At 43.8% G+C, this 287,626-nt stretch overlaps 6 protein-coding genes across 12 annotated transcripts; 3 read left to right on the top strand and 3 right to left on the bottom strand.

The window, feature by feature from the left end:
- Positions 1-18,911: 18,911 nt before the first annotated feature.
- On the bottom strand, positions 18,912-42,992 carry METRNL (meteorin like, glial cell differentiation regulator). The gene is made up of 4 exons (XM_066200577.1): positions 42,728-42,992; positions 36,977-37,365; positions 20,579-20,638; positions 18,912-19,908 (listed from the first exon to the last, which is right to left on the bottom strand). The coding sequence occupies exons 1-4, from the start codon at positions 42,838-42,840 to the stop codon at positions 19,592-19,594; spliced, it is 879 nt and encodes a 292-aa protein (XP_066056674.1). The 5' UTR covers positions 42,841-42,992; the 3' UTR covers positions 18,912-19,591.
- A 16,213-nt stretch (positions 42,993-59,205) lies between these two features.
- B3GNTL1 (UDP-GlcNAc:betaGal beta-1,3-N-acetylglucosaminyltransferase like 1) lies at positions 59,206-154,583 on the top strand. Of its 7 annotated transcripts, XM_066200876.1 has the most exons (12): positions 59,206-59,295; positions 62,766-62,882; positions 62,999-63,098; positions 68,053-68,117; positions 75,963-76,028; positions 86,072-86,167; positions 127,223-127,318; positions 135,034-135,158; positions 142,986-143,121; positions 150,224-150,292; positions 150,586-150,660; positions 153,132-154,583. In XM_066200876.1, the coding sequence occupies exons 1-12, from the start codon at positions 59,245-59,247 to the stop codon at positions 153,210-153,212; spliced, it is 1,077 nt and encodes a 358-aa protein (XP_066056973.1). In that variant the 5' UTR covers positions 59,206-59,244; the 3' UTR covers positions 153,213-154,583. The 7 variants fall into 7 exon arrangements, with proteins under 7 accessions (XP_066056973.1, XP_066056978.1, XP_066056975.1 ...); XM_066200878.1 differs by lacking the exons at positions 59,206-59,295; positions 62,766-62,882; positions 62,999-63,098; positions 68,053-68,117 and adding exons at positions 72,442-72,517; positions 72,608-72,678; positions 73,138-73,255; XM_066200877.1 differs by lacking the exons at positions 59,206-59,295; positions 62,766-62,882; positions 62,999-63,098; positions 68,053-68,117 and adding exons at positions 72,442-72,517; positions 72,608-72,678; positions 73,134-73,255.
- TBCD (tubulin folding cofactor D) lies at positions 154,576-260,508 on the bottom strand. The gene is made up of 40 exons (XM_066200875.1): positions 260,400-260,508; positions 260,059-260,246; positions 257,304-257,354; positions 257,007-257,104; positions 256,166-256,267; positions 255,033-255,179; positions 254,171-254,226; positions 251,262-251,394; positions 245,132-245,177; positions 242,345-242,477; positions 241,048-241,190; positions 240,180-240,240; positions 239,616-239,690; positions 236,497-236,591; positions 214,466-214,622; positions 205,707-205,764; positions 201,394-201,423; positions 198,037-198,122; positions 195,877-195,957; positions 195,094-195,167; positions 194,219-194,336; positions 193,352-193,412; positions 191,970-191,992; positions 184,944-184,975; positions 182,892-182,954; positions 182,396-182,472; positions 181,705-181,786; positions 177,956-178,074; positions 177,458-177,549; positions 176,514-176,654; positions 172,012-172,095; positions 170,974-171,132; positions 170,061-170,199; positions 165,157-165,278; positions 164,217-164,294; positions 160,353-160,442; positions 159,891-159,978; positions 159,301-159,410; positions 156,764-156,848; positions 154,576-154,916 (listed from the first exon to the last, which is right to left on the bottom strand). The coding sequence occupies exons 2-40, from the start codon at positions 260,234-260,236 to the stop codon at positions 154,905-154,907; spliced, it is 3,579 nt and encodes a 1,192-aa protein (XP_066056972.1). The 5' UTR covers positions 260,237-260,246; positions 260,400-260,508; the 3' UTR covers positions 154,576-154,904.
- On the top strand, positions 225,961-234,238 carry ZNF750 (zinc finger protein 750). The gene is made up of 3 exons (XM_066200750.1): positions 225,961-226,039; positions 230,503-232,135; positions 232,559-234,238. The coding sequence occupies exons 2-3, from the start codon at positions 230,712-230,714 to the stop codon at positions 233,280-233,282; spliced, it is 2,148 nt and encodes a 715-aa protein (XP_066056847.1). The 5' UTR covers positions 225,961-226,039; positions 230,503-230,711; the 3' UTR covers positions 233,283-234,238.
- Positions 260,509-261,836: 1,328 nt separating the features above from the next.
- On the bottom strand, positions 261,837-281,410 carry FN3K (fructosamine 3 kinase). The gene is made up of 7 exons (XM_066200593.1): positions 281,326-281,410; positions 268,061-268,243; positions 266,938-267,089; positions 266,518-266,609; positions 265,573-265,655; positions 264,658-264,780; positions 261,837-263,886 (listed from the first exon to the last, which is right to left on the bottom strand). Exons 2-7 carry the CDS (start codon positions 268,205-268,207, stop codon positions 263,548-263,550), a joined length of 936 nt encoding a protein of 311 aa, XP_066056690.1. The 5' UTR covers positions 268,208-268,243; positions 281,326-281,410; the 3' UTR covers positions 261,837-263,547.
- WDR45B (WD repeat domain 45B) lies at positions 272,182-286,324 on the top strand. The gene is made up of 10 exons (XM_066200592.1): positions 272,182-272,488; positions 276,901-276,975; positions 278,673-278,774; positions 279,379-279,466; positions 279,964-280,058; positions 281,406-281,596; positions 283,114-283,199; positions 283,822-283,923; positions 284,410-284,531; positions 284,869-286,324. The coding sequence occupies exons 1-10, from the start codon at positions 272,422-272,424 to the stop codon at positions 284,973-284,975; spliced, it is 1,035 nt and encodes a 344-aa protein (XP_066056689.1). The 5' UTR covers positions 272,182-272,421; the 3' UTR covers positions 284,976-286,324.
- Positions 286,325-287,626: the final 1,302 nt, after the last annotated feature.

The following is a 287,626-nucleotide window of genomic DNA, read 5'->3' as shown; positions in this document are numbered from 1 at the left end:
TGAATCTTTACACTTCTCCCAACAAAAGGAGCAGAGAAGAATGGTTTGGTGAAGAAGCGGAGGAAGAAATCTGCAGACTTACTCCAAGATCGAGCAACAGATGAGATCCTGCCTGTGAAGAAATGACATGATGAATCTGGTGAGGAGATGGAGCAGGCTGCTTGTTGGATTTTCTGTCTAGGCTGCCAGAGTCTCCTGTAAATGGAAGTTCTGGAAGAGAGAAGCACAGTCTGTCAAAGGGAAGAAGTGGCGCCAACCATCACCATCAGCAATGGCTGACAGAAGAACTTTCTCTGGACCGTTTGAGAATTTCTGTTCGTTACAGGGGCTCTTGCAAAATCCCTTCGAAATCCCAGCTCAGACTCAGCTATTCCAGAAACAATTGAGCCACTTCAGAACAGCAAGCAAATACCTAAATAATCCCTCTTGATCCCGGGCCCAGCAACGTGCTGGTGGGAGGGTGCCGAGAGCCCAGATGTGCTGGGCTGGTGCAGAGCTCACTGCCGCAGCCGTGGCTCTCCTGGAATGATCCCTTTGCCCTTGGCCAACCCCAGTGTCCCACCAGACCTGCTGTGGCCTCAAGGCCACCGTTACCATTCCTGTCCTTGCCCCCTGCTCTGGGTCAGGGAGCCAAACAGCTCTGCAGTCCTGAGATGGACTCAGGCTTTGCTGAAGAAAGCGGTTTCACTCCTTTGGAGCCATAACACAACACCTGGAGACACAAACCGGAGATGTAGACACTTTGGGGGTGCCAAAAGTGTGTGAGTGCTCCCCTCAGCCTCTTCCAGAAATCACTGCCCCCTAGCTCATCTTTCCTTCTTTCTGTCGTCACCCCTTTCTCAACATATAAAGTGTGCTTTGATCATTTCTTATTTCTAATGATGTCCTCCAGTTTAATCCAGAATGGGATAGGGAGAAATGGAACAAATCACGGATCCAAGACAGTGACTCCCAGAAGGCAGACATGGTGAGCAGATGGAATAGGCCAGTCAGAGCTTCTGCTGGAGTCAAGCATTGGCACGTGGACATGATTCAGTCAGGGAATTTGGCTTTTTGGGCAAAGAAACTGCCCAGCAGGATGTCAGTGACAACGCCACTTCTGTGTGGCCTCAGCAGAACTCCCCTGTGACAGGATGAGAACGTCCCAGAAATATTCAGGTCCTTTGCACCACCAGAGGCAAATCAAAGCCCCTGGTGCTCCTGCTGAGCCCGGCACCTCCACACACCACACACCTCAGGCCAGTCCCCCCGAGGCACAGACTGGATCCCAACATCTCAAGTCACTCCTGGGAATGTGGCTGGGTCTGGCTCAGGTGTCTCACAGTCACTGTGAGGCACAGGATCAAACAACAAGAGCATTCAGCTACCTGAAAAGAAGAGGTGGCTACTCCCATTTTTTTTTTCCCTCCAGTCCACAGCTTCTACCCCAGAAGATGCAACAGCTTCTTGCTGTGGCCACTCTGTAGTAAGATGACACATCCAGGACAGCTGGAAAAACCAAGGTGAGTTGTCATGTCTGCATTTCCTTCCCCGTCTTCCTTCTCTACTCCATGAGCACCCAAATGAGATTTCCATGGATTATTTTATAGGAGGAGAAGTTCATACCTCAAACAGCAGGAATAGAGCACGTAAATGCCTGCACGTTTTCCAAAAGGGGTATGGGTTTTGCAGGAGGCTGCCCTTCTTTTGAGCTCTCTGTTCTAAAACATCTCTTATAAGAAAGTCGTCATTCGGTTATGTGGCATTTTTACAAGTAAACAACTGCTGCTTAGAAATCAGCTCCAGTCCATCTGCAAAAGCCTGAAAAACGCCAAATCCGTGATTCCAGGAGAATATTATGTCTCAGGGCTCCCACCACCTGATCCAGTAGAGATCTGCACTCATTTTCCAGCAAGTTGTGTTTAATTCTGGCCTCTTCGAGCCAGATTGCTTAGCCCCGAAGCAGGAAGCCTGATACCCCTTTCAGAACACGGTGAGCATTAACTATTTTTACTGCATATTGCTGATATTCGTGTAAGAGGATCCCCTCTGGGCCTGGCTCCAGGCAAGGCCCTGAGCGTTTGCTGGAGTGAACTCGGTGTGCTCCAAGCCACAGTCTGGGCTCTTCCCAAACTTCCTGCAAGTGATGCTCACCTGGCACGAGCTCCACAGCTGGAGGGTTGGCTCCCCTGAGCACAGACCCACGGTCACAGGGCACAGCCTCAGAGTGTGGCTGCCCAGGGATTTTGGGGCTCCGGAGCTGGAGAAGGGAGCAGGTGCTGGCATCAGGAGCTGAGCCTGGCCAGGAGGACACACACCTGCCACGGCAGCTCTGCCGGCCCACAGAATCACACCATGAACCAGGCTGGGAAACACTTCTGAGTTCCTGAGGTCCAACCTGTGACCTCACACCTCCTCATCAACTCAACCATGGCAGTGGGGGCCACATCCAGTCTATTCTAAACTCCTCCAGGGATGGTGACTCCAGCACCTCCCCGGGCAGCCCATTCCAGTGCCCAATCACTCACTGAAGATTTTTTTTCCTGATGTCCAACCTAAACTTCCCCTGGCACAGCTTAAGGCTGCGTCCTCCTGTCCTGTACCTGTTCCCCGGGAGAAGAGCCCGACCCCAGCTGACCGCAGCCACCTTCCAGGGAGTTGTAGGGAGTGATGAGATGCCCCCTGAGCCTCCTTTCTTTCCAGGCTAAACAATCCCAGCTCCCTCAGCTGTTCCTCATGGGGTTTTCAAGGCCCTTCACCAGCCTTGTTGCCTTCCTCTGGACCCAGGATGTCCCGACATCCAGTGTCCCATCCAGCCCTGCTCCACCCTGCACATCTCTCTGGGAGAGCGAAACCCTCTCTGACCGGGTTTTTGTTGCTGTTGTTGTAGGGCAGCTTGCCAGCCTCCCTGTAATCGCTTCAGAAGTGCAAAACAGCCTCATCTACATCTCTGGTTCACGCCTAGTTTTTCAATGATATTTTTTTGGAGTGAGCCAGAGTCTTAATTGGAAAGGATGTTACCTGGTGCCTCTGCAGTGAGGATCGGTGCTAATGCTTCCTCTCATCAAGTTCTCCCATTTGTTCTGCATTCAAAGCGATCCTAAAATCTGCACTTGAGACAGAAAAATCTTCTCCCAGGAAGATCCTTTCAGTGTGATAATGGCATTTTTCCTCGTCTGCTGTGAGTGTCATTGCTGCAACATTCCCTTTCAGCACTCTGGGCCGTAGCTCTATATTAGGCCAACAAAAATCATAAGTCCTGAAATTGAAACCTCCAGATGATCTTGGCAGACACAGCACGTCCATCACAAATGGAAATCACATTTGATACTCCACAATGGCAGGAAACTCACCTGGTTTTATTTAGTCTCCATGCAGCTATGTGCTATTGGCACTCCTCCAGAGTATCTTTGGAGAGGGATTATTTTTTTCTAACTCTCAGTTAGTGACTGTCTTTTCTTATCTAGAACAGCCCTCATGTTTGATTTTCACTGAGGCCCCGTACCGATTTTTTTGTTTGTCTACTGTAAAAAGGTATAAGGGAATTCAGCAATTCATGCATTTACAGCTCCGTTCCCACAACAAGGTGCTTAAAATAAAGAAATTGGCTCAGGATTATTGCTTGATATGAGAAAGATTATACAGGCAATGAACATCTGTATCACAGCTACAGTTGATGGCTCTGAGTTCTGGATCATGTGCCAGGAGCTCCCTGCCAAAAAAAATACTCAGAAAAAAAAAGAAAAATTTCCAGCCCAACGTATGCTTATATAAGACTCCTCCAGTATGCAAAGGAGATCATTAAAAAAAAAAAAAATAACAAGAGTGTTGAAATAACACAGGAAATTATGCAACTGATACCTGAGCCTGAGCATTGCAGATCCCATCCGGAAACCTCCCTATCTCACAAAGCCTTGGTAAAATAGAACGAGTTCTCCCTCTTTTCGGAACTGAACTTGTTGACACGGAGTCAGATGGAGGTTTTTGCATCGACATGGTCACTGCAGGCCAGAGCAGCAGCGACACAGCCACGTTTTGTGCCAGCCCCCCTCGCCCTCCCAGTGCATGGAAACGCCCAGGGCTCAGCACACACCCGAGGGGCACACGGACACTGCTGATCCTTGGGCTCCAGTTGTCTCTGTGGCTTTTAGCATGCCCAGCTGCATGGATTACAGGGAATGGGGAAACAAGTTTGGAACCAAATCAGCTGCGAATATTTTTTTTTGCCAAAAATTTAAGCTGACCCACAGAAAACTGATTTCTGAGATGAGTCGGAGAACATTTCCCACCCTGTTATTTCCATGTTCGCACTTGACATCCGGGAGGGTCACGTCCCCTTCTTCTCCAGGATCCTCAGCTCTGGGGGCTCTGTAATCCCCACTCCTCTGTAATCCCCAGCTCACCTGGGGCTCCCAGAAATTCTCTTGGGAACCTGGAAAGGTGGCACCCCCATGGGTGAACAGGTGAGGGTTAGGTGAGCTGCAGCACACTGCTCAGCACACGGCCGGGACTTGCCCGGGCACAGCACGGGGAGCTCAACACCGCATCCTCAGGCTTGCCATGGGAGATCCCCTTCCCACCCAGCAAAGGAGCAGGAAAAGTTCTCAGGCTCCCTGGTACTCAGGAGGGGCTGCTGACCCGAGGAGCTCTGGTTCTGTGGTGTTTTGGTGAAGAGCTCACCCCTCCCATGACCAACAGCCTGTGCTAAAGAAAAGGAAGAGAAGACCGCTAAGAAAGGGAAGAGAGAAGCATCAGGCATCTAAATCTTGCCAGTCAGTTGTGGAGTGAGGGGAAGGGAAGGCAAAGGCACGACAGGAGCAGAAGAATCTCCTTGCCCTGAGTGACACACTTACACCTGTCTCCTGAAAGAAGACAACTGCCTGCAAAGTGCTTTGCTGGGAGCCCTCCTGGGGCGTGGTGCGAAGTGACATTACAGGCTTGGCCTGGAGAGCCCTGGTTTGGAGTTCAGTGGAGCTGATGGGAGTTTCCACACTCGCTTCAACAAGCCAGAAGCTCACCGTGCTCTAGTTTAGCCTTTAGGAAGCCATGCATCCAGGGGCATGCATGCCCTTGGTCTCCCCCTACTCCCACACCACCCACCTCACCATGAGGTTGTCCTCTCCCACTGGTCCAAAACCACAGCCCGCTTTCTTCCTTGCAGCACAGCTCCCTCCCCATCAACACATTCACAGAGCCTGCAGCGATATGTTTCTCCTCTTGGGCTGCAGAGCCCCAGAACTGCCTAAAACCAAATGAATAGCTGAGTGTCAGGGAGGGAAACACGTCCCCGGCGCTGCCTTCCCAAACCCACAGCACCTCGTAAACAGCCCCACTGCAGGGTCTGGCCGTGCCCTTTGGCCCAGTGGGACCTGAGCCCCGGGATCATGAAGGAGCCTTTTGTACCTCTGAAATGCTGTCAGCTTGTGAAACAAAGTTCCAACAGTCCCAAACTCCTTGGTGCCCCAGAAGCTGAGTGAGCAGAGGGGCTGGGAGAGCCCCCGAGCACATCTCAGTGGGCAGGAGGAGGACTATCTAATCAGATGTGGATGGAGAACAAATAAAAACCAGCTGCTTCTCACCAGATCTTCTCCCAACTGGGGAAAGAATTGCAAACGCATACAAGAACAAGGGAAGAGGCACTGATGAGCTGTTATCTGAATTTATTGCCATCATCTGACCCACAGTGGGGTCTACTTTTTTGTCTTCCTCTAATTTATAACCCAGTTTCTCATCATGTCATGACATCACCCAGGGAGTTAGATTTCATCAACATGCACGCTCATCTCATGAAAACAGGATGAACCCCTGGGCCATCCTGGGCTCCAGGCAGCATCACCCCAGCAGCACTCCCCAGGCATCCTCTCTTCCAAAAAATCGCTTGGTGAGGCCATGACAGAGCCACCCACCGTTCCAGCTGTGAGGAGAGCTTGTGGGGGATTTTTGTACCACTCCAGTCTAAGGCAGCCTTCACCCTCATGTCCTCTTGCTCCACCCTCACTGCACTTTCCTTCCAAGGATAGCTCTGCGCTCCAGGATGATCTGTGCTGTTTTCTTTTGGCAGTACAATAGATCAAATCCTTCAGGGACTGGGTGGAACCAGAACTGCCTCCTCCATCACTCAATCCAGGCTCAGGCTGGAGAAGCCAGTGGTCAGCAGGTCCTGAACAATGCACTCCCCGGGCCGGCGTTGGTCCAAGAGCAGCACTGCCCACGTGGATGGCTCAGGAGGGAGCTGCTGGCTCTCCTAAACCCAACATTGGAATGAGAGAGCTGCCATTCATTTGTCTAAATTCTCTGATGTTTGTGTGCCCGCAGCTTCCCTTGGGGAGAAATCAGGAACTGCCCCCTCTTCACGGTGATCTCAGCCGAAAGGTCAGGGCCAGACGAGCATGGGTTTAACTTCCCTCTGCTTTCAGAGGCGGCAAGACAAGCTGCAGCTCAGGGAGGGTGTGTGCAGAACACTGCCAGCATGGGCAGTGTAGCTCCAAACTGCTTTTCAAACCAGTTCAGCCAAAGCAGTGTGAGACTGGATGGAGACCAGCAGCGATAATGCACCTGCTGAATCCTGTGGGTTCGGTAGGAATGATTCAGGCTGCTTTCCCAACGGCTTGCCTTAGCTCGATTACCTGTAAAATCAATTCAAATCAATGGAACGTGGAATGGGACAAAAATAAACTTCCCGACGATGTGCAGGCAAGGAGAGAAAACACAGCATCTCCCAACTGGTTCACCTTTCCTTCAGCGCAGGCACCTCTGGGCAGGGCTTGTCCTGGGGCGGGACACCAGCAGGGCCAGCTGGTGGCCCCATACCAGTCAGCATCTGGTTGTTCCATCCTTTTCTGAGCACCCGGCCTGAAATCCACCTACCCAACTGCTCAGCTCCAGACTGATGTTCTCGTGACCCCCCAGGCTCTCTGGAGCAGATTTAGCCCAGGAGCTCTGAGATAATCTCCTGGAAGAGCAGGAGCAGCTTCCTCCAGCCCATTTGCTGGTTGGGATAATTCTTTCTTTGACTGATGACCAAGAAACTTTTATGTCCTGGGAGGGCAGTGGTTTGTTCTATAATGCTCAGGGCACTGCCTCAGTGCTTGGCAGTTCTGTCTTGTTATCACTGGTGGAGAATTTTACAGGCCACTGACAGACCTTCAAACGCAGCCATCGCTGTGTGGAAAATCCAATTTGCTTTGGAAGTCTCCTGACACAAGGCCTTGTCTTCATGGTCCCTTGGCAAACCATTTTCAGCGCATGCATTAGTTCATGACCCTGTGATTTAACGGACATCATTAAATTTTAGCAGAAGAATCCATCACTTTGAAGGAACCCCTAACAAGTGTGTGACCTAAAAGTGAGGCCTAATATCCTGGCATCTTCGCACAAAGGGCTCCTTTTCTCTTAACATTTGGCTTATCTCCACGCCGCTCCCAGGTCAAGTTCAGCAGTGGGCCCTGGTCCTCAACGCACCATTGAGCTGCTCCAGGAAAAGCAAATGGCATCCAAGCAAAAAAAATGAAAATGTGCGTTTCTTCGCAGCATCCCCCACTGCCCAACTGATAACAAGTTTATGTAGGCACAGGGGGGAAAAAAAAAAGCCCCTATTTGAATAGTAATTGTTTGCTTATAAATTAACCCACAGAACCGTGCCACATGCCGTAAAACAATTTTACATTGCATGGGCTTAAACGGTGGGGCTGGGATAATAAACTCTATGTTGAGTCACCGAATTCCTGGCATTCTTTGACTTCCCATTATGTCTCAAATGTCAGATATTTCACTGGGGTAACAAGCAGTAGCAAGGGCTGGGGGTTTGCGTGGGGTTTAATTGTAAAAGCAACATTCTCATCCAGAAGGACAGACAAGGTTCACAACCCCACTCTGAGGCTTGGGCAGATTGGAGGAGCTTCAAAGATTTTTTGTCTCCCCACCGGGTTTTTGGGGGGTTTAAGGCCCCTCCGGTCTGGCTGAGGGTCTCACAGCTGTACAGCACCCTCCAGCCCAGGTCATGGAGCCTCTGCAGGCTGCTGCCTGCTCCTAAAAAACGTGTGTGAGAGCGGGGTGAGCATGGCTGCAGCCTGGGGAGGCTCCTGGCTTTGGCCAAACCACCACACTGCTGCAACACCCTGACAGCCACTCTCCCTTCCAACCATATTGTCAAAGGCTAAGAAAGGCTTTATCACCTTGAGATTGCTCAGTAAAATCCAGGCTTTATTTACCATTAAACTTCAGCATTTGAAGATTTTAAGATCTTGTGGATTCTCCTCTTCCTTCGTATTCTGGTGCAGAGGAAGCCAGACCTTACTTTGAGAGCATTTATGCTTCGTGTGCTTTTGGTTGGTCCTCTGTCTGCAAAGAGCATCAGTAAAGGTGACAGTGTGTCTTGGCTTCCTCCTCCCTGGAGCCAAGACAAACCTGTAGGCAATTCTGACATAACCTTTCCCCAAAAAATTCTTGTCCTTAAGTATGGGTGCTTCATGAAGGCAGCTGGCAGAAGCTCAGGGATAAAACAGGAGCCCAGAAATGTCCTGAGATGGACCCAAAACATGTGCATGTGCCTGGATTAAGGGAAGAATTGCCCAGGGGCAATTAAAAAAGTTAAAATTTCCCTTCCCTCAGTCTGGAACACTAGTTTGGCTGGTGTTTAACATCGATCCAGGGGTGAAGCAAAAAAAATATTGGGAGGGTCAGGCTGCCGTAATTCCCTTTTTCCTCTTCCTCCTCTCTCATGCAGACAGGGTTGGGAGAAAGGGAGGAAGGTCCTGCCATTGCTCACCCCGATGGCAGCAGCACCCAGGGCTGAGCAAGTCCTGTGCCCCACTCTGATTTCCTAGAAAAAAAAAAAAAAAAACAACACAAAAGAAGCGCATGGATTTATCATCTATGGTCTCTTCCCCACTATAACCAACAGAAAACATCTGTAGGGGGAAGGAACCGCTCATTTGCTCTCTGAAATGTCAGTGAAACCCAAGAGAAAAGGAACCAAATGTAGCAATTACCCTGGGCTCCTCTAGCCCCCTGCAATAATAAAACACAGCTAATTTGCACTGACTCCTTTTTGTGCTGACTCCGGGCATGGAAGAAAAAGATCACAGAGGAAAATCACCCCCAACCCCCCCCCCCCCCCCAGCCTTTCTCAAAAACTTGGGAGCTGAGGCTAACTAACCCGCAGGAGGAAAACACAGCCAGAAGGGCAGGAGCTTTAAAAACTTAATCCCTTCAGACAAATGTGAAATGCTTGCGTTTCAGCTGGAGCATGAATCAGAGATGACTCCCAGCAACGCCTGATTTAATAACAGCAAGGGCTGGGTGCGCAGTGGACGCAGCTTTCCGCCCTCCCTCTACCTGCTGAATCCATCTCCAGCTTTTGAGGCTGATTCGGGGCTGGCCGTGACACCATTAACTCAAACCCAAACAGCCTGCTCCCATCACCGGCAGGGAGCCACGGGGTCAACTGGAAACCAGAGAAAATCTGTTTAGTCATTTCTGAAGGCAAAGCAAACCCTGATGATATCACTTACCCGTGCAGACACTCAGTCGGCAGCTTGCTGCCGCAGCACCTGGTCCTGCTGCCTCAAAACGCTCTGGGGGAGCCCCTTGCACTTTATTAGCCAAAATCACAGGTTTCTTTCTAGAAAAGATGATGTGCAGGGCCGTGGGCGCAGGCAGGACCACCTGACACTGAGCTCAGCCCCAGCGTGGTGAGGCTCAGCCCCCCTTCATCCTCACGGGGTGTTCGGGGGGATGCTCCCACCCATCCCAAGCAGAATCCCCCACTCATCGAGGTTTTTTGTGGTGGAGGAACAGCCTTGTCCTCCAGCTGCCCCTCATCAAGGCTGGAGAGCTGCCCCCAGCTCCCTGCCCAGGGCTGGCCACCCCCTCTGGGGGCGGCTGGAGCAATGACCAGGCGCAGCAGTTGGGTGTGGAGGGAGGACACGGCCCCCAGGAGCCCCCAGCAGCTCTGGGGGGCAGCCAGCAGGTCAAGGAGGCCAGGAGACCTCACACTACACAAAGATTGCATCCTGGGTGGAGAAGCATCCACCCCCATGGTCCCAAGGAGAACCAGCCTCCAGCAGAGCCCTCTTCTACATGCAGAGGTGGGGGGGAAGGTGTGAAACAGCACAGAGGGGACAGTGGGGCAAAGCCGGCCGCCACAGACAGTGTGATGCTCCACTCTGTACCCAGCAAGGCCACCTGAGCAGCCAGGGGACAAGCCGAGGGGGCTGCCTGGCCTGCCCACCTTCCCCAGGGGGTTACTGACTGAGGAAGCAGCAGATAAACCACTCTAAAGCAAAGATGTTCTCTGCTCAAGCCAGGGAGCAGCAGCTGAGGCCACCAGTGTGGGACCTGCCACCACAACCAGCTCAAAGCCACCAGTGTGGGACCTGCCACCACAACCAGTTTGAGCCCACCAGTGTGGGACCTGCCACCACAACCAGTTTGAGCCCACCAGTGTGGGACCTGCCACCACAACCAGCTCGAGGTCACCAGTGTGGGACCTGCCACCACAACCAGCTCGAGGCCACCAGTGTGGGACCTGCCACCACAACCAGTTTGAGCCCACCAGTGTGGGACCTGCCCCCACAAGCAGCTCCTGTGCTTCCATTGCACCTGGAGGTCTGAGCTCCACCACCCCCAATGGCTTTAGCAGCAAATAAACAGGAGAAACAGGGGGAAAGGCAGGCTCAGAGAGAGGAAACAACTTGTCCCTGAGTCACCCACAGCCAGGAACAGATTGCAGGTCTCCTCCTCCAGACCTGCTCTGCTTTTTTCCTGCCTGGGAATGTTGTTGTGTGCCTGCATCACCTTTCCCCAGCCTCCCCCCCAGCACAGCTTCACTCCCCCCTTCTCCCCAGCACTGAAATATCTAAAAAACAAGCCCAGGGTTGGTGGTCCAGTAAGAAATGCAAGGAAGGAGGCAACCTCTCTCCTGGGACCAGACTAGGTGGCCCTTTTTTAGTTCATGAGGAAATCAAGGGGGAAAAAAAATGAAAATAAAAAGAGGAGAAAAACATCCATGTCCAGAGCTCGTTTTTTCTCAGCAGCTCCAATTGTTTCTGCTTCCTAATAAATCATGCAGGCCAAGGACAACCAATCTGCACAGCATTATTATTGTCTCAATACATTTGTTGAAAGAAAAATAACACTGCGGCTTTGCCGAAGCAGACAGGATCTGCTTTTCCAAAAGGTTTGTTGATATTAGCCCACGGTCTTGTTGGGCTCCATGTATACTCTGGACTCCAAGAGCTTTGCTGCATTCCCATCTCTAAGATACAGAGAGTCACCAAACCTAAATATTGCCCTGAGCAGCTGAGACCTCCAAAGGTCTTTCTTTGTTTTGCTCCACACTCTGTTTCCCATTAACTCTTCAGCAGCATTTGTGTGCCTCGGGTTTGCAGGACCCCGGGCTGAACTTGGCTCCAGGCTGAACTATCTCACATCCATCTAAACAAGGGCGAGTTTGCAACCTGCAGGATTTACTCCAGAAGATTTTCCACTGGATGTGAGCAGCACAAGTCCTCCCCCTTCCAGGGGCCAACTGGGGGCAGCCCAGGCTCTGTTTGATTGGATAACTGTGGTCATATCAGCAAGTCATTGCCATCAAACACCCCCAGGAGGGGATTTTCAGTCATCCCACATCAAGGAGCTGCAGGTTCTGCTCCTCACCAGCCCAGTCCTCTGCAGCTCCTCTCGATGCCTTGGAGTAGCCACCTGGAACAGAGGCGAAACAAGGTTAAGAGCATAAAGTGGGTATTTATTGAAGGCCTCCAACAGGTGCACCTTGGGCAGTCAAAAGCCTCCCAGAGGCTACACCCAAGATGATCACAAGTTTTTCAGACAGGTAAAAGTTTGGTCAATTTGCACATCAGAAGTTAATTCTCCAATTACAGCTTCAGGTAATGAAGTCATATCCCCCCAGTTTGCTTCATCCCCCCCAATTCACTTTTGGTTATACTTTTCGGGGCCTGAGGCTGTAGGGTGTCCTTGGATCTCAGGCTAAGAAGGATTGGTTTTGTCTGACCAAAATGTGAAGACAGTAGCTGACACTGTATGTGGAGTTTAGAGTTATGCATTAATGCAGTACAGGATCTGAAAAATATAAAGGTGAAAATCTTAAGGCATCATCCACAGCTAAAAACAGGGCACATCAAGAGCAGCCTCAGCTTCCACGGGGACAAAGAGGGACTTCACCCCACCATGAAATGTGACCACAGCGTGATGGAAGCACAGCTCAGACCCTCTGAACCAGCCTGGAGGTGCTTTGGAACCGGGTTACCTGACCCAAAGGTGTGTGAGAAGCAAAAATGAAATGCCTGAGTTTTGCTCGCCCACAGCCCAGCCTCGCCTGCCAAGAAGGGACACACGGCCAAAGGGAGACCCCAAAAGCCTCGGGTGAGCAGCCACAGGCAGCCAGGCAGGGCACATCAGCCCAGATGTGTGTGTTCACACCCAGGGCAGAGTGATCCCAGCCTGGAGATGGGGAAAGAAGGAAAGGCTGAGGCAAAAAAGCCAACAACAGCGAGTGCTGCCCCAACCAGAGGCCCCCCTCAGCTCTGCACGTTGCGGCAGGCACTGACCACCTCTGCAGCCGCTCAGCTGTGTCACAGCAGATACAATTCGCCCCCTGATACTCCCAATTGTCAGACATTCCGATACCTTTGGCTCTGAAGGAAAACATAATTTAATTTTGAATGCTAAGCCAAGACTACGTGGGGTTTGGGAGCTGAACAACAAACACAGAGGGGTTTTTCCACCCAGCTTCACTTCTGCTGCCTCTGCAGCAGTTCCCCATAGCCAGGCTGCTCACACGGGGCTTGCTTCACATCATCAGCCATTCCCTGCTCCCAGGGGGCCCTGCAGCATGAAGGAGGAAGGAAAGGGCATGTGGTGTCACAAGGGAGATAAGGCAGGCAGCAAAAACAACCCTGCAAAGGTGGGCAGAGACAGCCGGCCTGACTCAGCCCTGCTGAAAGGCTTCAGAAACAGGGGGAAAAGCCAAGTGAAATAAAGGCCACGGTTTAGCTAAGGTTTGGCTACTTCTAAAGATTGTTTTGAAGCATGATCAATAGATTTGCTAGATCCTCTGACCCTCAGGAGCCAGTCCTGCAGTGTTTGCACCCGTGGCGTAAGGAGGCATTTGCAGCCATGGGTCAGTTACAGACACTTGAACAGACAAACCCAGACAGGGGCATTTCTCCAGAGACCCTGGCACCCACTGGGCTGAAATCAGCTCCAGTCCTCCTTGCCCAAAACCCACCATTCATCCCCAGTCCACCATTTATCCATCCCAGCATTCAGGCTGGGATGTTCTGTGACACCCCGAAGCACTGACAAAAATCCAGATTAAAACATCCTCTGTGGGATTGAAGAAAACTTGCAGGGCAGCAACATTTGTGGGGGGGATTTTGAAAACTTTTTCTTTTTCCCTCCGTGGGAAAGGCAGAAAGTCTTTTTGCATTTGGGGCACAATAATAGGCAGATAGGATTTCTCTGGAATAAGCAGATTAAGAACAACCCGAGGAAGGGTGCTAACACTGCACAGTCAGAAGGAAAAGTCCAAGGCAAGCTTGGCTCAGCTGCCACAGAACAGCTAACACAAGGCTGGAGCTGCAGCCACTGGTGCTTATCAGCAGGGTAATGATTTTGCGTCCATGCTGAAATCTGCTCCTGAGATGGCTCCATGCCTGAATTTCCTCCTCCCTCCAGCCAAGGATGCCGAGGCCGTGTCACCAGCACTCTGTCCAGCTCCTCCAGCTCTCCAAGAGCAGCCACGGTCCACATCGCAATGAGAGATGTGTTTGTTTGTGTCTCGCTCAAGTCCCCGTTTGTCCTCTCTGAAAACCACGGAGTAATTCAGCCCCGGGGCAGGCTCCAGCCCGGCGACAGCTCCAGAGCAGAGCTGGGGGTGCCCAAGACCTTCCCCACGCCACTCCCTTTTAAAACATAACTCCGGGCTGAGCTGACTGAACTGTTTTTTTTTTAAATTATTATTATTATTATTATTTTTCCTCTCCAGGCAAATCTAGGCTCTGCACAAACCAGTCTGACTCCAACCCAATCTGGCTCTTCCCAGAGGAACTGGAGGAACCGGCTGGTGATGGGGCAACCCCTCCACAGGCACCACGGGTGGGCACCTGTGCCAGCCCCCACACCCACAGGGATGGCAGTGACAGCTGTGCTGCCCCATCCACCTTCATCATCTCGGCCGTTTTTATAGGGAATTTCATCAGGTTTCCATGCAGTCAACAATGCCCTCACCTCTGTGTGTGGCAGCAGGGCTCTCCTCCCAGCTTGGCCCGAAGCCCTTCTCCCTCAGCTCATTCCAGGTGAGATAAACGTGTTTTCCACAGGAGCAGTCAGGACCAAGCAGGATTTGGCCTCGTGGTTCCACTTTCCCATACGGAGAGGAGCCTGCTGGAAGCGTCAGGAAAGAGCCACCCCCGTTTCAGGACAAGGGATTGGCAGCAAAGCTCAGCACCCCTCTGGCTGCAGCAGGGTCCCACCACCCCAGGCTCAGAGGTCAACCCTCATCACTTGCACAAGATGTTCCTCACACCCCAGCTCAGCACTTGAACCTGGCCACCGGCCGCAGAGGGCAGAGCCAAGCCTCAGGTGTCCCAGGTGCTGGGACAACCTCCTCGGTGTGTTGGCCACCCCAGAAGCTCAGCCTCACCCAGCCTCCACCACAGCAGGGAGGACGTTCTGACACAAGCATGAGTGACAGCGTGAAATGACACCCCAGGGAGGCCAAAGGAAGAACCCCCCTGCCCCAGTCCAGCCCTGCAGCGGGGGGACACGGCGGCAGGAGCGGCTTTGCCGCAGCGCACGTTCACCCCAGGAATTAGCCCAGGCTGAGCAGCACGTGCTCCCCAGCAGTACAAAACACACCCAGAAGCAATCCTGAGGCTCTTACTGAACTTCTTGGCTCTTGCCCCAAAACAGTCAAAGGCGTGACTCTCCCAAAACCGAGTAATGCTGACTCCTGCTGCACTGCCACGGCCCCGGAGCCCCAGGAGATGCCTCTGGTTTCCAGAGAAGCCAGGAAAAGGCAAAGCAGCTGAGTCAGCACCCAGCCCTGGGGAGAAAGCCCTGAGTCAGCTCCGCTTCCAGCACAAGTGGACTCTCCTCTCCTCTCCTCTCCTCTCCTCTCCTCTCCTCTCCTCTCCTCTCCTCTCCTCTCCTCTCCTCTCCTCTCCTCTCCTCTCCTCTCCTCTCCTCTCCTCTCCTCTCCTCTCCTCTCCTCTCCTCTCCTCTCCTCTCCTCTCCTCTCCTCTCCTCTCCTCTCCTCTCTCTCTTTTAGCAAGGCCAGCTGGTCCCTGCTAAAAGGAGGTTCAGAGTCAGCTGAAGGGGGCTGCCCCTGCAGCAGAAAGGGGAATCACTTCTGTCAAGCTGGAAAGGAGAAACTTGATTCTTCTCCCTCTCCAGCAGCCTGAATCTTGCTGGTGTCAAGACATCTCTTTGCTTTGGCTCTGTATTACTTCTGACCACTCTCAGAGACTTCCACATACTCCCTCCTGATGTTTTCCTGGTTTACTTCTCAACCAATTTGGTTTTCAATTTGCTGCCTCCTAGAACAGCTGCCCCCAATATTACTAAACTTATTTAGCACTTAACCAGCATCTCTGGCACGCATCACCGAGAGACTTTTCCAGTTCCAGAAATAACTATCGACTAATTAAATCCACAACGAGCAGGAGAGCTCCTATCTGCCTCGGAGGTGTTGCACCACATCAGCTGGTCAGGCTTGGAGCTCTCACAAGCCCTACCACACTTCAAAGGGCAGGTTTGCAGGAAACACCTGCTGCATTGCACCACGGCACGTCCCTGGCTGCCCGGCCTCCTCCCCGGGCGTGAACGCTCCCGGACGCTCAGAGGAGCTTGATGCAAGAGCCAGAGCACGTCTCCTGCCTCCTGCCAGGGTGACTCACTTCAAAATCCAAAATCACTGCAAAATCAACAGCCTCTCAAGCAGCACAGCACTGAGGTCTGCGCTGAAGAAATCCTTGATTCTGTGTTCAGGGTGCAAACAGCTTGGCCATTATTTAGCTTGAATGTGGCCAGAGTGTCCTCCCCCGGAGCCCGCATGTGCCCTGGGACGAGGAACTCGGTTCCACAGAGGACCAGGCCACAGCATGCCCCAGCACAGGGACAAACCAGGGCAGTCCCTCCTCCAGAAAAGGTTGAGCCACGCTGATGGCAAGGCCTTTTATCAGGAGAGAGCAGCAGCGGGCCGGAGCTAAAGCGACACCTGATGCTCCCCAGAAGGAAAACTGGGATCACCCACGGCAGTGAGACAGCAGAGCTGGGAGAAGGTGGCAACACCAGCAAAGAGTTTGATGGAAAGGTATCTACAGGCAGCTCTGGCCTCACAGGCAGCTGAGGGTGGGCTGGGACATCACTGGGGACAAACTGTGACAATCACACCTCCCTGCAGCCTCATGTGCAAGAAGCAAAGCGCATCAGCATAGAGGAGGGGAAATGGCCTGATCTTCCTGGATGGGAAGCAAACAGGTGATTTAATCGTGTTCCCCTGGCCTGGCTGCCAGCAAACCAGGCACAGTGACCCTGCTTCCCTCCATGCAGGCACTGAAGTCGTGGTGTTTGGAGAAGAGAGGACCCTGTCTCCCCACAGGATGAACAAGGCCAAGTTTTCCCCCAGTCAAGCAGCAGCTGATAAACCTCAAACAGACCCTGTCAACACCCACAGGAGTTTCCCAACCCACCTATTTGTCATGGCTCGTACCTGGGCGGTGGTTTAGTTCACCAGTGGGCTCATGGAAAGCCAGAGAAACCGAGGGTTGCCGTGGAAATTGTTTTCACCAACAAACCACACACTTGCCAGAGCTCAGGCACAAGGACACAGCACATGCCTTGTGCCTATTTACGGGTAGCGTTGCCCAACTGGAGGGGGCTCTTACAGAGGCAATTCAAGTGCATTAGTTCTGCTTCCTAAGGAACAGATAAGTCAGCCTGTTGCTTTCAAGAGGAACTCAATTATGCTACTTAGGTTCAAGTAGAGGAAGCCCTTCATCTTCAGAGAGCTGCAGTGGTAAGAAGGGCAACGCTTTGCAAGCACCTGCTCCACCTCTGTCCTGAGTCACCTTCAGCTGAGCTCCTTCATTAAGTGGCAACAAGCATGTCCTCACATGGCACTGCAGCAATATGGCATTTTCATCTCATTACCGAGTGGAGTCAGCACATGTGAGCAAAGACAGTCATTTTTTAATCCATCCTTTCCATCCCTGACTCCTCTGGCAGACAAGTCAAGCCATAATCATGTTTCAAAGACTTAAGGGTGAGCATTTGGGAACTGGATTTTAGGGCAGTTAACCTGCATTAACCTCCCTCTGTACAAAGCACAGGGTGCAAAGGGTATTAAAGAGAAAAAAAAAAAAGTCTACAAACAACTTAAACTGCCATAAGAACTGAACTGCAGCCAAAGGTGGAGCTCCAGGGCCAAAGCCTCCCCAACTGTTTGTATTTTGCTTGCACTGTCCTCGTAAGATATCGGCTGAACACTTAATTCAGCCTCTTCCCCTTGCTCCTGCAGCCTTGCAGAGGAAGATGAGAGCGGGCAGGTTGGAGACAATTCCAGGAACACGTTGTTCTTCTCTTCTCATCCTGCCAGCAGTCACTCTGTGCTGGAAACAGCTCATGACACACAACAGGAGGGGAGAGGTGAGGTACAGGGCTTCTCAAACGCCCACTCAGCTGTGCTACCGAGTTATCTCAGGGCTGAATCACCTTTTTAAAAGCCTGAAAAAGGCTGGGTTTGGATCCCCAAAGTGAAAGCAAGGCCACAGAGAGTGGTTGGAGTGAACCATTTTACCCCTCTACTGGTCCTGGCCCGTTTCTCTTGAAGTTCCAAGTAGGCTGGAGGGAACCTTGGACTGCACAGGACGGGGTGCTGGGTTTGGGGCTTGGGCTTACAGGAGGCTGGAAAGCAGCTGGGGTCAAAGCAGCAGACAGGCGGGTGCTAGATGGGTTTAGAGGTTTTTTCAGAAGTAGTCGCAGTGCCCTGGAGCCTCTTAGGGTCACCCTGACACAGCTAAAAGAAACTCTTCTTCTCCCACTGGCGCACAGGATGAATCCTGCTGAGAGACGTTCACAGAAACACTCGCGGAGGGATTTTGGTTTCACTTCAGGCCGGTATTTTGGTACAACCCTGGGGCTTTTACCCCCGATAAGGGTCACGGGATATCTCCTTACCATCCATCTCAGAACTTCCTGCACCCACCCAGGACCCTGAGCTGCCCTCCCCGAGCCTCAGAACCAAGTTCCATGAAAGAGAGGTGAGGGATGAGACAGAAAGTGACACTGGGTGGAAAACTTTTTATTTGAAGAACCTGACGGCCTAAAATGAAAGTTGGAGCGGTAGAGAATGCTGAGGAATGAACGCGGGCAAGAGATTAAAATCCTCGTGAAGGCAACATCAGTGCTGCACTGCAGGCTGTGGGGAACAGCAGGACTGGACAGAGGGGAGAGCTCCTGTCCCTCCTCCGGGACAGTGCCTGCGGAGCTGCCACACCCTGATCCAAGTGTTGATTTTTCACAGGGTGGCCTGGCCATGTCCCCCAGGGCTCACAGGCATGAACAGTCACCTCATGCCCAAGCTGCCAGCCAGCACACTTAAAAGCTTCAAGCTAAACATGAAGGGGCAGCCTGCCTTTGGAGCTGGTCCCAAAATAACGCTGCTGGCATCAGAGAGAAGAACGCTCAAAGCCTCGCCTGCACACATGTCTGAAAATCTCCAAAAATAGCTCTTGCTTCCCCTTTGAAAAAACACACTGTGGTTCCCAATGCCTCACAGGAACTCTGGTTCTGCTCAAAGAAGCCACAAAATAAGCGAGCAGCCCAGAACTGATCTATGAGCACATCTGGACTAGCTGAGATTGGCCTTAAGAAGAAAGGAAAAAAATAAAGATTTTAAACAGCATGTGTCAAATCCAGGGACCTTTTATTTCTCTGGAATGGAAAGAATTTGCCAGCCTGGACAAAAAAATTGCAGGCAGCAATTGTACATTCTTTCAAATTAAAAAAAAAAACCCAAAACAAAACAAACAAACAAAAAAAACAACACGCACACATAAGAGTTTGGCTCCATAAATTTCTGTCATAAGAAACAACTTTGAATTGTACACCAAGCTTTTTACAAAGCATCAATGTTAAGATGTTTTACCGTGCTCTATCACATTCTTGGCCATTTATACAGAATACGCCATACCAAATGCTACATCAGCTTAAGACATTTTTAAAAATTAGTATTAAAAAGATACAAAGGCATCTTGGCTTTCATTTGGGTTTGTTTTTTTTTCTTTTATTAAGACACGGGAGTTTTTTCTTTGTCTGTTTTCCTAAAGGAAGTCACTAAAAAAATATAATAACTTAATTCATAAGGACAAGATTGGTTAAAAAAATCCAGCCTTTCTTGCTTGGCAGCCCTCTGAGCTCGTACCTCTGTTGCTTCCATGAGCCTGTGAGCACCGCAGGCTGTGGGGTCTCAGCCTCCAGGTCTGTCCAGCCCCAGTGGCCAGGTGTGTTCAGAGTTCCCACTGCAGCCAGGAAACGTTCCTGGCCAAATGCTAAAAGAGATCTTCGGCCAAACGGAGAGGGGGGGGTTTCAATCTGGGCCAATCTCACACGGGTTTAGCCCTTTGTCTTTTGCCTCTTTGTACATCCTTTGGAAGTCTTTGAAACGAGGGGCACAGCCTAGCCTGGCCTCCCCAAAGTGCATACGTCCCGTGAAGAGGAAGTCTCCATCTCCTGGCTTCACCCCGCACTCCAGCAAGGTCTTTATTTGTCCTCTCCAGTTCCCACTCTCCCCTGTCAGCTGAAAGACTTTGCTCTTCTGCCTGTACAGTTTGTTGACACCAACGTGAATTACGGATTCTTGCTCTTCTGCCTGGTTCGTTACGTTTTGAATGGAGCCTCTGATCACTGGGAACAGAAAAAGGTTTTGAGGATTAATTACTCAAAAAATGCTTTGGAAGGCCCTGGTCCAAACTCAGGTCTGTGCAGCCAGGGGAAATGACTTCACCACAGTAGCCCAAATTTTGGTCCTTTGTTATTCCCAGAGCTGAGATTATCCAATAACCTCCAGTACATCTTTGCATTTTTTAATAGTTTATATTTGTAATCCTTCCAGCAAAGGGCACCCACAGATTAAATTTAAACAGAAAAACAATTACATCGGAAAAATAGCTTTAATCATGAAGAATTTTAACAAGAAGATGTGTGCTAAGTGCTCCCTGACAACGTGCTTTCTGTTCTTCAGCCACTAAAGATACAGCTAATGCCAATTTCCCTTTTAAAAAGGGAAGCGTGGACAATTAGTGAAACTTTTATTCTTTTGTCAAGTCGGCCAACACTGTAGGGCAACGAGCAATGGCCTCTCCTTGGCGCACCCAAATCCTCGACCTTCTACCCGTGGCTGCTGTGTCGCTCTGTCCACCCTGGGGAGGTGCCAGCTGGGCAGACAGTTCTGAGGTCCTCAGAACTCTCCGTGTGCCCTTAGACCACATCTACTGCTGGTGGAGGTTTCCAGGCGTGAGGAGGTGTCTGCTGGGTGTTTATGGGAGGAGAAGGGACTGGGGAGACAGCAACTCACCGAAATCACTAGTGCAGACAGCCAGGAGGACCTCAGTGTCACTGCAGGGTCGGCAGGGAGCTGCACAGGAAGGGTCACAGTTAGCAGAGGACTAGGCAGCAGCAAATAAATAAATAGATTTAAATAAATGAACCATTTAAACTTAACAAAAACGTGACACACACACAACACGGGCACAGTCACTCCAGAGATCCGTCTGGCATCACCACCACTACAAGAAGTGGGGGCTAACCCTGGTTGGAGCCTCTGTGAGATTTTTGCACCCAAGCAGGAATACTCTTTGCCAATCCTGCTGGGATATTTTGTCTAGCAAACACTGCTCACGCTCACTGCACTTACACAAAGTACATTTTGGTACGGGGTGCGTTTGCAGGGCGCTCTGCTGTAAATTCACTCAAAAGCTTTCAGATCACGTGTCTTTCATACTCTGATGGCAAGGCTCCTCTCTTACAATTTCTATCAAGTGTTGTTGGGCCGTTTAGTCATCACCACATCAAAGAGCCTGGAGGTTACAGAGTGGAGGAGGCAAAGGGGAGGAAAAAACCCCAATGCATGTGTTGGAGGGCGATGAGGCAAAGCGGAAACTCGAGCCCCCATATCTGTTTGAGCTCAAGCAGCACAAAGACCATTTCCTGTACTGCTGGAAACATTTGGATATCTGCGCTAATCTAATCAATGCAAGAATGTGGCTCCTCTTTGTACTCAGCCAGATATTTCTGAGGAGAAGGTGCTGTAGTTGCAATACAGATGTTTCTATAACACCCTGTGGAGTTCAGGAATTTGCTTATTATCAGGATCTGCCCTGCCTGGCCATGCTCAGGGAGTCTGTCCACAGTGGCACGAGGATCAGAACCTTGTCTGTCACCTCAACACACCACCCAGAAAAATGGAAACCCTGGATCAGCACAGGCAGGCTCCAGCAAAGCAGGGCTCCTGCTGGAGGTGGCTGGAGGATGAGATTCCGTCACACTGCCCACCAGTAAACCCCAAACTGAAGCCACCCCGCTTCTCCCCACCCCCAAAATATTCAGGTTTTGAACCTCAGCACCTGAAAACACCTAGTTTAGGTTCCCAAATAGTCACAGCCTTCCTCTCCCCCCACCTCCTTCCCAAAGTTTATCCATTGCACTTAAAAGTAGATTTAAGCTTGTCCGCACAACACGCAGCTGGTGCCTCCAGTGCTCTGTCACCCTCCTGTCAGACAGCACAAGCCACTCTCTGACACAAGACATGGCAAATCTCTTCTTTTTTCCAAGGACCCAGAAAGGCAGTGATCCAGAAAGCAGGATTATTGAACCAAATCCACCAGATTTGCTCCAGTCAGATGACTCATGCACAGTGTAACACGCTGCTTAATAGGATTAAAGGAAATGTAAAATGCACATTTCTGGGCAGGGATATTTGAAGGAATGATTCAAGGAGCTTAAAAAGCTCCAAGAGAAGAGACAAGGACTAGGCAAAATAGCATCTGGATCAATCACACTTCTGTTCAGTTTGAATATCTCCAAAGCTTTCAGAAACAAGTCAGCTTTCCCTGCCCTTCTTTCCCCACGTACTATTTCAGCTCTCTTTTCCAGAAAAGTTTGGAAAATATTTAATATAATGAGATTTGCAGAAGCAGATGAAGCCTGGACATAACTGGAGTACTAGACCAAATTCAGGCTAAAGATACTTCACGTTTTAGACTCAAGAGATTTTGATCAGTGGCTAGACCAAACATACAAGCTTCACCGGACAAAGAGAATTGTAACAGAATCACGGAATCATTCAGGTTGGAAAAGACCTCTAAGATCATCGAGTCCAATCATTATCTCAGCACTGCCCATGCTCACCACCAACCCCTGTCTCCCAGTGCCACATCTCCATCCAGGAATGGTGATTCCAGCACTTCCCTGGGCAAATCTCAGTGTACCATGGGGTTGTTCAGTTCATGGCACCTCCCAAATCCATCCAGGGCAAAACTCCCTCTACCCCAGCCTCCCTCTGTCCAAATGAGGACCTGACTTAGATCAACAAACAGAGGGAACTTGCACAAACCCCACGGCATTTTCACATGGACACGAGCTCCAAAACAAAGCGCAGATGATGGACATCCTCTAAGCACACAGCTGGAGTTCAGATATTTCGTTCTGGAAAGACCTCATAATAAAAAGGCATCTCAGCCTTTCTAAGTCTTGGTTTAGACCAGACGTCTCTGTAGTGCATCCGGCCCCATCAGAAAATTGAAAACACCGAAATGACTAAGGCATTTCTGTTCTCCAAAGGAGTGCAACACAACCAACAGCATTAGAGATGAAAAACGAAATGCTTTAAAAGTGGTTCCTTCCATTTAAATAGACTGACACAGTAATAAATCAAATGGAAAAAATCTCCATGTGTACACAGAATCAAATCGTTTTAATTGCGGACCCTAGGCAAAATCCTGCAGCCTTTTTAAATACAAAAGGAAATTAAAAATGCTCAGCATTGCTCACACTAGATCATTACTTAAAACCTGCTTCAGGTCCAGCTGACTCACAGCAGTGTGGTGGCATGTGAGCTGCTTTAACAACCATCTTCCACCACCCGTCTCTGCTACTCCAGACAGATGAAGACCAAAAATCCTCTTCTGTGGGACAACTCCCACATCTGCGTTCACAGAGTATCAAATAGATCCTGCAAGTGGCAAAAACAAGGTATGGAAGGACAGATGGAGAACATGTAGTGAAGGATTACTGCTGAGGTAAATGGACCATTAAAAAGCAAACAACATCCACTGGCTACAACCAAAGCCTCATTCCTATAAAGGCTGATAAAAGCAACTAAATCCTTAGGAGGTGGCAATGCCTACACTTTCTTTTGAATCACAGCCATGAAGGAATCTGTGTTTAACACAAAAGTTCATGGCTTTAGCTGCAGTTCAGCACTCATTCCCTCTGGATTGGGCAGCAGGTGCTCTGCTCCATCCATAGGTCAAAATAACACACACACCTCAGGCTAGAACAGGAAGCATCCTTATAACTACAAAGAAAAGTTTTAGAAAAAAAGCCAACCCCAGGAAAAGCACTTCACTCCTGCACAGCAGGTGAAGATGTTCATTTTCTGGGGAACTGGGCCTGGTTACTGAAGGAGGCAGCTGTGTTTGCCAGATCCTGACTCTCTGGGGATGCCTCAGGGGCTGCCCAGGTTCCCGCATCCAAAAGCCAGCCTATGAACTTGCAACAGCAACATCAACGTCAGCTGCTCTAATTCCTTTAAACCCGATGAGCCAAAGAGCTTTAATCCATACAGCAGCAGGAGAAAGGTGGGGAAAAAAATACCTGGAAAAGCAACATTTTATTGAAGTCCTGTAAAGCCCAGATGCCTATATCCCAACTCCACCAGCAATGGCATAAAGCCTGCATTGTGCACGTCGGCTGCTCACTCTCCCGGGAGCGCCTTTGATGGATTTTGACAGTATCCTGACCTGAAGTAACCTGAGGCAGCCCTCTCCCTCCAAGGCCCCAGCCCAGTGCCTCCAAAGGCCTCTCTATTCACCTCCCCGCAGAGGGAGATGTAATTACATCATTCCTCACAAGCCAGCAGTCATGTCCCAGCTGCTTGGAGTGATTTGCCCTCTGAACCTGGTGTTACTGAGGAGGACGAGGCCGCGCTAACAATAGACTGCACTTGTTGGCCAACAGCTTTGTCAAACACGTCGCTGGTCCTCTCCTGGACGTCTCCACAGGGAGGCAGAAACGCTTGGTAAGAGAGAGGGATGAGCCCTGAGGAGATGCCACGAGCCTGAGGTGGTCCTCAGCTCCGCCAGCAGCAGGGAGTTGGGCTGCCTAGAAAGGATTTTCCCCAATGTTGTGGATGGATTTGAGTGCCCCTTTAGTCCCGCAGTTTAGCACGCTGGCCGAGGAGTGGTGGCAGGTGTCACTGGCCTGTCTCAGCTCACACACACAGCTCCAGTCCTTCCTCCTTTGGTTTGTGTGCACACAACCCTTTTTTCCTTGGAAAAGAGGAGGTGGGGGTTATGGAGGGGCCGTGGTGGAGGATGGCAGCTCCCAGCAGGACACACGCAACCGAGACGTGCTGGCTCTGGCTGCAGGCGTCACAGAAACCACATGAAGGGGCCTGGTCTTCTTTTGAAACATTTGTGTTTCAACAGCCACCCATGGGTCTGACTGACCTGACCTTACCCCAAAACCAGCTTCCAACCCACAAGAAAGAAGTTTCCTCTGCCCGTCCAGATTTTTCTCAACACACTCCACGACGTCACAGCCATCAGAACACCCGACGAGCCACGCTGCAGGTCCCTTCCACCCCGTCCCAAGGCTCCCCTTAGTGAGCCCAAAAGACCTTCCCCATCCTGCGTCCCCAGACAGGCTGTGCTGAACACCCCACCCCCGTGCTGGCAGCACGCACAGGAAGAGACGCGCTTGAAGCAGAAGTGAAAATGTTGAACACAAAGTAATTGCAGAAAACCACTTCACCGAGGAATACCCTTTGGTTTCGTGAAGAAGCGGGCGCACGCGTGCCGTGTGGTGAAGGTGTGGATGGTGGGGGAGGAAAACACAGAGCTCCTTATCTGCCCTTCCATGGCACACATCACCCACACCTCAGTACTTCTGAACAAGCCTTTGATGAGCAATCAGACCTTTGCAAGCATCAAAAGCTACCGAGGAGGTCCAGGCAGGGGTGAAGCACAATTTTCTGTCAGTTTAAGGTTTAAGCCTTCTGATTAAAACAAGAAGGCTTTTCACTTCAAGACATTCAGGTGGGTCTTGTTGCAGTCCCTGTACTGCAGCACCTCCAGCCACACCACACAGGGACCCATCTCCCTCGGCCTGACATCAGCATTAGTTCATGGGGAACAAAGGAACCCACCCACAGCTTTCAAATTCTTGCTGCCAGCTCTGTAACTGGCAGCACCCAGACTGGAAAGGGCATCACAGGGTGAGTCTCCTTCCTGGAAACACAGAGTGCAGACTTCCCAGAGCAGGTTATAAAAATAGAGATGTGGTTTCTCCAATAATGGTGCGTTTCTCTGTTATTTTTCTGAGTCCTAAGCAAAAATGATGATGTCTCAACTGCTCACTGGATCTGTGATTTAGCTGGGACACAAGAGTTTAGGGACAAACATCATATGAGCAAGAAAAAAAATAATAATAAATCTTGCCCTGATCCTGCTTTAACTAATTATAAAGTGAAATAAATCCTTATAATTATTTCTTCTTAAGAAGAAGGAGCATTTCCTCCATGAAGCAAACCTCTCACAGCTCATATCCCAAACAAAAAAGATCTGCTTTGCAGTGCAGGTGGGCAAGAATTTGATAACCACTCTGGTTTACCAGGCTGTGACTAGTCCTTTCCTTTCTTGATACACCTCAGCCTTCCTCGCCACCTCAGAAAGCTCTTCCTGAGCAAGCCAAAACAACATTCAACCTCACAACCGCCACGCTGAAACACCACCGAGAACGACATCAACGCATCTGCGCTGGCAGCGCACCTCACACCGAGGAGGAACGTGCTGGCTGGGAGCTGAGGCCAGCAGAGCTGCATCCAGCACACCTGCATTTAACAGAACACACCGAGGGAAAACAGGGCCAGAAGACACAGAGCCTCTCCACAGCTGGGCTGGAAATTACTGACACCCTGTCACAACACACAGAGGAGCTCTCTCATCACTCCTTTGTTTTACAAGGTCTTCCTGTCTTTGGACGGGATAGGATTACAGGGCTTTCTGCAAGCACTGCACTTTTTCCAGCGCGTCAGGAGGAAAACACCAAAGTCAGGGAACGAACAGGAGAGCTGGACTTGCCCTGCTCGCAGCCCTCTGGATCAATAAACCTCAGACACGGGACCACAGAACAGCTTGGGACAGAAAGGATCTTAAAGATCACCTCATTCCCACCACCTGCCATAGGCAGGGACATCTTCCACTACCCCAGGTTGCTTCAAGCCCCATCCAAAGTGGCCTTAAACACTTCCAGGGATGGAGGAGCCACAGCTTCACCGTGCCAGCAACCTCACTGTCCTCAGAGCAAAGAATTTCTCCCTAACATCTAATCTAAATCTCTCCCCTAGTTTAAAACTGCCACTCTTTATCTTATCATTATCTGCCCATGTAAAAAGACACTCTCCCTTTTTTTTTTTTTTGTTAGCCCCCTTTAAGCACTAGAAAGCCACAATGAGGCTGTGCTTTGATGAATACAAGGTTAATGCTATGAGTAACATAACGAGGGAGTTTAGTGCTCTTCTGAAGGCAGAAATGTTCATCCCCCTGTTTGCTAGAAAGTTAATCTGAGAGGCAGCTTGGGACAAGCATCGTGAGCACAGATACAAAACTCAAAGATTCCCTTCTTCTTACAGCCACAACACAGCCAAGATTTGGTGCAGGACAAGGTGGTGATGGAGCAGCTGAAACAACATCATGATGCTGCAATGGACATCCTTCCCGTTGACCTCTCTGTATGGAGAAGGGATACTGGCGATTTTACCCCTCTGGAAAAGGAAGTGTCAACTCCCATTCCTTGCCTTAGCTCGTTTCTAACACTCAGTTCAGCTTGCACATGTGTACAAGTTTCCAGAAGTAACTTGGAAAATATAGACACTGGCCAAGAACTATTTAAACCTGCAAATAAATTTAATGAGATGCAGAGCTGTGCAGGCTGTGGCACGGACTGTGCCAAGAGAATCGAGTTAATACCACTTCCTTCCTGCAAAGAAAGGATAAAAAAAGCATATTGTAAAACCTCACCATCAGAGATGTGATGACCTTTGTGTTCTGAGAAACGTTAGGACAAGAGATCATAAACCAGAAATTTATCTTTTCACAGAACTGTCTTCCAAGAGGGCATTAAAGTCCCTAAGCACCAAAGATTAACTATTTCTGTAAACAACGTGAGGAAGAGATTTGGTACTAGGCAAGCTCCATTTGCAACAGCTTTCAAATTGAAACTTGGCTCGGCAGATACAGAGCACGTAAGGATCCTTTGGGATTGATGCCTTTTTGCTGTTCCAAGAGGCAGCAGCCATTCTAACAAACGAGCTGAAAGGTCAGCTAGAAATGCGGCCATTTGTTTAAAATTTTAAACAAAACAAAAGGAATGAAAAACCCACAGAGGAGTTTTTATTTAAGCAGCATTAAGCATTATCAAGCTCTACCTCCATGCACGAGTTGCACCAACCCAGGAGAAGTGACGAGAAGTGTCACAGCTTCAAGACACTTCTTCGTGTCCCTCCTCTTGTCCAAACCCCAGCGCTGGGGTGGGCAGAGGCAGAATGGTGACAGGACCGGTGCCAAATCCCAGCCCAGCTCCTACACTTACCCATTGCATCACAGCCCTGTAAAAACCCTCAGTTACAGTCAAGCCTGCAAGATGCTGTGGCCAAAAAGCCTCACTCAGCAGATCAGATGTCCAGTTAAATTCCTCTCTCTCTCTGCAGCCCAGCCCAGCAAACGAGAAGTGTCTCTGCAGCCACACCAGCCCACGTTGCTGTGCCAGCAGCACCTGTACACATCTGGGGTTTTTTTTTCCTTTCCTCTCCTCCCTCCCTAACTGCAATTAAAAGGAAAAGATGGCAGCAAGATAACTGCTGGGAGTTTCTCCTGCTCTACGTGCACAAGACACCACTATAAAGCCATAAAAAAAGCAGCTCTATTTGACTATCTCACAGAAAATACCTCTCTCTCCTTCCTCAAACCTACCGCTACTGCCCAGGGGGGATTAGGAGTGGGAAGCATGAGGAGAAATGAGCTGCTGGAAGTCAGAGGTGCCTCCGGATGGTTGAGGAGCTCCTCTGATCCCCTCTGACCTGCAGCAGAAGGGCTGGGGCAGAGCGTCCCTCGCTGTCACCCCAGGAGAAGGTGCCAGCACAGGCAGCTGCAGCACTGCACCCCTGCCATGCAGGACCAAAGGAAATGCTGCCCCGACTCAAAACCAGAAATTCACTCTGAAAATATTTCTTCTTTCTTCTAAAGAAAACATCACGCCAAAGTCTTGTAAAAGCTCGCACGGGTCAGATCTAGGAAAACGTGAAGTTATAAAGTGTTTGATGTCTTGCTGGGCTTTGTCTCGATAGCTAACACAGCCCTCAGCTGTCATGCAGTGCTTGCACAGCAGAAAATGAACAAGTGAGGTGTTTTTCACTCCCAAGCCCTGGGGGAATTGTGCAGCCAAGCACTCCTCCCTGCCCCTGCCAGGGCCATAGGAGAGGCTGGAGCCAGCACCTACTACCAGGCTGGAAACCTGCCAGGAACACAAAACCCTTCCCTCCCTCCTCCCCTTCGGTCCGGTCCATTAATGCCTCTGATGGAGCAGAGGAATAGAATTAAGGAACAAGTGGCTGGTTAAAGTTAAACCCTGAGAGTGGAGTAATGACAGATCAAAGATTAAGTGAGTATTTAAGAAAAAAAAAAAAAAAAAAAAAAAAGGCAGCATACATGCACTCCGCTCCACACAGGTCCTTCTTCTTCCTCTTTCTAGAAATCTAATTTTTTTTGGTATGTGGGAGAGCTCTGAGGGCACAAGGCCAGTTTTGATTATAAAACCGTGTTTATTTGATCAGCCTGTTCTTGAGAAGGGCTGTGGAGGGGCTACACCTACACAGCGAGAGATCCCCGATGCTGTAACATTGTTCAGTTAACCTTAAAAAAGAAGCTACTTAAAACTTGTCATTTGTAACAGTAAAAGCCTTGAGATACATCACCTTTTCTTCCTTAAAAGCACACCCTGCTTGGTCGTATCAAGCTCATTCGCCAGTTCTACACAGGAACATTTATTTTCTCTCAAATTTCTGACATCCACTTGCAGATGGACGCGAAGCTACCAGCAGTTCTGGTGGGGCAGAGGAGCATCCCGTGCAAACAGGAATGACCCTGGCAGGCAGGCAGGGCAATGGAATGAATGCCTGTGCCTCTCCCAGCACCACTGATCACTGCAGCTCTCCCGGGGCTTCAATACAGAAAGGACATGGGCAAACACCTGAGGTGATGCCCACTGCAGGAGTTAAGGCTCAAACCCCATTAAGGAGGTGCCTGTACAACCCATATCAAAAAAAAAAAAAATCCTTCCCCAAATCCGAACCAGCGCCAGAGGTTAACTGGCACAAGGCTGACACAGGGCAGCAGCTTTTCTGAGCCTGTATTAAACCTCCCCAAGGTCAGACATAACATATCACAGCTTTAGGTCCAGGATACCTTCCAAGTATCTGTGCAGTATTTCAGTGAATATTTTCTGGCTTCTAGCACAGATTGAGGCGAAAGAGATTTTCTGTCCTGCAAATCAAGCCTCCAACACAGCAAAGACCTGGCCCATGTTTCAGTCAGTGGGAAGAGGAATGCAGCTTCCCCGCCCTCTCATCCCTTCTTAAACTACAGCCTCAGGAATTAGCAAACTAAACAGTTTTGCAGAGCAAGCACAGAGCATTATTAAAGACTGCCAAGCAACTGGGCTGGATTGCAGCTCTGTTTGGGCCCATCTCTGGCGGTACACAAAGGTCAGAGCAGAGCAGAGCCCCAGCTGCCCGGACAATACACCTGACTGCTTATTGGTTTTGACTGCCCACTGAGTTGGGAAATAAGCTAACGGCATTCGTGGCCAGTCTAGCAAAAATAAGCAATTTTCTATCCCCCTCTCCCCTGCAGCTGTGTATTTATCACCGCGGCCCCATTGTCACCTCCTCTGCCCACTGCAAAACCAACTCCTGTCCAACGACATCAAAGCACAAGCAGGGCCAGAGAAGATGCTGGCAAAACCATTTTCTTGGGGGAAGGAGAGATTAAATTAGGGCATTCATCCAGTTTTGGTGGGGCCTTTCTTTTAGGTGAAAGCTTCTTAGTCTAGTATTTTTCAGACTCAGGTCTCCAAAACACCGCCCTTGCTCGGTTCAAGATGATGTACAAGCGTGAGCATTCCCTGAGCATCAGAAGAGCACTTTGAAACCATTCCACAGAGGCAAAAAAAAAAATCAAAACCTTTGTTCTCAAACTCTCCGACCCAGTCAATCATTCACTGCAAACCTGACCACTTCAGGTACATGAATAATTGGAGCAGGTTTCCAGCTTCTCAAAATTAATCCCACTCCAGGCAGCGTTATACTGCAGCCAGCCTGATCCAGCTAGGTGCTGCTCCATGGCACACGGTTCACTGGCACGCCCTCAAAAACTAGCTTTGAACGTGGTTTTTGCACATTAGGGTTAGGGAATGTTGTTTATATGTTCATGGTTACTTTGTGCCAGGTTTTGGATCAGCCATTACTATGGGAAAGACAAAGTGAGTGTGGACGGACTCCTGCAAGGAGGGGGAGCACACATCAAAAAAAAAAAAAAAATTAAAATATCATATCCTAGAGCAGGAGTGTCAGAAGGATCCCTTATACAGCCAATAATTGCATGGTATTTTGAGAAACTGCAAGAAAGGTTGTTTTCTGATATTTTTCTCTTAAAACCTGTTTATGATCTTTTAGAGAAAAGTCAAACAAATCCTCGAACTACAGGTACACAGGTGAGCCACCCAGCAAGGTGTGCTCAGGCTTATAGGGGCAGATCCCCCAACTTTGCTGTTTATTATTCATTTCTCCAGCAAACCCCAAATGGGAGGAATGCACTATCAACCTGCTCTGTGCACTCCATAGAGTCACAGCACGGTTTGGGTTGGAAGGGGCCTTAAAAACCATTTAACTCTAACCCCTCAAACCCAAGAGGTAGGAGAGCTTTAACCTGCTCAGAAAACAGGGAGGGGAGAAACACAAAGCGAGGCATTTTTCTCATCTGACGGGGTGTGCTCCCACTCTGCCACACAGCACAGTGCCAGCATCTCAGAGGGTCGCAATTACTCAGGCAGAACCTGTGCTGGCCATAAAGGTCACGGGCACTTTCAGTTTAAGTGTTCCAAGTGCTTCTTTCCATCACCTCTCCTGCCCACAGCAGCGAGGAGCTCGGTCATGGTTACCCTGGCAAGGAGTGGGCACAGCAGGCACAGCCTCCTGCTCGCCAGCCCCGGCACAAAACACCACAGAGTTTCCACTCTGACAAGAAGTGAAAAACACAGCAGTGAGAGGATGGTGAAATACTGGAACAGGATGCACAGGGTAGTGGCAGATGCCCTAAACTCGGAAACTGTCACAGCCAGTTTGGACGGGGCTCTGAGCAATGGGGTCCAGTGGAAGCTGTCCCTGCACACTGCAGAGGGCTGGGCTGGGTGGACTTTAAAGGTCTCTTCCAGTATAAACCATCCTGTGATTCAAGGACCTGCTGCTTCCAGTTACAAAGCTAAGCAGCACATCCAGCCTCCAAGAAAGAAAAGAACTCTAAAGATTCGATGTTTGTGAGGAACCAGAGGAAAGCATGAGACTAGGAGCCTACAAGGTGGAGTGACAATACAGCCCTGGGAGGATTCCTGCAGAGATAGGGCAGGTTGGTGCCCCACCTCTGCCAAACACACACTGCATTTAAGATCAGAAGTTAAGAAGGGTGCTTTCAAAACCCATTTGTCAGCAGAAACACCGGTATAACCCAAATACTTCTGAGCTTCCTGAATTTTTCATGTGTTTTCTCTGGACAGTGAATTAACAGCATGCAGGAAATAGCTGAATACTGTCAATTACTTAACTGGATTCATCTGGTTTTGCCTTGTTTTTCAGACACCCCCACAAGTGTTGGACCTCCTACGTATTAATATTCTCAGCCAGGCATCCAGCATTAATAAAGAAAACATATAAAACAGTTAATAGGACCTGCACTAAGTCTGTAGATGCCATCAAGATAAAGGGGCATTTTTGTTAAAGTTTGACTTCTTTACTACACAAAAGCAGGTGGGTAATGAAAGGGCTTTCAATATACCCTCTGAGCTCTGACAACTAAATTACAGACATCCCCCTGAGTGTGCAATGGGAAAAGCAAACTACACAGCTTGAACAAAGCCGGACCCAGAGCTTGATGAGACATTCTTGAAACACAGATTTTAAGTAACAAAATAAAGCTGCTTTGGTGGAAAAGGGAGGAGGATTCACCTTCCTCTGCAAAACTTCTGGTCAAACCTCCAGATTCTTGTTTCAGGTTAGTTGAGCAGAAGCTGAAGTACAAAAAGAGTAAATTACTCTCAAGGGTAATTGACAGTTTTCATAGAAATTAAATGCAAGCAGTGTGTTGTGGTGCAAGGCAGACCTAAACCAGGCACAGCTGAGAAACTCCTGTGGGTCAGCACCTCCAGAAAACTTGCCGGGAGTATATGGCCAAACAACACTTTTGCCAAAACCTCCATCTACTTAACTGGATTGCCGGTATAGGCAGCACAGCTGATACTCGGAGTATTTTCTTCCAGCACCAGCAGAAAAGATTAGAATCAACAGAATTCAACAACTACAACAAGTTCTGCTGATTCTCCGATGGCCTCGGGCCAAAATGTCACAGCGCCTCAGCTCTTCACTTGGGCAAACACTGAGGCTGCAGAGCATGAGCTGGAGTTAATGGACCATCGGTGTGGATGGGAACGATAGAGGGGTGAGACCCAAAGCCTAATCTGAAATCAAAAGCACTTTCAGTCAACCATCACTTTGGATATGGAGAGAGAACACACCCAGCAAGGTGCCTGAATTGTCAAGGTGACCCTTCCTAGGGACTACTCCCATGAAATGATGCCAAGCGCCGTGGCATGTTTGCCTTCACTCCTCTTCCCATCTCAAGAAACTGCAACCCCACAGAGATGCACTTGTTTTGACTGATACCATCACGCTAAAAAACCTTCCCATACCCGAATTAAAATCTACCAGCACAGTACGAATTCTTCCTGCACTCAGGAAAATCTTGAGAGAGTTTCAATGCCTTGTGGCAAGGCAGAGTCAGAGCCAAGAAAAGGGTTAAGTCACTAAAATCCAGAAAATTGTTAACACTGCCCTGAGTCATTCAATCTTTCCAAAGAAAGGGAAAGGCCGATGCAAAACCTGCATATGTTTTCTACTGAATTATTTGCTAGACTCTGATTAAGTGGGAAAGAATGGCTGCAAACTAATAAAACTTGAGGATTTCTAATTAAACCACAGGCACCATGCCAAGCATTGTTGATTTGTTGATGCACCCTGCAATGTCAGGACTCTAAGGACAGGTCATTAAAGTATTAAACAGATGACTTACACCCTTTAATCAGCGCTGGGATGCCAGGTTAGGAAGAGAGAGTAAATTCAGGGGCAGAGTACAACAATTATCACCAGGAAACAAACACAGCACTTAGGGAAAGCGGGGAGAAGTTGTTAGCAAGTAGTTATTGCACAAGGAAAGGGCTGGATTACTGAGCCCCACACCTGGGTCTTTTATGATCGTCATCTCCCCACTCTGAAGGAGCAAGAAAATCATGCAACATTCGCGATTTTCAGCTCTTTGCCGTCAGAAGAAGCACTGCAGCTTCCTCTGCTCGGCACGTCTCAGACCCCATCTACAACAGCATCTCACATCCTTGTCGCCTCTTCACACCTACTGACAGCTCTGCTAAACTCTCAAACTGCAACTGAGACAGCAGCAGCCTGGTTTTTCCCGAGTGCAGCAACCAAAAACATCAGCCACCTTTGTGAAGAAGGGACTGAAATAAGGGTGGTGGGAAATGCAGAGTCTTAAACCCCGTTTTCAGCTCCCTTAAGGTCAGCACTTGCCTCTGACTTGAGCCTCCTCTCCAGTGAAGAAATCTCCGGTGATTTCAGTGACTGTGAACTCCCCCTGCAAACGAACAGCTCACTAAAGGGCGTTTCGTCTGAGGTTTCACAGAAAAACTAGAAGCAGCTCCAGAAGAAAGGAGGTCCACGAACTGCAAAGAGCCTCGAATATATTGCTCTGTGGAAGGCTCACAAGGCAGCTATTTTGGCAGATCCCCCAGACGTACAGATATTTATAGGAAAATAAAAGTGCTCATCTAAGTGAGTAGTGGAAAGAGTCATGTATGGCATTTTCATCTGTTTTCACCCTGCACAGCCCCTCCCCGGAGTCTGGGGATCCAAAAAAAGGCAAGAGAAATAATTTAAAATACAATAGAGAGCCTCAGTTTGCCCTGAAGGCTCTGCTGATGAACTATTAAAAAGCTTCTTCTAGCCAAACAAGACACTTGGAGAATGGAGCAGATTCCCCACCACATTGTTTCATAAGACAGCACTGAAATTCAACCACTGTCTGTTACAGCTGAAAATCCAGCAGTCACTGAAAAAGTGATTTAATGTGCCTATTAAAGAGGAAGGCTGTAATTGGATGCAATCCTCAGTTTGACTTCTGAACGTCCCCGAAAAAAATCAGCTTTAAAAACCTCCAAGATTTTGTGTGTAAAGAAGAGCATTTAGTTCTGAAAACACATCAAATTCTGCTGGCTTGTGATGGTAAAGGACGTCAGCAGCAAGTCCTCAAAGCTCAGGAGAAGCCCTAAGTGCAGACTAAACCCAGAAGTGATAAGCAGTGTTTCTCTTATATTATTTTTCTACATGCAAAAGCAAGTTCAACTTTTTTGGGGAAAAACAAAAAAGAGCACAGGACTTTTCTTAGCAAGTTTAAGTGACTTCTCATTAGCCTGTCTGTGTCTCCATCCTCACAGAGAAAGCAGCACTGAATCTGGGAACATTCTCCAAATAACTGATTAAACAATGTATTTAATGTCTTCTGCAATGGAATTTTACCACATAGCTGACATTCTGCACAGTGTATTCATCTTTGCACAAACGATCTTAGTGGGAAAGCAGCTCAGCAGAGACGCCCCACTTCATTTGCAGCACGTTTTGGATGTAGCAGAGCAGCCTGCTTAAAATGCAGAACGCCCAAAAATAAGCTCCCACTCGTGAGCATGGCAAAAATAAAGGCAGTGACTTCGGATTTAGAATATTTGTGTTTATATTTTTGTTTTGTTTTGGTTTTTTGTTTTAATGGCAAAGCTGCCACCTGTCAGTTCCCGGGGTTACTGCATCAGCCCTGAGCCCAGCTCTGCTCAGCTGAGCTGAGTCCAGCTCAGAGCTGCACAAAAATAAAGCCCCATCCGAGCTGGCGTGACAACTACCACAGGCAGGGCTGCACAAATACACGAACAGGCAACGCAGAGCCCGATGTGGAAAGCAGCCAGGGGAGGGGAGAGGATGGAACAAGTTCTGCAATCACTTATCCCGGAGAAGATATCCCTGGAAGATACAGCTGCGGTTTAATTAGTCACAGCACCGCTTATCAAGCAGCATCTCGGGCAGAGCATGTGGCATCAGCACGGCGGAGTCTGGGCAGCCTCCGCACGGCTCGTGGGCCACACAGCCTCACCAAACATCGGGTTTGCCCTGGGCTGAGTCATGCCAAGTGTGCTCTGAGGACTCTGCTCCGTGCCTTCACCCAACAGAGCAAAGGCAGCCCACATTTCAAAAGAGAAATCTGCTTGAAACGATACCCGGTCCCCCACTTAAAATACCCTAAACCTTGAAACCCTTGCAGTCGTTTGAGACAAACTACCCCAAATCTGCAATTCTTTGGGTTATCCTGCATATCTCCACTCCTGAATGGGTAAGATGCATGAACCAGATACTGCCCATCTAAAGGGAATTCCCCTTTCAGCCCGTCATTCTCCACAAATGCCAGTTTTTCTTCTCAAACTGTCTAATTGCTCAGCACACTCGGCTCACACCTACAGCCATTGTTCCAAATGCTATTTAGTACCAGATTTTACAGGCTTGTAAGATCTTTCCGTTTGTCCACTCCTCTTTCCTATAAGCTTTTGATTGGAGTAAAACTCCTCCCTACAAAACTTGCTTTTCATGATGGTTGAGAGAGAAGACAACAGCGTCCTGTCAAAGTATTGTCACGGTGTTGAAGAGCTCTGCCATGGCACAGTAATGCTCAGGAGAGTGTAATAAGGAGAGCTGAGAAAGGAACACACCGTTTTTCTTGTTTGAATAAAAAAATAAAAATTAAAAAACCAAACAAACCAAACCAAACCAAACAAACACCAGAAAAAGCAATAATTAGGTCAGCAAGTAGCACTACTTGCAAAGGGGAAAAGAAAAACACTGAGGAAAAGGAGTGCCTCCTTGTCCAAATGTTTATTATTCAAAACATGCAGCGGGGTCTTAAAAACTGAGTTAAGAAGTAGTTAGAAAAGTGTTACAGCAAGGCTGGAAGCCCAGTTCATCGGGAGTTCAGGGAAGGGTAGAGCTAGCTCCTGTAACACTCCCTGCCCCTGCAAGGGGAGAATCCTTCACACTGTGGCCCTCAACAAATCACCGGAGTTCATCCTATGCCACCAGCTTCCGAAACACAACAACAAAACCCAAATCAATTCTTCTGCAATAGTTCTGTTTATAAAACATGTCCTTAAAAGCACACGAAGCTCACATCCAGCCACTTTCCCACTCACTCACTCACTCACTCAGCCATCTGTTACGCATCCAACCCAGGACGTGGAAGTCTGACAATACTCCGGAACTCACCAGAAGCTGTGTGCAAATCAGCTGCTATTCCCTTGCTCATCAATTCGTACTGGAAGCCTGTAATTTTCCTGCTAATGTCCTGCTGAGGAGTGGCCTCCACAAACAGGCCCCCCTGGTCGTAGCCAAAGCAATACACTCTGCTGGGGCTGCGGTCTCCGTCTCGGACCAAGAGTTTCAGTTCTCCAGTTTTTTCCAAATAAATATTTGCTCCTGCAGAGTCTTTGAAGGGCTTTATGCAAACAGTCAAGTGTTTGTAAGAGGCAGGTGAAATATTGGGCCGCAGGTTGACGATGAGGGCTCCCGTGGGGTACATCCACTCTATCGACCCTTCGGAACAGCGGAGGTAGACCTGTTCAACATCCTTCCTGTGAGACTCGTGGGTTAAGCCACTGGAGGAAGAAAGAAAGAGAAGGTTAGAGAAATTACAGAGCTAACAGTGTGAATGTCAACCTCGAACCTTCCAAAACGCACAGCAAGAAATGCAGGAAGCCCGGGACATCTCTGGGTGTTGGCCCGTCCAGTCTCTTGCAACACTTCGGCCTTAATATTATGAGACAATTTTAAATCATCCCCCAGAAGAAAATCTCAAACCACTAGTAACAGGCTTCAAAATTAAACAGGATATAAGCACACGATCAAAAGCAATTAAATTACTACAGGCTCAGTTGCTGCCCATCAGCTGAGCTGTGCGTACTGAGTAAAACACGTACGCTCAAACTGCCTTCCTGGTGGCTCATTCCAGCATGTTCTCCAGCTTCACGGATCAGACTCCACCTTTTTCCAAGCACTTTGTTCCCCTTCCAAGTCTATATTCCCAATGGATCTGAAACTGGGAGGGATGCTAAGCTCACCCTGTAAAGTGCAGCAAAAAGCAATGCTCTACGTGCTACTGATACCCTCTAGCCCAGCTGGGCAGCCCTGAATCCACGCTGGGAGGAGAGGGCAGGAGAGGAGAGGAGAGGAGACACCTCACCCCCTTGTCATAGCTGGGGAAGCACTGAACTGTGCTGCTTTTTTTGGTAGGAGCTTGCTCCTCCGCTGCTGCTCAATATGAAGTTACTGGCTGCAGTATTTGGGCTATTAGGGAAAAATCCTTTGGTCTCAGTCTCTGTCCTGTCACAAACCTATTAAGGGAGTATAAACACATCACTTCACCACCGAGCTGGTTTCTCCTCCTATGCTCTGAGCACCTTGTTCCCAAACACAAGCATCTTTTATCCTGTGCCTGCAGAGGACTACCCAAAAACAGACTGTTTGCCACCTCACAGGTCTGCTTTGCAGGACTTTAGGGAAGCTTCACAACATTCCCACTTGTGGGCAGATGAATCAAGACAGGGGGAAAAAAAATCATTTGAAAGGATTAAGTCTGAGGTTACACAGGAAATCTGGCAAAATCGTATTTTAGTGTAGTGCAAGTGATGACATCAAGTCCTGGTACCTCAGCAGAAACCTCCAAATACACAGTTCCCCATCCCAAAGACATATTCGGGTACTGAACAGGGTTTAAATACAAGTCAGCACTTAGAAAGTAACTACAAGCAATGTGTAAAAGGGAAAAAACCCAAACCATATGGTTTGCATTTACTGTTGACGTGACTCATTATTGTGAGTGTCGGTGTGACCCACTTGATAGAGGTTACATGAGGAAGCTCAGAAAGAAAAAAGTCATATTTAATAGCAATAGAGCCTCCAAACTTGTGCTTTTGAAGAATCTTGAAAGCCACATCAAGATCACAGATGAGGAGGAAAGAGGGACAAGCTTTTAACCTTTAGTCTCTTGCCCTCAAATTCAGTAGTACTTAGCACATTCAGGAAACTTTACTTGCAAAGAGATACTTCAAGTTGACTGTAAATCCACATCTGGTCCACAAAATCGGTTTTCACCACAGCACACACATGATGCCACTCAACAGAAAACACAGAAGTCTGTGCAAGCTGCGAATAAACAAAATTAAACAGTGTGAAGGTTATCCCTCAGCAAAGGGGGCAGAAAGTTATCCTCACACATCACTTGTCCCCCCACTCAAGACATCAGAACAAGCTGCAGAGGTTCTGCAGGACTCATACTGGCACACTCTAGCCTGAGTGCTTAAACAGAAGGGAGACACCAGGGGCAAAACTCTGAACTCATCCAGTGAAACTTCTGTCGCAAGTGATCCCAACAACACTGAGGCAGTGAATTTCTGCCAGAGGGGAAAAAAAAAAAAAAAGCTACGTTAATTTTGTTCAAACATTCACACTGTTCAAACGAAAAACAGGGTGGACTCTGAAATTATCTTCTGAAAGCCAATTATATCCCACAGGCAAGAGTGATGCCATTAGACAGATACATCAAGCACAAGTACCTGCACACATTAAGCCTTATAATAAAGGATGACTCAAAAGTTAAGCAGATTACAAAATACATGTTCACATTATTTAACAGCAACCATCATCATCCAGTAAAACCTGTCGCTTTGCTTCCAGTCAGAATGACTTGTCCTCACACTGAGAGACTGTTTAACACCAGGTTTAGCTCTCAGTAGCCACTCATCAGACACACCATGTCCACACACAGTAATGGAGACCCAGGAGCCTTTTTATTCTCCAAACTCATTTGAGTTTTGTTTTTTTGCTTATATGGCAAGGACATAGGGCAGGTGTTTCATGGTTGCAGCGATGGATGAGCCATCCATCACCCATTTTAAATGTGTGCTGTTTATTGGGACTTACTTCTACGACAAGCTACTCCTACAGCTACTTCCTCATACCAATCCATGAGGACATCCTGAATCACTGCATCTGTCTGCTTCGCCGTTCTCCATTTCTGGCTTCAGCTCCCCCCCTTATGTTTGCCCTGAAAAACCTGTTACAATATCACTGCAGTGAGCTGTTGTGCTGCAATGTGGAACAGGTGCTATTTAAAGAAAAAGGGAGCAAGAAGAATAGTCACAGTACCTATTTATTTATTTATTCTATTAAAGATGTGCTAAAGAGCCCTACAAGTATCCATGTCCTCCCTGCACCCTGCAACAAACAAAGGGAACTTTTGCTCCTGAACTGGAGAATTTAATGAGAGATGACAGTCTAGACAACATCAAGAATTCCTCAGAGCACCCACCATACTGAGGGCAAGGCTGATGGACAAAAGCAGCCACACAAGAGCTGAATTCTCTACACCACAGCCCACAGTCAAACATGCCAGGCCAGGATATTCTCTCAGCCTGTCACTGAAACACTTTTGCCCAAAGCATCAAGAGGTCATTGCAGCACAAAAACATGAAGTTACAGCAAAAATAGTAACTGGACACATCATAGTGAAGTTGCTTTCTCCTGGACAAAGCTTTCCTGGAAGCTCTCTGACAAGCTATTTATTAAGATGCTATTATGGCTTGTACTTAAATTGCAGGTGTCAAGCTGTGCATTGCATCAGATTTCCCTGGAAGCACGAGGGACATCCAGAGGAATCCTAGTGAAGCTCTTCATCCTACTCAGGGGTATAAACTCACCACTTCTCCACAAGCTTACAGGAGAAATAAACAAAACAAAACATATCCAGAATGTTTTAAGACTGCTGTTTTTAATACAGCCATGTATATAAAGGTGAGAAAATACCTTCAGGTTTACTCCAGAAGATGACATGACTCTCAAATCCACCAGCACAAGCCAACCTATAACTTCACTGTGGGGAAGAAAGACTATGCCTGGCATTCAAGTTCATAACTTTTCCTAACAGTCAAGTTAAAAATCATCACATGACTTCAAAATATTACATTCTGCATGAAAAAAAGTTCTTTCTAACCCACATAACTCTTGATGCCCACACTGAAATATTTAATTAATGACATTTACTGGTATGCCAAATTACTTCATTTCCTTCTTAACTGGAAATCTTAACTGATTAGGACAAATCAGATGATATTGAGCGGCCTTAAGAGTGCCAGCATTTCTGACAACACCTGTTTGCCACCAGTAAGGCCTAAGTCAGCCTGGGTTACTTTATCCCCTCCCAAAACTCCAGCCCACCTGAACTCCAAAACTCTCCCACAAGCGAAACCACCCAGACTAAACTTTGCTCTTCCTTCCCTGTTTGTCCAACAGCTTCATCACAAAGCTGCCACCACTTCAGCTCACCAGAACAACAACAGGCGAGTAAATCCAAGGTGGCATCATCCCAAACTCAGTCACAAGATTTCACTTCCCCCCATCCCAAGCATCACCCCCTTAGCTGATACTCAAAGCATTGCTTACTCCAACCCTACCCAGGTGACATGAGGGGTCACTGCTTGCCCTAAGAAAACAGGACAAAAATAAGAGCAAAACAGGACAGAATTGCAGGAGTTTGTCAACATTCTTTTAAAATACTTGTTGCAGTCCCAAGTGGCAAGGTCCAGGTAAGGACAGCAGCTGGGATGCTTTGGAATGCTTCGGTACAGCATTTTCTGGTTGCTTGGTTTTTGTTTTGGGGGGGGTTTTAAAAAGAAAAATGACAAATTAGTAGTTTGCCAGAGGTTTGATCCCTATCAAGCAGACTCATCTTCAAGTGGATTCACTGCTATTAACTATGCATCAATTATCAAGAAAACTCAAAAAAAAAAAAAAAAAAAAAAAAGTAAATAAGAAGAACCATGTTTCAGACAGTGAGACCTAAGAAATCATGATGTTGAAAGTCAATGCAATTGTGTTTCCACTTTGAATTCTCTCTACTCCAAAACACCCCATTGATACGGGCCGGCCAAACTTTTATATCAGAAAATGTCAGATCTGAAGAGTGCATTAGAGTTGAACCATTTTACTCTCCAAGTCAGTCTGACCCAGCAGCATTTGCTACTTGAGCAGAGCTGCCTTTTTAAACCTATAAAGAGAGGAGAAGGTCACAGACCCAACCACACGCGTTAAACATATTACAAGCAATTAAAGGAAAGATAATTTGGGAGATAAACACTTGAGAACTGGAGAGGTTTCTCAACCAGCGCAATTAGAATAAATCAGGAGCGCGGCCGCTCTGATCCAGCCCCTGCTCCGGGAGCTCATCACCATCACCACCATCATCATCATCTCCGCGGGACGGGGGAGCGGGGAGCGACCGCGGGGCTGAGCGCGAAGTGCGGGACGCGCCCGGAGGGGGAGCGCAGAGAGGGAAGGGAAGGGAAGGGAAGGGAAGGGAAGGGAAGGGAAGGGAAGGGAAGGGAAGGGAAGGGAAGGGAAGGGAAGGGAAGGGAAGGGAAGGGAAGGGAAGGGAAGGGAGCCAGCAAGAGCCCCGGGGAGTGATGCGCTGGCTGCGGCGGGAGCGCTCCGCAGGTGCAGCGCATCCCAGGGCCGCTCCGAGCCGCGGCTCCCTCGCTGCTCGCCCGGGCGCGGCCGCCGCCTCCGCCGAGCGCCGGGGCCGCGGAGAAGACGGTCGCGGGCAGAAACTTCTCTGAGGAGGACTTGGCACCGCCCTCCCTCTCCCAGCCCCCCGAACGGCGCCGAGGGGAGCCCAGCCCGCCCCGGCCCCTCAACCCCGCCGAGGGGAGCCCAGCTCGCCCCGGCCCCTCCATCCCTCCCTGCCCGGGGGCCGCTGCCCAGCGTCTCTTCGCGGCGAGCCCGCCGGCAGGGAGGGAGGCAGATCCGCCCCCGGCCCCGGCTCTCCGCCCGGAGCCCCGAGCCCCGGCTGGGCACCGCAGCGGGAGGGTCTCCCTTTGGTGTTCGGCATCAACTTCTTCCCCCGACGGGACGGCGACGGACGTGGCGGTCCCCGCTCCCCCCTGCCCGGGCAGGATGCTGCCTCACCTCCCCTTCCAGTTGCACAGGTCGCTGGAGTACTGAGCCGCGGCGCCGCCGCCCAGCAGCAGCCGCAGCCCCAGGAGCAGCGGCAGGAGCCCGGAGACCGGGGCGCTCCGCATGGTCCCCCGGGGCGGTGCGAACGCGGTGCAGGCGGCGGGGAGCGATGTGCGCGGCGCCCGGGGCTCGCCTACATGGTGGGCAGCGCGGCTACCCCATCCCCGGCTCCCGCATCCCGGCTCGGCGCGGCGCCGCTCGGCTCTGCCGCTCGCACCCGCGGGCTGCGGGCTCCCAGCTGAGGGGCGGGAGCGGCTCGGCCGAGGGCCGGCTCCTCCTCCCCCTTCCCCCTCCCGCCGCTCCTCCTCCGGCAAGGCCGGCACTTGCTGCGCCGGCAAAACGCGGCGCCGGATCGGGAGCAGCGGCCGCCCGCGGCTGCGGCCGGTCCCGGGCTCCGCCGCTGCCCCGAGCCCCCTTGGCAGATGGAGGGAGAGCCCGCTCCGCGCCTGCCCCGCCCTGCTTGGGCCCCCCAAGCTACTCTGTGTAGGGAAGGGGTGATGACGGGCACGACCGAAGGGTTTGCTTCGGCGGGGAAAGTTACTGAGACGCGCCCTCTGCGCTGGGGCGGCCCGCAGTGACCCGCAGCCCGTCTCTGGGGGTCAGCTCGGGATGCTCACAGTGACCTGCAGCCTGTCCCCGGGGGTGCCCGCAGTTCCCGCAGTCTGTCCCCAAGGTTGCAGCCCCGGGTGCCCGCAGTGACCCGCAGCCTGTCCCCAGGAGTGCCCGCAGTGACCCGTAGCCTGTCGCCGGGGGTGCAACCCCGAGTGCCCGCACTGCACGTCGCTGCAGCAGGTGACTCAGCTTGCAGCAGGATCTCCACCAAGGCGTGGTTCCTACTAGATGAAGGCTGATGATTTTGCTGCAACTTTGTGTCTCCACTTACCAGGAAGCACTTGGGACTCGATCTTATTTGTATTACTCTTCACCACTTAATGACCACTCGGGATAACTCCTTGTGTTGTTTAATGTGCCGGGTTATTCCGCTGTTGACTTCAGATACTTAACCCTTAGTGACAGAGACCCTTAGAAGCCTTCCAGGAAGTCAGGGAAGTGCAGAGGGTGAATGAGCCTAAAGCCCAAACTACCCGGGCCAGGATAAATTGGGAAAAAAACCACGGATGGGGGTAGGTGGAAAATGACCCAGCTGCACACAGACTGTGCTCTGGTATGCCAGGTGCCACATAATTTCTTTCAAAGAAGCAACAAGGGGGTTGAGATTGATATTGTACATCCACAGATAGGAAAGGGGTTAAAATATTTCCAGATCAGCGAGTTTCTTAGTCTCCTGTTATTCTTTCAAGAGTCTGCCATGCAGCTTTATTAAGCACTGCTCAGATTTTTCTAGGTGAGAGTTCATGAATGGGCATTAAACATTTACACGCTGTTCACAGTTCGGTGTGTTAGCCTCCTTAGTACCTGCTAAAACACCTTGTGAAGTGCCCTGGTGCTGTCTGAGAGCATCCGATGGCTGAAGCAGGATATTCCAGCTCTGAAAGCTTCCTCCCTGCTGCTGCACCCAGGATTAAATCCTTTGCAGTGCATCCCTTTCCATTTGCGGGTTTAGCTTTCCATGTCCTTTTTGTTTGGTAAATTACAGGTACTGTGTTCTGTTGATTATGAAGTATTAACATAATTACAGTCATTCTGCCCAATGATGCAATGCATGTAAACATGTAATTAGCACGGAGGGACAACACTGAGCAAAGCGATGACAACATGCAATAATGCAAAATGCCTTTTTCTCCCAGTCATGTGCACTGATACAGGCTTTAGAGCTCAGTGCCTAGATTATTTGTTTAGAAGGAGGTTTTGTTAGAATGTTTTTGCTTCCTTCCCTCACACTGGAAAGAAAAGCATACAGAGAAAACACCGTATTGCTTTATTCCTCAGAGCGTTTGTATGTGCAACCCTCTGCATGCCCCCCAACCTACTGTATCTGATTTCCTTTGCAATATTCGAACTCCCTGCATTTGATAAAACAAACAAGTGCCCAGGCAGCTCACATTACTCTCTGCAACTTTTGAAACTGCCTGAAAACTGTGAACTTTTAAGATAGGGAACAGAGTGTGCTGTTTTGCAGTGGCTACTACCTCTGGCTTTTATTCCCCCTGCTTTTAACTCAGAAAAAAAGCGGTGGCATTTAGTTCTCGGGGCCCAGAAAAGTAATGGCAACATGGGGACTTTGAAAGCCCCTCCTGTCCTCCACGCCTTCCTGATGCTGACACAGTTTCCATCCTCCCCAAGCTGCCGAGCCTTACAAGTGAGCAAAGCCCGGGGCTGGTGGCTGCAGAGCCAAGGACTGTGGGTGCAGAGCCAGCGATCGTGGCTGCGGAGCAAAGCCCAGGTTAAGCCTCCCCCAGTTCAAAAGTGAGGGGCAGCAGGAGATAGGGAACCTCTGCAGGGAAGGGGGCTGCTTGGTTTGCTCATTTGCATCTCAATCCCTACAATGCTCTTCCGGCTACTCACAGCTATTCCATAGTAGTGCTCTTGGCTGAGATCTGGGAACACGCTCAAAGGGTGAGGCAGCTTTTGGATGCACTGAGCTGTTTTCTGTTTGAGCTGTGAAAAGCAAACATCTTTTCAAGAGAGAACATTCTGAACAGTAATTTTTTTTTTTTCATTTACAATTCAGAAAGAGCAGAACTTCACTGAAATCTTGGGAGGAAAATATTGTATAATGTCGAATGGAAACATAAATCTTCCGCAGCAAAGGCTTCACACTCCTCTGAAAACAGAAGTCACTGAGTAACTACTCTGACCTAATGTGGCAGGACTGGAGATACAGGTTCTGGAAACAGCTCCCTACGCTCAAACACTTGAACCCCAATAAAGCTCCACTGCCTTCCTCAAGGAGCAACTCAAAGATGAGACTCTACACAGTCACTTCAGACACTTCCTTCTAAATTCACTTTAAATATTTACTTGTCACGGCTACCAACCCAGGCACAAACAGCAGCGATTTTAAAGGACTTTTAAGGATTTTAAAGAGCAGGCGTCTGCAGGAGGAGAACCTATTGAAGGAGAGATGACTCATTTTCCTGCGTACTCAAAAGTGCAGATTTGAGGAAAGCAAAATCAAGTGGTGATTACAGATGGGCTCAAGCTCAGGTCTGGATTCAAATTTTCTTCAAAGCATGGCTGTGTTTACATTATTAGGGACAAACCCCCCCTTGCCAAGTTGGGACCCAGCTGGAAGGCACAGGAAGGGCACTTTCAGATGCTGGCTTTGGGGTTAAGCACATCTCAGCTGAACATTCAAAGCTGCTTTAAACAGCGGGGCAGAGCTAATCTGCTGAAAGGTCTCACTCAGCCTTGCTGTCCCCAAGGGAATATACATGGGAGGGAGAACTGTGAACTCCTCGAGAGCTGAGCTGGTCACTGCCCAGCCATGTGTCGGTTTCACTACGTGTCCCTGTTTTGCAACTTCCAAGCGGCCCCCTCTCAGCTGATTTATTGTCCCACTACTCAGTTTGCAGAAGGGGAATCGGGTCCTGTGGTTACAGAGCAGACCCAAGGGCTGGTGCCTGGTGTGCAGCCCCTCGCTGCCTGCCAGCAAGGGAAATCTGAGACTTTGAAGGAGGAGGGGGAAGGAGGAGAAGCAGGGTATTTTCTGGAAAGGCAAAGCCATAGCTAAACAGCATGCATGGCAAAGCAGGAGGGAAAGAGAGTGGTCTAAGAATTCAAACAAGCCACAGAGAGGACAATAGACAATGAATGCAGGAGCAATAGGAAATAAATAGAATTTGTAAGGTAAATCCACTGGACAGACAAGAGTGAGCAGAGTAACAAAACAGGGAGAGGTTCAGCAGCTGAATGGACAGTGGGAAACCTTTGTGTGTGGCGAGGGGAGACCGTGTTCCTTGCTCTCATGAAATTAAAATCAGTAACGAAAATACACTCATCCATAATTGCACCCTCCTGCTCATTCCTGCGTGCTTCTTTAGCACTAATATCCGAGCACAATTCCTACTACGCCTAAGCCACTACTACTCACATCTCGCTTTTCTTGTTTTGTTTTGAAGGGAAAAGTTCTGGCCTTTGGAATGCGACGGAAAACAACAGACATTTAAAGAAAAACAAGTAAATCTTTCCTAAAAGAAGCTGGTGTTAGGGCACGCCTGAAATCCAGCTGCAGGACAGCAGTATTTCTGATGAAACCGTGTTAATTCCAAGATTGCATTTTTAAGAGTGAGGCAGCATTAAAGAAGAGTTGGAAGAGGGGGCGGGGAGCAGAGCTGCCCCTCTGCCTTGGACACACACAGGCAGCTCTGACACAAACTGCTCCCCCTGAACTGGCAGCTCCTGCTGCAGGCACAATCCAGCTTCCGCCCCTGGACGTTTGCATTGGGATCCCAACCAGCTCCCACCCAAATCAATGGATTTTGCCGTAGGCATGAAAGAGAGACTGAGGTACTTTATTGTCAGATACCTACTTAATTGTTGTCAGGTACTTAATTGCCAGAGAAACAGAAGAACTTGGGGAATTAAAAAAATAATAATAAATCATTATTTGGACAGGCTACTCATAAAATGCAACAGCAAAATAAATTAAAAAAAAAAAAAAAAAGGCAGAGATGCCCAGACTTGTGATGTGGCCAAACCAGTAGGTGTACCTCGAGTTACACCTAAAGGATGTCACTGCACAGCACTGTGCAAACAGGGGTGAACCACTGCACACAGGGATTCCCAATTCAATATTTGAGGCAAATCACTAGCGTGGCCAATGTGTAACTTCTATTTTTTAATAAAATAATACATTTCCCTCTCTCTTCAAGGTCTTTATTTTGATCTCCCAGGTATGAAGCAAGGTAAGACACAGGACTAATACCAGCCTTTGAGCAGGGAGGTGAGGTGTGCTGTCCTGCCCTGTCCCCAGGGCAAAGACCCTCTGCAAGATGGGGTAACTCAGCCCAGCCCAGGCCATCCCTGCCTCTCCATGCTGGCTGCAGAGCAAGACTGCACTCCTGGCTACACTACTCCTGATTTAAATACCTCAGCCAGGTAAAGTACATCGACTGGGGAGGCTGAGTGAGGCATGATTTGGGCCAAGAGGTCTAAGGTGGAGTAAAGATTAAACCTACACTTTGTGATAGTGCTAACCCCACGGCTTTGCCATATTAAGGGCCAGTCTCCCAAACCACACAGCTTGGTTTGGATCAAGCCACGGGCCACAACATCATGGTAGCAATGGTTTTGGTGCTTTTCTCTCACCATTTCCCCACTCCCAACACCTTGAACTGTTAAGCAACCCAGCCTGGGCAGACAGGAATTTGCATTTTACTCTTTGCACATCAAACTCAAAAGCAATGATGTCTGGACCCAAGGAGCCTATTGAGAGGATCAAAAAAGGTAATACAAAGAACAAAAGATGGCTAAGAAACAGCTCATTCCCACCCCACACAGCAAGGCTGGCTCAGGACTGGGGACCCAGGCAGAGGATTTAGTGCCTAAACCCAGAGACCCCTCTGGGGTGCAGGCAGTAACTCCTGCTTGCATGCCTGAGTCCGGATAAAGCTGAAGTCAAAACCAAAAACCTCTGAAGAGGTCTCAGCATATTGTTGTTTTGGGGATAGTCCTGTGCATTTCATCCACAAGAATTAGTGTTTTCTTTTCATTTCACAATAGCCTAGGTATTTAAAATGTCTGCCAAGGAGTACTCAGAAAACAGCATTTAGTCTGAGGACTCTTCAAGAGGACCATTTGTTTATTTCCACCACTTAATAAACATTAATTTCCTGTTTTATAAAACATAATTTATGCCACTGGTGAAGCTGATATTAATCATGATGCGTATCTCTTGGCTGGCTTAATTTTTCATTTTCTTCAGCTCATCCAGCCTGTCTCCACTCTGCAACCTGTAGGCTCAGCCTGTGCAATCAGTTCTCCAAAAGTATTCAGCAATTTCCAGTATGTGGAAGGAGAATATGAAAGCAGAGGACCCAGATCCAAATCCATTAGCACTCACTTCTCTTAATAAAAACAAAGCGAAAGAGAATATTTGTAACACTGATCTGAAAACAAGAATATATTTTCCTTTCTGCTTCAGAATTTGGACAAAACTGGTGCAAGTTACACTAAACAAATCCAGCCCCTGCCAGGATAAACAAACATTTGCAGTGTTGCTTGCTACATGCCTGTCAAGAAATAGACACTGACACGCATTTTAATGCAACTCTCCTACAAATTGTGAAAAAATAACTGTGCACTGTGTATCCATTGCTAGGTTACCAGAAGGAGAGAGAATATTTTTGCAGACATGATGAAGTAACAAGGTAAATAATTCAACTTAATAACTTTCAAATTTCACACTTAATTTTCAACAGCAGGTCTTTTCAGAGACCAGATCAACCTCAGATCTGATGATAGTGATTTTTTTTTTAGAGCTGTCACGTTCCCATGAGGCCGATTTGGTCCATGGAGTAGTTTTTACAAGCCAAATTTCACCCCTAAATTCAATGACAGCTTTTGCAGGAAAAGGGCAGCAAGGTTTGTCCACTTGTTATTAACAGCACAAGTGTTTTCATTCCTTCTTAAACTCAATCACTCACTAAGTGAGTGATGTCTTACTAAATATTGCAGAGAAAAAATGCAAAGAGCCCTGTGTAGATACCCAGTCTGTCTGTCTGTCTGTCTGTCTGTGTGCACAGTGATCCTGGCAGCAGCATTCTGGGAGGAACAGCATTAACTCTGGTTAAAGCAGATCAGGGATTGTGGAACTAATCCATAAATTCTGACATTATTACATATTTGCTTAAGGAAAAACAATGGATCTGACGATGAAATGAGATCTGTGCTGCTCCACAAAGCAAGGGTCCTTTGTGCTGCTTTGTGGCAGTATTTGCAGGGCAGATGTATCTGCAGGGGATAAAGGACCCTGCTTCACCCCCTCCCTTTTAGCACCAGAAGCAAGAAAACTCCTCAGAAGAAACCCTCAAATGAGACTCTCTCAGTTTTGCAAACTCTGCTGAAAGAGGCTCTAATTTATTTCCTTTTTCTTTGGTTCAAAGCATGTGTTGACTATCATGGCTTCATTAGGTCAGATTACACTCTCATTTAGGTGCCAACAAATCTGACCAGAGATGTTCCCCTGATTAAGTAGGGGACTGAGGAAAAGGAAAGTTAGGTTCTCTGTCAAAGTCCTCTCTCAGTTCCTTTCATGACCTTCTGAAAATAATTTGTCTATATTATGATGCTGAATTCAGTTGATGAGGAACTCTGAAAATGCATTGACACAAACTCATGGTACTCTGCCAGTTTCTTGTGAGATCAGTGACAAAAACAAAACAACATGAAAGCCTGAAGGTGTGGTAAGATGCCTTGTTGAGGCTAAAAAATCTTGATTTGAAAAGTCCAAGGACAAGGGACAAGCCGTGAGATCTAAAATGATCTAACACAACTAACAGTAATGACTAGCAAATCAGGATGTGCTTTTACTCAGAAACACCATCATGCCTCTCTCACTTCACAGCACTACAACCTTTTTGAATTGCCCTCTGTGATATCCACTCCTGCTTGTTGACCATTGCTCACTCATTCATTGCTTGTTGGATCAGCTGGGCACTTGCACAATCAAGGCTTTGTAATGCTTTCAGACAGGCTGCAGGTCACAATATTGAAGCAGCACAAGGACTGTTTCCTCTCCTGGTATTCTTCTTCCCTGTTTTTTTAGGAAGACACTATCCTAAACACATGAAAAAGAATATAAAGTAATTATGACAATAAATACTACAACGGCTCTCATTTAATTTACTACACAATGTCTGTTTTTCCCTTTGTCATAAAAGAGCAAAATATTCAAAATTCGGAAGAGTTTTCATAAGTTGATCAACTGAGAAACAAGAATTTCCTTCTTTGAAAAGTGCAGCAGAGCTCAGGTTTATTTAATAAATCAGTGGATAATAGCTGGTGATACACAGTTAGTGGGGACCCTCGAAGAGGTGCTCTCTCCATCAGTTAATTGGCCCAAACAAAATGGAATGGACTTTTCTAACTGATAAGCACTGACAGTAATGAACAGCAACTGCAGGGATGGTGGGAAGATAAAGGAATGCACATACCAGGGCTCTGCAACAGGATGAAATGTCAAAGTTCAAGTTTACGTGCATAATAACCACAATGGTCACATGGGTTGTCAGCTGCATAAATAATCTGAGAATCCAAGATGAGAACACTGACAAACACAGCTTTCTACAACTGGAGGTTTTAAAACAAAATGAAACTTCCCTTTTGCATATAGACATATCCCAGTATTTAAATACCTGCAGGGTTTGTTTCTAGGCCAGTGCTCCCAGTGGAGCTGGACACTTGTCCATCCTTGAATTCTGTCTTAACAGGCACAGTACTGGGCAGAGCACAAGCAGCAATGTTAGCAAAAAGGTATTTTTAGTTGTTTCCATTTGAAGTCAAAATGAGGATCTTGACTTCCCAGCTGGTGAAATTAAATTTCTTTCTCTGGCGGTAAAAAAAATTAAAAATAGTACCTTATTTGGGAAGGGAAAGTTTAGATGGAAGTTCAGAATCTGGGTTTATTACAGAAAGAATAAGAAGTAGAGGAATAAGGATTTTGTCACAGAGACGGAGAGGCAGAGTCTTTTGTGCGTGGTGGTTTATTGCAGGCTCTAATGGCATCAGGATGACGTTACCAGGGAGCCTCCTCACAATGAAATAATTTACTGTCATCTCTTATATCCTGCTAGCACACCAACGCAGTCTCCATAGAAATGCTCCTAAAACAGTTTTGATAGCCAAACTCTATCTGTAATGTCACAGATGTCAAAACCTCACCTAAAAAAACTCTAAACTTGACACAATTGTCAGTTTACTCACATAAAATTACTGCGACCTGATAATGCCCTTTGAGAAGACCATCGTACAGACAGGTTTGCTGAAGTCCTTTACTTTCACTGCCAGGTGCCACTGCTGGCATCAGTGCCCATCTGTCCCTAAGGCTGCACAGAGCCACGGCTCGTCCTCAGCTCCCCTGAACCCAGGGAGAAGGAGCAGAGCTGAGCAGTTCCAAGGAGCTGGAGGAGTCACTCCTGCTCCCCAGGGCAGCCCACCCTTCCCCAGCTGGGCTCCGGGGTCCAACACCAGCGTGTCCCCACTGTGAGTCCCCATGTGAGGGATGATCACACTGGGGCTGTGTCCCTGCCCTTCCCAGTGCCCCGGAGCTGCGGGCACTGCTGGATAAGATAACGACAAACCACCACAGATACCGTTGGCACAGCTCATTGGCTCCTCTCCTCAGAGAGCTGCACGTCCTCAGGTTAGCACCACATTTCTCAGGCTGTTCAAAGGCCCTCCCGGCCTTGAGAAGAGTTACACTCAGCAAAGAAAGAACATAAAGACGGAGTAACAGTTTTTCACTGAAAGGGAAGAGTTTCCTGTCTCTGCTCTGCTCACATCTGGTCAATTTTCTGACAAGAACTACATCTTTGCTACTCTTTTACAACACACAGTAAGGGAGAGAGCTGCTCTCTCTACTGCCCTTTGTATTATCAGCTAATAATATATTAGCTTTAATGAAGCTGTTAAATCTGTTTTACTGAAGATGCATGAACCTGAAAACTTCTAATTTCATAACCCAGGGTGAGTGTATGAACTGGCATTTACAGGAAAATGCAGAAGTCTTGGCTTGAAAATCAAATAAAACTGAAACTGAATTAGTCACAATAAACTGTGCTTTAAGACCCACTTTTCAGAGTAGGTTAGTATTTTAGGCATGATATTAAAAAGATATAATAAGACATAATAAAATGTCTTTTATGGGGCAGTATAAAGATGTAAAGAACCTATAGAAGTCTGTTTTCAATGAAGACATATGAAGTAAATGTTGCTGTATTCTCTAGAGCTATACAATTCTTGTCTCTTCTCTTCAGATGCCTTTGGCTAATTCATAATTCAAAATGTTACTCATTTCCCTTCCTGTGTGTCACATAAAGATGTGCATCCAATACACTGTCTGTGGATCTCTTATATTATACACATCCCAGTTCCTGTTGTGTATACATTCCTTTGGAGGGATATGATTTATTTCTTTAAGCACTTTCCCATCTTAAAATGTCAGATGCTTCCTGTACTTATATACAAAGAAGTTTAAGCTCCCAAAGGTACTGAAGTTCAACAAAATTCTGTCTGTAGATAGTATGAACTTACCAGTGAATCTCTGGGAAATATACAATTCTACCTACCTTCCTCAGCTCTTCAGAGTAACTTGATTTTGAAAGTGTTTAACACTCCAGTCATCAAGAAGATCAAACAGGCATGGTTTTGAAAAACAAAGGACCTAAACTGAACAGTCAAAAGGTTTACTCTTCTTCAAGTCAGAGCATTGATTCTCAAGGGTTATCACTGGTGGCACACAGGAAAATGGGAATTCAAGGCTACCCTTTATCTCTTTCCATTATCTGAATCTTGCTATCTTTTGCAAATAAGACCTTTTCCCTCCAAATAACTTACTTATAAAGCTTTTTTTGGGTACGTAAGGAAAATGCCTTTATTACTTTACTGACTTTTGGATTGGTTTGTTTATAGCAAACCCAAACTGTCTTAACTGACGTGGTAAGGCCATAATCACGACCTATCACTGGATCCTCCAGGAGATTTCACAGGCTAAAAAGTAAATTTTGTTCTTTTACTCTATTTTTAAAATACTGCATTATTTAGAATCATTCCTCCAGGAAAACATTACCAAATTAAAGTCTAACTTTGCATAATATTGCTCAAATATTAAAGCCCTCAGCAAAGAAAAACCTGCACTAATCTGCTTCCGTTCTTTGGAAGAACTCTCACTTGTCACTGCCTCCTCTCCTGCAGTCTTAATGCCACAAAATCATACTAAATATAAAGGTACACTCAAAAGGCTGAGCTGGAGCAGTGAGGAGAATGGTTTGAGCAGAACAGGGAACAAACAGAACAAGGAACCTACACAACACCACACTGCTGTGGCCCAGCAGTCTGAGGGGAGGATGTGGAAGCACACAGGGGGTGGCATGACTTGTGGTCAAGGAGAGTGTATATTTGGAGGTGTGGGCTGCTACTGAAATGAATGGTATCTCTCTAGTTTACCCACAAAGGTACCCAAGTCCAGTACTCCAGCTAACAGAATATTTGTGGTATTTGCCACCCCATGAAAACAACCACCGGCTTCTTCAGGTTGACTCATTTGAAAAGAAGAAACAAGCAACATCCTTTCTGAGGACAGCTAATGTTTCAGAGAAAGCAATGTATCACACAACGTTTCTTCTCTAAGGAGCAGCAGCATTTTTCAGCGAGGTTACCCAAACTCAATGTGTCCAAATTGTAGGAGCAATTAGGCCTGTGATTTCAGCTGAGCATTTGAGGTCTTGAGTACACAGGGAAATTTGCCCAAATAACTATTAGGTACTAGTCCCTGCTAGTAATAAATGCTCTGAAAGCCAAAGGAAGGCATTAGCAGCCCTTGTGCAACTCCCTTAACAGGGTGTACACATGTAACTAATTGGAAACCAGTAAACAATCCTGGTATTGAAGGGCAAAGCAGATAATCTCACTCACACTACTTCAGTCATTTTCTTCTCATGTGGCTGACTGGAATAAAACTGCTAAAATACTGTTTCCCTCATGCAGAAAAAAGATCTAGGGGATATAATAGATCACAAGCTGATTAGGAGTTAACAGTGTCAAGCCATTGTGAAAAAGGCAAACACTGCACTAAGCTGTGCAAACAGGAGTATGCCTTGCAAGACACGGGAAGTAATCCTGCTCTGGTCCAGCCCCAGCAGGAGCACCAGGACTGGTGCTGGGACTTATTCTCTGGCAGAGATGCAAAGTGCCCAGAGAGCATCCAGAACAGAGCCAGGAGAATAAACAAAAGGTCTAAAACATCACTGAACAAATCAGATGTCCATAACCTAAACAAGAGCGTGGGATGGGATAGAAACTCAACAGCAATTTGAAAATTCGGAAAATCATAAATTCATGAAGGGATTTTATGCGTGCAGGCTGGGGAAGGACTAAAGGATTTGTGATGGAATTTGCAAGCCTTCCCAGGGAAAGAATGGGTTAACAGAGGCATTAGCAAGAAAGCAGCTGAGAAGGGACACAGCTGCAGGGGATAAAGCCACTGGGACAGGGCTATCAGGGGACCCCTGAAGGAGGGGGCTGAGCAGCCTCCAAGGGTGGAGATACAGCCTGAAGGGATGGGGGCCTGTGTCCTTGCCAAGAGATTCTAGTCTTACCCTTGGGCAGGTTACTGGCCTCCTTGTTAGTATTTAGTCAGGGTGTTTGATTATGAAACCTTTTTTACAGGCCTGCAAAAAAGCAGGGTAGGGTGGTAAGGGCCTTGTTTCCTTTTTTTCTTTTTAATACCCCAGCAAAACTTTTCAGATCTGGTCTAAAATGCAGACAAAGTGCCAAATCTACTAAGATAGGAGCAAAGTAGGATAATTCTTGCCTAAGGTAAAATATTAAGATGCTGTTACTAACAGAGGATTCAAAGTGAGCAGCTGTACCTTGGGAGCTGAACACTATGGAGTGAGGGAGAGAGAGAGCAAAAAGCATCTGTAGAAAAGGGATAAGTTGTGCTACAGACTCAGCCTCAACAGCTCTAAAATCGGAGAGATCACAGGAGTCTGCATCTTTTAGCCAGAGGGAAAAGATCTTAGCTGGCTAGATTTCAGGGGGCTTGAAAAATGCTGCAATATCTAAGCTGGATATTAAGAAATTCTTCCTATAGGCAAAGATAACAAGGACTGCAATAAAGTGGCTGAGGATGTTATGAAGCCTCACAGACCAGTAGGTGTTTGTGAGTTGATCCTGCCTCAGGATACCAGGAGTGGATGAGCTTCTCAAGTCCCCTTCTGCTGTTTTGTGCTGTAATGAGAAATATTGCCCCCCTCTTCTCTTGCCACTCAACTGTGACATTTAATGAAAATAACAGAGCATTTTTGGAAGCTCAAAGCATTCTTTGAATAGAAGTGGTTTCAAGATTTGCTCTGAGCTGATTTTTTAACCTATCCTGTTGAATGATCCTTTCACCATAGTGTGCTCTGGAAATACTTCATTACTAGAGTCTGTAACTTCAGTGACGAACGTGTTAAAAGAACACTCCATACTCACTCATTTTGTCTTTCCAATAAAGATAAAACCAAATTAAGTTGCCCACGTGCTCCACAACACAACAGATTTGTTGGTACAGATGCATTTTTACTACCCCAGTTACTGTTTGTGCTTTTCAAAAAGAAACTAAACCCAAGGCTATTTGGCCTCAATAGGCCCCTGATAGCCTGCACAAGCTTTATCTTCTTTTAAACTCTAGTGAAATCAGCTGAGATTTGCCCTCACAAGTCTATAGGTCCATGTTATTCATACTGTCTGTGTCATTTTAGAAATGACAGTTAAATGTAAGAAAAACAAAACCAACTTCTGAGATACTATGTTTTTCCATTAAGATGAGGAGAATTTCTGTTTGGTAGCTAAAGCCTCCAGAAATTGCAAGCCTTAGGTTCACAGTAATACTGCTCAGAAGATTATTTTGTCAGAAATAAAAGCTAAACATTAATTTGATGAGAAATGTCTGAGTTTGCAATGCTTTTAGCTGTGAGGACTTCTTTGTGAGCTGCCTCCCACCACTGAGAAAAATCTTTATCATAGAGCAGTTGGAAGCAGAACTAGGACCAAACCATCTTTGCTTGCCTCTTAATGAGTTTGTCACGACAGTGTTGGGAGATCTCTTTCCATTCTGATCCACATGAAAGCGGAATGGGCAGTGAAACAGTTGACTATATTTTGGAAACTATTTGATTTCCCAAGTTGCCCCAGGACACAGAAGTGCCTGCTGGAATTTCAAAGGCCAGTAGGTAGGAACTCTCACAATGGATCTTAGCTGCCTAGGTTGCCCTGACAATCCCACTGAATAGGTTCCACATGCTTGTGGGCCTTTAAATGTCTTCCCAAACCCACTCCAAACAAAAATCACATTCTATGCAGAAGTTCGTATTTAATTACTCTCTGTGGTCAGTTAAATAATATAACTTAGAAAACATTTCTGGTGGGTTTGAATGGTTCTGTATTTTCCTCAGGGAAGGCAGCAAGGGCTTTGCTCTGCATTTTGCTTCGCTTAATGAGGCGCTGTCCCTGACTAGGACTTTTGTTTGGTTTAGGGTGAGTAAAGCAATACCCTGCTACACTTTCTTAGATAAAGCAAGGCACACAGGCAACATAACAGTGCCAGCAGCCTTTGTCGCCAGAAACAGGAATGATCATATTTAACAGTGCTGTTCATGGAGAGATTAAACTCAGGCTGGACGGTGAGAAGCTGTGCAGATAATTTGAAATAGATTCCAAGGGTGAATTACTGCTTGGCTATCCTCCTCACCTCCTCAGTTCTCCGATTTGTGTGCCAACCAACATTTTAAGATAACTCTGCTCTGTTTGCTCCTTGAATTGTCTGGCTGTTTAACAGGCTCTTCAAATAAACAAGGGATAATCTCAGGATTTTGCTTAACAAAGATTGCTTTGTGCAAATTTTAGAAATTCTGAATAGGTTGTTGTACAGGGCCTGGTGCTGCAATCCCTTTTAGTTGTGAATACTTTCAAGGGAGTAAGTGGTTGCACAACCATAATTTCAGTTAAAAAATGATCAATAAAACTTTCCAATATATTTTGTAGTATACCCAGTATCTGAAGGGGCATACAAGGAATTTGGAGAGGGACTCTGTCAGGAAGTGCAGTGAGAGGACAAGGAGTAATGGATACGAGTTGAAAGAGGGGAAATTCAGGTTACATATCAGGCACAATTTTTTTACTGTGAAGGTGGGGATTGCCCAGAGAAGCTGTGGCTGCCTCATCCACAGAAGTGTCCAAGGCCAGGCTGGACGGCGCTTGGAGCAGCCTGGGATAGTGGAAGGTGTCCCTGCCCATGGCAGGGGGTGGAACAGGGTCATCTTCAAGATCCATTCCATTCCATTCCATTCCATTCCATTCCATTCCATTCCATTCCATTCCATCCCATCCCATCCCATTCCATTCCATTCCATTCCATTCCATTCCATCCTATTCCATTCCATTCCATTCCATTCCATTCCATTCCATTCCATTCCATTCCATTCCATTCCATTCCATCCAACCCCTTTCCATTCCATGATTCTATCATAATGGCATCGTTACCACCAGCAGTTCGCTGTTTTAAAGGCTATTAGAAACTTTTTTTAATTAAAAAAAAAACACTGAACACAGTAGTTCAGGACCAAGAAAAGCCCAGACTGAAGAGAATTAGAGAACATTGGTATTAACATTATCATTCTCCAGGAATATGTATGATGGACAACTCCAAAGTGAAAAATTTGTTTCAGTTTCCACAAATTTCAGTTCAAGCAGGCAACTACCTGCTGCCGTACCTCAGTGTGGGAAATAACTTTGAAAAAGCATTGTAACACTGAAATTTACAGGACTGAGCTGAGAGAATTTAGGTGGGGAAGAGCTGGCACACCTATTGAATCAGTGTTAGAGGGAAGATGTGTGCTAATGTCTAAACAAACAATTCGATGAGTGACGGTACGGGTGTTAAAGTCTTTGAAAGGGGTCTTAATGTCTCTATTAATTTCAAGCTGCAGCTTTGCTACAGAGCCCAGACAGCTTCACTCCTGAAACAGACAAATGGCTCGGCACAAGCCCGAACTGAACTTTTGGTGAAAATGACATGTTTAAGGCGGGGGATTTGCGGTAGGCGAGTCGGGAAGGTTGTACCGTCCTAGTGCCTCAGCACTGGGAAGGGAAGAGGGCAACACGCGGCCGGGAATTCGGGATAAAAGGAGCTGCGTCCTCCAACACCGAGAGGGAGCAAACCGCGGGGGCGTGTGCCCCGGTGGCCTTCTCTCCCTTTATTCGAATAAAGTCCTCTGTCTCCTTTGTGGACACTGTGTTTTTCATAGAGTGATTTTCCGTACGGGTGTCTCCACAGCCGGGGCCGGGGTCCCCTCACGGGCCGGGGTCCCCTCACGGGCCGGGGCCGGGGTCCCCTCACGGGCCGGGGCCGGGGCCGGGGTCCCCTCACGGGCCGGGGCCGGGGTCCCCTCACGGGCCGGGGCCGGGGCCGGGGTCCCCTCACGGGCCGGGGCCGGGGATCCCCTCACGGGCCGGGGTCCCCTCACGGGCCGGGGCCGGGGCCGGGGCCGGAGATCCCCTCACGGGCCGGGGCCGGGGCCGGGGCCGGAGATCCCCTCACGGGCCGGGGTCCCCTCACGGGCCGGGGCCGGAGATCCCCTCACGGGCCGGGGTCCCCTCACGGGCCGGGGCCGGGGTCCCCTCACGGGCCGGGGCCGGGGTCCCCTCACGGGCCGGGGCCGGGGATCCCCTCACGGGCCGGGGCCGGGGCCGGGGATCCCCTCACGGGCCGGGGCTCGGCGGCCGCCACCAGCGGAGCCTCTTCCGGCCGCTCTCGCCTCCGTCTCTGTGGTTGTTCCTCCCGCTCCTCCCCGAGGGCGGCGGCGATGGTGGAGCCGGGGAGAGCCGGCGGGAGCCCCGAGCCCCCCGTGCAGGTGGTACGTGACACCGGGTGTGCCCCGGGCCGGGTGTGCCCGCTGCGGACACGGCCGGGCTCGGTCGGAGGGCTCGGTGCCGCCGGGTGCTGCGGCACGGCAGCCTCGGCTCGTTCGGGTACACGGGGTTGGCAATGAAAGTCGTGAAATCTTCCTACAGCACTTCCTGCTTTTGCTACTTCCCGTACCTAAATATATATATGTGTGTGTGTGTGTATATGTGTATATAAAGATGTGTATGTGTATATATATATATATGTACATATGTGTGTGTATATTTATATATGTGTACATATCGTGTGTGTATATTATCTGATAATATATGATAACATGTATAATGTATATAAATATAAATTTTATATATGTATATATATTGTGTATGTATATATTATATACATATAAAATTTTTTATATATGTGCACTTATGTGTAAGTTAAGCACATAGATAAATAAAGTTGAATACACAACATAGATCTCTATCTGTGCCTATATAGCTGTGTGAATAGAGATATAAAAATATAGAAATATATATAATACTCGTCTAGAAAGCGTGGAGTTCAGGGAAATCCAAGTAGTGTCACAATGCTCGAATCCAGGTTTGATTCATGGATGTGTTTTAAGAGTCGTATTTGGCTCCCAGGCCATGAGACTCCTCTCCGTTGGATGCTGCTGTAAATCAGCCTCAGCTAATGAAATGGTAATTCTGACTCAGGTCGCTCAGATTGTCACTTAGATGATTTGTAATGCCAAAAGCACATTAGTTGTTTGCAGTTTATGTCCCAAATACTCAAAATTACTTTGACAGAGCTTCACACTCTCTGCAGTTCACTGTTTTGGTAGCAGTCTTCAAATACAGGAAGGGCTGCTGCAAGCAGAACTAGAATAACCATCTGTGCTGGGATTGGGAAGTAGGAGTTGGCATAAACCGTAGCAAAAGGACACTGGGAAAACCATTCTGGGTGTCCCTTATGACTGCTTTTAGTGAGTGCCTTAGCAAGGTTGGTGTTTATCTCTGGAGAGAGGGTTTGTCAGCAATGGCAGAGCCGTAGCTGATCTTGTTTTGGGACAGAAGAAGCAGATACAGTTTCTGGAGGTTACTACCAGCTGGTTTTTTTTGCTATAAGACTGCCCCTGTAAGTGAAATAGTGCCCTGGTTTGTGTTTTTCCCCTCTTTGAATGGTCCAAGGAGATTGAATTATTCTGATACAGCCACGTGGCATTAAAAGCCCATTTATAACTGCCCAATTGCAACTCTTAAGCCAGGGTACAAATCTAGTAATGAACAAGGGAGAAATGAAAGTCTAGACTTCTGACTTGTCCTCAAACTAAAACTAAACACAGAAAACCAGTGAGCTGAGCAAGAATGGTGGAACCTAAGAAAAATCTAGTATACAACATCAGCAATACTCTGAGGTGTTAATCCTATTGCTGAGCACAGTTACTTGTGTGGATTTGTTAATTTTTCAGGTCTTACACAGTAAGTAGCATCAGCAGTTCAGCTCTGGGCCTTAGTTTGGCAGGTGTCCAGTTCTATATGTTGGTCGTGGTTCCGTGGAAATAGAATTTGCTCACAGTAATGTCTTTAGGAGCATGTTAATATAATACAAGGAGTTCAGTTCAGAGCACCTCTCTGCCATCAGGTATTTATGGGTTGTTTTATATCTGCTGCCCTTAAAGTACATTTTTCTGCTTTCAGTTCAAGCTAAACAGCGAGGTCAAAAATCATCTTGCTATTTTGCACTGCTGCCCTGACTTAAAACAGGAGTACAGCACGGAAAAAAAAAGCAAAGAAGTTCCAGTTTTCAAACCAATGGCGAGCTAGTTGGTGATGGCTTAGTCAAACTTTTACTGAGTGAATCAGAAAACAAATTGCAAAATAACTGATTTTTCTGGATGTGCAAAACTGCACAAGTTTATATTGTCATTGGAAGAATTGTGGAATCTTTTATCCTGAAGGAATATGTTAGATTGGTTGGTTTGAATGTGTAGGGTCATATTTTAATTGCCATGTCCTCATAAAGAATATTAAAATCATGAGTAAATTGAATATAGTACTTCAGAATCTCAGAGGGTTTTTTGCTTTTTTTTAGGCTCGAAGTGCTAATCTGAGACAGTTCTGAAATAATCTTTTTTTTTATCAGGATGTTGTAATTACTGGGTAATCAGTTTCACTTTTTTTTTTGTTTGTTTCTCCCTATTTTATTTATCTCTCTAAAACACAAGGCAAAGGCCTACTTTGCTTAAAATTTTAGAGAGCTTTTGCCCTACTTCTTTTAAGAACTGTTCCACCATCCTGCCAAAAATCAGGAGGCTCATTCGTTTGAGACGTTTACTATTTTATTTAGCTGTGAAATGTTGTTAATCACTGTACCCTACACAGGACTGGGTTGTACCTGTGTGTGCATCCTTCAGTGTCCTAAAATCTGCCCTCTGATGTGTGCACCTGTGTGTATTTACACGAGGGCATGTGTTCCCATGGTACTAAATAGCGAAAAATTCAATTTCAGTATCCCAGTGTTTTGTTTCTTAGGATTCTCTCCTGCTCACAATAGGGACAAATCCTCTCTTTCTTCCAACCATGCGTTTCTGGTTATCCCACATAATGAGGAATTGAAGTTGTGTTTCCAGGGACTTCTTAAAATGTCCCGTGAGACTTTTAATGAGTTACTTAGGCCCATAAGTTCCCCGTCTACAAGTAATTTTAACAGGTACAAACTTGGGCTCTCCCTTTGCAAACACAGCCAGTGGATCACTGGGCTGATTTCTCAGGCCTCTGCATGCTGTGAAGGAAACGTGTTCTGTTTTGAGACACTGGAAGTATTTTGGGGGTTGTTGGCTTTTTAGGGATAATTAGATCAATGATGAGTAACTGAGCAGATAAAGCCCTCCTTTCTTGTTCCTAACCAGTTTTGAAATATTTTAGGTATATTTTCCTGCTTTGGGAGGCTGTAGGAGTATGGAACTACATCACAAATCAGTGTCCAGTGTGCTTTAGAGCCGTTGTAGCTGGAATAATTTTTAAAAACTTGTCTGCAGCCCGAGGGTCCAGCTGCATGTATGAGCATCTCCAATTAGGCTTGAAGAGAAATGGATGAGTAAGATGTATTAATGGAAGACAAAAGTGAGGAAGTGTCTTAAGAAATGCAGGATTGCTAGAAACAGGTTAGGCTGGTGTTACAGATGTTTCATTTGTAGGTCTGCTTCAGTGGTCTCTCTGGTTTCCTTGGACTTCTACCAAAAACCATCTTGTGGAACTCAATTTAAAAAGAAGCTTGATAGAGAAGAAAGCAAATCATATATTTGGAATGAAAATAAAGGTTCTTTGCCTACTTTTATGTTTTTAAGATGCATTTTTTGGTGAAAGTTAGTTTCAGAAGGATCTGCTAGGTCTGCTACTTCTCCTTTTTAATAAATATATGTAAGTAAACAAAAATATGCTTTCTGATGTGCATCTTTCTTTGGTTTTTTTGTAGTCTATCATTGTGCCTGTTCACAACAGTGAATGCTGGTTAGATGAATGCTTAAAGTCAGTTTGGGAACAAGATTTTAAAGGAACCATGGAGCTGTCAATTTTCAATGATGCCAGTAAGGTGCGTTTCAAACCCTTAAAATACTGTCCAAGTAAATTCTGTCTGTGACAAGAATTTTGGGTTTGCTTCACCATACAAATGTAAAATAGCTGCATCTAAGTCATTATTTTCTCTAGGATGGTTCAGCTGAAATAATTGAAAAATGGAAGATCAAGTTGGAAGAAGTTGGTGTTTCAGTGATCGTTGGGAGCAATGATTCCTCTCAGCCTCGAGGTGGTACGTAGCTTAATAGTGATTTTTTTGAGAGTTTGGTTCTTACTGCAGGCACCTTCTGATTTTTAGTTTGAAAAGTGTCCCCACAGCCTTTTGCACTGCAATGGAAAAAAAAGCCACATTGTTTTCTAGAGCTCTGTTTGAAAACTCATTCCAATTTGAATTTGGCCCTGTTGCTTTGGGCTCTGTAGGATTTGTTTATATGTCCAAGGAAAGAAGAACTTGGCTTAGCACTTGTGCGCTCTACTCTGCAAAAGCAGAAGAATTTTGTTTAATTGTAGTATACACAATGTTGTTAATGCTTACAATTTTATTGTGGCTTTCTGATATCTGATTTATCTTCAGGAGATGGGTTTTAAGAAAAAAAATAAATAAATAATTTCTTGCATAAAGATTTTAAAAGCAAATGCATATCTTTCAGTCCAGTGAAATAGACGCTGAAACCGAAAATAAATACCTTTTTGATATTGCATCAATGATCAAATCAAAACAGAGGTTTCAGAAGCTAAAAACTCACTGAAGTCCCACGTATTCACTCAGAGGGCTAAACCAATATGTTTAGTGAGCTGTCAGACAGGTGTATGATGTGATCCCCTGTTCAGTTGCATGCTAAGATGAGTCACACCCACTGCAGGAGATTACAAACAAATCTCTTTAAACAGATTTTCTTTTGCTTGTTTTGGTTGGTTTATGTTTAGGGGGTTTTAGCACAAAGCCTTCCTAAACTGTAAAATAGAAATAAAAGTCAGTTGGCTTTTGGAGGAACTGTTGTTGAGTGACAGTAAAATTGGAAGGTCACCTCTGTGTTCTGAGGAAGAACAGCAGGACAAAGGAAGAACAGTGTGCTCACGTTTTGTGCTGGAGCTGTGTAACCAATGTTTCTGTCATTCTGGACTTTGTTTTAATGAGTAGACAGGTAGGAATTGTTCCAAGTTTGTGTCTTTGAAGTTATCTCTTAAAAGTTACACTTTGGAAACACCGTAACACAAAATTTGGGCAGTTTCTGTTTTTTCACTACGCGTCCTGTTTGAAGTGGAAAGAAACTCAGGCTCATTACAGTCTCCTCAAAAATCTTCTTATGCAAAAGCCCAGCTCTATTTCAGAAAGTTTGATTTTCATCCCCTGTTGAAACATGCAAGTAAATTGGGAGTTTGTGCACTGAATTAATCTGCAACCTGGTAGAGGCCCCTGGCTTTATTTACTGTCCTTTCTGTTGACTGTAGGCTTTACATCTGTTTTTAAATAGTTGTCAGACGTGGCAATACTGAGGTAACACAGCATAACCCTTACTATAAATATTTTTAGTATTTTAATACCTCTACCATGAACTGGTGCTGTTTTGACAGTGCAGCTTGTAATATTAGAGCTATTGGGCTAGTAATGACAAAAGGCAGAAAGGTTTTTAGAGGGAATTTTTCTCTTTTGGGCAACTGATGCAGCTGGAGTTGAGCAATGTCAAGAATTACACATAATCCTGTAACTTTTTCTTCTTTGTTCTCTTTCCTCCACTGCTGGGTGATCAGTCTCCTTTCAAAACTGACTTCTTTTAGTAGTTGATGATCAAGAAACCAAGTGGGTTACAATTTCTTAAGTCAAAGAATAACCCCAGAGGTTGTTAATTCTGATACTCTAAGATAGTAATGTTTTTGCTAATACCATCGTGTTGTGTAACATATTTTCCATTTTTATAAACATTTGCTATGTCTGAGGTCTTGTTCCTACTTGAGTGTTGTATCAATTGTGTATAAACTAGGTTTTAGTTTGCCAGAACACACAAGAAGGATGGGGTTTTTTTAAATTTTAGGATTCTGATGTCTGTTCACCTTTGCACTTCAGGAAACTGAACCTAAAACTGAGTTCCAGTTGTGAATTCCACTGTGCCATTAGGGATATGTCAGATTATTTTTTGGCTTGGCATGCATTTGTCAGTGTTGGGGTAGCTGGAGACTGAACAGATCTTTAATAAATTGCAGGTGGGAGGGGCAGTTGTGCTCTGTCTAAATAATAGTGAGAAATGTGTAGTGCTGCTAAAAAACAAACCCAGGCTTATCCATGTGGAAGACACTCTCAGGTCACCATTAAAACAAGGACATTTTTCCTTCAGGGTTGTTAAATTTTAGAAGCAGGTTACTTGAAATCCATAGTACTTGTTTGCTTTTGGTGATTTACTTTCATTTCGTTAAGGACTAGGTACAACTGGAAGGAGTCTTGCCTTTAAAAGAAGATGCTTTGGTACAGAAACAATGTACTGGTCAGGCTTCACATCTTCAACTATTTACACAAGATTAGGATTTATTTCTGATTCTTTTCTAACATGTAAAAGAAAGGGGGAGAACCTAGGAAAAAAGAAAGGGTCACTTGCCTAAAAAAAGGAAACCTTTTTCTTTCCAAGAGTGAGGAATGTTAATATCTCACTGAGGCTTAAGTTTTTACGGCTGTAACCATGGTAACAGGCTCTTTTCACCAAGTAAGCAGGCCTTACAAAACTCAGAGACCTGGCACAAACATTTCATTTTGTTCAGTAGAGTAATATTAAAGATTTTTTTTTTACTCATGCCAAACACAGAATTTGTTGTGGTGAAAGAATTTTTAATACCTAGTTTTTTTCCTTTGGGAGTTATATTTATCTTCTTAATAACACTTTAAAAAATGCATGTATTTTCTTCTCTCTCTTTCCTCTAAAAGATATCTGGCATATGAAAAACTTCAGGATGTTTCTGTCTTAAACACAGCAAGAAATATTTTCCAACTCTTTCTCATAACAAATACTTGATGTTTCGTGATTTTATTTAAAGTGGTTGATTTGAAGATGAGAACTGAAATGCTTCAGAAAGTTCATGGAGTAATATAATTGCCATCTTCTAGTTGCCTTGAAGCCTCCGTCACTCTTTTCTTACATTTTTGATTCCTTGTAATTCACTATTATCCACTGAGGGTTGTTGAAATACTTGGGTATGTTAATGACAGCACTGAAATGTAAGTCCAGGCTGCTTTACAGCTGCTGTGGCTTCTGATAATACTGGTTTTTTTTTGATGCCGGGCAAATTTTTAATTCTGTCATCGTTTCTGTGCTGTTCTTTAACCTCTTGCTTTACTAGGAGCCTCCACAGAACTGGGGTTTTGCTGCTTTGGCATGTCCAGACCTGTTGACTTGCATCAGTTGTTTCCCACTGAAGCTGCTCATGCCAGGATCCAGCTCTGCTGCTGTGGCAGCTCCTGTCTTTGCCAGCTGCTTTTTTACTGTCAGTAGGAAGGAGACTGAGAGTTACTGTATAGATGAGATTAGATATTCATTGGTCTGTAAAAGGTAGCACGTAAACATCCTGTAAAATAATAAATCCAAAAACCCCACAATGGAGAGAAGTTAAGGTGAGGATTAAAGTACATGAGAAAAAATAACACAGTTATAAGGAAGAGCTTTTATTAGTCGTGTTCTGGTGGTGGTTGACATAATGTTCCTTGGAGGCAGTAAGAAATGCACTCATAAGTCTTTTTCTGTACTTGGACAGCTCAGCAAAATAGCCAAGGAGCACGTGCATTACAACTAAGGGAACCTTTGAGCCCAGTTAAATCTGTTTCCTGAGCAAACTTAAACTTGTAACACATCAAAAGATAAGAGAATTACAGAACTCTGCTTTTTTTCAAATGCAAAATCAGAAACTTTATGGGTAATATTATTTAAAATTACTCTGCTCCATTTCATGGTGAGAATTTTTGTCTTTACAGTTCCAGTTTTCCCCCTAAGGAGTAAAAACCCTTCAGTACTGCATGTCTTCACAATGTTTATTTTGCAGGTCAGGGTGATCTTGCTGGATTCCCTGACTTGGTTCCATTAAATACTCCAAAGAAAGCTTAAGTGTTACATGTGTGGAATCCGTGCAGCATTTTTCAGATTAACACTGGATATAGTGTGGGCTTTTCTTACAGTTCTGCCCAGGGCAGGGACTCAGGATCTGAATGTTCTTAGGTACACCTTGTCTACCTCCAAAAGTGATCCCAGGTAAGCATTCCCTCCTTGTGGGTGTATTTCAGTGGTTGCTGCAGTCCCATCCTTACCTTCAATTGTGGATTCCTTCTCCTTCCTAGTTTTCTGGTTCTGCCATTTGCTTGATCCTCCAGAACAGTCATCTGTTAAAATTAAGCTGAAAAAAAAATTCCTTCTTTGGTTCAGCTTCCTGAAATGAACGGGCTGGTAAAAAGATTCACCAAGTGTCAGGAGGTCACCCTAGGTGCTAATGATGTCGTTTGTGTGAAGTGACAGTTCAGTGTGGTCTCCCCTGATGATACAACATGTTGTGGCATAAATAAGCCACCTTTGTGCTCCATGGATGTATCTAATAAATCAACCTGGTTTGCCTCCCCTCTGCCTTTACATAAATGGCACAGGAAGTTTTTGCATTTGCAAACTTTATACTTCACGAGCACCAAGGAACAGAACTTTTTGTGTCCTTCTGAGAACCCTGATGGGAAGAACAGGAGTTTCTGGTCCTTCTCTGCCTCTTCTATGATTTGCTGGTATTTTTTTAATATCTAGAAGATGAATGTACGTACAGCCAAGGGTTTTCAACATCTGCTCTTTGCAAGAGGTTGGCCTAGATGACCTTTAAAGGTCCCTTCCAGCCCAAAGCATTCTGTGATTCTCCAAGCTGAGGTTCTGGGTATAAAACTTGCCCTCTTCTAGATACACATTATATATTATGTCTTTGGGGAGGGCTGGCAAAAGTAGTCTTATTCTACTTGATTGTAGAATTCTGGTACTCGGAGAAAGTGACTGACATAATAGGCATCCTATTTAAATATTCACAAATTACCTTGCTTTCAATATGGAAAAATTTGGTACTTTATGTGATACTGATTTTTGTATTTTCTTTTGTTTGTTTTTAAGGTTATTTATTAAGATTTAAAAAGATGCAACAATAAAAACTCCTCCATATTTTTATCTTTGCTTTCTCAACAGTTGGATTTGCTAAAAATCAAGCAGTAATTCAGAGCTCAGGAACCTATCTCTGCTTTCTGGATTCAGTAAGTTAATGCCTTTTGTCTAACTTGGTTTTGTCAATATAATCCTTTCCTTTTTAATGGAGTTGTTGATTTGCTGAAAGACAAGCTGCTTAAAGGTGTTTGGTTGTTAAATGTGCTGGTTGCTATTTATGGCTGTAAAATTGTATTCCAACCTGTAGAAAGCCTTACATCATTCTTTGATTATATCAGATTTCACAAGCTGTTGTGAACAGGGCTGGGCAAGGTTGGTATTTAGGTGTTTTAAGGATTCTTCTTTCCCACATTCTTCAGAAAACTGTATTGATGAGAAACTAAGAGCTAATCTACTGGCTTTTTGATGTAAAATAGGAGAGGTCTCACCTTCCAACTGGATTTTTTTTCCCCCTGTCCTTTGTTGAATATCTTCTGTGAAGCCATTCAGCTCGGTAACCCCCAGATAAGGATCTCACTTGGTGCAGCTGAATATGCAGGAATGGTTTCACAAAGGTGCCCAGCTGAGCGGACGAGTGGGGCCGTGTGCTGGGAGCAGGCAAGAAGAGCAGGACCTTCAAGGCTGGCTGATCTCCTGTAATTTCACCTGAAGATTGATATTCTTTTTTTTGCTCTGAATTGGGACTGAACTGTGGGTTAAGGTAGTGCAGGATGAACTGGCTGCTGACAGGGTAGGTTTTCACATACAATTCAACTGAATATTGTGATTTTTCTGTGCTTGGTAAAAAGTGTTGTGAGAGCAGGTATGTGAACTCTACAGCCATTCTCATGTTTTAATTAGGGAAATCCTTCAGTTTGCAAACTCCACGTGCGTTATCAACTACATGGAAGAATTTTTTTGTTTGTTTATATGTTAAAATGTTGTGATTTTTGTGATATATTGTTAGTTAGCTGAAAGAGGCTGTTTGCATACCTAAAATAACAAAAAAGGAACTTATGATTTGCAAAGTTTGGGTACAGGCTTGGATAGATACCACATTGCACAGAGCATTCTAGGGAGTCTGTAGGATGAGGAATGTGTGTGCTTGAGCTGGCTGAAGTTGTCTGAGTCCATGAATGAGAAATAATCTACTCTTGTCCCATGGAGCTTCATATCTTCTGTCTCAAATATATATCGCATGATGTACTGAAGTAAATTATGGGTTAGTCTTTTTTTTTTAAATCCAGACAGATTTACTTGTTTGAAAATTACTAGCAGTAAACTACAAAATCAAATTCTGTAAATGAAGTTAATTCATATTTTCATAGTGATTCTTCAGAATTATCGATTTGTTATTTACCATATATTATAATCTTCCTGCTGCTCTGTTGTTTCTATTGGCTGACTATTGCCGGAAAGCAAAACATCGGGGAAGCAAATTACAATTATTAAGGAATATAACTGGTAATGGTACTGTATTTCTGCAATATTGTCATTAGCAGAATTTTAATATTACCAAAAATTACTTGAGGTGAGTTGAGGATTTGATGGTTTGCAGTGTGGATAAGCTGAGGAGAAGTTACCAAGATTTTCTCTTCTATGAGTTTCTGTTGCATCTTCAAAACAGAGGCATTCTGGACTACCAGAAGCCTGATCTTGCTACAAAAGAAATATTAAATGCCTGGCATTACTTAAATGTATTTTCTACTGTCTCTCCTTGTGACTACCATTTCTTGTTGAAAACATATCAGAGCAAATAAAATGGATGTGGAAACTGCTGCAAGCCCCAAAATTGCTCATTGTTTTGGCTCTAGTTAGTAGATGTTGTGTGATAATAGCTGAGACACAGATGTTGCCAGCTGTTTAACAGCTCTGCTTCCACACACCACCTACCTCCTTCATTTCAGTCACCAGCCCAGTATGCAGCTCTCTAGGAAGGAATGTTGAGATCAGCCTTTTGGAATGTGCTGCAGTAATGCCAAGGAACTGACCTTCAGAAGTGCAGCCTCAGTTTCAGGTTTGCTGCAGGTGGATGTGCAGAGGAATGGGGCTGGGGCTGTAGTTTGTGCACGTTACAATACAGAAATGCATCCGTGGCTTTTTGTGCATCCTTTTGTTCTCTCTGTGAAGTGAAACGAGTGGATGAGCATATTGGGGAGCATCTTTGGAAATGCTGGCTCCAGCAAGGCTGTTTTTGCTTGCCATTCCAGCTGGAGTCAAGCTGCTTGTGTTATGTCTCTCAACGCAGATTTCTGAGGACAACAAACTGAGAAGAAATGTGGAAAAAAAAAAAAGGTTACAGATCTCAGAACTGTCAGAATTTGATCAGCCTTTTCTAGTATGAAGTGGCAGCTGTTTGACTAACAGCTATTGTGGAGGTTTTTTTACTGTGGCTGTTGTTACAGATTTCACCTCCAAGCTACTGAGGCATTTTTTCCCCTCTGGGAAAACCAGTAGAAAAACTGAAGCTACTAAACAATTTTTTCGTATATAACATTTATACTACGGGAAAATGAGAGCTAATTTTGCAAATATATTTCACTGTCGGCTTTTCTTCTTCAAATTGTCTGCAGTTATGTCTTTGTCTGCCAGTTTCATTGTACTGTAGCTGTAGTTTGTCACTTCTCTGGGGTGGTGCCATCTTTGTTAGAAGCATTTACCCATTTGTACCATGGCAGAACTCTAACACTAAAAATTCTGCTTTGAGCTGCTGTTTTCATTGACGTGCACATCAACATGCCGCTACTTGTCTGAAACTGTATTTCTTTAAAAAGGATCATGCTTTCTTTTCATCCTGAGTATCTGTGTAGTTTCCAATTATTTCGGGTTTATTCAGTGTGTTGTTGGAGAGTTCCTGAGTGTTAAAGAGGAAACATAAAAATGTGTCCTTTTTTGACCTGCAGTGTTTCAAACCCAGTCATAATCACTTGAGAACTTAACGTGCTTGTTTTAATCTTTTGAAAGGCTCTGCTGGCAATGTATCACAATTTCAGAGTTTCTCAGGCAGTTCAAAGATATGACTTCAAACCATGTTGCCACAGTGTCACTGCTTGCTAATAGCCAAAAATGCCATGGGGACGCAGATAAGTTTTATTCACCAAAAACGAGGGTGAGCCACACCAGATTTGTCATTCCTGTGATGGAATTGGCAGCTGCTGACCTGTGCCTTTTGGTTTGAGAGATTGGTTTGTATGATTTTAGTTGGGAATGTTAATGCTTAATTGCTGTGTTAAGCATGATTGCTTAATTTCTAATTCCATGTGCTCCTCGAGGTTCAAGTTCAAACTCACCTCGGGGAGGGGGTATTGCTGAAGGCCTTGGAGGAAGGTGGTTGGACCTTCTCTAGCCAGATGTGGTAGATGTGTCAGGCACATTCAGTTATTAACAGCTTGATTTTCCAGCCTCTCTAACTTCCTGGGTTTGGGAGCATGTGTTTCCTCTTAGTTGCCATTATGCATTACAGGCACTAATAAACTTCTGAAGTATTCCTCTTTTCTTTCAAATCAGTCTGTATCTCTTAGGAAATGAAGATGTGATCAGGATTCGTGTTTCTGTTCTTGTTTAACATACTGTTCCTTAGGAACTTATCCTCTGATTTAAAAACTGAAATAAACTGTTACACAAAGAGCAGGTGTGTGGATGTAGTGGTGAACTCCATTACCAGAAGAGTTGTCCATGTTTCCTAATCACTAATGAGCCCCAAAAAGTCAAAATACGAGTGCTTGAAGGCATCATTCCTATCATGGTTTTGTAAAGATTTGCTTGTATTAAAACCAGATTAAATGGCTCTGTCTGGTATGAGATGTTAAATGGAGAAGCAAACCTTCAGAATTTGGTTGCCATAACCTCTCCTTACATGTGTCTTCATCTATTCAGTAGTTAAAGAGGGCGTTTGGGATTGCTGGTGAGGCTTTTACTCTTGTCTGGGTTTACTGGCTTTGCTACTGAACACCTTGTGTTTTACCTGCTTCACACATCATTTTTTCAGTGATCTAACTATGAGAAAAAAATCAAAGGTGATCTCCAGTGACCACAGAAAAGCAAGATATGGAAAGGTATGTGTCTGTATTTGTTGAATAAATGCACCGAGGTGGGAGCTGCTTCTACAGCAAAAGTACCCTGACCAACTAATAGCAATACTTAATTAAAAGATTCCATGAAAAGATTGTCAGGCTTATGAGAACACCACATAGATCTTTCCATGTAGAAAGATTGTTGCTATGCTCAAAAAAATAAAAAAAGAAAGGTGCTCAATGCAGTCATCTTCTGAAATTTGAAATGTTTTCTTTGTTGTCCACTTCTTTCTCAGTTTAATTTGGGAGTAGAAACAGAAAAGTGGCATTTTTTCTTATGATCTTGCAAGTACTGACAGATCATTAGTCTCAGGTGATTTGTGGGTGCCATTTGAGTGCCTGGCTCTAATGAGTTTGATGGTGTGGGGCTGTTCAAAAAGCAGCCCCTGGAGGATTGCCTGGGATCAGGGTATTTCCCTCAGCAGAGCTGTTGACAGGCCAGTTTTTGGAGGTCCCATGCATTTCACCACCCTGGTTCAAGGAGTTGAACTGAACAATAGTAAAGAAAGATTTTTTTCCCCCTCTAGTCTGAGCAGGTGCAGGATAACTGAATGGACCATTTGATGAGCTGAAAGATTTTGGAGATGCCACATTGTTGGTCAGTGAGTGAAACATTCCTCCCGCTGTTGCGGCTGGTTGTGGTTTACATTTAATAGCTGTGATGGAAAGAAGGAGCTGTTCTTACAGGAGTGGAGTGTTATCAGCTCTCAGTCCTTTTTTTTTTTAATTTTCAGCAGCCAAATATGAAGGAGTTTGGAAAAGGACGAGATGCTGAGTCTGTAATGTGAGCTTAAGAAAGCACCTCAATACTGAGCTATAATTAGTGTTTTGTTTTCTGTGAACTTGCCTTGGGTTGAAAAAAGTAGATGTGTGTTTGCATTGAGTTATCTATTTTGTTTTACTGTCTCGAGTGCGGAAGCACCAGTTTTTAAGGGAAAGTTATGAAGAGCCCAGTGTGGCTGAAGAGGGCAGCTTTTGTATTCAAAGTATATGATTAGGGAAGGCATGGATTTATTTTAAATTTCTTTTCTTTTGTCCATTCTTTCTATGGAGGAAGTTTCTCTTGATCCTGTCAGCTGTAAATCTGCTAGGGGACAACCATTAGAGACTTCCATGCGAACAGAGAAAATTGGATTTCATCGTAAACTTCTGTTTTGCTAAAATTATTTTTCAGTGTAAGTCACTGCTACTGTTGATTGTTATCTTCCCTACTCTCACCTAGGAAACAGAAACAAACTAAATATACTTCCCTTTTCTTTACAGGCCCTTTTTTTTTTTCTCTGTCTGAAATGAGTGAAAAATAGTTTGGAAAGTGGTTGCCTGATTACTGAGGTTTTGTTCTCAGTTTTAAACCAAAAAAAAAAAAAGAAAAAAGTTGGATTTTGTAGTTACTTTTCTGGTACCAACCTGAATCCAAGCAAGCTGAATGATGGTTGTATCTCATTTCTGTCTGGGGTGTGATTTATATTTTGTGCTCTTCTTCCTTATCATCCAGTTGCTTTATTATAGTATTTGGGATTATGTCCTAAACCTACATTCTTTTTTTTCCCCATCTTTCTTTCCGCTTTCATGAACTTGGAAGGTATCACAGAAGGATACAGCAGCGCAGTGTGTGTGTAAAGCTGCTAATAAAAACATGAGACAGAATTATTAAAAGAAATAAAGGTCATCCAGGGTAAGAGTTCAGGGAGTTTTCCAGCATTAGAGAACAAAGCTGTATTAACAAAAAGAGGCATTTAGAAGTTTTTGTGGTTATAGTGCCCCCTCTTTAGCTGGAGTTTACAGAATACTGATGCTCTCTGATAGCCTAAGCCCCAGATCTGTAGATGTGTGAGTTTTGCCAATAGCATCAAACTGACACAGTGTTTTCTTAGGGGAACGGGGCCATTCCTGTCAAATTGGGTGGTTATGAAAACATGACATTGACCTCTTTGGTGCAGAGGTTATTTTAATTTGGTTTGAATACTTTCCATGCTGTTTTAACCTTTTTCAATCAAGTATATTATTTTTCATCTTTTGTGAATGTAAGAGTTCTCTCTGGTGTGTGGGATCATGAACACTGAGATTTTTAGCACAAAAGTTAAAGAGATATATCTTTTAAAATATGAGAGTAGCATTATTCTTAGCATTGAAATTCCTGGCTATTCCTGAAAATCCTGGTAGATTTTTCTTTCTCTCTTTCTCTTTTTTTTTTTTTTTTTTTTTTAAATTTAGCAAGAAAACATCTAAGGATCCTTAGAAACTTGTAAAGTAGTGAACAAAGTTCAGTTAAAATATATCTGCTATTGCTTGTATGAAAACCAGGTTTTAATTTACAAAAATCAGCCCTGTATTTGGCATAAAGAAATAGGATTATGGTTCTTCTTGTGGGAAATAGGGTGAAGGTTTTGTTGGAGCACTTGCTTGATACTGGAATTCTGGTGCTCTATTGATAAAGTGGATTAGGTGGTAAATATATCTGTCGTTTTGAAGTAAATAATATTGTAGTTTTGAAGTCATGAGAAATCAAGAAGGGGGTTTTTGCTCTGTTGGCTTTGAAAATCAGGAACAGCTGTCATGCTTATTACTAAACATATCCTAAATGCACAATACAGAAAAACGCTTTTGACAACATAGTCCTCCCATCCTTTATAAACTCATGCACGATAAGAGTCACTTTCATTATTATTTTATCTTTAACCTTGAACTGTATTAAATAGTTGGACCTACTTCTGAAACTTTTTTTATCATGCATTGTTTTGATAAAACTCTAGTGGCACCTTTATAGCAAGGTCATTCAACTCTTCAAGCTGTAGATATTTAAGCACTAATATGTTTTTGTTGCTGTTGACTTGATGGGAAGGTTTAATGTGAAAGTGGTTGGAAATTCAATATTGAGGGTTTGTGCTTTTATAGGAATCTCAGAATGATTTCAGTGTGAGGAACTGTTCAAAGAGTGTCTGTAGAACAGGAATTCAGGGCTCCTTTGAGTTATGTTTGCCTGATTAAGTTTATTTGGAAATTCTCTGAGAGGAAATAGGCTGTGTTAGCTTTAACCAGCATCTAAAAAAGACTGCTTCTTTGAAAGGGGGGAAGTATGGCACCAACATGGAAAAGAATATAGGTAGAAACCTCAGGGGCCTAAATTTAGGGAAGAAATATTGTGCTACAGTTTCTATAGATTGTAAAATCCCTGTCTAGAAAGGATTTAATTTTGAAAGGAATCTCTCCTAACAGTTCAAAGCAGGATAGCAAAGTTACTGACTTTTCACAAAACAACCTGTCTTTTTGTATGTAAATAAAACAGATCTTTATGCTACAAGTGGCAGAAGTATTAACATGAAATTTAAATCTAGGTGATGTGGTTTAAAGCCAATGCATTTTATGAGTGTGGGTACTTCTTTTTTTTCCTTAGAATTTTCTCATTTCACAAGTACTGGTTTTTGTGCCCATGAAATATGATGTATTTTTAGATGTAGAGACCAAAGGCTTTTCATTTTCAGTGGAACAAGGTACAGATTACGGAGAACATTTCCTCATCTTGCTGTCTCAGATCTCATGGCTTTAGCTGAGGGTAGTTCCTTGTCCTCACCCTCCCAGTGCTGCTCTGGGAGTTGTGAAAGAGTTGGAGAATTTCTTGAGAAATAAAAGTTACATGTGTGGCTGCCTGTGGATGTGTGTTGAGCTCACAGCACCGTTGTCACGTAGTAGTTTTGGTCACTTCCAGCACCAACAGCTTCGAGTTTATTCCACAAAAAGTGTGAAGTCTCTTAATATCTGTTCCATTTGCATTTCTGACTGCAAGCCAGTAAAATGATGTTAATTTAGCAACATATTCTAATGTGTGTCAGTACTGTACTGTGACCCTTTTTATGTTCAGTAACAGTGTGCTATTTATTCCAGGATGATGTGATGATGCCACAGCGGGTTAGGCTGCAGCACGAAGTTGCCATTCAACACCCAAACAGTGTGAGTACTTTTTTCTTGTGGGTATTTCTGGGTTTTTCTTTGACAGAGTTCCGGATACATCTTTAAAAGGATATGAAAATTTCACAGTGGGGCTGGGGAAGGCAAAGCAATAACCAGTGTATTCTTTTCCTTTAGTTTTATTCCTTGCACTGAATGGGAGCTTTGATTGAACTTCTTTTCTTCCTTTTATTTTCTCTGTTCAGAAAACCAGATCTTATTGCAACAAGAGTGATACTCTTTTGCAAATAAGTATATAGGTTTGGCTAATGTCTGTAATCTAAAGGAGAATGCCTTTTTTATGTAGCCTTGTGAAAAGTCACGTGAAAAGCTGCAGAGAACTGGTTATAGCTATGGTTTATCTGCTTTTAATAATTAAGATACTGTAAACCATATATATAAGTATATATATATATGTATATAGCTTGTTAGGGCACTTAGTTAATTTATCAATACTATTGACAGCGATATTCCTTTATAAATTTGAAACTGAGTTGTGTTCCTATCAGCAGTATTCAGCAAAATCAGCCTTATTGTTTCCACATCTCTGACATTTTCTCTGATGATACTTATTTCAATGTAAAAGAGGCTTCTGGAAAGGAGAGGTTGATTGACTTGGTCTGTCATGAAGATGTTTCCTGCAGGTATCTGAACAAAACACACAGTTTTGGGATTATTGCTCTCTGTCAACTAAACACCTTTTGAACTTTTTGAACTCCAAAACACACTTGCTTCAAAGCAGAGATCATTGCAGTGTTTTTAGCTGAGGAATGTCTGCCAAACAACCTGCTGCTTAGTGGTGGGATGTGTACCTGCTCATCACACCACCTGTATTAGGGCTCTTCTGACATCTGATAATCTTTACAATGGAATTTATTAAATTATAGCTTTAATGGTACCCGAGCAGCAGTTAACCTAACTCGCGTTACAAACACAATAAAAGGATAAGTGGAAAGTTGTTTTTATTCTGATATCAATCAGTTAATGTAATTCTGCAGTCAGATGCCAAAAAAACCAGAAAGGCAAGTTGATCCAGTATGCTTGTTTTATGGAAATTAGTGCTAAGAGTTATCATATTTCTTGCTTATATGGCTACTACAGATGGAAATTAAGACCTTTTTAATTAAGCTAAATTCATCTAAACAGTTTGTAGTCTTTTCAGAAAGCACTTCAGCTGTTTTGTTTATATTCTGTTACACTTTAGCGCCCAACAAAACTCAGTATGAGCTATTAAATTGCAGTCAAACAAGTAATAAAGAAGACCTGAGTAGGCTGAAGGGTCTTTCTGATCAACACAAACCTGTTGTGCCATGTTCTAAATTCATGTGGATTTCTGGTCCTTTTTCAGTCTGGTACTTGTGGTGGCCTGGCCTTGGCTGGGTTCTGTCACTCCTCAGGAGGACGGGGTGGTGGGAGAAAGAGAAGGTGGGAAATATTAGTGGGTCAAGATGAAGGGAATTTATTAAAAGCGAAGGATCCTTTGGATGAGCTTGGATCAGCTGCCCTGACTGCCACCCCCAGCCTGCTGGAGAGGGGGAATGCTGGAGAGACAGCCTTGGTGCTGTGGGAGCCCAGACCACTGGTGTGTTACCAGCACACAGCACTGGGAAGGCTGACATGGACAGAATCAACTTTATTTCCACCAGACCCAGCACATTTTCCATGTTACAGGTATAGAAAATGTGTGGGTTGCCTGTGTGAGGTGTATCCTTCTGGGTTGGATCTTACAGAATTCTAATTCAAAGGCCTGAAGGAGAAAGGGGAACATGTTCAGCTGCTTCTGGTGAGCAAACAGATCAGTTTGGTCCAGAGTCTCTCAATAGTTCTGACACAACTTTGAGAAAAGTTGACCTGGTCACAAATCTCCTGACCGATGTCAGGGTGAACTTCTGTTCTTAAAAGAACATCTCTCTGCTGTCCTCAGAATAATCATGCCATTCAATTTTCTGGCCTTGGAAGATGTTTGGGGATGTTTGAATGAAGTTTTGTTCTGTATTTGAAGTTCTGGCCTGGCTTCAATCAGTCTGATAAACCAGAGTAGGTGGAGGGGGGGGGGGGGGAATTAAGGAAGAAAAAAAAAAGCAGAAGGTTGAGAAATGCCTGTGAAGCAGTGAGCTTTTTTGGTTTGTTCCTGAAATTCTAATTTGCAGACTTGCACTTTCCACTGTTTTGCAACTTCTCCTGACCTGGATTTTTGACTTTATGCAGTCTCAGTATACTTCCAGAAATTTAATTTAATTCCTAATCCTAGTCCTCCTGATTGTTACTGGGAGTCAGATTTGAAGATCAGTGTTCCCAGTAGGCCCTGATATTGTAGGCTTCAGTCTGCTGTTATTGTTACTATAGATCTAGAGGTAGGAAAAGTCTCCAGCTTCCCCCACCAAGAGAAACCCTCCAGGTCCTAATTAATCCCCGAGGTTCTTCTTCTTTTGTATTACTCTAAAATGCAAATTTCCTTATTCTGACTTAAAGCCTGGTTACTAAAACAGCAGAACCGAAGATGTCAGATGCCTCTGGGATCTCCCCAACAAGTTATTCTTTAAAGAAACCTGTGTCTCCATCTCTGAAAAAACGAGGAGCTTGCCCCAGGTTCAGGTACTGGAACAGGGCTGAGGTAACAACAGCAGCCTTTGTGTCTCCTTTCCTGGATCATAGACTCCTTAATTGTGCTTTGAAGAGTAAGTTAATTTCTATTCTCTTAAGCTGCTCTTATCTGGAATGCTTTAAAAAAAAAAAAATTGCTTGTAGGGTGGAACTGTTCTGTCCTTGGAAATGTTCAGAGTGGAGGATTTTGGATCTCAAAATACAAGTCACTAATACATTGTGCTTTTTGTTAAAGCACGACTGCTGTCACCTCTGGTGACTATTTTACATCATCTTCAAGTTGCCCTGACATGAATTCTATAGACACTCTCAGAAGATACAAGTTTTTGGGACTCTGTCTTTTATACTACAAATTCTTAAGTTCTGCCTAAGAAATGTAAGGCTCAGTGAAAATCCCTACTTTCAGCAGTTGTGAAGCTCAGGGTCATCATGCTCTTTTTGTTTATCCCTAGAAGCTGCATCTATCCCATTTATCCAGGACAAGACAGGTGTTGCTTATTTACCAACCACAAAACATGTATGCTTGGTTGGCAGCTATTTAATAGGAAGATTCAAGGTTCTGTTTCTCTTTATTCTGAAAAAGTCATGCCTCCATATCTTATTTTGTGTTCCTCTGGAGAAGCTCCAACCTTGTGTACATACTAGTGTTCTTTAGAGCAACTTTCTGAGTTTGGAGTAGCCCTGGAAATTATTTCCCAAACCACACACACTGTGCAGTCTTTCACTCTGCCTCACATTTATTCTGTTATTTAATTTCAACAGTGTTACCCTCTGAGAACTCCCCAAGGTTTTTGTTTCAAGGAGAGAGGAGGATGTCAGCTGTGTCTGCTCCATGGTTTTCTTGGTGGATGCTTGGGTGGAGCAGGCTCTGCTCTGGGCGTGCTGAAGGAAAATCACTGCATCTGGGAATCATCTTGGAGACACTGAGTAACGTTAAAGAGCTTATAAAATAGCTAAACTTCTTTTCCTCCCTGTTTCCTACCTCAGTGAGAAAACAACAGCTGGAGTGAGACTGTGGGCAATAGAAATAACGTTGATTCCTCTTGTTTTCTCTGGCTCAGTAGGAGGTGAATCAGTAGCAGTGTCACAATGAACACCTTTCTATTTGCTGTGAAATTACAATCCTCTGTCTCAAACAGGTAGGATACCTGGGCATGTGAGAGAACATGAATATACCATTTGCATTTCTTCGATGAGCAATTCTCACTGTTTTGCATCTCTAAAGCAGATTTTTGGCATATTCTGTAGCTTGGCTTTAGAACAAGAGCAGCAGCGCTTGAAGGCATTTTTATCTCTTGCATTATCTGCCTGTGTTAACCAACTGCCTGAATTCTGCATATCTTTGATGGTTAATGTGACTCTAAGATAGCTGATGGGATTGAGTGAACTTGAACAGTTCCTGACGCTGGTGGCTCACAGACCTGTTCACCTGCCCTGGGAGAGCTGAAACAAATATTGCACAATCGGCCAAGGAATTGAAGAAATCAGCAGACGAATGAGCTGAGCTGCTCCTTTCTTTAAGGCACAGCTCTAGGCCAAAGGCATTGGCTGTTTCCTCCCATCCCTATTGAACTTCACAAATCAACTACATTTAGAAGTTAAGAGGTTGTGGTTTTGTTTTTGTTTTTCTTTTGGTCTGGAAACGTACATATTTTAATTCTGAAAGTTACGATTTAATTTCTTTTTTGTCGTGTCGCTGTACCCTGTGCTGTTCTGCTTGTCGGGACCTGTCACACCTTTCTGCCACGTGTTAGAAACCAGCAAGATTGTTTTTTCGTCCCTCCCTTAGAGAGTGCTCTGCTTACTGAGAGCGCTAGTTTGAGTCATATCATTCTTTTCTTGCGGCTAAAATGATCAGATCCATTGATTCTGTTATTTTGCGGTGTGAAAAGACAAATGAGTGGATGTGAGGTTTTATTAAACTGCCATACAGCATAACTACATAATGCTGATTTTTACCTCTCTGTCCTCCATTTCCATTCAATTCTGTACCTCTATTTAATTTTCATCCTTCCTGTGTTCAGCGAGGTCGTTGGTGATCTTCCCTCATTCTGTATCTGTCATTCCGAAATCCAGGATTTTCCTTCGGTAACTGCGTTTATTTTGGACATGAAGTCGATTGAAATCTTCGTGTAGACTCAAATAATCTATTTTTTTTTTCCCCTCAGTTAATTTGCAGAGTTCTCCTTGCGCCTCCCTTACTCAGCACGTTTCAGTGTGTGCTGCCCGGGCCTGTCCCAGCAAGCACTGCCCGTGGAGGTTCGTTTTAATAGAAGAATTAATTCATACAACAGCTATTGAAGAGACTTTAATTGACCACTGTGATGTCTTAAATGACGAATCAAATTTGTTTGCATGAACCTCTTAGCAGGAATTTGCTCCGCTCAAGGGGCTGAGTCGATCTGAAGAGGCTCTGGTGTGTCTTCGGTGTAGACAGAAGGGAAAATGAGATTATATTCCTGAGGAGATTACATGCCGTTGTTGATTGTCCAACATCAGTTGATTCTTTGAGTGGGATAAAAACATGTCCAGAGGAATATTTTCATGAACTAGTCTTAATTATTCTGGTCAGCAGAATATTTTTTTTTTATATTTAATTCCCTTTTACTGCACGCTATTATCAAACTACCAAGTCTTTTACATTCTTCTCCAGCATGTGGAAAATGTAACTCTGAATTAAGGCTATCCAATATAGAGACTTATAAAAACATTTATAGATTTCACTTCAGGAAATCATTTGTTAGGTTTCAGTAATCTCTTGGTATGGAGGGTAGAAACTAAAGCAGCAGTTGTGTGAAGGTTTGGTTTGGAAGTAGTGACACTGGAGTATGTTTAGAGGGAGAAATATGATTCCTTTTCTTTTTTTTGCACTGAAGAATATGAAAATTCTTTCTATGACAATGTGAGACTATTCTTACGTTTTTGACAATTGGACCTTTCCATGTGTATCATCCAGATCTGCTGGGATTCAGCTGTGTCTTTGCTTTTTATTAGGCAGCTTCCTTAAAGATTTTTTTCTAATTTGGTATTTCTGAAAAAAACCACAGAGGGTTTTCAAAGTCACGATGTCAGCCCAGGTCTGTTCTACATTTAATCAAATAGCCCAAAATGGAAAACAGCCCAACTGACACGACTTTGTAATTAAATTTGTGTTTAAAATGGCCTCCACATGCCAATAACCCCATCAAATGATTGTGTTTACTGGAGTTTGATAGTCATGAAAGTCTGACTGTAATATATTTCATTCATGTAAATTTCATTTCATATTTCATTTTTAAAACTGTGTCTGAGGCATAAAATGTTTGAAAATCAAGATTCCCTCCTTCTGGTGTTCAGGCATTTTGCTGATGTGATAACAATTGCAATCCAATCAGACTTTGTGAGGCTACAGATAAAAGAAATTGATATCTCTTCAATGATATTTACTTGAAGTTTCCCCCAAAATGTCGTGTTCAAACTTCATGAAGTCACAAGTGTGACAGCACCTTTTTAAATCTTCCTGTGTTGTGGCGCTCAGCTGGGCTCATTCTGATCACACCGCCTTGACTTCTTGTTTTTCTTATAAATTCACTAAAGAAAATTCAGACTTCCTTGGTTTTCGATTACTCTCTTTTTGTGTGCTGAAAACGAACATGTAACATCCTTTTGTGGACTTTGTACTTGAACTGGTGTCAAGTAGAATGTTTAACAGGTGTTCTTAAATATGGATTGCTCCAAGATAGAAGCATCTCTGGAAATGGATATCCATCTGACCTAAAGGCTTCTTTGGGGAGTGAACACTATCAACATATTTTATAATTTTTACAACATGCTTTAAATACACCAGGGTGTGTTTTGTATATTTACACCTAATGCAAGTTACCTCACAGGTGTCATGTTTTGAAGAACAGTTTCCTCCCTTGGAAGTGATTAGGAGAGGAAACACATTTTACTACCTTCTTCCTGCAGTATATAATTTTGGAAAGATTTTAACCACATAAGAATATTTTTTAGTTTAGTTTTCCTTTGTTTATTTCTCCTTTTGAATTGCATTAAATGGTCATCACAAAATCTTTCTTAAAGGAAATTGCTGCATAAAATGACTACAATAAAAATAATTGAAGCAGGGTTTGGAGACAGCAGAGGTGACATCTACCTTTCCTTAACGCAGAAGATGTGGGCTTGATTAACTAAAGCTGCTCTTAAACATTCAGGATAAGGTAAATAACTCTAATTAGCTTTTGATTGTAGGATTTTTCCATCTGTAGGCTCTCCTAAAGAGGCATCTAGGAGAAAAACGTGTCATGCCCCAGAGATAATTCTCCCTATTGTACTTGTTATTTGGATAATCTTTCTTTTCACAGAACATTATCTAGGATCAGATGTTATGATTTTTCTAATTAAAGCATCACTAAGGACTTAATTGCATTCTCTTCAAGGAGGTTTTTACATCATTCTGTCATATTTCTAAAATGAAACACAACACTGCACATTCTTCCTCAGAGTGTATCATGAAGTTCTGTACTTTGCATAACCTTTGAAAGTTGCATTTATTTTGTACAGAAAAGCCGTGGATCTTTTCATGCTAAAATGTGTATTTTTCCAATGCCTATTTCAATAATAAAGTTCCTTAAGAGAAGACACATTCTGCAAAGAACTCCTGGGTGTGTTTGTACATCCCGTGCCTACTGCCTTGTGGAGAGTTTATGCTTTTGCCTGTCCATTTCCTCTTTTTTTTAAAACAAGGGTGGAAAATATTGGGATAAAATTGAAGACCAATGTTTTTTTCATCCTCATTTCCTCTCTAGTACAAAGGGTGTGTTCTGACCCATAGGCCGCCTCCTGAATAAGGAGGATTGATTGTGGTAAAGGAAGCTGTAGCGATTAAAAACTCAAAAACATCACATCTGGAGAAAGCACATTGGTTTTAATTATTGCCGACTCATTTAAACTTTCTTTCCTCTCGCCCACTTCCTTTTCCATTTAAATGTGCAAGGGAAAACATGAAACTTTAAAATGATGAGGATAAGAAACATCTTTACCTGAATAATTGCATTTCAAAACCATTGGTGAAAGTGGGAACAAGTTCTGACATGTCAGTGACTGGGTATGGAGTGCTGGGCTTTGCACATGTCAAATACGGGACTGAAATATTCTTTTTTCAGTGTTGGACCTCACAGGACAGTGACTATTGGTGACTCTAAGCAGGATTTGGTCATGTGTGTAGTCATCCTGCCCTGGTCCTCTGAATGTGAGCATAACTCTGAAATTACTGAATGTGCTCCTTGGGTTTTTATTTGCAGGGTACTGTGACCTGGAGAACCTCAAAATTATTTTTACTATTTTTGTTTGTACTGTTTTAATTGTATCATAATCCTGTTGTACTGGCTTTAGAGTTCTCTAACTCCTGAAGATGTTTTCAATGCAGTGGCATAAAGAACATGTCTGTGACATTCGTTCTGATAATGTTATTTAGATACAATTCATTAACTCCACTCCTGATTGTGTGAAGTGGTAGAATTATTAGAGAAGAGAGATTCAGGTGCCTAAATACAGACCTGTAATGCTATTTTGACTCCTGTCTGAGACCATCTGGACAGGACTGGCGGATATTGGAGGCTTTTGGTGAAGCAGTAGATGAAGCCAGGCAGGACTGTAAGGCCACAAACTGATCCTGTGTTTGGCCATTTCTTCCCACAGAGCTCATTTTAAGCTGTTTTTATTTTTAAAGTTTACTTGTGCTGCCTTTGTCTGTCGGTATTTTTTAGTACTTAAGATAAACCCCCTATTTTGTGCTCTTACTGTTCTTCCTATTGCAGTTTCTTGCTTCCATAAAGGATAAATTCTTTTGTATTTTTGCCAGAGACACCAATACCGATTGCAATTAAACAAAAAGCTAAACCAGCTCTAAGTTACCTTTAATACATTAAAAAAGTAAATTTCTCTCTGGAAAGCAAATTACCTCATTGCTGTTGTAGCAGGAAGGATTGTCATGATTTTCACTCCTGATGAGTTTTACTTTTTCCTGAACCTTGGCTGTGAGCCAGAAATTTCTTTTATTCATTGCTCATGTTACTGCTTCCTATACAAGTAATATTAATATTGCATTTCAGCAAGTTTCCAGTAGGAATTAGAATCCTTTTCATTTATTATATATATTGCATTGTTCAATCTAGGTATAGGTATATGTCACTCTACAGCATTTGTAATAATAAAAACAGACTTGTCTAATTAGATCAAAAAGTTGAAACTTGAATGAAGTCTATTTTTGCATATTCAAAACACTGAAAAGAATATGTCTAATGCAGAGTTTCTTGTACTTTCTGGAAGGTCTGAATGGGTGTAAAATAGACCAGTAAGATTTTATCAAAGGATTTAAAATATTATGAGAGAAGCAACAATGAAAATCTTTTCACTTCAGTTTGAAAGCTCTAAGGAAGTATTCAGTGAAGTGAATATAAAACCTCTGAGACACAGAGGAAATGGAAGCAGTGTGCAGTTGCTTGTGCTGCCACACCTTACACAGGGGAGCTGGAGGAAGCTGTTTGTACTCTGAATAATCTGATTTTCATTGTATGAAAGAAGCTGGTTACATGAGCTGGGCTTTGCAGATGCTGAATCAAAGGCTCAGCTTGGTGGTGTTTATCTTGCAGCCACAAGTCAAAAATCCCAGCCACGTGTCAGAGTCCCACTGGGAGGGGAATGGTACAGCTCGAGTGCAGAGAGGTGTGGGATTTGTTTGCCTGGGGATCTAGAAATAAACTCGGTTGCATCGTGGCAGTTTTCACATTTGTCTGTAGAACAAACTTCTTACATGATGGTAAAAGTGGCCTTGAGTGGTGCTGGTTCTGAAAATGGAAAGAAAGCAGATCTTAGGGCAGAGGGGAGAGCAGACATAGCACTTCTTACAGCACGTTAACTTTGTTGATGAGTTTGCGGCTATTTTCCTGTTGTGTTGCAAAGTTACATTTCCAAAGATTGTGCTCCAAATTATGACTAAATTTAATGTAACCCGTTGATTTTTCTCACTGCAATACCGGTAATTCCTAAATAATGACTTTATTTGATGAGGATTTTTTCCTAATTTTTTTTTTTCAATTCCAAAAGGCTCAAAGCATTTTAAGACCTACAATACAGTAAGTACAGAACCAGTGTTATGAGCCAAAATTCAGAGAAGTAAATTCAAGCGTGCAATATTCCCAAGTATTCCCAAGAATGAGTTTATTGGAAAGATACTCCTCAGTGTTTTCTAGACACCTTTAAAGTCTGTAAATACTTAACATTTGAACAGAGCAACTGTACCATATTATCTTATGAACATAGAAAGGGGGCTAGTAAGGACTGTATAGATAATCTTCATTCTAGGAGTTGGCATGTTTTAAATGTTTGTTTTGTGATTCTGTTTTGTTGCCATGTGGGTGTACAGCAGTTTAACCTAGGGGATTTATCTCATTTTGCTGTAGATTATTGGTTGCCAAGTCAGAAGAGAACCAGTGGACTCCACTGAACGATACACTCGCTGGATCAATAACCTCACCCAGGAACAACTTCTTACACAGGTATCTTTGTTTCAGCTCTGCCTGAAATTACAGCAGGAAAATAGAGTAGGAGGCTTATTTGGATGGATTTTTTTCAGTCATAAGCAATGCTTGATAGTTCATTAATGTTATTAGATTTTCATGTTTAAACGTAGTTTGTTCAAGAGAAGCCAAGGTTATGGTGCACGTGATCATTACAGAGCAATGATCTCACAGTGAGTGAGAATGAAGCTTTCAGGTTTGGAGAGAGCCCTACATGTCTCACTGCTGCCTGTGTTAACTACATGTGCTTTCATGTTCTAAAATTATGGCTTTCTTTTCCAAAAAGTGGATTTGAATACAAAAGGGGAGGAAAAAAAAATCAATCTTGAGAAAGAATCTTCTCCTGCTCAAGGTACTGACCACTCCTCTATCTGTTTAAGTTTTGCTTAGGATCATTTTAAGACAGCAGTACTTCAGGCATTAAACATCAGGCTCATTACACATTGTTTGTAAGTGAGATGCATCTTGTGCAACTGAAGATGACAGTTTTGGCATAAGGAACGGTTGTTTCATTAGGCAGGAGGCCAATGCTGAACTAAAATAGAGGCTGAAAGAGACCTTGGCAAAAACAAGTTAAGCTGTGGAAGAAATCAATCCAGCTTGTGGAGGAATGTTGTACAGAATATAAGAAATCTAATGGATGGTTTGCAGAAAACATCCCAGCAGGCCTTAAGATCCAAGTATTTGGGCTTGGGTTTGGGGATGCTCTGTTAGAAAGACATTTGGTTTTGATTTCCCTGGATTTAAGTGGTTGAAAAGATTAACATATCCTTGTTTATCCTTGTTCATTAGAATCTGTGTTGTGTTCCCCTAACTCCAAAAAAACACCAACAGGCCCTGCTATGGTCATTGTAACACAAGGAGTAATCTACAGACCTTGTTTTAAAATCACCAGTGGTATTACAGCTCCCTGTAATTCACCAAGGGAAAGGAATTACAGAAAAAGTTACCCAAGGAATATTTGGATTTGCCAGTGAGCGTGGCATTAGAAAAAAATGCAGATTTAAACCAGCACATTTATCTGATGACAGCATCTGGATCGCTGTGCTGGTGAAGAGAAAGAAAAGCTTGAGGATGTAAAAGCTTGTCCTACACAATCTGAAGTGTTTCATCTAAATGGTCACTGGATCTTTGATGAATTAAATGGAAAATTAAAACAAATATCCTGATTCTGAGATTAATAATAATAATAATAATAAAAACTCCTTTTAAATAATATGGGCATCAATGTGTTCTGTAAGAGATTATTTAATATTGTCTTTCCAGCAGTAGGATGCAAATATGGTGACCTGGGAAGTCCCTTGCAGTCTTACATGCTGCAAATACCTCTTAAAACCTTAACAAATGCATTATTTTTGCATATAATTTAAAGGTAGATTAGCAGAACTTGTGGTACTTACCCATGAGTTTAACAAGATGAGCTTTATAGATTCACTATTTCTGTGTTCCTCATTATTTTTTAATGTGCTACCTGTTCTCCACAAACTTGAATGCAGAAACAGAAGTTCCTCAAAGACAGTAGATTTCTGAGAACTCTGTGAATGTCTGAACTTTTGGAGGAATGTAGCTGCACCAGCTACAATTCATATGTTGTTAAGCACCACAGAATCCCATTGGAGGGAGATTTTAGGTGCCCAATTATCAGACAAGCTTCAGCTGTGACCTGAGCCTGGGGCTGCTTGGCTTTTCCAGCTTTGGAGCTGAAGGAGCTGCTTTATTTCTGTAAGTAGGAGGCACTTCTGCTTTTGTAATCTTCTGATTCGAAATTCAGGTAGGGGGATAAATATTTTGCTTTTTCTTACTTAAAATAATATGGGGCAGAGGAGGAATTGGGAGTAAAAGCCATCTCAGCTGTTCTCTAATAATTAGGATATGAATTAATTATCTAAGGTCCCACTCATCTACCCTGATATAGCCTATGCTTTATTTGTGTGTGTGTGGTTTTTTAAACCCTTTTCAGTACATAAACCCCAAAAAACTATCATGATGGACCTGTGCTAATCGATTTGTAGAATCTCTGAGAGGAGCAGTTCTTCAGAGAATTCAGGAAAATGTGCTTTAATTAAAGCACGTTGTCTGCAGCAGATTCCTGTAGTGAAAGCTTTTTTCAGCTGTCTCTGTGCTCAGTGCCCAGCTCTTTCCAGTCACTTCTGCTGCATTTCCACACCATGCACATGCAGATTATTTGTGCTGGAAACTGGGAAACCAATTCCAAAAGGAAAAAGAGCCAATTGTCAAGCTCATGTCATCCCCTATCATAACATTTATGTTATTGATCAAATAATGTGCTGTGGCACTGGATTGCTCCGCTGAGCAGCGCCCAAAGCCAGGTATGGGAGCTGTGGTTGGAGGGAGATGTTTTGGGAGATGCCTTCAGACACCTCTGTGCTTGATTCTGGCTTTAAACTGATCGAGTCAATACCAGATTTTTGGATCAAATGTCCTCATGCTGAGAAGATCTTTCAGTACAAAATGCTGCCAGCATTTTAACTTTTCCCTTAGCCCTGGCCTCTTGATGCTTACTCATCCATTAAATGTTTCTCTAAACAATTATACTGTAACATTCCAAAGATACTTTATGGTATGCGTGAAATTTCAGAATATATACCCCAGAGAGTGTGGTGGGAGTGAGAGAGTACAAAGAGAGCGTGATAATGAAAAAACCTGCATTTTAAAAGATCAAGATTTGCTTCTTCAGTGTTATCTCCTGCATAAAGGACAGGTGATCAAACCACACTTTTATGGGTATACTGAAACAACCCTTAAATACATGTGTTCTGAAGACTTGCTCTTTCTGGCCAAGAGCAAAAACAAACAAATAAAAAAGGATAATTGTAACTGTTCAGTAAGTGCAGATCACAGTGACAGGTACAGGAAGAGAATGAGCAAACAAATTAACAGAACTGGCTGTTTTGATGTTGAAGTTAGTGGAAAAAAATGGAGATTAAAACTAATCCGACGGGATATCCGAGTCCAAGTTGTGCTTGTAAATGTGACTGAGGTTTGATCGTGCAGCCCTTCTTTTACACTGGAAATGTTTACTGGGCTGTGTAAGTGAAAAGTTCTCAATGGTTTTAAGGCTGGATTAATTGCACAAATATTTATGCAAGTCATTTTTAAGGGCTGTTGCTGACTGTAAGTAAAAGAGCTGAGTTCATGTCCCCACATCTGTTAAATCACTGCTTTAGGTTAGTTTAGTCTCTCAGCCTGTGAAGTATTCTGTTCAGCCTGAAGCACAATCCCATCTGACCTACCATTTTTTCCTCCTCATACACAAGAGACATTTCCACTCTTGATGTGTCTGTGCACTTAGGAAGCAGGCAGCAGACTTAGAGTTTGCTCTTGTGAGGAGACTCCTGCCAAAAGGAAGGGCGTGTGGATGATAAGGCTGGATTGTCCTCGTGTAGATAAATAACTGTCTGAAAAAGCCACAGTGATTCTGCACAACTGCGTCTGTATGACTTCCTGATACATGCCGGACTTTGCAGGTTATCTTGGAGCTCCTTGGTGTTGGATAAAATCTGGAAATGGTCGCAGGTGGTTTGTAGTTCTTGGCAATAATCTCTGCCAACAACCCGACAGAAGAGCAGTAATTAACATTTCATAGCCCACACCTCTCTGTGCTCTAATAGGTGCCTGTTACATTTCAGTGACAGCTTTCAAAGCTGTGCTTCTCTGCTTTCTAAGTCTTCCTATATTAGAGTTTATCACTATTTGATAAAGATTCATGCTACAAATCAGCATTTACTACAGATGCTCAATGTGGAAATAGTTCTAGCATTGTGGTGGAGTCAGAGCTTATTTTAAGGGCAAGGAGGACCTGATAGCATGGCTGGACCTTTTCCATAAATTCAGTGCACTCAGTATTCCATTATCATCGTGTGGCTCAGTGGGGAGCTTCTCAGTGGTCAAAAGCTGGTTGGAGTAGATTGCAAGTTGGATGAATTTTCCAGGTGGGCCACGGATTGAATATCTCTGGCTTACAGCAGCTGTTTTGTCTACCTGCAGACAGAAAATTCCACTTTATTAGTGCTTGGGTTGGCTGTCCATGTGTCACAACTGTAATAATAATCAAGGCAGCAGTCTGACAGTGGATGTATGCAATGCCTGTTGTCTGGTTATGTTAGTAAAGGCAAAAACTGGCCAGAGGGAAAGGCTTTCTTACTTAAGAATGAATAAAACATGAAAAGGCTGATTGAAATCCCCTCCACCCTCCCCCTCCCTCCTTCCCTCCCCCATCTTAGCCACTATTAATGGCTCGCTTGTGTTTGTTGTCTTTCAATAAAAAGATGCTCAACGCTTCCTTGGGATTTTTTTGATCACTGTTTCCTCTTCCTTGACCCATATTATCTAAAAATGTGGCATTAATAGTGAACTCCTGATGTTTTTCTGCCAGGGGAAACAGCCAAAGTCACTGGTTATTACAGCAGATTCCAGCAGTTTGTATGGGATTGAGCCTGTACCATATAAAAAAACCCCAACTGGCTGCTTCCTTTTGTGGTCGGTTGATCCTTGTTCTCCTCTGGAGGAGAATGAACCAAAGTTTCACAAGCTTGACAGTGTTTATATTTACATGTGAAAATACATGTCAAAGGGTTCATGGAATTCTAGGAAGTTTAATGAGAAGTGGCTTAGCCACATCTGTGAACTCAAAGCACAATTAGAACTTCCCAGTGAGGCTTTATGAAAAGGCAGCTCAGGGTCACATATTTTGAACTTAGAAACAGGTTTGCTGGAATTCAGAAATGTATACAGCTTGTGCTCTGTGTGTGTGCAGTTTTGCATGAGTTTAAAGGTGTCCCATAGGGGAAGGAGTGTTAAATAGTTTGTGTTTTTCCACTTCATATCTTGCTTGATAATTTGCATGATTGAACAAGGCTGGAATGTGGCTCATAATACATGGTTATGTTAAAATGGAATAGAAATATTGTAATATAGTATAAAAGGGACTTGTGATTACAATAAGTTTGACTTTATTCCAAAAATGTTCTTGATGAATGCAGCATTACAGCATGACGGATCCTTGTATGGCAGGAAAAGCCTGATATGACTTTGATGGGCGCAGAAATGAAACTGGGAGAAAACAGCTATTTCTCTGTGAGCTATCATTTGTTCCAGCTGATGATATTTTCTTGTATTTTTAGTAATTAATGAAACCAATAAGGAATGCAACAGATTTGCATCCTAAATGCCGTTTTTACAGGCATTTGATCTAGGAGGTGGACAGGTAATGCCAAGTGTAAAGGAAAACTGTCCAGGGCTGAATTTTCAGAAACGCATAATTGGCTTTCCAAGGGTTTTTTGCCATTTTTTCCTACTCAATACACTTGAAAACTACTTTGAAAAATAGGGCAAGATGTTAAAATAAATTGAAGACCTATTTGTTAATTTAGAGCTGCAGTTAAGGACATGAATGGAACTGGCTAATAACTTCCAGTTTCTGAGTGCTCCACTTAATTCTTGTTTCATCTGCCGTATTTATCCTGTTGATGTGCTTGTGCTGACTTCCAAATAAACAGCCCTTAAGCCTCACTTTGAGCTTCAATATCATTGCCTTTTATAGTTTAGGGAACTATACTTTTGCCTCCTTTTGAGGGACAAAATCCAGTCTTTATTTTAAAGTAATAGATAAGATATTGAAGTCGCCCTGACTTCTTTTTTTTCCTTTCAAAACAAAAGGCCCACTGCAAACAGACGTTTCCAACTCAGTGATGTTTATTTTCAGTTGGTTGTCCATATGTGAGAGCACAGAGCCGATTCACCCTTCGCTTCTGTAATTTGCTTTCTTTGAATTTGAACATCAAAGTGCTGATTCCAAAAAAAAGAAGGGAAATATTTTTGCTGTGGCTTCTACTGTAATAAAAATCATGGATTTCAAACGTATTTTATCTGCCATGCAGTTCCCTCTTGTAGCCTTATATATAGGAAAAATAATTTCTTTGTCTCTTGCCACTGTGCACTGAACAGTTTTTCACTGTTTTAAAAATTGTATATGAGCATGAGTTAAGCACATTCTATCCAATCTGTCACACTCAAGATTTTGTTCCTTAATACTTTTCTCTACTGACTTCACCCTGCCATGTTTAAAATTTGTCTCCACGGTAGTTGTTGCTTTTCTGATTTTTTTTTAACTACTCAAGGAAGCTGAGTTTTAAAATATTTACATCCACCATATCCTCTCTCAAGTATTAACAATATATGTTATACTGTTATGTTTGAATTTATATTTTTCCTTTCTGTGTTGTAAAAAAGCCAGATTCATTGTCCAATCTGACAGCTTTGACGTATAAGAATCCAGATTTAATGAGTAATTCAGTTTTTAATGTATCTTTTTTCCTTAGTACGACAAACTGGGACATGGGATTTTTCTTCTGTTTTTACAGTCTTGGCCAAACAGACCGTGATTAGAAATTCTTGAGCTGAAATTGCGCAAATAAATCACAGTGAGCTTTTCAGAGCATTAGCTTGGATCAGTGTAGCTGTGAACAGTGTGTCATTTTTCATAAAGAATGGAGATTTGTCTGTGCACTTAGGGCAATTTCATCATCTGAAGGTGAGTAGCAGGTCCAGTTCCACTGATGCCTTAATGAACCTGGAAATGAAACAACACACTTTGGAGACAATATCGGTACAGGAGGTAGAATTTAGGCTGGTCTTTATTGGAGGCCTCCAAGGGGCAGATATGGAAAATGCCCACCCCTGCACGGGGTGGATACAGCTTGATAAGTTTAGCGAATTAGAATAACTGACAGAAATCCCCAATTAGAGCCATAAGTGGTGAGATAATTCTTCCTTGGTTCAGCCCTTTTCTGAATCCTCCCTCCTTTAGATAGGAGCTAAACTCTGTTGATGAAAATGTGTCTCCAAGGGCTGGTTTCAGTCTTGGCTCCCAGAGAGCCAAGATAGGAAGGGGGCTTTGGACCCCCAGTTTGGAGCCTCTGGAATGTATTTTGTCTTTCTGCCTGTCAGGGTAGGGAAAAGTATTGGGGCTAGCCACAAATAGGCTACAGAGCTACAAACATATATGCAAAGAATATAGAGAAGATAGAAAAGCAAATGCTGCTGGTAAGTAGAGCAGGAGGACTTGGGAGTTGCTGCAGACTACTTCTTTGATTCCTTCAGAGCTATGAAAAAGAAAAAGCAGATGTTACTAGAGTTCTTTTTATTAGACTAATTTGGTGCCATTCATTTATGGTGTTGAGTTTACTGGAGTGGATCTGAATCATGCCTGTCAACATATAAAAGATAGGTGTTCAGAAAATTTGTATATTAAAAGGAATTATTATTTTCAGGTGTATAATTCCAGAGAATGCCAAGAGGTCTATATTTATTTTGGATAACTCTTTGCATACCTATACTGTAATAATGTCAGAATGAAATAAATATAATCATGAACGTATGACTCTCAGGGTTATGATTATTTTATGGATTAGAAAAGACAAATTGCAGAAAGTGCTTGCTATCTAGTGAATGGTTCAAACTGTACTTTAAAGAATGTTTTAATCTTTATAACTTTGGAGGATTTATCTAGCCACAAAAGACAAAATAAGTGTGCTGTTAATAATACAGCCTGTTAATCTTGCTCTTTTTTTCTTTTTTTTTTTCCCTTTTATTTTTTTGGTTGGTTTTGGGGCATTTTTGATTTTTTTACATCAGACTGCACATTATACAACTGCTTCTGCCTCTGGTTTGATTTTTGTCTTATCTAGTGTACGTGTTTTTAACCCCTTTGCCATGTTGTTTTAAAAGCTAGTAAAACAGGCTGCAAGTTTGTGCTTAATATCATCCAAGAGTTTCTGACAATTGAAATTTATTTTGAGCATGCATTCCAGACTTATTTTTCTGAAACCCATTGGCTTGACACTGTAATTTTGGGGACTTTTTGTATGGGCAGGTCTTACACTCTGTACTCTGATACTCTGTGTTTTCTTTAGTGTGTTTTGTTATGTTTCGTTTTTGCCCTGTTCTTCCACTGCAACTTTTGGAATTGGTTGTTCTGGCTGTGTCAGCACTTGACAGCTTTCACTTTCTCTCTTCATTGTTGGTTTCATCTCCTCCCCCATATAATGTTGTCTTTCCCTGATGCTTCACAAAGGAGCCACAAGTTCACCACATCCTTAATTGCCCATTCATTTTGCAAGGAGCAGATTGCTTTTAATTTCAGTCGTTTTTAATGAAGAAATTGAAATGTAATCACCCATTAAAAAGTAGCAGAGGAGTAGTCAGCTTAATATTTAGGAGAAAACAGTTCTGTGTCCATGAAATCCTCTCTCACAGTCGAGCCTCAGAGGAAGGAGGTGAATTGGTCACCAGGTTAGCAATTGCTTTTAAAAGGATTTTAATGTTTCTGAGAGAAACCAGACTGTCCAAGGGCTCACATACTTTTACACACTCCACTTGGAGAACTGCCAGGCCAGCAAGGTGATGCTGAGCCCAAGCTAGCAAGAAGCAAATGAACTGTCACAGCATTTAAAGCAGGGAAACTGCAGGGAAATCTCAGCTCTGTTATCACAGAAGCCAGAAGGAGAGATAAAGAAGTCATTTCTGTGGTCCTGGATGTGGTGTAGACACTAAAAGAAGCATGTTTAGTTTATGTTCTCGATGTTCTGTTCCTTCTGTGCATTTCCTGGGTATTTCAGCTGAAGGAGAAAAGTTTTTTTTTTTCCTAGTGTTGTCCTGTATGTAGTCAACCTCTGCTTTGTGCAGGAGTCAGTTGAGAAAACCTTATCACATTGTGTTCCAGCCCCGGAAAAGTGTCTGGGAATTACATTGGCAAGGACTGACTGCCCTTGTGATTTCTTCTTTAATTATTTCTCCTTCCATTCTTCTGCTTCTCCTGCTCATGAAGAGTCCCATTGCTAATGAGGGCTGCAGACAGGCTGATGTGCATCTCCCCTTTTCCTTTCTTCTCTGACTTTTCAGCCAGGCCTAGTGACCGTCTAAAATTGTAGCGTGGCCATGTCCCCAGATTTTTAGCCATACCTTTCATACTGGCACTCTTCTACTAGAAATAAAGAAATAAGTCTGTGATTGTGAAACGAAAATAAGTTAATTCAAATGTTTGACAGTCTTAGAACCCCTGATGGCTCACTTGAAAGAGCAGGAAAGTGGAGGTTTCCAGTGGCAGCGCTGCTAAGCTGTCCTGAAATGTGTTTTCTCTCTGAACTGAAGCTCAGGTCATGCTGAATGTGTCTATTGGTACATCTGCATCCCCACTTTCTTAGGGCTGAGATGTTTGAGTTGAGATTTGTTGTGCTTGGCGTGAATCAAGCAGTCAGAGGGATCACAGCTACCTCTCATGGAGGTTGCTCCCTCCACCAGTGGGCAGGTGCTCCATTACTCTTCAATATTTGAAAACGATGTGTTATCTCAACTGCCAACATTTATTTGGCCACCTGACTTTAAAAAGGAATAACCAGCACCATCAGCTTTTTCTACCTCCCCTGAGTTCTGTTGTAATGGCATCTCTCAGTAGAATGCATGTCTTAACCTAGAAGCCGAATTTCAGCGTCAGATTTCGCCTTCAAAAAGAAAAAGAAGAAAAACACAAACCCGACAGCCTTTGGAGTCAGTAGGAGAGATTTTTTTTGTGTGTCATGAAATTATTCATAGCTGTGCAGAGCAGATGTTGACAATTAGGAGAGAACAGAGGCTGGTCTGTGGTCTCTGTTTCACGTGGGTAGATGAAGGCTCGAGGCAGCGGCGATTTCCTGTCAGCGCGAGAGCAGGTCCTGGGGGCTGCAGCCCAGTCAAAGTGTACAAAGTCACTTTTGTGTGGCCTTGGTTCTGTCCCTGGCCTGAAAGAATAATGGTGCTAGGAGGCTCAGTGTTCTGGTCTGGGAGATCTGTGTCCATTGATGCAAAATTAGGGGCTGAAAACTTTTTATGGATTTTGTGTTTCTTCGCTAGATGTTTGCCTCCTCTTTTTGGAAAGCTCGGAACAGCTGACCCTTTCATTTACTGCAGTAATTGCCACTGTGTCATGTCACATTTTAATTCTTTTAGCTTGAACCATATTTGAAGCACGGTCCCTCCCAAATTTGCATGTATTTTTTATATAGTAACTTAAATGGGAGTAATGTCCTGCAAATTAAAAATGATGACATGTTATCCTTTTGCCTTCAGAGCTGTTTTCTGGAAAATTCTGATGGTTGCAGGAGACCTGGGGCACCTCTGCTGTTGACAGCACTGCTTGGCATACTCGTGTAAATAGGGATTTCCCAGTAGTTGAAGGAATTTTTACTGTAGTTTTTTACTGTAGCTCATTTTGTCTCTTAACTGAATGGGCTTGTTGAGGTAAAGATGGTGTCAATGCCACCAACAATGAATTCCCATTTTCCTCTGCTGGTAGAGCTGTATAAATAGTCATATATTAGTGATGGAAAATTAGAAATATTTTTGTCTTCAAAGAAGTGTTCCTGATCTTCAAGTTTAGCCGGTGCAGGCAGTGGTGGAGAAATCGTCCCTGCTCCTTTGGGAGGCCATGGTCAGAGGAGAATGAACAAAACCAGCTTAGTGGAAGGAGAGGAAACTTTGTGGACCTGGTTGCTATTCAGGATCAGGAAGATGGTTTGTAGAATTTGAAACAAACAAACAAAAAAAATCTGGTGTTCTGCCACATATTAAATTCACTCTTTCATGGCTTTTATAACCAAGCTGTAGCCATGGAATGTGAGCACGTTAATGTCAAGTTGCAGTGATTGAGTCTGTCATCCTGCTGCTCTGTACAATGGAGGATGCTATTGAACACAAATGGAGCATTGATAAAATGACAAAAGCAAAGCATAAAAATATTTCTTAAATGGCTGAAGCAGTATCTGTAGTAAATACATGTTTTGTTATTCAGGAACAAGAAATTATTTTCTGTCTGACAGGATGGCATGCATTTCACTGCTGCCTGAGAACTGGGTCCCTGTGATAATAATCTGTGACTCAAAGCTTGGGTTGTTGGGCTTTTTTTTTTTCATCAAGTAGGTAACGTGAATAATTTTAGAATAAAGAGGAAGGAAGAAATTACATGCCTCAGTAGCAAGCATGTGTTCTCTGATACTTTAGTTTCAAGTTCTGTATTGAGGAGAGGTGAAGTCTAAAATCTCCTTTTATAGCAGGATACCAGGTGCAAGCAGCGAGACATAGAACTCAATTCAACTTTCTCTTCAGTGAAAATCATAACACAGCTTCAGCCTTGATGATGAACTGCCACTGCTGTGGCAGGGCTTGTGCTAATTTGGTAGGAATAATACATAAGCAATGCTCATAGATATAAGTTTTTAGTCTGAAAAATGCCAATGCATCCATTGGAAGTCCTGGTGAAGGAGAACTCTTGGAGCAGCCCCAGCCAGGGCACTGACACCCTGAGCCCTCTAAAGGCAGGACAATTAAGGATTGGTAATTAACAATTGCTGTAAAAACATAAAGCTACCTGTGTCAGAGCACATACTCAGAATGGGTCATGCCAAGGTATTTACCTGCAAATTACCTGAAAACTGTCCATTGTCTCATTCTGATCATGTATCAATAGCCAAATATTTGCTGACCAAGTCAAAATCTTTCCAAAATTCCGAGCTGAAGAGTTGTTTTGCAGGAAGGCAGCCTGATGTTCCCCCCCCCCCATGACACTGGACTTACTGTTGCTGTCTGTAGAACTTGGGATGGATAGCCTGAGGTGGAATCTTTTCTCAGTTCTGACCTCTTACCGGAGAGCTCCATAAACACAACTAATAAATTTTACAAGGAAATAAACTTCTTTCTAAAACCAAGATGTGAAGCTACTGCTTCACAGATTCTGAAAGCTGTTTGAATTTCCATTTGGGATCTGATATATTTGGCTAATTTTTTGCCTGGCAACTTTGGTGATTGTAGAATGTAGAAATGTCACCGTCATCAGCAAACCAAAAATTTTAGTGTCTGTTTTTAATGATCATAGAAATAACAGGGTTTGGCTTTTTTAACTTCTGTCAAACCCTTTTTTAAAGCAAAAAAATTGTTATTTGGGCTCAATCATGTGTGAGCAACTGGCAAAGAGAAGTATTTTTTCTGCTTTTTACAAAAACCGGAGCCTTATTCAGGCACAGTTTTCATAATTACCTTCTAAAATGTATTTTAATTCTGCCTGTCTGAATTTGAGGTGCTTTGCCAAGGAATTGTCTTACCATGCCCTGTTGGGCAGATGTGTGTTTGCACTGCCATTAAGTGCTGTTAAATATTTGCAGTTTTTTCAGGGCTTCTCACTGTCAGGAATTTACTAATAAGGAGGGCCCTGGATTTTATATATGTCCCCATACAGGCTGTGTATGCAAATCTTGTGCCATTTATAGTGGTTTACAAACCAGCCGGCTTAACTTCGGGCATCTTTTGACCACAGCTTTACATTTCTTGCTATTAATGAATTTTTAAACATTGCATTTAGGAAAAGTCCTGCTTTTTAATGTTTTTGGGCAGTGTTACAAGGGCTGGCACTGATTCATTTCAAATACACTCCTGGTAGATGTGCTTGTATTAGCATGAAAATTCAGTGCATTTTTTTGTTTTTGAAGAGAAAATAGGCAAATGTTACTTTCATAACTTCTATTTGTAATTTGTCTTGACAACTACTTGTGCTCTGCTGTTTTTCTTTCCTCCTTTACTGGGTTTCAAGCCCGTGAGTTTGATCTTTTAAGTGGATATGTGTAGGTTTTTATGGAAATTTGTATGTACACAGCTGCTAGAAAGTAAGAGAGCATGTGAAAAATGACTGATTACCAAATAAGCCTCCCAAACTGAAGTCTGGAAAAAATAGGACTTTCCAAGCAGGCTAGAGGTTTATTGGAAAGGAAGAAAGCAAGCCAATTTGAGTACTTTGCACAGCTGTTTTAACAGAGTCATTTCATCCCTGTGATTCTATAGAATAATTTGATGCCAAAAGTAACACATAAATTTTTTTTTAATTTGTTTTCAATGCGGTCAAATTTGTTTTCAGGTGGTCAAAAACTTCTGCGTTTTGGAACAAAATAACCAGAAGTTTAGCTCATCTTGCACTTGTAAAAGCTGCAGCTCAGTAACAACAGCATTTTCTGAATCATGCAATAAATATAAGACTTTCCTGATGGTAAGTAGGAGTAGCAGACCCATCTTGTCCTTTCTAAACGCCAGGTTGGTGTTTGAAATTTTTTTCGCTAGCAATGAGCACAATAAAAATCTTGCTTTAGATTGAAGGGTGATGCTCTTAGATTCTTTCACAAATTAAATATCTGTACTAAGTGGAAAATGTCATTTCTTGGGTGTAGATAAGCAGGTTCTGCTTTCATATTTCCTGTAGGTGCCTAGTTCTTGATTTCCACCATCAGAAATGTGTAAGGAACATTTAAGAACATACAGGCTCCGGTGGAGGGGATGAGAGTCCTCCCATCCGTGTGCTGGGAGAGATCCGATGACAAAGAGAACACATTCTGGAGGTAGGAGTGCCGCAGATGCCAAACAGCTGTGAATCATCTGTGTGCTCTGTTATGGAAGAGATGAGAACCTTTAAGCCTGAACTGAAGAAAGATTTATTTGTTTGTTTGTTTGTCTTAGCACAAAACTGACTGGTTTAACCCTTTCTCTCCGCTGCTAATTGCAGTTATCTGCTGACCCTTCGATTAATAAAGAATCCTTCTGGCTGCCTGTCCCTCTTTAAGCCCTTCAAATTATATCTCATTAGAAGTCAGTAAAAACAAAGTGTCGGTTTAGAAGTCAGATCCTGTTTTGTCCTTGTTGATGTCCCTTGACATTAAGTGCCCATAAGTAGCTGACCTTCACGCCCAGCAACACAAACAGCCCCAGTAATACCCACTTGTGCCTGTCCAGTGCCGTGGGCCTTTTGGTGCTGTGACACCCAGGGGAGTCCTGCTGCTCTTCAGTCCCACCATTTTTGTGTTTTGCTGGCCTCTGCTGCTGCCTCTTTACCATTCCCAGTCCACTTGCTCCATGGTTTTTCCTCCTTTGGCAGATGATTTTTTTTTTGTATCCCCTGCGTTCATCCACTTCTCTCCATCAGCCACACTCCCCGCTGGAATTCTCTGTTCCATCACTAAAGGCGTATTTTGGAATACAGTTAGACACCAGAATGCCTCTTTTTCCTTGGCCTTTGATTGTCTTCCATCAGAAATGAATAGTTTTAAACCTAAATACTTCACCAAGCGTGAATGGCTTTCCCTCTCTCTTCCTGACAGCTTCTTTATGCAGTTGCAAGGTCCAGCAGTCTTTTTGGTGAACTCAGCATGTAATTTCTGAGCCCTGATGCACAAGTGCTCTCCACACACACACACACAGCATTCCTGGGTGCTTGCTGTGAACCTTTGGAGCATATCCCGATTTAGTGGAATGGTTTGCTCTGTCCAACAGAGAGTGAGGCTGCCAGAGGCCTGGAATGGGATAAGAAATGTGGTGCATGTGGGTTGGTTTTCAGATTCAAAAGGGTTGGGAAGCTTACTGGAGTTATGAAAGTCATCCTGAGAGATATGGAGGGAAGAGTCTGAAACAAGAGGAGTTCAAGAAAGGTGATTGATATGCCCAAAGCTAAGGGGAGAAGGCAAAATGAACAGTTTAATGTTAAATTAAACCAGTTAAAATTAACTGCTTTGTCTACCTTGGAAATGGAAATTGCCAAATGTTTTCTAGTCTCTTGAGAGTTCACTTTTCATGGCTTATTCATGAACTTGGTGAGCCATTAAAAAAGCAATATTAGCACTCAGGTATTGTTTGTAATGGTACAACAGCACGGATGAAAAATGCAGCTTAAGGTTGGAAATGACAAACTGTGTAACTGTTTCTGGATTATTCTCCTGCTCTTGCTTATCAAGCCTGACACTCAAACTGCTGTTGTGTCCCTTGGGAGCCGAGGCATGAAAACTGAATGAGGGTGTTTGGGAAGGGAGCTCCTCACAAGTGTGGATCAAAGGGACTGGCTCTGAAAGCCTCACTGACTCTGGGGCATTTTGTCTCCAAAGGCAGCTTGGAATTCTGTGTATGCAGTGTTGTTCTTACAAAAGTATTATTGACACTAAACAAAGGAATTATTTTTTCAAATTTTTAAAAAAATATGAATCAAAGTTTTCTGAGTTTCAGTGGTATTTTTCATGAATGCAAATGTGTCAAAATAAGATTATTCAGTGCTTTGCCTACATTTTCAGCTTCTCTTAAGGTCCAAATTAATGTTGTCTTTGTCCTTATTGCAGAATCAGTCTGACTAATATCAAGAACTGGAGGGTTTTTTGTATTTTAAGGCATGCATTTTAGCAGCTAGTACGTGTACACAGGGCATGTAAGATTAATATTAAAGCCAGTAGATTCAGGGTTTATCTGACTTTTTTTCTGCTGGCAAGACAGTTGTAGCAATATTAACAAGTGTTTTGTATGCTAGAGACTTTAGGAAGTGCTGTCTCACTGGATGCTGATTTATTCTTAATTTAAACAGACTGTGCTGTAAGGTAAGGACTTGGACTTGCTGATCCTCGTGTGTCTCTTCCAACTCAGGATATTCTCTGATTCATTTAAAGAGAGATGGACTCAATTTGTTTGCATTCCCTTGATCCACTGCAGGATTGGGTCTCAAGCAGTTCCTTTTGTGCATCAGAATCAAAGGAAATGCATAATGCTACTCAGATGCAACAATTGTAAACAGTTGTTTGAGAGAATTTTAGAGAAGCCGTGCTACGCTTCAAGGTGGTCATTACATGACAGCAGCTGGAAGTGCTTATTTCCCTGATGTTGTATTATGAAATAATCAAAGCATCACATTTTGAGTTATTTAATGAGATGAAGTATTAAAACCCTACAAAAAACGTATCGGTGTTGTCGAAGTAGATGGAGAAAAACCGAGTCCTTGAGGTTGTGCTGCAAAGAGCTGTGTGCTTCTTAAATAGGAGTCCAACAAATTCAGCGTGGCACAGGGAACATTAAAAAGTACTTTTTCTTACTAAAAAAGCAGAGTAGCCCCATCACCTACTGCTGTGGCAGAATGCCCCTCTGGTGTTCCTTTCCACCTGCTGTGGAAACACACCAGCTTGTGCTTTGGACAAAAAGTCCTGTTCCACTTTGCTCGGTTGGATACCACGCTTGACAGAGGTTTGAGAGGGTTTTTCATCAAGGCACATACTAAAGGCAATCCTTTTTGCTTACAGCTTAGAGTCCTCGTTTCATGTAAGTCAGGAAATCTGTTTTTTCACCGTCTCTGGGCACTCTGATCTTCCTTCCAGCCTTCTCAGCACAGACCTCATCACGTGCCGTGAGAGGTTACCATTGCACTTGTCTGAGGAAGAAAAAAAGATAAAGAAAAATATTATTCTGATTCTTGTAAAGCCAAGATACATTCTGTTGATTACTTGGGGTCTTTGGAGAACCTTACACAGTTCAGGGTATTTCTGGGTCAGTGGTTTTTCTGTTTTGATGGTGGAAAGTGTATAGACATATGCTCCAGCGCTTTTATATTGTGTTTGCTTCTGTTTCCTCACAGGCTTTTGAGAAAAAAGCTGAGGGATGTTTGGAGAGGAGGCTGAAACTTTTCTGTGGAGTTGACATAGTTAGGCACACTAATAAGGCCTGATGATAGACAACTCCCTGAAAAGGGAATGAAAATGATGTTTGTAGAATCCCACAATGTGTATTTCCAGAGTGAGAGGCAGAGTGCAAGAAGATGAGGTAACTGCAGGCAGGTGGGCTTCTCTTTTTGTCACTGGGCTTTTCGGTCATATCTGGTATCTTTGAGCAGTAGTAGCAAAATGAAAGGAGATTTATGTATTTCTCTGTCTTCATGGTGGGGAATTATGGATGAATTCTAGCTTGTTCTAGAGTTCTAACTTGTTCTCTTGTGTGTTGTGTCTGCTTTTTGAAGACTGGGTTAAAATGTGCCATTTCTAGGTGTTTTATTGAAGCAGATATTTTGGTGAGAGCAGTTACAGTATCCTGAGGAGCGTGTAATGTTCCCCCTCTGTTCTTTCCCCCTGCAATGCCCTGCATATTCTTTACTCTGTTCTTAGCTTTTGGTTTTATTTTACTTTAATTTTTGTGTATGGCATAAAGAGGAGGGAGTAACATGTGATCAGTTTGTCAGCAAGTTTAACAGTGAATAAATATTCACCCTGTGTCTCTGTACCCTTGTTCTTTGGCTTTCTCATGCAGATCCCTGCATGGCAGTGTCACAGAAGTGTTAGCAAGCCTCAGCTACATTCCACTGGGGGGTTGATTTATGTTTCACATCGTGGCCAAAGTAAAGAATGAACTGAAACCAGAATCCAGTGCCATCTACACTTTGGATGTGGTTTTTGGATTGTAGATCTGAGTTGCCAAAAAAACCCACCCCAACAAACCGACTAAAAAAGAAATCTTGCAATAAATTAAAACCCACACTCCTAATTCACTCACTATTGTGTGATTATACAGGAGCTGGCTGGACGCTTACAGTGTGAAAAGCCAAAAAAAGCCAAAAAGAACTTTTCCTTGTGAGATCTTTCCAAATGTTTCCCTCAGCTGCTGCTGTAACAATAAATAAACACAGGACAATAAAAAACAAGGATAAAATGATGGAGCTTAAATCCCTCAATTATAAAGTTTATATAAATAGTTAAGACTATTCAGGAGAGAAGGATTGTGAAAAAATCCTCTATTTTTTTAGTAAAGGTGCTTCATTTTATGTATAGTGCAGCCAGTTTTGGAAATAATGAAATGTAATCTCTTCCTGAGAAATGTATGTGATAAATCTTCAGAAAATAGTAACCCAGTGTACATAGGGAAAGTACAGTCTGTGCTTCCAGGGCATTTCCCAAGATAAATTTACCTCATGAATGAGGTCTTTGGTTGTTGAAAGGAATCTAAAATAGAAGACACATCGGGTCTTCCAAGTTGAAAGCTCCATCAGGGAGTTCATTATCATGCACATAAGATCGGCTGCTCTATGGCTTAGTCCATGTGTCAGCATTTTTTTGTGTAGTAATGTTTGTCCTGAATTTGGTCAGCTGCATAAACTTAAAATAAATCTCTAGATGTGGTGAATTTGAACACCGGAAGGAAGTGGGGTTTTCTTGGGGCTTCTTTTTCTGGTAAAGCAAGTGGTCAGCCTTATTGTTCTGTGTCTCAAAAAAAAGAAGAATAAAGCCCGACATATGAAGGTGATTATCAATGGTAAATGTTGGCCACCTTTTGGCCATGGTAATAATTATGAAACAGATTAAGAATTTGTTTCTGGCATTCAGCCAGGATTCAGGATTGCAGCATTTCCAAATTTCTAGTTCTTCCAAAGCAGAGTAGTCCTGTCTCCTTGATTTCAGGGGAAATAAGGACTATGATGAGATCTACAGCAAAAGCAAAATTGGGATTAGAATGATAACCTCCACTTTACTCACTTGCAATGTTTTCTGTGTGGGATTAAAGATAAAATATGATCAGTCTGTTCTGGGCTGGGGTAATATATATTTTCCAGATTAGCCTTAGAGCATCAGTGTCCAGCCATACTTGGAAATCTGCAGTAAACACCATGTGATCAGTAAGTGGTTTGCTGTTTGCAGATGAACCAAGTGCAGCTTTGATATCCAGTATTTTTTTATGTTATTATGTAGAACTGTGTTAGTACAGAGCTGCTGAGACCTGGCCTTGCTGTGGGAGGCACCTTCTCAGGACTCGTGGCTGACAGCAGGGGATATCTAATGTTACCAGAGAACTCACTCTCATCCCAAAACTTGACTTGAGGAGCTCAGCATCCTTGAGCTGTTTTTCTTGCTTTTCTTCCCCTGAAGGAGCCAGTTGATTTCCTGGGCTGGTAGGAGATAAAGAGAGAAAAAGAATTTTTTTTTTTTTTTTCTTGGCTAGCAAGCTGAACTGAACTGCTGAGGACTCAAACAGCAGGGCTGTAGGAAGGGAAGTCGAGGAGAATGTGTGGCCAGGAGAGGAAGAGCAGCAAATCCTTCTCAGAGCCACAGGTGCAGCTCCAGCAGCTCAGGCAGCCTTGCAGAGCTTCACGCTGTGGAGCAGCCACAGAACGCGGCAGAGCTGATCTCGTGGCCTGCTGCCACCAAACAATCCAGCCGAGATCCTCCCTCCCACCCTCTTCCTCTCACTTCCTTTTTTCTCTCTCCTATTTTGCCAGCTTAGCAAGCTGAGTCAGTCCAGCTTGGAGCTGAAGGAGGGCCTGGACATCCGAGTCCAGGAAGGGATGGTGGGTATGGGGAACATGGAGCTACCTCTTCCCCTTTTGTCTGTGGGTCAGTGCTGTCCAGCTCATGGGACAGCATTTTCAATCAAATCAGCCTGGCAGATATTAGTTGTTTATCCGAATTTCCACTCGGCTTTGCCTTGGTGAATAGTCAAAGTGGTCAGCACCTCTTCCTTGCCTCCCTGTCTGATGTCACCAGGTCCTGTTACTGTCACCCTCTAACACAGTGGTTTTCAATTCTTGTTCTCTCCCTAGATACACATCAAGAATCAAAGAAAAGCAAGTTTGTTCTTAAAATTACACTTGACCATTGCAGCTTATCTGATGTGTTGTCTATGCACATTATTTTAAAGCAAAATGAAGAAAATTAAATTTGATTCACGGATGTATGAATATAAAGTTGTGCTTTTGTTTTAGCATTGTATTAATGACGTGAGGGGGAGCACTTAGGTGGAGGGTCATCTTGATGTTTGCAGTATGTTCAGAGGAAGACCTAAATCATATTAAAAAAAAAAAAAAGTTTAAACCAAGCTAGTATCCATATTTAAAAAGAAAAAAAGATAACCTTTATGTTTCCACTTCCTGTTTAAAAGGACAGTCTGGCAAAGCCAGTAGAGAGATTTTGCTGGGGGGAGGATTTCTGGTGATGGTGACTTTTCTAACAGGCTGTTTACACAGTAAGGTACCAGCCAAAAAATGACTGGGACTTGTGTACATGTTTCAGGAGAACACAGGGGAGCAGTTCCTGTATAGCCAGACTTTCCTAGTAACTGATAATAGTTTTTAATGTCCTTTCTAACTATCACAGATATTTTGTAGGTGGACAGAGCGTGTTGTGTTTCTTTGCTGGGCCTCTGCTTAGGGGACAGATTTCTCTGCAGTGCCAACTGTTTGTCTGGCTTCACTTTCACAATGACATTTCTCTAAAGGCTTCCAGCAGGACACAGGCATCCCTTTCATGGAGAAAAAGAAACAGCACAAGGCAGAATCCAGAGCTGGGGGCAAATGTCTACCTTGAGTTTTAGCCACAGGAGAATTTAACAGAGCATTTTCTGCCCTTTTGCTCTGCTCTGTGGGGCACTTTGAGCTGGCAGTCAGGATGTGTCTGAATTTACAGTATTCTTGCACTGTGACTGAAACCTCCCTGACATTTGTCTGTTGAACAACTTCAAAGGCATCACCCACACAAGTGTTTTTCCTTTTCTTTTCCTCCTCCAGTTTGAGCTGATCCTAGCTTGGTGTTAGCTGTAACTTGGGCATATTCCCTTGAGTTTTGGTTCTGGTTCTGTTCTTGAACAAGCAAGTATGAAGAAAACGCCTCTAAAAGGGCAGATATCTTTATTAACTGCTTGCAAAGATTGCTGCTGATGCAGAGGAATAAAATACATACTCTCAGTTTATCTTGAAAATAAATTGGTCACGTCCATGTTACTGAAATACCTCTAGGCATTTAATTGATTTATTCACAGATAATCAAAATACATTCTCTTAACATTAGTTTTAATCTATTCTGTTTATTTCCTACCAATTCCTATTTCATGCCTGTTTGGCACAGGAGAATTTAGCTCCTCCTTGTTAGGAAATCAGTACTTCCATCTGGAAATTTGAGTGATTACTGTGATTTCTCCCTTTATAAAAGAAATTGTAATTTGGCTTTAGTTTTGTTAGGGGGTGTAGAAGATGTGTGTTCTCAGTGTGCCCTCCAGTAGACCAGTGCCCCTGGATTAAATCAAAAGAACATACTTTTGAGAAGCTTCTTGGGGAAATTGTAGAGCTAATTTGAAGTAAGTATCTGGAGAGGCCAAAAAGAAGTGAAGTATTTCATGCAATGGAAGCTTAGTCTTACCTAACAAAATGGATTTTCAGAAAATGGAAGGGATCAAACTTTAATGAAGTGAACCAATCCCTGCCTTCCTAATCTATGGAATTTTAATTTGCTTGTTTGGAAAGCATAACAGTGGTTATAGAAACATGCATTTAGAAGCACTTTAAAATCACCAGGGCATCTAAGGAATTTGAGACACCTGTAGTCCTTGAATAATACTAATTGATATCTGTGAAGACTTTATGAAATCTGCACAAAAGATAGAATTTTGAGTGGCTTAAACCTTTATTTACAATTCAATACTGGCAAAAAGTTGCTGAAGTCTCTCTCCTCCCTCTGGTCTCTCCCCTTTAACCTCTGAATGACTGAACTGGATGGAAATGTATCAGTCAATTAAACATTGCTGAGAGCTTCAAAGGCTCTAACAAAAGTCAGAGGTTCACACTGAAGTTTCTTTGAGCTTTTCTAACTTTCTTAGAGCTCTTCAAAAATCAAAGGCAAATTATATTTCTACTTGTACCCAGGGCAGTACTGAGCCCAGGGTCAAGATAAAAAATTCAAACAACTGGTTGCAGCAGATGCAATTCTGCACCTGCAAGCACTGGGTGTTTTTCAGATGTTTGTGTGTACATAAATACACATATTTATGTGTCATTTCAGGTGCACAGCAAACGTATGGAATATATTTAATGGGAAATTGGGAAAAATTCCCAGTAAATACTGGGAAAGTAAGTATTTGCAGTGTTCTCGTTTGGATAGAACAGGATGAAAGTTAGAAAAGCAATAGCAGGAAGTTATGTAATGTCAGTGATGATTTTGGAGGTATTAAATCTGACAGGAGAGATTCATTTCATATAGGAGCTACTATTATGGACATTGACACTGTGTGTGTCACCTCACTGATTACTGGTAATAGCTCTTGTCATATTTTTGGCAACATGCAAAATAACGCCTTTTCCTCTTGAATGCTGCGTGTTTAGAGCAGGAGACAAAAGCACTTATGTGGATATGTGGTTCTTGTTTACTTTCTTTCTAACAGCTCTCTAATTAAATTCTTCTTCTGATTGCATTGTGCAGGCAGCAGAGCATCAGAATTCCTGGATATGTTTATTCTGCTGCAGAAACTTTGGGTTGTTCCAGTAAATTTATTTTCTCCTCAGTTTTGCATATTCCAACTGTCATTTCTGTGGGTGTAGCTATGTAGAATCCAAAGCCAGGCCTTGAGGATCTGGCAGTTGCACGTTCTAGTGTCCTCCTTATGTCTCATTCCCACAGGAAGGAGACACCTCTGCATTTGGGGTCTGTTAAATATTGTGGTTGTTCGTGGGACGTGGCTGGACTGGGCTGTTAAGAGTGAGTGATGGGACAAATGGCCATGTAGGCTTCCATTGGGCAGTACAGGAAAGTTCTGTATGGATTTTAAAATAGTAATTCATCTTGTAAATACCCTTAAAAGCCTTGTTTGGCAGCTCACTGTTTAAATCCTTTATCTCGGGAGTTTGTCCTTATGTTAGATTTTCAGCTAAGCTCTTCTCATACAGATGCGTGCGGTTATTTTAATATCATCACAGCTTGAGGTGCCTTGTTCCATAATCCTTTATAAAAAGCACTGCTAGCCTCTTGGAAATGCATTTTTTGTGCATGACATTTTTAATTTGAGCTGATTTCTTCAGTTTTGTGTCGGGGAAGACGATGGAGCCTGAGCTGATTTCCATCACTAAACGGTGGCAGGGAGATTGACGAGCATAACGCCTCCGTTTGCAGGGTTCACAATTGCAGCGAAGATGAAGGCTGGATTAAGGCAAGGTGCACAGCTCCAGGTGAGGAACTTGAAGATTCACTGTATGTGAATCCCAGGTCAATCACCTGTGAGAAAACGTGGGGAACTGGAGAAAATGTGAGAAGCTGCCATGGATGGCCAAGGGTGGAGAAGAACTTCCATAGAATCACAGAATCCTGGGATGGTTTCGGTTGTAAGAGGCCTTAAAGCTCATCCAGTTCCAACCCCTGCCATGGGCATGGGCACCTTCCACTAGACCAGATTGCTCAGAGTCCCATCCAGCCTGGCCCTGGACACATCCAGGGATGGGGCCGCCACAGCTGCTCTGGTTCTGATGTGTTGTTAGGGCTGGAGATTTCTGTGTCTCCAAGACTGGTAGAGGCTCGTGGCCACGAGTCCTGTCTCTGCCTGCTGGTTAAGTGGATGTAAGAACACTGATCTTCCTGTGACAAGTCTAAAAAGTTGTCAGATGCAAATGGATCAGGTTTTCAGCTGGGAATTGTTTGTGTGGCTGCCTACCCCGAATGTGTGTGTCTTACAGAGATAAGTGAGCAGATGAAGGCACCGTTCAGTCTTGTCGAGTCCACTTGGGCCTTTTCATCTGCTTGAAAATGCTTTGAATGGAGACAAAGAGTGGACTTATGCAGGTTTCCCGTTATTACTTCTAATAGTTTATCTGCATTTTCAGGTGGGTGAAGCTGATTATTTGTTGTTGACAGAAGGACTGTGTAGGGAACTTGTCCTAACAAGCAGTAATTGTGTGATTAGGAGAGTTTAATAAAGAAGAGGAATTCTAATTCATTCGTGGTACTTGGTTTGTTGACAGTTAATGTCATTTTCATTGAATGAAATCTATCAGTGTTGCGTATATTTTCAAGCTCTTTGGAAGTGCTGGTATTCTGAAGCGTTATTGTTTGCATCTAAGACCAAAGTTAAGACCTGTAGAAATCAGAAAATGTTCCTAAGAAAAAACCAACCAAACCCTTAATTTTAATATCTCAAATTTAGATATATTGTAGTATGATTAGACTGTAGAATTACAGAAACTCTTTTGCTGAGATATAATTTGCATTTTGAAAAGGGCATTTTGTAAGTTCCATCATTATGAACTATTATAGTTATTTTCATAAATGAAACTGGACAGCACTGATGTATTTATAGTCACAGCTATGTTACCAATGTAACTTGTTTTATTCACACATTGGCAAGAGCAGTGCAGGGCCCTAGGAATCATCTGTTACTTTGGAAGGGAACAATACAAAATACAACTTGTAGTATACAATATTTCTTTTCCAAGCAAAAGTTGTCTAAGAAAATAATTGTGATCACTTTCAGCTGATAACTGTTAAGGTAAATATTGTAGATTTCATGAGGAAAAAATAAACTATTACTAAAATACAAATGTAACCAATACAGATGTGATTTCTAGTCCAGGGTCTTTACCATTTATATGTTTATAGCTATGTAGGACCATTCTTTGTCCATTCAAAAATAATCTTCTGATCCAGATAATGAAATTATGAGTCTCTAATTGCACTCTCTGCCTCCACATGGGCATGCATTCGATAAAATTAAGTTAATTAGATTTTTACTCTGGTCTATTTTTTGGTCAGGCATATAAATTAGCTGTCAAAATTGAGCACTTCCATTTTGTCAGGAAATCATTTTCTTATAATGACACATAATTTATGATATAAATACATGCTGAATCAGGCATTGTAATGCAGATGACCCAGTGGCCCTGTATGATTTCTGAAGCCCGGCCTTGAATACTGGTTCATGCAAGTTCTCCCTTAAAAAAGGGAGGGAAGAAGGGCAAACTGGGGAGAAATTCCCACAGCTCCAAATATTTCTAAAGCTGCCTAACAAAGCAGCTTTAACTCTCTGTATAAAGCTTTCTCTAAGCAACTTGGTGGGTCTGGCATAAGTATCAACTTTGAACAAGATTTTCATTTCTAATCTCTTTTCCTGTCTCAGTACTGAATTATGTTCAGCGTTTTCAGATCATGCTTGCCCACAGCGAGACACGGGGAAGCTGCCAAAGCCCACAGGGAGAACTCTGTATTGATTACTGAGAGCAGGCAGACTTCTGACCTGCTGCAATTGCGCTGGAACTACTCGTGGCGGTGGCTCCTAGGAGAAATAAAATATTTACCTCATCTCTTGAAGTGATACTTTAATAAAGTATTCTCTTTTTAGGTCCTATTCTTGTATCACAAACTTTTGTCATAGGTTAGGTAATACATGAAGAATGCAAACGGTGCGGGACGTCTGTTTGATAATCACAGTTAGGGTATATGTGCACGATAAGTTAAGCACAAGATGATGTGGCCTCGTGCATTTGTTTCAGTAGGTCAGTGAAGTGATCTGAGGGACCGAATGGTTTCTCCACTGCAAGAGCCTTTTCTCGTCCAAGTTTTAAGGAGATTGGAGAAACTGAGCCCTGCTCCTGTGATACTGTGACAGGGAAACTCTTCAATAGTGAAGTGAATGCACAAATCAGCTTTGATTGTGTAAAAGACACGTTTTCAGTAGCTTTGTGAGTGTGTTTTGCTTTCAGGCTGTTGGAACTGTCTGACTTGTGCAGGTGGTTATTTCCTCCACTCTGTTCTGATTCCTAGCTGAGACTTCATTGTCTTCTTTGTATAGTTCATTTAACAAGTTTGTCCCTCATAAACAAGATTGTGGCTCCTACTCCAGCTCTTACTTCCAGGAGGCTTTTTACAAAACGTATATGATTAAACATGACTAACATAACTCATGACATTAACATTTACTTTCTTAGAAGTGCAAGACAAGAAGTGATGGGGGCCTTTTTCCCCCTCAGGATTTACTATCCATCTTTTCTGTGTACCTCTGCAGTCATGTGCAAGTATCAGCTCTTGAAAAGACATGAATAAAAGGCATCAGTATTGCAAATGAATTATTAAAACCTTTCAGCTTTTCTGTGTGTCTTTCTTCCAAGTATTAGGTACTGATCACTGGGAAAGCCTGGTTAATCTGCTGAGTGAGATCAAAAGGAAAAATAAACTTCGGTTCAATTTAGTGTTGCCTGAGATTTATGGATCCTGTGCTGCTTGTGTCTGGTTTTTAACCTGTAACTCTAGAATTTGGCAGGCTGTTTTCTCCACAGAGATCTGCTTGCTGTCTGGTGAAATATCATTTGGGCAGCAATGAAGTCAATGTAGCAAGGACAAGTGCAATTTCCCCATCCTAGATTCTTTCCTGTATGAAATGGTCAAAGGGACACTCCCAGTAAATAAAGTATTACGTGGAAAAAGGAGTATTTGAAGGGTTATTGGTGTGGGTGTCCTCTCTGCAGTATTAGTGTGTAGGATTTTTCTTCCTGTGGAAAGATCACTGGTTCATGTGAATGTGTTCTGTGTTTAAGGCTCTTGTTACAGAAGATGTTCCTCCAGTAGTAAGGGCTGTGTTTGGAGCTCAGCTTGGTGCACAGCTGCTCTGTATGAAATAATTGACAGTTCTATAGCCCAGTTGTTTCATTGCTGTTTCCTGGAAGAGACAGATTGGGTTCACCAGCTTAATCCCCAAACATGTGGGCTATATTCAAATACAAAATGAGGCGGAACTGTGAACAAGCTTTCTGTTTGGTTGGATTTATTTTGGTATATGCCAAATCTATGTTCTGTGCAAGTGCATCCCCTGGGATCTCTTCCTAAGCTGCTGCTGTGACCCTCATATCAGACCAGTATCCCAGTTCCTCCAGCCAGGGGAGTGGGGGATTCCAGGCTAAACCTTAACCTTGGAGTAGATTCCATTGAGAGGCAATGTTATGGAAAGACAAATAGAAACCTGACTCATCTGTCCTTTCTGCTTTCTGTGACACGTAAACTTTCAGAGGAAAAAAGCAAATGTTAATGGCAAGAAGTAATTTTTGATTAATGGTTGAAATTATTCTCTTCATCTTCCATGTATTGTATGGAATCTGTAAAGGAGATTTTTGATAAATTCTAATAGCCTCTACAGCTGGGCAAAGAGTGGGAAAATGTATTTACAGGTTTATATTTCTTGTAGCCTAATTTAGGATGGATTTAGGAAATTCATCAATAAAACGGTGTGGATTAAACTTAAAGCAAGTCCACATGTTTTAGTCTTTAAGTGCAGACATTTATAAAATAAATTGGTGTATCACATTACTTTTGTTTTCTTTAAAATGACTTCATGTGAATTAGCATTGAGTGTGGAGTAATGGGATGTGTTAGGACATGTTGAAAGGTATTGGGCATACACACACCATCACCTCCTTTGGGTTGTGCAGATGGGCAAAATTTGGGGTGTTCTGAATTGTTGCTGTGATGGGACAAGCTGATGAAAGCAACAGATATTTCTTGTCATAGTCTAGTTTCTTTACCCATGCAAAATCTGAGCTTTTCCCTACTTAAAGCACAAAGGGAAGCAAAGCTAAGGAATTGCTTTTCTTGCTGTTCCCAGCCTTGCAGATTTTTCAGTCTTATCAACAGTTTTTGGGTCCTGCCCAAAGGCCTTTCACAGGGTGCTTTAATCTCCATCACCTTCCCCCATGCTCCATTTCCCTCCTTATCTCTCCTCATTTTGCTTCAGTTATCTGTTCCATACTGAAACTTGAATTTAATTTGTTTTTGCTGGATACAGGTCAACAGCTACAATTGTCATCTCGAGATTTTGGCCACTTGCACCTGAGCAGTGTCTGGGCGTTTTTGGTGTGAGGCATCTGCAGAGGAGGCTGAGGGCATATCCAGCAGAGCTGAATTTTAGTCTGTTCTTATCTTTGACTTTTTCTTTTGTAATCCTACTTGTGATTATTTTTCTTTTCTTCCCAGAGGACACTGATGTTTTACCTTTTCAAACACAAAAAGCAAAATTTATGTTCTGTTACCCAAGCGATGCTCTTTGATCAGAAGATTGTGTTAACAATTTCTCTTAAATTTTGAGACCAGGAGAGAAATGCCCAAGGGTGACATAAATCATCCATGAGCTCCAAGAGCCTTCCTTTTAAGTAAAGAGTTTTCTCCCTACAGTATTGCAACTTGTGATCTGTCATCAGAATGCGAGTTATTTAACTGAGTTTTTCAGCACAGTGTTGTGTGTTTTGCTGAATTTAGGGGGAAGCTGTTTACTCCTCTTAACTGAGGACAGAATGTGTAGCCATGCTTTTCTTCACTGACATTAGCTGCTAACAAAATAGCCTCAGATATTTGCAAACACTCCGAACCCAGTATTGCCCTCTGGATAAGAGGTTTTGTCAAGTACAAATCAGGGGATGCTGGCTGTGGCTGGGCTGCACTTACCTTTCCTCACAGAATGCTCCTCTGCTCTGACATCTGGGCTGGTTTGGGTACCACAGCAGTGGTTGGGCCAGGGCTGAGCAGGGATCTCACATTCCTGCAGGGCTGGGAGGGGGCATGGCCAGGACACCCCACCTTGGCTGAGCCCAGGGGTGTTCCTGCATGTGATAAAAGCCAGAGGAGGGAAAGGAGGGCATTGGTTATTGAGGCATTTGTTCTCCATGGCATCCTCTCTGTGTACTGAGGCCCCAGGAAGGCACCAAACATTGCCTGCTGCTGGGAAATGGAGAATAAATCATCTTTTTTTCCTATTTTTTAATTTGCTTCCACGCTCAGCCTTCGCTTTTTAAAATTTCATTAACTGCCTTTATCTTGACCCATGAGCTTTTCATCTTGTTTTCTCGCCCATCCTGCTGAGGAGGGAGGTGAGAGTGGCCTGGTGGGCACCAGGGTCAGTTTTGCAGAGGGCTGCGCAGCCTTGGAGCTGTGGGACACGGGCCGGTGTCTTTCAGGACAATTCCTCCTGTTTCTGAAAAGCAGGAAAAATGGCAAAGCAATGCTTTGCTCCAGCTGTTGAAAATGGATTACAGCACAGGCCCACACAGTAGCAGAGGATGCATTTCTACATTTCCACAATTATTGTAAAGCTGTGGGGTCCCTTTGCTGTCTGAGGGCTCATCCAGGAGCTGGGAGGCATTAACTGGATTGGTTGAGGCTGGGTTTGAAACTCCATGCTCAGGAATAACTTCCAAAGTAGAGCATAAAGGCTTTCATTCTCTCTTGCTTTAGAAAGCCTTGCTTTCCTGGTTTTGTCCAGGGAATGGTTTATTCTGGCTAAATGGAAATATTTAGAACATGAAGGACATTCCTGACAAGATTATGTTTTTTAATATGAAATGGATTTGGATTTTAAATTCTTTGGCTGTTTTAAATGTTGATGTTTAGGATCGTGGTTGGATTTGTGAAGCAGCTGCAGTGCTGATGGTGTCCTGAGTTTGCAGCTGGCTAATGAGAAATGATGTTGATTTGGACAATACCAATTACTGACCTTATTAGTCTCAGCAATAGTAAGTCTGTCTTAGTAAGAGAAGAAATTACGTCTAGAACAATACAGAATGACAAGGCGATTGTGACAACAGGTGATAAGACTGAAAAAATGAGTGGGACACCAAGCTTGTCAAAAATCTGCATTGTTTGATTCAGTCAAAAAGAACATCGACCCAGACATTTTTTTCCAAAAATGAAAGGAATGAAATGTGCTTGAAAAGCAAATTTTTGCATCAGTGTTCATCACTGAAAAGCTTCATTTGAGATTTAAAAGTTGGTTCCCTCTAAAAGTAACATCTGCTAAAACACTGCAGTGTAAAAGAAATTTGTCTCTATGTACCAATTCTGCTTTCATACCACTTCTGATTTATATATAGTTTAATGCAGGAAACATTGAGGTTCATCTTTTGTAAACTACTACCAAAGCTGGAGTAATTTGCAATTTCTCCATGCAAGTAAAGTGCCATGATTAGCAAAAACATGGGTTTGGGGAAGAAAACGTGGTGAATTTTAACTTGAATAAGCTGGTTTAAATCACTGATAGCTCTCCTGACAATACTCTGTGTAGCTCCAAAGATAAACCAACACCTTAAGGTACAAATATTTTTATTTTAACTAGAATTCTGTTAACTAATTCCATAGTATTCCAGCTTGTGTTAGTGTGCTTTTGCCAGAAATACTTAGATCATGACATTGATCTTAAAAGTTTCCTTTCATTTGTTTACTTCAAGTTGTGTGAAGAGGTGAGAGGTCTCAGGGTGCAGCAGAAATGAGAGAGTCCAGGGCTGGTGGTTGCTGCCCAGCAAACGCTGTATGTTCTTCTGAATGTTTGACTGTTAGACTGAGCAATATTTAAACAGAATTCCAAGCCCAGCTGTGAACAGCAGAGGAAATTTTGTGTCTTCTCCATTCTTTTTCTTTTATACTTCGTTGTTTTCTTGAAGATCTTGTTATATTCCTTTCCTTTTTCTTCAAAGGACATTCAAAGGTCCCACTGCTGGAGGAGCAGGCACTCAGGGAAGATCAGGGGTGGGGTGGGATGTCCAGTGGAGCCCAGTGGAATTCACAGGGCAGGAGCCAAGGGAAAGGATGTGCAGGAATGTATCCAGGCTGAAAGCTTGGAAGTTGGAAGCTTTACAACTTGGAAATTGAGAATAAGCCCAGCCTGTCACAGAAATATCCGAAGTAATGTGATGAGGCTGAGTAAAACTTGTCCAGTCATCTTTTGGTGGTGATAAAAAATAAAAGTGCCTGTTGTTTTTTGACCAGGCTTCCCAAAGTGGTGGTTGATCCTCCGAGTCTGTCAGTGTTGAAGAGATATTTGGACAATGCCCCCAAAACCATGTTTTAACTCAGTCAGCCTTGAAGTGCTCAGGCAGTGGATGATCATTGTAGGTCTGTTCCAGCTGAAGCAGTGTATTTATTCTCTTTTGCTCAGTGTGTATAAAAATGGGAGGTTTTAAATTGCAGCTGTGCTTTAAAATATTTATACTTCCTTAAAAACGTTCAGGTATGGCCTTGATGTCCAGATGACTTGGGGTTTGGACAGGCCATTGCAGCAGAAATGTTTGATGACAACAAGTTTTGTCCCAGTGATGAATTAACATTGCTGACTCCCTGATGTGGCCTGGGGGGTCACCAGACCTGAGCTGATGCATCTCCTCCCCTCCCAGAGCTCCTCTGCCTGCCTGCAGGGCATCTGGTAGGTACAGCAGAGGTCTAGGATGGATCAGAAGTACAAATATCCCATCCAGTTCTGCACTGGATGCAGCAATTCCACTGAAGTCAGCGAAGGTAGTCCAGAATTTCACTGATATAAGTGGAAACCGAAACATCTTCCATTGAATTAAAACACTGTCCAGCTGCTCGGAAACATTTATTAACTGTACATTTTGCAGATGCTGTATATAAACCTGGTTTATATCTTTCCTAAGTGGCAGTTGGTGTAAACACAGCATCGTGGCACAGTGTGAAACATGTGAGAAGTTCCTCTTGGAAGTGGAGGGGGGAAGGTTTTATAATCAGCCCAATTCACATTGAAGTGCTTGAAGTGTCACACTTGCTGCAGTGCTGGGATCTTGGCACACCTGGTGTGCAGGGAGGCACCCAAAGCCTGTGGATGGGTTTTGGAAGTGTTCTTCCCTCGGTTCCTCTGGTGCTGGCAGGGCTGATATCAAAGGGAGGTTTTGCTCAGCCTGGAGGGTGTTTTCTTTTCTCACCCCCATAGCAGCTGTACAGTACAAAAAGCAGCAATAACACAGAGCACCACATTCTCTACGTCTTCCCAGAATTAAGTTTTCTCATGTTTCAATGAAGTAGGAAAACAAATTGAAATTTTGGCTGAGCAGAACAACTTTTCATGTTCCATGGGCTTTGAAGTGGTGATGTCTCCTCTTCATTTGCATTAGCAAGAAGGACTTGCCAGTATTTTTTCTGTTCAGGGGTGGTGTTGCTGAGTTTGGAGGTTTGAGACCAGAGAGCTGCTGTTGGAATTGATTCCTCAGTGTCCATCCCTACACTGGCACAGACAGGCTTTCAAAGGCCCCGTGGGTGTCATTTTTCACCGTGTTAGTTGAATTTGCAAGTCCTGTAGGTATTACACCTCTTTAGTTTTATCATCTTTTGGCAGTATTTGAAATTGATTTTAGTTTAGTGGGGGTTTTTTTGTGGGGGCTTTTTTTGTTGTTGTTGGTAAGTTTGTTTGTTGGTTGTTTGTCTTGGGGTTGGGTTTGTTGTTTGGTTTGGGTTTTTTTTGGTTTTTTGGGGTTTTTTTTAAGGGGAAGGTGATGTTTATTATCATGAAATTGGCTGTGTGGCTAAAATGCTTCATCTGGTTTTTGGGAGATGACATCTTGCTGCTCTTCTCCTGAATTCAAATTAGAAGAAGAGGCTTGATGCTAGTGGCTATGATGTGAGTAACCACCACAACAGAAATATCTTTTATTGATGAAATAGCCTGTTTTTCAAGAGGCTCATCATTTTTCATCCATTTTTTTTTCTTAAAAAAATGATGCTTTTTTTCTCCTTTCTCTCTTCTGTTGTGCTGCCATTGTACTTGAGTTTCAAAGCTGTAGTTGTTTGTCACCGTGATGAACAAGCAGCACACACAAAGTTCTTGTTTCTAATGTGGGGGAAATTATCTAAGCTTTTATCTAAATTCTGTGAAGGAATGACAAGGAAATAATTATTATTAAGTACTTTTAACCACAGTATTTCTAAGCTACATTATTATTGTGCTTTTTTTGGGTTACACCACCTTTTCTCAGAATTTGTAGTTCAGAGACCTGAAACCTCATTTAAATCTTAATCATTTTTAGCAGGATGTGTGAGACAAACAAGGGTGTTTATGTTGAGTGACCCACGGAGCTCTCAAAGATATAAATCACAAGAGCTGCTTCGTAGATCCTTCCCAGCTGGTGCTACAACCACGTTTCAGTAAAGCCCAAACTGCTGTTCTGTTTTCAAATTTTAAATTACGTTAAGTACAATTGTAGCATCTGCTTCCTCCACTGATCTTCAGCTTCTTGGCAAATGGAAAAATCAACATTTTCTTTTCTGATTCATTAAAGATGCTGCCAGAGACCGTGCAGGGGTTCAGCTGCCCCGTGGCAGAAATCCTCCCTTGTGAGGGGGGCTGCTTGTCTTTTATCTCCAGCCAGGGGTGAACCTGGGCTCTAATCCTTGTTATTGTTGATTTTTTGTTGTCCCAGTGCAGTGTGGCTGCCCTGATAACTGCTCCAAAGCAGGGATGGGAAATGCCAAGTTCAGGCAGAATTTACTGTAGGAATGGATGTCAGCAGTGAATGACACCCGGGGCCCAGACTCAGAGGTACAGTGTGACTTCAAGCTGCCCAGCTGTGGGGGTCTGGAGGTTACAGTCAGTCACAAACTGATGAAATGTTGGTCATGTTTCTGGCTGGGAAGCAGGGGGAGAACCTACAAAAGCAAATCCCGTCAACAAATTCTTAGGGAGGCTGAAAGAGGAGACTGCAGAGAGGAGGGGAAAGCTCTGTAGTGCTCTCAGCTCTGGCTTGTCTCAGACTCTTACAGATTGATGGGCCCTTAATTTCTGTCTCTGCAAATGCTCAGGGTTGGTGGAGGTCTTTCCTTCTGTGTCTTCTGCACTGTTGAAAAACAAACTCTTTCTGGATTCTGGACATGTATTGGGTCCCTTTCGTTATCAAAAATGTGGGTCTGTGTAAAAACTGTTGCTGAGGTGATGGGTTTTTTTACTCTCAGTATGTATCTGTTTCATTGTTAGAAAGTGATTGTGGGGGTAGAAGATTAGAGACAGTGTGCACAAGGCCAAGACCCTGAGATCTTAAATATTCCCCCTGTAAAATCTGCTGTTACAGTTTCTGCACCAGCAGTGACATTTATTTTTCTCAAATGCATTTTTGTTTTCTGTCTTTTCCTTGCTCTCCCGTTCACAGTTTTGAAGGGTTACAGAACTCAAATCAAACACTCTCAAGGCACTGGAATGCATTTGGTGCTTTGATACTCCCCAAAGACTTGTGATATGATGGAAGACATGAGGGAGAGATTTAGGGTAAAGTTTGCTTTGATTTCCTAAAGAAAACATTCTACTGTCGCAGCTGTTAATCAGATAATCAGAATGTGGAGTTTAAGATCTGATCTAAGTTTTCTCTTTTTGCCTTCTCTACAGGGTGAAAGTCTATAGGGGGGGAAAAAACACAAAAGAAATATAAATTGTATTGGAATAAATACAGCGAGTTTGCATGAATATTTACTATTTCTCCTGTGGGTCTTTTGCATGTACATTAGCACGCAGCTGAACTTCTCAAATTCAAAAGTGATCTTCCCTACAGTTTGATGCTTGTTTATAAGGTGCTTGTGTTTCTTTCATTTAACTGAAGGTCATGTGTCCCCCATTTCCAAGTTGCATAAAACTTTTATAGCACGAGCTTTTATTTGAAAAAGAGAATCAGTGAGCATTACTGTGAAGGATATGTTACCCTCTCTGGTAATCCTGAACACTCAGAAGTATTTCATGTTCCTCTCTCCAAATACCTGCATTTTAAAACTTGCTGAAGCTGAGATTTGCCAGGAGGTTTGCTCACGTTTCAGCTGAACATTAGTTCTGGGAGCTGATATGTAGGAAAGTTTCATGTGCTGCATTTTATGGGAATTTGTTTTCCTCTTTGCTTGCACATTTTAGGGGAGTTTGTTCATTGTGGACATAGCATCTTGCACTTTAAGAGCAGAACAGTTTTGTTTTTAGCTACACACCATGCGGGGAGATGCTTCTGTTGTCTATATTGTCATCTGTTAAATGCTGCCTAATAAGTCACAAATATGAAAGACCAATTCAGTTTTCATCTTGTGAAAATTCTAAATGTCCACAAGTCAAATGGAAAGGTAATTTTTTAGACTTATTTTACATCGGCATTGGTCAGTGTTGTTTCTTAGCAGATTTCTTGTTTGTTCTAATCACAGTTTAGGGCCTGCCAATATGACTTTAAGCAGATTGTTTTCTTTCTTTTATAGTAAAACCTCAGCACAAACAGCAAGCCGAGAAGACAACCTCTTGGTGCAGAATGCTTTATTTTACTGGATGGAGTCATTCTTCCATTGTAAATACTTGACTCTTTAAATGCTGGAAAATGTCCAAGAATTGGAGAAACTTTTTGCAAAGTCCACTTTTAGAAGCTTACAGACCCAAAAAAAAAAAAAAAAGCTGTAAGACATACTAAAATCATACAGGCTGTTTTTCCTTTGCATGCAGCTATTGTTTAACCTATTCAGCAGTAGGTTAATTCATCATCATTAATAGGGAAAAGCTCTAAAAATGTCCAGAAGAATGGTGCTTGCTCTTGGGCATTCAGCTACAAAACAGAGATATTCAGCAGTATGGTGGGCCCTCAATTATCCCACACAATGGGGCTGGCAGGAGCTGGCTCACAAAAAGCAAAGCCACAGCCAATTCAATCCATAGGAATTGGACTAGAAACCCAAAGATAATATATTTACTTGCAGCAAGTTTGTAAACAGTTTTGCTTTCAGCAGCAAAGTTTAAGAAAATCTAATAGCATAGGTAAAGAGTAGCCTGCTATGTGCAGTTTTTACCCAGCAATTCATTCTTTGTGGGGCTCTGCTGGAGGCAGATATGGCAGGAGGAGCTGATGTCCTGTTTTTCATTCCATGTGGTGGCTTCACTGCGGAGACTTGGTGTGAAAATTTTATTTAACGTAGGGAATACTATCTGTAAAAATTTGATGTTTTGATATAATGGTCACATAGCTGTAAAGAGCACTGCTGTATTTTTTCTGAAAGTGGAAAGTCCCAGGCTATAGGGTCGGAAAATTCCTTCAGGATTTGGCCCATATCCTCCCATTCTCCACAGCACTCAGGATTTTCCACATCTGGGTCTACTTCTGGGTCAGGGGTCTCATCAGCCCCTCTGGAAATCTCAGCCCTCACTCAGGACCAGCTACAAACCATGGAGAGGAAGCTCACCAGATGAAATACCAGCAGGGTGGTATCTTTAACGTTCAGGGGACACCGAACATTCCCCCAAAGTGATGTGACCCATTCAGAAGAGAAGAGGGACAGGCCTGGTGAGGAGCACTAGAAGAGCAGTAAACTGTGAGGAACCAGGGAGGCTGTGACAGCAGTTCAGCCAAATTCAGCTTTTCTCCCCCAGCTTTCCTCCCATTACTGTGCCCTTTGCAGGAAGAGAAGGCATCATGTCACAGCTCCTCTCGCTGCCTCTGCTCTGTGTTTGCTGCAAACCCTGAGACATTCCAGCCTTCACTCAGCCTTCCAATCCAGAGGAAATCATGGGGAGCTGTAGGTCATAAATTTTCCAGCAGCAGGGATACCTTCTCAGAGGTGCTGAATGCTCTCTGCTTTCACTGGCATTAGCAGTTCTCGGGACTCTCTTTTTTTGATTAGTTTTGTTGCTTAGCAGGGTTTGGGACTGTGAAGGCTAAATGCTGCTGGTTTTCAGTCAGGCCTGCGCCAGAATTACTGTGTATACACCAGGTTTTCTGCACAGGGAGGCAAGGTATGGCTTATTTCAATAATCTTTTTGCTGGATTCCAGCTTCTTTAGAGAAGGATTTTCAGCTGCTCCCGAAGCTTGCAGTGATGAGGTGACACAGGCAGTTATTTGTCCAGGCCTAGGAAAGGGTACAGCAGTTCAGTACAATATAAACTAACTGCATGGAATCCATACCACACCAGCTGTTTAGGTTCCTAAAAGCTTAATAAAACTCGTTGTAGTTATTTTCTTTTGAAAAATCTTCTTTGGCCTGTACTTCTTGAAGTAGGAAGAGTCTTTTTTTCTCTGTACCACTTCTCTCACACGAACACGTGCACACAGAGACCTGATTCTGGATGTAAACCTGGTACACTTCAGTGAAATGGTCCTGGTACATTCCTTGCTGAATTAATGCACAGGTATTTTAACACATCATTGCTTCAAGGTGGGGAATGTTCCCCTTTAGTCCATGGTCTGCCTACAGCTTTCAGAATCACTGTGGCCCTCCCTAGGGGATTTGTTTTCTTTTCTTTTTCACCTTCTAATGTGTGCCCCTGGATATTAGAAATATCAGAATGCCCCTTCATTTATCTCACAGAGATAACAGAGTTTATGTCTAATCCTTGATTTGTGTGGATGTAACTTTGAAAAATGCTGCAGCATGAGTAGAATTAAATATGCGTTGTGTTTTGGGGAATTAGCTCGTTGCTTTGGAAAGCAGTCTGGGCCTGTGATTGTATCTGTTGGTTTTGTGAACTGCCTGGTTTCCCCTGTGTGTCCTGCATGGCCACACAGATGATATCTGTTGTGATAAGGTTGTTTCACCATCTGCATGTCTGCTTTGGTCACACTGCTGTTAGACTTTGATTTGCTTTCCTTGAGAGGTTTCTGTAAACACACAAATGCCTTTCCCTGTATTGGAACTGGAATTTTGCACTGAATGCTGACATGATCTGAGCATCAGTGGGAACCAGAGCACCATGTGCTGTTGACAGCTTTGAAACGCAGCAATGAAAGTCACTTTATCAACTCTTTGTGTTCTTTAGATTTATTTTCAGAGAATCTGTGTAACAGTTGGATGTAATTCGATAGCCAAACAGTGAAAAAGAACAAACCAGTTCCAATTACTTGCTACTTGATCCTTGGAATACACCCAGATAGTTATAAAAGTTCTAAATAATTTAGTGAATAAGATGCTGAAATAGGAATTTGTGCCCATTGTCTGGAGATGGCTTCCAGTTAGGTTATGACAACATGGTTCTTCTGGAATTCTAAACCTGAGCAGATTTATACCTTCGCCTTCTGGTTTTTAACATGAAATATTCATACATTTAGATATTTTTACAGCATGCAGTGCACTGTAATTAATAACAAGTATTATTAATAAGCATTAATCTTTCAATCCAGCTGTGTGTGAAAAGTTCACAGGTCCAACCTGCTCTCCGAATACTGAATTAATTCCTCAAGGAGGCTGGAAACCCACTGGTATTCCACGGTGACACAAGACATTTGTTAAGCACAGTTGGAGAGTATTTCTAAGAAAACTAAACATAGTTCATGGCACCATCATTCAAATTCTGCTTTTGATTGATTTTCAAGTTAAGACTAGCATGTCCTCTTTGTTTCTCTCATTTCAGTCCATGCAATCCAGAAGATTTATGGATAAAATCTGGACTGTCAGTCTCACCAAGTGAGAAATTGCAGTTTTTATCACAGAACGAGGCAATTTGACCGTTTTTTAACACCTTGGCAAGGGTTTATGACAAGAATAGACAAAAAAGAAATACAGAGGGAACTTTCCCATCAGACTAAACCAAGGTGAAATATAGAATTTCCAAAGTGCGGAAGGTTGAGGGTTTGTTGTTTGGTTTGGTTTTGTTTTTTTTTTTTTTTTTTTTCTCTTGAAGATAAAATTTCAAAAGCTCTGGAAGGTGGTTTTCAGAAGTTTGGCAGATGCCTCAGTGTTTCAGAACAGTTGTTAGGAGTTAGTGTTTTTCCTGGCCACTTCTCCTCCCATCAGAGTGGGTATTCAGAGGATGCAGTTTTATGTTACAGCTGGACTCATTAACTGTGGGCAGTGACCAAAAAGGGAGGGCTTGTTTTCCTCTCCAGAGCTTTTCCTTCCCTCTCCAGTGTGTCAGTGGTATTGCTACTCTGACCCCAGAGTGAACTGATTCAGACAACTAAGGCTGTAGAAAACTAACACTAAAACCAAGGAAAATGTTGGCTTTTTACTGATGTAGAGCTCTGATCCACCCTGGGGTCAGTGCTGGGACTGGGGTGTGTGGCCAGAGGCAGGGTGAGTGGGAGAGCTCTTCACTTAATGTAAATGTGGTGTAAATGTACATTTCTAGCAGTTTGATCAGGTCAAAGGTTATTTCTGGGTTATCTCTACTCCTGCTGGAAAGAAGGGGTTTGTTCTCTCTGCTCGGTGCCCTGTTTTCCTGCATCCTCCTCTGGGGTAGCACTGCTGATTTCTGGTTTGTTGCATCAGGAGATTCAGCTGAAGACTAAGCTAACAACAACAACAAAGAGACTTTCAGCCTCACTAAAGTTATCCTTACATAGCAAGGGACAAGGTAGTGTGAATTTGTCCTTTGTGACAGCAGCACAAATAAATTTCCTAAAGTTAGTTTTGATGTTGCACTGGAAGTATGCATGTAGAAAAAGTTCATTTGCCAATTCATTGATTTTCAGCTGCTGTGCTGTGCAGGTTGAGAGATTTTCTTGAAGGATAAGATCCTGAAGTCATGTGTGGCATCATCAGTCTCTGTTTTGCCCGTGTGATTCTGCTCTGATGTCTCTCCTGAGATGGACAGTGAGCCATAGAACAGGGCTGGATTTAGGAGAGACATCGGTGCGTGCAGTGTGTGATGGGCTGCTGTAAAATCCTCACCTCATCATCTGTGTTAACATAAGTGGCTTTTGGATGTTCTCCCTCAAGTTTTTCAAATCTGAAGTGTCCATGTCAGTGGGACCCACCTTATCTCAGAGGTTTGGGATGGATGCTCTCGGCACGTGAGCACAGCTCATTGCATGGAGCTCCATCTGTAAGGTGAAGTGCATTTCTGTTCTCTGAGGGACCTGACAGCTCTGAGGAAATGGCATTCTGGCCTCCCCAGACACGTTTCACAAGTACCAACGGGCTCAAGACTCTCTTTTGAAGTTTTTGTTTCTTTCAGAAACGAGATTCAATGCAATGCCCTCTGGCCTGGCTTTTCTCCTTGCTGCTGTTTTCTTTTGGGATTACTGTTTGGTCATTGTTTGGCTCAGGCCATACTCAATTGCCCTTGTAATTAATGTGGAGCTAATAACCATGTACTGAGTAATCACAGGCTGCTCTGCTTTTCTGGGATTGTTTTGACTCTTTCAGCTCCCACTGACTCTTGGGGGGAGATTTTTACATTTAACACCTCTGAACTAGAGTATTTCAGCTCTGGGCAATCTGCTGATGTGCTAAGATACATTAGGTGGTAGGATTGTTCTGACTAAACATGAGTGCCTGGGACTGAAGTGTCTGGATGAAAATGAGTCACCCTAGGATCCCTTTAGGGACAGTGAAGTTGTGTCACTGTGCCCCTGGAGCTGGCATGAGGTGTGCTTCACCCTGAAATGGATGCCTGTGTTTGAGCAGATGCCTGTAAGAAAAGTGGGAGTAGGTAAAATGTTCATTTTTTATCAGATTGCTAATTTAATTAATTTGGACAATTGATTTAAGTGCCTTCATTTGGTTTTAAATCCATGTTTATCTGTGCAAATGGAAGTTGCCAGAGTTTGTGGAGCTCCCTTAGGCTGACATCAAGAGAAGCACCTTTGAAATGTAGATGCTGAGATGCATGTGACAAATGTACACTCATGCCCTTAGTTTCAGAACTTCAGATGTACAGGAATATTAACATTCCCACTGTACCATGCTATGAAATTGTCAGCTTACAGGGTCAGCATTGTCATTTGACTGACAGGAGTTGTGGAGTTGGTTTTTTCTGCCTTCATGACCCAGGGTGTGCTCTGTGGTTTCTGTGTCGCTGCTGGAAGCAGGCACAAGCTCCTGCCTTCACTTTGCACGTTGTGTTTGGCCAGTTCAGTCTCCTCTTTGCCTGGACACTTCATCCTGTGCTAAAAGAAGGAGCCAGTTTACCTCCTGCAATCCACATTCTGGCTTATTTCACAGCTGTATTACAACAAGTTTGTTTAAAGCTTCAAAGACCCACTTGTATAGTTCCTGGCTGTCACAAATGAAGAGATGAACTGAAGAGTTACTCCCTTTACTTAAAGCTCTTCCTTTCCAACAGCCTTTTATGTAGGTACCCCTGGGTAGCAAATCCACAGTCCTCAGGTAATGTTTAAAACAAATTGCATTTTACTTGTCCAAGCTTGATTGGGGTTTAAGTGTCTTTGGCAGAAATAAAAGATCAGTGTAAGTTCATACTTAATATATGCATAAGGAATATAAAATGGGAAAAAAAATAATCAGTGCTCAGCAAGTGTAGGGTTCAGTTTAAGAGCCCGAACTTCCCATGATTCTTCTCAACTACTTCACTTCCATATGAACATCATCTTTATTGATAAAATGCCAACTCCAGTAAAATAGTCTAAATTTGGAAAAAATGTTTTAAGTACTCTGCACGTGTTGCAGCTTGGGAGAGAAGAGCAGCTCATGGAATATGAAGCAGGAACCAGACTCACCTTTGGGGCTGTGGCACCTGGGAGATTGTGGTACACACTGCACTTCCAACACCTAAATTTCTTCCAAAAATTGCTAAAAAGAAACTTGTAACAGTTGCTAAATTTCCAGCAGTTGCTCCTCTCAGTGCTTGAAATTGCTGAAGTTTATGCACAGGCCTAATTTCAGGTGGATGTCTACTTTGTTCCTCAGCAGCTGCTGGGTTTGACGTTTTGTTGACTGACTGGAATTTTTTTACCTCTTTCCTAGGTGTTCACCTCCCATGGGCCCACTGTGATCATGCCAACCTGGTTCTGCTCTCGAGAATGGTTTTTCCATGTGGGAAGGTTTGATGAGGGCGGAAAGGTGAGTGGTGCAGGTGCTCTGTAGACCAGGAGCCATCCCTTGGTTTAACAACCTCTGAAAGCCCTCTAGCTGTTATCAAGGAACAAAAGGGAAGGGGTGTAGGTGAAAACTGAGCTCTGAAAAAAACCCGAGTCATACCATTTGAAAAAAACCAAAACAGTCTCCAACCAACTAAAATTGTTTGGGAATAACCCTGGTGATGGACGGACCTACCTGAGATTGACATTGTAACGTATCTATTAAGATGTGTCAGCAAACCTGGAAAAATTAAAGGTTTCAGATGTACAAGCTCCTCTTTGGGCCCTGGAATAGAGGCTAAAAGCAGGTGAGCCCATAGTTCTGTTATGAACTAACCTTGCAGGGTGAGGGGAGTTCCTGAAAGAGGCTGGGAGGGAAGAAAGGTGCAGAATGGCAGAGAGATAAAAGTGCATTCACCTGAGGGGGAGGATTTCATCCCTGAGAGGGAAAAAGAAGGTCCATAAAATACCACCACTAAAACTCATTTATCCACCTGCCTCTTGTCAGTCTTAGTTCTTGTGCTTGTCCTTGGAAGATTTTAAGCAGCTTCTCCTCAGGGATCAGGGCTGAGAGGTTACAAATTAAATACCTGTGGTCTCAGAAGTGTTCCTTCCCTGACAGTTAGGTGTTCTTTGTCTTTATGAATTTCCTGTATGGATTCAATTTGATTGCTTTAAGCTCGTCAGCGTGTTTATGGAACAAAATCCATGGATGTCTGTTAGCAGTATTTATTGTGGCAGTTGAAGTATGTTGACAAATAGATCTAACTTAAACACATTTGGATCCATTTTGTGTGGTTTGATTCTGAGAGGTTTTGCTTCCAGTGGTTTTGATGAGATTTTAGGGCTAAAATGGGTGGTTCTGATTTTTTTTTTTTTTAATCTTTCATTTGTTAGCACTCTAAAAAATCTGCTAAGGCTATTTCCTATTTTATTATTTAAACTACAACATATGATGATGATTATTATTATTTTTATAGGTTTTAAATGAAGCCCTTCAGTGCCATGCAATGTGTGTGTATATATATATATACACATGTGTATGTATGTATGAGGATATACAAATATTATTCTTTCGTCTGCCAAAAAATTATAATTACAGGGAGCCAGCAGACAGAGAACTGAATTGTTTAGAGCAGTGAAAAGATTTGCCCTTAATTACGTGGTGGGTGAGTGGAAGAGCTGGGAATGGTGCCTGGCTCCCAATACAATCTACATTTGCTGACCCATGCTCTTTATTTCTTTTTTATTATTATTCCTTATCGTTGTATTTCCACCCTCTGAAGGATGTTTGACTTCTTGAGCGTTGTTAGTAAGCTCCAGAAAGAAAGCAAGCAAGTTAAAGCAGCAGCAACAATAGAACAGCAAGCCTAATGATAAAGTTCAAGAGGTTAAGTTAAATAGACTATTGTTCTGTGCTTTTTGCTTTTCATTTTGGGTTTGGTTTTTTTTTTTTCTCCTTGTTTTGTTTTTGTGAGTTGGGTTTTTTTCTGTTTTGTTCTCTCTGTGTAATTGTGTAGGAATTATGCCACTGGTTATTCAGCTGTAGTACACTGACAATGTTAATCCTGATGATTTTCCAGCCACAATGCAGGATATGTCCTTCTAGTTTTAAGAATTCCCAGTGATAAGTTGAACATATTGTTTGTCCCTATTGTGAAGTGTCCAACATGTCCAAGCTCAGCCTCTGGCTGATGCAGAGGAGCTTCAGAAGAATACCCTATGAACAGGCCAGATCTGAACAAAGCAGTGAAGTCAAACCTTTGTCTTCTGTGGGTTTAGAGGACACAAAATCAAGCCTTAAATCTTGAGCATTTAGTGTTACAAAGTATTGAGCGTTGCTCTAACTCGTTCGTTTTCATTTGAAAAGAATCCCTTTAAAGCCAAGGAAGTTTTTCTCTGTGTTTCAGCAGAGCTGAGAATACTCTGAAGTGTCTCATCCCTGTGTGTATGGTCTGAACTGAGCCAGGATCTGTGTTAATCTGGTCGCTTCCATCTCCATTTTTGAGTCAGTGTTTATTAATGAGGCTTGTGAGTGTCATATTGCTGGAAGTAAACACAGAAACAGGCCAACAAATCTCCATCTTTTGGCCTTGTCCATTTGCTAAACTGTTCCTTGCCAAAAAGCTGCATTTCTCATTTGAAATTAAATCCAAACACCTGTTCTTCATATTTCAGCGCTTAGGAAAAAAATGGAGGGTAATTCTTCCATGGGAGAAATTGTGATTTGATGTTTATGGTAACAGAGTGGGTGGACTGATAAAATACAAATAGATGTGCTATGGTGTAATCCTTTTTTAATTCCAGGTAGATATTTATGTCTTTCTCCAGCCATTCAGGCTTTAGGTGAAATAGGGTTTTTTGGGTTTTTTTTTTAATGAAGTTCTTTCTGATCGAGATCTGCAGTTGCTGGAATTCCTTTTAGTTGTATTCCTTTTAGGTCCAAACAAAATATTATCTTCATAAATGGTCTCTAAGAACCTGACAGGTTTGTTTTATATATTAACTAAAATGGTAGGAGTTTTATTTATGCAGTCTCTGCTAAATTATCATTAAACCAGGAGTATTGAAAAGATTTTAGCAAGCTCTGGTGGTGTTCTGAGACTGAGATAATGCAATGGAAGTGGTCACAAGCCCATGAAGTAACATTTCAAATAGTATCCCCTGCTGGAAGAACACTCACATGATGAACCATATTTTTCACTTACTTTTTTTTTTTTTAGGAGACTAAAAGAAAATAATCTTTTAAGCAATTTTGGATGAAGAGTGCAGTACTTCCTTATTGAAAGAAGTAGCAGCGCTTCACTAAACCCTTCAGAACTCCCACTGGACACTTCATGTGTGACAATACCATGGGTGGCTTTGCTGCTGGAGTTTTTGGTGTCTCCTAATAAGTAGCACCAGTGTTAAAAAGTAATAACCATGTCCAAAAGCATCACCAAAAATTGTGCTGAGGAAAAAAAATAAATGCCCGTGTTCTGGTCTAATGTGTAAAGCAGATTTTGATTTTTTTTTTGTATCTTCTGTTGGAGTGGGGAACTCCCCAGTCGTGTGCAGTGGGAGACGAGGTGCCTGTTGTTAGTGAAGAAAAGTTATTTTTTTTCACGTGTCTGACAGAAATGCTGAGTACAAGGAGAGCTGAATAAATGAGCATTGCTACCCTGCAGGCTCCACGCCATGCAAGGGTAGAAAATTGCAGTCTTGGCTCTCTCCAGGCAGAATTACTCTCAACATCACAACTGTTACGTGCCAAGCTTGTCTCTTTCTCTAGAATTTTACCACAACTTGCTTCCAAATTTCCTGTCACCCCTGTGTTTATCCTTCCTTTTTAAGTGTATGAAAACTGAAAACGGAGTGACAGCCTTAAAGTTCTGGGCTAATCTCAAAGTGTAAACAGGGGGAAATTATTCTTAATGAGCCCCAGATGGAATCGTGCATTGTAAACCACCAGCCTCTCTGAATACAAAGTGTGCCTCCAAACAAAGTGTCTGGAGCTCAGTTTCATTCTGTTTTTGTGATAAAAGGTCACAAAAAACACGGGCTGAGGAGGTGTCAAAATATCCTTTTGAGCACAGGAGACTGCAGGCCGTGGTGTAAAGCTCTGAGGTAAATGTAGCTCTTAGGCACTCACTGATGCAATTTTCCACGTTTCTCTGCCAGAGCACACAAATGTCGCTCCCTTCAGAAAGGCAAGTGGTTGTAATAATGCTAAAAGGCTAAGTGGGAGTTTGGTCTTTTGGAACATGAAATAAAATATTGTCAGTCTGTCAAATAACCGATCGAGATGCTTTGGAGGAACTTGGGATAAAATACAGGCATTACTGGGGGGTTTTTTTTGTTTGTTCTTGGCTTGACATAGTTAAGGCTGAACAGGGATCAATGTTTCAACTAAAAAGCAGAGAAAAAGTGGTGAAGCCAGTTATTTGGTACACTTTATAAGCTGTTTGAAAATTCACCTCATACCCCACGTCTAATTATATTTTCTGCTGGTCTGTTATTAAATATCATTTACAATTTACCACCCCTCTTCCATTTGACTTCCCCTTTATCTTTGTTTAACTGCATTTCTCTGTGCCAAGACATTTGGATGAAAGCAACCTTTTGGAGTTTCCTTTAACCTGTTATTACCCAAACAATGAAATAAAAGCTAATGGGCTCCGGGTCCTATAATCAAAGCAAAATGATGGAAAAGCATGATTTGGGTGAGAGCCAATAATGAAGTGACAGATCTGCAGAAAGGGAGACTTAAGAATATCTTGGGTAATCCTGTTGCAAAGCTATTAATAGGTATTTAATTCTTTCCATTCACCAATTTTAGGCTCCTCTGAGGGGCTAAAGTGATTTTTTCTGTCCAACAGTTACCCTGATGGTTCTGACTGGTTTACACATGTACCAAGTTACAGCCCAGTTGATGCCCCTGATCCAAAGGGAGGCCTAAGCTTTTCCAAACCTGGAGGCTCCTCACCATTACTGATGGTGGAGGTGCAAGGGTTGTAGCCAGAATTGCTTCTTGGGAGACGCTTGAGCCTCTCTGAAAGATGTTGAGGTGGCTGCAGTTGGAGCCCAGTTTGCTGCCAGGAGTGAGGACAGCGAGAGATGAGAAGGCGGCAAGAGAAGGATCAGAGATAATTGAGTTTGGTCCCTGAACAAGGAGTTACTTTCACTCAAGTTTGGGTTCTGCTTGACACCCCATGGTGGATAAAAAATCAGTCCCCTCGCCTGTACAACCGTCAGCACAACAAGCAGTACCTGCCCAAAGTACTGGGTGAACAGAAACCCTTCCCCTGTTCAGTGGGAATGTGACCAAGGGAACTGTGATTTTGCATTTGGCTGGTTAGAGCGGAGCAGGGGCAGGCTGTGCTTTTCTCTGGGAGCTGTAATTACTTTATCCCTTTTCGCAGCAGAGGATGTGGGGTTGGGTTTTGCCTGCAATGTGGAAAATTCTGCATGTAGTCCAGTAACATGTAAACTGTGCAATTTAATTGTATTTATTATTGCTGAAAGCTATTGATGTGGTAGCCTATTGCTGAAACGCTGGGTTAGTAATTGATACTTTTAGCTGCGGACATTAATTTTCAAAAAATACGTTAAAATATCCCTTTAGCGGTTAAACAGCTTTTTCTTTCAAAGCTGTGTTGTTCCGCAAAGATTCCTGGTGTTTAAAATGCCATCTGGATCCAATAATAGATCTCAACTGGGAAGGAACTCTTGTATTGCAGCAAACTTACACGCTCAAGAGCCGTAGGAAGTCCCATCCCTGCAGGATCCATAACACAGTCAACATCTTTCCTCTGAAAAATGCGTGGCAGTGCTGCTCCTTTGTAATGTGAGAGGCCACTGCTGAGCAGTACAAGGCACCTGCTCCTTCCTAGGGCTGAGTGCACTTTATTCCAGAGAGTTTCTGCCAGTGAAAGGAAAGCAGAAAGAGCCCTTGGAACCAAACAGCGTTTTGAAAGATCCTTTTACTTCTGCAGTAACTCTTCTTAAATATGCACATTAACGGTTGTCTTGAATAATGCGAATGCTTATCCAGAGGAGAAGGGATTGCTGAGATGTGTGTGCCATGATCACAGATCTGAATCCAAACCTGACTCCTGCAGCAAGCTGATATCTGCTGCACTTGTGCCCTGAGACATGATCTGGTGTGTGACCGGAAAAGAGAAAAAAGGTTTAAACTTTTCTGCTGGCTCAGTATTGCCCTGAAAGTCCACAATAAGGAAAATTAGAAAGGGTACAAGATAAATGGAACGAAATTGATATTGTTGGTTTTTTTGTATTCTTAGTGACTGTGGTTGCTGGCTGCCACTCCAGCTTCTCCCAGATTTCTTTTGTGGCTTTCAAAGTTCACATGAAGCACGAATTGGATGAGGTTGTCTAGAAGTTTTCTTCTGCATTGCAGCTCTTAAACCAGAAGTCAGACCAATGTCTGCAAAGACAACCAAGAGCTGCAGATGAGCTGCCCTTAGTGAGCAGCCAGAGCAGAATCCATTTAATTCAGAATGTGGGAGTGTGGCCCAAATCAGTGTCACGCGTGAATCAGAGTGAGGGCTGGAGCTGCAGAGCCCAGAGCTTGGTTGGATTCTGATTTCTCCCAAGACACACATGTTCAGCTGAGTGGTTTGGAGTTGTTTGCCAGGGTGCAGAGATTTTTTTTTTTTTTTTTTTTTGGTCTGGCTTCTCTTCCACTCCCACACCCCTCTGGCTACTCAGCCTGGTGGGTATGAGAAATAGTCACTGAACTGTATTGCTCTCATAACTAGAGGGCCAGTCCAGCACTTTAATTAGAGAATCTCATTTTCTTAATTATGGAAGAAACTCAGAAGCGGTGGTAATAAGGAAAAATTGCAATTAATATATTTTTTTAACTTGTACTCTTGTTATTTTTCTGTGTTGAAATAGAATGGTTAAAATTGAGGTTTATGACCTGGTTATTCGTGTGTGTGATACTGTCTACAGAAAGAAATGCATTTCAATCTCTTCACCTTCTTTTCCTTTTCAATTTTGTCATGTTATCTTTCAGCTTTTTATTGTTGCTACACTGAAATATTTTCTTTGACTCACCTGGTTCTATGAAAGGGAGTTTTTTAGTCTGGTAAAAATCATGTGACCTTGTAAACACTAATATTGCAGGGAAGAAATGTCTGTATTTAAACATGAAAAAATGAAATGTTCTAGTGTTTCAGGAAGTTGTAACTTTGTAAAATATAAATAAACACTACTTTTTTACCTTCTGTGTAGGGCTTTAAAGGTGGGTTTATGCTTTCATATGTCACAAAACGGAATTGAGTGCTATGAGCCTTATGATTGCCCTTCTGACACTGCATCACTTGCATGAAGATTCTCTGATTTTTAACTGGAAAGTGTTGAAATGATTGTGAAATCTCTCATTTTTCCTAGAGCCTGCTGGATGCACAATTGCAGGAGCTTTTATCCTGTAGTGTTTTTAGCAGCAGTGGGTGCAATCCCATTAGGATGAATGTACCATGGAAGGAAGTTTCAAGAAAAAAAAAAAATATTTTCAGATGTTGCCTCATTCTGAGGTTGCCTTTATTGCAGCTTTTATTGAGGTCTCTCACTATGGGGCCTGAGTCACCTTTCCTGAGCAGACACCAGTATTTGTATGACAGCCAGAGAAAGAAGGAGGATTCCAGTAAAATGAGAAAAAGACCACTCTCAAGTCACTGATCCTTTTCAGTATAAACCATTTGGTTGCACGGAACTTTAGGCTGCACAAACTGTTTAGCAGCTGGGTTTCTTTGTCTTTTGGATTCACCTGCACCAAGCTTGAGATCCCTGTCAAAAGGCGAGGATGTTGATTTCCCCCTCCTCTGTCCTTGCAGTCAGCTGCACTTCATTTTTAAATAGCGCTGGTCATTCAGCAGCATTAGCTGCATTTATTTCTTGACCCATCAGAGAACTTCATTGGGACACATACAAATAATATTATAGAATCAGAGATGGGCTTGGGTTGGAAAGGAACTTAAAGATCTTTTTGTTTCACCTCCAGGTCACCTTCTACTAAGCCAGGTTGGACATTTCCAGGGACGGGGAGTCCACACCCTCCCTGGGCAACAGAAAAGTTGTATTTAAATTGTATTTATGAATAACAGTTCTGTCAAACCGTATTCGTTTGGCAGAAAAATAAATCATCTTCAGCTGTAACTGAACGCTGGTACAATAACTGTGTTTCTCTTGCAGGGTATCCCAGAGGATTTGTTGTTTTTCTATGAACATCTCCAGAAGGGTGGTGGAGTCTTTCGAGTGAACCGTTGCCTCCTGCTCTACCGGTACCATCCCCAGGCTGCCACTCACTCTGTCCTGGAGTAAGTTCTGCTTTCTGGGAGGATTGAAAAGTTGCTTTTATCTTGGATCATAGGCAGCTTTGGGGTTTTCAATTAGGATTTTGAATATGTAATATACAAGGGTTTCATTCTCGTGGGGTTTTTTTGCCATACGGACCATAATGAAAAAGAATATTTTTGAAACGTTACGGCTTAATTTCAAAATCAACTGCCTCAATATTTAAAAAGTAAACAGAAACTTGTAATACCAACAGAAATGGTCTTTTGGAGGAAAAAAAAAAAAAGAACCAGACCAAAACCAAACCTTTAATCTGATAATGCGCAGATATACGTATTATTTTACATATATTATATTATTTTACATGTATTATTTTCTTATTTTAAAGGGTCTAAACCACCTAAATCCCTGAAAATTCCCTGAGGATGTTTAGGAGTAATCTCAGGTGCTTCCTTGTAAGCTGCCTTTGTTGCCTGTTGCCTTTCCTGGGCTGCTCAGCCCCTAAAGAAGGTTTTAAATTGCTGACTCCTCTACAAGCTGCAAGCTGAGCCAAAGCCGTTCCTCTCTCTTATGCATTGGCATAATTAAAAAAACTACATGAGTTGTACTGTCCTTTAGGAATCCCGGGCCAGAATCACAGTGGTAATTAAGTAAACTGTTTTCTTGCTGATTACTGATATAAGTACACTTTTCAGTCAGTCCTGGTTTTATTGCTCTGTAAAAGTGACCGTGCCTGTGGACATTTTTGTTGTCCATCCCTGTATTGTGGTGTTGCTGTACATAGTGTAAAACAAATAAGTCCCATAAATAGCACGCTCATGGTTAATGTCACCACAGATCTTTATAAATACATCTAAATCTGCATATCTATTTAAAATCATTTAACTACAAAAAGGTCATTCGAGCAAATAGTACACATGATTTTGATTTTGCGAACAAGCATGAGATAAATTATTTTCCTTTTTATTCATGCTGAGATGTAAGGATTTTTATTTTTTTCCTCTTTTACTGCGTGATCCTTTTGGCAGTCAGAGTCCAACTTTTCAGCCACGCATTATGGGACGCTAAGAACTCTTGGAAGCCTTTTCGCTTCTATCTGTGGGAAAGCATCTAATTCTTGGAAATTAATTTGTTTTGAATCTGCTGCAAGCTGTTGCTCATTCAGCTCTCCAGAGCCGTGTGGCACGAGCACCCTGAGTGACAGCATCCAGGGGGAATGTGGAAGTGCTCTGAGCTGTCTCAGATGTGCGGGGTGCGTGTCCAAATCGGCGCCTTGCTCCTCTCGTTCTAAGAAATCAGGCGAGCTGCTCTTCCTCTTGGCTCCCTGCTGGTACTACTGGGGATGGTGTTTGGTGCGTGACTTTCCAAACACCAGGTTGAGCAATAGCTCCTTGTCCTGCCTCATCCCCTTGCTTGTTGCCCGAGTCGTGAAGGGCTGCCCGGTGTTTGTGTCTGAAGTTCGCGTTGGGCAAAAAGGGATTAATGAGCTCATCACAAAGCTCTAAGTTTATAATTTAAATTGGATCTTGCCTAATTTGCCTCCTGGTTACCACCTTATTTAATGCATGTTCTGGCTTTTCTAGAAGTGTTTTTCTTTATATGGTGTGTTTGGCTGAGCAGTTTTCTGGGGTGTTTCGCTTTTTGCCGTTGGCCCGGGTCATCTTTGAATTTTGAGTTAGCCCGGACCTGGATTTGGAAGTAGTAACTCACCAGCCAAATTAATATCTTGTCTGAGATCAAAACAACGTTTGTAGGAAAGTTGATTTAAAAAAAGAACACCCCACTATATGCCTAGTTTCAGTCTTTAAAACAATAGCAGGATATTTTTATACAAAGGTGCATCGTACCGTCTTTTCAGCAGACAACAGTTACTCACAGCCTGTGATGGTTTCAGTTTGTGTGGGTGTCTTTTGGAAGCTTCCAGAAGGAAAGAAGCCTCACTGCATTTTCGGACTTCTTAAAATATATGTAAAACTGCTTGGCAAGTGAGATTCAATTCTTTTATTTTTTAGTTAGTATGTGTAATTGTAAACATTCATGTGCTTTAGGTCATTTCCTATGATTAGTATCCTTCTGGAACAAATATCTGGAGCTGAGAATATCTGTGAAGCAGGAAACTAAATCTTATTTGCATTCTCCCTTACCCTGGAGGCATCAGTCTGCATTATTAAATGTTTTGGGTGCGTGACAGAATCTGCATGGAGTTCAGTGTCTGTATTTAGATTTCATTGGGTGCATGCAGAAATGTGAATGTTCTCATCGTCATTTCATCCCAAGTTTGTGATGGATACCTGCTGGATTTTGAGAAACTTCTCTTCAGCTAGGGATTCACAACACGAAATCTCACTTTTCATATCTCTTGGATCTCACTTTTTATTTGGTGGTGTGTCCTAGGGCTGTGTGTACTCAGTGCTGCACAGCCACACTAAATTGATGTGAGACCGTATCAGGGCTGGCTTTAGAGTGAGGAATACTGGAGTGAGAAAGTCTAATGTATAATAAAAACCATTTTAAAATTCATAGATTTTTATCTTGCCAAAGGGGAGAGAAAGGAACTGTATATACAACAGTGCCTCACTGCGAGATCAAAGTGAGCTCGGAGTGAGGTGAGCAATAAAAAATTGCACTTGTCTTTAGTGCTGCTCATGAAGACAGGTGGCTGGGGCTTGCAGCTAATCCTTGGAGCAGTTTACAAGTTTTGAGTCAAGACAGATTTAATACATGTGGAAAATAAGGTTTGTACCTTCTAAGATCCAGGCAGTTCCCGTTTACACGGAAGAGGTGAAGTGCACCTTCGGTAATTTCAGATCCCCTGTGCTCAGAAGGAGCGTGATATTGCTCCGCAGAGATAAGCAGAATTACATAATCCATTGAAAACATCTGGTTTCAGGCCCTGGAAGCTTCCAGTGTCATCTGAGTGAGGAGGAACAGGCATTAGTGTGAAACACACATTTGGCTGTTTCTGAGGTGCTCTGAGGCCGGGGCTTGGATGTGTGGTGAGCACAGGAATGCCTCCTTCATTTCCTGCGCAAACACACATGGCCAAAAATAGGCAGGAGGGAGGAATAGCCTCACATATTCCTGCAGAGCTGAAACTGAGATGAGGTCAACTGCATTTTTATCTTCTACGCTTGCATTTGGCACTTCAATTAAACATGGAAACTAATGACCTCATTAGATTCTTGAAAAGTAAATGCCATTAGCATTGATAGTCTCTGTCTCTCTTAATAAGCCTTTCATGAAAAATAGGCCACAATGCAAACCATGCCTCAGCTAATGACCCGTGGCCTGAAGATGAACTCAGACATTAATAGAACCTATTAACAGTGTAAATGTAATAACTCAGTGGGACGATATAGTCCAGCAATTAATAAGTTCACGTGAAGTTCAACAGAACAACAACGGCAAAAAAAAAAAAAAAAAAACAAAAAAACCCCATCAGTTTATTCACCAGTATGGCCAAGGTTCAAACACAATTTATTTCTGAATTTCCTGTGGATGGTAAGGGCCTCGAATTCTGTGTGCAACACTGGCTGGAAGGGATCTGTTTCTTCAGCTCTCGCTGTGGTTATGGAGTTCTCTGTTCCTCCATCTCTGGTTAATCGATCAGGTGAGGTTCACCTATCACACAGAACTCTCTCACCCTGCCATCAATAAAAAGCTCCTGGAAGAGGCCCTTCACTTGGGCAGCTCCTCTTCCTGCCTGGCGTTACCTGAGCGCTGTGCTGGGCCAGCACGGGGAGAAAAGGTCAGATTTATGGATCTATAGGATTTCTGTGCGTGGCAATCGATGCCTAAAATTCCAGCGCTGTTCAGGAGGTTCGGGCTTGTGTTTCTGCATTTCTCAAGCACTTGTACATCTGTCTTTGCTCTGTGGATTCACTTATGTGGCCTCACTGGGGGACGGAGGGGAAAGGCAGTGCACCAATATGGCGAGGTTTGACTGAGCTCGGACATTAAATCATGTTGCTTTTATTGTCACATTATCTTTCATTTCAAAATAGGAGGGGAGCAGATGTTTCTTGACTCCTGTATTCAGTCAGTAGGTCAGCACACATTTTTAACAGAGCTCCATTGTTGCATTACTTGGGTGGATGGTCTGGTAATAACTACTTGGGGCTGAGGAACACACGGCGTAGTCATTCTCACCCTCGGCATGAATACCCTCGTTTCACTCCTGCAGAACTTTGGCTCCTCTTCTTCCTCCCAGGCTCCGTAACTGATGAGCATTGAGGGGCCACGGCGAGCGAGATCTTAGGAAAATTACGTAAGCCTCAAGAAGGACATTTCCAGTGGAAAATTAGCGCTTCTGAAATTTCTTCTACAAAGTTGTGGCAACAAAATGAAAGAAATGGGGAAAACAAGGTATTTCAAGGCTTAGGGTCAAGAAGGAGCGTTAGGATATGGGAACAAATTTGTGCAGTGAGAAGAATTCTGTCCCACCTTCTGGGTGAGGAAAATCTTGTGAACTGAACGCAGGCTTGGGCATGGCACTAAAGGCTGCTGCAAATTGCTTACTCTAATCCTTTCTGAGATGGGTAGGAAAAGCTGCCTTGATTTGGGGGTGATGCGGAGTAATAAAACCTCCTGGGTTTTGCTGGTGGCTGTGGATATGTAATAACGCATAATCTGAAAATAGCTGTGAGAATCATCTCTGAGTAGTGGTTTGAACAACTTCTGGATGGTTTCAGGCATTTTCTCTAATTACCCTTTGCACGTTGCTGCAGCTCCTGTCTGGTGCACCTGCACTGGCTCGTGAAGGATGGGAAAATGGCATTCCCTTATCCCTCGAGGCAGGAATCCCAGTTATCTATTCTGGAAACATCAAAAAAAAAAAAAAAAAAAAAAAAAAAAGAAGTGGCAAATCAGGTGAACCGGAAACCTGAAGGGAATAACCGAAACTCTCTCCTCTGACACCTGTAAGCTCCTTTTCGCCTCAGCCTGTGGGATTGTTTGTGCAGAGAGAGTTCTCACAAAGGTGATGCCTCTGAGTGTCACTCTAAAGCTCAGTCCCAAGCTGCCCCCTCGGTTCTGTGTTTATCCCGTATCTCACCTCGCACTGTGAAAAGTATTTCGGGGTTAACTCAAGGCTTCATAGTGTTTGATATAACTTATTTTTTTTCATTGAAAACACACAGGATGGAGGTGTGAGCTTCAAATGCTTTTCTGTGGGCATTGTCATAAAAATGCCTCATAGTGATGAGAGCAAAAGCTCCCAACTAATGGGTATATTGGCTTCGTTTTTACAACCCTCAGTACGTATTTGAGAAAGTTTTTTATTGATGTTAAATGAAGCTGTCTGACAATATTCTTGTGGTTGAACAACAACCCAATTATTTTGGAGCTTAATACCTTTCATACCCTTTTATTTCAGAGTGCAGTTCTTTTTTACAAGCTTTCCCCACCAGCTTTTCCAGGATAACATTGATAGGTGAGTCAATAAATCTGCTTCAGGCTGAAATCTTCACAGGTGATCAACAGCACGGAGATTTGGTCTGACTGAATTTTACCTCAGTAGGTAGAATTGTGGCACAGGGGCTCTCGTGGCCTAGACAGCAACCAGGAACTGTCTGGAAGAGCCAATACTGCTGTGCTTTTGTTTTCATCTCCATGAAAATAAAAACAGCTTTTATAAGCCCGGAGGTAGATTGCAGTGTTTGCTCTGCACCTAGAAATTAGTTACAGGTTCTGTTCATGCCTTGTAAGGCTGCCTGGTTTTTTTACTTTGGCTTTCTTAATCTTGCAAACTCAAGTGGAAAAGAAACTTGCCAGTGTCACTCAAGCCAACAGAACAGATCCTGAAGTTCCTTTGGAATGTAATACGGTGCTACCCTTCTGAAGTCACATTTCAAAGGAAAATCACTTTGAAAACCTTTCCATTTATGTGCAAAGCAATAACCTTCCTTTTTAGAAGCGTGCAGGAGCTCTAAAATGTCCAGTAAAGTGATCCTGGAAAAATGCTTGACCTTCATATTTTGTTCCTTAAACTCTCCTTCTGGGAATACAGTGTGCTCTCATGAACACGGAAAAAGGCAAGTGTCAAAGGATGCCAGCAGCAGTTAAAGCTTTGCAGCAGGAATGCATCTCGTGTTGCATTAGAAGAGGTTTTTGTCCAAATCCAAGAATCTCTTTTTTCTCCATTAGTTGAAGTGCTGGTGCCGAGCCATCGTCTTTTAAACTGTGAGGAAAATTGGGAGGTCTTTTCCAAGTTATCACACCAGGATCAGTGATGAAGTGCTGAGCAGGATCTGGCTGTGCTGAAGTGAAGTGGGGTCGCTGGGTCCTGTGAGGGTTGTGTGCTCTTCAGAACATGACTTGGGGCTGTGAAGGAATGGTGCAAATAAGCGAATGGAAAACCCCATCTGAAGATTGCCTTAAACAAGGAGACGCCACCAGGGGTTCATCAGAATTTCCTGGGAAGGAAAGTTACAGCTCAAGGTGCCTTGTTCAAGGGATGTGGGTTAGGAAGATTCATTTGTCAAATTGAGAAAATCAATTTATTCTCTCTAGGAAACTGTTTATTAAGTCTGAGGTGGCTTCCTGGTTAATGAATATTAAATGAATGCTGGAAATAAAGCAGATGTTTTTAACAGCAGGCAGTTTTCTTTAATCCATGATAAATGCTGTAGTCTTAAATATTACATTATAGGCTAGAACACACACACTCAAACAGGAAAAAAATCTGTAGTTGTCCAAGTGCATTTGCCAGTTGGGAGAAATGGACCATGAACAAATGCTTGCTTTGACACTGTTTTCTCTTTCTGAGAACCTGTCTTGAACTTGTTGAAGATGTCAGCAGATTGTCAGTACCTCGGGCTGTTGGATGGTCCCTGGCTGTGGATGGTTCCAAAGCCATCATTTTTTGATGGGGTTTGTCATTTGGTGTTAGTGTCACCCTTGTTTACCTCAACCACTTGGCTTAATTATGTTGTGGAAGTTGTCCCAAAGATGTTCAAGGTGTAATTGCACACAGACATCTGCCAGTTTGCTTTTTCCCCTAAAGCATGTTTTTAAAAGTTCTATGAGACATACTGCTTTTTAGAAGGAGAAGAAAAAAATCCCACTGCTTTTTGTTCCTGGAAATGCAGTTTCTTATGAGAGCTGCCTTTCAAATCAAGGGACAGTCACATTTGTGTCATTGCCAAACAACACTTGGGGAACTTTTCCGGTTAAACCTCTCTTATTTGGCCTGAAATGTGTGTGTGTGTGCAGGTTGGTCAGTGTGGATGGTGTACCAGGGTGCTGCGTGTGGGACTGTGCAGCTCAGTGGTCGTTGCTGGAGGGTGTCACGGGTTCACAGCTTTCACACCCTTTTCTGGAGGCTTCAGCCAAATACCAGACTGTAAATTCATTTGTGCTGTGCTGCTGGGAGTAAGCTGGACTTCTGAATCTCTGAGATTCCAACTTCTCATCAGCCAAGGAGAATATCCCATGGGCAGATGGAACAGGAGGAGCTCGGCTTGGGTTTGGGAGATGCTTTGCCTGTGTCACTGCAGGGTTCTAGAGCAGTTCACAGCTGAGTACAGGTGTGGGAAGGGTGGAATTTCATTACCACAGCTGCAGCTTTTCATATTCTTGTGGTCTGGGAGGGTTCTTGAAAATCCAAGTTGTTTAGCTACTGCTTTCCTATCTATCCGAATGTTTTTTGTCCGAGAACTTCCACGGAATTTCTTTTCTACATTTCCCTCAGAAATTTCCAGTCCAGTGTTTTGATGTGATTATTTTTTTTCTATTATATGAATCACTTTGGTCCAGGTTTACACGTAGATGAGCGTGTACATGTGCGTATAGGTCTATAATAATGGTAAAAGTTTTAGGGATCAAAATCTGCCCTTTTTCCAACTCTCCAGGGGAACCATCTGGAATCACCGAGTCAGGTTTCTTGAGGACAGAGTCCTGAGCTCCTGGGCATCATTCACCATTTGGAATGCTGGCAAGCAAGGCAAGAAGCTCTACAGAAGCTTGTCACCTGCTAATCAGAAAAAGGTGAGCTGCAAAGTAACATTTGTACAAACCCGCTTCTTCTTCATATGCCCCATGATGCTTCTAATCTAACACAGCAAAATTCTCGTAAGATATTTGATCCCCAAAGTACTAGTTGATAATTAATATAAACCAGGGCAATTCTCCATATTCTGTGTATTTCTTCTTTTAAAATGCCACGATGTTTTATTTAGAGCTTATGATGGGCATGGAGAGCAGGAAATGCTCCAAGTTCCTGCTAAGCACAGTAGTAGGAGAGACAGAGCTGTAGTAGGCAGGTACTCAGGGTGAGTAGAGCAACTCTTTATTTGGGTTGTATGGTACTGAACTGCCTTGTCCAGGGTCATCATCCATGCCTGTGTAATATTTACCCAGTTCCATAGTGGGTAATGGACACGTCCCTGGTCACTGTGACTCCCTTTGGAAATCTGGATTGCCAAAAAAAGCCGGGTTTGGTGTGGGCTGAATGGGTGAGTAGAAACTGCTGCATGTGACTGTCCCATTCACAGTCAGCTGAGAATGCTTGCATTTGGCTGTGGCAGATATTTCTCAGGATAGATTTGTCCAAGAGTCTAAATCCCTCGTTTTTATAGCATTTTCTCGTGTGCAGTAACTTTGTGTTAGATAAAGGCTTCAGGGCTAATGTCAAATGGCTATTTCTTATAAAGAGCCACAGAACATTCATTTTTATTGCTGCATGTGTTTTTCTTTTCTTAAGAATATGGATGGGAAGACAAAACGACAAATACATATAAAAACCTGATTAATGTTGCGGCCCTCAGACCACACACACATTAAAAAATAGAAGACATTTGTGTACACATGGTTAGAATTTCAGAATAGCCATGGGAGACTCTCGGACAGTAAACGTGCAAAGCAAAAAAACTGAACTGAATTTCCTGCTTGATATTCCAGTGCCATCCCTCTGTCATTGCCATCACATGGCAGTGGGTGAGCTGTATGAAAAGATATTGAAGGCTATGAGTCACTTGCTTCATTCAGAGAGGACAGACCTGTCCATTAAATAAGATTTTATCTTGGTCATGCAGTGCAGGGTGTACAAGATTTTGGGGGGTTTATGAAAATGTTCTCTTTCATTCTTATTTGCTGAGCACCTTTGGAATTTCACTGACTGACCGTGGCCACTGGGCTGACACTCAGCAACCACTGTCCCTCTCTCTAAAATTAGGAAAATTAGAGAATGAATTCCAAGGGAAGGGATGGCAGCTTGTCTGGTGGATTTTTGAGATGTTTCAGAAAAAATAGACCATGTTTTCTCAATTGGCATCAAGTACCTGTAGACAATTTGGGACACATACTCCTAGGATAAATAATAACACCCCCCAAAAAAAACACCTACCTGCAGCTTGTATTATTTTGTAATTTTGAAAAAAATTCTACTAAATCCTCAGGAAGAGAATTAAATAATTTCATCTGTCAGGCTTAGGGTGTGTAAGAAAACGTATTTAAAAAAAAAAATAAAAGAATATTTCTAGTATTTTTAGAACCTGGTAAACAAAGCAATTGCATTTCTTATGCTGACAGGGTCTTTGCGGGATGTTTGAAAAGCCCAGCTCTGCCCCGTGCCAAAGAGCATTGTTTCTTAGAAAACAAAATTCAGGCAATTCCAGGAAGCAGCAGTCTGTCTATGTTCGTACTCACCAACAAATTATTACTTCAGTTTGTTTGGAAAACAGTGTGGATGTGCACTGTGGTCGTGTTAAAAGGGAAAAGGACACCTCAGCAATTCTCCCCTTTCCCTCAGCCATCTGCATGGTGAATATTAAAATGATGCTTTGTCTCCAAAGGAGTCAGGCAAAAATCCAAGGCTCAGTATTTTTTTTTTGCTAAACAGCAACACACGAAAAAAATTCCTCCACTAGTAGGGTTTTTTTTTTTTAATGAATTAATTACCATGATCTCAATATTCTTAGGGAAATTCTGCTTCCTGGCTGTCCCCTCCTTGATTCACACTGCTGACAGTGGTTCAGTATTAGCATTTCTGCAAGAATGAAGTCAAACAGACCTTGTTTTGTTTAAAACACATCCGTCGTGTCTATAATTTGCAGCTGAAGATGGAAACCAAATGTTTTTTGGGATGCTCCGTGTGCCTGGAGGGTTTCTGAGCTGTCTTGTCTGCTCTTTTATTCTCCATCAAACTTTAGCTAAAAGGAGAACTTCAGCATGGACATTTTGTGTCACTGCATCACCAAACTTTGTGTTGCAGCTCTGGTCCTTCAGCTCATTCCCACAGCCAAGGAAAAGTTCAAGTTTTGTAGCATTTTAACTATTCCAAAAGTGTGTGTGTGTGCCACTATCAGAGCCTGGAGTGGGGACATGGAAAGCAAATAAAAATGAATAAATATAATGAATAAATATCAAACCCACCTCCACAGTGGGACAGCAAGGGGAAAGCAAGTTAAAAGCCTCCAGAGCAAGGAGAGAGACGAAATTGGAAAGTTTCAGTTAAATGCTGGTGTAAAACACCCTAAAATGACGTGGGGTAAATCGAGGCTTCATTTTGGACTGGGGTGAACAATTCTAGGCCAGGAAAACTCCCTGCTCTTTCCACGTGGGAGGAAGAGCTTTCTGCAAGCTGCGTTTTGTCAGCTCAGAGCTGTGCACACCCCAAAGGTGCCTGGCATCACTCACATTGACTCTGCAGGGATGAGGCCCTGGCAGTGAGGTCCCACACCCGTGGAGGCAGGTGGACGTTGTACACAACAAGGGAAACGTTTTATGTCCGGTGTTTAGCAGCTGATTTTGCACGTTGGATTCTGGTGTTAAAATCCTCCAGTGACTTTGCTGTGGGGAAGCTGCTGCTCTTTTCAGTGGCATGGTGTCTAAATGGAATAATGAAACGCGTTCTTGGGGTTTAAAGGTATCCACAGCTTGTGTCCGGGCTGTGGTGCTAAAGAGGTGAAATCAAAGCAGCTCCTGATACAGAAAATCCCTCAGATTGTGGCTGGTGCTTGCTGGTTCCAGGTCATGGCAGAAGCTGTTTATTCCTGTGTGTCTCTTGTCCTGTTTGCCATTGGCTCCGTCTATTTAAACTTGCATTGTAATGCTTTCCGTTACTTTGTTTTGACATGAACGGCCGAAATTGATGTTGCTTTTGCAGAGATGCGTATTAACACTCTCCCGAGGCTTTCTACAAGCCTCAGCGGAAGAATTCTGATTAGAAGAGTTAACAGGGTTCACTAGAAGTTGAACAGATGGGGGATTGCATGAGCTGTGGAGGGGATGCAGCAGGGAAGATCTGCTCAGGAGGATCTTGTAGGGTTTGGAGGTGACTCTGAGGAGACCAGCTGATGCTGTGAGGAGGGAGAAGTTAAAATGTGCAGGTGACCATTTATTGAAAGGGTTTTCCGGTTTGCTGTCAGGTTCTGCTCAGTTCTTCACTCTCCTGTGTGAAACTTGCCTCTGGTGTCCTTCCAGCTCAAAGGGACCTTGAGAACGTGCTGATCACGTTGTTGCTTTCTGTAAACGGCTGGAACAGACCCAAACCAAACCGCAGGTGAAAATAAATGGGGGAATGAAATCCTGTGAGGACCGTTCGCCATAGAAGGACACCATTAGGCCGATGAAACCTTTCAGCTTTTCCATGATGAAATCTGGGTGCAATGGGAAGTGTGAGGAAACATTCTCTGCAGTAGCCAAGCAGTCACACAGGAGACAAACAATTCAGTTGTTGTGTAATCGGGGCAGGTAGTCCCAGCTGCCCCCCAGGGCTCTTCTGGCGTTCCTGGTCCTCCTGTGACTCCCCAGGTTGTCACTGGAGGAGGAGCTGCTGCCCATGGATCTCCTTTTCCCCAGGGAGCTCTGGTAGCCCCAGCCTGGCCCTGCAGAGCCCCTGTGTTTATTAGGAAGAGCCAGCCAGAGAAGAGCTTTTATCTTCCTCCAACGTGTCTTCCCCTAGCAGAGGTTGTTTCTGAGCAAATATCTTATCTTTTGAGCTATGTAAACTTTCTCTTTAGGAGGGAGAGGGTGATTTCTCCTTTTCCCCTTACGCCACTAATGGAAGTTGCAATCCGTATTTATAAATTGACTTACAGTAGTTCCATAGCTTGCCTCCAGCAGATACCCAGCCGTCTCCTCCAGTTTTGAGCTGAGAGAATTACTCCTTTGGAAATTTTGTAATTGTGCAGATTTTAATACAAGTGATGTTCAAAACGAAATCGTGTAATAATTCATATATTTTAGTAACGCTGAGCAGTGATCTGGGGACTCAGTGGTCTCATACTGTCAGAGGTATTGCCAAAGAGTAATTTTGCTAAAAGGAGACGGGGGGGGAAAAGGCAAATTGCGACTCCTTTATGGCTTTGTAATTCATGGCTGTTTGCAGGGAGACAGGAGTTCATGTGTGGATAGATGTTCTTCATAAAAGCTACAAGAAAGAAGCCCATTAATGCAGGAAAATAAATAGGTGTCTCCGGGTTTGTCCTGATAGTGTATAAAGTAAATAACTCCCATAAGCCTGATACCCTGACTTCTCCTTATAGGATAAACAACTGTGCCTAAGTCCTGTATTTAGACTCCAAACATAGCTTTGCTTTAATTGGAAAATAAATAGTGTGTGTCAGAAAAATAGTTGACTTCCATTCTGGCCACCCACATGGTGTGCAGCCTGCAGAAAAATCGCCCATTCAAGTCTGACCTGTTTTATGCTGCTGTAAATACCAGATCTAAGCTGCCTGGCTCCATTGAGAATTATACAGGGGAAATACCTCAGTGAGAACAAAAAGAGGGTTTGAGCTCTTTCCATCCCTTTCCAAGGGAAATTTGTCACAGACTCACCTGTGTTATTTTTTTTTTACACGGAGGGTTTTGTGTGGGGGAGTTCTGGGGAGTCACTGCGGAAGAGGGCAGTTCTCTCCAGCCAGAAATTTGAGTGATAGCCCAGGCTGAGAGGGAGGGTTAGAATCGATGGCAGTTTAGTGGTACAAGAAGTGCCTTTGGAGAGAGATTGTTCACAGGGAGAAATGCTTTTAAACTGACAGAGATTGAGGTTGGATATTAGGGAGAAATTGATCCATGGTGAGAAGTCCAGGCACCAGTCAGGGGTTTCTGTCACCTGGGTTATAACACACTGAGGGTGAACTGAGACTTTCCAGCACAGACCTTGCAGCTGAATTCTCAGTTACTGACAGAGAAGTGTAAATAGAATTTCACTTTACCTCGTGTCCTAAGTTTTGGTGGTTTATTTTGGTTTTTATTATCTGTAAGAGCATAAGCAGCTCCAAAAATAACTTCATTTATTGGACAGTAAGTCAACATATTGGACTGGATTTGTTCCTAGAACTCTGTTGGGTTGACATTGAAGGCATATCCTGTTAAATATTGTTTATTATGATCACAGCTTCCAGGACAGTAAAACCCAAGTGGTAGAACTGAGATTTGCTGAATATTGGAGAATTTTAAAGGTGGTTAGCACAGAATGGAGTGAATACAGCCAGGGAACTTCTCTTCCCGCAGTGGCTTCTATTGATTCCCTTTATATTCACATTTTTATAGATCTCTGTGTGTGTGTGCGCATCCACACCATCTGATTTTCCACAAGCATTGCAGTGGGCATGGAAATAGGGCCAGGGATGTAAAGTGGATCATCTGGGAAGGAGCTGCTTGTGTGTGTTAACGTAACCCAGCTGCACCAGCCACAAACACCTCGTGCAATGTCCAGGACCTTCCCGAGTTCCCTCCTTCCTTCCCATTTCCATCCCAGTGCTGACACAGGGTTGATGTCCTCAGTGCAATCCCTGCACATCAGGATCACCCAGTGCAAATTCTGGATGTGCCCATGATGTGATTCCTCACTCGCACAGCCCCACTGTGGAAATTCCATGTCTCCTTCACATTCCGCTCCTGTTTTCAAGCAGCCAGGTCCCAGTGTCTCCTTCTGGGGGGTTCCAAGGACTATCCCTGCCCACCCCCTCCAGGTTTTCCAAGCCCTCCTTGCTTTGGACACCGGTGCTTTGCAGCCTTATTTGCAGTCCCTTGATGCTTTTGTTTGCATTCTCCTGCCATTGATATTATGTACTAGAAAAACAGCGTTTCCCTCTACGCAAACAGAATGAGGTCACTTTAGGTAAAAGAAAACCATCTTAATCACAGGAAGAAAATGTGTGAGAGAGATTTTAGACACGGAGAGCCAGCCAGCCTTTTCAGCCTTCTCTGTCTTAATAAATTAATAAACAGCTGTTTGGCTTTTCAGATTTTCTCAGCAGTAAGTGTTGTTAATCAATTTTTACTGGAGCAACTAAAAAGATACGAAAGCTGCTATCCAGCTTTCACCAGAAAAATTGATTTCTGTACCACCTTAACTATCTCAACTGTTCTGCTTCAGCATAAGAGCTCCATGTGGATAATATGAATAGATCCAACAGAAGTCAGAGGAAAACACAGCCATGTTTATTTTAAAAAGTCTTCCAAAATGTTCCTGGCAACCTAGTGGCTCAAAAATAAGGCCACTGTGTATTTTAGATGGCAGGCATTTATTCTGCCTGCATATTTATGAGGAATGCAAATAAAAACCCATCTGAAATATCTGGCACCTAGGGCTGCAAATAATGCTTTCATAACTCTGGTAAGAATAAGCAAAGCCAAGCAGTAATTATTTGTGTTTAAACATCAGATCTGCTGAGCTTTTCAGTTGAAAAATTCAAGTCCATAACCATAGGAATTCCCAAATCTGCCCTGGGATTGAAGCACCCAAAGCAGTGGTGCAGCACCACAGTCCTGAGGTGTCTGGGGTACATTCCAGGCTTGGAGTGGGCAGGAGGAGAGAGGATTTTAGGACATCTCCTCTTGGGTTTTAGTGGAAGTGCCAAGATGAGGAGACAAGATGGTCTCTGGGTTGAGGTTACTCCCCGAGGATGGGGTTGGTTGTGCAGTCAGTGACTCAGATCAGAGTGTGCTCATAGACAACTGCAGAATTTTCTCGACTCCTTCAGATACACCCAGAAAGGATTCAATGAGGGTTTCAGCTCCAAAGGAGGCCCAGGGTGCTTTGCCCTACTCCTGTGTCCATTCCCATGCCTGCAGCTTTGCTCACAGAGACATTACAGGTGAAATGCTGCTGTTGAAACATTCTGCTCCCGTTTTCCAGGTTATTGCGTTTTGTGATGTCGACGAAAAGAAAATAACAAAAGGATTCTACACTTACGAGGAATCGGAGGTGAGTTATAACCACTCTTTGTTGTGATCCAGAAGCGTCCTGGGGGATGTGATGAAGGAATTTGTCACTGATCTTGTGTGTTGTGTAGCAGCTCATTTGGGTAAAGAGGCCGTGACAGAAGATTGGAGGGCTGGGAAGGGACACTGGATGTGATGGGCACTGAAACAACGGGCAGAGAACAAGCAAGGTCTCTTTAGCATTACAACTCAACAGATTTTTTTTCACCCTTTTAGCAGCTCCTAAGACCAAGCTAGCGAGTAACCCGAGTGTTTCTGTACCCCTTCCTCCTGCAGGAGAGACCAAAACCAAAAATTCCTGTGTGTCACTTCAGGGAGGCGGCTCCGCCCTTCGTGATCTGTGTGAAGCTGGTGAGTTCCACCTTTGGCTTCACCTGCAGGAGCAGCATTTGCTCCTTAGGAAAATAAGCTTCTATTTACTGTAAGTGGCTTTTCCCAGAAGCTTTTGCTGTACAGTTGAATGGCGTTTTTTAAAATCAACCTGATTGTGCAGGGTACTTTGGGATTTCAATCAGCAGTACTGGGTAAAATTAAGAATAAGGAAAGGGACAGCTTCTGTGAAGGGACTGGATCTGTTGTACTTCCTTGCCCAACACCGAATAAACCCCAATGAGCACATGCACTCAGCCTCCTTTGGGCCAAGTATTCTGCAGCCCCACGTATGGCAAAGGCTTTGTTTTTAAATCAGACCTGAAAAGCCATTTTCTTGGGCCCTGCCAGTTCTGAAGCATCTTCTGTATCTGCCTGTGGTAACTGATTTCAACTGGTTTAATTGCCCTGATAATATAATTAGGAGATGATAACCAGCAGTTCTTCTGCTGTTGTAACACAGGATCTTTAAAACAGCAAATAACTGCAGTGGTGAACACCAATGAAAACCGCTCTGACAGCACCTAAAACCTGCAGCTCCACGAAACACTTGACATTCTAAGGCTGTGCAGGATCTCTTCAGAGACGGATCAGCTGAATCTCCTCTCCTCTGCTACAGCCTGTGCTGTCTTGGCCCTCCCAGCCTCATGGCCAGCTCTGAGCTCTGGCTCTGCGTTGTAAAGCCAGACTGAGAGTGCCTCAGGGCATTGTCGTGTACTGGTGCTTGATAAACTCTTGGATCAGCAAGTACTATTGCAACTAAGTCAATTTTTCATGTAACAGCGGGTGGAAGTCCCCAGACAAAACATCTGTGCAACCTGTTCTAAAGCACATTTCATCTGTGAAGCCCTTACAATGAGACTATTATACAACATCTTGTCGCCAAACTCTGCTCTCTGACTTCAGTGGGGATTTCAGTCTGTTTTTCCCCTCGTGGCCACTGAGCATTTTCTGCTTGCTTATTCTTTACCAACCTAAGTTTTATCACCATTCTCTGAAGAAGGAAGTGTGCTTTAAGGGGCTTTATTGGCTTTTATTTCACTGTTTGTGGTAGGCGATAATTTTTCCTTTCAATGCAGACAAAACCTGCATGTTTCTGTGCAGCTCTGCGAGGGTGATTTTGGAGATCAGATGTGTTTATTGAGTGGGTTGTTTACCAGAAGTGACTCTGTTGGCCATGTACTTGGAGCAGCACTGGCTCAGTTATTTTTTCAGGCAGTTCCTCCCTTGTGGAGCACTGGCATGGCTTTGGTACCAGAGCAAATCCTTCTGATTTTTGCTCAGTTTGCATTTTCTAATGGCTTCACAGACGGCTGGAGCTGGAATTCTGCTCTGTGTGAGAGAGTTTTTGCTGAAGAGAATCCAAGTGTGGCTTTAGCTGGTCAGAGGAGCGTGGCCCTGCAGGGCCACTTCACCCAAGGGTTTGTGCTCCGTGGTTGCTCCCATTTGGAGCTAAAAGCAAAATGCTCAGAAATGCTGCATTGTTCCCTGGCTTGGCTTGGATTCCAATGGCTGCAAATGAAAGGGATTTTTATTTTTCTGTCACAGCAATTAAGCTAGTTTGATTGTATGAAGTTTTCAGGAAATTTGTGGTTAGGTGTCTTATTGTACAGCCCTGCCTGGTTTTTTCCTGTGCTCTGGGAGTGAAAGATTTGTCTTTAACTCTTCCACTTAATTTAGCATCTGGCCTCTTATTTTTTTTTAACGTCTCTATAAAGCAGGTTATTTTTTCCAACTCCTTCAATTCCAGTTTCAGCGGACTCCATTTCTGTAACTTCCCATCCTAAACATTCCCAGTTAACACTTCACCCTTGCTGTTCTGGGCACCCAAACACAAGTAACTGCTTTATCCCCCACCTGTGGTGTTGTCAGCGTTAATTTTGGTTTGTTTTGTTTTTTTGGTGACATTCCTTAAGATCAGTAATTAAGGATTCCAGGAAGACCCCAGTGCTCAGGAATGCTGAAGTTGCCCTGTTTTCTTAATGACATCACTGAGGACCAAACGTACCCAGTTCCTGTCCTGATAACTTGACTCAAAAGGAAACACCTTTAACTCTGCAGAGTGCTTCATCTGCTGGATGAAGGGCTTGTTTTACCAGACCACTTTATCAGTGCTCAAAATCCACCCAGACCACTTCTTTTGGCCAACTCGCTTCCTTGGTCCGTTTTCTGCCAATGTCGGAGTCAGCAAACACAAGGGCAGAGCTGGGCTGAGCAGCCCTGGTGTGCTCCAGAGCAGCACAGCAGAGCTGAGCAGTTCTCCGACATCCCCCCACACTGATTTCAACTCTAGCTTTTCAACATACCCTGAATTTTTGAATAGAAACTTTCCTGAGCCTTGGTTTGTTTAGTTCTGCAAATGAGACTTCCTTCTGTGGCCTGAAGAGTCAGTAACCCAAACCTGTTACAACCTGAAATGAGTGTGATCTCCTTCTCCTGTTCTTCCCTCGCAGGACTTGACAGGTGGAGCCTTTGAAACAAACCTGGACACGCTGAACCTGAAGGAAGGGGTGGATTATTTTCACTTTAACTGAACCAAGGTGAGGCAGTGCTCCTGGAGTGTGCTGCTCTCTGTGTCTGGGTGCAGGAAGATCGAATTCCTCAGGGGTTTGGAACTTTTCGGTCAGTTGTGCTTTGTTAATTTAATCTCTGGGCCGAGGAGCCCCTTTGTAAGGGAGGGTAATGCTGTGTGCCGAGTTTTACTGTTGCACATCACTCAGCTGGACTGGGAAATTGTGTTTTTAATTTAAACACCCACCAAGCACAGGGTTACCAGAGCACTGTTACCACAGCGGGGGAAGCCTCAGAGCTGCCTCAGGCAAAACCTGTGCAGAGTTTTGTGTCAGACACTGCTGGGAGCCCTTCCCTGCCCCCAGAGAGCTGCTGGTGTTCCCCAGGGCTGGTTCAGAGGGAGCATCCTCAGCTTTGGGGCTCTGGAGAAGCACAGCTGTGCCCCTGGCAGCCCCTCACCATTTCCACTGCACCTTCCTCTGCTGCAATGCTCGGGTGGTTTAATTCTTTAAATTAATTTTTATTTAATTAATTCAAATGTAAGGTTGTGCTGCTCTCGCAGCAGGGACCCACAGGTGTGACTGTACAACCCCAGATCTCTCGAGAACGTTCCAGGAAGCTCCCAGTGAGTGGCAGTGCAGCAGCACAGGAGCTGTGGGCGAAGCACGTGGCCAGTGTCAGCCCTGCTCAGTGGGAGTTCAGAACCACTTGATCCAGAGTCAGGGAAGAGCCCTGAGCTCCGCTGATCCCAGCTGCCAGTCCAGCTGGCAAGAATCCTTAGGAAGGATTGAATAATCTCATTTATAATTACTGTCTTCAAACAGATTCTGAGCCAGCCAGGTTGGAGCACTGGGAGTGAACACCTGCAGTTTGCAGCATTTACTTCACAGAGAAAGTGGCTTGATTTTAGCTTCTCTGCATGAATTTTTCCTCCCTTTCAAATTTGTAGAGATGTGTCTAGATACACACACAGCCACTGTTCAAGTGCTGGGACAGTGGGGTTTAATTACAGCCATAAAATAACAGTGTAATTACACTATGATGTGGCATTTGACCTCCCCATCACGCTGATCTCACTAAAGATCGATTTTGGAGCTATTTCATTTAGTAGGGGGTAAGAAATGAGCTGGATTCCTGGCAGCTGCTTGAAGAACTGACTCACCTTCTTCAAAACTGAGTTTACCACAGAAACAATTTGTCTGAATTAGTTACATAAAGAGCTGTTATGAAAGACTTTGACACCAGCTGAAGTGAAACCTGGGAGGTTTTGTTTGAGGCAGGAATGACAGACTTTTCCACAGGCACACTTAATGCTTGGGATGGTCTCAGTATCACTGAGTGTTGCCATCCTCACCTCTGAAAAAGAAATCTTGCATAGACCAGAGCTGCAGGTCAGGTTTAATTCTTGGTGTGTGTACAAGCACAGGCTCCGTTCAGTCGGGGAAGTACAAACCACTGACACCAAACCAGGCAGGTCAGTGTGACAGAGCAGGACAAGAAACCTGCCAGACAGCAACATAAAAAACTGAAAACACGGAGTTTTGGTTGTCTTCCTGTGGCACATCTGTGCTTGCAGACAGGCTCTGCCTCTCCTGTCCAGCAGCGCGGTGCTCAGCTCAGCATCTGTTGGGATGCCACAGCTCAGCCTCTTCCCACCCTGGCAGCACAGGAACCACGAGCTCCAGCACGGCCCGGCAGCCAGGGCCTGCTCTTCCTCACGCTGAGCTCTGCCAGAGAGAAAGGACAAGGGCAAAGATTAAATTGACAAAGGACAGGTCACAGGGAGCAGGCAGTGCTGTCCTGGCACTGTCCCAGCCGTGGAACTAACCTGAGCAGGACAGAAAATACAAAGCTGTAACATTTAGTCCTTTTAACACCACGGGTTGAACTCCCCTCCAGCAAGTTTTATTTGGATAAAATGTCAAGGAGTAGAAAGTGTTGATTTCAGCTGAAGCCAACTTCATTCACCTTTTTATCCTGCCATGCTTGGCCTCCTCTCTGGCTTCTCCCACTTGTGCTGAGCCGAGTGCTGGGCACTGCTGGGAGCAGCATGGGGAGATTCAAAACATTCAAAAGTGACAAAGCAGGTTTTATTTTCTGTCTTCTATAATTCTGGCCTGGAGAGTGATTATGTTCTGATTTTTCAAGAGCTGAATTGGTAATTTAAATTTTTTTTTTTTAACTTCTTTCACTGTGATTTCCAGAGTTTTTGTTCGAGTGGCATTTACCTAAGTGAAAATATTTTTTAAACTGTTCAGCAGAAGGAATAAATGTGTAAATCTTTTTATAAATAATTTTATGCACTTAAAAGCTTGATCCTCTGAAACCATGCTCAGTGCCACTAATCAAACTATTTTTTTGTAAAATATTTGCCATCTCATTCATTCATCTATTACTTTCAAAAAATGACACTGCTCTTCAAGCAGGCTGTCGTTATTCAGCTCAATACTTGAGTTACTATTTCCTTCTTTTTCCCTGAGTAACATTAAAGGAAAAAGCAGCCAGGAAATGCCTCCTCTTCAGTGGCACCGTGAGCTGCCGGCTCAGCTCTGGGCTGAGTTACACTGCCCGTTTGCTTTTGTCCAGGGGAGCAAGAGGTAAAGCTCCAAACTGGGCACAAAACATCCAGATCCCACCTCTTCCAGCTCCATTCATACACCTGGATGTGTATCTGGATATTTCTTATTATTTTGTTTATCCTAGAGACAGTCTTCTCCTGAATATCAGTCTTCTCTCAGCCTTCAATAATAAAGGACTTTTAAAAAAACTCCTCCTTTTTAAAATAAGAAGTGTTTTGAGATCAGAGAGTTCATCTTGTAAGATCTCTTATTCTGAGCGTAAGCTTTCTTGATTAGAAAACCTTTAAAAGTAACAGGTCAGTTTTTGTTCTAAAAACAGCTCCTCATCTGGGCAGGAGGTTCAGACTCTTGTTTTCCAGAATTATAAACATGTTAGCTGAGGTTTCTTCAAATTGTACTAAAAGCAGATGGTAAAAACTGGAAAATGAGTGAAGAAACTGCTAGGAGGCAGCAGGAGGTCTTTGAAGGGTATTCATAGTGTCTTAAGTATGAGTCTTGAAAGAAAGATAAATATTTATATATACAGTAACACATATTCCTTAAAACACTAAAAAACTCTTCTAGAACCCCTACCAAAGCAGAAAGTTCTGTAACTCTGAAATCCTGAGCTGGGTGGGCACATCCGAACTATCTAAAAATATACATTACATATATTTATATAAATATATCTACACACACACTTTATGGCTTTGTCTGCTATTCATCCACAGAGGCAGTGCTGCAATCCTGTGGTTTGCACAGCACCTCCTGTCATCATCTTGCTGTTGAAATGGAGAAGTTCCTGTCTTTTCCCTTTCCCCAGGAAGGGCAGAGGAGCAGAGGCTGCACATCTGTGTCTGGAATGCGGCGCTGCCAGCCTGGAATGCTCTCTGGAATGAGGCTGGAAGGGCCTGAGGCTCCAGCTCCAGCCATCCCACGTGTTCTGCAGCTGGCTGGGAACATCCTCAGGGACACCTCCACGAACAAAGCAGCCCTGGAGCCCGTTCCCACCTCACCTTGGCCACCAGCTGGGGTCTGGGCACTTTCAGGAGGTCACAGAGGCAGTTGCGTCTCTCCCTCACCACGGGCAGCTCTGCTTCCCTGGGAGAGCAAAGGTTGTTCCCAGTTAATTCAGACACATCCACACAACTCCCTGAGTGATCCATGCCCCTCCCTGCATCACAGTGGCTGTGTCCTTTCATGCACATTTCAGATGGCAGGAGTTTGTGTGGTGTCACACTGGAGGACTAATGGACATTCCTGTACCACCCTGAGTCAGATAAACCACAAACACACCCCAGCTCTGCCACGGGTAACCAGTGGCTAATAAAATGTCCAAGACTATTCTTTTATGGAGTTTTATATTTAAAAAACTTACTTATTTGTACAGCCCTTTTGATCAGAAGTTCATTTAATTTACTCTCTAATATTAATGGACTTGGAGAAGACTTTCCCATCCCCTCTATAGAAAAAAAGGCAAAAAAGGGCGAGTTAGAAATAACTTCAAACTTTTTTTTTTCACACCTTGGACAATTTGTCTTATTTATTACTGGAAACTTTCCTGTGGCTATACAAAGTGTACTATTTATAGAAAAATTTGTTTAAACTATGCATGCCACAACTGTATGATAAAGTCTCTGGAGTCCCAACAAGGAAAATATGTGTATCGCAGTAATTACCATATTCCTTCAAATTTTCATTCGGCTTCCTGCTGCTAATACTTAGGGTAATTCAGAATTTAGAGTGATTATTTTAGCACTGGGAGAGCTTGAAGAAAACAAGCAGCTCACTGTGACACCCAGCAACAACTTCCCATCTCTTTTTCTGTAACCAGCTCAAATCTACCAAGATCAAACAATGAAGTTTTGAGTAAAGGAGCTCTTTGTCTTTCATCTCAGAGCAATGGGCACAGTGCAGCAGGATCCTCAGGGCTTGCTGCAAGCCAGAATAAGCCAGGCACACCCTAAAAATGACAGGCTGAAAACAGAATATTCATTTTTCTGGGGAAGGGTTTTGCTTTGATGCAGGAACCCAGTTGTTGTTGAGCAGAGCTGAACTGCCACTGCTTCCCACTGGGAGTGTTGGCCCTGGAACCATCCCCTGGTGACAGCACTCAGCTCATCCTGCTGCAGTGGCAGTTAACAAATTCCTTATGCAATTCCTGAGCAAATCTGCTCTTAAATGCAGGTTTCCTAATGGAGCTCTGGGTCACACCCAACACAATCCTAAACTTCCACCAACTTAACCACGCAACTTTCACCACTAAACTTACCTGCAGTTAAACAAGGAATGGTAACCGCAGGCAGAACTGCTGGTAACCACTCCTTCAAACCTGAGACTCTTGTTCTAATTTTGCACTGGGAAATTCAGAAAAAGAGCAGCAGCCACACCTCCTCATGATAAACTCAGCTTTCTTGTCACAAAGTTCTTTAAGCTTCAGCACAGAAATAAACTGGAAACTACATAAACATCAAGCAGTGTAACATGGAGTCTGCAACACTGTCACCCAGCCTTAAGGTGTATTTGTTCTTTGAGCTTGTCTGGGATAAATTCATTTCCATGAAATGTCAATGAAGACAAAAAGCCATTTAATATAATGACTAAATAAATGACATATTTTTCTCTATTTGTCTGTTCTCTGTGACTGCTGTTTGGGGCAGCAGCCCCATGGCCCAGGTGCATGACGAGGAAAAATGTTTAACAAGGCAGCAAAACTAATAAAGTAATTGTTATCTTCAAATCCTGTATTTTCTCAAATCTCCCAGCCATGCAACCTTTTATCAACCTGCCCAGGTGATGACAATGCCCAGTGCTAGAATTTGCAGAAAGGGGAAAATCCAGTGCCAAGATGCTGTTTCCTGCTCCTGTCACTGCAGAGTGAGCAGGGGATGATTCCTTTGCTCTAAAAGTCACTGGATCATGTTCATGAAGAGCAGGACCCTCTTCCCCTGCCCCTGGAAGGAGGTAACAGTACAGACAGGAGTAGGGAAAAAACTGAATTCCATTCTGTGGAGTGGTTGTTTAATTCATGCCATCCTATGCCTGGGAAACATCTGAACTGCTCCAATCCCAAATCTCTGCTTGAATACAACGCTTGTAGCATGTTGAGTAATTACATTTCATGGGAGATTTGAGCTGTTCTGCTAATTCTGTTGTTTTCCAGCTTGCAGAGATCCTTCCTTTCCCCAAATCCTGCCAGTGCTCATAAATGCCAAGAAACTGTCTGTACACTCGAAGTTTGACTGTTTGCACAGCCCAGTCTCTGGGTCATGGAAAACTTCCAAGATTTCCTCCCTCTTTATGTTGTTAGAAAAATACGGGTGTTTTACTTTATCTCATGGTGGTTTTATCCATCCCCCTGCCAGTGGGCAGTATCCTGGAGAGTTCTTTAGAGCAGAGGAATTCCTTGCAGCAGTGGCCTGGAAGCAATAAAGAGCTGAACCTACGCTATCACTTCTCACAGCTCCCTCCCCCTCAAAGGCACTTGGAGCTTTTGTGTGACCTCCAGGGCGCAGGGGACGTTTGGGGACGTTTGGGGCAGCGCTGCACTCACCAGTCGGTGTCACTGAGGATGGCCATGGCCTGCTCCACCATGGCTGGGTCCACCACGTCGCTGTAGGTGAGCAGCATCTCGTACACCTGGCTGGCCGTCGTCTTGCGGATCTGCGGGGAGGGGAAGGGTCAGCAGTGCCAGAGCCACAGGGATCACCCACAGGGATCACCCACAGGGATCACCCACAGGGATCACCCACAGGGATCACCCACAGGGATCATCCAGGCCAGCTCCTGGCCCTGCACAGCACCATCCCCACCAGTCACAGCCTGGCCATCCCTGGGAGCGGTGGCCAAAGCAGCTTTCAGCACTAAAGGGCGAACAGGTTCTTCCCAGAAACGAATGGCTCAGGCACCTGCATTGCTCCCAGTTTAACCAGTAAGAACAGGAGGTGAAGGTGTGGCACAGCCAGGCACGTGGCAGGGGGCACAGCCAGCAGCCTGCAAGAGCAGATCCCTGAGAAATAAAGCCTTTTCTGCACATCAATACCTGCTAAAGACAATGTTGCTTTAACACACTTCGAATTATTTTTCGTTTGTTAAGTATTACAAAGAATGGAGCTGGTGACGTGCAAAGTCTTCAGTACTTACTATAGGAAAGGGATGGCAGAGGAGGAGAAACAACTGGAAGAAAACTTTTTCTCTCATGTCTCCTTGAAATTGAATCAGGCCACAAAATCTATAAAGTATCAGAAAGATAAAGTATCAGAAAACAGATAGTGTGTTTTAAATGCACAAACACATTTTGAGGACTAAGATGGACATTGGGAAAAAGGTGGGATGGGGAAGCTGTGCTCTCTACAAAGAAAAAGCAAATGATTCCCTTCAAGCATCCTTAGCTTTTAAGCATAAAAATTTTCAAACTTGTTCAACTTTATCAGGTCATGCTCCACTTCAACCATCCAGAACTATGAGACTCTCAGACCCTTCAATCCCATGTATCTGTGCGTATTTTCCATTGAAATTCCGCATGAGCCAGACCAAACTCTGTTACATCTGGCAAGTTAAAGATCCTTCACTTTCCAGGAGAGAAGATTGATTTCATTAACTCACACTCCTATGCTGGAGCGAAGCTTCCGGATGTCTTTGGACCTTTTGATCTCTTCTTTACAGAGGGTGAACAACTTCACTGGGAAGGGATGGCTGCAAAGGGGAAAGAAAAAAGAGATGAGCAGTGGGTTTCAGCAGAATTTCAAAGACATCTGATGATTGTCAGGATGCCAAACTAACATTCCAAGGCAAGGCAAGACACACTGCAGGGCGGTTTGGAGTTCCTGGGCCTTCTGACTTTTAGAAGAGAGGGAAGAAATTATTATTACTTATTTACACTGCTATTATCTGTGTGCTGAGGAGAACACTCCTTTTAGCTGAACAGGTTCAGTCCACGCAGGATAACTGGCTTGCCATGGCTCGTGTTTGAACAGTGTGGAATGATCAGAAATACTGTGTCAGGAATTACATTATCCTGTAGCCAAATAACAGTCTGGGCAACATCATGGTCATTCCCCAAGGTCTCCAACCAAACTTGACATAAAAGGGGATGAATGTTGTTCTTAACTACTCCACCATTTCACAGCCCAAATTCCTTCAGTGATTCCAGACAACGTAATTAAACACAGGGCTCACAGTTCTATTACGTGTACAGGCCACGAAGCCATCTTTAAATATATTTAGCAAATTCTTTTCTTTTTCCCCACAGTCTGGGAAACGTGATTCTCACAGCTCTTTCCCAGACACTCGTACAAACACAGGCACTGTTAGTTATTCCAAGGATCTATCAAAGAGAAGGAAAGAGGGACTGATGCTTTTATTTCAGTTCAAATTATTTAATCTTTCACTTGCCGCACTCAAGGCTGAAGTGCCACAGATGCAAAAGAAACTATTTCATATTTGTCTGGTGAGCACAATAACTTCTAGGCTGCACGTTTTGGAAACCTCACTGCATAGTGTGTGGACAGCAGAAAGCAAAAAAAGTACCATTCATTTTCTGCGACCGCAATTCAAAGCTGTGGATAAAAACTACTGAAGAAAGCTGGGTACTGTCATCTGTTGAAGGGCAGAACATTTAAAATAAGATGTTTATAGGAGTGCCAAGATGTTTTGTTAAGGTAACGTGCCTTGCTCTGTAGAGTTTTCCAGACAAGAGTTAGTGGGTTTTAATGACTTTTTAAAAATTTGTAACAAAATCCTGGCGTGCACTGGAAAACAGTGACCTGTTAAAAAAAACCTGAACAACAAACCATGGTAAACTGAGGTAAAGAATCCTACACGTGATGGGAACAACAGAAATCTCCAGGAATTATTCTATGTGTGTCGAAGGGCATGGATTTGTCTGGGTGGGTGAGGGAAGAGCTCTCTGGATGTTGAGGTATGTTTTCTCTTACCTTGGTGGAATTTCTCCTCCTCCCGCCCCAATTACACAAAGACCCAGCTAATTACAATCCCTGCAGTGCCTGCCTGGCTCAGCACAGGCCAGGCAATACAGTGAATTAGGTGAGATTTTAACTGGTTCAACAGCAGGGACATCGCTGAGAAGGGGAGCAACAAAGAGACCAGTTGGAACATCTGGAATAAATTTAAAACGTGGAACCTCACGAGCAGCACTCTGTGTTTAAAACAGATGCACTTTCCTTTCTGTTGGTTGCCAATTCCACGTTTGCAATAACCAAACCTAACCTATGTGTGATCTCAAATGACTCAAATAGCTTGGCCTCTGTAAAGGAAATTGAGAAAATTCCTTCTCCTGTGTGGGCACTGTGCCAGCATCAGCGCCGGGGAAAAGCAATCAGTCTGAAGTTCTCTTTGCGGTCTGTGAGCCCGGCCCACGTGGCACTGCCAGAGGTGCTGGTGTCACCTCCAGGTGAGCTGGCTCTCAGCAGGGCCACTGGCATTGCAGGGTGAAACTGCCACCAGGCGCTGCCAGCTCTCTGCTGCTGCATGGCTGGTCATGCAAGAGCAGTCAAACTGCTTAAAAACAATCCAGGGAGCATGGAAACATGGAAATTATCAGCTGGACATCAGTGGGGACACGGATTTCTTTCTTAAGCTTTCTTTCCGTTCTGCAAGATCACCAGAAACAACCAGAGAGAATACATGGGTGCTTCTGCTGGATGTGTAAACCACACACAGAGGAGTCAGTTCTGAAAGCCTTCTGATGACCCTGGTGACACTAAAGCTGGTTCATTTCCAAGCCCACGGGACAGGTATTGACCCCACACTCCCCATCCCTGTGGCCAGTTCCACACATGGTCAATGCACCTCCCTTGAACATGAGCATCCAAACCACGACAGTGGAGCAGGGACAGCCAGGGCTCACCTGTCCTTTTGCACAGAGATCACCCACCAGCCTCACAGAGCTTGCCCAACACTGAGATCCGGCCGCAGAACCACACCAGAAATGCTGAGCTTTGTATTCTAAACTGTAAGAGCTGTAGGGTGTGAAAAGGCAGGGAAATGCCTGGTGGGTTCCACCTGTGCAAGGCAGGAGTGACACCGTGTGGCAACTGCTTTTAACTGGAGCATTCACAAGGGTCAAACTGATCCTGCTGCTAATCCTGGTTAAATTAAGCACTGTTGGATATTACCCATTCTGGACTGCTGATGTTTTATTAGGAAACAAATGTGTGGGAGAGCTCAGAGTTCCCATTTCCAACTACAAAATGCATTTGCAAACACTTTTTACAATGCAACAGTTGCCTGTTTGGCAGCTGGTTTAGGTACAATCCTGATGCCAGACATCCTACATGCCAATTCCCTCGCTAAAAACTCCATTCAGCCCAACATGGTAAGAAAAAATAATGAGGGAAGGAAATGAAACGGGAGCTGAACATCCCAAGGAAAAACACAAGTGTCACTCACACAGCAAAGGCATTGCTGCTACCACTTGGTTTCTGTTCAGTGACCTGGGAGACAAGACTTGGACAGCAGGGATGACTGGAACCTGTGTGGAAGCCCCAGATCACTGGCATGGTTACCAAACTGAACAAGTAATATTCACTCCATCTGTCTTTGACTCCCTTTAAATTCCCATTCAAACAGGGACTGCCTAATGCAATTTAAGAAATATTATCTAAAACCACACTTCACGACAAGAGCGGGCTCAATCAAAACTTTCAGAATGAGGAAGGCTTTTCAGATTTATCTGCTGTGAGCAATTCTTGAGTCAACAAGCTCCTGATCCAGTATCTGTTGCTTGCAGGATCTGTGCTGCACAATTCTGTAAACACCTGCAGATGTGCCAAGATGCTGCCTGGGAGAGCTTGTGGAATAGATTTTTATATTAATGAAATTAAAATCATTCTTTTCTGGAACATCTGCAAAACCCCATGATTTCACATTGCAATATCTCACTCACATTTATCCCGTCTTAAACTGAACACTTCCCACAAGACTGAGCTCAGGGTGGAAGAGCCGGGACATGCCTTTTTTATTATTCTCATTAGAATCTTAATTAGCATCTTTGGAGACATTCACATTAACCAAAGCAGTGGGACTGGGGGAGGCACAGCTTGTAGGCACAGAGGGCTCTGCAGCACCACACGGGGACACTGCCAGTGCTCAGGGCTCCCAGTACAGCAGGGAGTGGGCTCCAACCAGCAGGGATTTAGGAAGCTGGAAAAAGAAAGAATGGATCTGATACTGGTCCAAGAATGCCAGGTGAAAGACGCAAATTGCACTTGATTAACGTCCTGGCTGTCAGACAATGAACAAGTAACAAACTTGTACACGGACACAAGAGTCAAGGATTTTATCCAGACCCTTTCAAGGCTGTTTGTCCCACTCCAGGAAAGTTAAAACATTGCAATGTAGACTCACTGGGAGCCCTGCGCAGCCCCCAGAGCAACACCCAGCAGCAGCCAGGGCAAGACTGAAGAGCCCTGCTGGCACAATAAACCCCAGAGACTTCCAGCAACTTACTTCTCTTGCTCAGTGAACATATCGAAACAGCCATTGGCCAGCATCTGGTCCAGCATTGTCAGGAGAGGTACAGACACCCTGAGGAAAGAAAATGATTCAACAAGGTAAATACACCTCTTGGCATCAACTGGATGCTATTTTTAATCAGAAGCAAAGAAAGAAACTTCCTACGTAGCTACAGATAGGTAAATGAGAACTCTGATTTACACAGAGGAGAGCTGCTCAGTAGTTTGTGTGTGTTGGCTGAATGGGGAATTCCCTCCCAGCCAAAAGGAAAAAACCTAATTAACAACACGCCCGCTTTACATTTGCAGGGTCCCAAAACCACACTGACGGTATCAGAAAATATGGATCTGTTTTCTAGAATACAAACAATGTATTCCACAGACTGCATCAGAAGTTACAGCACCAAATGAACCAACACATGGCCCTTGGAATAACCATGGCCATGCTTCCAACACTTGGGACGGGAAACAAAATAAAAATATAATAGTGACAGAACAAGGGGGAATGGCTTCACACTGAAAAAGAGGAGGTTTAGATGGAATGTTGGGAAGAAATTCTTCCCTGGGAGGGTGGGGAAGTTTGTGCCCAGGAAAACTGTGGCTTCCCTATCCCTGAAAGTGTCCGAGGTCATGTTGTACGGGGCTTGGAGCAACCTGGGACCGTGGAAGGTGTCCCTGCACATGGCAGGGGACTGGAGTGGGATGAGCTTTGAGTCTTCTGCAATCCAACCCATTCTACGATTTAAAAACTTGAACGTGCAAAATATTTTGCCATCACTCCTTGGTTATATATTTTGCCACAGGTCCTGCTGTACCAAACAGCTCCTAAAATCAAATGCGTGTGCCTTGGATATTCACTAGATGTGCCCCAGATCTGACTTCCAAAAGGGAAAGGGAAAAAAAAAAAGGGGAAAAAAGCCAAGGAAACCCGTTACCGGTCATTCCGCAGGTTGTCCTCAAAGACCTGGAGCAGCGTCTGACAAAAACCCTCCAAAGCACTGGGGTCACTCTGGATTTTCTTCATGTAGTCAAACAGGCTCTGGGCAGAGTATCTGAGCTGCAACAGAAGGAACCTCTGTGAAGTTTCTGGCCTTTCTTCCTTGCCAAGGTCGGGATTAATACACAGGAAATGTAGGTTTCGTGTCTGGGCTTGGGGGTTCATTATTTCTGATCTATTTACAGACTCGTGAGCCGTGAGCTCTAACTGGCCAATTAGAGAAATGAGATTAAATGGACACCTCTAACTCTTTCTAAGGTTATTTAAGTGATAATTACCCAGTAACGAGGTGACACCTGTATTATTTACATTTCTGACCCAATAATGACCACCCAAGGCCCGCAGCGTGGACCTTTTTCACCCAATTACAGAAAACCACGTGAAACCATGAAGGAAGAAGGTGAAGAAGAAGGACTTAGATAATACCCAAAATCCTCCATCTTAATTCACATGCATTAGTACACACTGAAATCCCAAATCTGGTTTTCCCCCTGTGAGATCACACAACTCAAACTCCACACCCGCAACCCCAGTGCCATCACTCAATTTTGGCAGCCTGTTCCACAGCCTCAAGTCAAATGTGGTGTTTGCTTGAAGCATAAACTGGGCCCTGACACTGAAAGGTCTCCACAGGATACACAACTGTAAGAGAGATTTCCTGAAAACTCAAAACCTGCCTAATTATGATATGCAACCCTTTAAAACAATCTGTGTATTTAACACTATTATAAACAAAGAATAAATATTTTGTCTTAACACCTTCCAAGGGCAGAGATCGACACCAAGGACAACAAATCCCATCTCAGAAAAAAATCTTAGGTGGTGTCATTTTCTCTCCTATTCCTTTTGTCTCTTACACTGTCTCAGAGATCTCACACCATTTTTTTTTTTTAAGGAAGCTGAACGACTCAGTGTTTTCTCTGCAGATCCAAATGACTTGAAAAGGCAAGAAAGGGCATGAAAGTAAAGGGCAACAAGCACAGCTCCAGGTGGGGTGTGTCAAACCAAGGCAGAGCAGCAGGATGTCAGAAACACTGGAGAATGAGGACAGCACAAGGAACTAAACAATACAAAAGTACAGGTGTGGATAATCCATCATGTAACTGCTTGGGAGATTGAAAAATGGGGCATTTTCCCAATACTGGCAGGAACTCCGGCATAACAACGTGACGTGAGCAGGTTAAATCCTTATTTCCCCCTCAGGTGAACTCCTTTTGTCCCAGCCTCAGTATCTGAGCTGTAATCTTAACTGCTCCTGAGTATTTGCAGAGAAGAACATTTCCAAATGTCCTCCTCATCTATGCAGAACACACATTCACACTACATCAAACGCGGGACATTTACCTTTCCCTGGAGTTCCACAAGGACTGGGAAAGGAAATTAGGAGGTGAACGGGCTGGAACTGGGACAGCTTTGGATACAAATGCAAGAGGAGGCCTGAGAATGATCTTGTTCTTATGAAACAGCAAAACCAGGGTTTGCCAAGGCACGACTCCCCCAGCACTGAAGCCAAGAGCAGATCCTGCAGCAGCAGGAGATGCACAGTGCAGAGAGCAGTGCTCAAAGGCACCCCTCACCTGATGAGAATTCAAGTCCTGAAGATTTAACCTGCTGAAGCAGGGCCCAAGGATGAGAACTCAGCTCCAGCAAGCTCAGAGGCACCTGCAGCTCTGGGCAGGCGCCTGGCGTGGTTTCTACACAAACCTTCATGCAACTCTTCCCAGTCACCTTTGCAAAACAGGTTATTTGCAGGTTACTTAGAGTCCTAAAACCAGGTTTGAGGCAACAGGTGGGACTGGTACAGTCAAAAAGAATGAGCTCAGGCATCCAGTTTGTAATAGAGCATCTGTTCCATCCAAAAGCTCAGCAGCCATCAGTGATTTAGACACCTGATCCACATCCACGGGCTCTGGTTTGTACTCGGCAGCAGTGACACCTTACATGAAGTAGGAATATCATAATTCACACTGGGTTTTTTCTCTGTAAGAAAAGAATGCCCGGAATCATGCCCAAGTGTATTTTGCTCAAGAACTCTCAACCAAGAAAAGAGGATTTGGGGTCCATTTCTTCCGCCAAATAAGCACTGATTTGCACACAATTTGTCCCAGTAACCAGATGCTTTAGAATATCATCTGCTAACATCCCAATATTTTTGTCTGTGAGATCTAACACAGTAACACAGCTCAGGTATTGCCTGGGAGGAACTTGAAGAGTTCAGAATATGTTGTTCCTTTTTTTTTTTTTAAAGGCTTTTCTTACAATTTCTATACCATTTCAAAATGCAATTTTCACTCTGTAATGGGGAGGGGTAATCACGGGACGTTCTGTGCTTCGACAAAATTCTGAATGTGATGTAGTTCAACAATAATGAAATTATATCAAAATTATATCCTGACCCCTGAAACTGCAGGGTTTGTGCACAGGAGAAAGACCAGCATTGTACATCTGATCTCCACAGACTGAGGGGTTTTATGCAGCCATAAGAAATATGCATCACTGTGGGCCAGATGTATAATTAGAAGATTCTTTTACACAGAGAAAGTGCCCTTTGAACCGTGGTGATGGAGCAGAGTGCCAAATCCCACAGGGAATGACATCTTCTGTTTTCCCAGATTATTTCCAATGCTTGAGCTACAATTCTTCCAGCAGCCCCACTGCCACCAAAACACTTCAGAGACCCCACACGGCTCATTCCAGAAAATCTCTTTAAAAAGCCAAACAAAGAACTACTCTTGCTAAATATACTGCAGAGCAATTTTAGCTGCAGCCAAACTGCCACTGAGCACGGAATTACAAGAGAGCCTTTCTCCAGTTAATTCCCTGAGATGACTCAAAGACAAACTGACATCTGAACTCAGATTATCTCGCAGTATATACAAGAATCTTCTCTCTGACTTCCATGTCCATGCGTGTATGTGCACAGATGTTTTTGAAGTGAGAGAGGGAAGACAGTCCCAAGAACACACACATTACTGCAAGAACACATATTCCAATAATTCTTTTCCTCCATCCAAGATTTTAAAAAGCTGCTTCTTTCATATGGATTTATCAGGGTTGGTCTTAAAATTTTCTATCAGTGTTTTAAATCAGTCTCTGGGTAGTGAGCAAAGAATGCAACAGGCTTTGACAGAGTAGTTCAAATACCAGTCACTGTAAAACACATCAGTTCTAATTTCTATATCACATTTTAGATATTAAAAGTAATTCACCACACACATCCACTCCCAAGTGTAAGTGCCCTCCCCGGCCTTTCTAGCTGACTCAAGACAGAATTAGGTCATCCTCTTCCTAAACCCCTTGAGAATATTTTAGCCAGAAGAAGCCTTTAGTGTTAAAGAAAACTGGAGGATCACAGGAAAGTTAACATTTCACAATCACAGTCTGAGAACCCTGCAGGTTCCCCTTAACACACTGGCAGACGGTAACAAGGGCAGGGAGCTGCATGTAACTGAACTGTTCCAACTTTTCACAACTAAATGCAACCAGGGCTGAAAAAAAAAAAAAAAAGAATAAGAATTTTCCTCTGACCCCAGCTAGCAGCCAGAATGTCTGTTTCTCCAAAACTTTCCTCCTTTTTATACTTAGACAAATAACTTTGGTTTTGGTGGAGCCTCCTATAATTAACTGTGTTTGACTGAAAGCTGAATTTCATGAGCATGTTTGCTATTAAAGAAATCTGTTAAGAGTTACATTGTCTATCTGATAATTACTGTCACAAACCAACACACACATGTTTTCAAAGTTTCAAAATAGCCATTTTCATCTAATTAGTTGCCATTTTAGAAGCATTTAAATGCTCAGAATTGGTTTAAATACAAGGGACTGCACAGACAGGGATTGCTCTGCTCCATCAGACCCCAAGGCTCAGAGACATCCCTTGATCCCACGAGCAGAACCCACCGCACTGGGCCAAAAAACATCACTGTGACTGACAAGGGAGACAAGCTCCAGGTGATTTTAACTCCCTCTTTCTGTGACCCAGCAGGAGCTGTTCCCCCTCCACAAAAACTCTGTTTCCCAGCGCTTTTCACTTTCCTACCAGTTTTCTCAATTTGAGATGGAAATCTTAATTAGAAACACTCTTAACCGCTGTTGGGGTGCTGACTAACAGCCTCCTCCTCGTGTTACAGGGCCACTGGGATTTAAAGACTTAACTGACAGTCCAAAATATTCTGTTACTGGTCTGATATTTCTCTGTGGTTTCATACTGAACCATGTCCTTACCCCTAAAATTGTGTCCTTGTATTTTACATCTCTGGCTACAACAAATCCAAAAATGTTATAAGCCAAATATCTGGAAACCAAGGATTCCGAAACTACCAATGCAAGTTGTAACATAAGGACAGAAGGATACACTGAAATTATAATGAAGTGGGGAAAAATTTGGCAGCATAGTAGACTGCCAAAGCCAGTGATAAGGAGATTGTTCATGCCAGAAGAATGAAGTAAGGATTGAAAAGCTCAGAGGATTGAGGCAGACACTTGAATGATATTTCTCGGTAACGGAACTTCTGACTGGTATTTTCGTAGAAAACGTATCGACAATAATTTAAAAAAGAAACCTGTGCAGCTGTTAACACCTACAGACAACTAACAGTTAATAGAAATGAAGTGGCTTTCACCTCATTTGAGAAGAGCAATCCCCTTGCACTCTGACCCCAGCTGGGAGAGTCAGCACAGGGCTGGGATTTGTGGGGATGGAACTCTCGGATCCTGCCAGGCCAGGAGAGGAGGAACAAACACCCTCCCTCCTCGTTCCCCGCCCAGCACATCAGGATAATGATCCTTCTCAGATGAAAGCCAGGAAGGGCAGCAGGTTTAGAAGCAGAGGGGTGCTCTCACCGTGGTCTCAGTGAGTCCCCCCACAGACACAGAGAGCCCCAGCAGCACGTGGTACTGGTAGGCTGGCAGCCCCAGGAGCTGCGTGATGCGAGGGAAAGCTTCCGACGCCGCGTTCCAGTTCAGCGTCTCCTTCTCCCACCTGGAAGGGGAAGGGAAAGAATCACCTCGTGTGGGTGCACTGCTTTGCTCCTCCCCACCAGTGAAGAAGGTCTCTGAATCACCTAAATATCAAAGCAGACATTGGTTTTTGAGCACATGGGGAAAATACAAATCAAAGCTTCAGCCGCTGCCAGTGAAGTGAAGGGATCTTCAAATCCTTTTCTGATCCTGGTAAGATGTGAACTGCAGGTTCCTTTTCTCCAGAGGCTTTGGCCTACATTCAAGTTTCAAACAAGTTTCTTTCTGCACTTTTCATTCTGTGCTGTCTCCCACCAGCAGCTACCCAGCTCTCCCAGGAAAGACAACACACCCTCCCAGCACTGATGATGATGGTCAGCAGCCTCACAGACAGAGCACTTGCAGTCACAGCAGGCTGAGGCTCTCCCAAACACAGAGCTGGACATTCCTCACTCCCACCAAGTATCACTATCACCACTCAGGAGTGAGTTGCTCTCACTCTTGCTTTAACTAGAAAGTCTCATCTTGGAAAACTACTGCAACTAGAGCTTGGTTAAAACAATGCAGTTCATTAAAAACTTTCATTATGATCAACGCTTTCCAGTTGAGGAAAAAAGTTTGCTCATGCACATTCATAGGACAATTCAATGAAATCCTGACAAACAACACCAAATATTCCTCCACAGAGATATCGGGCATTTGGGCACAAAAATTACCTCAGGTTGCTTGGTTCAGGTGTAACTGCGTGCATTTATCTTTTAGTTTCTTTGGTTTAGGATACTTTTCAGTATCTTACCTTGGAAATATCCTCTCGAGCTCTTGTCGATGAGGGATGTGAGGAACTGGAGGATGGTCAAAGTGCAGAAGAGTGAGGAACACAGATCCTGCATGAGCTCGGAATTTATCTATTTTTTCAGCTGACTGCTGAGCCAGCCAGCACATAATCTGCTTGCAGCTATACAGAAGAAAACAATTAATCAGAAAATTTAAGCAGTAGAATGTGTATTTAGATTTAAATTGTTTCAATTAAATGAATAAGAATGATCCTGCTAGGAAAGTATTCTGGTTTAACTCTTCAGAATGAACATAAAAGTGATTTAAGACATCCACGTGGTGACAGAATCTTGAGGCTTTCTCTTCCACAGATCAATCAATCAAAAACCAGCATGACAATTAATGTCACAGAGTATTTTATCCACCTTATACATACACTGCCCCACATTTCATCCAGAAAGATAACAAAGTGCTTTATGGCTTGGCTGAGCTGCTACATTTCAGACGGAAATAGAGCAGAACTTGGAGAAAAGCACATTTTGAAGTAGAAAACTGCACATGTAGCAGAGGGTAAGGTCTATCTTACATATCCCAAGTAAATCACTTCTTCAATTCTGGCGAGTTTTTACCAATATCCTGTTTTGTTTATGTTCACAACTAAACTTTCAGCTACAGTCCTGTGTCCCACAAGGCCCTTTACCCTTCAGAAAGGGCCACTAGTGACAGTAAAAGCAGCTGGAATTCCTTCATTCCTACACCAAGGCCTAGAATATTTAGAAAATGGGATCCAGCTGGCAGGAATGCTTTTTTGGACAACCTGTGTACAAACAGATGAACAGGAGGAAGCCCCTGAAAACGGGCACCAGTGAGCAGTGTATTCTTAGAGAATCCTGTGCTTTCCAAACCAGATGCAACATCCTCCACACATCTGCACGGGCTCAACACGCTTCTGTCAAGGTCCTGTCCCACTCCACAAAGGAGGGAGCACAGAGTGTCCGAGCACTGACTGCATTCCTGCAGGGCCTGGCTGCGGCTCTGGGGGCTCAGCCACAGTACATACGTGTTGGCATGAATCAGCTCTGCCTCGTTCTGCACCAGCAGCAGCGTCACTTCCATCAGGCTGGTCATGGCAGCTTCACGCACCCTGGGAGACACAGACAGATCAGAGGAGCTCCAGCAGCCCTTATGTCAATAAATACAGCAGTCAGGTGAAGACACCAGCAAAAAATTCACCGTAACAACAGCCATGACCTCAGAGAGCAGTTCCCATATCCTGGGAGGACAAGGAGTGTCCCCCCCAGTCCCACCCTGGGAAACGAAGCTGACATTGCACCGAGGGTCCAACAGACACCCCTGCCTCAGCAGCCTGGTTTGGATTGCAGCCAGATGGCAGCAGGCTTACTCTTTATTTTAAGAAGGTTAAAGCTGATAATGATTAGCAATGTTTCGTGTGCAAGTAGATGTATTTAAATTTAAGTGCTCTGTCTGCTTCAAATTATTTTCTGAAAAGGCCAACCCGCATTTTGACAGTCAGATACTGAACACTGTCAAGACTGACACATTCTTGTAGATTTTCAAGCTTAGTATTTCCAACATTAAAAACGAGTTGTGACTCAAGAGTGGCTTAAATCTCTATGCTAAACAATAATTAATTTAATGAAATGTTTGACCAAAGTAATACTAAGTTGTGCTTGAAGTGAGTCTTATCTAGATGATGATCTGCTCCCTTCCTCTGTTGTCTAAATACAATTTTAAAAAAAGTAATTTCAATTTAAAAATCCCAGTATGCTTGTTTTAAACCACGTCTTGTCAATCCATGAGTTTTTAAAAGTGGTTCCTTCCTTAAGACAAGGGCAATACCTCAGTGGGTTACATGACCCTGCACGAGACCAGGCCCAGCATGTTCACTCCACCAGTAACTCAGAGTAATGTCATCCTTTCTCAGGAACAGTTTTTTAAAAAAGGAAAATATATAAATATTTGAAAAGGCCCACCAGCCTTCTATGAAAACAAATACTCCTCTTGCTGATATCCAACTTGAAAATAGTTGCAGGTGCAATCTAAAACTGGGTGGGACATTTGTTATAATGGTAAAAAGGTAAATTACATCATTTTTTTTCCAAAGCAAGTCTGGCAGTCTTTCACTCGGCTTATGTTTTACTAGTTTTTTGTATCATATCTGACTTAGATATTCATGTCTAACACCTGTAGACAGATCAGGCATGTCCCAGCAAACAATCTGTCAAAAGAAAGGTAAAGTTTGCATATGCAGAGTCCAGTTGGTGAAACTTTCCCACAACTCTATTAAAAAAAGACAACAATTACACAAAAAAAGACAAGGTCTCTCCAGAGAAACGGCATTTGTCTCCGTATCTTTCCATCTTATTCACTGGTTTAGAAGAAACAGAATGAGAAAGCGCTGATATTTGAGAGGCCACAAAAGCCTTCAGCAGCCAAGAGTTTGCCACGAGAAAGGATCCCCCTTCCCCCTCTGATTTACATGTTTCTTGACTTGATTTTGACTGGAATTGCCCAAAGCAGCCCCCCAAAAAAAAAAAAAAAAGTATCTGGTGCCCAAAGCACATTTGAATTTTAATAGATGTTGGGAATTTAATTTCCTCGGGATTTCTTTGAAAGCACCACGATGTTTTGTTTTGTTTTGAAATGAGCAGGCAGATGAAGGATAAACAACTGCAGTGGGAGCTCTCAGACAAGTGGAAGTTAAGTTGAATACCTAATTACACTTAGCCAGGTCCTCATCTTCTTCAGTATCTCACCCGGCTTGGAGAACACAAAGCTCAGTATCTCTTCCTTTTCTCTGCCTCCCCACCCTGTATTATCGCTCTTGCCTTTTCTGTCAGCTACACCCAGCCCTGTCTTGTGTTCCAGGCACATTCACCTCCCTCCTGCTTCTCTATTCTGCAGGGAAAGCCAAGCTCCTTCCTTGTGGGAGCTGGAATGACCTGCTCCTGATCCTCACTAGTTTGCATCCTTGTTTCCTCTCCTAAGGAAACGTCAAACACCTCCTGATCTCTGATTTCCTGCCCCGTGTTACTATTTCCCTGCTGTACGATTTTACCAGCTGAGAAGCTGGATACCACTACAGAAAACAGGGAAATTCCAAACACACGAACCCCAGCTAAGGCTGAGAGCAGCCTGCAGTATTTGTGCCATGAACTTTCCCAACACGCCTGTAAATATTGCAATGAAGTGCTCAAGGGACAAGGCTCAGCAGGGACAGAGGTGCCCAGTGATGACATGGCACAAAGCACCTTTCCTCTGCTTTGTGCTGCAGAACTGACACTTCCCTCCCTGTGCAAAGGCAGAGAAGTTATTTACAGTTATTGCAGCCCAGGCTGGAACTGCTGAGATCTGACACTCACAGAGCACAACCAGCAAGGTCTGACTGTGGTTTGACTGCTCCCTGCCCATGATCACCGGCAAGGAACAATCCAGCATGGGGCACATTGTAAAAAAAGCCCAATCACAGCTTTTCTCCCTACACAAGACAAGAGGTGGTTACAGGCTGTGCTGCAGCAGCTCCCATCCCATTTGGTTATCACAAACGTACCTCACAGCATCTGCCCTGTTCAAGCCTAACCAGGAATCCTAGAAAGGACAATGGCACTGCCATTAACTTTTTTTTCCCCCCCGTTTTAAAGCAAACCTGGAGCTACCAAATGAAATAATGCCCCTGAAGTTAAGACTGACTAGGACAGAGCTCTAAACAGGACGTAACAAATCTGAGCCTGACCAAAACGTTGCCAGGTTGGGCAGCACATGTCACCCTGCTGGGCTTGGCCAGGGACAGGCACAGCCACTTTCCTGTTCATACACCGCTGCTGGAAACATCCTTCAAAGAAGAAGGCAGCGACTGTCTGAAGCTTTTATTTCATTCAAACTCTCTGCACAGATATGACTGACACAACCCCCTCAAACACTCCACGTGGCTCAGCGCTGTTGGACAAGAACTTCTTCAAAAAGCTGGGAAAATAACAAACTCTTTTCAAGCAGCAGAATTATTTCTTACCAGCACTTTTCAGGCACTTGCCCATTCCTGCCTGGAATGTAACGAAAGCAGAGGCAGATACTAGACCTGAACTATCAATGGGTTGTTAATTTAAAATCCTGAATACACGTCTCTGTACCCTGAGATACTCCACGCAGCTGCCAGACAGGTCAAATACATGTATTTTACCACTTCATTAGCATACCACACAAACAGTATCACCCACAGGTTAAACAAGGCTGATTCTTTGTACCTAAAAGCAACATAGATTTGCACACTTTCAAATTAGAATTATGGATTCGGACGATAAAATTAAGTGGCCTTTTCAAACCCAGCATTGTACTCAAAGTCAACTGCCAACAAATAAAAGACAATTAAAATTACTCTATAACATCCATTTACAGAGTTCATGGCTTCTCTATACTGAGTGTTACTGCTCTGAGGCTTCCACACAGCATCCAAGAGCATTTTAAATCTGCTGATACTGGACTTGTTTCTGAATTAGGATAATTTAATGCTTTTTATTAACAGGTACTACTTGAGGCTGGGCATATTTTGCCCACAAATATGTGCAGAAAAGTACCCTGACAGGAGTATGTTTGGTTTGCAAGATCCGTATTTCCATGCTGTGTAATTCCACAGGTTGGCATGAATAACATGAACTCTTCATGATCTCTCCATTCAAAGTTGGCAGGAACGTCCAATCAGTAAGTGCTGCCACATCCCCAATTAGAGCTTCTTTGGAAATGAAACACAAACCCAAAGAAGGACACGAGCCTTTACAGTCACGAATTTTGAAACTGCCTTTCCAGATCACTGCTCCTGAAGGAATACAGAGCATTCAGAGGGATGCAGTGTTGCACACTGAATCTTCTTTGTATATTAGGGGGACCTTGAAGACTGAGGAATGCCATGAAAATAAGGTTGCTATAGACCAAATATTACTAAGATTTTATTAATCTTATTAAGTTTACTAAACTTATTAATCTACCTATACCACAGATTTCACATCGGCAGACATATTCCTATAGATTTATGATTTGTTTACGCAGTCTCATATCTGAAGTCACTGAAACCCTAAACTTACAAAAGATTCAGTGATGCTGCAGCTCAATTGAGAGTTTTTATCCCTCTCAACACGTTATGCAGCTGCTCCCTCTCCTGGCAAAAAATCCCCACAACAGGAACGTGCAGCAGGAGACAGCAGGCAGGACCAAATGTGTTGGTTCAAATAAAGAGAGGTTTAGTTTTAAATCCTTGAATACATTCCTGGTATTCAGTAAAAAGAAATAATGTCATCCAGAGAACCAGAAAAAGGCTTAACTTCGGTTTTGAACATATCAGTCTCCATATTCCCAAAGTCTGAGGACGGACAACCAAAACACGTCAGCCTCACCTCTCGCTTTCTACTTCTCTTCCTGCTGTGCATTCCTAATTCCTACCCAGGCTCAAATCTCCAAAGGCCTGGAGCTCTTGGTTTCTAAGAGGTTTTGAAAACCCATCAGGTTTTCATTAGACACCAAACATGGCCCTGGATTTTAGCCCCACCTTACCATCCTCCAACGTCCCCCCGGCTGTCGGTGGTGTAGTCGGTGACGCCGGCGAGCAGCGTGGCATAAATCTGATCAACGTTCTCCCTGCAGACATATTCCTGCTGGGATCCATCTCCCTTCACACCCACCGTCCGGCAAACCCTTCGGAAAAAAAGAGGAAAAGAAGGGATGGAAGGCGAGATCAACCTTTGTTATGTGGCTGAATAAAATTCCCAGCACCTGTAACATCCGCTGCAGATGGAATGAGGAATATTTCTGTGCTGTGTTTGACCTGAGGATTTCTGAGCAGTGTTTGGGTTCAAAGGAACACCGGCAAGGCTAAGATCTCAGCAGGGAAGTAGGCTGCTTTCACATTTATAACACTGCAAAAAGGAACATGCTTCAGTCTCTGTCAGCCTCTGAACTCTCCTTCAAACGAAGCCAGGAAGAAGAGCAAAAGACCAACACAATGTGCATTGAACCTGATATTGAACTTCTTTACACAGGGGTTTTTAGCAATGTAACAGTTTAAGAGCATAAAATATTAATGCACACTATTAACTGCACTGTGACCTTCAACACAGGAAATATTCCTTTAAATAAAAGTCACAATTTCTTTCAATCAATTCAATCTTTTTAAGATTGTGGAAAAAACGTATCTTCTTCCTCCTCAGTAAAGCTCATTAAATTACAGCCCATGGGAAAGGCAAATATTAAACCATACTCTAGGTAGTCAGTTAACTGATAAAAACCTGACAGCACCATCAGAGCTGTAGTCCACAGTCAGGTGTGTGGCAATCCTCCGAATCAAAAATAAATTGAGTGATGGATACGCAGTCAATATGTGTGCGTGCGTGACAGTATAACTGATTTCACGACTCATGCTCCCAGCTCAATGAATAGGAGAAAGCTTCTACAGAAAGATTTAAAATTAGCCAAAAGCAGGGATGAAAAGAGAAACCTACTTTGCAATTGCTATTAAGGCATCTCTCCTGGATTCAGCAAAGCTCACGTCTGCAGGGGAAACTACTGTGACTTTTTTTAGACCTTCCAAAACCTGAAAAAATATGAAGATTGAAACATATAACTCCAAAGCATTTTTTACTATGCTAAATTGAGAAATCATAGTAAAATGAGTTCAACCCTGGATGAAAGAATCAAGCAGGAAGCAGAGTTTGAATCCTCAAATCCAAAACTCGCCTGCACACCTCTCACTTCCCTTGGACCAATGTCCAATAGCAGAGGGATAATTCAGCCTCTGGCTTTTCCATTAACACCACTAAACATTAATTATCAGAAACTATGGCCAGCTCAACTCATGATGGTTTTCTGCACATTAGCATTCAAGCCCCTTCGACAAAGACCTTTAATTATGACCATTATTATTTATTTGGTTACTGTCACAGGTTTCGCTCAAAATGCCTTGTTGCCCTCTTCTCATTACAATGATCCTGTTTTCTCACCTGTTGGAGCCTGCCCTTCAGCAGAAATCTTGGAAGGGCCCCAAGAGCCCGTGAAAAGCCACAACGAATCATTTCCTCTGAGTTCTGTAGTTCTGAAACGTACTGTGTCACCAGCTCATCTGGAAAAAATACAATTGCAGAGTCAAAAGCAAGCACCACATCGTTAGAATTTTGTATCTGGCTAAGGAAAAAATAAGGAAAAGATCCCCTAAAAAAAAAAAAAAAGCCAAAAATTTTTGTAATTTGTTAAACTAAAATGCAGAATACCATAATTTTCTACAGGAAGATGATAAAAGATGTTCACTTTTACATGAATGAATTCATGTTTTCTGTCTAAAAATCTCTGTATTTAGACTAAGCCTACTATTTCAGAGAGAGAAAAGACAAACTCCTGAAACTTAGAGTTATCAAGTTTTAGACATCCAAATAATAAGTATAAGCACAAGTTTCTGAGTAAGCACGGGGAAGCAAATTCTTTGTATATTTACAGGTCAGTATTTTCTATCGTTGCATAAGTGTTCTGTGTTAGGCAGGAGATCCCCAGGTTTGTGAAGGTCAGTTATTTTAAGAGTTTTCCCTCAGAAAACTCCTGATTGGAGTCCTGTTTGAGCACACACGCAGATCACACCTAAACAGTGAGATAAGTTCAGATCCTTTTTCATAGAGAGACATAAATGAAGGTGGGTGTTTTGGAGGAGAAAGCTCAAGAAGAAATTCCCCCTCTGATTCTGTGTGCTGGCACAGGAGCCAGCAGGGACAGCAGCCCTACAATCAGCAGCAGAGTCAAAAGGCACAGGAATAAACTCAGCTGGACGTGGAAAAAGGAGCCTCACGAAACATGTAAAGCGGTATCAAGGAGAAAACGGCAATTTTAATTTTTAAGAAAATCTTACGAAAAAAATAAAAAGAGGAAAAGTCAGGAACAGGTTCACATTTCTGCTGCAGTCCTTATCTCAGACTTGCAGACACTATTTCCTGGTTTTTCACATTAAACTCTCCTGTAAATTGCAGAGAAAAACAAAGCACCCCAGAAAAGCTTCTGGAGTATCACAGCTCTGACTCAGACAAGAGCACGGTGGTCTTATCGATCCCTTTGCTGAAGAGACACTTTTTAATCCTCAAAGAAAAAGAACCAGAGATGCTGGGAAGATTACATAATTGTGCCACTGCTAACTGTAATCTAAGGCTGAAATGGTTGAGCAATATTTGCTCGAGGAAGAAAGAAGACTTGCCATAAGAAACTCCCCATTCATCACAATTCACCAGCGTTTCTTTCAAACCCCAGTGCTGTGGACAGGCCCCAGCTCGTCCCTCCCATCAGGGACCCACCTCCCTGGCCAGAGGTGAGCAATACCTGCAGATAAGCACACCTATTATTTCAAACCTTCCAAACCACCGGGGTGTTAAAGAGTCCTGAGGCCACAGGAAGATGCAGTGTTTGCTGTGACAGCAGGAAGATCTTAAAACAGTGAGGCTGTGACAGTCTCCAACTCCAAGAGTGATGGAAACGACACAGCGACCAGCAAACAAGCAGCTCTTCACTTATAACCACTCAGTAATTACGGTGGAAAGTGTAATGCAAATGTTAATATTCTTCTAAGAGCCTTCAGCTTCAGAAACCAACAGGCCCCATGAAGCGTCTACAATATTAATTCCACACAACCCACCCTGAAAGGATATTAAAAGAGAAAGTCAGCAAAACCAAACCAGAACACATTAGGACAGGAAAAGAAAAAAACAAACAGAAGGTCAAAACAAACAGAGGCAAAAGGAGCGATTCAATAAAGCTGCAGCCTTATAAGGACAGATCCAGGATGTCAAATTGCTAAAGCACCTTTGATTGCTGTTTCATCAAGCAACAGTGAAACCCTGGTTAAATTTTACCAAAAGTTTGTTTTGGTTTGTTTTTTTGGGGGTTTTTTTTGCCTAATCCCCTCGATCATGTCCAGACCTGCTTTAACTGATTTATCTAAGGCACTGTGCTGAATGTCTGCTGCACTGCAGCTTCCACACAGACCCACAGCCATCACACACTGCGGGGAGGACTTTTACTACTGCATTTCAGTCCCACAACAGACAGGCATGAAATGTATAAATTTCATCAGTACAGAGATAAAACACACTTTTTTTGTTTGTTTGTTTTTTAAAAGATGCTTGCACGTGTAATGACATTTCTGTTTTCATGTGTGGAGCAGGGTCCAGTGCAGCCAAGGCCAAATAAAAGGCTACTCAAGAGGAGCTGACCAGAGAGTTTTCCACAACAGAAAAACTGTCAATTCACAATTCTACTTTAGAAAGTCCAAGGAGAAATTATATTTGTATCTACAAATTTGACCTAATTGTGTCCCTAGACCATCAAGGCCACATTGCCACGGTCCCTTCAACCACAAGCCAGATGAAAATTAACCTAAAATCCAGGAAAAAACCAATGAGGCTCCAGAGGGGTCTAAATGAGTAAAACAAGAGCTGCAGCCTGAATTTCCAGCAGATCCCTTCTCCTTCCTGACTTGGGCACCTGCCTGAGCCTTCCTGTCCACTTTCACAGAAACTTGAAACTTCCATCCTTACATAAAATTCGACCTATCACCTTTTCAACTCATTTTTAGCCAACTCATTTTTAGCTTGTTTGCTTGGACTCAGCACTGCCTCCTCCTGCCCAGCACGTTCTGGTTTTACACATGACCCTTTCCTGAGGTTGTGGGGATTTTATCTGCCTTGGTTCCCATGCTGCCCACAAAGAATCTGGCAGGCAGGGCCAAACTCCAGGAAGGAAAGGGCCATTTTGGGGTTTGAGGGGTTTTTTGTGTTTTTTGGGGGTTTTTTTTGACAAAAACATAGAAGTTTAGCACTATATAAAGTAATTTAAAATCAGGATAGGCTGCTTTTATAATTCAGCCCTAATGTCTTTGAGGCATGGACTGCATGTAAATACACGTGATCAATGTCAAGTTCATTTTGGGAACAACTCTAAGACAAATAAATAACAAAGTATTTTGTAACCTGACTCAATAATGGCAAAAAAATAGAAAAAGAATTCAATATTTTACTAAGTATCTGTAAATTCACTGTCACATTCAGAAAAAAAAAAAAGAATATAAATGTTGTTATTCTTAAAATATTTATCTGTGCAATCCAGCAATTTGTCTCTGATGGACGTGATACAATCTGATCCTTGAAACAAAGACAGGTGCAAGAAAAGCAGTGTAAAAAAAGATGCTGATTCATATGCCCCTAAGAGAAGTTTAAGCCTCCTCCTGTACTGCTGATCCAAACACAAACACACAGACTTTGCCATGCACATCTACCAGAACTCTGGCTGTCCTTTTCTATCCTTTTCTTATCCCTTAGCAATTCTTCTGTAAATCAGCCAAGAGCTCTGGCAGAGTTTATCCAAACGGGGTGTGAAAAAGATTCACTTGGTTAAAATCTAGGATTTTAGAAACACACAATCTTTGTTTCTTTGTTTTACAGTACGGAAGAGAAAAGCAACATAAAATTGCCTCAGATTCATTTATGGTGGTACCTTCTATTCACCTCCAGTCTGAAGCCAGCAAAACCTCTGAGACATTTCTCACACTTCCAGCTGTCATTTTTCAGGCAACTTTCAGCTGTCAGTTGTTTTTTTTCCTGAAGAATATTAAGTTCCTTTAAAACCAGAGATGCCCCTCCCCGTTCTGTGCAATCCCTCCAAAGTGCAAGTTTGGTCCAGCCCAGTGTTCTGTGCCTCTGTGTTTAACATGAATCATTACCCTGCAGAGCTGGATCAGCTTCTCCCCTCTCGTTGATGTAAAATTCATTGCACAGAGCAGCCAGGGCAGACACTGCAGACTCCTGCAACAAAGGCACACAAATACGTTCACTCACCTCAAAAGTTCTTCCAATTTTTAAGGAGAAAGAAAGTGGATTAAAAAAAATAAAATAAATCCCTTCAGATACTGGCATCTTCTTTCTTATTGTTTCTTCCCAATACTGGTTTAGTAAGGAAACTTATGTAAGGAAAAAACCAGATTTTAATCTTATTCCTTCAATATGACCAGTGAGCTAAACTAGCATTTAAGACAACAACAATAATGCATGAAATGTATCTTCAGTTCAGATGAAACCACACATATTGCAGGCACACCAAAACAGAAGCAAAAGACCCTCTAAATGTGACCACAGAGCCACCGGGGAGCAGCTTCCAGCACCGTCAGGGACTCCTCACCCTGTGCAGAGGCACAGACAACAACAACCTTTGGGACAACTGCTCAAGTACTGATCAGAAAGGCCCACTGGAACCTTGAGGAATTCAAAATACGCTTTTGTCAATACCCCTCCTCACACATCTAAGAAATAAGCACTCAAGAACCGATAAGATTACGGATAATCCACCAAAGGAAAGCAAAAGTATTTCTAATTCTGTATTCAATGTGACCACATGAAGAAGGAAAATGATTGTACCTTTATATGCTGTCGTGCAGCACTGGAAACAAGAGTGAGATGTCTCAGACTGTCATTTATTAACCACTGCCAACCACCTGGAACAGCAGGGAACATGAACAGCTTTAACTTTTCTTACTTTCTCAACTTCAACATTCTCCCTTTAATTTTTCCATGGACCAGCAATCACACAGATCAACCTGTGTCCTTGGTTTTCCAAACCAAACAAGGCTGTCGTTCCCAGTACAGCTACTCCAGACGGGATTACCATGTCCACAGTGAACACCCAAAGCCTGGTGATGCTGAGTACTGCACATTCTATTTATTATTTAGCTAAAACCCCAATCTTCAAGTTGCATCAGCATCTGCTGCAGTATTTGTGTCTTTTTGGCTTTTTTTAATGTGTTAGGCCACCCAATCCCATTGATTTTGCTTCTCTGAAAAGCGTAATTTGTTAATACTTCAGTTTAATGAACAGTTACTACAGTCATGGAAGGTTATTTAAAATAGGACGTACCGATGATTGGATCTCCTCTAAATGGCATTTTCGATAGCGACAACTTTTCAATTAAAGTGCAGACTGTAAGAAAATAAGTTTGATAACAAGATAAATACCCCCCAGAAGAGAGAAATCATAGCAATTTTGAAGAGACAACCACAGAAAGTCACATTAGCAATAATTTTAAACTGAAGAATATCTGCAAATAGGTGTTCGAAATAAGGGAAATTAAAAAGCGAAAGGAAATCGCATTTCTACAAAAATCACCAGGATGCAGTAACCGTCCTCTGACAGGAGTTAGTCCCACCGTTCATGCAAATCCCTTGTTTGATGGGATGTTTTCCCCCTGTGCCATTCAAGGTGTGCATGTACACATCAGCCACTTTTTTCTTTGCTATCCAGTCTGGAAACGGCAGCATAGCATCGGTGATAGTAAACTGAGACAAGGATGATACTACACCCACTAAAAACTATTCAAATACATGTGACAGGTTCTCCTACTTCGTATTCACGTTGTTTTTGAACCTCCAAGGAGTGGCATTTGTTCACTGCACAGAGCTGGGAGCTATGAAACTGGATGCAGCTTGATTTCCTTTGATATTGGAATACATGAGGACATCCTTTTCATAATAAAGTCCTCATTATTTCTATATAAGAACTTACAAACCTACTTTGAGAACGGTATTTTTTTTTAATGTTTCGAGGCTTTTTTGGGAAATGGAGATTAACACAGTGAACACTGCATGTTTTCTGTCTAACAGACTGACAGTATTGCTGAAATGAAAACTCAGCACTTGGGAATACCATGATCTTCACCTCTTGGGCTTCAGTTCAAACAAATGAGGTTGGTGTAGCTCCGTCTCACTGCCTGGCTGCTCTAGAGCTGGTGAAGAGGAGGGAGAGGACAGAAGAAGGTGCTGTATAAAGCAAAGCCACCGTTTTTCCCTCTCCTCCCACAAATAGATTTTTGACTTCCTCTGGGCTCTGTCCACAGCTCATCATCTTCATTGATGATCAACTTCCTGGGCTCCAAATCTACTCTTGAACTCACTCCTCACTATGGCAATGGCACACAAAATCCCCTCAATACTGTGTGTCAGCTTCTCTGTGCTAATATTTATTCACAGACAAGGTTAAGAGCAATGTGACTAAACCCAAGTCTCTTGGGGTTCCTCCTTAGCTCTCCGCACTTCTTTGTGCTCTATTGTGGTTGAGACCGTCATCTTCATTAGACATGCAGGCAATTTGTGGAACATTTTCACTTCTTCTCTTATTCCACCTACACAGTTGTATCATGCCAAAATACTGCCATTTGTACTTCTCCAAACCCACGAAAGGTTCAGTTGCTCAAAAGCTAAAACATATCACAAAAAACCTCTCCCTTCAGCTGGCATTTTCATGTCATTCAGCTGTAACCTCACTCCAATCCCCTCGCTCTTCCTCCTCAGTACTGAAGCTCTTTTACCCACGAGGTCTGGCTGCCTTCAGATCTTCCAAGCTGGAATCTGCACTGCAGCCACTTCCTTCATTCAACTCACAAGCAGGAAAGAAGTAGGCATCATTTCCTCATCCACCCAGCCCTCTTCTTCCTGCAACACCCTTCCTTTTTACAGCATGTAACAATCTTCAAAATCCATCTTTTCTGTGATGCCACACTCCCCACAGACTGTTGTTTATATGGTCTTTACGCTTCACTTCTGCACACACACGTGCCATGATAAAATCATTATTTCCACCATGGCTTCTGTCTAGAAGTGCAGATTATATCTCTTCTGGAGAGGAATTTGAGTAAATCACTGAAGGAAGACACTTCAACCCTGAGAAAACTTCACTGTGTGCAACAACAGAAAGCCACAGAGCGCAGAAGCATCTCCAGCTCTTACACAGAGTTACTCCAAGTGCATTGGCAGCCCATGTCCTGGTGCACCCATCTGCTGATTGGCCTCCAAAGTTTGTATTTTTTTAATTACCGTGCAGGCTTTACTTATACACTCAACACAATGTATGCAAAACGAACTGGAAGCACGCAAACAGCCAAATTCCTCAGGGCACCTCTGGTGTGGTACTCACCAGCTGGTCTCATCAGTTCTCCTCCTAAACCCCTGCAAAACAAAAACAGCCTTCAGAGAGCAACCCACCACAGGCAACCTGACAGGCAACACTGTGTATTGTCCACAGTGAGGCAAAAAGCACATCAAAACCGCTTCAAAATGAGAGCAGAGCACAAAATACCCACGGTTTTATATCTGATCAACTCTGCTTCCTTTTAAATCAACCCTTCTTGACTTCAGAGTGATTAATAAAAACCTCTCCCGAATATTAAACTTTCTTCTTGAAAAAATGCACTCCCAGTCTGCCTCATCTTTAATGTAAACAATAAAAAGACCGTCAAGTTCATTCTGCTTTTCTTTTCACTTGCTTCAGGAACATTCCAAACCCATGAGACTGGCCAAGGACTTTCCAGCCCCACAGTCTCTACCAGCTTCTGATTTCCACAAGTGAAAAGCAACTACATACAATTCTTTAATAAAATCATCATCTTGGCTAAACTAAATAGAAACTTCCCTTCCCAGTTCCCATTTTCACATGTTAACTGGTTTCCTCTCCTGGTGTAACTTATCACCCTTCTCCTTTCCTGCCCAAGCCCCCTCCCAGGTGATTTCGTGTTTATCACCACAGGAAACACATCAGAAAAGGGAGAGAAATAAATGGCTCAAGCTACTTCAGACCCTCCTGAGGAAAAGTGTGTGCTCAAGGACGGTTTCACCAGCTCAGACCTCAGCCCAGTTCCTGTGTCTGAACGTGAGCTTGGCCAGTCAAAGCACTGGGAGAAGAAAATCAGAACTGGGCAGAAAGTGGGGAGAGGGAAAAGCATCCTGGAAATGGCAGGGCCTGATTCCATTCCTTGGCTTCTCGTGTGGCTGTGGGCAGAGACTTCTCCTCACCCCACTGAGCACTGCCTGCTGCTTGTCTGCATCCCCATCCCCAAGGCAATGCCTGAGGCGTTCCACTCCTGTCACCCTCTGTGGCTTCACTGTTCCATTTTGTGAACCTTTGACCTCTCCTTCCTTTGGGTATTTCCTCCCTTGACTCCTCATTGTCTCCCTTCACTTCTGCTGGAATATTTTCTCCCTGAGGTGTGCCAAACCCTAAATCACCTGTTTGCATGTTCATGCTCTGGCAGAAACTCCCAGCAAGGGGAGCAACAACAAAGACTTGTTTATTTGCTTGTTGTCTTTTGTTTATTTTAAACATTTTCTTCCCTCCCCTCAATAAAATTAATAGCTGTGCTCAGAAGGCCAGCTTAGCAATCCTAACAGCTCTTACGACATTGTTCTCCGATTTATCTCTTTGTATGAGCTCCAAAATCTGAACATTCTAAACACATTTTTCCATTCCACACCAGGAGGTCCCCCCTGTAATATGCTCTGAGTTTCTGACTGCTCAACAATTCCACTGGTGCTTCAGGTAACACAGAGATGCCAACTCCACAATATCCTCATTTGCCATAGCTCAGCACTTCCTTTAATTGAGAAACTTCTGCTTTCCACAATCAATACATATTAGGCTTAATTTAATAACCCCCCGCTCAGTTTATCATTGCAGGAAGCAAGCACAGATTCTACATCCTCGTGCTGATAAGGCCTGTGTATTGTCTACCACACCTTCCTGCCATGCTGTCTGCTCTCCAGCTTCTAAAAAAATTTAAATCAGAAAACAAAAAAAGTGGTGCAAGGAGTCGAGACAGCAGCAAAAACAGCGACTGATGTGGCAAGCCTTGCTTCCCCTTCCACACTTCTTTTCCCCTTGATTCTGCCTTCACCCATTCCTTGCCTTTTGTGTGTTGCCTTACTGCAAATGAGAGGAAAATAATCACCTTGCAAATGTGTTTGGTGTGCAGAGGAGTCTGCTGATGCAGGGATTCAGATATGGCCTGCTCTGTTCCAACTACAAAGCAAGAACTGACTCACAAAGGCTGCTCTCCTCCATTTCCTTGCCCTGCCAAGAAGGAAGCCAGACCACTTCAAGCTGTGCTGATGGTAATAATTTGAGTGCTATCCCTTCCTCTGGCGTTTCACCAACTCCACTTAATTCCAGAGTTTGGAGCATGTCTGAGGATTGCTGTCCCCATGCAAGAATGCAGAAAGGTGACAGGGATTTGCATAGCAACTCCTGCACGTGGCACCAACTCCAATCCAAGCCCTCTCGAGCGGCACCATGACCTGTGAGTGCTCCTCTGCAGAGAGTCCTGAGCTGGCTCTTGCCCAGACACTCTGCATGTCCACCAATGTGGCTAATTGTTCTCCCCCTTTCCACGGCTCATGCGTATTTCACTTTTAAGAACCAAGAATTCCATCATATTCCAAGATCCTTCCTCAGCCAGCGCTCGGTTTGTCCAACACGATGCACACCTTTCTATTAACTTTATCTCACTCCACGGCATTTCACTAAATTAAAAAGATACGGATCTACCTAATTCAGAGATTCTGAATTTCGCTGCACAGTCAGTATTCCTTGTTTTTTTATTCCAAAGACACATCCACAAGTTGCATCACATTATTAGATGTACCTGTTTCAAGCTTTAATTATTAATTCAATTTGCAAATTGACTGATGCAGTGCCCAGCTTCCACGAGCTCCTAAGCATTCCTTCATGTGTGCAGTTCCACAGCAATGCTTCTCTCCTAGAAACATCCTGGGATGAGTAACAATTTATGTGTGGAAAATAAAATATAGAATCCCTTGCCGAACCGACAAATTAACAATACTGACCTAAGAATGACAGCATCTATTTTCTAATTACGTTGGCTTGAATCAGAACCAGTGACAGTGCTCTTCTCAGGGCATAAAGAAGTTCAAACTACTTCTGTGGATTTGTTTTTTAAAATCATTTTAAGCCCGCTGCTTTTTGTGAGAAAGCCAGAATTCCTCTTTAAGATAATAAAAACAACAGTAACTGAAGCTGTTTAGAAAAGCCTCTGTGTTTTCACAGATATTCAAATCTGAAGCTGAAAGTACTGGAACAGCTGAAGAGATTCAGTTGTAAATACTGGATTTCTGGAAAGCTGAGAACATGTATTTCACCTCCATAAAACAGCAACCAAGCACTTTCCTTGGGAACTCTTAGCCCCAAATAGGACTGAGGTCTCTTTGAAGGTCCAGGTTGCACATTCCCTGGGTTTGGAGCTACAGAATGGCTTTATCAGAGGGTCCACAAGGGGGAAAGAGAACCCCCTGAGCACAGCTGAATAGATTTACAGAGCTTTCCCAGCCAAACACTTCAAGATGCACAGAATAAACCACACTAACATGAGAAACACCAAGTTCCAGGCTACTGTAAATTCGGATGCCGTGTTGTATTCTAACATCAGAATGCTACAGGTGAAATCCTGGCTCTGTGAAAGGAAAAGCTTTCCCAGTGACTTCAGTTTGAAGCAGAAGGATTTCACCTTATAACATTTCAGAGGACAGTGCAGCACGATCTCACAGAGCCACCCAGCTCCTGGATGCATAAAACCATTTGCACTTGGAAGATTTGTTAAGAAGAGCTTTCCTGCAAAGCTGGAATTCTTTGCTGATTAAGCTCATACGCCTAAAAAATCTCTTTTAGGCACATGAATGCCAAGAAACGCATTTGCCCTGAAACCATCAAGATTAGTTACAACCTTCAAGGGCTTTGAAACGAGACGAGTTTCTCCTTTGCCCAGCACCTGTCAACACCTGCGGGCTCCCTTATTCTGCTGGAAAAGCCGAAACTGGGAATGTGCCGCTCCAACTGACACTGCCTGCTGCTCCATGCTCCTAAATCCGCTGGGCTGCCACAGCTGACGTGCTCCACAGCCAGGCAGTCCCTGCAGAGGCTGCAGGGATGAGCTCATGGCAAGGCTGGGGGTGCAGCACGTCGCAGGCACCGCGCTGCCCGGCGTGGGAGTCGCTGACGAACGTCCCGACGCATCCAGCTGGGGTGGAAGCCTCAAGGGCCAACAAACACAACCTCTGCTGAAACACAAGGTGCACTGCAACCACCTGCAGGCAGCCCAGAGCTTCCAGACCCATTCCTGACCTTCTGGGCATTCAGGCCCCGTGGTATCAGACTCAGAAAAATATTCTGAACATCTGCTCAGTCACTCAAGAGCCTCGGACCAGGTGAGGCAGTTTCAGAGAATCTCAACACAACTACTGTTAAAATATTGTTTTCTTGAAGATTTTTCCTATTATTGAATCACAGAATTGTTTAGGTAGGAAAAGAGCTTTAAGATCACTGAATTCAACTACTGCCAAGACCAATCTAACCCTTTAAACACATCTTTTAAATGTGTTCAAACCTTTTAAACTAAACTCTTTTAAAACATGTCTTTTAAATCTAGGTTTTCACAGACAGCAAAAACCAGGGATGGTGACTGCACCACTGCCCTGGGTAACCTGTGCAAGGGCTTCACAAGCCTTTGAGTGAAGTATTCTTCTCCAACATCAATTTATACCTTCCCTGGTGGAACTTAAGGCTACTTCCTCTTTCCTATCTCTTGTTGCTTGAGAGAGGGAGTATTGGGAATGAGTCCAAGGTCTCAGATGCACAACAGAAATAGATCTGCTACAAAAAAACCAGCTACTAACCGTGCTGGTGCAGGATGGAAATCAGGCTGACTACTGACTCTGTGTTTAAACCAGCAGAGTGCCTCCCTAACACAGGCAACACAGCTGAAGGCAACAGATGCCACAAGTTTCCATCTCAGGTTTTTATACCTAAAAGTGCCATTTAAAACCAATCAAATACAGCAGTTTTTGCGACTTTATAACCCGCACAGCCCCTAAACAAGGCACAGGAGGCAGATGCTCTACAGGGCATGGTTTGCATATTCCTTGGCGTAACCCCCACACAGAAACCCAGAAACTGCTGCACAACCCACAGCTGGAAGTGCACATGCAAATGGCTCGAACCAACCAGCTCCTCCAGACAAACCAGTGCATCAGATGTGTCAGGATCGAGGCTGAGGGCAGGAAGTACACACTGATGTGCCTGGACTTGCCGGCTCCTTTGTACTGTGGTAAACCCACAAAGGACTTCTGCAGCAGGACAGAAAAATACTCGTATTTTTTTTAACAAATGGTAATATGGTAGAAGATGGGATTTTCTACTATTAGCATAAATAAATTTGAATGCTTCAAGTATATTCCAAACTGAGAGTGACTGCAGTATAACTCAGAACAGGACTGAGTAAAGGATAATTCATGGCCATTTTTCAAAATGAGGTTAAAGATGGTGCAAGAACTGCTGAACAAAGATGGTAGAGCAGCTCCATGCACGTCCCCATTGCAGCACTTTGGCTTCCTCTTGTTTGACTTGAGGTCCTTACGGATTCAACAGAATCAGACAATCAAGAAACTCGTGGCCCATTTTCCAGCTTGAAATTTATGAATTGCAACTTTAAAAAATAATACTAATAAAAAAAAATTAAAAACCTGAATTCCAGCATTTCTACACTTTTACTTCTTTTTTTCATTTCTCAGAGGGCAAAAAATTCCTTGGAACAGCTTGATCAAAGCATTAAAATCCCTTCAGTCCCTGACAAGGCTGTTTAGTGGCCAGAAGTGAAAGCAAAATATCTAATAAACAGTTAAGACATGTGGCCAGATGCTCTTTGTTAATACAGTTTTAAAACTTGAAACACAAATAAAATAACACAGGTTTTCAACATTCCTCCAAGATGTTAACACTGAAAATTCCCGGTAGCAATTTCTCAAATGGAAATCTTTGGAATATTATGTGCAATAATTACTCATCATGAAACGAGTTTGGCTTGTTTCACTAAATGCTTGCCCAGCAACACTCGAATTGTTGGCTTGTTTTTATAACCTAGTTTATTTTTCTTGTCCCATTCTCAAATATTTAATGCATACTGATATTTTCCAACATGGATTAGGGCAGACATCTCTGTGTCAGCTGAGCATGAGAGCAAACAGCAGTGAATCAATCCTGCTTGGAGTTGAATTAAAACTCTTATCTAGAACAAAAACATTTCTGTAGGCATCTTATAAATACCATTAAGTGCAAGAAGTGCACATTATGACAAAAACAAATTACACCCAAGCTCCACCCTGACATTAAAGAATTTATGGAAGCCAAGAGAGCCACCCACAGAGACATGAACATACAGTATCAGCACTAAGCCCATCTGCCAGCCCAAGCTCACTCAGGGCTGGAAGTGTCACATTTCTCTGGATGAGACCTCAAGAAGTAAATTTTATCATTCCTTCAGAAAGTTTCATGATTGAAAAAAAAAAAAAAGGCACAAAAATTCTTCAACCTGTAATTAATAATTACATTAAAAAAAAAAAAAATTTCAGGTTAACTGTTTTCAGGTAAGGCACGTGTGAAGAAGTGAACTAAAAATGACCAAAAAATGTTGTCAGGTAAGGAGGAAAACCCCTCACTTGTATTCCCTAATAACTGCATATGCAAGTCATTATGATTTGATTTCCTTAAATTTAGAAGCAAACTCTGAAGCCACACACCGATTTTAATTCACATTTACTTAACAGTTCCTTAAGCAATATCCCTTAATTTCCTGGAAGCTCCAACAAGTAGGAAATGAAAAACAACTTAGTGAAAACTCATTTACATTTACGTTGTCGCAAGAGTTGAAAAATTGCCCTGAACCTTTTGCAATGCTCCTGTCCTGATTGTCACACAGGATGAAGAAAGGAATTGTGGAATTCAGACTGGAAGGAAAAGGAAGGAAAAGGAAGGAAAAGGAAGGAAAAGGAAGGAAAAGGAAGGAAAAGGAAGGAAAAGGAAGGAAAAGGAAGGAAAAGGAAGGAAAAGGAAGGAAAAGGAAGGAAAAGGAAGGAAAAGGAAGGAAAAGGAAGGAAAAAGGAAGGAAAAGGAAGGAAAAGGAAGGAAAAGGAAGGAAAAGGAAGGAAAAGGAAGGAAAAGGAAGGAAAAGGAAGGAAAAGGAAGGAAAAGGAAGGAAAAGGAAGGAAAAGGAAGGGCCACTATTTGTACAAATCCCCTCCCTTCCCAGATCCTGCTTTCATTCCTTTTAACTGACATTTTCCAGGATGAAAAATGATGCTTTTGCATCTTTTTTTTTCTTACCTGTACAACTGACGACTGCAAAGCTGGGGGGGAGAGAAAAAAGCAACACATATTAATTTTGATTGAGTTTGTTTGATCCAAGTGTTTTCATTTTTCCCCCTCACATGCAATGCCACATACTGTGAGCTGTGCAAAACTTTAGTTAATTTAGAATATAAAATCGAAAGGGAAAATCTCCTTAAAACAACTTCTCTTTACCCATTTGAACTTTGTTTTCAATAAAAAAATCAATTTCACGCATTCATAAAGCACTAATATCCCGAATTCCAAACTCAAGCTGCTCCTGCAAATACTCTGTAAGCCAGTTTGGCTTTTTAAAACAGATTTGCTTTCCACCGTTGGCCCTTTCAGAATGATGATAGACTGCCTCGTCTGATCACTGAAAAGAACTTTGGAAGCTATAGACTGAACACAAAAAAACTTAAACAAAGGCTAAAATGTGACTGAAGAAATCTTACTTCATTCTTAATGTTACAGCAAGCCATCATAAAAAAAAAAACCACAGAGATCATCACATTCCTATGTAGCAGAAGCAAAAAAATCCCCAGATTATTTAAAATTAAGAGTTTATGCAACTGCATTGTAACAACTTAAGGCCGCTGTAAGCGCAGAGATGTGCTGACCAAGCTTTCAGGCATTTCAACATGAAAAAGTTAAGGGAGGACAAAGGTGCTTTTTCCACCTGTGGCGGCAGCTCTGAGCTGTGCCCAGAATTAAACAGGCACCCGTGGGTTTTGGTGGGTGAATTTTGAATTTTGGTGGGTGAATGGCGAAGCCTGAGAGCACTTCAGAGCTGAAGGTCCCACAGATCCTGCAGGAACCAGCAGGAGCCTGAATGCTGGAGAATTGTCTGTGCCATGCTGGGAAGAAAAACCCAACAACACGGGATGGCTGAAAATGAAAGGGACAAATTAAGCAAAATTATCTCCATGGAAATACTTGGAAGTGCTCTGAGCAGGACAAGGCTTCATTTAGCACAAGCAGAGATACAGACAATGCATCAATTGAAATGCAGAATGTGACTTTTGAGGTCTATAAACAGCAAATTATGGATGCAGGGCCAAGGAATGGGCTCGCTAGATGTCCCTTGAGCACAGATATCCCAAGGTCAGTGAGGAGGATGAAGGGACAGAGGGAAAGGAACCAAAGCAACCCCTTGAGGCCTTTCAGAAATGTAATTCCCAGCATCAGAGCTGGGGGTTCAGCAAGAGGGAGAAGAGCCCCCAGTGTCACTGTGTAAGACACAGGGTCTGGGGCTGTCCAAAGCACTCTTTGTGAAAAGGTTTGCTCTTGGCAGAGCTGGAGAACAGCTGCCTTAATTGCAAAAGTTTGTTAAAAATCATGCAGCATCCCAGGTTAAAAACAGATTAATGGCTACAGACCTCTTGGTGAATTTGCTTGAGTCCCTCCAATGATTTTTCACTGAAATAGTACGTTACAGATCTGTAAAATATACAGAATTTTTAATACAGATTTCCTCACCATGCTGTAAATCATTTTTTCCCATAACGTCATTGTACTTTCAAACAGAAAACCAATAATTTGATTTTCAAATTATGCTCCACAGAAATATGCAGGATTTATTTTTAAATAGTTCAGCAAACATAACAACAGAAATTCTTTGCTTATCATACAGAAAACTATTCCAAAAGGCTTATAAAAAATCAGTATCACTTCCTAATAACATCATAATTGCCAATACACTGATAACCCTTCTCAGCTCAGTTGTATTTTTAGACTCCAACACTTCTGTGATTTTTCCATCTATTCCAAGTACTTCCTACTACAAAAAATGATCTGTTTTTCTTGGACTTGAACACAAATTCTTTTGATGGACACTGCTGGCAAATATATGTGTAAATATACAGATATATTTTTATATGTACCAGCATTAAATCAGGCTAACTCAGTGAGCTGCTTGAGGAGGTTTTTCTCCAACCCTGAAGACAAAAGACTGTCCCTACCCAGGAAGACAGCAAGGGAAAGAGGAATTAACCTGTATTTAACTGATCGTGTTCAATTCTCCAAGTAAAGCAGCAATGATCTCTCGTTCCTGATTACGAATTTAAGATTGAAGTCTTAAATCACCGAATAAAACATGAAGGTTCAGCATCACTCTTAAAAACAAACAAAAATTCAATGGAAACTCAGTTCGGTGAGATGAAGATTTCCATAATTATACTCGGGAAGCTTTTAACAGACCAAACATGAAAGGAAAATTTATAGTCTAGATAATCTTGCATTAATACCTCTTATTCTCTTGTGCCAGTTTACACAGAGCATGGGTGATCTCAGCACAGGCAAGGATTGCCCCATGGCGTGTGTGCAGATCTGAGCCCACTGATAAAGGCAGAAGTCCTGGCAGAACTGAAAGAGATTAAAGAATTTTTAATTTTTTTTTTTTTTAAACAAAGCATATTGACAGATCACAGCTCTAAACGGAATTTTGCCTGCCCAGAAATAACACTGGAAAAGCACATCTGTAAAGTCAAGTATACTGGTGACTTTGTAAAAAACAAGCTGTAACGAAGTAAATTGTGACCAACCACACTGAGCTGTTTTATACTCCCAACCCTCTCCCTGGCTGGAGTAAATAAAATAACATTGCTACCGGGTACTGAGGTGGCTGAGCAGTCAGGGAAGTGGGGTTTGCACTGCCACGGAATTTTATTTCCTGGAGCAGGACAGGAGCGCAGGCAAGGTCTGCCACTGCAGGTTCTCAGGGGTTTGGGCACTGCTCTCAGGCCCATGAAAGATCTGCCAGTGCAGCCTCAGGAGCTGCAACGGGCTCAGCAAAGACCCTGGGCTCATGCTGGAAACATCTGACTGCACACACAGCCAGAAAGGAATTCTTCCGCACGTGTCAGGCTGGACAAGACAAAACAGATTCCCCACCCTCGACAACATCAAAGCCTTCTCAGCAAGAGCTGGGAGTTTGAGGGGTAGCTGGAGCTGTTCCCACACAACTGCACCCATTTATCCACCTCAGAACCATCCGTGTCCAGTGCAGCCTGTATTAAGTGGCAGGGGATATCTTTATTTTAATTAAATCGATTGATTAGATCTTTGTAGGTTTGTCCTGCCTAAGTTCAGCCTGGCTGAGCAGAGCTCAGCTGGTACCTACCCACGTTTGCCATGTACTCAGGGGCCTGGGGAGTGATGTTATGCAGAGCTTTGGTTGCCAGTTCTCGGATAACGCTGTAAGAAAGCATTTCTGAGGGTCAGCAATTCAGTAGAAGCAATGTGTTAAAAAAAAATTATGAGGAAGGGACTCCTGCCCCCAACCAAAACCCAGGCAAATATTCAAAATTACAGAACTCTCTGTCCATCCTATGCTTCTCCCTTGTAAAAACAGCCAAGAAGAGCATGGAGCAGCCATGCAGCCAGCTTTCAGTGAAGTGAAAAGAGCTCAGAGAGAAGGAAAAACACCAGTGGGAACCTGAGGGCTCGTTCTGTGCACCAGCAGGGACAGAGCAGTAAACTGTGATTATTTCTCATGATGCAAACTATGATCAGCACTGATAGAATCTCACTGCTGTGATATGTACACATTTCAATCTTTGTGAACACTGAATGTGAGTAAGCACCATCTCTATGCATGAAATCTGCTTTAATTAGGATAATTGTATGGTGACAGTGTTTACCCCTCACATACACTATATACACCATATGAATGGGTTTTATTAATCTATTAACAGATTGAGGTCACGGCCAAAAGACAAAATTCATAAATCTGTTTAAGGGACAATCTGCTTGGGAGGTACAGATGATCTCACCTACTACTTGCCCACAGTCAAATGCTGCTGCAAAGCCAGGTGTGAGCAAAATTTAGAAAAATAATCTACAAAAGCACAATATGCAGAAGAGTCAATTCCTGGATATTAACAATTAGATTCGATGAACTTACCTATCCCAGTGGTTAATCTTCATGTTAACTAAATGATCGATCATTGGCTGTGTATACTCAGGGAAGCCAGCAATATACACACTGAAAAAGAAAAATACCCAGATCCAGGTTAGAAATACAGTCCAGAGACAGAGAGCACAGAACCAACACCTGTGTGCCCTGCGGCACAGCCTGTTTAAGATGTTTCAATCCTCTGGTTTTAAGCCAACCAAAAAATTACTTAAATGTGCCTTCTCCTAAATGAGATGCAGCTGAATGACAGGATGGGAAATACTCTGTATTGAAAAAACTTAAAACCACTTCTGCAAAACTTCCAAATTGTTTCTAAAACCTGCTCTACATACAACAAGCTTGACATTCAATCCCACTGTTACATTCCAGAAAACCCAGATGTGTACATTAACTTGAATAATTATTTCAGATTGGAGAAACACATCACTGATATCAACTACGAGACCGAGGAAAAATAAGTTACAGAAATGTGCTACACCCTCAGAGACACGACGGTCCAAAAGGGAAAAGGGGTTTTCAAACTGTCCTTTTTAAAAATCTAACATAGGCAGAGAGTTAATTGTGACCAAAGCTGTGAACGCTGCAGAGTTCATGTGTGAGATGGAAGGGAACAGCAGCACTAATTACCTAAGGAGCCTGCATTACCTAACTCACAGCCACACTTGCCTTCCAGTCTTCACAAGCATCAACGATTGAAAGCCAAGGTCAACACAAGTGAAGTGAAATGTTTTTTCACTACATCTGATGAGTGTTAAATCACCCCGGGAAGCCCAACAATCAGCAGGATGCGTCTGTGTCAGACGGGCACAAAGGGACTCAATTAAGGGACCTTAATTTCACCTTTTCAGATCTTTTGAGTGATTAACTTCGCAGCTCTAATGGTGTTCATTATTACACCTGTGTGCAATCAGAAGCAAACAAAGAGAAAAACCGAATACTGCCACGTGCTGCCATCCTGGTATCTATGGAATTCATCAGAGAAGGAATCCTTAAATCCACAGGCCAGACCTCAGTTACTTGAACCAGCACTGGACACAGAAGCACCCTGTACTGAGCCCTAGAGAAGGATTTGACAGGCAGTTCAAATGTGTATATTAACTTGAATTACAGAAGAGAGAAAATAAAACCTGCTTTGTCACTTTTGGATGTTTTCAATTTTCTGTTAGTACAGAACGCCAGAGTTTCCGAGATCACGTGGATGCCATACACATGGATCTCGAGCAGCATGGAAATAACCAAGCTCCTGCATTTCCCCATCTCCCGTGGGTGGGAGCTCTGGGGAAGGCTGTGGGAGGAGGGTGGGGACCCCAGAAGGGCTGACAGTCGGTAAAAGGTGAAGGGATGAACAGACTGAGATGATTCTGCACAAAAGGGACAATACAGAGGCGGACAGATCAATAAAAAAAAAAAGTAGTTGAGATGAAGACAGAGGGTTCCAGTGCAAATTATCTTAAAAAAACCTCTCAGTGGAAGTCACAAAGTTGGCAGTGGAGCATGAACCATCATGTTCCGGTCTGCTGTTTCTGTTCCCCAAGGACATCATCTGCTCAAGCCTTCCTGACCCGCTGGGCTCTGAGCAGCCCCACAGGGCAATTTCCTGCCCTGTCTCAAATGAGGCTGAATCACTCCGTGGGTGCTGCTGTGCTGCTCTCCCCACCCTGGCCCTGCACACAGGCTGGACTCCAGGCCAGACTCTGTCTGAGACAACTCAAGCCACAAGCAGCCCTTGCTCTTCGTCATTTCCTCGTGAGGAAATGCAATATTCTGCTCCTCCTGGCCATCCAGTTTGGCTTCAAACTCTCCTGATTTCAGCACCTCTGTGTTTCCAGAGCTGACTCTGTATTCAAGGACAAGCCCCTGGTTTGGAACCACACCACCCCAGTCTGGGTATTTCCCGTCTGCTCTTTGCAGGCTGCACTGCAGAGATCAGTTGGGTTTTTCAATCATGTCACGGTTTCCTCGTAGTCGAGGAAGTCACGGCCATGATTCCACTCTGCCTCACACGGGATAATCAGCTCGGTGCAAAAACAAAAACACAATCTGGATTTAATTAAAAGCATCAGTACTAAACAGTGTTCAGTAAGGTGAGGCAATCAGGTATTTCATTAGGTTCCTCATATTCGGGAAAATTAATGATTGGAAGCTTACCTTATAGTCAAGTAACAGTTAACTCTGTTACCAACAGCAAAATAATCAGCCGCAGTGAGAATGTCGATGCCATGGGGGAAAGTGCCCTACAAACAAAATATTATTTTAGAACGTGTAATACATCCCAAAAAGGCAACACGATTGAAAACAAATCTCCTGCTACCCTCCCAAGCACTGAAAAAATACAATTTAATTTATAGTAAAATTACTTGTACTAGAGACATAAAGGACATTGAATATACAAACAGCAAAACACCTCACTCTGCTTGTGAGTCAATGATAAACAGCCCAAGCAAATGGCAGCAGGCAGTAACCTATGCAACAGCTCCCTTCACACCTCCAGTCAAACCAAAATATATATTTGGTTAATGCATGACTATGTATATACCCAAAAGATGATTCCTCTAGAAGGGTTCAGATAAACATAAACATGTTTCCAGTTTATGTGAAGGCACAAGGTGAGTTTAATGAAATATAAAATTAAAGATTTAGGCACCAAGAAGTGCATCACGTGTAGAATGCACAGGAGTTTCTACTTACACCCGTATTTTTATGACTCATTAATGAACTAAAAAATGGGGTTGGTTTGTTTTTAAAATGAACACTGGTTCCCAGCAAAGCCTGAAACACTGAATCCTACTGAAGGATCCCACTTCAGCCACCACTTCTCAAACCAGTCTGTTTCTAGAAGACAGACTTCCTTTCTAAGTACGAGATTCCCACGTAGAAATCTGCATTTCTGTATGCAAGCAATACAGTTGAGATATTCAGAATTTTATTGGCTCTGGTTGGTTTAATAGAACATCAGCAGAGGCAGCACAGCAGACATGAGCCACGAGGGAGAGCACATGGAAAAGAGCCAGCTGAGACTGGCTCCACTCACTTCCAAAAGGGACACTCAGAGGGTATTAAAACAATGAGGCTCCCTGGAAGGACAGGTTTGGGATGTGATGCAGGTTTGTTTACAGCCCGCTCATCCCTTCCACATTAGGATCCAGCCATGCAAAACTAGTGGGGAGTATCTCTCCATCTGAGCCTGAATCACTGAAGCAGTTTATCCTGGAAGCAGTGGGAGCTGCCAGCTGCTGCCAAGGTCTTGCTCTGGGAAGCAGAATTCCAGTGCTCCCCCAGAAAAATAAAGGCCTGAAATCTGACTGGAGCAAGGAGAGACAGAGTATTTATGGCTTATCCAAGCCTGCACTGTCCAAAAGCCTCATGAAACCCTGATTAGGGGCTCAAAGGTACATGAGAAGCACCTCAGTATGATATAAGGCCAAAGAGCAAGACACACAATGGAAAATATAAAAAATGCATGCTACATAAGGAAAATCTCAGCCAAACAATTTGAATTCTAGCTGCCAGCTGGACCTTGCTATTTGTCCCCCAGCTGTGAGCGTGCCAGTTTGATGCCACCTCACAGAGGGCACAGTGCCACCAAGCCTGTGGGTCAGACAGCATCATTCCTGACTTCAGGAACACAGTGGGAGAGTCAGGCTTTGCAGGAACAGCCAACAGCTTCTGCTCTCTCAGAACACTTCACGCTTCTCCAATATAGAAGTTGGTATTATTAGAAGTACGTGCATCTCTCGTGATTCATGCTCAAAAAAATTCTTCGGATTTTTCAAAGCTGCCATTTACACACAGTGTAAGTGGCATTTTTACAATGGTTTCTTCTGTGGCCATCAGCAAACTCTGGATTTGGGACACGTGGAATTACAAAGCTGAAGGAGGCAGGAACCAGGGAACAAGCGAGGGAACAACCTTTTTCTCCAGCCATTTAGTATCTCCACCTCAGGTGGAAAATCTGTTTTAGCTCCTTCCAGTTCAGAGAAAGGGTGTCTCTTTCAACACACTGCAAACTCCAGAGGGTGGATCTGCTCATTAGGTAACCATTTTCCTAAGCACCATGGAATGGTTCAGCAAGTAGAACTTCTGACCTTCTGCAGGAACCAACTGGTGGCTGACAGTTCCTCCACGCCATCAAAACTCACTGTTTCACTGCTGATGTGCCAACACAGAGGCTGAAATCCCCATCATGTGATGACACATTTGAGTTGAGGGTCAAAGCAGAGTCTGCAAGGAACCCTTCTGGCTGTAAACTAACAGGCACTGTACCCCCCTGATTAAGAAATAAAGAAAAAACAAAAACCAGGGAATTTTGCCTACATAGAAGCACCTCTAAACTGCAGCACCGAGGAGCCCTCTCTGCCCTGGAGCTAAGCCAGGCTAAGGTGTTATTTACTTTGTTCAGCACCTCACACAGTAGAATCAGGCTGGGCTGCTGTGGGATGCCTAACCTCTCCAGGGCAGGAACTGCAGACCCAGGAAGAGTCACGCTGGCTTCTGTTCATCCCAGACCCAGCTGGGTCAGGCCACCAAAAATCCCTCCTCTCCTCTTCCTAGTCCTCTTGTACCCTTTCTCTGCTATTAACTTACTTCTGTCTAGAAATACACACTGAACATGAACAGATGGTTTAACAGCCAGAGTTCTAAAGGAAAAATAATATTCTGGGCTCAGAACACAGAGATTTTCAGGAATGCTGTCAGGTGACAGCAATTTAACAGAGATCCCTTGAAGAGCAGCTTATTGATAACAAAATTGCTTTAAGCAGGCTCACATGTCCTGCTCTGCTCACAGGAATACACTGACTAAACCATTCCTTCCCACACATTCTCTCCCTCTTAGTTGCACATTCAGCTTTATTAATTCCCAGTGAGAAACCAATAAATCCAAGGCTTCACCCTTATTCGCTTCTCCTCCAAGCTTGAAAAGCAGAGTTGTCTTGAGGATTTTAATTACTCAAATGTTGCTAAGTTACATAGGAACCTACCACAATACTTCTTACCAAAGGACTTGGGTACGTCCAAAAGTACCAGATTTCTCAAAATACCTAGATAGTGTAAGAGACAAGCCCAAAAATTGAGTTGAAGACTCTTGAGCCTTGTTTACGGCAATGATTGCGCAGCCTGCTTCAGTTGTTTTGCTTCTATTAAAAAGTAGAAAATCAATGAAACAAAAACAACAAAAGCACCAAAAACCCTGCACTTTTCCTGCTTTAAAAGCACTGCAGTTTTCAGGGTGTACAATGACCAGTTCAAATGCTGGTTTTGCTTTTCTGAAGGACTGAAAATAACCAGCAAACTCATTTTCTTCCCAAACTGGAATACTAAAGTAAAACTCACACCTCAGAAAAATATTCCACAAGAGCTTGCTGCTCATAATGAAACCAATTATTTTGTGACATTCTTTCACTCTATTTTTCCAAAGCCACAGTGTCTAATTTTGATTTTAGGCACTCCATGCTTACAGTAACCTCTGAGGCACAAATGAATGAAGATGCAGGGAAGTCACCATACCTGTCTCCCAACATTCTCCTGGAAGGCAGCCTGAGGAACAGAGAACAAACACACCAAAACGAGTCAGGTTTGCTTTTTGATAAACACCAGATGATGAATTCAAAACACACAACAATATAAATGACCCATGGCTTTTCTGTTTTAAATAAAGTAAACTTTGTCAGTAGAACAAGCCCGCGGGGCTTTTCTGTTTCTGCTGCTCCCGGAGCCCTACGCTGCACGGCAGCAGTTTGAGAATGCAGGTTTGTTAAACTCGTCACACCCACACAAGTGCTTGGGAGTAGTGACACCAGGCTTGGCCCTGGGATGGAAAGTCAATGCCTGTAGACAACAGCAACAACTCACTCTTGTCTGACTTCAACATCGTTTGCTAAGAGTGGGCAAAGTTTAAGTCTTTGTCGATGAAAACCTGGGGCAAAAACCATTGAGACAGCAATACTTATCTGCAGGGTATGAGCCTGAAAGCATGCTGAAACACTGAGCTTGTGAAATTTGAAGACAAAATTTATGTATTTTCTTGTATTTCGCACTAAGTAAACTCAAAATCTTGCAAAAATGCAATGAAAACAACCATAAAGTTAATCAGTCTACTCTTGTATGGCATGCAGAAGAAAACCCTACTTAATTCCCTACTTGAATTTTCTCTCTCTCACAAGAAAAGCCCATTATTTTTATCCCTTTAAAGGCCATAAAATCCTAAGCGCTAATAAAAGCTCCTGTAAACTTTAACTCTTAAGAGAGGGAAGATCATTGTTATCAGGACACTTCTCCGCAGAACTGCCACTCTCTGCACACGCAGCTTTCCAGTGACGGACAACGCTTTTAATGGACGGGGGGGGAAATTCCTCATGTTTACTGAAATGCCACAAGAATTTGGACAGCCAGATCTTCTGTATTTCCTCCACAAGCCCAGCAGCCCTGTGGTAATCCACCTGTGACAACAACAGGTTGAGCTGGCTCCGTGAAGATCACACCGTGCAGGTGGAGCAAGGGCTGACGCCAGCCGGGATGGAGCCGGAGCCTCCCGGAGCGTTCCCGAGGTGCTGCTGCCTGTTCAGGCTCCTGCCTGCAGCCCCTGCACACCTGCCTGGGCAGGTCCAGCTGCTGCTGGCAGCACAGGGCACAGAGCACAACCTGGCAGCCCACCTCTGCCAGCAGTGGCCCCAGGCAGCACATCCAGGCGGGATGGAGCAGGAGCTGGGGCTGCAGCGGTGCCCTGGGGCTGCAGCGGTGCCCTGGGGCAGCTCCTAGCTGGATGCTGCAGCCCAGGAGGCCTCTCCCCTCCTCTCCTCACTCCCAGTCACTCTGCAGTACTCATTTCTTTCTGCTTCCAGCTTTAGGTCCTGTTTTATGCTGCCCTCAGTGTATTACTGCAGGCATACTTTATGCTCTGCACCCTCTGGAGATCAATCAGATCTCATTAACCTGTAGGCAAGTTATTCGTGCAGCTCTGAGCTCCCCCCTCAGTGAAAAGAAGGCAATTCGGTGATAATCTTTTAGCCCATTCCATAAAAAAAGGGATATTTGGGATGCAGGATGTATTTTCTGGTAACTCTGGTGTATCCAGAATCCCCCTCTAACGGGGTTAGTGGTAGACTGGGCAGTGCCGGGTTAGCAGCTGGACTTGATGATCTTAAAGCTCTTTTCTCACTTAGATGATTCTGTCTTTTATGCTGCTGAGACCCTTTTTTACTCAGCACAGGCACATTTCAGTGAGGATGGCATTATGATATCCAAGGGATTTCATAGTTTAACCACTGCATTACAATGCCATTTAAAAATGTGCTGCTCAGACAAGTGCCTAAATGATACAGAATCTGTAAAGCCCTGAAATTCCTAAAGATGCCAAATTCCTAAGAGATGCCAAACGCTTTGAGTGGTTTTTGAGAGTAATTTTCCATTTTTTATACAATCCCCTTCTGGAGATGGAAAAACTGGATACAAAGATACTAATTTAAAGATTCCATGAAATCAGAACCAAGGTGACCAACTAGCCTGGCAAACTGAGCACTCTCCCAAAAAAACTGAAAAAAAAAAAAATTACAACAGTGTCTAAAAATATTTAGTTTAAAATCAGGTGCTTTAAACACTATCAGCCAAACAAGAGGGAAAATAAAAGCCTCTCTTTAAGATGTCAGAGCTGAATAGAGAGCAATTCAACATCACTTATTCATCTGATTATTCCTTATACTGAATATTCATGAAAGAGTTGCACAAGCCAGCCCAGAAAGCTTGTGGAGCTTCAAAAGCAGAGTCTTGTCCTATTCTTTCTAACCTCAGGGTTCAAAATGTCTCTATTCACCATTTTATTTTATTGGTGCTCTGCATTATAATATATTACATATTGTAAGAGATGGAAAATCTAGTAAAACCTGTTGTTTATTTAAATATGTGTTTAACTGTAGTAATGATTGGAAATATTTAGCACTCCCAGGTATCTTTCTTCAAAATTGTAATAATGGCTGGTAAACACAAAATATTGCTTTGCTTTTCTAAAATAAGAGAAAAGGATTTTGTAATTTCATGAATGTCCATCAAACAGCTGTTCCAAATTTTGACCAGCTCTGAATTAGAAAGTACTAGTGAAAAGATGAATGAGACTGGAGGTAACTGACCTGCAGACAGCTCAGGAGCCGGGCTACAGCAGAAGAGGAAAGTGAGGAGAAATGTGCTGGGTTTTGGAATTAGAAATACAGATACTCAGGCTGCACTAAGCTCTCGGCTTTAGTCGGCCTGCTTTAGCACACAGCTCATGGTCAAACTACCAGCTGAAGTGCAGAAACACACTGATGATCACACAGGACAATTAAATCAAGCCCCCAAAGGTAAGCAGCACACTTGTAGTGGCAATCGTGTTATAAAGATTTCTCCTTGTTGTCTACACAAACCCTGATTCTGAGAACAATTCCAAGGGATCACACAAATAATTCACTTTTCTCCACCTGTGCTCCCTAATGCTTTTTGCAGAAATTCCTCTGAGGAATTGATTTGAACAAAGGGACTTAAACTAGCCAAGAACAGCCAGTTCTACAGTTTCTAAAATGCAGGAGTTGAAGTCTGGGGGAAGCAGCATTGCTGATATTCCCCAGATGTACAGTATGGGAAGAGTTCTGGCACTACTCAGCAATCTGCAGCATCTTGCCTTGCTCTGGTCTGAGCACCTTCAGGAGCTCTGGTGGGGTTGCTCAAGCACTGACTCACTTCCCCAGCAATTACGCTGCAGCTTCATTCAGCAGCTCCAACCCCAGCAGAGGTGTGGCTACGAAAAGTAAGAATGCTCTCCAGGCATCCCTGAGAAACCCTCCCGATGTCAGAAACACATCAGCTTGCAAAATTTCAGTCAAAGACTCAGGCAGGCCTGGTAATGCGCATATTGCAAAGACTGGTTTTTTTTCAACACGTTCACAGTGCCATTTACTGTCAGGAACAGAGACATCTGGCTCTCTGGCAGACACTCACTCTGGTCCTGGTTTGAGTTCATACAGTTATAAGGTGGAGGTTTTTACATTTGCATAAGATAATTTGGTTTATCTGTTAAAAGATACAATTCATACTTTTTTTTTTTTTAAGTTCAATATCTACAACACACAGACTTAAATTCTCATAGATAAGATGTCCATTCTTCCTCCTCAAATTCTGTAACTAGAGCAATCTGTAATTCTCCATCGTTTCTCTTCTCTTAAGAACACTCCTCTTAACTTTCAACAGCATAAATACTTTCTCCAAAAGGTTTCCACAGAATACACCTTGGTGTCAGATCTATTCGCTGCCCAACAGCATCTGACTAATGGATTTGCCACTCTCTTAAAGATTCCAAATGCTGTGGAAAGAGTTTTATATAACAACTAAAAATACGTTCGAAGGGGAGGGATTATTCTAGAAATTTTCAGCTTACCATGATTAAAGAGTAACATGATTAAGGATGCAAAATCAGGAAAGCGTAACCTCACAAAACTCCCCGGCTTGAGGACTTGCAAAAGAGCCAATATCTGCGTACGATGTGGGACCCTTTTGTCAGTGAACTTGTGACTAAAAAATGCTAAATAATTCTTTCTTAGATACTTTATCCTGATCATCATGACAACAGTACAGCAGACTGTTAACTGTGGCCATAAATCAAGATGTGCGTCTGTGGGTTATATAATTTAACATCTAAATTCACACCATACTTCTAAGGATTTTACAAAACACTTTTTTTGCTCCCAACGTAGTATTTTGCTTCTCTATTGTAGTTCTATGTAGTTAAGTCTACAAATTATTAAATGAAAACAAACAAAAAATAACAGGCATGGAACTGGAATGTAGAAACTTACAGAAGCAGCTCTTCTGCAGTTAACATCACGATCAAATACTGCAGCAATAACCAATGCACTGAGGAAACAAAACATTGAGCATTAGTACCAAATAGATGAAAAGAAATGTGCAATGCCATCGTTTCAACATTCAGCCTTCTAAGCAGAACAGGCAGCACGTCCTCTAAGGAGCTTATTATTTAGAAATACAAGCCTGAATTAAAATCTGAGTTGAAGTAACCTTGCATTTTCTTGTTTCTCTAGTTTGCTGTGGACCTCCCACAGCACAATGGCCACCCCACTGTACTAAAGGAATTTATGGAGTACAAAAACAAATTTTTAAAACACGTTTTACCGCACAGAAAAGTTTTCTGTTTTAAACAGAGCAGGGGTTTAAAACCCGGACATAATTGTGTCTAATGCGAGACTTGGTGCAATTTTAAATTAAAACTTGGAAATACAGTTTCTCAATAGCCAAATGCACAGCAGGTCTTGTGTAAGGCTTAAACACAACACAAAGTGAAGCAATGGAAACCTGCAGTTATCTCCACAAGAACAGTCACATCCTGTAAGGCACAAAAAAATCAAACAATATGCAAATCCTGGAAAAAAGTAACCCCGCAAAGCGGTTTTTTAGGGTGACCTGTAGAGACAGAAGGATGATTATATGAAACAATTTCTTCATGCATGAAGTCTGGTGACCCTGCACGGGGTTAATTCTTCTGCCTCAAAAGAACTGCTGTTCAAAGATGTGCTACACAACACAGGAGAGGGAGAATATATCCCAGGACACGCAGTCTGCAGCTTTAGAAATCCACCTCCAGCATTCAATTAACTTCAGCAACAAATAAACATCACTTCAGGAGAATCATTTAAGCAGAAAATTATTCCTTTCAAACCCTGAAACTCTTCATTACATGATTTATTGACTCCAGGCAAAACCGGAAATAAATACGGGCTGAAAAGTAAATTCAAGATAGCTTTGCTTCAGCACAAGGATATTAATTACACTGATAATATCAAACTTCCCTGGGTAGTGGCTATCAGTTCCCTACAGTGATGAATACTGTGTTGTTCCAATTCTCTGAAATGCACAGTCAGCTTGGCCTCTGTAATTTCAGTTTATCTCCATTAGGGAAAACAGGAGACAGAAAGCCAGAATGCAATGAAAACAAACCCCAATGAAGTGTTGGAAAGACAGTTAACGCTTTCTTATTGCTGCCTGCAGGAGCAATACCCCTCCGTGCCACAAAGGCAAGAGGAAAGAGGAGGTCACCCAAACAACAGAGCCTGGAAGAGCAAACGTTCAGGAAGCATTCCATCAGGAAGCAGCACACATGTTGAAAAACTGCTCACTGTTGAAAATCTGCTGGGTCAGATACACATTGTTCATACGCTTGCTAATTCTCTGGCACACTGAGAGACTTAAAAAGTATTTTAAAAGGACACTTAAGAAGTATATAGTTTTAATGATATGACTAGCTCTCATAAATATTTTAATTAGAGAACTTTCAAGACTAAAGGAATTGGGAGGAAAATGATCCCTGAAACCAAAAAAGAAGCAAATTTCTGCCTGACATTTCTGGTTATGCAGACTAGAAGCTAGAACAGTCATTTGTCAGTTACGCAGTATTTCAATATTGGTCTTTTCTGAAGAGGGGAAAAGAAACCCCAACCACAAAAAAACCCCAAGAAGCTCAGAATCCTGAGTGCTGCCCTCGCTGCATCAAACAAGAGCTCATCTTACAATCCCACTGTACTTTTCCATTTTTTCTTACTCTTCTGTTACCTTAAGACAAAGCTGGGTAAGTAAAGCCAGCAAAGCAGCATATTGTCTGTGATGTCACTCAGGGCTGCAACCAAACACTGTGTGAAGCAAAATAAAAACCCCAGGAATTCTGTCATTGCTCCGTTATATTCCTAAATCACAGTGCAGTCACTGTTTCATGTTAAGCCTTTTAATGAAGTATTCTGATTTATCAAACTCCACAAATACTCTTTTCAGGCTAATTCCCACTTGGATGTGCAGGCACATCCTCTGCAAGGCTGAGCTTAGTATGGAGGGTGGAAACACCTCTAAAGTGTCTTCACCTGTCAGCTCTGTCGTGGGAGTTTATGTGATACTGCACCAGGATTTCCTAACATAAAGAAACTGTTTATGTCAAACCAAGTGGGATATTTTTTTAAGCTACTCAAAGGATCATGTCTTGACTTGCCTCAAGTGCACCACACCTGCCTGCTTCCAGGAGGAGCAGAGGACGGCTTTGCACCCTCCAATCCCTGTGGAACACCTTTCCTGGCTCCTTTGCACCCTCCAATCCCTGTGGAACACCTTTCCTGGCTCCTTTGCACCCTCCAGTCCCTGTGGAACACCTTTCCTGGCTCCTTTGCACCCTCCAGTCCCTGTGGAACACCTTTCCTGGCTCCTTTGCACCCTCCAGTCCCTGTGGAACACCTTTCCTGGCTCCTTTGCACCCTCCAGTCCCTGTGGAACACCTTTCCTGGCTCCTTTGCACCCTCCAGTCCCTGTGGAACACCTTTCCTGGCTCCTTTGCACCCTCCAGTCCCTGTGGAACACCTTTCCTGGCTCCTTTGCACCCTCCAGTCCCTGTGGAACACCTTTGCACCCTCCAATCCCTGTGGAACACTTCTCCTGGCTCCTTGAGTGATATGGAGCCTGCATGCACGACAGCAGTTAAGTGCACAATAAACACAAACAGATTTTAAAAAGTAAATTGCAATTTTATCAGTCAACTAATAATTCTCTCTTTCCTCATTACCCCTTCCTCGCTCCCCGGAGGACTCACCTACCTGGTTCCAGGGAAAGTTAAAAGGACACAAAGTATGTCAGCGAGCACTGCCCAGCCCATGAGGATCTCAATCCCTTCCTCACAAGGTGGAAAAAAACAGGGAGCAGGGTCAGGCCAGGTGAGAGCCATCAGAACACAGAAATAAGCACAAACACCAGCTGCCCTCAACTTAGAAGCACCAGGTGTACCAGGCAATAACCCTGAATTCCCTTCACCACCTGTAGCAGGCACTTCCAGTCTCCACTAGCCACAAGCAGCTGATCCTCCTGCTATCCCCTGGGAAGCTGCTACCATCAATTCCAGTTTGCCACCCTGAAGCTGTGGAGGAGAAAAATAAACTCTCAAACCCCTTGCTTATTTGGTATAAAACCAGAATTTCCCTCCCGAGCCCTAAAAAGGATGAATTGGTAAGAGGACAGCAAACTCTCCTCCCTGCTGTACATTAGAAAAGGCACAAAAACCACTGTAAGCAAAGTGGGTTTGAACAATCCAAGCAAGTTAAGAAAAGGGGATGAGACCAGTCAGACTCAGGTCTGTTGAGCGCTGCTGCTGCAAACAGCCCCTTCTGCACCTCTGCTGTCATTCCAGTGCCCTCCTGGGAGGGCTACACAGGGAGCTGGGTGATGAAAACACATCTCACTCAGGGTTTTTTTTATTTTTGGAGAGCAGAGCAGTTCCCCTGTTCACTTTATCCCATGGAGCTGTGTTACCCCACTGCAGGAGCCCCACAGGGGAAGGGGCAAGCACAAGGGCCTGCTCCAGCCACACTGCAGATGACTCAGATTTAATTCCCCAAGTTTACCTGGAAGGTCCAAGGAGAAGGAGAAACGCTGTGACCATTCCCATTCCCACACTGCCTGCTTTTGCAGTCCCTCTAACCCAGCTCACACAGAGCTCTCACATGTCCTCTTGGCCACCCATCCTCCTACACTGTTCAGTGGGTTATTCCAGTCCAAAAACATGAAGAAAAATGGTGAAAGTGTAAGAAATACACACGTGGAAAAGGGCAGTGAGAAAAATGGTTAGAACAGGAGTTACAAATCCTGTGAAAAGAAGGAGAGGGAAGGGAAAGGGGAAAATCTGTGATATCCTGCAGGAGGTCACTTTACCCAAGTGCTTTCAGCACCCAGCTCTCCTCTGCAGGCACAAAACAGCAGAAAGCCAGTCTCCATATTTCGTCACAGTACAGGACATAGCTCAAAGCAATGCTTCAGATTTCCCCAGCTCTGCAGGACAATCCTGCCCTGGAGCGAGCTCCATCATCCATCCTGAGCCACACCTGCCTGTCCCCCCCTCCCAGAGCCAGGCAGCACTCCGGGGAAGCCAAGGCTGCCTCTGCCCTCGTGCCCTGCACCCACAGCATGTGCCCGTGCTCTGCTGCACGGAGACACATCCCAACAGATCCCAACAGATCCCAACAGATCCCAACAGATCCCAACAGATCCCAGCTCCCAAGGGATCCCCAAGATCCCAGCTCCTGACCCCCGACACCAGCCACAGGAACCTGCACCCTGCACAGCTCCACACAGTTCAGATGGGCAGCAACCATTTAATCACCCTAATTGTATTACAGAGTGCAAGTGTGTTTTCCTTTTTTTATTTTTTGTTTAGGTTTTAAACAAAACAGTTCAGCTCCCCACTGTGCACCTGCCACTTCACAGACAGCAACTTCCACACCCAAGGGGGCAGGAATCAAATTACCCACATTTCCAAGTCATTAAATGCTGTTTCACTTTCCTCATAGGTAAGCTTAAAAAGAGAGGCTGCATGTAGAGACTGGGAGAGAAATAAAGCTCAGTCAAGTAGTGCTTTTATAATGATATGCTTGAACAGCAACTTCAGTGTCCGCATCTCAAGAAAGAGCAACACTGTCCTGCAAAAGAAGTGAAGTTTCATCTACGCTGCCAAGAATTTTCTTTTTGTGGTCTTGTAGTTTGAATAGATGAGGCAAGGTTTCAGAAACCAGTTTAACTAGACTTTAACAAACCATTAAGCAGATGTGAGCAAGTGTATCTTGTTGAAATATGGACTGGTGGAAAAAAAAAACTGACGTGGAAAGAAACAACCAAGTGCTATTAGAAATACTCTCGGGCACGTATTTCCAATAAGTGCTCTCTATCTCTTTTCTTTCTTTTTGTTTTTTCTTAAAAGAGTGGCAAGGTAAGGAAAGAGAAGGGCTGATCTATGATCTACAGCAATCTAAGTCTGCAGCTTCAATATTCTGCTAATTTCATCACTGAAGAGAACATCATAAAAAACCAGGGAAGAATCAGCTGACAGTGAACATGGAGAGAAGGAGTTATTTTAAAGCACTGTCAGAAATTTTACTAAAACAAAAAATCTGACTTCATGCAGTTTAAAGTGATTTCTCACTGGTCCGAAGTGAAATATTTATGTTCCTTGACTACAGAAAACACAACGTCTTGCAGCTACATAATGATACAAGAAAAGGAAAAAAGAATCCCCTACAAATCACCCTGTGCTTTAATCTGTGACTGCCGGAAAGGGGACGTAGGGCAGGATGCAGTTTATGTATTTTGGTACCTAAGTGGGTCCCATGTGCTTCCAGCAGCTGAACACTGAGTGCAGGATAAATCCTGTGCAATTCCCAGCACTGAGCAAAGCCAGGAGTTCAGGCCTGCAACCACTCAGCGCAGTTTTGGAAGGTGTTTACTGTTTTGTCCCTAATACTGTGTATTCTTACCCAGGCAGATGTTTTTGCTGTGTAATTCAGCTCACAATGGATATTATGCACTTTGTTTCAAGATGCTGAGTGCTGCATTTTTTAAGGGTAGCAACAATTTGCTTGTGGCTAGAAGTATGACTCTTCTTAAAGTAAAACAGTGACACACCTAAGGCTAGATTTAAAAAAAAGCCGTGTGTAATTATCGGCTTGCTGACACAATAGGTGAAACTGTGTGTCATACCTCATTTGAAGTTTTTTTTTCCACCATTTCTCTTTGGAGTGGCAATTCCACCTTCAAGACTTGATTTAGAAAAGGAATGGCCACTGTAAGGACAAAGATTTTTAAGTAAAGCCTTTTAGAGCATTAATACTTGCTAAAACACCTTGCAGCTTTGTTGGAAAACTAAGATATTACAAACCACAACACCTTACAGCTGTTCATCAGCGATTTTCAACTTCCAACCCGTGTTTGTCTCCATCCCATACATTTATTCCCAACAACTGAAGTTGTCACAGGTGGCACAGCCACAGCGCTCATTGGTTTTATTACCACAGGCAGAGAGATCCCAAATATTGTCATTTGACACTTTCCCGAAAAGAAAATAATTTGTTTTCCAGAAGAGGCACACGCTTCTTCAGAAACACAACCTCCTGGTATAAACATCTGTTCCAGAGGTCCCACCTACAGCTTTGTGACCATAAAACTAAATACCACAAACCCTGAGAAATCACAAGGGTAAACCTGCATCAAGCCCATGGAGACCAACATTGCAGTATGGCGGGGGACAGGAGTAAATGAAATATGAAATAGATTGCTCAAAGCCTCATGAGCAGGAGAAAAGTTCTGATAAACAGATCAGAATTCTGATAAAGGGAAGGCTTGAACACACACAATTGGGCTCTCTTAAGTTTCTACAAGCAACAAGCTTGACTGACCTTTAAAGAAACCTTTTCAGTTTTTCAGCTCAGAGGATGGAAGCAGAGGTTTTATTTCCATCAAGGCGCTGGCCAAACCTAGAAAAATCACCAGATTTGAACTAGACCTCAGGACAAATCTGGCCATACCAAGGCTAAACATTTGCTGGCAGTGAGAACACAAATGTAACTCTGCAGAGCTGTTACCACCCTGGCAGAGCCATTTGTTACCACTCTGGTCACAGGTGACAGAGTGCCTTCAGTGCTACCACTAGTGCTGCCTAGATTAAAAACAAGAATACAAGACTGTACTCATGGGATTATTTCACTGTGCAAATACATCTTCAGGTACCCTCAGTTAAGAATTTCATACTACATATAATTCACCATGAACTCAGCTAGAAGTGAATTAAATATGAGCCTTCAAAATAAAATATCACATTAATAACTTACTGTGGCAAATGCCACTGTTGCTAGCATGCCAAAGTGGAGCAGGGCAATCCTGGAGCTTCATATTCTCTATCCAAAAGTTATCCCAAAACACTGGATGGCATCACACCCTAGCACAGCTTAGAGTTACCAGACTCCTCTCTTTTACAATCTATGCCAGTGCAGATGAAACACTTTAGGAGAGAAACAAGACTAAAATGTCCCAGCACTTCTTGTCTGCTTACTATGGAAAAAAATGGAAGAAAAATGGTGCTTGGCCTTAAGTTGGGCAGCAGGTTCTTAGACAGGAAGGTTTTATCAAAGTCTCAAAAAACACCAGAGAAATGAAGCTACAGGGATGAAAAACAGTAGAGACCAGCCAGGACACTGTGTCCAGGAATAAAAATGGATTAATTTACAGACTGTCTCAAGGAACTTTAAAGTGTTTTTAAAAACGAAAGAAACAGTCATATATTCTTTGAGAACCTGCTGAGCTCAGTAGGTAGCCCAGTGTTGGTTTTTTGGGTGAGATTGAAATAGTTCTGTCAGCAATCTAGAAGCAAGGAAGTCCCTAAAAATTACAGCAGATATCCAGAGCCACCGATCACTGTATAGTCCAAACTTCTTTCCATTGTTTTGAAAAAGAAAATACTAAATGACCACTGATCCAAACCCTTCTGATGGAGACAAAGCTGCCTGAGTTGCTGCTGTCAGTGGCTGTATTAAAAATGTGCCAAGAAACTGTTACAAGCCACCTTTGTGTTTGCAGTGCAAGTCACACGTTAAGAAACCTCAAAATGTCAGCCAGTGTGTGGCCAACAAAAGGACCAAAGAATAAAGAGAGAATCCCACAGCCAAGGAGGAGGGAGAACACAGGACAAAAGAAAAAAGGTAAAACCAGTTTGTATCTGCAAAATTATCAACAGTATTAGGTGAAAAGTTGCAGCAACTTCTAGTCCACCATTGCAGCAGCACAGATTTGGAAATCTCTTAAAAATTTTACTTCTGAAAGTCTTTTGAAACAGAAACCATGGATTGAAAAAGAACTACACCAGGCACTTCCATTCAGTGCTGAGTGAGATCCTGGACTCTGCTCTGCAAAATCACAAGGTATCCAAAGAGGAAAAATTCTCTCATGTATTTGTTAACTTTAACTCAAATATCTTCATAGTAATAATAACCCCCCACTATTTAAACTTGCTGTGTTACAAAGAATTCAGTATCACCATGTAAGGTTCTTCCCTCTTTCAGAAACTGGGAGTAGGGTTTTTTTTTTTATTCAAAATAATCTGTGAATTTGAACACTTCGGAAGGAAAATTATAATTTGTACAGAAGTAGAGCAGAGGTGTACTTTATTCTTTTAGACTTAACCTGGTCAATTTGCAAGCTGTAAGCTGGTCAACAAAAATATGCTTTATTCTTTGCACAACACCCATCTGACGAAGTCCCAGCAACCTTGGATTTTTAGGAACAAGACACACCTGAAAAAGTAAGAAACAACCTCTTCCTTAAGTTTTCTCCTAATATTTCCAGCCCTTTATGACTCCATAAAGCAACTCCTCCATTTTAGAATGGTTTCTTTCTACCTCTACTGAACTAAGGTTCCAAATCTTCTCTCCTTAAACTCCGTGAGCTGATGCCACGGAGCTCCCCACAGAGAAGGTGGATCAGGCAGACAAAAGACGACACTCTGCCAAAGCCTCCACTGATTTCTCTTACAGTGACTTTCTTTGGGTTTCCCCTTGAAAAACAGGTGAACAGAGGGAAGTAAAGTCATCACACAACAAGGAAATACTTCGATACTTTAGTTCACATCACCGCCATCGCACTTGTATGCCGTTCTTGACTTCTAAGCTATTCGGCATATATTTTAGCAAACACGTATGTTTTAATAGACGTAAAGAGTGACCCGTGCGAGTCTCCTGGTGGCAGAGCTTACCTGGAGATGTGGTTGATGAAGGGGATGAGCTCGGCGGGCTCGTAGGCGCGGGCGAAGGCCCAGCACACGTAACAGGCGGCGTCCCTGACGTTGGAGCCCACGCTGCACGCGCCCCGCTTCTCGTCGTACGTCAGCGCCTTCAGCATCACAGGGACCACTGGTACAGGGAAAAACCCACACAAGGCAGCAATTAGCACCTCCAAGGCCATCTCCTTCCGCTGTCCCAGGGTGCTCCAAGCCCTGCCCAACCTGGCCTTGGACACTTCCAGAGATCCAGGGGCAGCCACAGCTTCTCTGTGCCAGGGCCTCCCCACCCTCACAGGGAAGAGTTTCTTCCTGATATCTAAACCTACTCTCCTTTAGTTTAAATCCATTCCCCCTCGTCCAGTCACTACACGCAGGAATCAGTAACATTTTCCTGCAGATAAAAGAGCTTCCAAAACATGTAAGGATAATTCTTTTCCACCGTTCTAGGAACGCATTGCCACAGTTCAAGAACTATGAATGCAGGGCTCCCCGGAGGGCCTTCATTTGGTGTCTGCACATCCAGATAGCAAATCTGAATACATCTCTCTCTAGATGGCACAACTGTATTAAATGAATAATGTCTGCAGAAACAACAGCCTCTTAAAAAAAAGAAACATTTTCTCTCTCCGTTTTCTTTCTTGTACCAAATCTATCAAATGCATCTCTTTTCCTTAGAAAATACTTGTCACAAAGTGATCCCATTAACAAGAAATGGGATCACTGAGCTGTATTTCATTAGCAATCTGTGCCTGGATATCCTTGAGTGGATATAATCACAAAATAATTAAAACTTCCGTGTGCTGTTCATCACTGTGTACTGCTGCTTTAAACAAAAAGATAGATACCATGACTGGAGAAGTGAAGTGTTAAAAGGCTGTTTAAATTCATTTTAAGCTGCTGGAGAAAATCAAGCAGTAGATACAGGGATATAGGGATGGGTGAGATTTGGCTAATAGGAGCATCAACACTACAGGGGAGAAAAAAAAATCCCAATTCTGGAACAAGAATACAGCAGAGATGAATGGATTGCCAGACATTTCCCAGTTCCTAAGAAACTGCAATGAAAGTATTTAAAAATGCTGCCTAGCTTGTTTTGAAAATTGCTGCATCAACTGATGAGAAAAATGGAATTTGCTGGTTCCACAGGAACACTCCAGCAGGCGCCACAGGCAATTTTACAAAGCTGCAGCACATTTCCCTCAGTGCAAGTGACCACTCCAGCTCCTTCTGACAGCTGTGAGCACACTCCCACCTCTGTGCAGGGAAGGAAAAGGGGAAAGGAGGCCCCTCCAGCTGCTCCTCGCGTTTGGATCGTCTCAGTGAAAGAAAAAATGTATTTTTGCAGTTTAACGTCCCAAAGGCTGGGCACAGCACCAGTTTGTCAGGGTCAGTGGTGATGCTCCAGGCTCTGTTGGCCAGGGCAACTCGAGCTCTCACATCTCTCTGAGCTCTTCTCCTACATCTGGGACTCCCAGAACTGCTCTGTGTGACTGCAGAGTCTGGAGACACAGAAAAGGAAGGAAACAACAGTGGGCACTGCGGGGGCGAGACTAACGGGGGAAACAAGGTGAGGTGTGCAGCACTAGTAATTACAAACACAAGAACAATAAAAGAAATAGTGACCTAGGGGGCATCTGGAAGTTTTGTGCTATCACTGGCTGAATATTTACTGGTGAACTGTAATGGGACATGATGAATACAAACTGCTCCTGACACAGGTGTGTGCATGTTTAGAAAAGCAGGTCCAGCATCACACTTCCTGTTGGTTTTTAAGAGTTATAAAAACCCAAAGGAAACAGTGCCCAAAATTCCAGGTTTAACTTCTTGCTCTGGAGTTCCTCAAATACTGTGTCAAATCTTAAGCTAAAATCACTTTACCCAAAAAAATCACAGATTCAAAAATCCAAAAACTTTATGAAAGAAGTCTTCCAGAAGAAACTTACTTTAGTTTGGTAGGGCGGGGACAAAATTCTTTGATTTTTGAGATTCTGAACATGCCTCTTTCATTGAAAAGTAGGAGGCTGGAAGATCTAGCAAGGAGAAGATCTGAACTGATCATTAACTTTACAGGTATAACTTTAAAAGTTCAGCTTTAATTTTACAAGTTCCCATTTCTTTCACAGATCTACCTTTTTTACAAAAAGGGTGCCACCAAAACTAGAGGATAAATGGTGTCTACTCTCAAGGTGATTATTAAAACAAAATCCACCTGTGCAGGTCTGTGAATGCTCAAGAAAACACAGTCACCTTTACCTGTAGCCTGAAGGTATCAATAAGCACCTGCCTCACCCCACCCTGCCATGCCCAAGAGCGTCACTGCAGTTGCAGCACAGCCCTGTGCTCAAGCCTTGGAAAATAAAGAAACAACTTCTGGCATTGCAAACAACAGGGCTGGGTTGGGTTTTTTTTTTTTTTTTTTTTTTTTTTTTACTCGTACTGAAGACAGGTTGCAGAGATATTCTGCTTTTTAAACACAGATTTTACACAGTCAGGTGCTCAGAGCAGGTGAGAGACAATGGAAGTCTGGTGAAGGAGCTTGTGGGAGACATTGGATACTGAAGGATTCAATGTATTTAAGATTCTTTACATTATTCCATTAGAAACATACTTAACACCAGCCTCGACTATAACCTGTGCTGTCCAGAGCCCTTTGTCCCTTTAACTCCACACTGTAATATTTTTTTTTCATTTAGTGCAATGTTTATCATATAAAATACACAAATACAGCAGTTAAAAAAACAACAAAAACCTGTTCCTCAGCCCTAGGCCTTGTCTCCGCAAGAAAACTGCAAAATGTCAAGTCGACCTTATTTAATTGAAAACAGATTTTCATTGATCTGGGGTTAAATAAGGATTGTCTAAATTTAGTTTCAAACTAAAATACGCGACTTAAAACAGATTAAGTCAATGTTATCTTTGACAAGCATTGTGTTTTTATTGGGACTGTTTAGTCACAGAAGCTGTTTCAATCCATAAAAAATACCTTGCAAACCCTTCTATTTTAGAATTTTATAAGAAAAAGTACTACAAAGTGGACGTTTGCTCATCCTGAAGAGTGCACTGTGCAGTGTCACAGCAGGAGCAGCTACAAACATTACAATCAGTGAATGATGAAACCTAAACTTAGTTATTTATTCAACACAAAGAACAGTGATTTTGTCCTTCAAATTTTTCTTCAATGAAAACCAACTCAGTGCAGAAGTGAAGGTTCTGCCTCTTTGTGAGCCTCAGGCTTAAAAAATCTGGTGGAGACATCTGCAATGTGCTGTTTCCTAAAAACACAACTCTGGCCTCCCCCACGTACAGAAAATCAGGTTTGAGACCACTCACTGCTCCAAGGCACCCCGGCCTCTGGAAAGAGGCAGCTCCTAATTGGAACTTCATTAGGGCTCTTGTACTGATATTTACTGGATCAACACAGACGCAAACACCAGAAAGTTCAGGTTAGGCCCATTACAAGAAATAAGTAACTTGCTTAAAATTCTGCCAATCATCTCTGAATTGTCCTCATTTTCCAGGTAAGCTGTTGACTCCAGAATCCGCTCTTAAAGGGCTGTTTCACGGAGAGGATGAAGCCTCCAGTGGGGACCAGGAGGTGTGCTGTGTGCTCTTTGGGCCGTGGAAAGTTCTCGGTGTTCCCGTGAGATGCTCCGACATCACATCCCCAAGGGCAAGCGCCTGAAAACCGCCCACGGGTGACCTCTCCTCTGCCATTCCTGCCCCCGGGGCTGACCTCATTAGGAGTTTGCCAGGGAAGGAGGAAGAGCAGCACAGCTCCTGCAGGCCCAGAAGGGATGTGAGGAGTCCCTGAAGCTGCTGTAAGCTCCTGGTGGCCCCCAGCACTGAGCCCACCCACAGCTGGGCAGAGGCAGCTCCACAAACCCCGAGCAGCACTCGGCGCCCCGTGACTGCAGAGGGCTGCGTCTGCCCGGCTGCAACCTCCCTTCAGTCTCTCACTACGTAATGAATTAAAGGAGTCTTTAATTATCTGGGTCACGTGGTGGTTTTTCCATGGAGCTATCTCAGCCGGCCCACAGGACAGACCTGCTCCAGCGATGAATCACGGCAGGGCAGCGCAGGAGGCTGTTGTCTGCCTGGCTGCTGAGGGTGGAAAGCGTGGAATGCAAAGGCTGCCCGTCACACTGACACAAGGGGGTGGTGGTTAAGCTGGATGTTGCCCCACAGACTGTTTGACACCAGTCATGGCTCTCAAATGCAGTGTTTAGGGGCTGGACACTGGCTCTGGTTGCCAGGTCTCTCTGCCACGGGCCAAAGGCAGCCTTGCACCAGTGTCCCAGCACTGACAGGAGTGTGGGCTCCGGAGAGTGGCCAGGGGCCAAGCAGGAAGCAGCCAGATCTGGATTCCAGCCACTCCATCCCAGCATCCTTACGTAACACAGCCCTAAAAGCCCCAAGCCCTCTGCCTGGCTTGCACTGAGAGCAGCAGCTGACCCAGGACAGTTCTGAAACACACAGCACTCCGTGTTTTGGGGACTCTCCTACCCACTCACACCCAAGAGACCTTCACACAGGTGCACAGCTGACAGAGCTCTGCCCCTGACTGAACCGGCAGCAAACTGCAGTTAAAGACATGAAGGAACAGGCTTGTGGAGAAATCCTACTGAGCAAATGAATTACTTACTCTAAAGGAGTATAAAAATTCTGTAGACTCATAATACTGCATGTCAGGAAAGAAATATCACCCAAGAAAGCCCAGCCTTAAGGCTAAAGTTGTGCAATACCGAGATAAACCCCGTGGTGAAAAAGCCAGAAGCAATTCATTGTCATTTATTCCCTGCTCAGTGTTTACCCCATCTCCCAGTGGCGCTGGGGGAGGGACCTTTCCTGCCTCAGCTCCAGACACAGCATTTCTTCCTGCTCATACCTGCTGGCTAGTGAAGGGAAAAAAAAAAAATCTGCACTATTTATAATGCTTCCTTGCTAATTTGAAAACTATTACGGTGACACAGGCATTATAACTTTTTTTAAAAGGCTCTTTTCAAGACTGTGCATCACTTTTAAAGTTCACCTGCGTGTTAGAGAGAAGGAATTCCTCCACAACCAGCCTTTCAGGTTTGGGTGTTCTCGATTTTCTAAAGAGTCCACCTAAGACAGGTAGACTTTTTTTTTTTTTTTTCCCCCTTCACTTCTTCCTGTATCTCTGATGAAAAGCACCTGGAATTTTGCCAAAAGCCTCACAATTAACCACTACTACAGAACAGACCAACACAGCGCAGAAACCCGACTTCTTGATGCATCATCCCTCTCCTCCAGCCCCTGCCTGCTGCAAACCCGTAACAACAACTTACTCTGGAATATGAAAACACAGAAGGTAATCCTTCAAAACAGAGAACATAAACAAGTTTAGGAAGCTGCATAATGCATTTCCATAAGACTATTCAAATCCTGGTCTCAGTTAAACCTCCTTCTAAACTGCACTGGAAAGCAGGACTGGGTTCACGTTTGCTTTGGGTATTTTTTGTTTTTTTTCATGAATGGCACAGTGAGATTGGACAAGCAAAAATGCCCCTTTTCTACTGTGGGTTTTTTTTTTAAGTATATCTATTTATATGTAATTATCAGTAAGCCCCATTCCCTCTACTGTCAGATAAAAAGACAAAATACACAGGAATCCAATCTTTTCTCCATAACAGCACATGGTCAAGCCCTCTCTGTACCAGGAACAGACAACTGGTACCGCCCCGGAGCACTTATCTATTCTGACCAAATTATCAAGAAAAAATTAACAATAGAAAATCAACAAGGTATTTGCACCAGAAGCTGAGGGAATTTTAAAATCAAAGACACAGCAGTCACATGTACACAGACACTCCCTCAAAGCTGTACCATCTGCTATTGACACTGGCTGAGTGCACTTGAAACCATCTGACAGCAGCAGAGACTTCATTTCATACAAACTTTTCACCAAAAATCCACTTGACAATGGGATATCTTTAAAACAGAGAGCAAACATCAACTGAGAGAACCAGAGTTTCCTATTTAAACCATGAGCTTACCATTCAGCAGAAACAGTTCTAAAATACGTCCCTAAGTCAGGATCATTTTGGATACTGGTAGAATTGTGTGTGACCTCTCTGAAAATGTAAAAAGCATCATGATTTTGCCATGGAACCCCGTGATATCATAACCTGCCAGGTCCCCTCTCAAATGTGCCCCACTTCAACACTCCCTATTTCCTTCTTACAGATTTTTGATGCTCCTTTTATTCTGAAGGTAACTTATGAACAGAAGTAGTTAAGGCTGGTTCTGCACATTTTTCACTCTTATTACTAATTTTCATTTATTCTGACATTAAAAAAAAAAAATCTAATTCCAGATTCAGATCAGTTGTACTGATTCACCAGTACCAGACCCCTGAATCTTCCATTATCCCTGGATCCACTCAGCATTATTCCCTTCTGTTCAAATGCTGCTTTCATTACTGCCACAGTTTAAAAAGGAGCAAGGGATTGTTGGACTATCCCAGTCTATTCCCCATGAATGGGTAAGGGTATTTGAGAAAGTAGGAAGATTAAAAGTCTTCCTGGCTGGAATCCTCCCAAAACAAGCACAAATCCACTGAAAGTGTAACCACAGGGCTCTTCCAATCCGCTCTCCCTGGCTTCCTTTTCTCACTCTTCAGTGATGCAAATGTTTTCAACCTTAACGTGATTTTATAGCAGGAACAGGGTCACACAATGCACAGCGAGCATGATTTCCTGCTGAAACGCTACTGTGGGTTACATTTAAGAGATCGTCCCTGGCTTTGAGCACAGACAGCTGGGGCTACTCAGTGCTCAGCAAGTCCTTGAGAGTGACACCAGAACATTCTTCAGCTCACCACCAAGACGTTAAGAACGCCCAGGAAGGTTCATGTTCCTCTACATGACACACCTTATGAGCTAGAAAGTTTATACTGTGCTGTCATCAAGAGAAATTTTAATAACGTCCTTTCACAGGCAAACCAGAAATTCAAGTAAACTAGGATTCTCTTGTTTGTTTAGTATTTATCCCCACCCAATTAAATAGAAGAAAAAACCCTATAAATAATAGTCTGAAGCCTACAAAACCACAAATACAGCACAAAACAAAAGCTGTGAAATCACACTGAAACCACACTGAAATGTAAGTTTTTGGTTCCAGCACACACTGTGGAGTAAGGAATATTTCATTTGGGGGTGCTGCAATTCCAAATGTAGAACTGCACACAAATCCATCATCAGATGATGAGATTTCAGTTAACTTCAGGCTCTTTTGCTAAAAAAGTTTCTCCCACATGCAAATTAAGCTGCATGATCCCTTCTAATAACTGAAATTTTACAGCAAAACAGTGACATGGAACTTTGAATACAAAACCCGAACAGCCAAGCTGCAGCTCACGAACTGCAGCATCAGCATTTTTCAATGAAAAAAAATAAAACGTCAGGTTGTATTTGCTAGTTTATATTCCCCACTTTAAAAATGTATTGAAATACTAAACAACATACATTAATCATATAAATCTTTATAAAATTTGACAGGTTTCAGAAAAATAACTGAAAGCTAGAAATAGGTTGAGTCTGAGAGTATTTGTTCTATGCCTCCCTGCTCTCCGGTGAGAGCAGCATCACAGCAGCCTCACGCCAGGTATGGCTCAAAGAAAAGTGAGTTTATATACCCTGGAACTGCACGTGGCACAACTCAGGTCCTGCTGCTGGATTCTATCAGAAAAACTACCATGAAGGCAAGACAGCTGGCTCAGAATCTCTGGTGTAAGTTTTGAAACCAAAGCAGAAAAGGAAAAAATATTTGGCACCAAAATCACTTTTAAAAGAATACATTTGGAAAGAGAATTGTAATCAGAGCATCTAGCAGAAGCTGAAGGTGCGTTTTGCATCCCTGTGAGAATGACTGACAGGGAAAAGAGTCCCCATTAAAAACCCTGCCTTATAAACAGTTCATTCCTTTGCCTACAGTCCCAATTCCTGCTCTTTCCCACTTCCCCCAAGATGTTTCACTGCCCCAGGGCAAGGATGGGAACCCAAAGAAAGATCATCCTAGCTCCAGACCAAACAGCACAGGCCACAAGAAATATCTAAAAATGGGATCTGCAGTTGCTATTAACTGCTGAGCTTTTATTCTTTTCCCATACAAGTAATTTGCTCCAGTAATCCTGAACAAGTGGCTCCCAAACACCAGCGCAGTAATCTGCCCAGACGTATCTCTGGAGTCAGGGACTGGATTGTTATGAAAAACAAAGGCAGATTTCAAAGGTGCTATTCAAAAAGCATTAAGACTAATAACTATTCATATGGGATAGAAAAAGATAATTATGAGAATATTGTAGGAGAATCACGTCATGTTTCGGGGCACAGTGTGAGTTACAGCAACTATGTTCACATCCATTTGCCCCCTTCTGGGAATGGTGTGGAACAACCCAGCCCAAACCTGCTGATGCTGAGAGCAAAATCCTTCAATAACTTTGGTTCAAGTGACACCAGAAAGAAAAAGAGCACTTTCTTAGCTCAAAGCCACAAATCCAGAAACAACAGGTGAACACTGTACATGGGAAGCTGAGCTTCACCAGCTCCATATCCAGCAGTATCCACCTTTACCTGTCACCATGCTGCTCTCCTGGAATAACTAATGAGCTCACAGATTGGTAAGGCACCTCTGCAAAGACCAGGAAAAACTCCTCGTGATGGAAAACCAGTGGCCCTTCCCCTGGGAGCAGCACTGGAGTCCTGAGTGCAACCTGCAGGGCACCAGAGCAGAAGGGCAAGAACTGTCTGATTAATGTGGAGGGGACAGATGACTGGAGCAACACCTGGCTCACACTGAGACACCCAGGGAAGGGAATTCTGAAGGGGAAAACAGAGCTGAGATGAGAGGTGTATCCAGAGCAGGGTCAGTTTAGTCCATTTGGATGCAGAGTTTCTGCAACTGACATTTTGTTTTCTGTTTAGTGCTAAAGCTGAGCCAAAAAATTCATATAAAAGCACAGACAAGGAAGTTTGTAATATTTAAAGAATGAAAGAAATATGCTACAGTAATCAACTCCATGAAATTCAGCTACAGCTAAACAACACTTACTTAATACCGAATTTTAAGAAGAACCTAGAATAAAGAAGTGTATTCTACACCAAAGAAGATAACACAAAGCTTCAGCTCTACAGACATAAAAAACCACATTTAAAAAAAAAAAAAGCAACCTGGCAGAAACATATCAATAGATCCAAATTTTATGGATTTATTTTATTATAAATAAATTTATTAATTATTTTATTTTATCATTAATTTTATGTCAGTCCTGGTGCTCCTAATTAATCTGACCTGTGCTCAGGTAAATGGAAAAGGTGCTACCAACCAACAGGGGTCTGGGGTCACTGATAGGAAACTCAGGATGTGATCAAGTGAGTTAAAAACAAGCGTGGAAACAACATCACTGCAACCATGATTTCGTATATCTACAAGTCTGCACAAACAGGAGTTCTCATGGCCCTGTTCCGGGGTCCACCAAAGAATCTTCTCCCCCAGATGTGGAATTTTAATATCATCCAAGCCCCAAGCAAAGGAGAATTTATATGAGCTGTTCTTTTTCTTCCAGTTTTATTTTGCTTGCAGCTGATTGCACTGACCTCACTGGCAACAGCAGCTTCCAGGAAGAAGCTGAGTTTAAAACATTTTCCGTGGGTCAGCGCAGCAACTGGACATCACATCTCCACTCCAAAGGCAAGGTCAGGCAATGGGGAGAAGGGGAGAAAATAAAATCCAAGTTCCAGTTCTGACTGTGTGCTATCCCAGTTCAGTCAGCTCTACTGAGGGAGTCTAACAGCTTCCTCTAGATGCCACAAATTGAAATTTTCTTCCAGAGATGTTTCTGGATACAGACAGAATTTCAAAATTTCAGTTTCTGAATACTGAAAGGTCTTTTTCCCTTTTTCCCTTAGAAATTTCTAATACACGATTTTTTTATTCAAAATATTTTATAACTAAATGGAAGAATTTATCCCATCTTAATCCAAAGGACTTACCAGCTACTAGAGAGCAATGTGACAGCAGTATTACACCTTTTATACTGCTATGCTGCACTATAGGAACATAATAATAAAAAAAAATTAGGAGAAAAAATAAAACATACCACAAGAGCCACTTCTTTACCTTAAAAATAGCGATTGCTAATAATTTGAATTTTTATTCCAGAAAGTTACACCAGCCCAGCAAGAGGAAGCATGGTGACCTGCATACGCACACAGGGAAGTAGATGTCTGTAAATAATTCCACCAAACCAAAGGCGACACCTTTAAAATGATTTTTAAGGCACCGCTTTAAAGACTGATTTTCAAACAACTTTTATCCACTTCCTAAGCAGGTTCTGTAGTGACAATTTCCTTAATAATTTTCATTCCAAAAAACCTTACTTTTGCCAACTATAAAATTCATCATACATTTGAAAGTTGCAGTGATCTGCAGCTGTCTTATCTACACAGCAGTGGATGAAACAAGAGGGTTCTCAGTTTTGAATTGAAGTTTTAACATCTCTGTAACATTTGAATTAGTAGCCAAAAGCTCCTCTGCTTATGCATTAACAGGAGTGGGTTTTAGACAGAGCCACAAGAATCAAAATGTTTTCCTTCTGCCAGCCTGTATGTGAGAGGAAATCATTTCCCTCAACAGCTCATCCACGTCAGCAGGTGACGGGCACATGCACCAAGAAATTTGTGATTTACAAACTCTAACAAAAAGCACAACGAAAAGCCAGTCCCAGCACTTATCAGTGGCTGAGCAGTTGACTTTCCCATTTCACTGCTGGAGTTCACAGGTCCTGAGCAAACACACAGCCGTGACAATCAATCCTTCCTGCAGTGACTCCTTTCCCTTTCCAGGACCTGTACATTTGGCTGTCGATTATAGACAAGCTTTGGCAGGTTCCTGTGGCAAGCAAGCTTGGAGTTAGTTCAGTCCCGCCTTCAGAAAGGAGACTCATGAAGGACAAAAATTTAAATAAAAATGAAGAGGGGGAGGAAAAACAAAAAGAGCAAAAAATACTAAAGCTACAAAGGCATTCAATAAAAAAAGCCAGTCTCCAATAAATGAGCAAAATTATTTTTTAAGCTTTGCTACCCCCCTCACATATAGTTAGCTCCGTTGCCCACGAGTCACTTGCACAAAACTGAAATACAAACCAGAAATGGCTTCGTGTTAACGAAGCCATTTCTGACCCCACACTGCAAACTGCCTGCCAGAGGAGCAGCCAGCAGAGCTGAGAGCAAAACTTGGTTGTTGGAGGGCACGGAGCGACGGGAGCTCCCTTCGATAGCCCAGATGCTGAGGTAATGCTCAATGAGAGCGGTGGACGCAAACAAATGAATCGTAGCTGCAGGCTGGAGTAATATCAGGTGCATCTCTACACCCCGAGGGCTCAACTCCTACACGCTCAGGTCCCTCCCCTGGAACAGCCTCCTGCAGTTTCACTCAGGGCTCAGGCAGAGAACAGGTACTGCTCTCCCAGCAGTGACAGCTCCAGCTCAGCGCCCGCCCGGCAGCCCTCGGACACCCCAGTGCCCGGTGAGTACACTGCTTTACAGCATTTCTTTAAGGAAAAGCTGCTCAGATTAAGGAGTGTATCTGAGGCGCTCAGTTCCCTGCTGTCCCAGCAGCCAGGGTTACTCCAGCAGGTGCATTCACGGCACCAGTCTCAGCTTTCAGCAGAAAGTTTCAACAGGAGAGGGGAATATTTCAGTCTGACAGAAAATCTGACTCTTGCAAGTTTTTACAATAACTAACTCACATTGGTGCAAAGGGTTTTCAGCACCTTTTACGTTTGTTTGTTTTTTTTTTTGTTCAGGGAGATAACATATTGAATATATGACAAAAAGACGTATTGCTTAAAATTGCTGTGTTACCTCTGCCAGCTCTTTTTCCTTAGAGTCGTGTCGGGTTCACCTGAAAAGCTTATATGAAAATAATGTGCTCCAGCTTTGAGTTATTAATTTTTCCAGCTTCTGGAAATTTAGCAGAAAATCAGATCATTTTCTATTTTCCAGTCAATTAAAGTGTAGTAAGACATTGATTTATTAACTTGGTATGTGGAAAGATTTTTATTTCTTACCCACGCTGCCTAAGCAAGTCGTTTAATCTCTGTTTAACGACTCGGGACGCACGCACACAGAATTTCCCGTGGGTCTGTACCTCACACACACACACACTGCCCTCCCAGCCCACTCCTCTCACCCCTGTTTCCTCCTAATTAACAAACAGCTGCCTTAAAATTTATCTTTCAGTTTCAAGGACCTGGAAGTTTAGAAGGGAGGGGTGGTTAATCGCTGGAAAATCTCAGCTAGAATAAAACTCACAAATCTTGTTCTTGCAACACCCTGGGTAGGTGACAATGGCATGTCCTTGGGTTATGCAATAATGCCACATCACAATATTTTAATTATAGCATGTCCTTCAAAATGTTCCACCCCAGTGAGTCCTCCTGGTCAGAGAGATCCACATCACCAGAAGGAGCCTGCAATAATAATGGGGTGGGCATGAGCAGCTGTTACGTACTTTGCTGAAGCAGTGTCCTAAAAAGAAATGTAATTACTGTCCCTGCTTGTAATAAAAGACATTTTGAAATTTCCTCTTTGATCAACTGGGCATCTTAAACAATTTAAACTACTTAAAACCCTAAAAAAACAACCTGGACAGATATATATGCACATATCTATGTGTGTGTATGAATACACATGTGCGTATGTGTGTACACACTTATCCCCACGGACATTTCTTGTTTATATATTTACACACAATGTTCAACTACATTCCTGTTTTCTCAACCTGCCAACAGGTTAAAGGCGAGGAGGGAGCAACAACCTGCTTTTAAAAAATAGGAGGAAGGAAACTTGGAGCAGTCAGTGTCAGGCTGGAAAGGGCGACAGGTTCGAAAGCCATGAGGAGGTTACTAGTGACAAAAACAAACAACTAAGATAACTTCGAGTTTAACCAAGACTAGCTGAATAACTTGTTTTCAATAAAAATTAAATAAGTAACACTAGTGCATTTCGAAACTAGAAAATTTTAATGATATATAGCCACCTGCATTTCTACAAGCAGGTCCACAGGAAATAAATTCTCCATTTAAAAAAAACAAAGTTACATAAAAATTATCCTGCTATTGAAGATATTTTTCCCCCTTTATCCTTTAGGATATCACAAGTGATGGCACTGAAGTTAAAGGAAAAAGCAGCTATTTATTTTGATGTTTTCTTTCCAATACTAAATTCTAACTTTGGCAGCACAAAACATACATTGTACAGCTGTAAGTAACATTATTTATATAGGGTGAGTTTAAATTGGTTACACCTATTTTAAACCATTAATGGCCTTTTTGACTGCGTGATCAAATAGTTTTAATGTTTTTTTAATAATTAAATATGTCCCTCTGCCAGATACTCCTATGTCTTAGAGACCAGAGGGGGAATTATCCTACTTGTCTAACTTTAGAAATATTTTATTACTGGCATTTTCAAACCAGGAGAAAAAAAAAAAAAAAAAAGGGGTTTAAAATAGTAAAAGAGAGAAAGAAAACATTCACCTGGCTGGCACTGCCCTAAGTTTAGGAAAGGTAAACACCCTTTAAAAGGAGCTGCTCTCTGCATCTCGCAAGTCAGAGCAGCAGGTTCTGGAGCCATCAAAATAAATTAAATAGAAAGAAATAAAAAGCTGTTGGAATGCTCTTCTGCTTTACCCATGGTACAGGAGCTCCAAGGCTTGAAATTTCAAACATTAAAACTGCAGCAACGCATTTTATCTTGTTAAGAAATGATAGTTAATACTCTGTCCAACAGGAATAACTTGAATCAAAGTTAAATACCAAGTACAAAGTCAGAGGGGGGAGGACAGGACACACAGGAATTTTCATTATGAAGCAAAGGAAAGTTGGAAGAACAAGGAAATCTAATTACCATCCCTTTATTATAAATGCTGCACCTGAATGCAGATTCGGACGTTATCATAAATGCTTCACCTAAGAAAGAGATGGAGTTTTGACAACGAGATCTTTTTTTCAAGAATAATTAGTACAAGCACTTCCAAGAAGATATAAAGAATAACAGGTACAAACTGACTTGACCGAGTCCATTACAAACTTTCCGTGTCAGTAACACATCATTAGTTCAAAATAAGTGCAACAAGCTCACTTAAGGCAGAAGGAAAAGCCCAGTTCCCTATCTCGACCTCTCCTCCTATGTCTCAATTCTTCATTTACTTATTTTTTAATGAAAAAATATTATTTTTAATATTTCAAAAGATTTCTAGCTATTGTTATTTTAAATATTTTTAAATACCATATATGATTTTTTTAATTTATTGGAGTACCATCTCAGCCATACTCCAATGATGAGACTTTAACATGCAGATGCATTTTTCCTTCTTGCTCTTACAGTATCAGTATCCAACTCTAACAACCTCATTAAAACTTGAAAAACAAAAAAGCTACTTCTCCAGAAATCCTTTTTCATTAATCTGAAGCACATTTAATTACTTGTTAATTTTAGGAAAAAGCTTGATTATTTTTTTCTACTTGCAGAGCAGCTTTGCATTTTTAAGGGTGCCTTCACAATAACTATTTTAACAAAATTAATACTTCTACGACATCAGAAACAACATTTAATACAATTTGCTAGAATTACTATACCTGATGAGCCAAGCAGCAATTCTGTAGCTTTCCCTTCAGTTTTCATCATGTGTTGCCTGTCATTTTCTGTTAAATAATCTCTGATTCAAGAAATGCAAAACATCTCTACTTGAGCTAAAATCTCACAGCACATAATTACCAGCAGTTCTTTTCAGAAACTTAGTACTTTAAAACAACTAATTCAAACTTCTATGTAAAAAGCTTTTTTTTTTTTTTTTTTTTTTAAAAATGGAGCTATCTCGTCACCCTTCCAATTAGTATTCCTGTAGTTTCAGGTAACACAATAGATACAGTACGTGGTTTTGCAACAGTCATCATTTTGATAATGATGCTTGTAGTTCATGATGAAATCATCAGTTTTTAGATCTCTGCCATAACACATCCTATAAAATCATGAGAACTTGACTCCGAGAGTTTCTCACGCCTTCAGAATCAGTGAACATAATGGAACAAGCCGGTACAAGCCCTCCTGACTTATCTACCCAGCAAATCACTGGGCTGGATAAAGTATCCACAACCTTCGTTTTTCCAAAGAAAGGCAGATAGATCCTGCCCCTATAAATCAATTACTGTCAGACACTTTTTTCCCCCCTGAGTTAATACACTCGGGTGCCCGCGTTAACCGTGTGCAATCTGTGAGGAGCGACGCAGCAGGAGGACGGGAGGTGTGTTTATCAGGCAGAGGATTCCATTAGTCAGACACTGCAGTGCTCATTCCTCTTAATTGAATTAGGAAGAGGAAGAAAATCGGTGCGGTTTTATCCTTCGAGAGATTGGGCACTTTTGAGGCACCCATTGAGATTGGGCTGTTGGGAAACGCCACAGCAGCGAAGAGAGGGGTTGGTCAGTCTCAGAAAGAGCCCAGTCAGCCGCCCAAGAGCGACCCATCCACCCCACCCTCGTGTCACCACAGCAGGAAATTCCCTCCTTGCTCTCCCGGACCGGCCTGACAGGCTCGCCCCACATCCAGCCCCTGCTGGGACCTGCCTCTTCCCATCCCACCCACTCCACTCCTCTCTCAACAGCACCGCCTGGATTTCTACTTTCATCTTCTCAATGAATGCTCCTCCAGCTTTCAAAGAGAACTCCCCCGAGCCGGCAGCACAGGCAGGTGACAAGCGCTGCTGCTGGAAATCAGGCCACTTGTGTGACAGTGTTTGGGTGCGGGAGGATGCCAAAGGTCAATGCCCAGCTAACTCCAGTCTGACATCCAGCTCTTTTATTCTGTTTTAAAAAACCCAGATAACACAACACATGCAGTTTGAGGGGGAATGCTCTTAAGAGAAGCCGCTGCTTTGCGTTTAGTTCCAATGTTCCACTACAGCTCATTTTAAACTTTGTGTTTCAGCTCCTGCACCACCAGTGGCAAAAGCCTTGTTTTCCGGCACCCTCTTCCCTGAGACACCGTAGGAGCTGGCTGCTTCTCCTCACCTGGGAAGAAGGATTCTAGAAACCTGAAAAACCGGAAACATCACGAGGCTAAAACCGAGGGAAGCCAACCACAAGAAAGTTTTTATAAAGAGCCATTACATCTAATTGTTTGAAGCAGAAAAAAAAATGAGTCTCCTCAAAGAACGTAAACCCAAGAAGCCCCATTACATCCCACGACCACCAGGAAAGCCATTCAAGTACAAGTGCTTCCAGTGCCCCTTCACTTGCAATGAGAAATCCCACCTCTTTAACCACATGAAGTATGGCCTCTGCAAAAACTCCATCACTTTGGTGTCGGAGCAGGATCGAGTCATCAAGTGTCCAAAGAGCAGCTCCCTGGAGCCCAAACAGATCAACCAGCTCGAATCTACCGTCAAACCAACTTCCTCTAAATCTGTCACAAACGGACTGTCAAGCCTCGATTCAAAGCCTCAGTATCCTTTTACAAAAGAAGATGCCAAGGAAAACGTTGAGTTACAAAACCAGGCAACCAACGCAGCAATTCAAGGACAAAAGCCTGGAATTCCGAAGGAATTGAGCCCTGCCAGCTCCGCAGCAGAAGGTGCCATCAGCGTGCAGCCCCTGATGGAGGGCATGGTGAGGCCCTCGGCCTTCGTTCCCGTTGGAGAGCACCGAGACAGCAAAGGCCCAGAAATCACTGAGGCAGCTGAAATCCTCTCCCTCTCTAACAAAAGTTCTCCTTTTCACTCCAAGTCTGCGTTTCACGCACCAGCTCACCCGTGGAAGGCAGGCTCTTTCCTCCCAGAATTTCCACATAAAGTTGCTCCCACGAAAGGCTTTGGTTCCATTTCACCTTACATGCAACCAATGATTCCCGAGTACTCACCCCATTTCTACGAGCACCGCCTTGCTATCTACACACCTTACCTGCTCCCAGGTAACTCAGAGTGCGAAAGCTCTGCTCTCTCTGTCTACAGAACGCAAGACCAAAGACACTTTCTTCCCCACCCTGGGCCACTTCCCAAACCCCTAAATCCATCAGCATATGAACACTATCGATTGTTCCAACAATACCACTCCACTCCACCGATACCATATGGATTTTGTAGGCCAACAGACCCTCCATTTTACAGATTTTCACACGTAGCTGGTATTAACAGGGATCAAAGCTCTCACCTGATGGAAGAAACTACCTTGCTGTACCCAGCTTCTTTAAGCCCTTCCCAGCAATACCCTCTAAGTTCACATAAAAAACAAGCCGATTACGAAAAAGAAATGACGTTATTGCACGCCAAAGGTAACCCTAAGGAGGACCAAAATGAAAGAGAGAATGCCAAAATGAGCCCTCTTGCAGGAAGTGCAGCAACAGGCTCCCCTGGCAGACCCAGCCCCACCAACTTCACCCAGACAAGCCACACGTGTGAGGGTTTGTTTGACCTCTCCAACAAGTCATCGTCCACATCCCTGGGCAAGTATGACCAGTCAGAAGAAAACTACACAGCCTTCAGACCTGTGAGAAAAAGCACTGACCAACCGTCTTCCCTTCAAGGCGTGCAGGCACAGCAGGAGAGAGGGGATTCACCTAACAGGTAAAATAACACCTTGCCATTTCTTGCCAGGTTTACCAGGGACACGCAAAGACGGATGGGCACGTTTCATGCAATGCCTGTTAGATATATTTAAATTTACAGCAGCGACTTAATATGTGTGCAAAGCACACAGGTGCTACAGTGAGCGGACCATTCATTCTCCTTAAATGGACCAGGAATTTCCACCGTGTTTGTGTGCTTCCAATGTCTTTGAGTAGTTCAGGGAATTACTTCTATTACAGTGGTGGGTACGGTGAAAGGGACTTGGGGGATTTAAAGGAAAAACAACGGAATTGTTGGACTTCTAGCCTAGAAGTCTAGATTTTTTTTCCCCTTCCCGCCCACTTCCTCAGCCCCAGTTTAAAAGAGCAGTTGATAGTGAATTTGAGCAATTGAAACCTCTTTTCTCCCTGTTTCTTTCAGCATCAATGTGACTGACGAAGACTCACACACACAGACCGACAGCCAGAACAACGCGGGCTCGCTGTCCAACATGGAAGAAGACACAGGGATAGCTCCCCTCAATCTTTCCAAAAAGGCCGACGCAAGCACAGGACCTACTCACGAGCACACGTACAAAACCCCGTCCAAAGCAGACAGGCAGAGCTTCCTGGAAATGCAGGACGTGCCCCTGAACCTCTCTGTAAAGGACTCCTGTAACACAGCCAGCATCAAACCGTCCTTCCACAGCCCATCCCACGACAACGGCGCTGCCGCCGCTTCTCCCGGCGCCGAGAAGGAGACGTCCGGAGCGGAGCCGTGCGGCCCCAAGGACCCCAGCGGCAGCAGCAGCAGCGTCTGCGACAAATCCTTCATGGCGCAGCGCGGCGAGGACTTGGGGCTCATGGAGAGCTGTGATGAGCAGAAGCAGACGGCGGCCGTGGCTCTGTGCCAGCTGGCCGCCTACAGCCCCGGCACGGCACGGCTGGACGGCGACGGGCACGGCGGGCAGGACGGCCACGCCGCGCCCGCCGAGGCCGCCGGCGCTGCTCCCGACGCTCAGGATACTCCCTGCAATCCCAAGGGGAAAGGACAAAAAAGGACAAACCAGAAAGAGTCGGTGAAATCCCAGCAAGGAGCTAAGAGGGTCAGGCCCAATGACTGCAGCAGGGTCTTCACTTTAAGGAAGAGAACAAGAGTGTCCTAATCCTCCTCCTTTCCAGGGAGGTTCTGCATCACCATGAAATTTCTGCAAATCCTCTCTCGCTGGGCTTGGCCCGAGACAAGATACATTCGATCTCTCCATTGTAAATAATGTTCATAATTTTATATTAATATTTTTAAGTAATTGAACTTTGCCTTGTACAAGCTCAGGTTTTGATGAGTGAATTTTTGCATTCATTACTAAAGCCAAAGTAAATTAGACGAATTTTCAAGGGGTTTTTGCAATTGAATGATGTAAAATAACTTTTACAACTTCTTTTCTTAAAAGATGTTTAAGCTCTAGAAACAATATCGCTCAATAACATACTGTCATAGTCTTTTTTCAGCCTTAACTTCAACTAATGGGGGATTGTTTTGGTCTCTTTTTTCTTTTGAAAACCTTTTTTATGTCACTGTGCAGTAGTTTAAACAAGCTTAAGATTGAAACTGGCTTTTAGAATACCCGATAAAAACTGCTCTGTATATGGATGCACTTTGCCATTGTGCCCTAAGACAGAACAACGGACCAAATTTAGTTACTCAGAGGCAGAAGCCACTTTAAATAAACTGCCCCAAACCTGTGTAAGCGACCTCTTCTCACACTGACTAAGAACAAGGTTCAGGTCAAACCAAAGAAAGCCTGCACAGGTTTAATAAATGCAGTTTACATTCAGCTTTAAGTGAATTGCTATGAAAACAACACGGAAAATATGAAGAACTAAGGAATCCAGGTGCCTGCTTTGCTGAGGTTAGACAGACACTGGGCAGCCTTCAAACTCCAGGCCTAAAAAGTTATTTATATAATTTATTTCACCTGAGAAAACTCTCCTGGAGAAGGTCTTGTTTCAGTAAATGTGTGTCACTCTCTATCAGTTTGTGTCCTTCTACATGCAGCCATAAACTATTTCCTGCTTCTATTTCTGTGTATAAAAACTGGCAATTTTTCAAATAAATCTTGTGATCTGTACTTAAAATACATGGAAAGTCATTAATGAACACTAACACATTTACTACACTGTCTATATTGAAGAACACTTAGCAAGGAACTGCTAGCTGAATTTTCAACTGGCAAGCAGAATTTTGGGACCAAATAATTCCAAACTATTCCAAAAAAAAGGAGCTTTCTTCAGTGATGGGAATTCATTACACAGATGAGTTCAGCCACACTTCAATTCCAAATAATGAAGCTCAGAATTCCTTCTGCCTCAAAGCTGCTGTCCAGCCTGTCCAAACTGCTACAAAAGTTCAGCTAAAATAAGGCTGATCCCTGTGTAAATTTGCACAGTGTAAGGAGAACAAACCCAGAACAAGTATTGTTCACATAAAACCACAGGAATACATTTCTCACTGATCATTACTCAGGTGAGGGACATCCTCACCTGCCTGAACATCACTAATAGGTGTAAACCTACTCGAGGAAGTGGAGCTGCATTCAACACAAGGCAGGATTTTTTAAACTCATGTTCTGTGCTGTGCTGCTTTGAGCCAACAGCTCAGACAGAGCACTGTAACAAGTTTAGTAATTAAACAGTAAATGACAGACTTTCAGTTTCTGAGGTAAGGAACAAAAAGAGATACATTGACCTCTAACTGAGTCTTTCATAGAGAAAAACTTCTCTCACATTATCAAAAGGCAAGGATATCAATGTGAGTTTGAAAAAAGGCAATGCAGTAGCAGAAAAAGCCCAATTAACTGAAATGACAACAGCAGGGCAGTAAGCCAGTGTGAGGTACTGAGCTCTACATCAGCGCGTGACCCAACAAAGAGAAAGGAGCTGCTTCCCAGTCCAAGATTAAAGCTTCAATCTTAGGGTCGGATGCTGCTAAATCCCTAATTTCCAAACATGGAATTACAGAGTCATGTGTCACCACTGCCACTCTTCACTATCTCCCTCACTCATCTCTGAAAGCAGAAAACTTCAGTTACTATTATCCACAATTTAAAACAAAATCTCGTGTATCTCTTTACTTGGTAATTTGAATTTCTTTAAAGTGAACCAAGAAAAACTCTTTGGTGTTTCTTCCATAGAATTCAAGGATTCATTCTCCCCCATCTCCACACTAATATTATTTATAAAAGCCAGCTCCAGTGGTAAAGTCTACCTGATCTGCCTTCTTCAAATTAAATAAAAACCTATGATGTGAGGTTACCCACACTCCCTGACAGAGGTGTACAATTTTGGTTCAGTCAGAACTGAAGTACCGATTTAACTTTGGAGAATTTCCCTTGCATGATTCCCCAGCTGTAAGCTGGAAGGCTTTTAACTGTTTCACCTTTATCATGCAAGGGCAAAAGTCATGAAAAAAGGGAAACCAACTGCAGGCTCACTGCACAAACTTTCTCACATGCAGCACATGCTATAATGGCCATGAATTCTTTCCACAGAGACAGAGTGATAAACTCCATTAAATGTCACATTTTACAGCACATCCTCAAACTAGAAAAGATTTAGCACCCTGACTTACTAGTGTGAAACACCAGCTTTGAAACACTTTTTAAATTTAGTGTTCAACTCCTCTGTTCACCAGATGGGATCCGAAGAACCATCTAGAACAAGACACTGCTGTAAAAGCACCCAAGGGTGGATGTCAACTGCTACATTGTGCTTTTGTCATTCCCACTGTTTACAGCATTGACCAAAATTACATTAATATCTCTGTAATTCAATGTATATTGATAACTACAGAACACACAAAGAAACAATTCCTCTGCCCTGTTCTTTTCTTTCCATCCTGCTGTTTCAAAAACCCATTTAAAACATAAACAGTTCATGCATAAATTACATGAAACTGGCCTTTGAAATTTAGCCATAAACAAACAGCAGAAGCTACTGGCTTTAAAGTGCAAGTTAGTCATCAATTATTTAATATATTCTGCTTAAATAATGACACTGACACAATATGGAGACATGCAGAATTGTTTTATACAACTGTACAAAGAAACATGGGAGGGAAGAAGAAAGAAGAAAACCCCAAGAAATTAATTCCATTTTGGAAAGAAATATTTATTAAGTATAAAAAAAGGCACACCCAATCCAATGCTTTAGACAGAAGTACTTAAATATCCCCATGGGCGAATGTTTTACTGCAGAACTCAGTACTCCAGTCATCACCCAGCACACACACATCAGCAAATCCCAGCCTATTGCCACACATTTGGTACCTAATAACATAAATTGCTATTTCATGAACTTACATTCACAGCAAGTCCAACTCACCATCTGAAATTCGGGAAGGGAGCAGCAATCCTCTCCTGCCCAGCTCAGCCAGGGCCAGGCACCCACCGTGCCATGCATTGTCTGTTTCCTGGAAACTAATTCAGAATAAGAAGTTTGGTTACAACTGGCCCTCCCTTCTCAGCATTTCATGTCTTCTGGTGAATTCCTAACATTATAAAAGACCCCTAATCCAAACCAGCACGTTCTTATTGTGTTATTGATGCCACTGGACTTGTAAAATAGGAGAATGACAAGTTGAACGTGCTTTCCTTCCCATTTACGCAACATAAATACTGCTATAAATATGATTAAATAAGCAAAAATTTCATTTATGACTATAAATGTAACTCAATACAAAAAATTCAATAACTGAAACTCCTGCAGAAAAGGAAAACAACTTCCTAGTACATGGGCAAAAGATGCAGATTTACAGAACATACCCCAAAATACCTGATGAGTTCAGTGCCAGATGCAGCCCTTAACTCGCAAAAGAGGTTCAAATGGCAATTCCTGGCAAACCCATTACAAGAGTTTATGAAGTAAGCAAACGGTGGTTTTTATCCACCTTTAGAAAACATAAGCCAGAGAAACTTGCAGTGAACACAGCAAAAAAGCCCCAAACGGAAAACAATTTTTAGTGGGCTGGCAGATGATGGAGTGAAAAGAGGAAAGGTGGCATGCTACAGGATTAAATCTGAACACAGCTCATTTTGGATTACACTAGGAGTAGGAATCTGAGAATAAAGTTCTGGACAGGCAGGCTAGGTTGTATCAAAGCTTCATCTCTCCCAACACCATGTCTGACACGGCCTGAGAGCAGGTGCTCAGGCAAAGGAAAGCACGAAGGGGCATCCCCTTCTCGCCCTCCTGGCTTTGGCAATTGGCAGCACGGAGACAGCTCAACCCGAGGCTGGAGCCAGATTCATTATTTAATAACCTCTCAAGGGACTCTCTTCCATTAATTTGTATAATCCCTTTTTGAACTCCCTTTACACTTCTGGCTCCCATAACATCCCGTGGCAATGACTTCCACTGGTTAATTATAATTGCGTGGAAATGCACTTCCTGCTGCTTCCCTGCTCTGGCAGCAGGGAGAGAGTGAATCGTAAACAGCCGCTCGCTCTCCCTCCCTCTGCCCTATTTACAGTGGACACACAGCAAATCACATCCCTCCGCTTTTCCTCCCCACCTGTAAAAAGCCCCATCAGCTAAGCCACTCTTCAGTGATTTAGTTTTATCTCTTCCTTTCCTAATAATTTCCAGCATTTCATTCGTCTTGTTTTCCCTGCCAGCTGCTGAGCACTCCCCTGACACACTCTGACAGATCAGTGGCTTCCAGGGCTTTGACAGTGGAGCAGCATTTTGCCCCATGTACATCAGTTTGCATGCATTAGACATTATATTTTATATGACATTTACTGTTGTATTACCTCACTTAGGCTCCTGTAACACTTTTCTTTCTGTCACTTTTAGCTCTCACTACATTAAATCAACTTTAAATATCAGCTGGTTTCCTCAGCCCCTCATTCCCCTTTTTTCCAGGATTCTTTATGTGTTATGTTGAACAACACAAGGCTCATACCCCAGTGGAACTGTGCTGACAATTTCACTACACTGTGAAAAATCATCACTTATTTCTTCCCTGACTCTTGTCTTTTGATATGTCTACATATAAAAAATCCTTTCCTCTTATCCCAAGAGGTATAACAGAGTGCCTCTGATGAGCAACTGATTGATTCCTATTTTGGTCACTAGATAACTAGTGCAAAGAGTCCAAAAGAGGTTCTCTCTGTCCTTGCCTACATTTGTTCCCAGGTGTTTCTGAAGAAAGCAGGTCACTCAATTACTAGGTGAATTACTCATCCCTATGACTTGAAAAACAAGGAAAGAAAACACAGTGAGTACAGGTCTTTGAAGCTCCGGGGATAATTGAGATCAGCAGCACCTCTTAAATTAATCACAGTAACACAGTGGAGGGATCATCTAAGTGGATACTTTCCTTGCAAGTCTTTCAGACTATATACCTTCTTTTTTTCTAATGCTGTTATCCTTTGAGCTGGCATCCTCACAACCAATGTGAAAATACTAGGGACATCTGAGTGACAAACTGCACATGACCAGCATTTCTTGCCAATAAACTCTTTTTGTTATTGGCTGGCTCTAAACCACTCGTTCAGATTTCAGGTTCTCAACGCAGGCGTGATGAGCAATTTGGTATTAAACAAAAGCACGTGATAATTGTTTAATGGTTTTGTCCTTTACATGCTCTACACGAATGCAAAGCCGTGACATCCAGCACTGAAGTGCTCCAAAAGAACATCCCACAGCTCTGTGTGTCACAACCAGAGCTTCCAACAGCCCCAAATCCTCTCTGACACAGCCAAGAGTCCCTTAGCCAGAGTCTAAGAACCAGCACGCTAAGAACATTGCAACACTCTCCAAAACACTTCCAAACTCTGGCAGATCCTGGAAAAGCTTGCAGACAAGAAGAACACTTTTTGTTCAGGTGAATATTCTCAGTATCCACAAGGTCCTATGGCAAGAAGTTTTTTACAGTTTAACTGTGTGAATAACACCCCTGTGTCTTTACTCTAAGCCTGCCACCTGATGCTCGAGTTTGCTTCTGGTAACACAAAATCTAGAGGGCAACCACATCCAAAGCATTCCCAAGTGCATAAATCTCCATTATACTCTATTTATTCCTCACTGTCCCTGAATGTTTCAGCCTCCCCTCACACAGATTGTTTCTCACCTCCAGTGAATCCCAGAACATCACTTCCAGTTCTGCTGAGTTTCTAAGGACGGACACTAAATTCAAGACATGAGTCTTGGGCACACAAGGAATCTCTCAAGTAGCAAGTTAATGAGCACTTCTTTATTTTTCTTAAGTTCAACGTCAGTCCCTGCACATCACCTCAGTATGGGGTCAAGAGGATGGATCAGAAATAATTTCTTTGTTGAATACCCTTAGCCCATCCGTGCCTTCAAAGATTATGAAATCTGGGAGAAGGACAGCAAGGAAATTTACCAATTTTTAGACCTTTCCTCTAACTATTGTCCCCCCATTCCACAAGCAGATATGCTTTAGATGTGTGTGAAGTGTGAAATAAGATTGTTACCTGAAACAGTCCAACAGAGACCCAATCACATCATCTGCTAATTCTTTTGGAAGTCTTCCAGTTATTCTACCAATTCTACAGAAGAAGAAGAAGAAGACAAAAAAGCAGCACACAATGGATCATTAGTACAACAGCTGATTGGTAAATTATTAAAAATAAATTAGTTACTGTAATCTTCCTGAGTTCAAGATGCCACCCCACTGCCCTAAGACTGATACCCTTAAACAACAATCTCCAACTTTCAAAAAAACTACACAGCAACCTCCCACAGAAATGCATTTTAAAAGAGAAAAAAAGCATTTTCAATAAATATTTCTTTGCACCCTTCAAATCTTGTCTTATCCAGAACGTCTATTTCCAAACCCACCTGAAATTCCCTGAAAAACAGCCCAATTTTTCATGAGAAAAAGAGACAAAAGTGTCTGTGCACCCACCCACCACAGGCCGTGCTAAACCCATTTGCAGTAACAGTAAATATTGGCAATGCACCCAAATTATCAATCATGGATTACACTGTATTTCTACATGGTTTACAACTTAGCAGAGTCACCATAACAAACCTACCCTTTGGCTGCAGACCACCTGACGATGGTGTCTTTGTCTTTCAGGCCAACCAACAATTGTTCTGCAGAAAATTTTATTAAAAAAAAAAACCAAAAACACCAAACAGATTATTCTTATTTAACAACAAAAAAATTTCTTAAGATGGTAAAAATTCATTTGCCTCTTGGTATAAAAATCTTTGTATCTAGATTTATTCTATTTGTCACACAAGTACGACTTGAAATCAAAAAACCAAGAAATATGTCAAAACTGTTTATGAAAAGAGATCGAAATTTTAAGTGCTGTAAAAGATTCAAAATGGAGGTCATGGAGCTTTTTTGCAGAGCTTCATGAGATTATTCAGCTAAAAAAGTCTTCTGATGCAATTTTTGCCTATTTATTTACAGAATATGCACCAGGCAGCAAGCAGGGGACACGCTGTACAACTGCATATTAAGAAACAAATGCTGTCCTTTTGATACTACCACAGACTAAAAATTAAACCATAATTCTATAGCTTTCATGTGACTTTTTTTTGTTGTGCGTTCATTATAAATTTTAATTCACCCTTCCATTTGTGAAAGGTTCAGGGCATCTCTTTTATATAACTGGATAAAACTGGTAAAACATATGTAAAACCTCCATGGCCAACTCCACAACAAATGTTTCAGTATTGAGTTCCTGACTGAGATGCTGAAATCCAAACCATTTGACAAAACACCATCTATTTTAATCAGCTGCACAGAAGTTTCAGATGTCTTTTAGAAGTTTTAGAGTCTTTCCTGCTGTTCACACTAGCACAGATATTTTTTTAGCCCCAAGCAGATCATTTTTTGACATATGTTTAATTTGCAGCATTGCAACGATTTCTCTCCAGCTTTTAACACACCTACAACATTTTCAATCTCTCCTGGAATGTCATATTCCTCATCATCATCAGCTTCAGCAGCAGCAACTTCTCTCTTTTGGCTCTGCACAGCAGCACCCGGAGCCTGCAGGTTGGCAGCCAGAGACCGACAGCCACGCTGGTACCTGCACAGCAAACACACACTTCAGTGATTTCTCTGATTTAACTTCCAGCTGAAAACAGGGACACACTGCCACTAAATCTCTCTGCCACCTCCCTGCACCTCCCAGGGCAAAGCTCGCCAGTTATTTCGTGGCTGCTCTAAAGGAAAGGGAGAAATATCCCATTCTCCTTGCTCCTGACCCAGTTGTCTATTTTCCAAGGTGAGAAGAGCCAGACTATTCAAATAGTTCCTTTTCATTATCCCTCCCTTCCCTGTTTCACTATAACCTATTTTCCACTGCTAACAACAAAGAGAGACAAAATTCCCATGCCCCAAAAGTCTCTCCAAAAACTTAAAAAAAAAAAAAAAATTAAAAAAAATTAATAAAATTAGTGTATTAAAAATTGCTTTTTAAATCTCAAAGCCACCTTAGTACTTTCTGACCAAGCTGTACTCAAATATTTAGCCCGTGGTATAGATGCACTCTTAGAAAAGATAGACTTTACATGCTAAACTGACTTTTGCCATGGGGCAAGGTACATTCTCCACCTAAAAAGAATTTTCTATGCCTAAGGATGTTCTCAAAAGCCGGTAAAATAAATACAACAAAAATAGTCACCAAGGGAGCCTGCAATTTTAAAATATCAGTGCGAGAAATCTAAAAAAGAGTTTGCCCTCTGGCAGTAGGTAAAACCAGACACCAAAACCTGACTAATATGCAAAACCAGAGCAGGATTGCAAACCACTTTTCCCCTGTGAACTTTCTATCGAATCAGGGTAGGACCAGGTAATGGAAAAAGTTATGTTCACTCTTACAAAATTGTACTAAATCGGCTCCAGGAACAAAGGTTGCCATCTTCCCATATTTACTGAGTTATGCATTATATAGGAACAGGCTTCTGCTTGTGCAATGTGCAAAGTCAGATCTGGCTTGGCCCAGCACTCACTTATGTACCAAAATTGAAAAAAAAAATACAGGAAACTAAATACAGTGGAAGAATCCTCCTTTCTCCAAATTAATGCAAATAAAGAACATGTTCATTCCCACAGCGATTTCTTTTTCTTTAAGGGAAGGTTAAGAGGGGCAGAAGGCAAATGAACGGATTTATGTATTCGTAGTGGGGTTTGTGCTTTTGGATTCTTCTTTTTTTTTGAATTTTTCAGCTTTAAACTGACCTCCACTTTGCTACCTTTGGTTTCACAAATGTCAGTCCAAGCCTCTGGACCAGTTTCATGCCCAGCTTGCGCAGAACCATCTGGTTGCTTTCTGACAGCTTGCAGTTATCCAGACACTCCAGAACAGTAGCAGCTGTAAAAGAAAACAAACACAGCAGAAAAAACTGCTTTTAAAAACACCTTGGTATGAACATTTTAAAGTTTTGAACGTTTTTTTTAGGAGATTTCTATTTTTAAAGGCATTACTGAAACACAAATGCCTGGTTATCTACTTTGTAGTAGATGATACTGGTCAAATAGAGGCAGTATCCTTCACTGCCCAAACAGGGGAGATGGCTTTAAGGATTACTTCTGATTGTGAAAATTAAAATCTACATTCTCAGTGTTCATGCCTCTGAGTCTCACTGGAAGCAACACATCCAAGTGTCTTTTAGGGTCTAAGAATTTTCAGTGATCTAACAGAACCAGAAAGTAGAAAATGCAATTCATTTACTCAGAAAATTTCCTGCACGCTGAGGAAGCTTTCCCTTTCCTCGTTTAGTATTTTCAGGCAGCACCGAATCCTGACACAGAAATTTTTATGATGATGGATGTCCAGAAATATTTCGACATGAGAAACACTGTGGATGTGTAAACAATCAGCCACAAAACCTCTCATTTGGGCACATCAAAGGTAACACAGTTATTTGTCCAGCAAGTAAAAAAAACACAAAGAAATGAGAATCTTGGGTTAATGAGGATAAAGTTCCAAGATTCAAAATTTTCACAAGGAAGCCATGGCTGTTACAAATAAAAAAGCCCTTTTGCAGTCTCATTAGGGTGAAAATAATTCTTCAGAAGTTGACCATTAGCTAATAGAGACTAATGACTCAGGCCCTGAAAGAGCCACCGTGCTTCCAGCAGCCAAATACCCTGCAACCTCCTTCCCCAGCCTCTTGTCAGGGGTTACAAAAAACACAAAAGAGATCAAAGAAAATGCAATTATTTCAAAGTCTGAGACATTGTAAGACACGACTTTAAAATCTCCTCAAGTCTCTAAAAAGATTGGTGATGCATCTTCATGTACTAAAATATGAATGAAACAATCCATGCAGACAACAAGGCATCATTATTATTATTATTATTACTTCAATACCTTGCAGCAACCTGGATTTTTTGCAGTTAGAAAAGCCCAAGAGACTGATAATTTAGGAGGAAGAGGCTGCAGAAACATCATCATTCACAGACAGAAAATAAATTAAGAATATATAAATAAAGGCCTCTTCCAAGTCCTGCCAGCTCTTGAATCACTAAAATATCTACAGACCCATGTAAATTACTGCAGGGCTAGTGTTTGTTTTTAATTCAACGTCTATGTCACAAGTGACTTCAAACAGGATCTTGCTTTGACATTTGCCTATTTTTTTTCCCCCATTTCATCCTCAGATCTGTTATAATTAAAAATCTTGGATATTTTTTGTCTCTCACATTTTCTTTTCCTGAACAGTTCCCATCTGAATATCTGCTTCTCTGCTGTGAGCATTCTAGATTTTCAAGGGTAAATTCACTCATTTATATGCCCTGATTTTTCTCTTATTACCAGACTCATAACTACTTACTGTTTTTCTATGCCATGAGCCAAAGCTTCTGATTTTACCAGCAGGGTTAATGCTGTGAGCTCAATATGCCCCTTCCATACTGATTACAATTATTGTGTTATACAGTGGTATTTTCTAAATTCTGTCATTTTTTGTCATTTCCCCAGCCTGTTCATTTTTCTGCTCCTCTGGGAGCTTCCCCAGTGGATTCTGCTATTCCTGTGCAATGGCATTCCCAGTATTTGCACCTGTGCCGTTCCACGCTCTTTGTCTTCACTATCTTATCTCCATCACTACCCATCTCTCAGGCGTTTTTTAAGGAAGTGTTGCATCTCAGCCTAAGGAACTGGGAGAATGAGATTTTCCAGCACCAGGACTAAAAAGCTTCTTCTCAGGGCCAACATAACTCCATGAGTGAAATCACAAACACTCTAGAGTTTATATCCTTGCTTGGTTCCTGTGAACAGCACAAACCCCATTTCTGCTACTTGGATAAGCTCCACAAAACTGACAGGTGTTTTGGAGTGTTTTGGAATTAGCCACCATCTTTCCTTGCCTCCCTTTATCGCTATTAATAAGACCCAAGATCACAGTGCAGACAGCTCTGATGGTATTTCAAGATTCACCCCAAAACAAACATAATTCCAAAATGCAGGTACATTATTCAGAAACCTCCATCCTCTTTTTCTCTTTCTGGCTTCCTGTCTGGATCTAATTGCACCCAATATAATCTCTTTTCACTAAAAAAGTGAAAAGATTATTATTCCAACAGGATTCCAGCTGCGTGCTGCACAGAGTTGGTTCTTAAAACTTGAGTTTTCTGAAATCCTGTGCTTATATTAAACTTGAAGAGTCTCTGCAAAAGTTCCAGCAGTAATACGTACAAAAGCAACTTATGCTCAACTGAATTTCAAACAAATATTTTCCACATCTAACAGGTTCTATGTTCTGTGTTCGGCTCCTGTGTTACAGCAATGGCCGGTGTGATCACCTGCCAAATCCTCTGATGTGCTGCTCCAACACAACACTCCCTGGTGGCATCTGCTCCTCCCTCACAGTCGTTCCTGCTCTTGCTCCCCTCATTTTCCCTGCTTTACCACTGCCCTGTGGATTTCACTCCTCACAGCACCACTTGTCACCAGGTTAATCTTCCCTTCCCTTTTCTACTGCAATGGCTTGAAAAACTCAACCCAGGCTGTTACAAACTTACCGTATGGTAAACAGTCTTCTCTCTTGCCATGTTTAAACAGCTGGGCCTACAATTAAAATAGGGGACACGGACATGAGAATGCAGAGGTTCTGTAACACAATATATCAAGCATTTACCTCTAAAACATTTTTAGTGTTCTTACAATAATGAGTAACGTTTGCTGATTTAAAAAGAGTAAAAGGAAGTGTCTCAGGGTGCAGCTCAGGGGACTGAGGGGGGCAAAAAACACTCAGGAGAAAACGGGAAAAAAAAGAACCCAAACCAGAATAAAAACTGAGAAAAGAAAAAGGCCACCAGTTTTGGGCCAGCTCAGCTCCCTGACCCAGCGGGCTCGGTGCTGGGTCACAGGAGCACAGTGTGGTGCAACCACAGCCTGTGAGAGACTAAACCACCTACAGACACCTGCAAATACACCTAGAGCAGGGCAACTGCAATTCCTGTGCCCAGGGAATTTTATCCGCAGTGAAATATCCCAGTGAGATCAAGCCCCAGCACTGCAGCGAGACAAAGGGACTATGAACACCTGACAGGTTACACATTAAAAGCTTCCTCAGCTCCTCACGCATCAAAACTCTGGCCAGGCACTCACCAGAAGCAAAATCTTCCTCAATAAATATGCCTGGGAGTTAAACAAGAACAGACTTCCCCTAAAAAGAGGTACTTTCTCACACATACCAAACACACACACACACTTGCCTCCCGCGCTGCAGGCGTGGCTGCCAGCGACACAGGCAAGAAAAACACCTCGGGGCTGTGTACCCAGCCTGCTTTGGTTTGTTACTAATCGCATTTCAGGATCCCAAATTAGCGCTGCTGACCAGCTCCACTACAAGCTATCCATGGGAATTTGATATTCTGTATCAAAGTATTTGAGATTTTAATGCGGGCAAGTGTGAGGGCCCCCTTAAAAATGGCATTCACAAAGCAGCAATGCAGTAGAATGACTTCAAGCCCAGCCAACGGAAATAAAGATCACTTAAAATGTATAAATTGGCACAGCTTTTAGCAATATATGAAGTCAGTGTCAAAAACAATATAAAAATTTCTCACTGACTTACAACAAAACTCTGCTTGTACTAGAAACCCTAAAAACTATGTCAGAGGACCTGCAAATCTTTGGTACAACAAACCTAGAGCTTCTCTAAAATTTCTCTTTGTTGAAACACGCAGAAACTCCTTTATTTCATAGCTTTGTTCCCGTGCTCTGCTTTAAAACCCCATCACTGGTTTCTCCACACACTTTGCTGTGGATGCTGGAGACATGGCAGCATCCCTGCATCCTCACAATTCCTTCTCCTTTCTGCCTCCTTTTTGACTTAACAGCAAACACGGTTTTTAAGGCACACACAGGCTGCCTCCAAATTATTATTATTATTACTATTACTATTATGATTATATTCAAGCATATTAAAATAAAGCACAGTGTAATTCTTCAAGCAGTGATAATGTAAAGAAACAGCTTTTTAAACAGATCCTTGGGAATGCTCCTGGACGAACACCTTTGGATGTGTGCTCTCCGCACACTGCTGGAAGAGAATCCTCAAAACACCGACCCATTTTCAGCCTGCAGGCAGGCATGTCAGCAAAGTTACTCCTTCAGAAAAATACTGCAAACCTGGAGCTTACAGGGGTCATACTAAAAAAGAAATGGTCATGATGCATAAATGAAAATCACGAGGGGAAAAAAAAAAAAAGGGATAAAAGGGCAAATCAGCATTACAGGACCCGGCTTAAACTTCCTGCCTTGAAGGAAGACAAATACCCAAGGCACAGCGTTTCCAAAAATCTGATACAAAGAAAGCAATTAATAAGCTTGGTTTGCCAGCTGCACAGGCGTTCTGGTGTCAGCAGTGCTGAGCACGAGGAGCCTGCCTGGCGCAGCACCGCGGCAGTCGCAGTTACGCCACGGGCTCCTCGCCTAACGAGGACACAGAGCGCACACCAACCCACCCAACCTGCTCCACTGTTGAAAAGTATGTGACTCCCTCTCTTATAAATAATTAAGCCACCTACAAATTAGAGAAAATCAGCGGTGTGCAAGCAGTGACGACTGTCAAGTCTGGTTCTGCTTTAGAAACAGAGCAGGGCAAGGCAAACAAAGCCCAGTTTCTTAATAATCCCAGCAGAGACACCACACCTGCCAATTGTCTGCGTAACCCACTTTGGGCCCGACCTGCAGCACATCTATCAGTCGGGATCATCTCCAGGACTTGTTCCCCAAGCTACACAAATCACCATGAGGGGTGGCCTGGCTGCTGGGGAGCGAGTGGATCTTCCTGCTGAGCAGGAGGCACAAGTCTGCATCTACCCTCTGGTCGTAACCAAGAGGAGAACTGGGAGGATAATTCCAGCCTCGCTGGGAAGAGCAGGAAATGATTCCTTGCACTCACTGCTCTGGAGCACCCCCTGGTAGCCACACAAGAGCCCGGGAATGCCACCAGCCATCCCTGCCTCCCGGCCAGGTGCAGCCAGGGAGAACACGCTGGCAGAACCTAACTTCACTAGGCAGCAGGGAATATTAAATGCATTCTACGTGCAGCTGATGGTAAAATGGGTTAGTTAAAGGCCTTGCTCCTGCTGTGCCTCCACACAAGCAGCATTCCTGCCGTGGGCTGCACGTGTTTGGGTGTTGAGCATCAGCATGACACGAACGCTGACAGACATCAACACAGTGATGGCAGCTTTCATGTGATCACTGTTATTTATCAGCTGAACATCTGAAATGTTTAGACTAGGACATGGAGAGCTGACAGAGTATCTCCTTTCCATCTTGAGATTACCAAAACCCACGGATTTTAAATACTCAGAAGATAAAAATTAGCAGCTTGAAATAGTAAATAGTACTACATTCTAACAAGAAAAAGAAACAGCTTTATGGTAACAGAAATTCTGAACCTTGAATGAACCACAAAACTTCTGGTGAGATGAGAAAAACCCAGCAGTACCAGACAAGGCCACTTTAGAAGAAATGCTCCATGACAGTCAGGAGAGAAATGGCATGAGCAGAAAGGAGTCAGTGCCCTCGGTACCTGCAGACATAAGAACGTTTGTATCCCTCACCAACACTGCTGCTTCTACACCTTTATCACCAAAGCACTAAGCAACAACCCCTTTTTTTAAAAAAATAACGCCAATAGACAATCCGAATACGGCCAATTCTTTGAGAATGCCAAAAACACAGAGACTTGGGAAACATTCTATTTGGAAATATTTTATTTTTGTGCCTCTGGGTCTGAAAGAATGGAGTTAGAGAGTTCTTTCTTCCCTGGAGCCAAATTTACATAAGCATGTAGCTATTGCTAAATAACCTTTGCATTAGAGACAGCTCAGGGAAATGCCTCGTTCTTAAGACTCTCGAGTTTCATCAGATCACTGTGCAGGGCGTTTTATTTTTTTTAATTATTACTCACACTTGTATACTGAATCACTTATAAAACAAATAAGGTTTAATAAGTTTCAATGCCCAAGGCTACCTCAACGTGATGACATCTCTGTCACGCAAGAACTGGGAGTGCTGCGCCCTGCAGCGATAACTAAAAAGCTGCTTGATATAATGGCAGGTTTAAAAGCAAACCTCCAGACCAAGAGAATTTAAAATGCAGATTCTTGAAACAGGCTCGAAGTTTCCTTCAAGTAAACAAATGTTATAAAAAAGCAGCAATTTCTTAATATTCCAACATTTTGGGTCCTTCAAAGGAGCACAAGGAGCTCCTTCAAGGAGCACAAAAGTGAAGGAAATGCCACAGCGCAACACAGGTTTCAACAAAGGAGGGCAGTTTGAGACACTGAATTAGAAAGGGAGTCAGCAGAGGCGCCTGCTGGTGCCCCCCATTGGGAAATGGTGAGTTCCTGAGGACAGGTGGAAGGCAGCAGAGAGCCAAAGGCCCCGGTGCAATTACAATATGCAACGCCGGGTGCGTGTTCCGACAGGAGCCGCGCAACAGCCGGACTCGTTCTGCACAGAACGCTGAGCGAGATGAAACAGCAGCACACACCTGATCAGCCAGGCTCACGGCCACGAAGAGGCAGATCAAAGTGCAGCCACGGCCAACTACTCACTGCGTCCCTGACTTGCAGTTTCAGTTCATTGAAATGCAGGAGTTTCGTGTCTTTTCCGAGCAATTTTTCCATGCCGCTCAGTAAATGCAGAACGTGAGTGGCACAACAAAACCCAGTCTGTTCTGGGCAGCCCCGCCTGGCTCCGATGTGGAGAGACTGGTATCCCCACTCTGGTGGGTTACATCACTCCCAAAACCTGTCCCAATCCCAAAACCCACCTTGCTGTACCGACCAGAAACTGAAAAATGGTCTTTTTTCTCCTGCTTGTTCAGAGAGATGGCCAAGCAGCTGCAGTTTGACTCTTAAAAGTAACAAAGTGCTGGAGGAATCCAAGGGCAAAGAATACTGAAGCTTGCTGCCACCACTTTTAGTTGCCCCTCAGGAGGATGTGCTCTGCTTTACACATTCAGTGACTACGTGTTATGTTAAAATATATTGTATTTATTTATAGAATAAATAGAATATATTACATAAAGTTAGAATCTTGCATGTTAAAGAGAAGTGTTTACTTATTTTAAACACTTATTTTCAGCTGATATTTTTGACAACATAGTGTTGCTACAAGAAAAAATTCTTAATATTAAAATATTAAGAATATATGTAATTATATATAAATATAATGTTTATAACATTTAACTCTTGAAAAAAATATTTCCTCTTCCCCTTAAGCACCTACACACACACATACCTGCACACATACCATTCTGGAAACCTTTACTCCCTAATGATACAATTCATTGTAGTGACTGAAAGGAGACATTGAAGACTAAATGCAAGAAAAGGCTTCACAAATCTGCTCCTATCTACCAATAATAACAGGAGTTATGATCTGTGGAGAGGAAAAAAAAATCACAGAAAAGCAAAGCAGCAGGCTCTGCTCCCAGGTCTATTGTATCACATTCTGGTTTCGATTCTACTTGTTGAGTATTCACCTGTTTCGCTTAGTGCGCACTAATGAACAGGTGGATGGAGCCAAAGCCAAACTCAAAGGAATTATGACAAAACACTAATGCATTATACATCCTGCAGGTCTCATCATGCCCCGGGAATGGCAAACAGTCAGTCTCCCTTTCCAGATCTGACAATAAAATGATGAAACATCATTCTGTCTTTTGAAACGCTGCGATGCACACAAATAATGCTTCCTCCTGCTTAAGCAGCAGGTCCTCAGTTATTCTAAATATAGATCATTTCTTCTCCCTTCTGATTTGGAAGAGCTGGAGAGCAAAAAGAAATAACCAAAAAAAGCCCAGACCTCACACACTTGCTCCAGACCTTTGCCTTGATGTTTAGTACCACGCTGCACACAAGTCCTCTTAGCGACTTGTTAAAAAGAGTAGCAAATTTATGCAAATTACCAAAACTTGTACAAACACCAGCAAATCCTCAAACCTGTGCAACTGCAAAGACTGCACAAGGGCTTGTGATTTGTCTTCACCTGCACTGCCTTGGTCAACAACCAAACCAAGAAGGAACAACAACTCCTCCACCCACACAAATACCTCCATTCTGCCCAAATACATTCGGACATCAAAACTAGCACACACACCAGAACTGTTACCCCAGGATTTCAAAAGACACCCCAGCACTTTTAAGGGTGTAAAACTACAGCAAGGCTTTTATAAATAGCCCTTCTTAGGATGTACAAGAGGAGCAGTGCCCTGGAACAGCAGTTCAGGTACTGCAGATTTTTTTCCCATGCACAGCACGTCCATTTTAAAACCCAAACTAAGAATTCAGCTCTTATGAGTCACACACCATTATCAATTCACAAGGAAGGGGCATTAAACAAAAAATTCACTCAGATTAGCAAAGATAAACCTACTGAAATGACTGCTATTTTGAGAGTTACTGATGAATACCTGGATTGGCAGCTTCACCTTCATTTGGGGGATGACAAAAAAAGAAAACATACATGCATGGGAAGTTATACTGTCTAAGCTGCTGTGGAGGAAATTCTTTTTTCATTGCCAGGAACCCCTCTGTGAGTTTGCTATCAAAGGCCTCCTGTAGCAGTATAGGATGGCCACAAACCCAACTGTCCATCTTTTACGGAAAAACCAGTATTTACCAGGGCCTGGAGCATGCCATTCACAATGACAGTGCCTTCCATGGTCTGGGAGGAGGATTTGGATAACATGGAGAGCACCCAGTCCAGGAAATCTGCCATCCTGCTTTGCCTGACATCAGGGCGGACAATAAACCTGTCAGAGAAAAGAAAAAGAAAACATTGCAGCATTGACTCTATGACACCCAATGAAAAACTAGTTTTCCTCCTATCCAAACTGGAAACAAGTCTTCAATGTGTATTTCCCCAAATCACAGTGGATGCGAATACTCCAAACCATCCTATGTTTAGCCCAGCTGCTTCTGAGCAAGGCTCTGATCTCGAATTTCACTTCCACTTCAAACCCAGCTAAAAACTTGGGTTCTAGAAATTTCTTAACTTAATTGTAAAGCAACAAAATTTCCAAAGCTTTTCAAAATTATTTCCATTAGAATTATTGAAAAGCTGATACAAATAGGAGGACTCTTCACTTCTCTCACCAAAAACAGCCATTCTTCAAATCTGAAAAGCAGTGGAAATCAGCACTGGGTCCCATTTGCACTCTCAGCAGCCAGGCCCAGAACGAGCAGCCAGCAGGGCTACATTTGGGGTTTCAGGCATTTGAAAAGGTCAAGCACCTGTTATTTAACACACTGGATGGGTCAAGAGATGTGTTTATGGCCACCTCAGAAAAGGGAAAAGATGTTTCTCATGGCTAAACTACCATAAACCTACTCTCAGCCCTCCCCTGGGCAGCCAAGCTGCAGTCAGGGCATCACTTCTGTGTCCTGGCAGCCACAAACCAGGTCCTGTTCCAGCTGTGATTCTGACTACATTTGCTCTCAACTCGCCCATGGAAACACCAGCCCACCCAGCACAACTCACAGAGTTCAAAGAGGATGTGCCCCAGAGCCAGGACCTGGATCCTTCCTACACCTACAGACAACAGGGGAAGAGCACCAAGAGCTGGCTGACAGGGTATTAAATATACTAAATACAGAGAACACCTCACCAGTGAGCTGATGGGATGGACTGCCTGCCCCCCCAGCCCCTGTGGTGCTCAGAGGCAGAACCATGAGGACTTGGGGTGAGCTGCAGGAGGGTTGTTTTGGGTTGTGAAGGATGAAACCGCCTTTGGCCCAAGGGCACACGTGAGAGAAGTGACCTGTGAAGTGGCTGAGCTGGTTCCCAGACCCTTCCTCAGCCCCAAGGAGTTTAAATCCTTCTTTCCCAAAGGAGTGCCCTAACCTCCAGACTAAGAGCAGGATAAGGATCAGCCTCATCTCCTCCTACTGCAACCACTCACTGAGCAGGCAGCAAGGAGGATTCCTGAAATACACTCCAGCTCCTCTGCCCTGTGAGAAGCAGCTCACTTTGGGAAACAGGAGATCTTGAATCCTGATGTTTCTAAACTTCACTTGAAATTCAGAAACTTCCTGGAGCACAGACCAGGGCCCAGACTTTCTCCACCTCCCCAGAGTGTGCTACAGACAGACTCCTGTATCTTATCTCTCCATCTGGCCCAGGACCGTTGTGCCCCTGCCCACCCGAGTAACAGTCCAGCTCCAGGGAGATAGCACAGAGACCTCATGTCAGAATGATTCTGCTCAGAACTGGCTTTGGGGATGTGAGAACAGGGAAAGGCCTTGGAGCCAATTTCTAATTTCTGGTGAAGAGTTTTTAATCACCAGGCTATTTTGAAAATTGTGCTTTCGTAATCAACGAAATAAGTCCACTATACAGTACCACTACTGCCTTGCACACTTGGTACTAGCACCAGCTTAACGTATTCTATCACCGTATTTGTTCTGAACGTACACTCCTCATTAAAATTAATTCAGCCAATAAACAGAGAGAGAAGAGGAGGGGAAGGGGAGAGAACTAACAAGGTGCCTGCATAGGACTCAGTGTCAGGGTGCAGGACAGTGGTGAAACCCCCCTGAAACCAAGGGCAGAGCACAAAGCTCTGCTGAACACAAAGCTGCAATCAATGAAGTTGCTGTATGTAAGCTTCCACTCAAAGTTTGGTTTTACAGCTAAAGTGCAATTGAAAATTCAAAGTGCAAATTCAATTAAGCATAATGTGATGAAAGAATCTTTTAAAATTACTGTCATCCTTACTTGAGAAGGCTTCCAAATATAGGGTGTACCTTCAAGAATCTACTACTCTTGGTTAATTTGGGTACTTCCCGGGATTTTAGGAAGTGAAGAAGGCCTATATGAATGTTCAAGAATAATTCACTCTGGGTCACACTGTCATCTCAGATCCTCTGGGTCTATCAACCCGTGACAAGGCAGATTACCCATACAAACAGGTAAATAGCAATTTCTAATTACTGATTCCAAAATGACTAGAAAAACTAATTAAGACCACAGAATTATCATAGAATGATTTGGGTTAAAAAGGACCATAAAGTTCATCCAGTTCCACCCTCTGCCACCGTGCCCCCTCATCCCCGTGTTCCCAGGTCCCCAGGTGCTGCTGTCCCCATGTCCCACTGTGTCCCCTCATCCCCCTTCCTTCTGTCCCTCCAGCGACAGCGCCAAAGCTGCGCGGGCAGCGCCCCCTGCTGAGCACAGGCCGCAGTGCAGAGTCGGGGCTTTTACTGCTTTAAAAAGAAAGGGGAAAAAAAACCCAAACCAGTCCCAACCTGAGCTGACTAAAGGCTTCTTCCACTAGAATATCCAGGAGTGCGGACTGGAATAGATACTGAAACAAGAGACACGTGCGTACTACCCCTGTTTATGGTCGTTGAAATTTATTTTCACGTGCAGAGGAAGCTGTAATCCCAACACTACTGCATCCAATTCAAGCAATAGTTATGTCCCACAGACAGCAGACAACTTCCAGCCCTCCCAACACTGTCGTGTCAGATTAAGAAACAGCAGGAGGGATGGCAGCCCTTCTGCCAAGATGCACTAAAGAGACTTACTTGGACACCAGCACAGCAGCTGCATCCCGAGCCTTGTCACTGACAACCAGGTAACACTAAAGGGAAAAGAAAACTGACTGTAAAAGAATTCATACATGGAGATAGAAAACCAATATGTAACAACTCTGTACATAACACAGGACTGAATATTTACATGACGAATATGATGATTACACACATTGTGTCATTACTATGATTACAAACTGAGCTTAAAGATAGGAGAAGGTTCGTTTTCCCATTTAACAAACTATCTGAGGCAGCCTCCCTTTGAAAGCAGGTTTATTACTGAAGCCTTAACTCACAGACTCACTGGTCTATAAGCAGTAAGCCCCTCAGTGCTGCAAGCCTGAGCTGTTGGGGTACCTGTGGGGAAGGGGAGGTGGTTTATTTTTATCTCAAAGGCATGACAAGTCAAGCACCTGGGCAGACATCCACTGGAACTTCATGTATTTGTTTAAAAATCTTCACACAGTCACAGTTTCTGAAGTTGCTCACTCTGATCAAACGCTGATTTCCTCTAGAAATACTCAGATTCGGCTTTCAGAAGAAGCTCTCTGGCACTTTCAAGTGTTGAAAGCCTCTAACATATGGAAGGCAGCGTTTAACCTCAGATAAAATGGTTTATTACATCAGGGGAAACAAGTTCCAGTCTCTCCTGACTCCAAAGCAGCAAACAACAGATTGAAAACCCAGAAGTACAAAAAAATTCTTTACAGATTAGACACAAAAATACGGGCTTAAATAATAATGCAGAAAAGAATATCATTGAGGAATATACAGAATATATTAATATTTATCACATCCCGGATGACTGAGCCAAACATCCCAGTTCTGAAAGCACTGCAGGATGTGTTTTCCTCACCTTTGCTATGTCCAGGATGCGATCCATGGTTGGCTGCCGAGCCTGCCCTTCCACAGAAACAAGGTTTCCATCAAAACGGGCCAGGTCAAAAGGAATCAGGCAGATCATGGACAGCCACAACAAGAGCATGTAGCGAGTTTCCCAAGTCTGGAAAGAAATAGTCAAACAAAGGGCTTTTACTTCATTTTCTGCAGCATGAAGTGCTCAGGGCACAAACTATCCTCTGGCTCCAAGGAATTTCCAAGGATGAGCAAGAGAAAACTCCCAATGTGAGTGCCTTGAAACTCCAGAGGAGACAGAACTACAAGGGATCCCCAACAGCAAAACTGTAACAAAATTAATGGACCCTCCCACTCAATCAGAAATCCAGGCATCCTTGTTTGCTTCCCAAAGGAAAACTGCATCTTCCCATTTTCCTGGTTTTTCCTTCCCTTGGCCTATCTGCATCTCTATACACAAATATAATAGAAGTATGCTCTTCTCCTTAATTTCTTATGTATTGCTTGCATGGGTTTACTGAAACAACTTGAGAAAGAAGAAGGAAGTTTTTCAAGCTTTAAAGCTGTACACCTACAGCAGCAAAGCGTCAGAATTGATGTTTATTTTTAAAAAAGCATTAATTTAGAGCAGCAATACAATTATTGTCTTCAAATCCGTTATTTTTGTTACCTATAAATGATAATGATCTCTCTCAAAATTCATCTATCTTAAGCAGCTCTCTGGAGTTCTTCTTTTTTCCTCATTTAAAAACATAAGAACATAAACTACAATATCCTGGAGTCAGACTGGATGATTTTTCAGTTACTCCTTTTAGAGGTTCAATGCCTTTCACTGCCCATCTTCTTACTCTCATTACAATCAATTTCTTCTTTTCATGAGTGGTTAAAGGTTCTACTTGCACCTCTACAGCCACTGCTTCCAAATCCCTGGAACAAATCCCATGAAAGAAAATCAAGACCTCTCCTTGGGGAGGGCATTTCTCCTGTGACAAGATAATGGTTTTCACACCAAATCCAGGTGTTAACACCAGACAGGTTCTGTCACTCCTTTATACACTTTTTCCTATTTTTTTATCCCTCAGCTTTTTCCACTGGGGACCCAAAAGTTAAACAAAAAGTACAGCAAGTCCTCACCTCAGTGTCTTTTGGGTTCTGCTTTGCAAGCATATCCAAAACAGGCTGCAGGTCCCGGACTTCATGAGGGAACAGTGGCAGGAAACGTTTGTACCCTCTCACCTAAAGCAGAAATTCAGTCAAATTTCAGCATTCAGTCACCCATCCAGCACCAGCACGAACCGAGGGGAAAGGAAAGACCCTTGGAGGAATTCCTTGACTAGGATCCTCATGTCATAAGGAGAGTAAGCACGCAAATTAGAGTCTTAAACACCTCGTGATATTTGTGTTTTTACAAAGTGATTAAGAATTCATGAAATGACAATTTGAAGATTGTCTAGTCCAACTCTCCAGGCAAAGCAGGGTCACCCCAGCAGGCTGCTCAGGACCACAGCCACGGGGTGTCCAGTATCCCAGGGATGGACACTGAGCCACCTATGCCAGGGCTCAGCCCTTAGAGCCCAAAAATATTTTCCTGTGCTCAAATGTAAAGTCATCTACATCCACATTCATCTAATTGTTCATCACACTTTACTTTTCTATGTCGTAGCTCATGTTTTATCACTCATTATCTCCATGTCCGCAATTTCTTTTGCATTTAGACCTTGATTTTTACTCATCTGGGTCATTAAATAACATAAGCCACCATGAAAATGGGAAACAAGAAAATGCATCTTTTATTTTAACTAATATAAATATTTTAACTATCTAAAGATTCAACTAATCTAAATATTTTAAACAGTACAGTTTAAAATATTTAATCGCATTAGACATTTATTTTAATATATCTGAGAATAACAAAGAAAATATTCGTAAACTTACAAATTTCAGTTAAAGAACATGAAAATTAGGATTTTTTTACCTTTGTAATGATGTAGAGAAATTTAAAAGCCAGGTGAACTAGTGGGGGAGGACATCCACTGTCCCGTACTATCTCCAACAAGGAATTCATCATCCCCTCTGGTGAAAGGAGAGAAAAACCAGTGAGACTGCATGCAGTTCACAGAGTTTCTTGTGCTTCTTACAGAACAGAGGGAAACAGCAATTACAGAATGGAAGAACTATCAGCCACAGCAACCCTGTAATGCAAACCCAGACCTCCCAGAGTAACAGATTTTTAAGTACAGACACAAGATTTATTTAAGGATGACATCCCTACCTAAGTGGCGATCCAAAAGGTGAGGCTGCTCCTGGTACTTGTCCATTATACCTGAAAATGAAAAGATATCTGTAATAAACTACTCCAAGGCTCTAATTGTGAGATACCTTCTGATTCTGAACAGTTTTAGGTGAAGATTTCTCCATCCCTGAGCTGCCACTACCTGTAAGTGAGGTCACAAGGTTAGAAAACCATGGAGGGGATGGAGCTTGGAGCAACCTGGTCTAGGGGAAGGTGTCCCTGCCCATGGCAGGGAGGGTGGAATGGGATGATCTCTAAGGTCCCTTCCAACCCAGAGCAGCCTATAGGCCCAAATAACAGTACATGCACAGTCAGTCCCCCTCACACGGCACTCATTGACCTACACCGAACCCACCCCCAGGAGCCTCTCCAATCTCCTTGGACAAACCTCCCACAAGCAACACTTCGCAAAGAGGGTGCTCCTCACAATCCTCAGAGCCAGTTCCTTATTTTGAAATAGAATACAGGGAATTATTCAGCAAAGAATAAAGAATCCACGATAAATTTTAACCTCAACAGGCACAAACTGCAGCTCTTACCACTGTGCTACTCAAAACTGTTCACATCCCTTACTCTATGTTGCTGCCAGTAACATGGTCTGTTCCTTTTGGATACTGACTTGAGAAAGGACAAACTGAAATTGAATATTGAAAAAAAAAAAAAAACAAACAATTTGCCAGAGCTTTCAGACACAAAAGCTTTTTAATTTAAACCCAGAATCAGCAAAAACCAGCTAGAGAAATAAAAGCTGGATTCCCAAGGAGATCATTAAGTGATCCAGTGTGGCACTGGAGATTGCCTGGCTCATTTTAGCTGTTTGGTCAGAAAACAGCTTTTGAATTAGAAAACTAAAACCTCCTTAACCTCCCCTTTTCTGTATTTGTTTTTTCTCACTAACAGCTTCACTCTCTGCCCTTTTTAAGTGTTGACACATCAACACTTATATTTAAGACATGACTCAAAGCCAACAGTGCTGCAGGTGACCAGTGGATGACACTGCACAACCACTTTCAGACATCAGAGCATCCAGCAGCATCCTTGTGCAATTCCACTGGGATACCAGAACGCCAGCAAGAGGGAAACTTGAGCTCCTAATCATCACTGACTTCCCACCTTAATTAATGATGCCTTAAACTCCATACAAACAGCAGTGAAGATGAATTCCAACACCAAAGCAGCAGCTCTCCTGCAGAAGTGGAACTGAAGAGCAAATTGTTTTCCCAGGCCACAGCCTGGCAAAGATAAAATAAAACCCCAAATACAAAAGCTGAAGAGAGTGAAACTAAACCAGATTCTCTAAAACTATTACTTCAAAAAAAACTGTCTATATTTTCGTACAAAACTGTAGTTGCAGATCAAACTGTTTCCCAAACTTCTGTTTCTAATGGTTCATCAAAAAAATGAGCATCGTGAGTTTTCCTGAGCTATTTGGAAACTTTCATTAAAATCCTCTGAACAGGGGATTACTGAGTTCTCTGTTCCCAGATAAAAGGGATTCCCTAAGTTTCAGGGTTCTAAGCCACACATTGAGCCTCTTGGCAGATTTGGGACATTTTGTCCAAGAACACACTAAATATTATAACCCAATACTGAACCACATACAGAGTATCTTCTAAAAATGTATTGAGCCTGTATTTACTGGGCAACAATATACAGGCAGAAAGCTCATAAATACAATTTAAATGCACAGAAACAGTCCACATGATGTGAAGACAGAGAGGCACAGCCAGGTGATTTTTGCAGCAATGGTTTTTCCTGTCCCACTGAAATCTGACATTTCCTCTGTGATGCTGAACAACCTGACCAATGTGAGTATCTGGGACTCCTGTCTGAGCAGTTACATGTCCATCATTTAAATGGAACAGTCAGTTCAGCCAACCACAGTAATGCTCCTGAGAAACCTCTGCAGGGTCAGACCTCCAAATGTGGGGGCTTCTGCTTTATCGTCTGCCCACCTCATTTCTTGTTGTCAAAAACAAAGCTGCTGGGTCAAGATCTTGACTGTGAGTTCTGCAATTTCACCATCCTTCGCAAAAATACTTCCAAAATGCCAGTCTGCTAAATTCAGTTTGCAAATACACGAAACACTGAATGAACTTTTGCAAATCATCTCATCAGAATACGGACCCAACACACAGATGTGCCTTGAAACAGGCTGGTCACCCAGGACACTGCTGCAGGACAGCTTTCCTTAGGTGGCACAAAGGTCAAAACAAGTTACCTCTGCTTGGAGAAACTTACATGATCTGTGTGAAGCCACTCTTCACATTTCCCACGAAATGAAAAAGTAAAAACAGGAAACTGACACTTTAAAGCACAAAACGGGTGGGTGTGTTTCCATGAGTAATTGGGTAAAGAGTTGCTATATTTATATTTATATTTATATTTATATTTATATTTATATTTACGAACTTTTAACTAAAGTATGGCCTGAATTTGAATAGGAAACTGGAGGCCTAACATGAGCCAGAATTCAGATTTCTGGAATCTAAGACCCAAGTTTTCATTTGCAGTAGTTAAATACCAGGTAATAAAGGAATATCGATATGGGATAAAAAATGAGCAAAAACCCAAATCTGAGCTATCTGTTGATAAAATTCCAACATTACCACTGGCCCAAAAATGAGCGGTTCGGTCCCTCTCTTGGTAATCAGCAACAACAAACTGAATGATACATAATAAAATGTTTGCATCAAGCAATAGCAGGACCACTCCCTTTGGCGGCCGTGCTCACCTATGAACCGTTCCACGGCCATTTCCCTCGTCACCAGCTCGCCGAAGACTTCCCGCAGGTTCCCGATGAGCTCCGCCACCTCCCTGCTCTCGGTGAAGCTGTCCAGGATGTTCCTGTCGCTGATGGCAGCCGGCTCCCGCTCCTCGCCCTCCTGGGGCTCCCGCCCCGCTCCGTCCATCCCGGCGGGGCTGGTGCCGGCGGTGACAGAGGGAAGGCTCAGCCCCGCCGCCCCTCAGGGTGCGGCCAGGGCCGGTCCCGCCGCCCCTCACAGCCCGCCCGGCCGCGCCATGCGGCCGCCGCGCCCCTCCCGCGGCCCCTCCCGCGGCCCCGCCCGGCCCTACCGGCCTCCGCCGCCGGCCCGCACCGCGGGCTTCCCGGAGCCGCTGCCCTCGCCCCTCCGGCCCGGAGCGCTGCGACCACCCGGGACAAGCGACCGCCCACCCGGGACAAGAGACCACCGGGACAAGCGCCCGGTGCCGCCCCGGGCCCGCCCCGCGCCGCCGCCGCTCCCGCCCTGCTACGGGCCGCCAGGAGGGACCAAAGACCGCGGCGGCGGCGGCGCTTCCGAGCGCGGGCCCGGCCCCGCCGCGGGGTGCGGGGAGCTGGGGGTGGACACGCCCTGGGGACACCCACCGGGGATGGGGACACACGCCCTGGGGACACACGCCCTGGGGACACCCACGGGGGATGGGGACACACGCCCTGGGGACACCCACCGGGGATGGGGACACACGCCCTGGGGACACACTCCGGGGATGGGGACACACGCCCTGGGGACACCCACCGGGGATGGGGACACACGCCCTGGGGACACACTCCGGGGATGGGGACACACGCCCTGGGGACACACACCGGGGATGGGGACACACGCCCTGGGGACACCCGCCGGGGATGGGGACACACGCCCTGGGGACACACGCCCTGGGGACACCCACCGGGGATGGGGACACACGCCCTGGGGACACACGCCGGGGATGGGGACACACGCCCTGGGGACACACGCCCTGGGGACACACGCCGGGGATGGGGACACACGCCCTGGGGACACACGCCCTGGGGACACCCGCCGGGGATGGGGACACACGCCCTGGGGACACACGCCCTGGGGACACCCGCCGGGGATGGGGACACACGCCCTGCGGACACACACCGGAAACAGGAACATCTGCTGGGGATGCGGACATCCAGCCTGGGGACACCCAGCAGAGACAGGAAGACCTACTGGGGTTGGGGACATCCACCCCGGGGACATCTAGGCTGGAGTCGGGGACATCCCCCCTGGGGACACCCAACTGTGGGGTCCTGGGGATGGGAGAAGGATGGGGACACAGGCATGGGCACCCAAGCGCCGGGTGAGGGATGGAGATAGGGACCCCCCGGGAAGGGAACAGGGATGGGACCCCAGGGGAAAAGGACAAGGATGGGGACAACCTCGGTTGCACAAGGTGTGTGGGAGACAGCCGGATGTTATCCGTGACCTCCATTCCTTACCCGACCCACACCGAAACACCGGTCAATTGCGTGGTCAATATCACAAAACATTATCTAAACCTGATACAATTCTGGAAACAACATTTGAACTCTGAAAGCTACAACTGCAGCTCCACTGATTATACAGGAAATTCAAGGAGGCACTTCAGCCCAGTCAGGATGTCAGAACAGGTCGTTGCTCTTTCCTGCTATCCAGCAGCTCCATCCGCACCCAAATATTTTATCTTCAGGCTCAAATTCATTGAATCAAACCACAGTCACAAAACACAAGTACAGCGAACGCCGGGTTTCTGCAAGGCAAGTGTTTTATTTGAGAAGAAGTTTGAGCTCACAAGTACTTCCCAGTGAGATACAGGTCGGTTTGTTCACATCCATAAACACCAGTGCACATGCACTTTGCTCTTTCCTCAGCCCTAGATCTTGCAGCCATCAGCTACAATCCCAGATGTGTTCTAGCTCTACCGCTCCACTTTTCCAATGGTTTAGTTCTGTTAAGTTTTATAACCAACAGTGACAGATTCCCATTTCAAAGGAGGTAAAATTTTTTCACTATTTCTATCATATTTACAGAGAGCAAAGTGCACTGTTTAAAACTAATTGCAACATCAAATTTTAAACTTTATTAAATCTTAATAGCACTACCATTTAAAGTTAAAAAAAAAAAAGCCTAAACATATTTGAGCACTTTCGAATACAATATTTTAGTACTAGTCATGCCAACCATCTGAAGCCTGAATACTCAGGTCATTCTTACCCAAATCTTCTAATTCATATTTGTGGGACTGCACTTGCTTTTATTCTCCTTGCCACTTTCTTCCATTAAAACCCCCCAGGGTCACTAATGTACTCTAGCTCAGATTGGACACCAATGTCTTTGCTGAACACGTTCCTCCTCAAATCCCCACTGCCTGTGTTTTCTGTAAAAATAAAGCAGTAAGGAACAATAAAACCCCTTACAAATCCATCACATTTGACCCTGCTCCTTCTATAACCCAGCGGTGGCACAACAGACCAGCTTTGCCCACTGCACTCATTTTATAAAATAGAAAATACTTCAAGCACCAACCAACCCAGCAGCCACAGGTGCTTCTTCTCACCCAACCACGGAGCCTCCCTCCCACATTTTGTTGTCTTTTTACAAAGTTATTTAAATATGTCACTATTGTAGTACCACACACTGAAATATCACACTAAAACGATGAAATGCTATTGTCAACTGAGTGGTAACAATCCACTTCTGACTGTACAGTTAATTGCCAAGGAACTAGACATCCTTCCAGAAAATACCACTGGAATTTCAGTTCTTATAGCAAGAGAAAAACAAATGTGAGTAAATTACATTAAATTAAAATAAATATTAGAAATATTATTAATTACATATGGTTGCCAAATGCAGCTAAAGGGCCTTGTCTGCTCATTAAATTAAAAGGGGAATGTTTTCAGATTCACAGAATCTGACTGAAATTTTGGATTAGGACAATTGACATGCAAAAAGAAAGGAAAGTGAAACAGAAGACCATGGAAATATTCTTGGGAAAAGGGCTGGCAACAGACAGAAAACTGAACCAGAACTAACACGGGCAGACATAAGAACTTGCTATTACTTCCAGCACCACTGTCCCACAGCTGCAGCTCTCCATAACAAACTGCTGATGGAGCAGCTGCAGGACGGGGAGGATGCTGCTGCGGAACAACTGCGGGAGCACAGCAGCTACGAGGTGAGAGAGCAAGGACAGGCTGACTGCCATGCTGCTTTCCAAGCCAGTGGGGCCTTGACAAACAGTGCAGCCCTTTCCTTCTGCAGGGAGGAATCTGTGCAGGGAAATTAGTGCCCAAGTTAAAGATTACACAATTGCTCTTAGTCAGAGAGGCTCAAAAGTGCACTAAGCCTTTTCCATATCAGATGTTTCACCATCAATTCCGAGTTTGTGCTACTTGGAATGAGCAGGGGCTGCTCATTCCTAAAGGACTGTGTCAGAATTTCTCAAATGTACCTGATTACTTTAGAAGTTTCCTCATCATGTTTAGGGTAGAGCCCCTGTACCCTGTCCCAAAATGATTCCAGTGGTTTATGTAATTAAAGAGCTGATACAACTTGTTCCGTTTCTCAAATCCTGGAGCTTTGGGTATTTTACTGTGATAGGCAGAGAAAAAAGAGCTGCTGAAGCCCCCAAACATTCCAGCAATGGCCAGTTCAAATTCAGAATGGCCATAGAAGCAGGCAGGGTCAAATATAATCGGCCCAGAGTCGTCCTCAGCCACATTTCCTGCCCACAGGTCCCCGTGCAGCAGAGCAGGAACGATTTCTACATCACAGAACATTTCAGGAATCTTTGGCTGAAAAAGCATAAACAGACACGTGACAATTAAAGAGTTTTGAAGAAAATAATAAATAAAATTAGGTTCTGTAGCATGTTAAGAGCCTGAGCTGGCCAAATGCTGCCTGTGTTCAGCCCTCATGGAGTGCTTTGGACATTGATGGCAACAAGAACAAGCCGGTGATAAATGTTCTGGATTGTTCTCGACAGAGCTTAGCAAAGCATTTAATTCATAGTCTAGTATGAACACCTGGTACTGATGTATTGTTTCTAGACATGTATACTGTTGGCTGTCATGAGAAATATAAAATAATTTCATTTAAACTAAAAAGTTTCAACGGCAAAAAGGACTGCAGTAAGCATCTGGACCAATGAACAGAAGAGAGAGGGAACATCCCTGGTGTTCCCTGAGTGCTGCATGGAACATGGCCTGAACCAGCCTCAGCTGTAAGCCTGGGCCAGGTAAAATACAAATCTCTCCAGGCAGCAGAGTTTCAGCCACTTTGTAACACCAAGCTCTTAGGATTTTACCATATTACTATCATTATTAGCTGTATTCTCAGAAATAAATGTTAATGCTCAATTACAGGGTTTTTTCCCACTATCTATAAAAACTGAAAGAATAACAGGAATTCTGTTCAGCTGACGGTGTTGCTGGACCCACTGTGAAGCTCATCCAGACCTTGCTCTTCATTCCAAGCTGGATAAATCCCTTATAAAACACCTTTACAATCCCACTGATACACATTTTCTGAAATTCTAGAAAACAGATTTAAAACATGGCTCATACTTTTAGCTGTGACCAGAGTTCTCTGGCTTCTCTGTCTCCATAATCTTTTTCAATCAAGTCCAGCTGAGCCTGGAGTCGGTGACGGATGAAGAAGGCTGGCCAGTCACTCTGCCACTCATTCACCTGGAAAACAAAGCACAAGTTTGTCTCACACAATTTTAACATACGTGCACTCAGTGTTAATAACAGAGATCCAGTTAAAACATTCAGTGCTGACACAATGGCTTGGACAATGTCAGTGTCATCAGAGGTTTTGCTTTGGGAGTGCTGCTCTTCACCACGTTTTAGTGGGGCTTTCTTTAATATAAGTTGTGGTTCTGGCTACTTTCATTCATTCCCATTTTTTTAATGTATTTTAGAGGGAGAGTTTCTGGTGAGATCATTTCAGTTGTTCAATGTCATGTTTCAAATCTTCCTGGAAATGCAGAAGTGTTAATTCATTTTTACAGCGTAACAAGTTTCTAATTTGGTGAAAAGTTGTACTTAGCAAAGAGTTTGAGATCATGGAGGTTCATTCACTTAAGTCATAGAACGAAATCCTGACGTGCAGAGCCAGAAAATGGTGGAATTATCTCCAAGAGCCCTTTCCAATGTCTCATGAGATGTCACATGATGAGGCTCTCCAAAAGCAGTGGAGAGATGCACACAGCAAGGGTTAATAAAACCAAGACATGGTATGAGAAGGGATACTGATTTTTTAAAGTATCACCAAGCTAAAGAACCACCACATCATTCCAAATTCTCCCTCAATCCATGGTGCCTGCTGGCCACATGTTCCCCAGGGAACAGGGAGGGAACAGAGAAAGCAAAGCTGTGGCCAGAGAGCTGCAGACAAATGGAGCAAGCTCAGGCATGAGGAGTTGACAGACCTCTACAAGTGCCTGACGGCTTTCCCAGCAGTGGAACAGACCATACCTGTGGGATATAACCACAGCAAGTGGGTGTGTGGAATCCAAACTGATCCACAAACCGGGCCTCGGAGTGACCGGCTCCTTTTCCTACAGAACAAAATAAATGTTAGGGGGTTTGAGGTCTTCACACGGTAAAGTTTGCAAACACAGAATTTAAGGCAGAAAAAGTCACTTTAGGCAATAAGTTACATTTATTCCATGGTCACAACCCTTTCTAAAAAGCTGGAAAGAAATCTTTTGGACTTGAAGATGCTGAATGGAAATGGAGGCATAGTCAGTCACAGTCAGTGAGTTTGCTTTGGATGAAGGAGTTGGACATTCAGGAAAGGAGCCCAAACACAGAGTCAGAATCTGCTGTCCTGGCACTTGGACATGTTGCCATTAATTGTGACTTGGGTTTCATTCATAGATTATTTGGGACCTGCCAGTAATTTGGCCTTCACTCAAAAATAATGGATTATAATTTGTCTACCATTAAGAGTCAGACCCAGTCCACCTCTGAAGTCACAGGAACAACACAGATACAGACTGGTATTTCAGATTTTAATAGTAACAACTCAAAAAAAAAATTCTTCATATAGCTGATTTTTTTTTCTCATTTATGCTTTAATTCACTTTGAGGAACAGCAATTTTTGAATATTTTGCTACTTATTTGAGTTCAAAAATATCATCCTCGATATCTTTAAAGGGGAGCTTAATTCTTTCATTTACAAAGGGACAATAATCTGTAATCACTTAATTATCTAAACCAACAGCAAGCAAAAAATGGGATTTCAGTAAACTCAACAACATTTTAAGAAAGTCAGAGTACATGAGGCTGAAAGGTTTCACTGACACTGAGGAAGAGTCCAAATCGTCAGTTTGACTTAGGAAAGTTGAAAGCAATGCTGCACCACAGCCAAAGGAATTGCTTCCTTTTTGGTTTAGTACATGACATCAGTGCTTTACCAATTGTGCTTCCCTCAGCTTTCAGCTTCTCTCCAAGTTTCTGGTTATAAAGATGAAGCTCTGCTATCTGCTCTCCCAGCTTTGAAGAGTATCTGTAGGATCAAACAAACCAAAATGAAACTGAACGAGTGAAAAAAATACTACACTGAAAAAAACCCCCCTCAATTAAATATGACCAAGGCTATTTTTGGGAAACACAGAACCTTAATCAATTTCACAAGCACCTAACAGGGAGCACATGACTTGGTAACAGCTCTGAAGACACAGATTAATATGTACACAGAGAAAGACAGATCTCACAGAGAGAAGCTCTGTCTCTGAGAGAATAAAGTGCCTCTGCTCATGAAGTTTCCTGGCTGACGGTAAGATATTTTAAAAAATGTGCCCCAAAACACAGTAAAAAGAGATGCATGGACATACTTGTTGAGGTGCTTCATCTTTAGGTACTCCATGGCAAACATGGCTCCTCCTCCAGGCAGGTCAATCACTTTGATGGGCTGAGGCACTCTCACAATCTTGGTTTTCTGAATCGCTTCCAAACTTGCCATTTCCCCTTCAAACATCACTCTAGCCTGTCAAGGAATAAGAATATCCTTGGGCTAAACTCTGGATGTCTGCAACGAGTACTTCAGAAAAAACAGACTTTTGACCAAGTGGAGAGGAGTTAATTCCTGTTGATAAAAGGAGAGAGCTGCAGCAAGGCTTCAGTCCACACATGAAGACTTCAGGACCTTAATCCTGACTCCTTTTTTTTTTTTCCTAAATTCATTCCAGGGTTGTAGGATATGTCACATTTCACCCTGATTTCCAAACAAACTACCTGGACGCAACAGCATCTCTGAGGATAATGTGGCCACTGCTAAATGAGGTAACACTGAGCTCTTAAACTGGTTCCTCTTTCCTCACAAGCCACTGGATGGAAATGACAGCGCAAATATTCAGCATGTGCTCTGCATTTTTGAAGCAAAGGTGCTGTTCTTCGTGGCAGTTTAGAATGATTTTGATATAGATAAAGCAGATTTCTGATGTACTGTGGTGTTAGAAAAGTAACTGAGTATTCATTTAGTAATAGAAAAGTCAAGAGTTTGGCTTGAGAAACTGCAAGAGTTTTACTTTTAGTAATGCAAAAAGCAACAGGGATGTTCGAAACTTCTGTAGCTTTAAAGATAATACATGAATTTTAGCACCGGCCCCTGTTTGTGCCCTCCCATTATCGATCCTCCCAACTGGAACAGGAAAAAGAATGCAGTGAATGCAAAGTCAGCTCTGGGCTTTTCCAAACTACAACTGCCACAATAACAGCTTTGTGTTTGGCCTCCTTTTAGCAGGAATTACAGCCCAGTATCGTTCCTGCTGCTGAGGGTTATCACATTGCATCACACTGCATTTCACACTAACCAAAACTGCTACATTAATTCTGGATATAAAATAGACACAGCTTTAAAAAGAACACTGAGAACTGGAATAATTATGTATTATTAACGATCAGCTGCTTTTACAATAAAAAAGCTATCTCCATGCAATAAGATCTGCTGGCATTGACCTGAGGTTTGTGGTTGATTTTCACAAACACCCGTCCTCTGTCTGTCTCATACGTTTGGCCTTGGCTGATGCATCCTCCCCCGGAGCTCCCCAGTGCCTTCAGAATGTTGGTGTTCAGCTCTGCCTTCAGGATCTTCTCCATGCTCATTTCCAGGCTGCTGCAGCCGCTCCTCTGCTAAACCTGCTGCGAAACAGGATTAAAGGTCTGGGTCCTTCTGCCACTGTCACTCTGCGATGAGGCAGGAAGGGCCACCCACCGCAGGAAAAAAATGGAAAAAAAAACAAAAACGAAAACAAAAGGCAGCCTAAAAAATAGCTCAGCCAGAGAGAATGCTTCAAAAAGCTTTGCTTGCCGTGGGCTTTTATAGCTATACACGAAAAATAAAATTCTTTATAAACATTTGCTAGAATGAACTGGAGAGATTAATTCTAGGGGAGGTGGGTCCTGGGGCCTCGCAGCGGTGCTGGAGCTGCTGGTATTTGTAGTTTGGAGCCGCTCCAAAGCTCCGGGATCGCCGCCGTTTCAGGCCAATCCACTAGAGGGAAGCTGGCGGCAGCCCCAGGAATGGCCACAGGCGCTGTATCGGGGGCATTTGGCGTGAAATCCAAAACTTCAGCCCAAAAGGATGCGATCGAATCCGCTAATCGGCCGGGCGGGGTGCGGGGAGGAGGATGAGCCGGGCGGGGAGCCCACGGTTCCCTGCGGGAATTCCTGCCGGTGGGACAGCGCTGTGGGGAGATCCCGGCCGGGCTTCGGGACGGGACCTGCGGGCACAGCGCGGGTGAGCGGCACCCCCGGGGCCGGCGTGAGGGCCGGCTGCTCCCGGTGAGAGGGGCTGGTCCCGGTGAGAGGGGCTGGTCCCGGTGAGAGGGGCTGCTCCCGGTGAGAGGGGCTGCTCCCGGTGAGAGGGGCTGGTCCCTGCAGTGATGGAGGGCTGCTCCCGGTGAGAGGGGCTGGTCCCGGTGAGAGGGGCTGCTCCCGGTGAGGGGGGGAGCCGGCCCTGCAGTGATGGAGGGCTGCTCCCGGTGAGAGGGGCCCGTCCCTGCAGTGATGGAGGGCTGCTCCCGGTGAGAGGGGCTGGTCCCTGCAGTGATGGAGGGCTGCTCCCGGTGAGAGGGGCTGGTCCCTGCAGTGATGGGGGGCTGCTCCCGGTGAGGGGGGCCCGTCCCTGCAGTGATGGAGGGCTGCTCCCGGTGAGAGGGGCTGGTCCCTGCAGTGATGGGGGGCTGCTCCCGGTGAGGGGGGCTCGTCCCTGAAGTGAGGGGCGGCTGCTCCCGCTGTAACGGGGGGGCTGGTCCCGCTGTTATGGGAACAGGAGCTCCCGCTGTGAGGGGACGCTGTTCCCGGTGCTCTGAGGGATGCTGTTCCCGCTGTGAGGGGACGCTGTTCCCGGTGTTCTGAGGGGGATGCTGTTCCCGCTGTGAGGGGATGCTGTTCCCGGTGTTCTGAGGGACTGTTCCCGCTGTGAGGGGACGCTGTTCCCGGTGTTCTGAGGGGATGCTGTTCCCGCTGTGAGGAGATGCTGTTCCCGGTGCTCTGAGGGGATGCTGTTCCCGGTGTTCTGAGGGGATGCTGTTCCCGTTGTGAGGGGACGCTGTTCCCGGTGTTCTGAAGGACTGTTCCCGGTGTTCTGAGGGGATGCTGTTCCCGCTGTGAGGGGATGCTGTTCCCGGTGATCTGAGGGACTGTTCCTGGTGTGAGGGGACGCTGTTCCCGGTGTTCTGAGGGGGATGCTGTTCCCGGTGCTCTGAGGGACTGTTCCCGCTGTGAGGAGATGCTGTTCCCGGTGTTCTGAAGGACAGTTCCCGGTGTTGTGAGGGGACAGTTCCCGGGGTGACGGGAGCCTGACACTGTTCCCCGCTCCGCACAAGCGCCCCGTGGCCCTCCAGACCCGAACAGACGGATTCCTGTGTGATGGCAGCGCACACTCCACGTACGTACCACACTGACAAAAATTAGAATGTGAAGTCTTATTTTAGAGCTTGCTCACCACAGAAATGGTGCTTTGGGATGAATGACACATCCAATGCCACCGAAAGGACGTGACATTCTGCTGCCGGATTTTCATACTGCGTTTTAGTTTCTGGTGTGCACAATACCATTGGTTTCACTATTTTGTGTGGTTTTGTACAGGGGATAAATACCATTAGATTCCATTCTTAACTCTGAAATCTGGACAGTGACTTACTAATAAAAATAAAAGGAAATCCTGTCTTTTTTGCAAACAATTAAAAATATAAAAATGAGTCACGGGTCTGCATATTCAGGCAGGGGTAGTTAAAATGCATTAACCACAATGAATATATATTAAACACTATTTGAATGTGTTCATTAAAATACAATGTATTAAATACACTTAACAATGTATTTATCATTGTTAAATTCTACCAATAGTGTGACAAATTCTGTAGTGCTACAGTTGTGCATTTGGATTTCTTGTGAAGCTCCCCCAGCAACTTTTAAGGACAAACTTCACTAAGCTAAAAATGGATCTATAATTATTATGTACATGCACAGCAAGGTTTTGTCTCATTAGTGCACATCATTATTTTGATAAATGTTTTTGTCTGTTTTTAAATACTTTGGGGAATTAATTTGTAAGTTAAATACTTTCCCATAAGGATCAATTACATTTCATACCACTCTATGAGAAAGTTCTAGGAGAAAAATGCCACAGACACTGTGGTAAAAGAAACACAACTTGAAGAACACTATTTCAAAAATAAATAAATAGAATGTTTCTGGAAAAGAAATCCTTTCTTCAGATTCTTTAGAAATCATTTCTTTAACTGGGGAGGGTTGGCTTTATCTTCCTTTAGAAGAATTTGAAGAACAATATACCTGAATTAGATACCAGGAATGTGAACTCAGCCTTTAAGTATCATATGAGGCTTCTGATACAACACCTGCCTACAAAATTGTTACCTGAAATGTGGAAGAATAACTCAAGCCAAGTCTTTCACGTGTGAAGGGATTGTTGTGACTCCTCCTCAGTAATAACAATCCTTTGGTGCAGCTTCATCCCAGTTTCTTATCGGTGTCTCCACTGCCGTGAGAGACCACCAAGAGTCTGTGATGCTCCTCCTGGACCAGCACTGACATCCTCTGGGAATGTGAAAATTCCTCCTGCCAGCCACGGTAAACACAGGGTAAGGAGAAGCTGGAGCAGCATTCCTCACTCCTGGTAACGCCTGCAGCAATCCCACGGGGATTAAGTAAAGCCTGGGGCCCTAGCTGGGCAGGAGAAGCTTTAAAAAAGCAAAGTTTGTTGTTTCCCATTCCCCATTCTCTTGGCTGCCTGAGGACACAAAATCTCATAAAGATGCAATGTGACTATTCTATTTTATATACATCTGAGTACCCAAAGAATCCCAGAGCAGCTGGTCCGTGCAGAGCCCCGGGGCTGCACTCGGCTGCTGAGCACGGAAAAGCTGAGGTCACCTCCCAGCAGAGCTGGTCACAAACCCGAGATGCAGCAGCAGCGGAAGGCACAGAGTGAGCATGGAAAAGGCGGTGAATGCACAGGAGGGATGGGGAACAGCTGGTGCTGGAGTGGGCACACACTCTGGGCTCCAGTGCAGTGTACACCCATGGAATAATCCGGGTAGGAAGGGGCCTCACCAGGCTGTCGGGTCCAGCATCTTGCTTGAAGTAGAATCACTATTTCAGTCCAGTCGGGGTGCTCAGGGCCTTGGGTCCCGAGAACTTCCACATTTTCAAGACGTATTTGTGGCGTTGGTGGTTGGGGTTTGGAGGTTGGTTTGGTTTGGGGTTGTGTCAAGTCGGGGAATCCCTAGTTTAGAGTGCTCCAACCGCAACTCCTGTGTGTTTTTAACTAGTTTGATGTGAAAGTTTTTACCAAGGAGTCCTTTGGAGCTGGGAGGGGCCCGGGTCACCCATCCTCCCCTCCGGCCCGGCCGTCAGTCGCGGTCACTCCCGGCGGTCAGTCCCGCTCGTCCCGGTCATCCCGGCGCTCAGTCCCGCTCAGTCCCGCTCCATCCCCGGCGCTCCCGCCGGCATTCCCGCGGCGCTCGACTACTCGGCGCTCCTCCCGCGGGCGGCTGGATGTGCTCTGCGCTCGGCAGCGGCGCCTGGCGGGGCCGGAAGCAGTCGCCGGCCTGTCTGCCTGGGCCCGGCGGGACTCGGCCGGACTCGGCTGCGCTCGGCCCGGCTCGGGCGGGTTCGGCTCGGCTCGGCCCGGCCGGGCTCGCTCCGCCCCGGCTCCGGCGGGCTCGCTGGACTGGATCCGACTCGGGCGGGCTCGGCTCGGCCCGGCTCGGTTCGGGCTCCCGCGGCGGGGCTGAGGCGGGCGGGCGCCGCCATGGTGTGAGGGGCGGGGGCGAAGGGGCCGAGCCGGAGCCATGAACCTGCTCCCGGCCAACCCGCACGGCAACGGGCTGCTCTACGCCGGCTTCAACCAGGACCACGGTGAGGCTGCGGGCCCGGGGAGCCGGGTGCTGCCGCGGACGGGCGGCGGTGCAGAGCCGGGGCTGGGCTGGGCCTGGGGCTGCCGCGGCTGCCGACCCATCGCTGCGGGGCCCGCCGGTGTCCCAGGCTGCTGCCGCTGCCCGAGGGGTGCCCGAGGTGTGGCGGCTGCAACTGCTGGAAGGAGCCGGGAAGGGCGCTGGCAGCGGCAGGATTTGGTGCTGCTCCCGTTGTTTTAGCGCTGGTGCGGGCGTGTGTGCGCCCGGCGCTCCGGAGAGCTGAATGGGTGGGTGGGGAGAGGAGAAGGACCAGGACCAGGACAGGGGGTTTGCTGCACTTGGCTGCTCCCCTCGTGGGCTGCATCCCGCTCCGCCAACCTGTGCTTCAGGGGCTTCTTTGGAAACTGCCCACACTTCAGCCCTTTCTAAGTACTCCACATTCACAATGAGTGGTGTAACTGCTTTTTTTTCTTGCTTTCTTTTTTACCTGGTTTGTGTTTTAAAAATCGTGGTTAAGACTACTAATCACAGCGGCAGGCAAGCACTGATACACCAGCTCCCTGTGCATCCTTGGCTTATCTTTTCCCTTTGTTAGAGGGGAAGGCCTGCTCCAGAAAAGGGCTGCATGTGCCTCATCCTGCTTTGGCAATACAAAAATAGCACCAGTCTTATGAGTAAGTGTCATTTTTGTGGAATGAGGAGTAGAAGCTCATCATTTTGTAACATCCTCTTGCCTTAACAAATAATATTCTTGCTTAAGACACTCTTGCAGCCTCTGTCGTTGTGGAGTGCAGCTCGTGTACCTGTTGCTGAGGCTGTTGAAGTCGTGTGTAAACACGAATTATTCTGTTGGTTTTAGTCAAACACTCTGATGACATCCAGGCAGTAGCGCATGAGGCAGGTAATGAGGCGAGAGCATCTTGGCAGCTCTCTTCCTGCTATCCCAGACTTGAAAAGAGCAGGATAGTTTGTTTCTCAGCAGCTCTGCACTTATTTTCATCTTGTCTCTGCAGTGGAGATGGAAAAAGATATTTGAGGATGAGCCTAATTTCACATCTACAGGATCTGTAATGGAGCAGTGATATTTGATGTTTGGCCTGTAGAGCTGTGTAAGAAGAACAGTTTCTCTTTTAGCGCAAAATGCCTTTAGATCATCATTTTAGTGTTGCAAAGGCTTCCTTAAGTTCTCTAGCAATAAATGCAAGATAACCAAACCCCTCTGAAGAGTATCACTTCCAAAGCACCGTAAGGAATTTGTCTTGGGAATCTGTGAGCTGGCAGTATTCATGTCCCATCCCACCTCACCTGGCCGGGCAACTGAGTGATGACAAAAAACCACAAAGAAAAAGCACAATTGGCTTGTGTTTGGCAGCTCCTGGAGCTGTTCCTGCTGGGAGTGATGACGCTGCACTGCAGATAACACAGTGGCCTTTTATGAGTTCAGGGCTCTGGTGAAGGGCTGAAGGGCAGGTGATGTTTGGTCACCTGAGGAGAGCAGAGGGGAGGGAAAGCTCCTTCTGCTTCTTCCTGCTCCTGCTGGGAATAGAACGTGAGTCACTGGAGTGAAGCTCACAAGTGTGGGTGTATGTACTGCCACAATAACCTAATTTCTTAGTAATTTAAGACTGGCCCATCCCACAAGGATGGGGGAACAGGAGGAATCATTGAGTAAGTCTCTCTGGGGCTGGATCTCCCTGGCTGGCAAGTGATAAAGCAGCTGTGGTTGTTCTGCCCTGGGCCTCCCTCGCTGTGATTTGAGTGTTGCTGGTTTTATATCAGGTGCCTTTGCTACTTTTAGGCTTTAAATTAAACCAAAGGAACAATGTAACACAAGGAAATGGAAGTTGTCAGTTGTTTGAAGTCGGAATATTCTGATTTTAGCTTCTTAGTTTCGAGACTGTGAGCTCCTGATTTCAGATTCTTTCCTAATGCTTTGAGAAGGACACTAAAGTGCCTTTCAAAAATGAAGAGACAAAACATCATAGTAAATGGCCATACCTGTAAATTGCCGACAGATCCCTCTTTTGTCACTGTTGCAGCCTAAAGCTGGTTTGAAAACTGAGGTGTGGGGTTTTTTTGGTGTGGAAACACTTGACTTCTGTATTTACTCTTCTCCAGTAGGCTGGAATGCTTTGTAGGACCCCACGGTGTTGGTAGGGTCCTGTGCTCCTGGCTTTACACAGCATTTATGGTGCCAAGGAAAACCACCCTGGCAGAAGCTGTGCGGGACATCATCACTTCCCTGGATTCCACTGCTGCCTCTGCAGGACCTCAGGCCCTAGAGCCTGCAGTCCCCTTTGGCCTGTGGCATCTTCTAGGCTGGTCATTAATCTAACCCTTCCTTTTTCTGCAGATTTGGAGGAATAAAACTCACTCTGGCCTCACTGGCGCTGGTGGCAAAAAACACTTTTATTGTAGGAAGAAGCATGACTGTGGGTCTGGGCAGTAACTCTGTAAAAAAAGTATCTGAGTTATCTCTTATCAGTGGCTTTTCAGCTCATCTGTCCCTTCTTGAAAAGAGGGGTGCACTCCTTGTGGAAGGAAGTGAACCCAAGGAAGTGTTTCCTCCTCTGTCAGTCCCTTCCAGCTCTCTCACATGGAAGGGCTTACAAGCTGTAGCCATCAAATTTGTGATTCCACTGGTAGCAGAAATGAGATGGGAATCGCCAAGTTTCAAAGCTGCTCCTGTAACCTGGAACTGAAGGAGGAACAGGAATTTTCCTGTAGGTTTGTTTGCTCTTGTTTGACTCAGGGGTTGCTGTGCCTGAGAGCTTCATCTCTCTGTGGGTAGTGATGGAGCACATGGGGAATTTCACTGTTACTCGCATCCCCACGTTCTGGTGTGATGTCTTCAGTTAAAAATGTGGATATTCCCAAGGCATTGAAGCAGCCCACGTCTTACTCATGAGGCTGGTCCTGCAGAAGGCTGTAGTGGCGCTGCAGGAAGTGTAAAGTGTGTGTTTGATTGCATCAGGAACGCTCCATTTGGGTTGTCAGGAGCTGCTGGGACCAGCACAACTCAAACCTGACAGCAGGGACTGCTTCCTTACTACGGAACAGCTTCAGCATCCCTTCCCTTTGACTTGCCTGGAAATACAATGTGGGATTGGAAAACTGCTGGACAATAATTCCACGGATCAGCTGTGAGGGACAGATCAGTTCTCATCCTGTACAGCAGTGCTTTATGTAGAGGGAAAGGTTTCCACTGCAGTTTGCTCCCTGGCTGTCCTGTAATGCTGTCCCAGTGCTGCCAGAGCAAACCAGCGCTGGGAAGGGAGGACACAAAGTGAACAGGGTTCATAGCAAAGCCTCTTGCAATAGGGTTGTTAATCCTGCTGCAGTTATTACAGTCACATTGGCCGCTTCGTGTGTGTGTTTGTGTGTAAACAAGAACTTTGTGCACTTAATTTATTACAGTATCGTGGACAGGGTGAAGTTTAACCCGGGAGTCTTTTGGGTTAAGGATGTAGGTTTTTGTGTTTTGTTTTCTTCCCCCACATGCCCTGTGACTGTTGGAGTATTGAGTTTTGGGAAGGGTTGTGTTTAGACAGAGCTCCAGAGCTTTTACTTGAGGGGCTCAAATCGTTGCAGTGCATAAGAATAGATAAATAATAAAGAACCAGAGATCTTTAACTGGATTTTTGGTACAGTGCACACCAATTGTGAGCGACCAACCTGCCATCAGGCTGCTGCCAGTGACAGCAGCTTCTTGGTGACTTGTCATTGCTCTGACTTCACAGGGCATTTCTTTGTCCCAGTGCCTGTGTCACCTGTTAGCAGGGCAAGGAGCAGGACGAGGGACTGGCAGTTTAAGGGTATTCACTAAAGAAGGACATGCATACTCCCATATGAAAATGTAACTACAGTTATTTTCCAGAGAGTTTTAATCTGGCTTCTGCTTATGTCCTGGGTTAGACTTCAACTACTGGCATATAATTATTGGCATGCAACAGCAGTCAGCTCTTGTTAGCACAGTTGGAAAAGCTGTTTGAGGAACACTGAGTTCTGGACACATCCACAGCAGAGTCGTAATAATGAGGTGAACTGGGATTTATGAAGAAAGGAGGGAGCTCCCTTCATAACTGTTGGACCATAAACATTAAGATGCTGTTTTCCTGCACTCTAGTGCATGGCACAGGATCCAGGCGGATTGGGAATTGGTTTCCTTTCCTTCTATTGTTCTCTCACCTGCCTAAAACCAATACCAAGGCATTTTCACCAGGCCAGCACAGAGGACAACTTCTCTGGAAGATTTTCACTTGCCATCACAAGCAGAGCCTGTGACTGCTCTTCAGCCTGAGTGTAACCACACAGTCCTTGAGTAATGCTTTCCTAACCCTCTGCCTCTTGCTTCCTTCCTGAGTGTATCTGGCAGTTACTAAATTTGTGTATATATATGTGTGCTTTTTACCACAGGATGCTTTGCATGTGGAATGGAAAATGGATTCCGAGTTTATAATGCAGATCCACTCAAAGAAAAAGAGAAACAAGGTAAAACACTTACTTATTACACCGTGCTGCTCTGTGTTGGAAGCTCAGCCTTGTCATTTTTTCCTGACTGATTCTTGCTCAGCTTTCACTTTTCCATCCCTGGAAGACTTTGAATCAAGCCTCAGGAAAAGCAGCTCCCACTGGCCCCACAGGGGATCTCACTCGTGCCTGGTCAAAAGTCTCCGTGCTGTTAATTTGCACAATTGGCTGATGAGGATTTTGTCTCAGCTTCTGGCGGAGTTGTGTTTGCTGTTGCTAATGTTTGTAGCCTGAGTGGGAGAGGGGGTTCCTGGGTATTTACAAGCAGGAGGAGCTGCTCCCTGCAGCCATCAGTTGTTCTGTTCTTGTGTGCTGATCTGGATGATCCAGTGTGGCAGTAGAACTCCTGGCTTTTTCCTGGAGATCTCAGTGTAATGTTTCTCACACTCAAGAGTGTTGTCTGCAAGGGCACTGAGAGCTCAGACCTCTAATGCTCTAAATCTTACCTTCTGTGCATGCTTTAAAAATTTGGGAGGATCTTAATGTGGTAAAGCTGCTCCTGTGTCTTAACAGAAGTCAGTAGATGAGCTGTATCAGCATTGGAGTTTTCATCAGAAAGCAAACAAAACTGAGTCAAAATATGGGAAACTGAAACTGAGCCATGTCATTCTAACACTAAATATAGGAAGTGAGCTGCTAAACAGGTTTCCTAGCGCTTGCAGCCTGTGGTGAGAAAAGGGATTTAATAAGAGGAAAAATGTACTTAAACTAGCAATTCCTATGAAATCAGGCACACTTTCACTTGCTGCTGCTGCTGTCAGGATTTTAGTCACTGTTCACATGGCCAAAGCTGACAAATTATTTCCTGCTCTTAACAGTAAATTTTTCCGTAAGCAACATGCCTTGGGACTGTCACTTGTGACAGTGTGCTCAAAGAGTCAGGATTCAGCCTGGAGTCCTGTGGAGTTCCTTGTCAAAACCCTCACTGCCTGTAGCTCTGGATGGAGATGCTTCCAGGACGCCTGCAGTGAAAGGTTCCTTATGAGTCAGATTGGCTTTTCCCTGTGGATTCTGAGAGCTCTCACTGAACTGGCTGTGTAGGTACACAGAGATCCCGTTCATTGTTTGTGTAGGTTTAAACCTGCCCAAGACACTCCCAGCTGGAGCATGTCCATTTGATTTTCTCTGTAACCCAGTATGAAACCAAATCTTGTTGCAAGCCCAGCTTGTCTGTCTTACATCCAGGAGTTCCAAGAAATTCCCATCCAAGCAATGATTCAGTGCTGTAACACAGATTCAGAACACATTACACATTCCTAAATTGTTTCAGGTTATCCCTTGTAGATATTGTAGACCTTTTTGTCACAGTGATCCCAGCAGAATGTGCTGTCCTGCTTTCATGGAGTCAGGAGGAGGAGCTGGTGCAGAGAGGGGTGGTGTTCAAGTACAACTGTTCAAGGAGGAAACAAGGCACTCAGAAGTGCTGTTGAAGAAACCACAAGAGCTTGTATGAAATCCAGGGCTTTTCTGCTCCAGTGTGGAGAACTTTCAAGGAACCCACATCATCTGGTTTTTAAGGCCAGCCAGGCTAGGAAGATGCTCTTCTTCTCCTGAGAAATGTGCTGGATAACATGAGCTTTTCTTATAAGAGTGATAAAAATCGGAGGGCATTTTAACCAGTTCTGACACTTTTTTAAAATAAAATATTTGTCTTGCAGAGTTTCTAGAAGGTGGTGTCGGCCACGTGGAAATGCTGTTCCGTTGCAACTACTTAGCACTAGTAGGAGGAGGAAAAAAGCCCAAGTACCCACCCAACAAAGGTGAGCTTGAGGGCTGGACCCTGCCAGTGCCAGCCTGGCCCCTGTGTGACACTGCCCAGGGAACTCCCACAGCCAGGGCCCTGAGCTGATGTCCTGAAGGTCGGCTGAAGGGGATGCTGCAGCAGGTTTAAGTCACCGTGGTGCAGGGAGCTGCAGCACTGCTGGTGCAGTGCTAACAGGCTGCCACCTGCAGGGACTGCTCTCCAGGGCCTGCTGACCTTCCCACAGTGAACTCTGCAAGGAGCACGAAGCTCCCTGCCTGGCAAGCTTTGTAGGAAAATGTACTACTCCTTTCAGTTACTGCATTCGTTCTTTCATAGCCCTCAGAGCAAACAAGGCTGCTTTTCTTTAGAAAAATATATCTTTAATTTCAGTGTTTGTGGTTGCAGTTGACCGGCTCCTTCCTGCACAAGTTACAGTGTGAACTAGGGGGTGGATATGTAGCGGCTCAATGCCTCCTGATCAGCAGGATGCCTGTCTGCATCTGCTTAGCCGTGGGATGAACCTCTTGATCAGACTGCTGGGGAACTGCCGGTTGTTGTAAGGGAGCTGTGGATCTTTGAATATGCCTCGATGGTCTGATGCAATCTCTGCACTGTTCTAGTCATGATCTGGGATGACCTGAAGAAGAAGACTGTCATTGAGATAGAGTTTTCCACAGAAGTCAAAGCAGTGAAGCTGCGAAGAGACAGGTTGGTACAGCTCAGGGGTCCAGACACTGAGCCTGGCTTTGTGCTCCTCTCCAGCTGCTTGTAAAAAGATCCAGCTGCAACACCAGCAACTGCAGGTGAAACAGGCTTTTGGGGCCAGAGTATTAGGTGTAAACAGAACACAGTTTAAGTATACTGCTAGGTGAAGCCTTGGTGAAAAGCCTACAAGACTTCCTGGTCCCCTAATGAAGGGAAATATTCTCCTGCGGCTCCTGCTGGTTTTCTAGGTGTGGAGGAGTGGGAAGAAAATTCCAGCAGATCCCTGTAGCAAGAGCAGCTGTGAACAGCTGGAGTCTGTGTATGCGTGGGTGGAGGGGCTGGATAAAAGTGCTTTGCAGTGCTTATCATTGCGTGGCTGCTGCAAGGCTGGGAGGCTCTTGTGGGGGAGGGCAGGAAAAACGTGGCTGTTAAATCAGTTGAAAGGTCTGAGGGAGTGTTTGTGTCCACCCCGAGTCACAGGAACTTGTGTTCTGTTTCAGAATTGTGGTTGTCTTGGACTCGATGATTAAAGTTTTCACCTTCACACACAATCCTCACCAGCTGCACGTCTTTGAAACCTGCTACAACCCTAAAGGTTAGTTGGACGCGTGGGCTGGGGAATGGAAGCAAGTTTATTGTGTTCTTGACTTGTCATTTATCTTCTGCTGCCTCAGTCAGCTCTTTAGAAGTCATTAAGCACTTACTGCACTGCAGTCGCGTCCTTTGGAGATGCTTTTGTGTTTGTAGAATGGTTATTAGGATTTATAAATACTTGGCCCAGAAAAGCTGTTTCCTGTGCTCATGTTGTGATTGTGATTTTTATACGAGCTGTATGCTTTCTTCTGTAAAGAACCTGTATTTTTGCTGGAAGGTTAATTACAAACACAAACTCTAGTGAAGTGCATCATTTCCCTTCCCTAATAGAGCTGGAGGTGTTGAGCAAACTCTTCCCTCCTGTTAAAGAGAGCCTAATGAGCAAAGTGATGCTGTTCTTTTTAACTAGCAAGGCCTGGCTGTGGCTGTTGTTGAGGCAAGGGGAGGGGCTGGCGCTCGTTCAGTGGTGGCAGCGGGAGCAGAAGGAACCCGTGAAGGGCTCTCTGCAGGGCTGGCAGTGGCTTGGAGGAGTGAGGAAGGGTGGAGCAAACACTTCCTGACAGTGCTGCACGTGGAACAAGGGCTGCAGGCAGTGCTTGATGGGTGGAGAGGGTCGGCGTGGATGAGAGGAGGGTGTTCTCTCCATCAGGATTGGAATCCCCATCTCTGAGGGTTTTCATGCCTGCCTGGAGCAGACATGGAATTGCTGTCATGGAATCCCAGCCTGGATGCAGCTCCAGCCTGACTGACAGGCAGGGGCTGGAGGAGGAGGATTTTTCTTGCACTGAGGTTTCAGGAATTCACTTGGCATCAGCAGAACACCTGGGATTGGTGTGATTTACCTTAAATGGGCCACAAAACATTACAAAAACCATAAGTGCCAGTGCTGTAAGAGCCAAGGTCAAACACAAATTAATAATAGTTTCACTGATGGAGCAGAAGCTCAGATATCATCTCTGATAAACTCTTACCCTTCCTGACCTGCTAAAGAGACCTTTTAATTTCTTAAAATAGCTTTGATGTAATGGACTGACTGGGCTGATCCGCAGAAGCACCCAGATTCTGGATAAGCACAGCTGGATTACATTGAAGTGATGAAAGCAAGTCACCATTATGCTGCTCCTCAGCTTAACTGTGCTCTGCACTCATGGACAGATGATGTTTTGGGACTAGCAATTAATGTAATGGCACTAGCCATTAAAATGAGGTTCTGATTTACTCCATGGGCGTTTGCTCATCCTGAAATGATCAATATTTTAGAAACTTACATTTGAAAAGTTGATTAGGTTATGGAAATGATCCAATTGTTCTTCTTTTTTTTTTTCTTTTCTTTTTTTCCGTCTTTCAGGTCTCTGTGTCCTTTGTCCAAATAGTAATAATTCTCTTCTCGCATTTCCTGGGACACACACTGGGCACGTGCAGATCGTGGATCTGGCTAACACGGAGAAGCCTCCTGTGGACATCCCAGCTCACGAAGGAGTCTTGAGCTGCATCGCTTTAAACCTGCAGGGAACAAGGATTGCAACAGCATCAGAAAAAGTAAGAGTGGTGTCCCCTGCCTCTGGCTCACTCCGTGTTCCAGGGTAGTGAGATAAAATATCAAGTCACATCCTTTGGAGGAAAGACACAGGAATACCTCCTGGGAAAATCTGCCACTGAGCTGTGCACTCTCAGTCTTTCTTTATCTTCCCTGCTCCTCTGGGATGCCCAAACAGCCGACAGCCAAGGGCTGTGCCTGAGGTAGTATTTGTTTTAGCTGGCTGTAGCAGTGATTCTTCAGTGACATTTGAAAAACAGCTTGGCCCAGGTACTTCATATCTTTGATGTGTTCTTCAACAGATACTGTTAATTAAAAAAAAAAAAAAGGAGGTGGTGCTGGGCTGGGGCAGAGAGAAACAAACATGACAGAGCTGCCAGGGCACTCATCTCCCCAAGGAATGTCAGGCAGATGGACCCGAGGCAGGCTCAGCTCTTGCTGCCTTCTTCCACTCAGCTGAAATCAGCTTCTTAAGGACAAGCCAAATTAATCCAACGAGTCTCTGTTTCACTCTGTTCTACTGCCCAGCCTGTCACTCAAACAGTTTAAAAAAAGAAAATGTATCCCGAGTCTCTCTTAAGCTTAATGACTGCATGTCTTCTAAACAGAGTTCTGAGAGCTGCCAACTCCATTGCTAAATAGAGCCATTATCTGCTGCGTTTGTATTAAACATTCCTTGCTTTGCATAGAGAAGAAGTTCAAGCAGCTTTTATTTTCCAACTGAACTAGGAGGCTGAGCACAGTCAGCAAACATCTCAAGCCCGTCTCTTAAAACTAAACTGAGTTTACCAAGTTTTTCTCTGCTGGGTTGATACTTGCTGGCGTGTAACAGGGGCTGCAGCGGTGATGCAAACAACGTACACCCAGTCTTCATCAGAGGAAAGCAGCACGGATTTGTTGATCACTTTGTTTGAGACACACTGGCTGGTTCTGCAGCTCGGCTGTCAGGCTGGCTTCACTCCAGCTGAAGGACAATCTCCCGGTGCAGGGCTCTCTCACCTGACTGGGCGGTGCCTCAGATTTGGATCAGTACGGATCATGAGTGCGTGGTAACTGATTCTTCTAGGTTGTGTCAACTGAACCAATTTTAAGACAAGACCAGGCACAGCTTGATTATACTTAGTGGGAAAGAATTGCACGGTAGCAATGAAAAATGCAGCAGTACTGAGGGGAGCATGGCAGAAGTGACCCACAGATCCTGGGCACACTCTACACCAGCCAGAGTCTGCAAATCAGGGCCAGGGCTGCGGCAGTGCCTTAGAACGGAACTAAAAGAGACTTCCAGAGTCACTAAGTGATTGTACCCTAAGGCATTACAACACTGCGGTGATGGTGTGTGGGGAAACCGGTGTTCTTCCCCAAAATAAAGAGAGGTTTGCAAATCTACCAAGAAAATCTACCAAGAAAACCACAGCAGTGTGAGCAGGGGCATGCTGGTCAGACAAAAGTTTAGGATGCATTCACAGATGTAAAGACAGTCTTCTGCCCTTCCTAATACAGTGCTTGATTCCTTTCCCAGGGGACCCTCATAAGAATATTTGATACTTCATCAGGGCATTTAATCCAGGAGCTACGTCGAGGATCACAAGCAGCCAACATATACTGGTACGTTCAGCTGCTCCTGGGCCATCTGTGGGTCTGGCTGTGCCGAGCCCCTCAGCCAGCACAGGATGGCTCTGGGCTGCCCTGGGCCTCTGCATCTCCCTCTGGGCTGGCTGCTGGGAGGGAAAGGCGGGAGCTGGGAGCTCTGTGAAGCCTGGCACAGGCTACGGGAGCAGGGACACAGCTGTGGCTGTTGCCAGGCCGTGACCCTGCTCAGCCCAGGTGGGAACTGGGGGATGCTGAACTTCCCACTGACACCCAGGGAGTGCCCTGAGGCACTTGAACACTGCTCCGGGGACCCGGGGTGAGCTTTGTCCCCACATCTGCTGTGCAGGGGAGCACCCAGGGCAGAGGTGTGACTGTCCCAGGAGCAGGGAAACCCTCTGCCCATTCCCCATGAAAACTCCCATTCCTGTGCAGTTGCATGTTCTGCCCACTCCTCAGAGCAGGGCTGGTGCATTTCCTTCCAGCAGTGTCAGAGTGCCCCGCACCAGTGCTGTCCATGTTCTGGGTGCTGCTTGTTCATCCCAAAGCAGCCCTGGGCCGGGGCAGCAGCACAACTGTCTGTGCCAGGGCTGTGGGTCTGTCCCAGCAGAAATCCTGCAGCTGTCTGTGTTCTCTGCAGTATTAACTTCAACCAGGATGCTTCCCTCATCTGCGTCTCCAGTGACCACGGCACAGTCCACATTTTTGCTGCAGAAGACCCAAAAAGAAATAAGCAGTCAAGGTAGGGATGGAGCTGTTGTGAAGCCCTGGGGGGTCCTTGAGCTTTGAATTGCATTTAAAACTCTGGCCATGTCACTCAGTAGCAAAATCTCTACCCTGCTGAAGGTGGAAAAAATTATCTGCTGGGCTGCCTTCAGCTGCAGATTTAGGACTCTGGTACTTGCCAAGTTCCTGCTGTCCTTTGTGGGGCTGTAGCATTTCAACAGAGGGTCAGTGTAGGTTTTAGTGGACCTTAGGATGAACATACATTGTGGACACTTTGCTAAAAATCAATCCTTCTGGCAGTTTTTGCAGTCACTTAAAGCCAGCAAGGTAGTTGTAGTGTCTCCCTTCCTGAGAAGGGGAATTGCTCAGGTTATCTGGTACTTGCTTAAAGATAGTAAAAAACCTGCTGTGAACTGATGTTCCAACCACTCCAGCAGCTCTGAATCCACTCTAGTCAACACCTTACCGACCTGTTAATGTCTTTTTTTGTTTTCTCTTTCAGTTTGGCCTCTGCCACGTTTCTCCCCAAATACTTCAGTTCCAAATGGAGTTTTTCCAAATTCCAGGTTCCCTCAGGCTCTCCGTGCATTTGTGCCTTTGGAACAGAGCCAAACGCTGTCATAGGTGAGTGATGGAGGCATCCCCAGGTTCTGGCTGGAGAAGCAGAACTGCGCTGGCTCGGAGGGAAGGGAGAGACTGGGAGAGTCTGCGGAGACTGGGCTGAGTGTCCCTGTTCCTGTCACCCAGGAGCTCTGGCTGCTCCCACTGCCCAGGGAGGGAGGCACAGGGCTGGCACAGCACAGGGCTGGCACAGCACAGGGCTGGCACAGCACAGGGCTGGCACAGCACAGGGCTGGCGGCCCAGGGGTCCCTCCAGAGCCCCTCTGAGGGGCAGCTTACACTGGAGAAAAGGAAGGCACCTCTGGCACAGCCCCCCTGACCCTGCTTGTTTGTGTTGCAGCAATATGTGCAGATGGCAGCTACTACAAGTTCTTATTCAACCAAAAAGGGGAATGCTCAAGGGACGTGTACGCTCAGTTCCTAGAAATGACGGACGACAAGCTTTGACTGAGGGCAGGGGAGCGCACGGCTCCAAGCTCTGCCTCGGCCACCTGCGCCTCTGAGGGACGGGATCTGAGTGTCCAGGGCTGATCCACAAGTTCAGCAGAGCTCATGGAGAAGCCTGGCTCAACATGATCACAAGCAGCTCTGAAGTAGTGGACTACATATGTTTGTTCTCATTTCTGCAAGTATTCATCATTAAAATCTCTTTGGGTTACTGTCACCAACTCAAGTTTTCAAGATGTGGCTTTCAACAAGCTTGTGCCTATTGGGTTTCTCTTTAGTCTAAACTGTGACATGACTGGAGCTCCAACAAGAGTGCCTGCCACAGGGAAAGCTCAGCGGGGGCTGTCCACACCTTTGGCTGGCCTTAGGAAAAGGGATGTGGAACCAGAAGATTTTAGGCTTCGCTTTACTTCCACTGCATGGCTGGGAGCGGGGGAGCACTCTGGGTCACGCTTTCTCCACCAGGAGTGCTGCCTCCCCCCTCCCCTGGCACGGCTGAGGGAACAGAAGGGTGACAAAGATGGAGCAAGGGACAGCTGCAGATCAAGTCCTGCTTGTCCTCTGACCTGGTGCCCGGGGCTGGGGGGTGGTGGTGGCGTGGCCCTGCCAGTGCTGCTGCAGGTGAGGGATCGGCGTGACTTGTCCAAGGTGCCGAGCCCTGTGGAGCAGCTGGAGGCACCTTTGGGCAAGGGCTGGCCCAGCTCCCCTCTGCTGTGAGCACAGCAGGCACCTGTAGAGCCGATTCCTTCCACAACGCAGCGGTTGGGACTGGTGTGACAGCTGCCAAACTGCTGCCAGACGCTGCAGCTGCGAGGCTGGAGAGGCCACGTCCATGTGCAGCACAAGAACTGAACAAGGTGGCAGGAAGTTCCATGTCTGCAATGGCTTTAAACTTGCAAACTTGTCTTTTTTTTTTTTTCCTTTGAGCTGTCGCATACTCTTGCTGCTGGCCCAGGGACAGGTAGGTTAGACTGAACCCACTGACTTGTACACTCTGCCCCAAAATTGTTCCTTTTTCCTGCTGACCTAAGGCACAAGCTCCTAACCCAGAACCTGACACAGCCCCACGTTCAGCATCTGTGGCACTAAACACTGGGGCAGGGAGGTCTTGCTCTTCTGAAAGCTCATTTCACAGATGCTTCAGCCCTGACACGCTGTGACTTCAGTTGCAAACTCTAACTTTGACAAGTCCCTTTTAGTGTCATGTAACCTACTAAGGACTAACTTACCATGTTGATGTCAAGGTTGCATGTTGCTTTGATGCGTATTTAACCACAGGAATTGTTTTGCACACTTATTTGTAATATGTTATTTCTTTTAAATAAAAGTGACTAACTTTGCTGTATTCACTGATGGTCACAGCCATGGTTTCCATTGCTCCAGGCTGGGGGAATAAACATGAGTCAATAGTGGTGGCTGGTGAAGGACAGGAGCTGAACCTGCTGTGAAGAGGGGACGGGAGCACGTGAGCCACTGCCTGGGACACGCACCTCGTTGTCTGTCCCAAAACAAGTCCAACGTCCCAGTGCAAAGCAGTTCTTGTTCAGCATTCCTCCCTGCTGGGCTGAGGCTGCTCAGCTTGGAACAGCTGGACCAGCACAAGGACCTGGAGTGTCATCTCCTGTAGGATGTGAAGGGAAAGCGCTGGAGGCCGCTCCCAAGGGGGAGGGAAAGCCGCCGGCGCTGTGGGAGCTGATCCCAGCACCAGGAAACTCCTGACCTCCCCCATCCAGCGCCTGCTCCAACAGCTCTGCTGGGCCTCAGCTGCTGCCGCCCCAACCCCCTGCCCTCCTGTGCCGGTTATCCTAGAGCTGACAGGAGACTACAAACGCATTTCGGGGCAAGATTTAAACTTCTAAACGTGTAAAATTTTCCCTAAACCTCTGCTCCAACGTGGCGGCAGGCATGAAAAAACCACACCTGTGCAGGCAGCCAGTAGTGCTGCACTAACCCTGGAATGCCCTAATACACCTCAGGTATTCAATCTGCAGCTCGACCTGCAACTGGCTGTGATCAGGTAGAGCTGTTTTACAGCGAGCAAATCCAGCACAGGATTGAGTCTTCCCAGCTGGCTCCCTGCGGCTCTGCCTCCCGTGGATGAGTTTACCCAGCGTTTGCACAGCTCTACAATCAAATGGAACAGAGCTCAGTCAGTTTTTGGGAAAAGGAATGCTGCTTTGAGGACTGTGCACCCAGCGCTGATGGGCCGGTGGTACCACACGGCCGCCAGGAAGAGAGTTCACACAGCAAGTCCAAGACACGACCGTTCCTGGAACACAGCGTGTTCCCCCAGCATCTGCTCTGCACGCACAGGGATGAGCCGTTTCTTTTGTATTAAGAAGTCACTCAACGCCTTCTCTCCCCATTTTGCCATCTCTCTCCACAGCACCTGTGTCACAGCTCAGAATCCTGACAGGAAAACTAATGAGTCAGTGCACTACATTCTACAGTAACTCCAGGTATCTGCCAGCAGGAACCGTGGAATACGAGGATTGCTTTCAGAGCCTTGAGGGAGTCACAATAAAGGAGAAAATACAAGATTAATCCGTGCAGTGAAGATGTGAGACACGACCAGTTCTTACAGGCACAGGGCAGGGGGGCCGTGCTGGACACAGCAGCCGGGGATGGGGCTGGGTCACACTGCCCTGCTG

This window comes from Chamaea fasciata, unplaced genomic scaffold, assembly GCF_029207755.1.
Source record: "Chamaea fasciata isolate MVZ Bird 193981 ecotype frontalis unplaced genomic scaffold, bChaFas1.0.hap1 SCAF_19, whole genome shotgun sequence".
Lineage (NCBI taxonomy): Eukaryota > Metazoa > Chordata > Aves > Passeriformes > Sylviidae > Chamaea > Chamaea fasciata.
The sequence above is the reverse complement of the archived record's forward strand: the minus strand, read 5'-3'. Positions and strand labels throughout refer to the sequence as shown.

Bases quoted from the DNA above. Each gene is read 5' to 3' on its own strand.
- METRNL (XM_066200577.1), bottom strand. From the start codon at position 42,840: ATGCGGAGCGCCCCGGTCTCCGGGCTCCTGCCGCTGCTCCTGGGGCTG. The intron at 20,639-36,976 runs GTGAGTTCCGGA...CTTCCTGTGCAG, and splicing joins TGATTTGCACACAGCTTCTG to CTCCCTGCCGACCCTGCAGT. The intron at 19,909-20,578 runs GTGAGTTGCTGT...TTCTGTTCCCAG, and splicing joins TGTCTGCACTAGTGATTTCG to TGATCAGAGGCTCCATTCAA.
- B3GNTL1 (XM_066200876.1), top strand. From the start codon at position 59,245: ATGGTGGAGCCGGGGAGAGCCGGCGGGAGCCCCGAGCCCCCCGTGCAG. The intron at 143,122-150,223 runs GTGAGCTGCAAA...CCCGTTTTCCAG, and splicing joins CACCTGCTAATCAGAAAAAG to GTTATTGCGTTTTGTGATGT. The intron at 150,661-153,131 runs GTGAGTTCCACC...CTTCCCTCGCAG, and splicing joins TCGTGATCTGTGTGAAGCTG to GACTTGACAGGTGGAGCCTT.
- ZNF750 (XM_066200750.1), top strand. From the start codon at position 230,712: ATGAGTCTCCTCAAAGAACGTAAACCCAAGAAGCCCCATTACATCCCA. The intron at 232,136-232,558 runs GTAAAATAACAC...TGTTTCTTTCAG, and splicing joins AGAGGGGATTCACCTAACAG to CATCAATGTGACTGACGAAG.
- TBCD (XM_066200875.1), bottom strand. From the start codon at position 260,236: ATGGACGGAGCGGGGCGGGAGCCCCAGGAGGGCGAGGAGCGGGAGCCG. The intron at 242,478-245,131 runs GTAAGTTTGTAA...TTTCTTTTACAG, and splicing joins AGAAGACTGTTTACCATACG to CTGCTACTGTTCTGGAGTGT. The intron at 160,443-164,216 runs GTAAGTTGCTGG...TCCCCTTTGCAG, and splicing joins ATGTTCACTGAGCAAGAGAA to CCATCCCTTCCCAGTGAAGT.
- FN3K (XM_066200593.1), bottom strand. From the start codon at position 268,207: ATGAGCATGGAGAAGATCCTGAAGGCAGAGCTGAACACCAACATTCTG. The intron at 267,090-268,060 runs GTCAATGCCAGC...ATTCCTTGACAG, and splicing joins AAATCAACCACAAACCTCAG to GCTAGAGTGATGTTTGAAGG. The intron at 265,656-266,517 runs GTAAAGCACTGA...TTTGTTCTGTAG, and splicing joins AGCTGAGGGAAGCACAATTG to GAAAAGGAGCCGGTCACTCC.
- WDR45B (XM_066200592.1), top strand. From the start codon at position 272,422: ATGAACCTGCTCCCGGCCAACCCGCACGGCAACGGGCTGCTCTACGCC. The intron at 272,489-276,900 runs GTGAGGCTGCGG...TTTTTACCACAG, and splicing joins CGGCTTCAACCAGGACCACG to GATGCTTTGCATGTGGAATG. The intron at 278,775-279,378 runs GTGAGCTTGAGG...GCACTGTTCTAG, and splicing joins CAAGTACCCACCCAACAAAG to TCATGATCTGGGATGACCTG.